The sequence below is a fragment of the Anser brachyrhynchus genome, assembly GCF_964034855.1.
Source record: "Anser brachyrhynchus genome assembly, chromosome: 3".
Classification (NCBI taxonomy): domain Eukaryota; kingdom Metazoa; phylum Chordata; class Aves; order Anseriformes; family Anatidae; genus Anser; species Anser brachyrhynchus.
In genome coordinates this window covers 72,311,829-72,560,507 of record NC_137696.1, presented here as the reverse complement: position 1 = coordinate 72,560,507, position 248,679 = coordinate 72,311,829, and the positions used below count along the sequence as shown (strand labels likewise).

The following is a 248,679-nucleotide window of genomic DNA, read 5'->3' as shown; positions in this document are numbered from 1 at the left end:
TCACTACTCTGTCTAAGAAATGTCTCCTAATTTCCAACCTAAACCGCCCGTGGCGCAACTTGAGGCCATTCCCTCTAGTCCTATCACTAGTTACCTGTGAGAAGAGGCCGACCCCCAGCTCCCCACAGCTTCCTTTCAGGTAGTTGTAGAGAGCAATAAGGTCTCCCCTGAGCCTCCTCTTCTCCACACTAAACAACCCCAGCTCCCTCAGACACTCCTTGTAGGACTTCTGTTCCAGGCCCTTCACCAGCTTCATAGCCCTTCTCTGGACATGCTTCAGGGCCTCAAACAACACAATGTGAATGGGCTCATGCAAGCCTGAGGTCATGGTGCAGATTCTCTGATGTATACCAGGCCACTAACCAGAATGTACAATTAGACACTTTTGCAAAAGTTGCTGCTTTTGCATATGGAGTGTTTGTGAGTGTACAATTGAAATACCTGCATTGAGGTCTGGGGTCTATAACTTCCATGTGTCTATGCACTGGAAAAGTGTTCAAAAAAAGGGCAAGAAGAACTTCAGAGAGTCTGGAATAAGAATCTTCTATTGAAGGATTCATTAACCCCCACTGTTTTGAAGAGTGAGGAGTCTAAAAAGTGATTTAATCTCAGTCTTTAAGTTGCTGTGTTGCCTTGAGTTCAGAATTTGCATTGCTTGGGAAATTCTGACACTGATTTTTATTATTTTTATTTCTTTATTTTTTAATTGTGAAGTGTCCAATTCTGGCAACAGAGAACAAAGGACAGATGGTGCCTACCCAGGCAATGATTCATACAGAAGGGGAAGAAAGAATAGTAGGAGCATCTGTATCAAATCTGTGTCCATATATGACATCCATGAATAGCACATACTGTTAATGCAGTTTTATCAAATTAAAAATAATTCAGTGGCCAAGAAGACTGTGGTTTTTCATTTGTAAGAAGGTCAAACTGCTAATTAAAGCAGGAGACTGACTCTGAAGACTTGGTTTCAGTTAATTGTTTTGTCTGGGTGATTGTTTGACCTTAAGCAAGCTCCTTAACTCCTGTGCAAATGGACACTTTCTCTACTGTGCCTAATAATGCCTGTGGTATTAAGCAACGGCTGGCTGAATTTATTATTGCTCTTAGAAATCTCCAATGTTACAGAAACTTTCAACATTTTAATTTTATCTGCACATTTTGAATATTTTGGATAGAGTTGTTTTTCAAATAGTGTGGTTTGGATTTATCAAATTTTCTTCTGAGACAACAAGCTTCACTTTTATTTTTCATTTTCTTCTGAGAAGTATATACATTTGCTGTGATTCATATTGGCCCCAAATCATTGTTTTGAACCATTTTGAAGTGATTTATAGCTGCTAGGAGAAAACAGTCAAATAGGTTTGACAAAAAAATTTCTGCCTCTTGTATTGAGTTGCTAAATATTAAATTTTGTCTAGGTGCTTTTAAATTCAGAAGGTGATTAAATACGCTTTCTCTTTATTTAGTGTGTCTTTTAGCAGTATTTTTCTTATTTAAAATGTTTCAAGCACCTCTTTCCCCATTTTGTGCCTTTAGAGCTCAGAGTTGACTGCTCAGAACCTCTTTCCCACTAAGGTCTGAGCTGGTAGCACAGAGCCTGTTTTCTGCAAGGTTACTGCTGAAAAGAGGCTTTGTGCAGCTAAACAGGCAGGACCCTAGTGCTTTTTTCCCTTGGTAGGATTTCATGTCTGTCATTATATTGGGATTTTTGGGTCCAGAGGTCTCTTGGGGTTTGGGCTGACACCATACAGAGGCAAATGGGGAGACAGCACTTGGGGTTTCCTGAAGGGTGGAGAACACAATGGAATGAGGCTGGGCTCTTTTAGTGTATATCACTGCTGTGAAAGCTGTAAAGTGAAATCTGCTATCTCTTTTACCAGGAGCTTATGTGGGTGACACAGAGTTTGTATCTATCCCTTGTCTCTAAGTAAGTATAGGTGCTGTGCAGGAGTGGTCTTGGTATATGGATATAGAAGATTTTTTTTTTTAATTTGAAAATACATTTAGTAAAATTATGACTTAAGATTACATTTTTATGCATCTGCCCTCTATATATATCAGCATACGTGCAAGACATACCATGGCTTTATAGTTTTGCTTTTTCTGATGTAAAATCAACAACTCTGCTGATGTGGAAATCTACCTCTGTTATTTTTGTTGTTGTTGTTGTTTTGTATTTTACTGCATAACTATTTATCGCCATCTGCCTCTTTGATGTTCATATGTTCCGGTATGCGTGTCTGTTTTCTAAAATTATGAAATAACATTACCAAGGCTTTCAGACTAGGAAAGAATTTCGTTTACATTTAATCTGCTGGGAATATTATGGATTACAATTTCCATGTGTACAAAAAACTTTGTTTATCTCATCAGAGCTTTGACTAAGATAAATATGTGCAATCACTGTATGCCTTAGTTTCAAGCCATAGGCACAAAACTCCCTCTCTGATTCTTCATAGACAGAAAGCATTACAAAGACTAAGCTTGCTTTGTGATAATGTCTTTTGACAACTCTGAAGATGTCAGAAAGTCAGCAGCTTTTACCGAAAGGACAGTTAACGAGAAATTAGACCTGGTGGTGTTTGCAGGTTTCTGCTGTTTAGTTTGTAAGCTTGCAGCCACAACTCTGAACAATGAGTTTTCTTTTTGTTGGTGGTGGGTTTTTTTGTTTGTTTGTTTGTTTGTTTGTTTGTTTTTTCTGCAAATGTGTATGAATATAGGTGTTTTTATCACAATTCTCATTTTCATTTAATGGTTGATATATGCAAGTGTTTAGTAGATAAATACTTAAATATGGAGACTCCCTCTCTCTCAAAAAAAAAGTCTCTTTATTTTTACCTGAATGCTAAACCATATACACACAGCTTAAATTTATGTGTGTTATACACACAGCTTAAATTTATGTACAGGTTTAGCTATTTACATAAAATAATAATTCACCATTTAGGAGAATAGGGTAAAATACTCATAATAACAATACAGCTTAAACCTATCTGTCATTCCCGCTTTAATTTCCTGGCCCAAATAAACCTGGTGGAATACAATAACTGAATAAACCCACGATGTCCTACTTTAACATAAAGACCTCATTGCTAAGGCTGAGGTTAATCTATTATGCTGAGATATAATATGCTGAGATATCTGTGTAAGAAATCACAAAAAAAAATTTATTTTTGAAAGTCTACAGTTATCAAGGGCCTCTTCTGTTAGCTGCATATGCTGGTACAAAGAGGGGTGTATTTACTTTCAGATCTATGAAGGGCAAAGAACAGCCTTGCTATGGCTGCAAATATAATCATGAAGGATATGCAGGGGGGAGGTGAAGATCCAAACAAAAATCAAAGCTAAATGTCCTAATACCTTTGAAATAACCTCACGAGCTTTTAATTTGAGGATTAGCAAGACTGTGATCTATGTAAGGTCCACAATCAGCTCAACATTGCAGGAAACTCATCTGACTAACTCAGTCAATTCAGTCAATCCTCTGGTCTCTATGAGTGCAAGTAAGCTGTCAGTCAATATTGAGTCAGCGGCACAGGGTTTCAGAGTCAGCCTGGTTGATCTTAGGTACTTGCCTCCTCTGGATCTTAAAATTTTATGGCCACACGCTGCCTTGGCCTTCAAAGCTTGAAAGACTCAACTCCTGCAAGTCCTGAACTAATGTATATGCGGAACCTGGCATAAGGTGAATATTTCAAATAACCAAGCAGAAAATGGTGAACGTTCACCTGATACAGATGAAGTTGTTTTGTCCCTTGTGTCTAGCTGCCCATCTCAGAAACTGTTGTGTTTAGTGTGTGGAAGATAGTTTAGGTCCCCGGTACATAACAGGAATGCCACCTCACAAATGTGTCGAAACAGGAACTACTGTTGAGATAAGGTGGAAGAGTTTTTGCTGCAACTTGTGAATATGAAAATTCTGAGAAAACACAAATCTTCATTTTACAGACAAAAAAAAAAATCAGCAGGAGAAACAGAAACAAAGAAAAATTAGATGTCTTGACCAAACATTCCCCTGCTTACACAGGGCTGTCTTTTAGAGTTGGGAGTCACACAAAGTAAACGTTGGTCCTATCACTTACTGCTTTTCTGGAAGTTGCCGAGATACAACCTGGTAAAAGATGCTACAAGAGTCTACCTAGTATAAAACATTTTTTTCTCTTGCTTTAGAAAAGATTATGCAGTACATTTCTCATCTCTTTAGCTGCACAGATGGGGAAAACGGGAGGAATCATTATTTAAGCATGAGTCTTAGTGTTTCTATTAGTTCACAAGTTTTTTCTTTGTAAAGGTCTATTTCATTCTTGTCCCTTGCTAATTTACCATGACAGAAAGGCATTTGCCGACATTGAGAAAGCACCCAGACATGTAAAAAAACACAACTCTTGTGATTTACTGTCAAAGGAGAGAACTAAACCTATCAGTGCTTGCCACTGGACAGAAAATTAATAAGACAACTGGTCGTTACAAAGCCAGAGCTCATGCTGAAAATTCATGTAAGTGTTAGCAGGCTTACAGGATATTTTGTGCCAGCCATCTGCATCAAGATGCAGCATGCAGCCCTACGGAACCTGTGCGGTACGGGTTTAGTAATTAGTGATTTCATTTCAGGGTTAGAAACCACATTTTGGCTGACAAAATATGTCTTCTGAAGTAAGCATTCTCACTTTAAATAATGTTTCATTTTGCCTCTTCTCAAGGATTTTTTTTACTCGATAAGATATATGCCTTTCCTTTGAGACACCAATATAGTCCTTAAAGAGGATATAATAACTCTTACAGTCTTTCACATCACCTGCAAAGATTTAAAATTTTAGCTATCCCTTCAAGTTTCTTTTTAATAACTTTTTTTTTTCATTTTATGTTGTTCTGCTTTTTTAAATTATCCAGGCTATTTTTTTTTTAATTTATTTATTATTTTTTTCAGGTAGAAGTTAAACCTAAAACAGGAAAATAGGCAGCTCAGCTGGGAGAGAATACCTTAGAGGAATGGTGAATGGACAGGAGGATGGGGACACAGAGTTCTAGTCGTGTAAGCTTGGGTCCTCAGGGGCAGATTTGGCCTTTGTGGTGAGGAATAGGAAGCCACGGAACTTTCATTTTGAATAAGTCTGCTAAGCAGGACCGTCACAGGGAATTTGGCAGATATTAAAAGAACGGCCATCCCTTCCTGCACAACCTGTGTAAATCAGATTTGTTTTCCACTCCCTGAAATACCAAAGCAGACCAAATCCCAATCTTAATGTTTCAAATCACTCTCTAGATTTATGAAGATACAGATAAATTTAGGGATGCAAATAAAGCTTCACTTAATTTCTCTGTTCAATCCAAGTTGTAGGCACATTTCTGAATGTAAAAATACAATTTTATCAATATATGCTAAATTTAGCATAGTTCCTATTATGTTGATTTTCTACTGCAGATGAGGGATCCAATCTTGCTTTCTGCAATGGATTGCAAATTTATCAGCTGCCTATTACATTTTTATCCAAGTATGTCAAAAAGTTGTTTTGTTTTGTTTTGTTTTGTTTTTAATTGTTTTTATAATGGACCAAATGGCAGATAGGACAGAAGTTGATGCATTAAGTACCACTTGAATTTAAAGGTCTTGATCACGGACTTTTGATCTTTTACATTCTTATACTTCTCTGGCAATAACTCAATGGGAGACTGTTTGGAGTCAAAAATTAATACATTTCAGTTAATTCAATTAAAACATTTGTATTTATCATCATTAGGATGAAAGCTTTATTATTGAAAGAAACAGTGACTGCAGGTACATTATTTTAGCTTCTTCCAGGGATGCATTAAGTAATCTCGCTGACTTCTGTAATGCTTCCCTAAGGACAGAATTAAGTTCAAGGGAGTGCTGTGGGTGAGGCTGGGTTGTGTTTAATGCAAATGGTACAATTCAGTCAAAAAGAAGCCAATTTAAAGGAAATGTGCTATGTTCTTTTAGTAGTAACTGGTGAAGATTATTTTGGTATGTTAGTATGACTTGTTTAGCTCAGTCCTGACATAATTTAAATATGCCAGACTTGTTTGCACAGACATGTAATGCACTTGTTCTCTTTTTGGAGGAAAAGCAGCTTTATAGGCTAAAATACAAAAATAATTCTGACTGATAAAAATATTATTCAGAATATTAATATCTGGTAAACAGTATTAAACAGTTGTGATCGAGCATGAGACTTACAACACTGACCTTCCTGAGAAAATCTGTCTGGCTGATGAAGTTCGTTTGGTTTTGGCATAGTTATTGCTAGCTGGCATTTATCACATCTGTAATGTGTCTTCAGGAAAAAATCATTGGTAGGGAAAAATAGCCAGTTCAAGTGTCACTGCTCTCGGCAGTTTGATCTAACATTAAATGCCTGTTCCCTATAGGAGCGTTGGTACGGAGTTAAGCTAGGCAAGGACTTCATTCACTGCCTTCTATGCTGCCATCCATATTGCCCCATACATGTAGTCACTCAGACTTCAGGATGCCTATAAAATTCATGCACTCTCACAACAGGCATTACGGATGAAATGCAGATCTTTTTGTCTTGAGGTCATTACTGGAAGCTTGGATGGGATAGCTGAAGGCTGCGCTGGGTGGGAAATCTTATCTACAGCATAGGCGAGGCACCAGAATCCACAGGACTACTCCCTCACTACCAATGGGACCATTTGGAAGCAGACACAGAAATGTTCCAAGCTAGGAAAGTTCAAACAGATGGCTGGTGTAGCCCTGATCCTGCCCTCGGGGTTATTCTGCAGAGCAACAGCGACAGCATTTGCAAGCTGTATTTCTCACTGTACCACGTGATGGTACTGGAAACTGAAAGATTGGTTGCCTAAAAGGTTTTACTTTCAACGTGGGTAATTAATCTCCAAGATTGGTTCAGGATTTTCTGGTCCACATAATTATCACGGGTCTGTTCCCTGACACATATCACAACATCTTGCCAATGTATTCTGTGGGATTCGAGCATGCAAATTTGGACACTAGAGAGGATTTTGGTTATGTTTCAAGAAGGAAGAAAGATAGACTGGCATCTTTCCAGAAAATGAACAGTGATGGATTTACGGTCTTGCTAAAATTGTGTCAGGGCCCCAAAAGCTTTGTACAAATGTCAATATTCAAATAAAAAGTGTCTTTTGTAAAATATTCTCTTGCCTTCAAATAGTTGAAGGCTTCTTTTGAAATGAAATGTTTTGAAAACTGCAGTACTTTAAGATGAATTTGCATATGCAAGTTGCTGTCTGAAAGTTCCATTTTGTGAAAGCATTCCACAAAAATTCTGTTAAAGGGCAGATAAAGAAGAGCACCGAGTTCATTACTGATCTCCAATTAAGCTGTCAGAATCTTGTACTTTGACATAATGTAGCCTATTGAAACTGATACAGTAATGAAAAATATCACGGGTGGTGGGAAAAGAGCCAAGTTTGTCTGCCCTGAACAATATAACCTGAGATAATTTTTAGTTCTAGTAACTGCACTGTTATTATTAGCAGAGATAATGCTTTGAGGCCAGCTTGCCAGACATCCAGATTTGACTCGAATAGCAAAGACCACAGGGCAGTCAGCTATCTGGATGAAGTGCATCAGGCCTGAAAATGTGCTGCTATGCTCAGACTCAACGCAGTGGCAACACAGCCTGCATTCAGCAGAACATTGGCTTCCTGGATCTCACCAGGAGCCCAACTCACTCACCAATATTTAAAAATTCAGAAGGGAACAGAATTAGTGTTGGTCTTGTTCTGGACAGAGGGAAGAAATTTGCTTTGGGAACGGGCTCTGATCCATTCTTCCTAAAGTCAGCATCAACTTGTTGACAATACAATTTCCCCAAGAGCTTAGCATTTTGTCTGGTGCATAATCAGACTAGTCTACAAGCACAGACATGAGTATTTTTAATTATTATAGATAAAGGTTTTTAATTTATTGGGAAATGTTCTTGAGAATAAGAGAAATGATACAGGTGATTTCTATGACCAGAATAGACCTCATATTTACAAATTATTGCTTATGAAGTTTAGGAGCAGGCATCTTAGACAAAGTCAGTGAGAGTTATGTTTTTCTACATATATTATATAGAACAATCAGTCGTCTTTTGAAATTTATGAATTTCAAAAGATGGCTGATATATAATAATTTATTACTTTACTCCTCAATTATAAGTGCCCATAATAACTATAATAATATCTAGCGTACTTGCTTTTAAGCATAGCTTACTATGCTTTTAGATATTAAGAGAATAATTTTGAAATCATTACTGTTCTTTATATGCTAAGGCAGTTACTCTATTGTACAATAGAGTTTATCAATTTTCACATAAATCCAGGTTTGGAACATTAAAAGTTTCCTGATCTGTAAGATCAGAACTACATGAAACTAAATAAAACACATACAGCACTTGGCAAGGAAAGCAGTAAAATGGAATAAAAGCCAAAGATTGTGATGATGTGATGAGGTATCTCCAGGAAACCTGAAGGACAAGAAAAAGAATTTGCCGTTCATCATTCATGGTGTTAGAGGTATGCCATTCATAGGACTTCGTTTAAAGGTGGTGTTTTTGTTTGTTTATTTATTTGTTTTATTTTCCTTACCAGGCTTAACAGAAACAGATGAATTATTTTATATTGAAAAAACAAAAGGCACAAGAAAACTACTAGGAATATTTACACATCAATCTTTTGGAATCTAAAACCAGGCATCTGGAAGAAAAAAAAAAAAAAGAAACAAAAAAGAAACCCAGAGATTTTTTTGAAACTTAATATTTAAGCCCAACTTTGAAGAAAATCTAGTAATTCTGAAGTTTATGACAATGTTTATGACATTATTGTCATAAACTTTGTATTTCAAACTCCTTCACGTCTCTAAATACTTCAGTGAGTATTTATATGTAATTTCAAGGGCCAGGTTTCTGCTCATAAGATTTTAAAACTGCAAGTATAGTGCACATGCAATAGGAAATGAGGATAACTTCTCATTTGCTAAAAATAGATCACTGTTGTAAAGATTTTCTATAATAAAATAAACTCCATGATGGAAAGCTCCATCTTCTATGCAGCTTCTATGCTCTGTCCACTACGCAGCTGGCTGCTTCCCTGTTTGCCACAGAAGCTTTTTGATGCCAGATTATAATTCCTTATTTAGTGATTACCTAGAGAGGATTTCGGGAAATTATCTGGGAAAAAAAAGGATGTATGATAGCTTATATTATAAACCACAACAACCCTCATAAAGACATCGTACATTTCTAACACTTGGTTTAACTCAGGGCAAAAGCATCCGCCTTTCAGATGCTTTTTTTTCTGAGCCAGAGCCTCTGCTGCAGCACAAATGGGTCCATCATAAAAGCAAGTAGCTCTCAATTTGGCATCCACCCAAAAGAGAGAGCAAGGCCAAGTAGATATTGAGTAGTAAGGGACTGATTCTACTCCATGTAGCTGTCATACAGTGTGTACTCTGGAGGGATGTCAAATTTGCTGGAGCAGGAATTGTAATAAAAATAGGCTCAGATCAACTATTTCATGAATAGTGGAAAAAGCCTTACTTCTAAAAGATAAATCCCTATAATACCCTCCTGTTACAGAAGACCTTCAGGGCCACATGTAACATGTGACTTATAAATACATATGAAGAATACTAACTTGTCTTTGCTCAAGTGGAAGGTCACTTTAATAAAAGAGTAATTTATATTATGGCTTTTAACTACACGAGGTAAATACATAAATGAATGCTGATTTCCAATTTGCATTACAATCCAGTTGACATGCGCTGGACTTGTACCCTAAAATAAATTTCTTACAGTAAAGAGAGATTGAGGCACAATCCTTGTTCTAGCTTTGAGAAATCTGGAACATCAAAGTCTAAGAAAGGATGTAATTCATATTTGGGGAAAGAATATAGAGCGATTGTTGTCATCTGGTAGATATGCAAAGTATGAAAACTACTGGAAGACGTACACAGATTTTGTTTTTTAATTTAAAGAGTGTTTTAATTCTTCATGCAAGAAATTAATATTTATTTGATGCTAATACATAATTCAGCTGCTTAACTCTCATATAACATCACTCAGGGATAAAGGTGTTGGATTCAGAAATAGTGCCCACCACTCAAACTCAATTTTCATCACAGAACAGTTCTTTCAGAATTATCAGTCAGCGTTACAGGATTATCATGCACTTCTCATTGTGTTTGCTTAGTAAATTACCTTACATTTGTTTTCCTTTTCAATAACGAAGAATGAGGGAAACTGTACCACTGCCCATTTTTGATTCTAGTCCCTAATTACTTTAGCCAGTCCCTAAATAGGTTGTTAAATTGGATCTTTCTTGGCCGTTTATTATAAATTCATTGTTTGTAAATATCTTGATGTAATTCCAAGTGACCTAATAACTAAGAGTCCAAATTAGTGTTGAGGAGCATCCCCTCTGTGGTAGAAAAAGAAAATTCCATTTCACTGGGATTATATCATGTTATTTTCTTCCATGCTAAACTTCCCCTGAGAGAAAGAAAAAGCTAATTCCACGTTGCAGCTGAGAGAACTTGCTTAGCCTTGTCAGATCAAGTAGTTAGGAAAAGAATCGATGAACTTATCCCGCAAAGAGTACTAAGATGCTTATTTTCAGCTACTTCTCTTATTAAAAGTATGATGGCTGGAAAAGAGCAAAGTTTTTATCATGCCTTCAAAGGGCTAACAATATCTTGCAGTATGAGTTGAACTAAATTTACTTCTTTTTCTTTTTCATTTTCTTTTTCTTTTTCTTTTTTTTTTTAATAATTTACCTGTTTTTCTTTTTTCTTTTTCTTTTTCTTTTTTTTAATAATAACGTTTACACAGCTGACTATACATTTTTACCTCTGCAGAAATGCAAATTCATTTCTACGTATCTACCTTAGAATTCGTGCTCTCTAGCACACTTCTGTCTTTCTCAGTGTCATGGATCCATGCAAAAGAAATGAATGTTACACCAAACACCAAGTAATTTTAAAATCCATTTATAAAAAATTACTTTAAATATTTTATGTAATGTGCTGTTGAAAACACGTTCTTCTGTCAAGTCATTTTGATAAAAATAAAAGAGAGAGGAAAAAGCCATATGCAAAAAAGATGCATGTTTACTCAGGAGAGATGATTATTTCTGCAGCTCCAATTATTTCCATATTTGAGAAACTAAATACGAAAAATGAAAAGGGTTTAACATCACTGAAAAGAAGAATATTAACCTCTGTTTGAATTCCTGCAGCTTCTCCATTTTATTCCTCCTCAGTGAGCACAGTAGTCCTAGACCCAGAGATGCCAATTTAGCCAAAATGTAATTTCTTCCTAAAGAAGGAACAAATAGTCTATTAGCATTGTTTTACATACAGAGCTGATATAGAATACCACTGACAAACTCCTCCTAACTTACATGTAATATTTCAAAGAATAAGTAGATCTAATAGTGCAGAGCTAATTTAGAATATAGGCAACACAGTTACTTTTTGTTTGCCAGGATATGAGTAGCTAGTGGGACTGAACACACTTCTCTTTTAAAGACAGTTTCAGATCTTTAGTTCAATCTGTATCATCCAGAGAAAACTATTTTTGCAATGCTGTTAGAAGTTCCTTCTGAGATCAGTTTCATGTTATGATCCTAAGACAGATGTAGAGAAGAAGAATAGCACTAGGAGACTAGTTACATAATATTAATTTAGTCAAGATTTGACATCTTAACAAGTGAGAAATCCCTATAATAATTTTACGTTACTTTTTCACCAAGAATGAAGAATGACTACCTCACTATTGTATAATGAAGCAAAGACATCTCTTTTCTTGGATCCTTGCATTCTCTCTGTGTTGCTTTCTGTACTTCTTGAACACTTCAGGTATGACCAGTGACTCTGTACAACAGTGCTCTGCAGAATGTCACTTTTCCTTTTACAGTCTTGTACACCTATATTCTTTTTTTTTTTTTTTCCTCTAAACAAACCAGTCTTCCATCATGTTCCTCTACAGATATTTCTTTCATTACCATTTTCTTCGTAAGCTATTTTTCTTCTCTGCAATATTTCTTGTTTAGGGCTAATGTCTCTACTTGAAAGCTAACATCTTTTACAAAAACACTACAAATTTAAACTTAAAATTCATAGAGCAGCTTTAAAGAAATGCATCCCAAGGTATATTTCAAATGACTGTGAGAAATTATATTCGCAACATTTTCTGGTAAAATGGCTGCTGAAAAGCAGGATTACATGTCACTCGTAGACATAATTGATATATGTCTATGTTAATTCATTTTAACATAACCAACTCTACCACAGTTCTGTTTTAACACAATGAATGTGTCTAAGAATGAACATTTTGTGGATTTTACTTCCCTGTGCCTCTTTTAAAGAAAAGAAAGCCAGGGTTTCACATGGAGCACTGGGTGTTAGAGCACAACTCTGTTTGGCCGATGGCAATTCTGCTGTCTAGTAGCTCTTACAGTGTTTTGTGGAATTTTATCGTTAGACATTAAATCAGTAGACCACATCTGTACGTAGCTAAAATTTCCTTTGTTAAGCCAAAGGACAATCTACTTCAAGTACGTTCCTGCTAAGTAGTTACCACACAAGGTAATCATACCCTGACAGGCTTGTAATTCTAAATATTAATAGATTAATTCAGGTTAGGAGGGACCTTGGAGGTCTCTAGTCCAACCTCCTGCCCTAAGCACACTGAGAGGTGAGGTTAGGCTTTGCCCTGGTGAGGCTGGAAAACCTCCAGGGATGGAAGCTGTGCAATTTCCCTGAGCAGCCTGCTACACTGCCCGACAGTCCTCATCGAGAGAAAGTCTTTCCTTATATCCAGTCTGAACCTCTCTTGTTTCAGTTTGTACCACTGCCTCCTGCCCTGCCGTGCTCCACTGCAAGGAGCCCAGCTCCACCTTCTTGATAACTGCCCTGTAAGTATTAGCAGGTGGCTGTTAGACCCCTTCTAAAGCTTCTCTTCTCCAGGCTGAGCATGCTCCAACAACGTTGTTGCAAATCCATCCTGACTAGTCTCAAAAGGAAGCATTAGAAACAGGCTCTAGCTCCCGTTATTTATAGGGTTTGGTTTGGTTTTATTAAAGTGCTATCTGACATGTATGCCTCCCTCTGGTTCCTTGCTTTTGTTAGGGCTGGTTGAACCCCACTTTTGGCAAGCTGCTATTAAGTGAAGCAGCTGAATAGACGGTATTTATCCTGCAGCCTTTAGCACATCTTGTACTACCTGACTCATCCTCATAAGTGATAAACATTCCCTTTTCCTCACGAAGGACAATATCTGAAACAAAAAATGATATTCCTAAAATAATTTAACAGAACACATTATTTAAGGATACTGATACTTTTCTGTGCCTTTGCTTCTCCTAATTTAAGAATTGGGGTAATTCTGTTGCCAGGGTTTGTGGAGAAGGAAAGCAAAGAGGACAAGATGGATTTCTTCCAATTAAATCAAGTTCTATGGGAATTTTTTTTCCTTTAAGTGCAACCTGTGTGAAAGATGGAAAAACAACAGGAAGGGTTCTTTTTTTAAATGTATTTCTTACTGTATGTGTAACAAAATAATTTTATATAACACAAAAATAAGTGCTTCCCTTCCAGATATGCAGAAAGGCACCAAAGTGAAATCTGAACAGGACAGCAGAAATGCTTTGAAACAGAAATATTAAATACAACAAAATAACTTAGAAATGGACAGGCTTGGAAATTTTATGGAACTCCAGGATGACATTGGGGAGTTTAATTTATTCAAAGTAAAAAATAATATCCACTTTCTAGTGCCACTTTGACTAACGTAAATAAGTACTAGAGGATTGTATCTTGTAACTCTCCAATTATCACAAACTTCACTCCTGCTGCAAAGACAATGGAGGAAATGATAAAAATGTTCAACATAGTACAGCACCAAGTGAAATAGCAATCCATGAGATTACTTGCAAAAGAAAGCAAGCAAATAGTGTGACAATAGGGCCCTGTACTGAATTACCTCCCTATCAGACACTTCACTGTAAAGAAGGGTAAAAAAAAAAACAAAAAAAACCCTAATACTCACCAATTAATGAATCAAGACCAGAGTCTACAAACTAGAGATGGAGAATTAGGAGGCATAAAATATGATCAAAGGAAAAAGAAGAGCAATACAGCAAACATGTGACATGATAATAACAGTTAAATAATTTGTAGTCTTTGCACATGGAATATTGTGAGTCTATTAGGCTTCCCAAGAAAAATCAGCTAGTTAAAAGCCTGCATGAACCTGATGGGGAGAGGAAGGCTGATAATGCATTGGTTGGCAGCATGCCACCAATACAGGTGTAATTAAAATAATAATTTGCCAACCTGAATACAGACTACACTGAAGATGGGAATTCCACGTAATGAAGGATTTCAATTACTGCTATTGTTCGAGTCTTGAATTTCTTTATGGAAGTTCTGATGAACCTTATATTCAAATTTCAATTTTGCTTTACTGGTGATACAATGATACAATTAAGTCTCTCCTGAAACAGTTTCTTAAAAAAGAAAAAATAGAACTAGGCATGAAAATGGTTTTAAATCTCACCTTCTCTAAATGATAAAAAGAACATTATCTAAATGGAAGAAGGTTATGTTAGTGTTCTTCCATCCACTTTAACCTGCAAATCAGTAGTCCCAATGACCTGACCTGTCTGCCAAACCATAAAAACTGTGAAATTTGTCCAAGGTGGTTAAGAATTAGCCCACAAATCATTACACAGAGGCTGTCCTACTTAATTCCTTTTAATTAATTATTTCCTTCTTCAGTCATCTCCTGTAGAAGTAGGTAATACATTTAAATGAGCATCAAAAAGATTTGAAAAAAGAATTTAAATGTTCAGCTCATATTTATTATGAATTATGAAGAAATTATGAAGAACCAGGTCACGAGGTGAATAAACTGCAGTGGAGAGCCAGAAGGCCTAACTTTCCCTAGTAAAAATTTCTGTCTCCAAAGCAGTAATTTCTTGCCAAAAGTGCACTTGAACAAAAGAAATATTAAAGAAGAGGTAAACCTTATCTTTCAATAGGAAGAGGAAGCAAATTTCAAGAGGAAGCAATTATTTTCCCATTCTGACATCAACATACGAAGGTGATAAACCGGACCACTTTAAATCAGTTACAAAAGACATACCAAGTAATCAACATCGAAGAAAAGCAACAGACACCACAAACACAAAAATGTAACCCCTTTTCCTTACATACATATAAGATGGAAGAACTTTCTTTTCTAGAGTTCTTGCTTCATAACACTTCATATTTGCTAGAAAGCCCACAATCTGCAAAACCAAACCAGGCATTTAAATGAAGGTTTCGTACATATATACTTTTTCATTACAAAAACACTCTTTTAAGCAATCTGTTCCACCAGAGGTTCTGGGAAAGTCACTTGCTCTGTTCTGTCTTGGCAACAGAAAAGCACAGGACAAAACTAACAGAGGGCTCCAAATGTTTTTCACAACTACTCAATATTTTTCAAGGTAATATTACCATTAAAACAAACAAACAAACAAACAAATAAAAAACTGTTATTTGGCTGCCTTTTTGTGCTATAAAAATTTCTATTTACCACTTTCAAATTTCAGTCTTTCTTTGATTTGTCAGAGAATTTTTAATGCCGCTCTGTGGTGAATATATAGGATGAAACTAGGTCACTTCGGTAACCTGGGGCTGTCTTTGCTCTGTCTCAGTGAACATTGTTGGGCCATGGTGAATGAATTATTTCTTTCCTTGACTGACAATAGGATGAATTATTTTAGGAAATTTTATGCCTGTTTTAGACTGGTTATATATTGATACGTAGTCCCCTAAGATTTTGGAGACAGTAGCAAATTGGCATTTCACAATAAAGACTACCTGGGAGAGTCCCAGAAAGAGCAGTCTTTGCTCTAGTTGTGTTCAGTATCTACTTTTATATCATTTTGGGGTGAGCAAGTGGAAAGATCTTGAACCCAAGTACCACAGAAGCAGAAGCAGCATGTGGGGCCATCCGTCCTAAGGACCGATGGCTGTATGCGAGCTACCAGGAGGGCAAAGGAAAACACACAGAGACAGATTTTAGCCATGAGTTCTTTGTGTGTGACACTTAGGAAAAGCATTTCGTAGTCTCTTTAGAAGAAATAACGACGTCCCATGACACAGGCCTGACTCCATCTGCAAGCATTGTCATTTCCCAGCAGGACTGCAGTGTTGCACCGTACATGAGGCTATCAGTTTAGGAAACAGCCCGATATGAAGCATCTCTCCATTCTCTATCTGTCCTCTGTCCCTTGTGCTGCCCTCTGTTATGAAACCACGTGCTGGGATTTCAGACCTTATTTTCCAGGTGTTTATATTCACGAGATGCTTTTGTGAGCATGAGAACCAATTAGCTGTCCTCACACAAGCTTAAAAGGAAACTTCATGTGAAATTCTCCAGCAGCATGGCAAAACCTCAGTGCCCTCCCAAGGCTGACCCCGCGCCCCTCAACCCATTTCCCCCCCGCCCCGGGTTATTCTAACTGATTACAGCCAGTCTTTTCCAGCACATTATTTCTGAAATGTATTTATGTCAGGCCTGCTAACAACCAGATCCACCTAAAACCTGAAAGAACTGTCCAAAAGGAGAAAAGAAGAGAAGCAATTTTTTATGAATTCAAGACTACTTCTCAGTTTGAGGCAGCCCACACAATTTCAGCACAAACAATTGGAGGCTTCCCAGATTTGCACTTCAATTTCTCAGTGCTCTACCATACTAGAAATTAATTTGTTCGGTCATGACTCTAGTTACGCATCCACCCACCTACAGCTATTCTTATAGAAAATAACTTCCTTTCCCACTGACGCACATAATTGGTGTCTTCTGATAATTGCATGTCTGATACATAGAGAGAAGAAAATAATGGATGAGTACTTCAACTTGTTTCCTGACATACTATTGGAAAAAAGAGGCAATGCCTAAAATTTATGTCTGCATACGTTTTGCTGGAATAATGAATAAATAAACAGAAAGCTTCAGATGCACTAGTCAGTAACATGTCAGTAATTTTCTGAGTTAATAACTGGCTGAAATGGCATCAAATGGACATAAGTATACATTCATAGGTATAATGATTATGACCATAACTAAGTTAAATTATACAACATGAGAAGGCACAGATGATCTTCCTACCTACCGTCTTCAGCCTTTTCCGTGCCAGAACGTCCTGAGCCAGGTGTTCCTATGCATTCATGATTTCTTTTCTTGTCTGTTTTATCCTCAAATCCATGCCAACTTTTGGGTGCACAACAGCAGTTCCATAGGTCTACAACCCACTGTGGTAAGAACTGTGTGCTTCTGATTGTTGCTCCTCCAGCTTCATCTGACTTTGTTGTACTGAAAAAGGTAGAGATGATCAATCTCTATTCACACTCTTGCTGTATCATCATTTTATAATCTTTTATATGTAGGTGTGTATCTTTCCTTTCCTGAAAAGTCCTAGCTTAATTGGTTGCTTATCTGCTTTATGCTGGTGATCATCCTTGTTGACCTTCTCTGAATCTTCTCCAGTTCTGCTGCACACTTTCTGAGGCGGAGATAGTAGAGATGCACACACAACAGTTGAGATGGGATTGCATAATGGATTTATAAAGTGTAGTATACATTCTGTATCTTACAATGGTAGAATGAAGCAATTGAATTGAAGTTCATTTTTAGATTAACTCCCATAATTAACTCAGGAGATTTTATATTTTGAGATATGCATGCTATGCTTGTCATGTGATTATGCTGACATATAGATGGAAGCTTTTTTCCCTAGGTGTGAAGTGTTAGAAACAACTTTAATAGTATTTACTTTCTTATGATTAATTTCTCTGATATTTATGTGGCATGTGTGCTTGCAGTTAGGAATTCACCCCTTAAAAGACTTTTTAAGTCATAAATTATGTAATTTATATTTATTACAGCTAAAAAAGTTATGTTTTTTGAGGGAGGGCAAACCATTAAATTTTCTATTATGGTGTCTTTAATTGGTTTGATAAAAGTTAATTTTGAAAATATGCATCTTTGGATCAGTAATCATATTGGACACTGGGAAGAAAATATTAGTTTTACATTGTGTGCAAGATGCAGGATGGAAGATCCTTCATCTTTTCATCCTCTATCTTTTTACTGAACTTCCATTTTATATAAGCAGTGTGATACTTTTAAATGATTCTTTCAATAAATTCTGAACTCTTGGCTTGCTATAGACACCTCAGGAATGTTTTGATGGATTAGTCTGTATGTGAGACCTAACATCTAGCAATTCAGTTTGCATATTCTTTAAATTCAGGTAGTTTGATATCAATCGCAGTTTTCTAATAAACTGTTCTGAGGCCAAAGTTTGCTATCTACTGAAAGACATTATGATTATAATTTTAGTAAAAGACAGCATTACTGACTTTAAAATGAAAAATGGAAAAATACAGTTTAGAACACAAATCTTGTAACTTTTTAAATCTAAAAGTTAAAAAGTGAATCACACTGTATAGAAGAGGTTAAAATGCCCAAATTGCAAAGGAGAATGTGTCATACGAGTGTTCTAATGAATGTCTTTTCTTGTTAAAAAGAACATTAATTTCTATTTGGTAATGCTATGAGACTTCAAAAATGGCATTACTTAAGCAGTTTAACTAATTATTCAAACTAATATAGCACACAGATTAGAAAAGAATTCATTAGTCATGTGTCTGGAGTTCAGATGCTTAAAGAGAGAATGGGCAAACATACAGCTATAAATCACAGGAGTTACGAGACTTGGAAGAATTTTCTGAGTACTTTGGGAAGAACGTAGCAGGAATTGAGATACAGAGCTTCGAAGTGAAGTTCTATAATTATAGAATTGTATATCTGTATTTCTACCCATATCAACATAAAGATCTATATTAATCTATAAAATATCTATATTCTTTTTTATTTTGCGGAAAGAGTGGTCTCTGAAGTGGCTGAAGATAGCATGCGCTGAGCCGCCCTTCTCTCCACGCAACTGCCTGACCACCAGCTTGTGGCTCCCTTGGGGGCTGCTCGAGGGCAGACTCGTCGGATGTGTCTGACACAGGGCTCTTCTGTCGGGTGTGCTGAGGTGGTTTCGTATCTGCACGCAGCTGGTAGCTCTAGCCATACGGAGTTCATGCATACAAGTTTGAAGTTTACATAGCTCCTTTTCAGAGATACCTTTGCCAACAGGGAAAAAAAATTGTTCCATCAGAAAATCCTTTGCATCAGTAAATAGAAGGATGTATGTTTACATACATAAATGTCAAGAAGAGCACATCTTATTGTCAGTGTGTATAATCTTGCACCCTTTGATTTATTCAAATTCCATTAAGTGTTATTATTCATATATTTTCTCACATCTTAGACAGAAAATATAATGTCTTCTAATACCATGTGTGACTGTAAGCTACACAGTGCTCAAGGAAGTCACATAGGTGGAAAGTGCAGAACATGTTAAAATTATCTGTAGAAAAAGAAGAGCAAAAAATGTGCAGGCAAATATAGGTCACCTATTTGTGCAAGTTAGTTTCATGGTTCACTGCCTAACCTCCTGCTTTTTTACCTAAAGAAGGGTGTACAGCTAGCACAAAATAACACGTGGTACGTAGGATGCTTTAATGTTATTTAAATACATTCTTGTGGAATGAAATTGAGATAAACAGCTAAATAATAAGAGAAGTACTGCACTTGCATTAGCACAATGAAATTAGTGTAAATACACAGGATTAAATAATTTTTGTTGCTTTTGTTAAATTGTACCATATAGAGTTAATCTTCAAAGTATATTCCTTGCATATGATGGTAAGGTAATACTTCTGTATCTAGTTTTATCATCAACTTTAGTCACAACGTTTTTGCTGTGGAGGCTGTTTAAATGCACACACTTCCAGCAACCAACTTTTCATAGGCAAATTGCAAAATCGGCGAAGTACCAGAAATTCCACAGCTTAGTGCTGAGTTTGCACTTTATTATGAAAAATATATCTCATCCTCTTCAAACATAAGTGCTTTTAACCTTGAGTATAAAATGAATTTTCTGTTTGCAAGCCTGATCAGAGAATGGATCCAAATGAAAACTCATCCAGGAAAAGATGGCTTTTTTAATCTGGATCAGTTCTCTGATCAGACTCCCTGGACAGCAGCACAAATGGCTGTGCCAGCACCAGGGTGAGGTGTGGGTGGTGGGCAGAGCTGCTTCCTTTGGTAGCAGTGCCAGTTTCTGCTGGTTTAAGGTGTTCATTGAATGACAGATTGGTTATACATATCCGTAGTGGCTTAAGTCTTCCTAAGCTGGTGCTGTGATGGTCCCATGGTACTCCCTTTCTTCCCTTGGGTGCACATTCTCATTTTCTTTGCTTTACCACAGGATTTTTACTCAGGGTGAGCTAGTTTGGGTAGTGAAAGTGGCAGAGAGCTGTGCATTTTTCTTTCTGGTTTAATTTTCTGTCAGTTAAGCCTTCCAAACTGACTCATCAGGAGGTCAATATGAATACCGTGGGCAGCAGTATGAGAGCAAAACACAGCTGTGGGCTGGATGGCAGCTGACTTACGTTGACTTAAGTTACGTGGGAAGTAAAACTGTTTTCTGGCAGTTAAATGTCACCTAGGCCAAGGTGCTGCTATTCTGTCTTCTCTCCTGGCTGCACGTTCCTGCACCTTCTTCCTGTAGGCATTCACATCAATAGAGATTGCACAGGAAGCTGGTATGGGCATGAGCTAAAAACTAACCATTATTTTTTGTTAAATAAGATTAGATTTCAAATGGTCCAGCAGTTTCTGCATCAGTTCCCTGTCTGGTCATGTAAGCACCCAGTTTAGGTTGGTTTAAGCTGTTAAGGAACTGCATTTCAGGGTGACGTGGTTTATTCACCTAAGGATGTTCTCTGTTGCATGACAAATTGTTGAAGTGAAAGCAGCCACAGAGCCCTACAATGGGTGAATTGCTCTGTTCCTTCTGCTGGGTGCCTTCTCTTCCCAGAGGCAATGCTTGTGGGCCTCTGATAAATGTTTGCTGGGCCTGAAAGATAACCCAAGAGAAGCGTGTTTCTCAGTAGCCTACTGAAATGTGCAGAAGAGAAGTGAGGTCTGTGCATGAGTTACCGTTCACACCAAAACCTCCCAGCGTGTTCCTGCCTTTCCGAGTGCCATCATCCCGGTTTGCGAGACATTAATTCTGTCAGCCACCGAGCAACGTGACAGGAAAAGACGAGGTCTCGCTGTCCTGGCAGGGAAAGTGTTCTGTGACCTGTGTACCTTGATAGAGACTGCAGGCCCAGCTACATTTCTGACTCACTGTCTGTAGGGCACAACTAGATGCAGCCCTGAGCGTACTGTGCTGACAGCTTTAAATAAGTCAGATTTTTCCGAAAATCTATCTTGCGAGCGATGTGGCTCCCTGCTGCTGTAAAGCTTCCTTTTAAAAAGTGCCAGCAGATATGTATAAACATGCTTATGCTAAAAAGACAAAAATAAATTACATATACAGTAAGTTAACAGTAAATAAGCATAAAATAGAAAGAAAGGGAAAGAGAAAATCCTTCCTCATTATGTATATTTCTGGTATATAATAATGCTGAAAAGTGAATCTGGTGTGTATATCTGTCTCTAAGAGAGTTGTGCATTTTGCTGGAAAAGCATTTAAGATATATTTTCTTTCAACATTCAATATATTCTTTGTATTTCTTACATATCCTAAAATACAACTTTCCCTAAGGCTGTATTATTTATAAATTCATATTTATAAATAATTTCCACAGAGTTACTCAGAAAAAATTGCAAGATGCAGTAAGAATAATGAAAAAAAATGTCATTTTTATAGGAAATAAATAAAAATAAAATCTGCAATTGCTGTTTAAGCTACTCAGTCTCACAGGCTGTATTTAGAATGTAAAATAATACTGAAATTACAAACATGAGAGTATCAGAATTCTTTCTTTCTTTTTTTTTTTTTCCCCCAGAGCCCTGCATGTTTCCTGGGGAAGACATGTGCTGCCCTTGTGTTGCTCTTCACAGGCAGTAAACATCTGTGTTTTACCCATGAATTTGTGTTGTAATGAGGCTCTGATGAATACCTTGAAGTCTCCAGAAGGAACCAGCTATTCTGTTTACAGGGAACTTTTCCCAGGAATCTGTTGCTGTTCAGAAAAAAATCATTGCATTTTGAACTGCAAATCTGTAGTAGGAACCTACTTTGTATATCCAGAATCTTGTGTGTGACACATGTGACAAAGAGCTGAATTTTTTGTGTGTCCTATGTATGCCGTGAAACCTTTCATTTCATCAGCTCTAGAGCTAGGAGTACTAAATTGTCCTGTACACTCTAAACAAGGTGACTGAGAGTCAAAGACTAAAGAGACAAAGACTGACTTAGTAAGAGCAAGCTTTTAACAATGTTTCAGGTACATTATCATTTCTGAGGCATAATTGTTTCCTTAGACTATGGGTCAGGGCAGCAGAAACCAAAGTACACGTTTCCTTCTGCCATCGCTGCTGCTGGCACAGAGATGCTGCAGACACCTGAGGATTTAGATCCGTCTACAATATTTGCCAGGGGACATCTGTCAGCACCCAAAGAGGTTACAGCTTCACAGGGCTGGGTGGAAATTTTTGAAAGAGCAAGTACTGTTGAGGAAAGAAGACAGCAATATTTATCTGCCTAGGGCAGCAAAAAACCTTGCATCAGCTCTGCTCATTTTTAATACAGTTTTTATTGAGGTTTTGTTTAGTTTTCCCAAGGAATATGGTGATGTATGTTTGGGTTGCATTATTCTTTATATTATTATTGGCTCACCTAATTCAGTTTAGGAAAAGGCATTCTCAGCACAATGCGTTTTAGAGTTACTTTTCAAAATGCAAAGCACATCGACCTAATGAATACTCTCTGGAAGAGTCCTGCACCCAAAAAGCCACATTCTTTCACGTACTGACACCTGGTTGTTTGAAGGCAATATTTAGAGAAACAGAAAAGGTCATTGCTGCTAAAGTACATACTAAGGGAAGGGAAGGAAAGAAGGAAAAAAAAGTCATGATGCCGTGATAGACTGTGGGAAAGCTACATATCTGAAGATTTGCCATCATTCACTGTAGCAGCGAGGGACATGGTTGAGTGATGGGACTCGGTAGGTCAGGTTGACGGTTGAACTTGATGGTCTTGAAGGCCTTTTCCAACCTAGATGTATCTATGATTATGATTTACTGCAAAGGTTTGACAAAAGATATATAACATGTTTTTGCTTCCTAAAAGAGGCATGCATATTTACCACATAAGCTTGTCTTTAACTTGCAGGATCTTAAAGGCTGGAAGACAAGATAGTGCAAATTCGACGTAGAGACAACAGTGTGAATCATCCTCAAGAAGCTGTAGTCTCACGGTATCATCCAGTGAGTACAAACAGTCATTTGTCTCTTCTCTATAGTTCAGCCAGTTAGTACAACTCTACATATGAAAATATTTTTTTCCCCAATGAGCTCTGAAGATGTTATTCAAGATGCAGATTAGGTTGTGCCTCGAATGTACCGTGACAAACAGTTGTGACTGAGGACTAGGTTGCCTACAAAGATGCCAGTGAGACTTCGGAGATTCTTGTTTCTCATTACCTAATCCCTAAAAGTCCTATTTACAACAGTCTTGTTAATCCAGTTCTGGAGTAAGCTCTTCCCTTTCTTCCACGAGCTTGTAAGGAAGGAACATTGCTAGCTTTTTGTGATCAAACATGAATAGCATTCCTGCTTTTTTCTTGTCAGGTCTCATTGAGAGGTGGTTGTTCTGGCAGCCGAGGCTGGCCGCAGTGCAGGCCGTGCCCTCACCGACAGGCCCCATCCCACAGGGTCTGACCACGGCGGGCAGAGCTGGGGGCTGTAACAGGCTGATGCCCAGCCAGTCCCTGAACAATGTGCCCTCCCTCCCTGGCCAATGACCCCAATATTATTGTTCCGCATGATGCTACATGGCCCAGCTGCCTGGGCCAGCTGTCCTAGCCATGTGCCCTCCGAGCTCCTGGGGCACCCCCAGCCTCCTCGCTGGCCGGGCAGCACCAGGAGCAGGAAAGGCCTCTGCACCAACTGAAACATCCCTCTGGTACCAGCATTATTTTCCTCCTAAATCCAAAACACAGCACATACCAGCCACCATGAAGAAAATTAACTCCGTCCCAGCTGAAACCAGGACGTAGCCTAGGCTGAGCAGAAAGTGGGCTCCTAGGCCCATGGGCAGGGCTGGGGCAGGCCCCAGGCGAGGTTGATGAGAGCCATTAAGGGCTATGGGTGTCCTCAGAGTCCTGACAATTCTGAAAGAAACATTTTTGAATCACTCTTCCCACCACTCCTAGTCTAGGACTGAGCACTGGCTACGCACAGAGCAGGCAGTGCTCCTACTGCCTGAGTAAAAGTAGGTGAGAAGATAATAAAAAAGAGCCCTGAATTCCCCTTCTGTGGGTTAAGATACAAGACCTGCTCAGATCACTGACTACAAATACATTGTCTATCTGCGCCTTGTTTCAATTACAAATTGAATGTTGTACCTTTACTACAGTTGTTTCAGAAAAGCACAGAAATAGAGAGCCAGATGTTTTACTGATGAGACAAGTTTGTCTCCTGAGCCCACAGCCATTAAACAATTTCAGGCTTCCTGGAAATGCAGTCTAGAAAAGCACCATTTAGGCTGTATCTTGGGGCGAATCTTTTCCATGTTCTTCAAGATCACCTTTTTACTAATGTTTTTACTTTTTACTAATGTACTAATGTACATTGCAATGTACCCACTAAGCTACTGGATTCAGATCCATTCAGAAAATCCTCCTCCCCCTCTGTTTTCAGGGTTTTCTGCTTGTGCTACTTGAATTACAACCGTGATTCAGAAACTACGTTATAAGCCCGTCCCTCGGTAGGGTTCATGCACTCTGCCACACCATCTGTTTCCTCTGCGAAGGCAGGAGTGGATTACCTTTCATAGTTTTTCTCTTTTGCTCTCTTCCTTTCACTGAGCCACCCCTTACCTTTGGCATATGTCAGTGTGTAGGTGTTCAGGCTGGACTCATGGCTGGGACTTTTCCTAGCTCCATTTTAACTGTCAGCTGTGGCAATAACAGTGTCCTCAGTGGGTGCCCCTTGTTTATTTTGAATTAAATTATGAGACAAGGACACGCAAGTGTCTCTGCTACCAGACTTCCCCCCTCCTCCTGCTAACTGCAGAACTGCAGGGACTGCTACAGGGCCTGACAGCGGGCAGGGACAATCTACATCCCATGCTCACTGTCATTTTTTTCTGGGGCACTTTATGCAAGTGATTGGCACCTTCACTTGGACAGCTTGTCATCTCTCATCATCCACTGCCATTTGGATGTTTCTAAAATATCTATCCTGCATTTTTTTTTCTGTGGGCTATGCCACCCTTTAATTTAGCAGTTGTGTTGTCATTTTTTAAATATAGCTCTCTTTATTTCGAATATGGTGAAACATGCTCTTTTGTCTTTGTATATGGATCAAAGATTACCTGTGTGAGATCGCAGATATATTTGGGAGTTTGCTGCCATCTACAGTTGAAACCTAACATTAATCACAGTTTACACGAGTGATCCCTCCTCCCCAGTACCTTCAAAGACTTTCAGATCTCAGACGAGTGACAAGGCATGCTTCAAGGAGACTCACTGCCTCCTGAACTAAGTGCCTCTTCTGGCAGAACGGAGAAGTGGTTACACAAAGGTATTTAACTTCTTCTGTCTGTGCAGGTCAGATGGCAAACCTTCTCAGTTCTCTCTTCAGCTCTTTTTGGACAGATTATTCTGCTTCCAGTGCTTCATGAATCAACCCCTCTGTTCAAACTTTGAGCCAGGAATGTTTCAGAAACTTCCCAGCTGTAACACAAAGCTTGTGTGGTCTGGGGATGAGAAAAGAGCATCTGCGTTTTCTGAACTGGACTATCTCCTTGTTTCATCCCTAAAACAAATTGAGGGGACAGACAGTGATGGCAGTACTCTACAGCCAGCTCTTTCAGTACTACTGTACTGGGGTTTCTCACTGAGGTATATGGTGTATGGGGCATATATCCCAGTACACAACAAAAAGGCATTAAAGCCTGCAGGTGTCATGCTGGTGAAGAACAGGATAAGAAAAACTTTCTCTAAGTAATTTTAATAAGATATACCTCTACAGTACTGTAACCATTCTAGGTGCCAAAATATCCAGAAAAATCCTTTTCATCAAAAGATGTTTGGGATAATTTGCAAAAAACTACAGTTAATATTTCTATATATTTTTACTATTGAGTAGATAAAGCGTACAAAAACATAGAGAAGAACTTCATAGTGTAGTTCATCATATATTCTACAAATAAATACAGAAATAAGTAAATAAATACATAAAAGAATGAGACAAGTACAAGGGAAGAGTGTACAGATAGTCAAATTGTGACGTACATGTTCTAAGCGTGGCATAGTTTGTTATTTCTTTTCAAACAAATCTAGTTAAACAATACACGGGTGTTATGACAAGAAATTATTTTTGACTGTCTGCGTAAGATAGCAAGATATTCGTTTCTATAATGTTTGAAAGTCCCTCTTGTACTCTCATAAAGGAAATGCATTCCGTTACACATGTATTGGTTCTAGCTCCTCTAATACAGCACATCTACAAGCTGAAAACCTCTGTACTTGAGAAGATCTCCCATAAAAATCTCCTTTGATTTTCAGACCTCTGAAGTCTGATCCTCAAGGTCTGTAAATCATTGTTTCTCCACTGAAGACAAAGGAGCAGCACTGATTTGTAGAAACAGAGGATCTAGACCAAGATTTTAAATGTTTTGTAAACACTCAAACTGAGAAACATACAAGATGATTGAAATAATAGTTTGCTTTCTACATATTATAGTTTATGCTCTTTAGCCCAATTTAGAGTACTTAAAGAATCAACAAGTATAATAAAAGTACAATATAACAGTGATCAGAGGAAGTGTATCAAATTACTATAGAGTAATCATTCAGTGAGCTGCCAGCTTGTTTTTGCAGTCACACAAAAAGCAATGTCTTAATTTCTTCCGACAAATGGAGATTGTTACATATGCAGATGGTGCATAGTTGAGTGGTTAAATTTTGAAAGCTTTTTTTTTTTTTTCTTCAAAAAAAAATGCCTAACACAGCAATCCTAAAGTTCACATAATAAGAAACTGTTTCTGTGCTGAGTTGAAGGTCAGAAATTGCAGCCACTATCAATCCAGGTTCAATGAATTGTCCATGTTTGTCATAAGTTGGTGTAGAATTCATTGGTCTAGAATTTGTCATAAGGCACATCAGGGAATCCAGGAGTGCTTCTGTTCATTAGGGAGCTGTAAGTAATCTTGTTGGCATTTGTTTTCTCCTGTTCCTGTTCAGGAGAAGGGAGAACTTTATAATACTTGGATACACAATTGTGTACAGACTTCTTTTCAGCATCAGGGAATCATGGAGCTCTATTTTTGGCTGTGCTATTATCTACCATGGGACCTTGAGCAAGCCACTTAAATTCTTTTTAGTATTTAATATTAGGTGTTCAGACTAGAAGGTCAGTAATACCTGGGTGACAAGTGTGTTATGAGGTTCAGTTAATTAAAATGGTCTGAGACTTTTGACTTCATGTCCTTTAAAAGCTCTTATTATGCATTGTGTGATTTGACTAATGAACAGATTCAGAATTCATAAAAAGATATAGCTATAAAAATTTTTTTCTATAAAACTATGCTAGTAAGTTAATTTTTATTATTATAGTGCATTTAAATTTTATCTGGAGAAAGGATAGTGCAAACCATTCCCCCCAGACTGTATTAGTAAAGAATATAACCAAAACAAATACTGAAATAAACTTTAGTCTGCTTGTTTCTTAAATTACTGGTATACTTCAGAGTGCACTGCAACAATCTATCAATAGAAGAAAAATATGAGGAAATACCTTATATACTGTCTTACACTTCTTAGTGACTAAGGCTGACCTTTTGAGTTACAAATTTTCTGAGATCCGAAAGTTTTAATTTGTGACTTGTTTCAGTTTCCTACATCTGCCATAAGCCTGACATATGTATTTTGGAAATTCAGCTTCACTTAGATCCGAGGTTCAGGTTTTGGCCATGTTCTCTAACTTTTTTTTTTTGGGGGGGGGGGGGGGGGGGGGGGGGGAAATGTCTCCTGAAGGAGAGCTCAGTGAATTTTCGTTCATATAGGAAAAAAATTCTGTCAAACACAGTAACATCAATTAACAAGTCATCAGCTAAGATAGCATTAGAGTGTGCTGTAGGCCTGAGTGTTAGAGGTGGAAGATGTAACAGCAGCTTAAAACTGAAGCCTATCAGAATATGTCTGCCACCACTTGCAGCTTAGAATAGAAAGTCTCTAGAAAACTTCAGGCTTTGCAGACTTCTGTATTGCCAGCTGAAATAATTTCTCTTTGCAAGCAATAGGTGGCAGGACTTTCCCAAAACTGGCACTAGTCTTATTCTGGTGCTGGCAGCTCTTCCTCCTGGGAATCTGAGGCTGGAATAAGGGGCATGGTCTCTCTGAGCTTCTGTTTCACTGTGCTTGCTTTTCTTCAGGGAAGCTGTCATTAAAGATTGCCACAGAAATCAAGCAAAATTCTGCTTTACTTCCTTTATGATCAGGTGCCATTTGTGCATAAGAAGTGAGAGACATAGGGAATAAAAGATTACCAGCTCATTTGAGAAAGGTGAGTTTACTGTTTCCTTTAACACGATAGTACTTGATAAGGGAAAAGGAGGAAAGGAAGGAATAAAAATCCTGAAATGAAATGTCATCTGCCTTGCAAATTTAGGAAGGAGAAGTAGTGGCAATTATGGTAATACTGGTAACAATAACAACCTATGTGGCTGTTGGCTTTGCAATATCATACTCCACAAAATATCCTCATTACTCCTCTCCCAATTCTCTGTGAAGTCCATCTGTTCCTCACACATCTCCCCCATAGCTCCCTGCAGTGTCCTGCCATGTCATGTGCAACCAAGTCTTATTCTGCTGGAGCCACCTCCAGCCCTGTCCCACCAGCAGCTCCCTGCTACCTCCTCGGGTGGCCTTCTGGTAGCCCTGCTGGCTTTGTGGGCCTCCTAGTGGACTGGGCTTACCTGCCTGATTGTTGCCTCCTTCTGCTTCCTGGGCTGGGTCAGTGCATGCAGCAGACAAGCTGTGAGTGAGCCTGGGAGCCTGAGGCTTGTTCCCAATGAGGAAATAGCCATCCTGGTTTCTCTGGGTGAAGAGAATTTGCTCATTTGTTGCATGATGGTGGGTTTCATTGCAATTTAGTTCCCGTCTGGGAGCTGTGTTATGAATAAACTAATAACCTTGCAGCTGACATTATAAGACTTCCTACTTTTGATTATAGCTCAGAGCTAACTGCAGAGGGTAAATGGGGCAGAGCCAGCTGAGGGAAAAGCTTTAAAAGCTGAACAGCTGGTGGTTACTGAGGTGACAAAGGAATAGAAAGCAGTAAATAAGGATGTTTAGATGAAACCAGTTTCTGCTGAAGAGGTAATTATGTTTTCTAGAGGGTAAACTCATTTATCCATGTGGGTTTTGCTTGATTTGGTAGTAATTTGCACACTATTTGAGAGTTGTGTGTTGATGTGAAGATGTAGACTTTGCAGCTGAGGGTGTTTGGAAGTATTTTATGTTTGAAAATAGTTGCAGGACATTCTGGGTAAAAAGAAGGGGCAGAGATGAACTAGGTAAAAGTGATTAAACCTAAACTGTAAACAGCTAGTGGACTGACAGTTGGTCAAGAGTTGCTGTAGCTGACTTGCTTTGAAGAAATAGTAAATAAAAAGAATGAGGGGTCATAGAATCACAGAATGGTTTGGGTTGGAAGGGACCTAAAAGGTCATTTAATTCCAAATTCCTGCCATGGGCAGGGACACCTCCCACCAAACCAGGTTGCCCAAAGCAAGCTGGCCTTGAACACCTCTAGGGATGGGGCATCCACTGGCAACCTGTGCCAGTGCTAAAGAAAGTAAAAATGCTACTAAACAAAGCAAAAGTGATCCAGATATCTACAGACCTGTTTGGCTGTCAACATATTTTATTGGATTTACATGGCAAGGGCTTGGTAGCAGGGTTGACCCTGCAGGGCTGACCCTCTGTGAACAGAGCCCAGCAGCTGCCCAGTGTCAGATCACAGCCAGCTCCAGTCAGCTCCAAAAGGGACCCACCACTGGCCAGAGGATCTCATCACCAATAAGCGATGTTGTTTGTGCCTCTGTGAGAGCAGATTTAAGAAAGGGGAAAAACTATTGCACATAGAATCACAGAATCATAGAATGGCCTGGGTTGGAAGGGGCCTCAAGGATCATCTAGTTCCAACCCCCCTGCCATAGACAGGGATGCCAACCACTAGATGAGGTTGCTCAGGGCCTCATCTAACCTGGTCTTGAACACCTCCAGGGATGGAGGATCCACAACCTCTCTGGGCAACATGTGTCAGTGTCTCGCCACCCTCTGAGTGAAAAATTTCCTTCTAACCTCTAAGAAAAGCAGCCCTGCAGCCCCCCAGGTCAGTGCAGCAGGAGGGCAGGAGGTGCTCCAGGCAGGCAGCAGCAGTTCCCCTGCGGCCTGTGGAGAGGCCCCTGGTGGAGCAGGCTGTCCCCCTGCAGCCCGTGGGTCCCACACGGAGCAGATCTCCACGCTGCAGCCCGTGGAGGAGCCCCCGGTGGAGCAGGTGGATGTGGCCTGGAGGAGGCTGCGGCCCATGGAGAGCCCCCGCAGGAGCAGGCCCCGGGCCGGAGCTGCAGCCCGTGGAGAGGAGCCCACGCAGGAGCAGGGGGCTGGGGGGAGCTGCCGCCCGTGGGGGACCCGTGCTGGAGCAGTTTGCTCCTGGGGGATGGACCCCGTGGTACGGAGCCGTGTGGGAGCAGTGCTTGAAGAGCTGCTGCCTGTGGGCAGCCCCCGCAGGCTCAGTTCGGGAAGGACGGCGTCCCGTGGGAGGGACCCCGCGTGGAGCAGGGGCAGAGAGGGACCGTGAAGGAGCGGTGGAGGCGAAATGTTGGGGACTGACCACAGCCCCCATTCCCTGTTCCCCTGCTCGGCTCGAGGGGGAGGAGGTGGAAGAAGGCGGATGGGGGGAGGAAGGTGTTTTTAGTTTACTTCTAGTTTCTCACTGTTCTAGTCTGCTAGTGATAGGCAATACATTTCATTAGTCTCCCTCCACTGAGTCTGTTTTTCCCGTGACGATAATTGCTGAATGATCTCTCTGTCCTTATCTCAGCCCTTGAGTCCTTTTCATAGTATTTTCTTCCCCCTTCCCTTTCAGGAGGGGGAGTGAGAGAGCAGTTGTGGGGGAGTTCAGCTACCCAGCTGAGTAAAACTACCACACATATATAAGCCTTTATAACCATTCAGGATTTGATAGAATGGAGAGATTGTTTACCTGAAAGAACTTGACTTGTTTAGTTTAAGAAGTTTAAGATTGAAAAGAAAAATGTTTAGCCATTTTAAGTACATCAAGTTAGTAAACATCAGGACTCTAATGTACAGGATGAGATGCGAACTCCAGAACAACTTAATATGAGGTTAGTGAACACTGAAGAAAGTTACAAACCACCACAACGTTAAAGTTCTGGGATAGCTTGCCAGCAGGAGTAATGGGGCTTAAAAGTTATCTAGGCCTTGGTTGGTGCTTGATCAGCTGTTAAAAAGAGTTATGGCTATGGGGACAGCAGAAGGCAATAGTAGAAAAGTTTGGAACATAAGACTGGAAAAGACGTATTTCTAGGAATAAGAGCAAAGCAGTTTGCTGAAAAACTACAGTAAATCACTCCCATTCTTTAAAATACCATTAATATTAACGGGTTATTATTTCTCCAAAGGTTCCAGGACATCTTGAGACACCGAAAGAGGTGAAAGGTATTTATTATCAGGAAGACGTAGACTCAAGAACTGTCTGCACCAGTCTACATGGCTGTCATGGCCTTCTGCTTTGAGGAGCTGCATAGTAAATGGTTATACTCTGCCTTGGCCTAAGGGAAAGGTTACCTTCCGTTGAAAAATTGCTCTGGTTGCTGGTTTTGACAGAAGACAGACTGTCTGCAGGAATCCCTTTATCTGAAGGACAGACTGCATCTGAAATAGAAAAATTGTTTAAATAGTTGAATCATCCTTGCCTACTTCATGCTATTACAAGAGTCCCATCCTGCTAATGAGGCAGTGAGATCTGTTGTGTGTTTCTGCATCTAAGGAAAGCAAAGGCATAACTTTGGTTTACTCTGCCACACCTTCACCAGCACTTGGCTCACCCTGTCAGAGCTTCAGTGCTCTTATCTGAGTACTTTTCCACGTGTCTTTTAAGTCTTAGGATTTGAGACTGTTGAGTAAAACAACAACAGAAGCATTTAGCTTGTTTTCATTTAGTCTAAACTCTGGGCATCTATCAGAAATTATTCTAAATGTTTACTGCATTGAAAATTTCCCTAAACTTTACCAAAATGCTCTGAAGTACTCATGATCTTATATATATCTCCTAATTGTGAGGATGACCATCACATTTCCTGAAGGAAAATCTCAGTTCTTAGTTCTTTTTCTGAACACACAAAGAATTTGTATCTTTACAGAAAATAAACCAGACCTACATCGTGGCTGACAAATAAGTAACTGTGGTGGTTCTGAAGCTGCAGTATCAAGGTCAGAAATTAAAAACATTGGTTTATGGAAAATACTACAATAATAGTCCTAAAATAATTTATAAAAGCTCTGCCTACAAGTTTGCAGCTCCTGCTGTGAAATGCTGTATTTTTTTTTTCAACACGTTATTTTTATCTGAGCCATCTTTAAAAGAAGCAAGCACAGAATACAAATATGTACAAAGTGTTAATCTTACACTAACATCTGAAGTGTCATCTGAATAAAACAGTGTATTACCAAATTTTGGTAAGGGATGTGGTGATGTATTTAACAGGATTAAATTATATTTATTTTCCTTTCAGAATAAATTATAAATGTCACAGTTCTGCACAGCTGAAAAGACTGAATTAATTAGCCTGTCACCTGAGAGCTTTCGCCCTTTCTGCAAGGGAATGAAGTGCTTTGAAAGAGCACTGGAAAGGGCCCTCATCCCTCTTGACCTTTCCAGAGATATGGCAGACAGATCAATAGGGAAACGACTGCAACAAGCCGGCACCTTGCAGAGAGGGTATGCTTCAGGAGTCAAGAGTCCCTAAGTAGGTTATAAAAACAAGGATGTCTACTGCTTTGTTTTATGAAGAGGTCTTCTGTTGTCTTGGTTAAGGCTGAAGTAACTTCCAACCACTTTGCTGGCTTTTTTTTTTTTAAATTGTCTGTATCTTCATCAAAATCAAATTATTATTTTATTTATTTATTTTTTTTTCTGAAACATCAGTGGTGCAAATGTATAGTAGCTAATCATGGGGCAGGGGGACCTGAGGCAATTGGAAATGGTTCTCTGAGGTAGAAATTATGATATGCTGGACTTTCTATGGTTGTTTCTCTAGACTATTTGGCTCTTAATTAAAACTGAACACCATTATCTTAGAAACCCCAAAGGTACTGGTGTTGGTAAGAACTGGTGATGGCTACTAGCACTTGCAGTCAGAGTGCTTTATATACTGCTGCAAAGCTCATGCTCTGGATGTGATAATGACAAAGTAGTTTGTTCCTGTGATATTTGGTTAGCTGTTTCCTTGCAGGTAGAGGAGTATAGAAGAGTACAGAGAGAGGAAGTAGTTGCAGCTGAAAGTTCGTGTGCTGGATCCCTGCTTTGAGGGTGAATTCCACCAACTAAATCCTCTCTGTGTGACCCATTATGTACTATTCGCCTTTTAATGTTGAAGCCTGATTGTGAAGAATGATGCAAAATAGAAAAGATTGTGTGGGTTGAGTGCTCCTGAATCCCCTCTGACAAGCTTTCATGTAGTGTATGCTTTTCAGTGTTTGGGTATGGGGGAGAGGGAATCCTGTTTACAGAGCCTGCTCTGTCTTCTTTACACATTTCCCAGCAACCAAATTTAATATAATGTTTGCCTGTAATCTTTTGCTTATATTCAGTAGGCTCTGGATAGCTAACTAACAAAGGGAAAACAAACAAACAAACAAAAAACCATTAAGAGCTGCATGGACAAGCTAAGTAATTATGTTGATGTTAGCAGCCAAACCAGGTATATTTCTACTAATCACTCCAAAAAGAGACATAAATACCACAAATGACTCAGTAAGGAACCTTTACAATGTTTTTTGGGTTGTTACTCAGCAGTAGAAATAAGTAAAAAAATAAAAACTTAGTCTTCCAACAGCTCAGAAGCATGTGTTTGCATGCCTCGTTGCAGGTGGTGCTGAATCGCTCAGTGCTGCTTTGTAGCTGAATGGCAGACAATTAAGTGAACAGGATTCATAAATTGTGTCTGTACCAGCAAACTGAATGATGCCTGGAACTTTAATGACTGTGACATTAAATTTTTAATATGGTTCCTGGCTCCTTGGGTGAGTCCAAATGTGCTCTTCCAGCACAGGCCAACTGTTCCCAATACAGAGTATGAATGTGACACAACTATTCTGGAGGTAAAGAGGTTTAATGCAAAGGATAAGCTGGCCCATAGCAGTTGGTGTCAGGGCCAGAGAAAAGGCTCTGGCACTATTCAGTGGTTTGTGCAGGTTTTGTGCAGGAATAGGCATCATCCCTGGTCAGAGCACTCTTTTAGAAGACCAGAGACAAGCTGAAGCTGATTGCAGTAATAAACTAGCAGTTGCCTAGTGTGTATAGCCATGAGGTGACCCACCTGCAACATAATGCTCTAGTCTCTGGCCCTTGCTTTGAGGATGTTTCTGTCTTGAAATTAAATGATTAGTGGAGAAGTTAAAGAGAATGAATTCTTCCCCCAAACAGACCATAAATGTAGCTTATAGTTAATGTAGAGTCATATGCTTTTGTGCTCTTCTGGCTCAATTAATCTTGCTTTCCCTTTATTATATATTAACGTAGCTTGAACAGGAATAATGGACCGTGTCTTTACATGCATCCTCCTACAATGGTGATTAGGTACTTCTGTGGAAAGTGAGAAACAAGGATTTATAATTTTTTTCACATTTGTGGATCTAACCCTGACAAATTGCCTTGGGGGGGTAAGATGAAGAATGAGACTGAAATTACTGGGTGCTGACTAAGATTGTATTCATCAGTTTAAAAGTTCAGTATTCTGTGACATGATTTAGGGCAGCAAACTGGATACAGGCAGCCTACAGACAGATCCATGAGTTATTCGTATAAGCAAGTGCATTGTGGATGTCATTTGTTATGGCAAATCCCCCTTCTAGTATGACGCTGCCAGGAGTTTGAAGTCTTGTCTGTTGAGAAATGATTGTTTATGGCTGCTGCCTTTTCAGACATCAAGTACTCCAAGGTAAACAGTGCTCATACCCAGAATAATATAGGGACCAAAGAAAAAAGTGTACCTGCCTTGCCCCCTCTCTATACCCTCCTTTAGCAATTCGCATACAACGCTGCAGTGGTGTAGTGCTGTGTTTTTTTTAATCTCTCCTGTCTTCTGCTTTCTCTCTTCTATCACAGAATGGTTTGGGTTGGAAGGGACCTTAAAGCTCATCCAGTTCCAACCCCCCGCCATGGGCAGGGACACCTCCCACCAGACCAGGTTGGCCAAGGCCCCATCCAGCCTGGCCTTGAACACCTCCAGGGATGGGGCATCCACAGCTTCTCTGGGCAGCCTGTGCCAGGGCCTCACCACTGTCTGAGTAAAAAACTTCTTCCTTATATCTAATCTAAACCTACTCTCTTTCAGTTTTAAACCATTCCCACTTGTCCTGTCACCACACTCCCTGAGAAAGAGTCCCTCCCTATCTTCCCTGCAGGCCCCCTTTAGGCACTGTAAGGCCTCTGTAAGGTCTCCCTGGAGCCTTCTCTTCTCCAGGCTGAACAACCCCAACTCCGTCAGCCTGTCCTCACAGGAGAGGTGCTCCAGCCCCTTGATCATCTTTGCGGCCCTCGTTCTAGTAGGCCCATGTCCTTCTTGTGCTGGAGGCCCCAGATCTGAATGATCACTCTAACTTTGAAAGTGCCTGGAGGATGTTTTGTGGGTGCTGCTGTCCAGGAAATGTCCAACTAGATCATTGCTGTGCTTTGTGCTTTACTCTTGCCTTCTTTGAAGTATTGTTCTGCAGATGAGGAGGGAAGTGCTGAATGACTTTTTAATCTTTTGATTCTCGTATCTCTTAAAAAAAAATGTTGAAGAGTTTGCAGATTGTGTGCCTTCCTTCCCAGCCAATCTTTCCATTTAGAGATCTCTTTGGCTATGTTTTTCTGAGTTCTTATCCACCATTTATTATTATTTATTTTGCATTGAAACTGAATCTTTACAGAGGAATTAAATTTTCTCCTGCCGTTATGCCATTGTCTTCTCTTTAATGATTTGTGGAAATTCCTCTGTGGAAACCAGAGGGGCCCCTGAAGTCCAAGTTATTTCCTGAAAGGAATCTTGGCAAAGAAGAGCATTTGGTCTTCACTATGAAGACCATGAAGCTACTGCACAGAAGTACCTGAAAAGTTTTGCTCTAGAGGTTCTTACTTTGACCAAGCAAAGTGCAAAATAATCTGAACTGTTGCTTTACATGCAGAACAGCTTGCAGTTCTGTTTAAAATGCAAAGTAAACATGCTAGCAAGGAAAGCATTTTATTTTAATCTTTCTGTTAAAACTTGACACAGTGAAAAACATGGCCCAATACAATATTAATTAGTCCTCCTGGGTAAAATCTAATCAGGCTAAAACATCCAGAAATATTGAATGGGTACTGTACAGATCAGTCACCTGTACTCCAAACTGGGTGCATTTTTAACAGCATCTTCTCTATAAGGTGCTTCAACTTAATTTCCAGGGATAAAACTGAAGTATTGGTAAATGCTCAGATTGCTGTTGCTGTGCTGACAGCACCAGTGAGATTTTGCTCAGATAATCCAAGCTGTTCAGGAGCTGCTGTTGCTTTAGTGACCTTTTGACACAAAGGAACGGTCAACCTTTCCAGGTAGTGCGTGGTGGTTAGACAGTTCAGAAAGGGATTGTTGGATACCAGTGGAGTCAGAGTCAGATAGGCAGAGCATCAGGTAGTGCCAAGGATAAATGGATACCAATTCCCCATATAAATCCCAGTTACAGACTCTTGGAGAGAAGGCTGGCTTGTCTCTCAAAGCACAGCAGGAGCAAATGAGGATTCACTGCAGCAAATTTGGCAATGGCCAAAGCATTCCCTGATGGTATAGGAAACCTACCAGAGGAATTTCCTAGATACTGTGAACTCATTCAGCAGATGATAGCTGCCTTCTGCATTTATGGATTTGTATGATTGAAGTAAGCAAACTATATGGCTCAGTACATATTGCTGAGCTTTATAAAGGGAGAGAATGAGAGAGGGATAAACAGGAGCAACAGGGTGACATTCCCTGTGATGTGAGAGGCTGAGGTCCATATCCCTGCTGCAGAGAAAAGCTATGAACTCAGATTTTTAAGTATTGTATGTGAATAAGCACAGGCTAGGCTGGCCTGGAGAACAAATACTGGAATACTAGATCAGAGCTGACTCATGATGTCTCATGTGCAGGTCTGAATTGCTATCCCACACAATCTTGCCTTTTTTTTTTTTTCTTTTTTTTCCTTCTGTTTATGTCTATTTTAAGTGCTACTGATTATTCCCAGCTTGTGTCTGCCACATGGATTTTCTCACACAAGTCCCTGCACTGGCACTTCTCGTGGTGCAGACAGTGGCTGTGAGAAAATGGAGGTCTTGGGAGACTTACGAAACAACCTTTGTGTGCAAAGAAATGCTTTTATTAATTTGTGAAAGCCTTCTACCATAAATAGCTTGCAGCATAAGTGCTCTTTATTTTCAGTCTCTTTGCTGGGAGCCAGCTACGGGAGTGATTCCTGCCTCTGAAAACACAGAAGTGCTGTGGACTACATGGCATTGGCCAGAGCTAATGACTCTACGTGGAAAGTACTTTGACCCTGGTGAAAACTCCAAAATAACATCCTTGAATATCTCCAAATCCTGTTACAACTAAAGCCCTGTGACAAACTTACCTTGTCCCTTAAAAAAAATAAAATTAGGAAGTACTGGCCAACACCATGTTAAGATGTTTAATGTAATTGGCTGGTAGCATTGTCCAACCAAGATGTAAGTCAAAGCCATAGACATGTATTTAGGCTTGGGCCTTAGAAAAATGGATGGCCCACATGCTGCTTTACAAATGATTTTAAAAAACCAACAAAATGTTGAAATTGGATGCACAGCTCATCTTCAGGTTTATCTACCAATACTAAGATAGCTCGGTCAATCCCAACTTATCGATATTTTTAAAGAGATCAAATATTATTACTTTTTCTCTTTGAAGAGAGACCTGAATTTAAAAGCTGTTCTACAAATCAATGTACTAACAAAACAAGAAAAATCTCCAAACTATTTTTCTTGATCTTGTGTGTTCATGAACTGGACTTTAACAGCCTGCAGTGTCAATTCTATTAAGCATTTGATAACAAAGTAGGCAGGGCTCCATATGTGAAAGCTGTTTTCCCAGACAGATAAATTACCAGGCTAAAGTGCAAGTATGCTTATTCTGACAGTGAATTTAAATTATTGCCTCTAAAAATGGTGCATCTGTCCGGAGCTGTGAAACATCTGGTTTCTTTCTTGCAAATGTTCATGGGCAAAATAAGTTGTGTATAACTGTAGCATTATCTACATCTATCCTGGCTTGCTGATTTTTTCACTGTTCTACAAGAAATTGCAAACAATTCTTCAACTTCACTTTAGTGGCATAAAAGAAAAATATTTAAGCATCCTTTAGATGTTTAGCCTCCTTTCGGGGCTAAAAGGAAGGCTAGGCTTGTGGGTAAGGCACTGGCCAGAGAGTTGTTCACTTGGCCTAACCTTCCTGTATTACTTACTACAGAAAATTAAACAGGTTAAACAATTTATTATTTTTTTTCCCAGTTAGGACTTCAGTAACATTGCTTCCTTTCTGTCTTTTCCATGTAGGCTCTAACTTGTTTGAGACCGGGACCATCTCTTACAGGTTCCGTACGAGATACACAGATGCCAGCTTCCAGCCAGGCTACACACTAGCTTGTTTCTGCTGCTATTCTTTTTCTTGTGTTTTTGTAACTGCTTGGCATTTAAAAATCCTTATGTAAAACATCTCAAGCATAGTCCTAGTGTAGCCTGTTGGCACATTGTCATATCTTTTTCTCCTACCAGTCTCTGCTCTGCATTGCTCCTTTTTCAGTGACGACTTGTGTTGCCCAAGCCCAGAAGATAAACCTGTACAAACAGTGAAAAAATTACATGTTTTTTTGGTTGGTTGGTTGGTTTCCTTGTTTTCCCTGTAGTGGCACGGTCTTTGCCTCTGGGAGAAGTTATTCATACTAGGGGAACTATTTTCCATTACTTGTACTTTCTCTAGAAAGACATGTAATTTCATGTATTATCTCTTCTTCAGAAAGATGCTTCTTTTTCTATCCTACCTATGTAATTCAGAATAAAAGAAACATTTTTTTGACTGTAAACTTAAAAACATACATGATTATTGAATTAAAAATGATAACGTGCAGGAGGACCTCTCCATCTCTAGAATTGCAACGTATAGAGCCTTCTAATTTTATGTGAAATTGAAACATTTTGATCAGCCAAGCTTTGAGACCTTGCAAGTGGTCTTTTGCAGGTATGCCAGTCTTCAAGAAAACCTTATTTCTCAGCAACCAAAGGAAATGGGAGATATTTCCTTTGCTTATTACTGAAATCTCTTTCTATGTATTAGTACTTTGCACCAAAAAAAAAAAAAGTTTCATTTTAAGGTCACAGTATTGGGTACCTAGCCTTTTTTTCTTTTCTTGTTATAGTTTCCCTGTTTTTCCTGCCTCCTCAATCAAATATACGTTAAAAATCAGAACAAAAATCCAGCTGGAGCCTTGTTACAAACTGCTCCCATGGGACTGAAATGACAAGGACAGAGCCACCTCTGAGGATCTATTTTTTTTTTTTTTTTTTTTAAGTGAAGAGCAGCAGTGATCTCTGTGAACTGGAGGCATTGCCCAGTTTGCATCAGTTCTACCTTTTCCTTCAGTCCTCCTACAGGAAGGGTGTAATCTCACCTATGGCTTTCCACAGCACACTGCTTTTTCTGAAGCCTGCCTGTACCGATTTCCCTGCTGGTTTCTTCAGAAGTAAGAGGAATCTTTAAGAGTATCAGCAGCCATAATTTGCTTCTCCCCATTTAAATTCAGATGTCCTTCTGGGCTTTCCATAGGCTTGAGGGAAAATACCATTACTCAGCTCTGATTCAGATTTGCAGCGTGAAGCCATCACTCCACTTACACACTCCACGCATTGCATTTTACAGCCATTGTCTTGATTACTAAGCTGCAATTGATTCACTAGACAGCAAATTGAAAAATTATCTCTGGGCTTCTCCGTAAAATTACCTCTGATAGCAGGTGCATTAGGCAGTGCTTTAGTACTAGCAGAAGGCTGTCAGGCTCTTACCTTCTCTGCCAGCTAACACTGACTGCTAGGAGAAAATTGAAGTCCTGAAACAGTCTTAGGAGCTACAGCCAGTGACAGATACCCTCCAAACAACAGCAAAGTATGGGATGGCGGGTCAAGAGAGAGGGAAACATCACGTTTCTGTATTGAAGCAATATGGGTGCTTAATGCCTTGCGAGTACTGGTGATTAAAGGGCTCTCTTACCAAAGTTGGTTAGATAGAGCAATGTCCTTCTAAAAATTTCAGCATCTGCGGGCTGTATGTGTATCCCCTGTAGTGAACTGCTCCTCACGCCAATGTGTCTCTGTCATCTTCATCAGCAGTAAGAGGCACTCCGTAAGACTCAGGCGGTAGCTTTGGGGCAGAGCAGACAGGGATCTTTCACACAGCGCACAGTGCAGATGGAGTGCTTAGTGCTACAGATGTTGCAGATGCTAAAAGTACAAGGTTTGTAAATGTGTGCATTTTTTTTATATGCTCACAGAAAATACAAGGGCATCGTGAACAGATTTTTGAACCACAGGGAGCAATGTATTCAATTGTCTTGACCAGATATGTGAAATGAGATAATTGAATCAAATAATTGAGACAGGACAAAATAAGGTAAAGTATAACAATAGAAACTTTGCTAAGGATGATGCCATCTGGAATTTCAAGAGGGATTTTGGTGCTGGAAAGGCTGAAAGCCCATCTGGAGAAAATTAGATAGCAAGTGTGATAGAAAAATGGAGTTAAGATACTAGTTACACATAGGAGGTAAGCAGGGTGAAATTTCCTTCTGTTTAGTCTCCAGTAAGACATATTCGAGAACAGTGTAGGCTCAGGCAGGCTTGTGTTGAGAGCTGGAGGGGAAGGAGTGTAAGGTCAAGAGGCTGTCTTTATGCTGGTGGTATACTTTTTGGTTTAATTTGGAAAATGAATATATTTGCAAGAAGGAGAAATACAGGAGCAGCTCTGAGTCAGAGGGCTAGGAAAGTTCTTGTCTTCTGAGAGCTATTTTGAAGCTGCTATTGAGCAACAGGAGGAGAAAAGCAATGCTTGCCTTCTTTCTTAGGGTCAATGAATAGAGGCTATTTTTACACAAGGGTGCTTTTTTCCTCTAGGAAAAAGGCTGTCATTGATGTAAGTGAAATTGCTGATTCTCTTCTGCAGTAAATTATATGTACCAGTGGGGATTCATGTGAATACGTGCATCACTCGCATCTCATGGGGGGTTTCTAGGGACACTGATTCTAAGGTCTCCAAGTGGGTTCACACCTATTACAGTTTCTGCGGTGTCTCTTCAGCCTCAGAAGTCCTCTCACGGCTAGCATGCCTTTATTTAGGAGGTCTTACATTTGCCTGCTTAGGCAGGTGCATGCATGTGTGCACACAACTGTCTACTGCTCTGCCGTGGCTCTTAGAGCTTGTGATAGAGCCACAAGCACCAGCAGAAGTGACCTTCCTAAATTGAAGATGACAGTGTTTTTATCCCTCTGCTTGGCATGTCTGGGAGCTGTAACAGTAAAAAAGAGGAATGTCTGCTTTTCTATCCCTCCCTTCCACTGCTTGCCCAGACAGAGCTGAGCAGCCCGCCGAAGGGTGTTTGGCATTAGCAATTGTGTAGTGACCCCTGGCATGTTTACGAACCCTCCCCTGCCCTGAGAAGGAGGGGCTGACACATGCCCTTGTGTTTTCCTTGTGCTCTTTCTGTGCTTTCTGCTTGCTTTTCTTGGCAGACACTTTGACATCCTGACTTGTTTTACACTTACAGCAACTTTTACTGAGAGCTTAATGAGTGCAAAAGGGCACTTCTGACTTCTAAACAGTGTAAGGCAAAACAGTGCTGTGGGGGAGATGATCTACAAATGAACAGAAACAGCAGAAAGCTGAAGGGTGAGCAAGATGGTGCAAAGCCATCTAGAAATATCCACCTGCCCTGGAATGACTTTGCCTCACCCTGAAGACCCAGCTGTATTTCAAGTGTGCCTAATGGCTTAAAAAAATGTTGGTGTACTGCTAACACTGTGTGAAATCCTTTCAGTGTAAGCTCGCTGCTGTACGGTAAGATATTGTTAATGCTTGGCAACCTCTTGAGAAATAGTCTGCTTTCTCTGAACTCCAGCTCATTTTAGCAGATTAAAGCCTACATTTTCCCCTTCCTGTTGAAAAAGCAAAGAGAGGAAAAGGTGTTACTGGCATTTATCCATGTTTTCAGCTTCACATTCTGCTTTGTCTTCCTTTCAGAGTGGACAGAAGTCCTCAAAAACAAAATTGGCAGTTCTTATGGACAGCTGAGAATAACAGACCGAGGACACTCCTGGGCTGTCCACATTCTGTGCAGGTCTCCCATGTCACCAGCCCCATAGCTTCTTTCTTTACTGATATATAGCTGGGCTAGAAAGATGCGACCTAATTACTGCTCAGAGTTCATTAAGAGTCCTTCTGTCGTAACTCTTGATTTCTTGATGAAGCCTGTCTGAATGTGGGACCGGGCCAGTCACTTGCACTGAGGTGAAGGACTAGAGCCAGGTTCACTCTGGCCTGTGAGGTTGAAGGTTTTTTTTGGCCAATACTGCATTCTACTTGACTGGCAAGATACCGCTCCTCTGAGGGTCTCTGTTGTTCATTACTCTGTGCTCTGGCTACAGTAAGTGCTCTGCCAACTTCGATAAAGTGGCAAATGTTCAACTGAAATGTGTAAAGAAGTCCAGTCATAGAAAAAGATTGTGTGGACAAAATAATTCCAATTCTTGACTTCGGAGAAAATATCCTGGGCCAGTGAGTGCCTATCAGTGTGTTGCAGAAGACCCTGGGCCTCTGTACATGAACAAGACTTGAAAGGCCCTTTGGGCCCTTTTTGGGATGTCCAAGGGAAAGCACATCCCTCCAGTTGTTTCAGACACAAGTAATACTGAATAAACATACCATGAAATGCAGGAAACCTATATATGTAACAATGTTTACCTTTACTTGTTTCTAAAGAGTAAATATAGACTAATAAATCAGAGCTGGTGACCTTTGGGTTTTGCTCCTTTCTCGAGGTGCCATGCGCAGCTGCAGGTACGTGCAAGCTGCTTCACCAAGACCCTTCCTCCAAGCCAAGACACTTGCCAAGGGCTTTCCTTCCCAGACGGCGTCGTGAGTAACCACAACGCTATGGTTAGCACAGGGCGCTCAAAAGGCTTACTGTGCTCAGGAAGCAAACCAGGATCTCTCTTGAGCTCTTAGAACTCATCAGCTGCTTGTATGATGTAGATTTTAACCTTCAGAGATCCCCGGACTGAAGGGAAGTTAATATTGTCCCAGTATTAATTGCTGATGTTTAGGAGAGCTCGGAAGGACAGCGGGTGGCAGTACAGCGCTGCTGGAGCTCACCCGCACAAATTGCAGCGGCTACGGCAGTGCTGAGGGGGTGTAAAACATTTCACACACAATTGCTTCTAATTAAATGTACATATTTTTTGGTTTGTTTCACAACAGGGCAGAATAACTTCTGTTTGCCTGGTGTGTTTTGGTATTTTTTTTAACTTTGTCCTATTGTTTGACTTAGGTGGTGAAGTTTGAAATCATGAATCATGTACGCAGCGTATGTGTGCAGAGACAAAACTTGCCTCTAAGACGTCACTCATGGATCTTTGATGTATTAAATGCTATAAAATTGCTGCCTGTTCTGACATGAACAAAAAGGCCATTTCTTAGCATAAGGAAAAGTAAACAAGTGCAGATGGGAGTGAGGCTATAGCCAGCTCTAACTTGGGGAACAATTGACAAATCTCTGGTGCAAAGCATTGCAGAGAGGAAGTGACCAGGAATGTGGAAGGAGACGTGTTTCCAGGAGTCCTGCAATGCTCCAGATTTTATTTCCCTCCCATGGAGAAACTGAGATAACAAATTGCTTGGTGTGCTACTGGAACCTATCAGAATTTTATGGTGCTGAGGGCAGGACTGAAATTTGCAAAAACAAACGAACAGAAGCCACCAACCTCCAAAAGCCTGAAAATAAAGCCAGATCTACATCTACAGCCAGATTTGGAAAAATGGTAGAATCTTTATCTCTCTCTCACCTTCCCAGCTAAGTGAATGAAGGTACTAGGCTATTGGTAGCATACTATAAGGATATGCATGTGTAAAACATCATTCATGAACCCTGTTCTTTCTTCTTGGAGAGAAAAACGGTAAGTAGAATTACTGAAGGACCATCTAGAGATCTTAGTATTAACAAAAGGCTTCCTGAATGAGTGTCAAAAATTAGCTTTTCAAAAGAAGTTAGCTTAGTTTTGAAAAGAAGCCTTGCTCATTTCCTACATGAAGACAAATAGTCTCCCATGTCTCCTGTGATTGTCTCCCGTGTTTTGAATGAGTTTGGCTTTCAGATGGCACACCCAAGTTTCTGGAGCACATTAATTAAAACCCAAACAGAAAAGTTTTGTGTTTATTAGTTTTATGTTGTTGTAAGTTGGTGATGAGATATGGACCTGTGTTATGCGTTAGTGATGTAGCTTGAAAGTTGCTTTAAGTCTGAGGTAACAGGCGTACAAAATGGTGTTTGGTGGAACTCTGTGGAAATATCATTTATTTATGACTTGTGTTATAACAAAAGCTTAGTTAAAAAGAAAAGAACATACAAACAATGGGCCAGTTTTACAAATGACTTTACAAATGACTTTTTCCTCATTAATTTTGTTTAGTACTTCAACGCTTCACTTAGATGAGATGTTAGATTTTGCTTTTATGTCAGCTCAATCTTGTCTTGCTGTGCTCTTTTGGCTAATCAGGAAATGAATCACAATCTTTTTATTTGTACAGATGAAATTATTTTATGCCTGATAATCACAGGAAATATTATTTCAGTTCTGAATTGTCTCCAGAAAGCTAAGTAGCTGATTTGGAAACAGGACCAGTGTGTATTCCTATTTCGTATCAGTCATGGTTTTAGATAAGAACAATACAGAAGAACACTCCTGAGCTGAAGATGTACTATTCTGGAAACTTTTAAATTTTATTAGGTGTGGAAGAATTATTCCCACACTTAAACAGTAGAAGAGCTTGGTCGTCTAACCCCACTGAAGTCCAATATGACTCAGAAGAATGGAGGAAGAAGATTGCCTTTTCTACTTGACTTACACTTCTATTTATGATTCCAGTCACCCTTTAGAAGTTGTTTCTAGCATCATCACTTTTTTTTTTTTCCCCCCCTCAGTGCCTTTTTTTCAGCTGACAGTGCTTTTGAGTGTAAAAGAGGAGAGCATCTTCCACCTCAACTCCTTTTGGGTGTCGTGTCAGCTCTCTTATCTTTTCATAAAGGCATTAAAAATCCTTGAGATGACAAAGGTCAGCTCTGAACAGACTAATTTATGCTATTAAAAAAGAAAGTGGTATTAGACAGGTCAAGAGACGACTGACAGAAATCACAGCACACATTTTCATTGGAACTGTACTTTGTAAAAAGAATCTGAAATATTACTGAGAGAATCTTCTTAGTTACCTCTCTTAACAGCAGTTTGGTAATTGCCTGCAGTTGTGTTAACATTATTGCCGGAACTTTATATTGTTTATTTCCCTTACATCACATTTCTTAATTACACTCTGATCTTCACAAATTAGACAAGATGTTGAAAGAGAGATGTCTGATGGACCATTTGCTGCAAATGAAGTGTTCTGCCCTGTATGAATCACTGTTTTAGAAAAGTTTCCTCTGCCAGAGGTTGGGCGCAGCATGCGGGGTGTTTCTCCAAAACATACAGAAAGCCGCGAATTGCATTTAATGACACCCACTTCCATCTCTGGGGGAAAGGGCTATAGAAACTAGGAAAATATTTGGTCTTTAGCAGGTTTGCTTTGTAACAATTTGGTATCGGTAACCTTGCCCTGACTTGAAAGGTGGAGTTCCCCCACCTTGTGATGGAAAGGGACGTAAGGGACACAGCCGTGGGCTGCGGTGTGATGGCATTGGCCATGGCTGGGCATGGATATGAATGCAGCAGCAGTCACCACCTGTGTTTCTTTGCTGCTGACAAGATTAATTCTTAGGTGGGCTCAGTCTGTGCCAGGAGCCAGAGCAGCTCCTCAGGATCTAGAGAAGTGATTTCCTAAGCCAAGCTCAGGAAGACTCCAAAATTGTGCCCTCAGGTTCTGAAGAGAAAGAAACATTTTGAAATAATTATTCCCAGTGGAGACTGTAATGAGGTTAGGTTAGACACACTGAATAATTCAATTTCCTTATTGTCTAATGACACAATTTAAAATAGCATTTGAGACTTGGACCTCCCAGGTAACTGGGTTAGATCAGCAGCAATCCCCTTCTTGACAGAAAGTCTTCTATTCATCCCGGAGAGCCATCTTTTTGTAACTGACCAAACATAGGTTTTCTGGGCTTCAGTACAGTAATCTAAGACTTTCCTTTGTTGCTTTTCATATGGACAAGATGTTTATCTGAGGACGATTTAGAAGAGTTTTCAATATAAAAATTTGGGTTGAGAGAGAAAAACCAAATCTTTGGAAATGATTCAAGAAAGGAGAATCTTTATAAGCTGCTGTATCAAAACTAGATAGAATAATTGCAGCATCCTAGCGTATTGTCAGTAACAGCCTGGTGGCTGAATCTTTTTTTATTCTTTTCTTACCAACCATTTGAAATCTTCTTCTTTCAATTAGTCTCTGAAAGGAGATCAATAAAATAGTTTTCTCTTCCAAGAGTAAAGATGTGTCTAGACTGTACAATGGATAAAGTAATAGTTTGTCTGCAGGAATGATGAAATCTCCACTCTTAACTACCATAATATATCCAATGTGTCTGGATCATACTTGTGCAAGGTGCTTATATCTACACAAAAACCAATCTTTTCTCTTAAAACAAAACTAAAGAATTGGGGGAAATGCTATAATACTATACAACGTCCAATCCCAAGATAGGGGTAAATTTATATATTTGGAATAAGGCAGTGTTTAAAATAAACTTACTCTTTTTTTTTCCTCCATTCATGTGTATTGTTTTACTTTCACTCAGCCCTAAAGTTATGTGAAATTAGACATGGGAATTAATAAAAACTTGAGTTTTCCCAAGCATTGTTCTGCTGTTTTTTGCAATGAACAGGAGCCCATGCCCATGCGAGACATCACATTCCAGCTTCATCCTCTGAGTGTACTTGCTTAGGCAACAGGTAGGTCTTGATCCTCATTGCTCAGCCAGGAACGGCTTACACACCGGAATAGGAAGACTAAAACTAGAAAGAAAAGCTCGGGTGAAAATGGCACATTCACTGTGGCACTAAGGGACATGGTTTAGTGATGGGACTCGGTAGGTCAGGTTGCTGGTTGGAATTGATGATCTTGAAAGTCTTTTCTGACCTGGATGATTCTGTGACCTCTCTTCAAAAGAAAGTGACTAAGATATAGTGAAGGCACCTGGAGCACAGACACAGCTGTCTCAGTAGTGAATGCATGGCCATGATGGCCTGACCTGTGCTTGTTAAGTACTTAGGAGGTGAATGATGGCCCTCAAAGCTGAACCTAGCTTTAAGGTGAGCAGGTCTCAATGTAATCCACACTGAAAGAAATTGTGGATCCACCTCCCTGAAACCTGAAGATGAAGCAGAGGTTGTAAAGTAGGAGAGCTCCTTGCATGGACAGTGAAAATGACTTTCATGTTGACTGCTGATCCAAATATTCAGGTACGCATTTGTTGAACTCTTTCATTTCTGCTTTCAATTACACACAAGCTTGTCAAATAGAAATTACAGGCAAAATTCAGCCAGGTCCTGTATGCTCTAGCTCTGTAATAACAGACAAACCTGGTTTGCAGAGGCTAGCAGTCTGGAGCAGGCTACCAATGAGACCATGATTCTGCTACCTTGGAGGCAAAAGCAGGGTCCTTGATACCTACAGTTAGCTGCCCAAGGTCAGGCGCCAGTTGCATGGCACAGCAGAGAAGGGCACCTCTTCCACTTGGAAAAGCAATACATTCACTGGCACGCTCCCCAGAGGGTTGATCCAGATTTGTATCCGTTTGTCATAGCTGCAGTAATCACCTTGTGGTTAAAGCAGATGACTGACTTAGCCTACTTAATGGGGTCAGAGCTGGAAAAATATTTCAGATCTCCTTATTCCTCTCTGTTTGCCTTGGTTTCCTCAGCTTCACAGGGGTGATAACAGCAACACTGAGATAACCAAATATTTGCTCGTATGAGTACATCTCTTAATTAGCAAAGTTCTTTGAAAAAACTGTCTGTGGTAAGTGCTCCAACAGCTAGAGGAAGCCAGAAATTGTTTCCTCCAGCATTTAGTCACCTCTTAGGATGAAGCCACTAATTTCTCCTCCTCCCCATTTAGTACACACATTATGTAAATAATTCTAACAATAAGCTGTCTGGAGTATTTTATTGCTTAATTAATATGGTTTCAATATTATGAATAAATAAGATTGCATTCAGATTCTGGGTATAGTAAAGTTAAGGGGATATGATCCAAGACGGAGTTTCAACTCCCTTCGCATCTGTTCCTCTATTTTGTTGGATTAATTTTATGTTCTAAATTAAATTATTCTTATGAATCTGTTTCCTCTGATGTCTGCCCTCCTCCCCCCATCTTCTCATCATCTGTCTGCTCAACACCTTTTGCATGGGGAAATAAAAGCCACTTGACAGCCCAGCTGGCTGAGCAGGTCTGTGCTGCTCCCCTCTGTCCCTTGTGGGGCTACTGAGTGTGAGGGTTTTGGAAAACTCTGGGCTGTTTGCTCTCTGTTTGCAGATAAATGCAGGCTTACTGATTGGCATTCTTTGTTACTTTGATCCATATTTTAATTAAAAACTTGGGAATTCAAAATCGGTTGAACTGTAGTAGATGGTTTTTATTTATTTATTTTTTTTACTAACAGACCCTTCTCTTCCTCTTATCCCTGCGCTAAAATAAAGCTCAAACCCAAGGCCTTGCTTATTTCTGCTTAGTGAAGGAGAAAGTTATTAAATATGTATCTCCTTTACAAGGTTCTCAAAAAGATATATACATATATCTTTAAATATATATAAAGACACACATTTCAATTCTTGGCTACAGAAATGCTGATGTGGCTACAGTTTCCAGCTCACCAGGAAAAAAAACTGCTTACCTTCAGAAAAAGGTCACAATACAGGAAGACAAAACTCTTAAAGACATGCAAAGTGCTTATTTAGTAATTGAGATTTCATTTTTATTTCCCTAAATCATAAGCCCTTAATGGAAGGGAATTGCCCCTCCCTCTGGCTTGGAAAAGGAGCTGGCACACTGTGGGTACTCCCACCAGGTGAAAATACCTGGGTTGTGTGTACAGAGGCTAAGGAGCTCCTTGCCCCCTCTGTAGCATATAGAGGAGCATCTCTGCTCAAAGGTGCTGCTTCCCCTCCAGACACAACCTCGCAGAGCACAGCCCTGACCCTTGCCAAGCACTCTTCTCGCCACCCCCAAAGCACCACAGCTCCCACGGGGTGCAGCTGCCTCCCCTCTCTGCCCATGTCTCTCTTGCTGAGTTCCCAAGTGATTTTTGATTTACTTTTTTAAATTATTCTTCATTTTTTCCCCTAACTGGAGTGTCCTGTCAGCTGGTTTTGGCCTCAAGGTTACGTTTTTAACCATGTTGGGTAAATATTTTGCTCAGGGATGCAGCAATTAATGACATCTATTTTATGAATCTTCCACCTCTATTTCTTTTTGTCATCACAGTTTTCCTCCTGTAAAGTACTGGGCAGTGATAGCCCACCCGCTGCATTTGACTATAAAATATTTTTCTGGTAGGATCAATTATTTATAGCTATCTATATATAGTCTCCCCTTTTTGTACCTATGTATTTTTAAGAACTTGGTCATATAATTGTCAGTGGGACTTGAGTGTTCCATCTTTGGGGAAAAAAATGTTGAAATCAGCCTCAGGGTTTAGAAAGCCCTTGGAGAGGGACAAACTAACACAGGCTGACTAAATGGCAGTTTAGAAATGAATTTTAGGTAGGAATTCACTCTGTTTCTTCCAGGAGCATTGCCAGGCCATGGTCTTTTTCATGCAGACACATCTCATAGTGTGTGGTAGAGGCAGGTCTGAAATGTTGCAGTGCTGTTGGATGCATTTAAAAAAAAAAGTTTTAACAACAAGTGAAGGATGAATACAAATATTTCCTGGTATCTCTTTGGGTATTTGTTTGCACCTTTTAATTTATTTAATGTTATTCTTGCATTCTCGTGGTGTAGACTCTCGATTGCACACAACTGCCTGTGGAGCGATCTGTATGGCTTTAGAGTTTTCCTGCTTCTCTCAAAATGGGAAGAAAAAGGGAGGATGCAGGAGGCATCCTGAGCCTGCTCCTGAATGCTGAGAAGTGTGCTGTGGCTGCTACCTCATGATGGCATCTCTTTGAGTCTGCCTGCTGAAACTGAAAATACATTTTTTTTCCTGTTTAAGGAATATTAGCCATAATCTCTAAACTTTTAAAATTAATTCCTTTCTTTCTTCTACTACTACTTATGCTTATCTCTTTGCCTGCAGTAAAAGAAACAGCAACTTAATGCAAAGGAAATCACACCTGATTTATTCATGCTTGTATAAACAGCATGTATTTCTTCACGTACAGGTAAATGGAATTATAAAGACAAGACTTGGTGAATAAAATTTTGAGAAATGAGAGTTCACTAGTAACTCATTTACCATGACAGGAGATGAATAGAGGTAATTTAGTCTCATAAAAGTAAAATTGGCTCATGTCTTACATGGGGGTGGGAGAAAGAATATTGTTTAGCGGCTGGAAAGCCGCGCAGAGTTAAGAATTGGCAGCTGTGCTGAGGGGGATTGCCTGCCTGCATAACCCCGGGTGAGTCATTTTGTGTGCCTGGTGTAAATGCTCCCTTTTGTAAATACAGATCTAATTCTTGGCGAGTTCCTCGAGGGTTTTGTTGTTCCCAGTGTGAAGCACCAGAAAATAGGGCTCCAGTGTGGTGCTAGTCTATTGCCATCTTTTAATAAGAGTTTTCCCTCCCTCTCTTTTCTGCTCCCGTGGCTGATACATTTGCTCCGTAAGTGCTTTTCAGCCTTCAGATCTGTCCTGGGCACGGTGAGAGTGGAAAACAGGCTTGAAAGTAATCCTGACGGAAAAGCAAATATCCCTCGGTTTTAAAGATATATTATAGATAAAAAGATTAGGGCCAATGGGACTAGGTGTTCTGAGACTAAGATGAAGTACAAGATCCTCTAAGGTACCTCCTTCGACAAATAAGCTGGACTGAAGGCACAAATTAAGTGTGCCTGAGAGGTTCAACGACAACCCACCACCAACAACAATAAAGAGGAGACTGAGTAAAACTGCAAGAAGAAATTCCCCTTGTTACTAATGAGAGTGTTGGCAAAGCCCCTGAGTTAAAGGACAGACAAGGCCGCTCTGTGGTGCGGGCTGGCCAGAGGCTCCATGTTGAGGCCTACACATGGCCTGAAATGGGAGAGACCTGGTGCGCAGGAGGTGGATGTGAAAAATGTGTGAAATGAGCTAAGGATTTTGCATAAATTGGCTTTGGAGCAATTTGTTTCCCGCTGTGAAGGATAAAGGCAAGGGGTTTTGTTGTGGTTTTGTGTTTGGTTTTGTTCTGAAGGTCGGGCAGAGGGAGAAAAGAGGAGGTTTGAGGGTGAGCTGGATGGGCTCTGACCCAGCCTCCCCTTTTAGAAGGGTCAAGAGTGTGTGCCTCATAAAAGTTGGTGGGATCTAAAAGTCGGTGGGATCTAAAATTTAGTATTTCCACAGTGCAGATGATGTTTGTTCAATGGTGTGAACTGAATAAAAAATAAAAATGTCCACTTTCTGTATAACTATGTAGCTTTCAGCATTTTTACCCTCTTAGGAATGCTAAATGTTGAGACTGACCTATTTCTATTTTGGTTCATAAGAAGTTGTTACTCTTGGTCTGTTTGGAGCTGGGATATTACAGTCTATAATGGAGTTGCTAAACCTTACATTATCAGTAATTAATATAACGATGGTTCTATTTTCATTTTTTTTGTGGGGTTCCTCATTCCTCTGATTGGTGATTATGTGCAAACTGCACTTTAAAGAAGAATGATTCACACATTATTGCTGGTAGCTGGAGACAGTAAAATGCCTCGTGCCTCTTTAAAACGTTCCCCTAAGTTACCCAAAAGATGCTGATGTGGCCATAGTACCCTTCTGTTTCTCTGCTTTTAATCTGCTCATCATGCTGCAAATCTGTAAATAATGTTTACAACAGTTTTTGGCTCATCACTAAGCACTACAGACAGCTCTGGCCTGGGACTTGCTGAAATCTGCAGTGATCACTCTGGACCAGCACTAATCCTATCACTTTGCGGGCTGGGTTGTGCAATACCACCGGGACTGGAAAAGCCTATTCAGACTCAGCTAGCTGTACAAATGCTCAGAGGCTGGTCTGGGCAGGCAGGAAAGAGCCATATGAGCTTAGGGAAATCTCTATACATCCTAACCTTTAAAAGGTCTGTGTGCATCTCTCTAGGAGATTCACTTGAAGAAAGTCTGTAGCTACCTAACTAACAGCAAAAGGGCAAATCCAGCGAGGGGTTCGAGCAGGCTGTGAAGTGTCTGAGGCTCCGCAGAGAGCCAGGGAGATCAGTAAAACCTGCTGAGTGATGTTTGCATTGAAGAGCAATCAACAACCCGTGACTGCCATCACTGGAGCGGGGTGGGGAGGTTGGGGGGAATTATTAACTCATGGGTTTTGCTTGTTTCTTTTGTTGTTTTAACACAGAGTAAGACAGAAAGTGAACACAACATGTACTGCATTTTAATAAGCCAGGGAAAGAAAGCTATGCAAGAATATTCTTAGCTTTCCTAGGCTGATGGGTCCCTTCATGCTAGCAGCACCCACGTGTGCCATGGAGGAGCACCAAACCCAGGGTCACGCTACAGAGAGGGAGGTGAATTTTGGCATGGTGAGAGGACAGGAGGCAGCCTGCAATGCCAGCTCAGATCAGAGTAATGATCTTTTGTTTGTTTCTGGCTGTAGTTAGCAGGTCATGTTTTCAACGGTTGCCTTCTATGTTGCGGGGGGGCTCTAGCTTCCTGCTTAGTTTGCCCATCCTCAGGCCCTGAGAAGGAGGCACCTCTGAGGTGGTAGCACCATTCCCACCATAATTCACTTGATCTGTCTGAGGGTGATTTTTAAGTGCACCTTGCTCTGCTTTGTGGCTTCTGCTTGTGGAAGCTACATTGTTGTCTCCTCGCCAACCCAATGCTTTCAGCAACTCATTTTACCTTAATTCTTTTCACCATTAATCTCCCTATGCCCTTTTCTTGTTTGAATAATTGCCCAGTGACTTACATTTATCGTATCTTCTATTGTGAAAATTTTCAGGAGGAGAATGTCTGTATAACTTGCTCTCCGTTTATGGCATTATAGAGTATAAATGGTTGTTATTAATAATGCATCTCAAAAGGGTCTCTTATTTGACAAGTGTAGTTTTATTTTAATATATAATATTTATGGTGTGCTTATAAGTGTTCTGCAGCATATTTTATAAAATTAATGGAGTCTCACAAAATGCGAACTCGGTGTTGTGCCTGGTGGTTAAATCTTTGCTGAGAAATACAAAGAGGCTGTAGGATTTTGTATGCAAATTGTGGAAGGTGGAGATTCTGCTTTATAGATGTTGGCATCTATAGGAGACGGTGAAGAAAAGAGATGGAGATGTGGTGATGGATGAAAACATTTGAGAGTGATAGAGAAAAGAAAGTTTCAAATCTTTTTGAAGCCATTCATGTGAAGACATGCACGCTTTAATTAAAGAAGCCAAACATCTGTTGAACTGAAGGCACTGATATGTTTTCAACTAGTACAACGTAGCTCTGAATGATGGAAAATGGATAGTTTTCTCAGAGAGAATAAATTCACACAGTTATTTTCTGAAATAACCACATTTGAAAAATAGATCATCCATAGGATATTAAAAAGAGGAAAAAAAAAAAAGGGGAGGAAAAAAAAAAAGACAGGGCACCTATACTTTCTTTTCAAGGAGTTTCCTTAGGCTGTATCTGCTTCATAAATCTCCATACAAAATTCTATGAAATTGTTTTGTCTGGGTGAAAAATTGACTTCACTAAAATAAATGGGAGGTTGGCTGTTGATTTAAAAGGGCCTGGTTTTCTTGTTGTATAAGTTACTTTAAGAAAGAAAAATGCTCACTGGTGCAAGAAAATTTCCACAGCACACTCTGATAGTAGGTATTAAGAGAGAAGTGCCCCAAGACAAGTTGTGACCATGAGGCAACCAACTAACTCCCCAGTCAGAAAATGTTCATCCAGTGTGAGGCTGTTCCTTTCTCCTCCTTTTTGCCTTGGAACAGAAGGAAATGAGAATTATATGAGATTTATGTTAAACTTTATCAAATCTTACTTTGAAAGTGGATAGTTACAAGGATTGCTTAGATCTGTAAATATGCCTTGCTATAAAACAATAACAGAGCCTACATGTACTCTTTTTTTTTTTATTGAGAAATGTTCAGTCTTTGAATTAAAGTAAGATGTGGACAATATAAATTGAATACATTTGTCCAGTAAAATGCTGATCTAAGGAAAAACTGAGGAGTACTTCATTGGTTATTCAGTCAGTGAAGTGTGAGACAAGAATGCCAAGTTGAAAAACAGGATTGTTTTTCCTCTGTACCCTCAATTTCCTGTAACTTAGTGTAGTTTTTCATGTCTTTAGATGAGGGTGCAACGCCAACTGGTTTCACTCGAGAACTTAGTATCACAGTGGAAATTTTACCTCAGTAGTCAAGGGCCCTTACGGAAACAGCAAGACGCGCTTCTGCATTACTTGACTTCTTTCTGGCTCAGGGACCCTGGAGAGGCCTCCCAGATAATTGCTCGTCGTGTAGGTCCTGCCTTATCTTCTCTCCTGTGTTTGCATCTGTGGGTGTCAGAAGAGAGATGATCAATAAGATGATAAACTCACTTTTTCTTGTATCTGTCCCATTGGACCATGATGGTGTATTTTAATTGGTTTTCTGTCTATCTGTGTTCTTGCGATGACACTTAGTGCATAAAGGTGCTTCGTGAGAAAAGGAGGAAATAAGAAATTTCCTTTTCTTTAGAGGCTCCCAGGTTTTCTCTAGCATCTTGCATTGAAGTTCCTGTGCTCTCAGCCTGCTAGTTCTTATCCTCCTTTGCTTTCCATTTTTCTCCTGGCATTGGTTACACAGGAACCAAGTGACTAGACCAGGTTCCTGAGTTGTACAAGCAGTGCCTAGGCTGTCTGTGCTCCTGGGAGGGTTGTTCTTGTGCAAGCTTTGCTTTGTTTGTGCTCACTCTAAGTCCAAAATGTTCTTTGTGTGAATGCCCCTTGGCAGTGCTGCTGCCCCAACCCATCCCCAGTCCAAAAGGTGCTCCTGAGAGCAGTCAGTGGGAGCACCACTGACTCACCCTGATGAGCAGCATACCTAGACAATGGGGCTGAGGGACTCCTTTACTTAGTCCTTTCCTTGAATTCCTGACTGCCTTTGTGCCCCTGTACTCCTCTAAGCATGTGGAGATGGGCCTTTGATGGGCTGATGGTTCCTTCTGTGGGCCTGGGATCAGCCAGGAGGAGGTATACCTGGTGTCCCATCTGCTATTGCCTCTGTGCTCCTTTGTGCTGGTGAACTTTTTAAAATCACATACCCTAATCATAAAATATCCTGAGTTGGAAGCACCCACAAGAATCATCAAGTCCAACTCCTGGCTCAGCACAGGGACACACAAAAATCAGACCCTAGCCTGAGAGCATTGTCCAAATGCTTCTTGACAGGCCTGGGGCCATGATCACTGCCCTGGGGAGCCTGTCCCAGTGTCCGACCACCCTCTGGGTGCAGAACCTTTCTCTAACCCCCAGCCTGACCCTCCCCTGTCCCAGCCCCATGCCATTCCCTCGGGTCCTGTCGCTATCCCCAGAGAGCAGAGCTCAGCGCCTGCCCCTCCGCTCCCCTCGTGAGGGAGCTGCAGGCCGCCATGAGGCCTCCCCTCAGCCTGCTCTGCTCGGGGCTGAACAAACCAAGGGACCTCAGATCTCAGGCACTCCTCATATGTCTTGCCCTCCAGACCTTTCATCATCTTCATAGCCCTTTGGGCACTATCTAATAGTTTTATGTCTCTAATAGTTTCATGCTGCTCTCCAGCCTTTTGGCCCCCCCCCCCCCCCCCATGTATGTATAGCCAGGGTTGCTCTGTCCCAGGTGCAGAATCTGGCACTTGCTCATGTTGAACTTCATTTTGTTGGCAGTTTCCCAGCCCTCTAATTTGAGATCTCTTTGCAAGTCCTTTCTACCCTCAAGGGAGTCGACTGCTCCTCCCAATTTAGTAGTATCTGCAGACTTAGTATATCTGTGAGTTCTGCATCCAAATCATTCAAGAAAGCATTAAAGAGAACTGGCTCTAAAATGGAGCCCTGCAAAATCCCACTGACTGACCGCCAGACTGGTGTAACCCATTACTATAATCCTTCGAGCCCAACCTGTCAGCCAATTGTTCATCCATTTAATTATGTGTTTGGCTAATATACTGTAGGATCACTGTCTGTAGCACCAGAATCCTTTAACTATCCCTATGGCTGAAATAATAAAATTTTGGTGCTTCTGTAGTACCAGCAAACACCTGTGCTGTAGTATGAAGCTCCTGGGTAGGCAGTTTAACGGCTAGAATATGATAAATATAAAATAATAAATATTAAAATAAATCATCAGTATGATTATTTATTTATTTTTTTAACTTGAGGTACTAAAGGCTAATAGTAGCTCTGTGCTATGCGGAGTGATGGTGTGAAGGCAATGCACAACTGAAGTGTGGGGACAAAAGGTCAGTAACAAGGGAACATCCTGTAAAATGTCAGTGCGGGAACTGTGAAAGGCAAGGAACCTTTCATGAATAGGCCACAGAGTGTGCACAGAAAGTTTGGCGAGCATGTGAGTATTTTAGAGAGGGGCTTCCAAAGGGAAGGTTGATTACAGCGACTTTAATTAGAACGTAAGTGAGAGCTGGTACAAAATGCGGAGCTGATACCTGAGAAACAAGGGGCAAAGCACTGGCTTTTAAAGTATGGTTGAATGCTAGCAGCATGTTGGTCACTAACTGGATCTGTTCTGCAGCTGCGTCACTTGTGGCAGCCACTGCGGTGTGCATGTTTGACTGCATGAACCCAAGAGGGAACAAAAAAAACCTGTGTAGTAGGTAGTAGTCAGGCATGAACTGTCTGGGGGACTGTTTCCTGGGTTTGGCAGCATGTTTTTTTGATGCATGATTTTTCCTCCTGCATTTGAGATCAACCAGGACAGACTAATCCCAAGATTAAGGCAGATCAACTGAAGGGCTGTTTCCGTAGCAGATGGTGTCCTATGGTGCTGGGTTACTCTCGTACTAGAGCAAGGCCATAGGGCAACACAGTGGTGCAAATCCTGTTTATCTTGACTAATTGTCCGCCCAGTCCTAGCTCCTTTCTCCTGGCAGAAAAGAAACCACTCTAACCATCCAATTACTGCTCAAGCAAGAGACCAAATCTGTGCATAAGGGTCTAAATTCAAACCCAGGTGTGTATTTACATCTCTTATGCTGCACTAAGCTTTGCGTTTGCTCATGTTTAAATTGTTGAGCGTTTTGTGTGGCCCTGAAGCCAGCTTCAGGCAGGGACTGCACTCTGACCATCACAAGGATTGCACTCTACAGCTGCGCACCCGCAACTATTCTGGAAAATGAAACGCCACATCTAATAGCTACCCTCAAAAATTACTTAAGCGGGTCTAATGAGTAAGTCCTTTGACAGAAATAGATGCTTCTGAGACTCTTCTGTGAAATCACAGCAGTTTATTTTACTATCATCTTTGGGTAATGCTTTCTACTAGACAGAGAAAACAAATAAGCTTATCTGTGAGGCGTGGCTGTTATTCCAAGGTTTAGATCAGAGATCTTAACGACACAGCTTTCTGACACAAAATGTAGTTACAGTTCCTATGACAACTATTCCTCTCTCCTCTGGAGCATGGGCTAACGATAGTATTTCATTACCTGATCATGTAGCACTGGGCCCTGCGACAGCCTTGTCATCTCAGCTCCGCTGTTTGTTCCTAAATGGCATTTAGCTGAAGCCAGCTTGTGCTGTGCAGAACGTGAATTTGAGTGACTTGATCTTCAATTTGCTTACTGCCTGTCACCTCTGACTTCCAAGCTTCCTGACTTTCCTTAGAAAGCTTACTTTCTACTAAAATACATTTGGGAGAATAAGTTTCTATTAGCAACAATTTTTAGGAATTGATTTTTTGTGGTAGCAATTCTGTGCACTGACTAACATTAATTGAGTATTAACAAAAGTATCTTAACACATACAGAGTACTACTGTGCATCAAACCAATCTCCTGACAAAAATTCATGAGTATAGCAGCCAAAGCAGGCTAGGTAGCAGAGTACTGTAGTTACTTCTGCAGTGCACTTAAGAAAAATTATAACAAGTTGAACAGATATATTAAAAGACTTTATTCACAATAGAGAAATTTTTACAAATATAAGTTCTTAAAAATTAAGCATCTTGATCTATTATGTATTCCATAATTTCAGGATTTATATAAAGATGAAAAGACTAAATGGAGTATGTACAAATCAAAAACAATTTAAATGCCTCATAGAAATGGAGAATATGTATGATGAAGTCACCATAGAAACCGTGAGCCATTGTGCATTGCAAAAATCTGTGTACAACCAACACATATGCAATACGTATTTCACAAACTATCAAAACAATTTTTTTTTTCATGAAACAGCATGGGTGCCTTTTAAAATGATTTATTTCTTATGACTTAGCGTATGCAGATTTAAATGCGTTATTTTGCTACAAAGAAATGGAAAAAGTATAGGCAAGTGTGTTTAGGCAAAGATAATACCCCCCCCCCCATAAAGCAATTTCTTTTGCTCTTATGAATGACTGGGAACATGAAGTGACCATCAGTAGCCACTCCACACAGCTGGTTAAGTGAATGGGAAATACAATGAATGTTATCTTAGTAATCTAACAACCGCTGGTAAGTACTGGCTGTTTCAAAATGATTGCTCTAGCTTTGGTGTTTTGGGGTTATTTAAAAAAAAATCAATATATTCTCCATTTATGAAAAGTTTTTTTCTTACATTTGGCAGATCTACACATTGTACAATCTTCTTGTCTACTTACATTTGTTTACAATAAGTACAGTATAGTGCAGTTTGTACATACAACCTGAATACCAATACCAGTCACATCAAATTTGTGCTCCTTCAAATCATCCTAACTCCCAAGCTAAAAAATAAAAATCATACTGAATGTCTGTATTACAAGTGAACAGTCATGATGTATATATTTAAGTACATAGGACCCAGTGCATACAAGAGGTTTGTATGCCTGCTTTTTGAAACAAGAAGAGCTATTTGGTTCTCCATTGTTTCTGTTAAGCTTGTTAAATAAACACAAGATCACTAGACACATCTGGGGGAAGCATACCGTGGTTAAGAAAAACATGTAAAAAGAGGCTTACAAAGCACATTTGTCAAAGACTTTTGTCTGAGCTATTGCAGTTATTTAACTGATATGAGGCCTATAGCAGCACATGCATAACCATGTGGTAGGCAGCAGCAGGTGACCTAATAAAGATAACTAAGACAAAAATAATTACTATTACTTGTTAAAGAGGGAAGGGGATTCTGTTTTACTTGATAGCTATAATTTTCCTGTGGTAACTGGAGGAAAAAAAAAAAGTCCATTATAAATATAGTTTCTGAAGAAATACAATGAAATACTATAGAACTTCAAAGATACAAATTCTGGATTATCAAAATAAGTGGGAATTCTGCTTTTCAGCATAGGAGAGCCAAGGATTCATCCTCACTTGTTCTGAAGCTGTTACTGTGACATGAGAGAATCCATACTTAAAAAAAAAAAAAAATGCACTAAAGCAAAAAGTCTCAAGCCAAGTTGCTGATTCCATCAAAGCAGGCTTTATATTAGGCAGATGTTATTTGTGTTCATTCTCCCTGCTCTGGGATGCACAGGCTTAGCAGGGTCCTTCTATTAACTTTCATGTATGACTGCAGAGCGCTGCCAGTCCTTTGATGGAAGGATCAGCATCACTGGAGATGCTCTTGCCTTGCCCCCTACAGAAAGGTTTTTGGCAGCTCATGTGGCAGACGCTGTCTTCTGTCTGTGGTGGAACCAGATAGGCAGCGCTGTCTTTACATTCTCCAGAGGGTAAAGTTTATGGGTCAGCCTCCAGTGCTATATATATAAAAATGTCATCAGTTATCTTTGCTCTTGGCTTCCACATAAGTAAAGCCGACACTGCAGACCTCTATCAGTACAGAAAAAGGTAGTGAAATGTACTCTGTAATGCCTCAGCAAATGTGCTTCCTCAGCTCCGATCAGCTATGCTGGACATGTGAGATAGCTTACTACATTTAAAGATGACGACTGTTCAGAACCATATTTGTTTTGTTGCAGTCGGTAACGTGCTTTCTCAGAATGGGAAGCCAGGAGTTGTACCCTACCCAAAACATACAAAAGTCATCCTGTCACTGAATGAGAACACTTGTGGGCTTAAAAATGATGTAAACCACTCCAAGCTACACTTAAGTAGAAAAAGGAATTAATTGTGCCTGATTTTTTTTTTCCCTTTGGTGATACCACAAAGTAAAACATTTTTGGCAAAGCTGTTACTTTTCTTAGTAAACTAGGTTTCTAATCTAAGGGATATTTTTCAATACACTGCATTTCTGCCACTTAGAGAAGAGAAATTAGGTGCTTTCAGAAAGTTTTAGTTCTATGCTGGATAATTTCCTCACTGAAGGAGACAAGTTTTCTTCGAGGCATCTGAATGTCTCATTTTATTCACACAGGTACATTAAATTGCTTTGTGACAATAAACTACCAAGGCTGGTGTCAGGTCTGAACCAATCTGAGTGTTTGAGAAAGTCAAAGACGACCAAACAAATTGCCTCTGGTATAATTCTCAGCTCAGCTTCAAGGAGAAATTCACGGAGTAGTTTTATTTTGTCTTTTTACCATCCAACCCAACGAAAGCTACTGGACGAAATATATAAAGGTGGTAAGACTCCTTTTCTTAATAAGAAATTATCTTATTTTGCTCCAAATTAGCCTGACTAAAGACATGAGAATAATTCCACTTAGAAAAGGGAAGGAACAATTTATTCTTTCACAATATTCTAAATCAGAACCTGAAAAACTAAGGTCTGATAACTAATGTGCTAAACCCATAAAAACTAGTTTAGACTAACTTCAACATATATTGCAGTTTCAGAGTTGTGTCTGCATGAGATGAAAATATTCCTATGTAGACTTCATTGACAATGAAATACATCTTTACTTTACCAGCTAATGATAGACCCGCATAAGAAGAGGCTGTCACAGTCACAAGATTTGTCTTGGATGACACACAAAACAAATTAACATAGAACAAAATAAGAGAGAAAAAAAAAAAAAGCTCTTCATACTTAATTCAATATGGCTTTTTGCAACATGGCAAAATATTACAGCTTAAAGCAGACATCTCCTCATAGAGGAGAAAAGAATTTTGCAGTCAAATTAAAAGCATAACAGGAAACAAGTAACATGCAGACCCTCTGCTCTTTTTGGCCAAGATGACATAGCAGCCTAACAAAATCTGGAGAGATGTTGTATTTCTCTTCTAAGAAGTGGTTCAGCTGGGTAAGAGGACTGAAGTTTTAAGAGTTTAGATCCATTCATAAATATTTACTGTTAAAGAAAACAGACTGCAAAACACTTGATTTAAAAATCTAACTCAAGAACTTTAAATCAAATCACGTGCCCAAGTCCTGGAAAAAAACATTAAGGAATGAAACAAAGTAAAACTTTATCTTGATCTACTTCTGTTTTTCTTCTTTACTTCCATCCTCTTTATGAAGAATAGGGAGGGGATGAGCCTCTGTGTTGAAGACCCAGTGTTCGAATGGGAGAATATCGTCATCAGAAAACAGCAAATATAAGTACCTGGCAAGAAAAAAAAGCAGGAAATGTGACTACATCAGGAAAATGAAACTACAATCATTTTCAATCAAACAAGTACCTGATTTCTATAGATGAATCTATCAATGGGACCAGCTGACCAAAACCAAAAACATTAAGTCCTAGCATAATAATGGTTAGCACAAAGCCACGGGGCTACTCAATTCAGGTTGGACTCCAGGGTAATACCAACTGGAGACCAGTGGAACAACAACTCTATCCTGATAGGAGACAAAGAAGTTTAGGTTACCAAGGTTAAATATCAGTTCATTTCACTTCCACTTAATCTTTGGTAATTTTATTACATATTGTTTTGATCATATACAACAATAATATCTTTTTCCTCCTGAATATCCACATATATCAAGGTGTAGGAATGAAAATTCTTTAGTCCAATCCTGGTTGACTTCTGAGAGCAACATCTGTCTCTCGGTATTTTTAAAGAATAAAACTAGGTCTTAACACTAGGACTGGTAGCTTGGATAGCCATTTACTAGGATAGGGTCTATTAAACCCAACAGTAAAGAATTAAAAATTTCATCGTTTTATTCAGTGTCACAGTACATTGTATTGGCTATTATAGCATGATTACTGAAGACAGCTTAGGGATGAAAGTCTGCTTAGCAAATGAAAGTTTATTCTCAATCACCATCCTTCCCTGAAGGCTGCCGTTGGTTTAATTCTGTTCAGCCTATTTAAAAGGTATAGCGGAGGCAGTACGCTCTCTAAAAGAAATGCTACTATATACATAAATGTATTTCATAATTTCAACTTTCTGTTGAAATGACGTGATTGCTTATTTCTCGTCTTTGCAACTTACTCTTATATAGGAAAAAAAGTGAAGAGACCAGGACAGCACTTCCTTTATTTAATTAAAACCTTAGGAGATGGTGATAGAGAATGAAGGCTTTTGTTTTTTCCTCTTAACAGGCTGTGTGAGCTTACCATGCAACTTCACTTTTTTTCTTGGTCTGTAGTTTTAAAATGAAAAGCATGCAATACAAGCCTGAGAAGTCTTCTGCCTATACAATTTGTTTCCCTAGTGTTGGCATATATAATTAGATCCTATCAAAGCTAGGAGATGTAATATCTCACCAAAGACTATCAAGTAACTTTAACAGAAGTAAAGATAATTTCCAAAAGTCAAAGAATTTAGTTGATATTGTTGATATAGAAGAAAAAAAAGGCACTTTGGCTTCCTGTCACCTAAGAAAAGCTGTACTATTTCAGTCAGATTTTTGTTATGTGAATGTCAAGGGTACTAATGATAAATACTTATCTGTAAAGATGATACATAGTACTACTTCATATTAATGAAAATCAACTTTCTTTACTTACTTGAGTGTCTCTGAAAGGAAGAAACTTTGCTGCACATCATCATGGCTTTCATGATTATTGTAAACATCTCTAATGCCAGAATAGCCACCATCTACTCTGCAGTGTTTTTCCAGTGCCTAAAGAGAGGTGAGGAAGAAAATAAAAAACATACACTGAGTTTAACAAAAGTAGTCCTGTCAGGTTTTTCTTTGTTTGACAATAACACTGTAGTATGACAGACTTGTTACTATTTTTTTTTTTTTCAGATAGTTGAAAATGAGATTGAGCTCTAGATAGAAATCTCTTTAAAAATATAAGCACAGACAATCTAGTTTTACATTTAGGAAGGGAATCAAAATGATAAATTAATAAAAGAGGTGAACACAAACCAGTTTTCAGAAGGAAAGATATAGGGATGTGTGGATGTAAAGATAAATGGATTAACTTATTTTCTTTTTCCTGTTTTTGATAGGGTATCCCCTCTGTCACAGGCTTGTCTATATAGCCTTCAGAGATCCTGTCACATACACCTTCCTTCGCCATATCTCAGTGCTTAAAAATTATTGTGATTGAATTGGATGCTATGATTAAGATCAGTCTTTTCCTTCTGTCAGGAGTTTCGAAAAAGGGAAGCCGTTTTCTGTGTGACTGAGTTTTCTTTGCAATCATTTAAATTTTAATTGGGAAACCTCTGATACTGGGCTGTAACTGGATTTCTTTTCTGTGGTAGGTCTTATTTTTCTTTGATACCTTTCTGAAAAATCTTTGCTACACAGACGTAGACAGAAAGCTAGTATCTGGCTCGATTTAATGCAGTGTTTTAGATGTAAGAATAAGAATGTGTTTTCCTTTAACTAGTTTTGAAACTCTGTATTCAGCTAAAAGATGTGAATCAATGACCGATTCCTATTTTAGAATAACAAAGAGCACACAGATCATTTAAACATCCCATTTTTTTTCTGCCCACAGAAATGTTCTATATGACCAGCTAATTTTGAAAGAGGAAAAAGATCAGTGGGAGAGTGTGTACAGAAGGGCAAAACCACATATACTTGGTGCTGGAAGCATAGAAAGGTGTACTGTTTAACAAACTTTGCTGCTTTTCTTTATTTTCGACAGGTGTTTGCATTAGAAAGGTCACAGCTATGCCTATACAGGAGCTGTAAATTCTTTATGGAGACAGCTATATAATACTTTATTTGAATATTAGTTCTCTTATCACTGCTCTTTGTTTAAAAATAGTCATTTCTCTTTATTTCTAATTGACCTGTTTAACGAGGTCAAAATATTTTTAGCCTCTTCATTTTTCTTACACTGTACATCTCTGGTAGGATGCAGTAAAATAAAGGAGTGAAGAAAATCTTGAAGAGAGCCTATGATAATTTTATTTAAAACACAACTCATTATTCAAAAACAAATCCAGAAAATTGTCTTTAGCCCTAAATAATTTGTCAAAAGGCAAATGACGGTAAGCACGATGGATTACTGTGCCTTCTCAGGACCACACTACTCTTACATGGTGCTCACCCTGGAAGTAGGTATTGGAGCAACGACCTTCAGGCAGAAATACCTGAAGCTTTATCAAACCCCTGATGGGGAGATGAAAGGTTCTAACTCCATCCGACAGCTAGTTCCTCCATTTCTGAAGTTATTACGAATATCACTGAAGTGACTACAAGACATATAGATTTTCTGTAGAGAAGGATGCTGCATTTCAAACGACGTATGGCAGAAACCTATGAAAGGGCAGAAGATATGTCCAAAAACAAGCAAACAGGCAGAATAAGTGTTTTCTGATGAAAGATGGGACTAAAAGTCACTAATGATTACTGAGGTATCTATCACCTCCACCTGCTCTAAAAGCTGTTAAAGATCTGTGTCTTGCTGTGAGTAGATATCCTCTATTTCCTTGTTTTTGCTGGAGTCCTGGTTAGCTATCTGCATATATTTAGCTTGCATGTCAGGTTCTCCATAGCTTTCACTGGAGAGTAAGCTGCCTGTTGTATATTTAAAACAAATTTTTCTCCAGGAGAGATCCTTTAAAAATATAACAGGCCTATTTGTCTTTTCTTGTGTGTGTTTAGGTTCTTTAATTTTCTTGGACAGTTTTACTAAGTGACAAATATACTTAAGTTTAAACAAGTAATTTCCCCTGGCTGGTAGTCCTTTTCTCTCATCTGTTTGAATCTGCAGTGAATTCAAAATGCTGAATCTGTGTCTGGATTTTCAATGTCAAACACAAGATTATGTTTTCTGAGGCACAACAGAAGGAGAACTTGAACTTGAATGATAAAGCTATTATTCAAGGAAACATCTGCATTCTAATCAGGATGAGGTAAAATAAAGCAAATTGCCTTGTTTTTTTTTGTACACTAACGTAGTTACAAAGATCAACAGAGTTAATTGTAGGGAGATACTATATGGGCAGCTGAACACACTGCTGTGATGTAAACTAAGAGGATAACTTGCACCATGTTAGCTCTTTGGTGGTATCTACTTGGTGAAGTATCTTACCCCTCAAAGCTACTTTGCACTAAACTAAAGGAACAGAACATTCGCATCTCACATTAGCACCATAAAAAGTCTATTGGTTGTAAGCACCCGTTACCTGGCAGTGGTGTCCTTTTGTGCCCACACCTTCTGCCTCAGAATACAGCAACATTCACACTTAGGGTGGAGTAGCAATGGGTGGGGAGATACAACGAAACACATTTTAAATTAGTAGTCCTTTGAAAATGAGGGTGGCTAAGATCATTTATGCTAGTAATGGAAAACATCAAGTAAAGTGAACACTGGCTGTCAGTCTCAAAGTATCATAAAGGAAAAAAACAAAGTGCTGTGAATTCAAAATATGTGCCACATTTATGATGCAGAAAGGGAGACTTTCATGAGCTAAGCTGATAAAATCTTTCTGACTCAGTAACGGTGGATGTTGCTGTTTGTCATAATTGCATTTTCTCCAGACACTGAAGTATGTACAGAATGATATTGGACTCAAACTGAGGCAGTAAAGCAAACTCCAAAGCAAAAATGGAGAGACTGGAGATACAAAAAATATAGTATCAGGTGGAGCTGTAGGGGCTATAAATATCAAGGAAGTAGAGAGAAGAAACAAGAAAATATTTGAAACCTACAACCGACTGTATGACTTCTGTGAAGCTGCAAGATTTGTTTTTGTGAAACACTCAGCTGCATGGTAGGACAGTGGAGGATGGGCCCTTACCGAATGGGGCCAGCTGCATCTGCCACAGATGGGCTCTAACCCATTACGTTAGAGCCAAACAAGAGCAACCACAAGAATGTTAAACACGGAACACATGGAGAGCACTGAGAAGGTAAATGAGCGTACAAACTTGAAATAAACACAAACGAACTGTACCAACAGCGCAAAGAACAATAATAAGGAAAGCATTTCAATTGTTTATAACAATGTTATCAGTGTGGGCAGCAACAATGAGTCAGGAAAATCATCTCCTAGAGAAGGAACATCCTACACTTGGCATTGCTGAAGCCTGGTGGGATGACTTCCATAAAGAGTCATTTTAAACATTCCTACTATAATCTGCCTGGGAAGAGTCCAGTAGCAAAATGTGTGCCTATGGGTGGTGTTAGCAAAGAAGAAAGTAAGGGAGCAGCACTCTAAATTAGAGGTTTTTATAAAGAAATTGCTTTTGATTCGGTAACTCAAACATATTATTTGACGACATATACAGCCAACACCTGAGGAAGGCAAATAAATTGTCCTAAATAACCACAGTCTACCAAGCTGAATACAGTGTTAATGCAGATATGGAATTGCACAGAAAATGCAAACAATGAGGAGTTGGAGAGCAGAAGTACAGTTAGTGCTACTGCATATTCTTTTATGGAAAGCAGATTTTATCATAAATTTCATTCTTCAAGAATATCTAATTACCAAACCATTTGTACAACATTTGAGATACATTCAGTATCTCAGAGGGTGAATATGGAGTACAATTACAGATTTTTGTTGCTGTAGAGGGATCCAGGTAGCTGGATATAGAGCAAAAAAAATAATGTTCTTCAGCCTCCTCTATTTTTCTTGTAAGGGCTCAATCTGCTTAGAAATCCCAAAGGAAGACTGAAAGGCAGACAATTTAACAAGTGCAACATCACTGTGAGGAGAAAATAAGTGAACTCTAGAAGCATAATATGAACCCATGCCTGGAGGACAAAACAAGGTAAATCCAATGGCATTCATATCTAACAGTAAGAGTGATTAAACACTGCAATAAGGGAAATGATGGATTTGGCAAGCCAATTCTTGCAGTGCAGACTAGTTGCCCAATTGGAAGGTTCATGTTAGACAAACACAAATAGATTCAGCATAACTGGTTGAAGCTCAAAGGTTGTGGGACACAGAAATTTAAACCTTGATGAGATTGTTATCATTAATTGAGCTCAATCCAGATTACCTATGCTTTTTGGAAATGATGCAATTTTAAAAGGTTTGGTACTATCTAGACACTTATACTTGGCCCTAATCACCCTAATTAAAAACACCTAAGTACATTTACTATAGAAAATACATTTCATAGAACTTATTTTCATGTCCCAGGCTCAAATCTGACACATTTGCAGTTTCTATTCATATGGAACAATACTCAGCATCTTGAGCAGTACATCCAAATATGATCCTGATCTGAGAAGTATTTAAAAAAGAGAAATCCCAAGGTTTTTTCTGATATACAATACCAGCAGGGTTTGGTTTAGTCAAAACTGTCTTATTTAATCTATTCAGTAAATGAATCTCTGGAAATTTGAGTTGATATTACTGATTTAAAACTGCTAAACGAAATCCAGATATTGTGCAATAGCTCGCTTAACAAGATACTAGGATTTAATAAGAAAAAACTACTGTAGAACATTACCTCTACAGCTTCCCATGCCCACTGCCTGTACTTTGGGTCGTGAGTGAGCCGCCACATGTACATGTAGGTCTCTATGACTTCGGGTCGCAGGATGTAGTATTTTTCATTTTGTCTTGTAGCAATGGCCTCAACACCACCATCAAATCTGAAGGCTTCTGGTCCCAGTTTCATGCCTAGTCAGTATAAAAGTAGATACATTAAAAAAGGTTTCAAATCACATAACCTGCCAAATCAACTAGCCTTTCGTGACACAAGGCATACACAAAAGGTACCCAAAAGGTATATAACTTCTGAAAGATATGAAATATTAACAGGAGGTGCTGCAATAAATAATTCACAATACTGAAGAGCTAGTCTTCATCAATACCTTAAACAGCAGTTCCAGTCTGAAGAGTGATGCTAACATTTGCATTCTGGAAGGCTTCATATAACTAACAACATATTAGATTTTGTTTAAAAGATGAGGATATTTACTTGTCTATGTCAAACTTGAAATTAGACTCTGTGACCTGAAATGTTGCCAGGATTATTTTTGTAAGAAGATAAAGGAATCCAAAGAAATTTCCTGCACAAAAATCCACTTTCTTTGTGCAATTCTTTGTTTGCAGCATTGTACCAACAGCACTGAGAATAAAATATTTTTTGGAGCATAAAGCATAATTAATAGCTATTTTGATGCATAGATGATCAGATTCCCTCCCTTGCTTGTTTTTAGCTACACAGAAATTGACAAAGTGGAAACGAAAAAAAAAAAGCTGTCATTTAAATCACTACAGCGAGTAGGCTATGATTCAGATGAACAGCAATTATTTATAAAACAGAGCAGCCATTCTTGGAGTTACTCATGGAGTAAACCAGCATTTAATCAGAAAAGATTAAGAGTTTTCACCACGACTCAACTTTCATTCACCATTATGCATATAATACTGATGGCTGCCTTCACAAAGCCAAACTGTGAAAATGAATGCTGTGATGTACTTACTTGTACGATCATAGGATTCATGGCAAGTCCTAGCAATTTCAGCACCAAGCTCTATGTGATGGCCTGTCTTGTCACTAGGTGCTCCATCTGCTCCTAGAGCAAACATGCCTCCAGCAAAACAAGTGAGATGTCCCATCTTGTGTTCAAGCAGTCCACCCTTCCACTCAGCGATGTATGTCAGTCCCCCGCTTGATTTTCGTATGAGGTGGGTCTCTATGGCCTGCAGGAAGACATGATTTTATTTTTTTTAACCGAAAGTTACCAGTTTGCGTATTGTGAAGTGCAAAGACAAAAAACAGAGCCGCCTGAAAAGCGTCTTGTACGTCAGTTGGCTTTTCTCAGTGTTGCCTTTGCTCATAGAGTGAAATCGATAACAGGAGCTAGTATAACCTCAAAGTATAGCCAACCAACACAGATCAGCATACGCCAGTAATGATGATTAATTCTGCTACAACTTTCAGCAATTTACACAGTACACTTTACAAAAATATTAGAAAAAAATAAAATTCCATTTTAAAAATCTTTTATTTCTTTCCCATCCTACTTTGAACAATTTCAGATAATTTCACTTTTAATGGTGATTAGCCACCACTTCAGTTCCATACTTCCCATTTGAACTGTGACAAATAATTTGGTTATTGATATAAACTCATGTTTATATCAATATAAACAGTTGCAGGCATAATTCGTGTTCAAAACATCTGACTCAGTGTACTGAATGATGCTAGGCTTTTGGGTCTGTGTAGCACACCCAACCAAGACTGACGAGTTTATCCCCAAGGATGAATTCCTCTGTAGTCATCAATCAAGAATAGAGTCTCTTAGAGACTTCCGGAAAAAAAATGAGCAGAATAAAAATAGACAAATCTGCTAGAGAGAATTAGAAGTGTGTGCCGTTAGCAATGTATGGTCACTGATTACAGAATCCAGGAAAACAGCCATCCATTATCAGACGAAGAGAATTAAAACAATGGACCTGATGCACATTAATTAGAAACGCATACAGAAAGTAAGTTATTACTCTTTAAAGGGTTGTGGAGAGTGAATGCTACCATACATTGAATTAACCGCCAGTGTTCAGGTTTATTCTATTGAAATCATACAATCCAGAAACAGTACTGACCATGCCTTACACAAGAAAAAAAAAATGAAGTATCAATAGAGAGAGCTATTAACAAAAAAGCCAGGATTTAAAAAAATATATCGTCTTATAAAAGAAGGTATTGATGGTAGTTATTTGTTTCCATTTAGACATCTTTAGAGGCTGTTTTTATAAGCAAGAAAAACTCTTCTGTAAACTAGAAACATCAGCAGAATAATTCTATAAGGTTTACTTACCAGGTAGCTTTTTGTGCCAAGAATGTCACATTGAAAAATACACTTTATTTTCCACTAATATTAGTGCAAAGCACTTAGTGAGGATGTTTTCTGCCCACCTCCAGGCCCATTATTGGCTCAGAAAGCTCCTCAATCCTTTTGTTTCCTCCTCAATTATATATTTTTAGCAGCAGGTACCAACTGAAAAACTTACCTAAATCTTAAAGCAGCAGTAAAAAATGAAGGCTTCTTTATTTTAAACCAATACAGCATATTTTAACCCATAAAAAGGGAACTACATATGAAGGGCGAAAGGGTGGGAAAAAAAAAAGATTCCTTAAGCAGCCAAACCACAGACCCTACTGTGGAAGATGAAAGCATTACAGAGGCTGAGTTGGTGTTGAGCTCATTTGGTCATGTATTCCAAGCGCATTATCAAGAAGCTTGTCTGTCAGTTTGGGAAGCTGATACTGGAATACCTAGGTACTGGTTTTGAAAATAATGTTCTTTAAAATATATATTTTTTCAGGTAGCTCATTTGGGTATAAAATGAACAGGGTTCATAGAACCTGCTGCAAAATGTATTGCTGCATAGACAGGTGAAATTTATGAGAAAATAGAAATAATTGGAAAACTTCCAGAATCTTTCAGTGTTGTTCGCATTTTTATAAAGCAGTTCATATACTGTAATAGGATATCTTATTATTAAAAAAAAAACACAGCAATTTTGTGGAAAAAACCCTTTCAGACTACTTAGGCATTCTCAAAAATGAACTACCTAAAACCAAGTTCAGAAATTAAAACTTCTAAATTATGGACTCTTCATTAAACCTTTCAGGATAGTGTTTCCATCTAACCAAATCAGCAATTCTGGTAATACTTGATAATTCTACTTGTCACTTAGCTGTTGAGTTGGGATTTATTTTAAAAATAAACAAAAATAACTGGTGAATAAATATAAATATATATATATATATATTTAAATGAATGGCAGAATGAAGCATTACTGTACCTGACAGAAATAACGGTGGTTGTGTACCTTCATAATTACAGGAACTAGAACAGATTTGATTCTTTTAGCATGAAAATAGATTTTGAGATACCAGTAAACCTTTAAAGAATTTTTTGTTTTCTTTTTTTTTTTTTTTGTCTCTAGATTAAATTCCAAACTGAAAAAGATGATGCCCACTTGGGCAGTTTTAAAATTAATCTCACAAACTTGTGGTAAAGAATAACCTGATGTTAACTGATGTTAAAAATGTCAGCAAATAAAAATAGATTTCCAAATTAGTTATTCATATTTAGTGTAGAAAATTATATTGGTTTTATAAATGGGACCTTTTAAGAAATAGAACATATACCTATTTAAAATTATCTTTATCATGTAAGCTTTTTATTTAAAGTTATTTTTATTATGTATTTGTATGATATATTATGGATTTTTTGCCTTCTTATACTTGATACAATTTCAGGGTCTGATTGCTAGATAATACCTGTACATAGGTATAATTAATACTTTATAAAAATAAGCAAAAATCAGTAATCTTTGAATTATCAATTCTGAATCTATACCTAAAGTACCAAAGACCTCTATTATCATCTATTGAATATTCATGAAAGTTCAACTCAGATTTTTAATATTTTTGCTGGTTATCATATAATACCATGCACTTAGTAAGCAACACATGAAAATATTTTTCAGTGAGAATTTCACAAAGGTTTTAAATGCCATCAGGCTGGACTGAACTTTCTGAAAGATTTTTTTTTTTTTTTTAATAAGCTTGTGGTCCAGAACAAGATTAAATTCGCTAGCTGGAACATGGAGACAATTGTTTTAAATGTTAAAACATTTGAACACAAAGTTAAGAAAGTAGTAGGATGAGGAAGAAATACTATCATTTTAAACAAAAATGTAACAACTGTCTGAACTTGAGGAGTAGGATGAAAAGTTAGTTTCACAATCCCACAGTAGAATGCTAATTGCTATCTGCAGTACTGTGGGGGAAGCTTTGGCAGGGAAATCAAGTTAATAAAACAAATTATTATAAAAGAAGATTAGGTAGCATGGTGATAAAGATCCACCAAGTGAAAAGTTCTGTTTGGCAGAATTAATTCTGAATTTCATATTTACAATCAATTTACTTTTATTTTGACATAATAATTATCTACACAATTTAAAAAGGCACATATTTACTTTAATTGCTACTCTTTTATAACTTGGTCCCTATCTACAAATAATTCCTTCTGAGTCCTTGCAGATCAGGTGGTGTCATATTTATCACTATAGGGAATATTATTTAATTTTACTGTAATGAATATGCTCCCTATAAACCAACATACAACACCTGCAAGGAATCCAAAACGCTAGAAGAATGTGGTCTTTGATTAGCTGAAAATACATTATTGATGGATAATTGTTTGGAACTGGTACAGTTTTCCTTTTAAGTAAATGGAAATTTCATTTTTACCATTTTACAGAATGCATTTCTGCAATTCAATTAGTGATTTTTTTCTATCAAGGTAATGCAGAGAGAATGTGCAACATAAAAGGTTGCAAAGAAGTGGCTGCAAATGGATCCCAAAGGGAGCAATAGCAGATGCTGCTACCTGTCAGTAACTAAAAAAAAGTTTAGACAACCAGACTTTCGTTGACAAAAAAGGAGAGGAAGGAAGGGAGACTAAAGACAAATAAACAACATTTGCCAGATATTCAAGCAAATAAATCTACTGCATGTAAAAGCGGTACCTTGGTTTGGCGTGTACCTGTAAGCTCGTTTAGCCAGCCTAACTTTTATGGCTAGTACAGTTCCTGGAAATAGTTTTTGTGTGTGTACGTGCTGTTATGTAAGGCTTTGCTTACAGTCCTCACTTCAATAAAGCTTTTAGCTAAATTACTTTTTTTTTTTTTTTTTAATCCTGTGGGACATTATCCTTTCTATACAACTGTAAAAATGCCTAAGCACTCAATTACAAACACCAACAGTCCCTTTTACTTTTTGAATTGTGACTCAAGTGTACCTTGTATTACTTCCAGCATCTTTCTCAAGAGTTCACATGTTAATATTATGCCCTTGCCTATCTGTCACATTGGAAGAATTGTTGTGAATGAAAAAGTAGGATTTTTTTTTTTTTTTTAGGTTACAGGATTCCAAATTGCTCCCTGTTAACTCACAGCACAGAAGAGAAACTGACCATTTTTTCCCCAAGCTCATTTCTTTCCCCTCCTGTACTTTTTAAGGGGATATCTTTTGTGTTCTCCACTTATCATCATGTTTCTTAGCCTTGACATTATATTGCAAAATCAAGCAGAACTGGTTCCTCCTAATGAACACCCATTTTCCTCCATTCAGTTCTTCACTCTTGGTATCAGCACAGGGATCTCCATCAGAATCTGTGTTTCATGGAGATAGGACCCCCTTAAGCTAGTCAGCTCTTCCTAACCTCCAGGGACTGCAGAGGACAAAGAGAAGCTTAAATATTGTCTTCACCTCACTCCTTCCTCAGCCCCTGACTTGATCCTGTGATTGAAACTTATCCTTTGAGTTTAGGACACCAAACAGAGGAAACAGAACTGAAGTCATCTCAGTGTTGAAATGAATTCAGACAAACAAGCGAGCAAACAATCAACAAGCTTATTTTTTTGGTAGAGGGCATTCTCTTGGCGGATTATGCCACCAAAGAATAAAAATATTAACAAAGGTGCTTACAGAGCACAGATGTAGGCTTCTCAGTAAAAGTTGTTCTGCACCTCAGAAAGTTGCTCAATTCAAAATAAATATGAGCCATGAAAAAGTTAATTCTGCTAAAGGACTGGGGATAACCAACTACAAACCTCAAAATGCAATGAAAACTGCAGCTCTACATCCTCTGGCATGTATGAATTTTAACTCTTCTTTTACAATAACTGTTTAATTACAATTGAGTAATTTCAATCACTACTTCTCTTTTAAGAACAAAAAGCAGGCATTTCCTTTCCTACCTCAAGGTGTCACTGTAGCTGGAGATAAAACTCTTGCAAACCAGTTACACATTTCCCTACTGTAATAAATTTGGAACTTCAAAAATATGATCTTAGTTCTAAATTTTCAGGGTTTGTAATGGTTGTTTTGGGGATAATTACAACTCTGCATGCTTCTTTACAATAAAGTACAATAAATTATCTCAGTCCACACCACACTTTTAATGTGTGTTGCTTCCCTTAGGGATCATCTTCATAAACAGTATTTTGACAATTTGAAGCAACGAACATGAAAGAATTCCACTATGTGATATTTCCAATAATTCAAAAATGTCAATTTCTTACTTTTTTATTTTAATATTTATGGCTTGCACCAATTCAGTTTATTGCTTTGAATCAGCACAAAGCAGGCAGATCAGGATTACTGTAGTTTTGCATACTTTGAGTTTATAAACCATTGCCTGTCCTGTTGACTTTGAATTCCTTTCCTCATCTTTCTCTATTAAGTTGATCTAATGCAGTAGGTACTTTTCTTCAGCAGTCTTCACAATTCATCAAATTTATCCTTTGTCCAAAATTCCAATGTGTTTATTATGGAAAGTTTAAAATTTGCATTTTTCCATTGTTACAGCTATTTTGGAGATTGCAGAAAAAACATTGCACAAGCTTTTCCCTAAACTTACATGAATTTATACTTGTAAGTTAATTCTGTTTTTTAAACATCCTTCATAGAGGTTTTAAATGCATATTACAAGACATGAAATCCCGTGAAAGCATACTGTTTGAGAAGCTAGGATGAAACAAGGAAGTTCAAGCCTTTGCCACAATTTATTCAAATACTTCTGCTGAAGAGAAGTGGTATCATCTCCTCTTGAAACTGTAACTCCTTACTAACTCTGCTTTTCAAAGATCAAAACTGGAATGTGAACACAAACTTTCTTTAAACACAATACATAACATTTTGATATAATAAACATTGTAAAGCACATACTGCTTTTGGACTTAACAGCTTGTTATAAAGACAAGCTTTCGTGTGTGATGAAATATGAATGCTTGTAATGGAGATGCCTAAGATTTTAAAATGGAAATATTGGAAAGCATTTAACTACTATGATACCTATCCATCCGATCACTAAAAGATGATTAAGTTCTAAAGGAAAGCTGATAATTTACTTTTGCCTGAAAATCTACTTATGTATTTTTGTCTGTATAGACCTATTAGTGTCTCTAAGAGCACCAATGCTCTTACACTAAATGTAGTTAAGGCTGTCTGCTACCAGAAGGTTAGATTTATTCATATTCTTAAAAGAGTATTAATGGAATAGCACAAATCAAAGCAAGCCTATCAGGAAGTTACATTACGTATTTTCTGAATGTTCTAGAATAAATATAGATCCCTCCTGGCAAGCTTTTTGCTGTATTAGTAGGGATATGGCTGCTCAGACAAGATCTTTCTGATGACAAGAGCGAAGCCCCACACAAAATGGTGACAATTTCTCTTACAAGATTTTTCTTGTTTAAATCCTTCTGAAAGCGTTTTAACAACTTCACAGCTTGCTGGTTCGCATGACAGTCCATAAACGAGCAAACATTTTATTGTGTACTTTGTATAGTCCAAAACATTGAGATTGCATAGTTGTAAGTAAACCATTAACTTAAGAATCTGCAAAAGCCTTTCTTTAGTCTTGATGCTTTCTGTTGGAGAGAGCCTCGAAACTCCTCTCCTACTTCTGACAACAGAGGAAATCTAGCCAGAAGAAGAAAAAGGAGCAGCAAGTCCTCTGGATGTTCTTGTCTCTTAAGCATAATGAATCTTGTGTTTCTACATAATACAGCTATACTATCAGGATGTGCAGAACACTAGTGCAGCAGTGTGATAAATATTTTAAACACAACAGCTGACAAACTATGTAAATAAACCACATGTTTATTCATTATTATACGCTTAAGTCATAGACAATACCCAAAATGTATTCAGTGCGAATGCTGAATCCGCTGCACCAACTGCTTCACTGGGAAGGCCAGCTCCTATTGCACCACGCTGCCTGCCACGCAGGCTTACCTATTTCCTTGAACGCCAAGAAGTAAAGTTAAAGTAGTGAGTGTCCAATTCATTAACATACTCTTGGCTTTACACAGCATGACAAACTAGTCTCTAACTGAGTTGTTGCAGTTCTGTCATTATCCACATCAGTCACTTTAAGCAACTTAGCAGAAACTGCAGGCAATCCAGACCCACCACCAGCCTGTCACCACAGTTAAATATACCCTCATGAAACCTTGAAGATGGCCAATAACCTGTTTTCATTTTCCTAACACTTTGCTCTCCCCCTCATTTCAATGAGAAAGGAGTCTGCATGGATCTTTTATTTATCTAAAAGGCTGAAACCTTGACAGCTCTGAAAAATGTTCACTACTTAATGCTGACACTTTAATATACCAAAAAATGCCCCAAAACAAAGAACGTCCCACATAGCTTCCCTCAGCCAAGTACAAAGCAAGCATATCAAGGCTACTCTCAACTGTTAGCAATGCGACAAAAGAAAACACCAGCACCACCAAAGAGATCCAATATATTTTGTCTGAATACTCAAAATTCTGAGGCAAAAAATGACATTTTTGCCGTTTAATACCCACAAAGGTTTACCAAATTCCTTAATGATGCAACCCAGCTTAGCAGTAGGCTGAATTTCAGCAGTGCTGTTGCAATCTGGCAGAGAATGGCTGTGATGATGTTGCACACCACCTAGTATTTTTGCTATTTCCATCATTTCTACTTCCACATACTAGGTTGTCTGGAGATTACTAGCTCCTATGTTACAATCTTCCAAGCAGTTGTTTCCCAGTGAGAAAAATTAGCAAATCTAAATGCCTAAAAGTAAACTACCACTTCTGCAGAATGCGGCTGCTTTACCTCCCTGATACCACTGTTGGATGAAGTGAACCAAGCTGCTTGGGAGCTTGCTGGTGAGGGATTCCCCCTCTTCCTGTGAAGTTCTGCTGGGAGGAGGTACTTCCCTCTTTAGGGCCCTTAGATACTCCGCTTCTCTAGAAATACGCTGAGGAGGGGACGAAAGCAGTGTCAGAGAGAAGGGATATTTAAGACATAAAAAGCTGGCAGCAATGGCCATGAACGAATGTAATGTGAAAATTAGGAAAAGATACGGGAACAACCTATTAACAGAAGTAATGGGAAAACTGCCTTTCAACTTTTAAGATCAGGGCTGACACATTCAAAAGGGGAGGATTCAGTGCAATTGCTTGTGACACTGCTGTTGCCAGACTGAAGTAAACTCAGAAGGTCCATTTTTGCTCTGAATTACCATATTCTTTTACTAAACCTGTTCAGTTGTCCCTCAGAGATTAACTGAAAAGAGCGCAATGCTTCCTGTACTGGATGCTGGCAAAGACTGATGATTTATTCTATAGCCAGTTAAATCCTCAAGATCGGTAACATGACTAAAAGCTCAATACGCATTTGTTCTGTAACAAAATGTTGCATGATATCCATTTAAACTAGTTTAGAAGATTTCTTACTTCCTGAATTATGCGAAGCAGGACATGATATAAAATACTGCATTGCTTTTCAGAAGAAAAAAATAACTTACATTAAAAATACATTCACTTGTCTTTGCGCAAATTCTGGAATTTATGAATCCCTCTGATGGCCTTATTAAGATTATGCTCTGGTATTCAAAACAAGAATATCTCTGTCCCTTTTCCCATTAGAAATAAACTCTTCTCTAAAATAGCATCAGCCAAATATACATCTCATTCATGGCAAACAAAAAGTTTTTAAATATATTTTGGCATCTTAGTTATTACTTTTCACTTGAGCCATAAAACAAACTATAGATGCTTCAAAAATTCTAATAGAAAGAACTTTTTGTTTTTAATATAAGTTACTGAGCAGTGTAAGAAACGACCCTGAAGCTTTAGCTAAATAAATTTCAGCTTTACAGAGTGAAGTATAACTCACCATATATTTTCATTTGTGGTTTCTGGATAGTGAAAGACATTGAATTAGGCATCAAACCTTCATGTTGTACTTTCAGAATTTGGTGGGCATATGCAGGACTGAACAGCTAGGAATAATTATGCCGTTCCCTTTGGTGTAGTCTTAAAAAGAGTCTGAAAGCATCGAGGGAAATTTATCTAAGAAAATACGAAGCAGACTAAGAATGCCCAAAATGTGTAGGCTTAGTCATAAAGAAAGACTGCAGCTTGTGCAGACACTTAAATTAGCTTTAATTTAGATAAGTAAGGGATCAATAGCAATAAAGTCAATATCAGGATGGATTTCAAAACAGGCTAGTCACTCGGGTGAAGAACCTAGCATGTCAGTGGGCCCCAAACAGTCTGCAATTTCTGTGATACTGCAACTTCCCTGCTGCTGTTATCTGAACAAGCTACATTACAACATCAAGCCATGCCTCTACATGCTGCGTGTACACTTTCAGTTTGATACAGATAAACCTCAGGACAGAAAATGGAGAATACGAACATTGCTCAGAAAACAGTAGAAAACATTCAACCATCGGCATGGCTAAATCTAGCACATAATTTGTGATCATTTGACCCTCTCATACACTGATATTTTGGACAAATTTGATGGTTGGACTGCCTAAGAGCTGTTATTACTGCAAAATATTAAGATAATGAGTACTTTAAATCTTGCCATACAGCAGAGCCCAAACCCAGTCAGTGATACTGTTGCATTCAGTGACTGCTGCCGACACTAAATCCTGGCCGAGAAGTTAGCTTCTGCTGAATGATGACGCCAATGACAGCTCCTGCTCCCTGCTGGGACCTTGGGACACCTGCAGAGGTGGTGGTTACAACTTCTGTACACGAGGAGTTTGTTATCCCAGCGTGGGTTTCAGCTGCATGTACACTCCTGTCCCTTTCCCTCGTTGGCCAGATAAGAGCACACAGCCCCTGCCCCAGCCACAGCGCCTTGCTCAGGAGTGACCCAGGCACGCATCCATGGCACAGCTGAGTCCTTATTACCGTCCCGAAAGCTGTGCTGGAGTCAGGAGAAGGCAGACCTTCAGCCTTTGGAGAAGCAGCCAAGACCATCGAGGTGCTTCGCTTGGCTACCTCTGGTGGTCCATGGCAGGATGGGGAGCGATGCGCCAAGCATGGTCATGCCACCAAGGGCCAGGACTGCACCACGTTAGGGATGCTTAGCCTGCAGCAGTTTCCAGAAGAGATGTACCAGGAAACCACATTTTTACTGCACATGTCTACACACTAGCACTTACCCTGTGTGAGAATGTGTTTAAAAGAAAGAAATGATATTATTAAACCAGTGAAAGTCGAAGAGTAGAAGCAGCTTTGAGGTGGTTCAAAATGCCTTCCATGGTAAGATGAATTGATATCCTATTACCAGATGCTTTGTTCTCTCTTTTTGGCTGCCAACCTAGTGACTGAACTATTACAATATCACTGTTCTTATGTTATAGCTTCAAATTTACTCAAACCTAATTTAAAATCCACCTTTTGCTCTGAAGCTGAAACCATGTTATCGGTGGAAAGGGGGCTGACCACATCCAAACCTGCACTTACAAAATTAAAGGCAGGATTTTCTTAGCAGAGGATGCTTGGTTGTCAAATGTACGACCAGCAGAGATCACACCCTCCCTCAAATCCTCACATATGACTTTTCTCTCTAATGAAAAAAGAAAATTTCCAGTGAGTCAGGGTTGCATTTTCTAATGCCACCACTTTTTGCTGTGTGGGAAGTAAAAAGAGACTTATGTCTCTTCTCTAAGGACCGTGCATTTCCAAGTGTATGAAAGAATAAGCAGATATTGCTTAGCATCTCGAAGCCTTGTCTACAGAGGCACTGTACATACATACAGTTAATAAGAGATAAAAGTCCTGGCCCTAGAGAGCTTACAGTCAAAATAGATGAAAGGATGGAAAAAAGTAGCAGTATTATCCTCTTTTATACATATATATGAAAGCAAAGTACAGAGGAAATAGGTCATTTGCCCAGACTGCAAGGAAAGCCTGTAAATATGAATTTAAACTTAATACTTCACAAGTCTCAATCCAGTGTCACAAAGCCATTAGTTCTCCCAAAACTGTACATTAAGGAAACACCACCAATAACAAAGCAAAATGCAGACCAGAAGGATCATAAATAAAATAAAATGTAAAAATATAAATATGAACAATTCTGATTTTTGAAAATTTTCTCTTGTGTCTAATTTGAATAATTAGCTGTTTCAGAGTCTGACAAATGTATGCCTCATGTAACAGAGTTCCTGTGTAACAAATAATTTTGGGGGAGTAAATTATCTGCCATAATATATTGATTCCTGTTTTGACCACAGTCAAAACACTGCAATGGATGAAATATGAGGTTGAAATACAAGAGAGGAACTGCCTTCTGATTATAAGAAAGGAGGCAAAAAGAGTTGATATAGAGAAAACTGAGGGCAAAATTGAACTTTAATATGAGAGCTACTTGTAGATGCATTTCTGTGCATATTTTATGCTCTTCCCCTCCAGTATTAGAGAGGATTGACTGTATTTCAGTTGAAAAAAATTAGCTGTAATTCAAGACTCTCCCCCTTCTCACAGTGTCTGTATTCATTTAGCATTTATATTTGATGAAGGCTTTAAAAAAACCAACTAATTCTTTAAAAACAAAAAGCACTCTGTGGTGGCAAACACATAAATCCCTCACATTGTTAGAATTATTAGAGATTAGATTATTATGGCAAGGAAGATTTAAATATCTCATTTACCTGAACAGCATCATAATACATTTTCTTGCCTTCTTCATCTGTCTTGTCCGACATCAGCCATGCCTTGAGCAAATATTCATAAAAGCTATCCCCAAGCCCTCCAATGGAGACGTGATCTAAAAAAGGAATAAAGAAGTTCAACAGCAATTTCACCTCCAGCATGGACAATAAAATACAATTATAGTATGACACAGTGGTAGATTTAATACATTTAAACATCTCTCCCTGTAACAGTCTTGTAGTAAGTGTAAGCCTGCAACCTCAAAAACACTTTAGCTGGTATATAAAGAAAATTATTTCTTTAATTGCTGGCTTTTTCATCAGGCTAATGCACCATACTTATTTAACATCCACACAGTGTCTCAGGAGTTCATAGAAAAGAAACAAGAACTTGAATGTTTGACATCTAATTCATGTTTATAGTCAATCTCATACAAAAACACGTTAACCTAAGTTCTTTTTTATCTTAAAAACAAGAAAAAAGTAGAAAATGCTCTGTACTTTGATAAATGCTTTCCCCTCTTAACATGCAGGTATTGTTTTTATTTGTTCTTTATTCACTAGTGCTCCATTTAAGTAAATTCATAGAAAAATCAAAATGTTTTAAGCTCACTACTACAAAGATGAATTTACTTCATTGTTTATTTTTTGGTATTTTTTTAATATCCAGCTGGTCTCAGAAGTCAGCAATGGTTCTAAAGGAAAAAAAAAAAGGCTTTGACAGATCTACAGAAGATTATTGCTATCACATTGATTTATTCTGTCCTGTGCTTACTATATGAAAAAATGTGGCACTACAAATGCTGTGATTATTCAGTTCCACACATCTAGGACTTGGCACTGCAAACAAGTCAGAACATTCAATGTCATTGCACCAGCCACGTAGGAAGTACCGATGGTCTTAGCTACTTGCACAAGGTGGCATCAACTTGCTGTCCAGGAGCCGAGAAGATACTTGGCAAAATTCTAATGGGCTAACATATGATTTTGGCATTTTATCTACTAAAAGCATAAAACACTACAACCTCTAAGCTCCATTAAACTAAGAACTCCAGGTTTTCTTCTTGAAGTTGATCCTGCCTGGTAACATTAAGGGACTTGGCACATATTGAGTCTTCTGTGGAAGGATTTCAAAATGCTTTACCAGGACTATTCATTTATATCCGTCAATTTTACAGCACGGAAGGGGTTTGATAATACCATCCGAGACATCGAGGATGGAGATGTGGGTACATACATTGCGCAGCAAGATGTTGAGTCATACCACAAAGTTCTGGGCATGAGAAAAGCAGAACACATTTGGGGTAATCCAGGCTCACAAAGCAAGAAGCAGGAGGGTTAGTGGTGCAGACCTCAAGTTTCTCAACACCTCACTGATCTTAACTTCAGAGTTATGCCTCTGTGTTGTGGAATTCAGAAGAACACAGAGAATCTATTTATTTTTAAACTCCTTAGTATCTTCTCTTCATGGAATACTTCCTTTTGCCTACTGAATTGGAAAGCCATGCATCTGCAGAAGATAGACTTTTTTCCTATTCAAACTTTATTAACAGTGTTTTTTCCTCCTCAAGCCTGTGACATACCAAAAATAATTTACTTTTCCAAATGTATCCCATCTTTTTGCCTAACAGATACATTGTGCCATCAAAACTGGATTATAAACAGCTTTTTTTCCCCTATTCTTTTGAATGAGATATATTAAATTTCTGGAAAGAATATACCATTTATTTAATTAAATGTTCATGATCTAAAAGGAAAAGAGGCTTCTTAAAAAAATGAGAACATTTTCTATGATGGAGGGCTGATCTTTGAACAGCAGCATTTAAATGACCTTTACGGTTTCCTAAATAAATTACCATAGAAACCTCTGACATTTGCAAACTAAATAGCAGAAGCACAGTTTCATCAATAATAAGCCCTGTTATTATATACATTATTGCAGTAGACAAATCCAATTGACGCATGCTGCAGCAAATCACTGTCAGTTTACTGTCAAAATAACAAGGGCTAAATGAATTTACAGGAACAGTGGCAGTGATCCAGCAGTGTCCTTCACAGTTACAGCATTGCTAAAGAAGAAATGTTCAGAAACTACTTCCCCCTCCCCACTCGACACTTGAAAGGGAGTACTTCTGTCTTGAACTAGTTATGGGTCTAGGCTTTCTTTTGCTGTTGTAATCAACTGAAAACAGACTAGAAAAGCAATCTTGAATAAAACACCATTCAAGTTTTATGTTCTGATCTCCTACTATGGAAAAAAAAAAATCAATGTCTGCAAACAGAGACAATTGAATTGGAAGAGATGCAACAAGTAAAGATCAAATTTGCTTTTGCCGTTCAGCATGCTAGGGACTGACCCACATCAACAATTGTGTTCATTATTTGCACGTGCAGAAAGCTAATTTCTATGTCAATACTACACAGAAAACAAAGGCAGTATACACTGTAATCTCTACTGTGCAAGCCAACAGAAACTGGCATTTAGTGTGAAAGATGAGTACATAAGACAGAATTACATTAAAAATAGGGAAATGTCAAAGGCCACAAGGCAGCATCAGTATTTGACTGCCTTAAAATAAACATGGCAGAGCCACTAATGGTGTCAGCTACTAGCAAGATGTATTGTCATTCAGCCCACCAAAAGAGTAACTGCAGGACTGTGTAACTAAGCCAGGCCCAGGATGTCCCCGTTCAGCCCCGCTCACGTGAGCTCTCAGCGCTATTGCACTAAATAAGGGAATTGGATGCAAATTAGGAAAATTGTCATCTAGCCTACCACCAAAAAGCTGAATTTTTGTGGCTGACTGAAGCCAAGGAAGGAAGCCAAGGTAACTAAAGCTGGCTGAACGCAGCTTTACCGAGGTGGCCTTCTAATCAAACCTGGTACCTACTGCTTTAGGATCAATGGGAAGCTTTAGTGTTTTACAAAGCCACGCTAAACCAACATGTGCAACAAGTGGGCACAGACATCAGAGAGTTTGTACAAACGTGCCAGCTGGAGTCAGGCACTTATACACACTGAGCTGCCACAGGCCAGTGGCAGAACAACCTCAAACAAGCCTCACAGAGTAGCAGACTATGAGGCTTTCCAAAACAAAGGGAATACTTCTAACGCACAAAGGGAAATGGCCTTTGTCTTGATGGAACTACACAACTGAGCATCACAACCTTTCTGGATATCTTTTTAGTTCACAGAGTGACACAAAAACATTCAAAAATATATTTTGTTCAATTACAAAGCTTGTTCTTTGCCTATGCAAAAATTATCTTGTCCATACAGACTGCAGCCAGTCCCATGAAGAATTCAGGACCTCACTTCATCTTAGCTGCATACCAGACAAACTGTTATATTAAAGAATTTCTCCAGTCCTTTCCCTGTCTTGTGTGGTCTAACCACCTCTAATACTGATAATCAAAGACACCATCTCATCTACCTTTTTCTTGTAAGATTAAGCCAGCTTATCTTGCTTGTTTTCTTAAGAGAACATTGGAACATTGAAAGTGGAAACATGAATGGGATGGTTGTGGACTGCGAGTAAATGGGAAAAGTGGAGAAAGAAGTAGGATCTCCAGACGTGTTTTTGCACACTGCTTAGGCTTTGAACCTGGAATAAAGATCAGAGAAGGCAATGTATAACACGAACAGGCTCAGTCTTGAGCTTGAGCCTGAGTTTTTGAGCTGAGAAGTTCTAATACTGCAAGCATTTTTTTATATTCTTTGCCTTCTAATTTTGGTGTCTCCAATAATGGTTCCAAGAGGATTAACACCATGACAGTTCTGTCTAGTTTGCTTCCTTAATTGTTAGTATTAAACTTCAACAGGAATCACAGCTGGTATTAACTGGAAAAAGTTTTCTAATCTTCAGTGGAGCTGTACCAGGCTAAAAACATGAAATTTGATTCAGATGAGCTGATAATGTTTCCTTAAGCACCTACTTCTGAGAGCACTTTAGACTTTTCAATACAAGGCTTTTATAATCTACAAATTCCTTTCCAAAGCTACATAGTTAAATGTTTCCCCACTTGCATAAGCCATATTGAAAGACCTTATAAGAGAACATTTCAAAATAATAACTCTACTTGCTGCATTTTAATGTGCATTATTTTTTTTACATTGTATAAGAACTTGGATATAACATGAGGAATGAATAAAACATGTAACAATGACTGAAAGAAGCTAACAACTGCAAACAGCATACTGATAAGACAGTTCATAGTACTGAAGAAGTGATCTACTTACGTTGGCCCCATTGGCCGCTGCTGGGATTCAAATAGTTGGGGTAAAGGCCTTCTGGTTTATCCAGTCGATTTAGAACTTTTCGAATGTTCATTACCTATTGGAAGGATACAAAACACTGAGCACTCATGCATTGTTCCCCCAAAATACAACAGCATCAGTACAAAAGTTTCAAAGTGCAAGTGTCCCGATAAAATAAAAAATAGTATTTTTCAGCACATATACTATGTGTCTGAATGCATCTGTGCAATTATATTATTATTAAAAAGATCCTCTAGGCTGACATCATCATGTAAATAAGCTACAAAAAAACTGGAGTTTCTGTGACAAGTGCTGGTCATGAAATAGCACAAAAGAAGCAAGCTCTAAAGTTAAGGTCTTGCCATACAGAATATTTTGTCCCTCCATAGTATTCTGAAATTCGCAGACGCTAATTGCCTAAACTAAGCTCACCTACTTCAACATTATATTCCTCATATACCCAAATCATAAATGTTATTACATACTAAACCCATCACCTAGTTTAGAAGCATAAGTGAATTGTAAGGTTGTTTTGCCTAGAAAGAAGAACACTGCTGGAACCAAGCTTCGTACAACCAACTTGCCCAGCAGGAACCAATTCAGCCCTGAGCTTTCCACCAGCGTGATTAAGGAGCTTGCCACAAATGAGAGGCCCAGGGAAACAATTACAGTACAGATGCTCTGCAGATGGGGTCATCCAGTAGCACAATTCACTGCAGAGCACATGAAATAATTTAAACTGAAATTTAATTTTCACAAAAAAAGCAAAGGTAGCAACTTGGGAGAATGAAGATCATGACAAACACAGACCAGAAGCAGTAAAAAAAAAAAAGGTACTGACAGCTTTATTTTAAACATCTTGTATGCTTAGAGATCAGAACTAGCTGCTGAGACACAAGAGAAATAAGCTTACATCAAGCAGTAAAAGAATTTCTGTTGTGGTACACAAACTGCCTTCTGCATCTTGGTGCTACATTGCTAACAGTTATTGTCTAAATGCAGACTGAAAAGAGTCCTACACCTAACTTAATTAATAGTTCTGAGTACCTCTATGCAAAGCTTACTCCAGTTTCTTCTTCTTTATCAAGTGTACCAGACCTTGAACAGCTTGGCTTGGCAGGCTGTGGAATCAATGTCTTGATTCTTGATTCTTATCTTGATAAAGGCTTTTAGGAGCAGCTTACATAAACATATTTCCAGCTCCTTGCTGCTATAGCATGATTCCACTTTGAAAGAGAAGCATAGGCTAGGATTTTTAACAAGCACACTTTCATCTCGCTTTAGTTGTCTCTCAATAGAAGAAATTTTAATCATCAAATTTTCATAAATTTCAAAAGATAATTAATTTGCTCAGTAAGTTTGTTTCTGGATGTTTCTGGCCCATGCCTCCTCCAAAAATCCAATTGGAAAAATCCAATTTTGAAAATCCAAATCTCTCTGTAGAGATATTAGTCTCCTAAAATGTGATTTATCTTTTAGAACATGATTTTAACTGAACAATCTAACCTTTTCAGCAAATACAGGGTTTCCAGACAGGTGGCTCAAGTGTACGAACTCCAGATGCAAAGTTCCAAATTCTGCCAAAATGCTGCTGCCACCAGATGCCCATGGCCAATTTCGACCAATTCCACTAGGCAGGGGTAGGGAAGAGAAAAACAGAAAACATAAGTATCTTATGCAGTGCTAATAAAATACAATGTTTAATAGATATACCGTTATTAAAAGAAGATAATGATTTTAAAATATAATAAATATCTGTGTGAGAAACCATGCTTTCAGCAATCTTCTGACTTTACAACAGGACCTCAAAATGCTTCAACCCAGGCTCTGCCTAGGCTTGTCAGGCCACTTCTGGCAGGAAGCCAGTCTTTTAGGTCACGTATAGCTCCATTACACGTCACTGCATCATTATTTCACAGTATGATATCACATTTAAATAAATCATAATGAAAACATTCTCAGACTTCACCTGCTTTCTCTGTATTTAGCACAAGTTCCAGTCCTAACTGCTGTCATCCTTCTACAGTGCAAGTGTTTACTGTCTTAAAATGCTGCATGTATAAAAGACAAGTTTTAATTTAAAATTATATGCAGTATATCTTTCTTAATACCCAAAAATTTAACTGGAGAAGGATATTTAGGCATTGTCTGTCAGGGCAGTCTTAGCAGGATGAATAACTTCATTTTTAATTAAGACCTAAAGACACTTCACAGTAAAATTAATCTTAGGTTTTGTGCTGAAAGTAGATGAAAGCACATTTATTGCTAAATCCCCACTAGAACTAATGCTGGTTAAAATTCAGGAGAAAAAGTTTGTTAAAGTTTCATTAAAAAAAAAGGTTTTTTTTCCTCTTGAAATTTCCAGCAGCAATATTCAGAATGTTAAGAACCCCCCTGCTATTTAAACAAAATTAAAAAAAAAAAAGGAATAGACTAAAGAAGCAACTCTCCTGAGCATCTGGATGAATAATGACATATAAGAGAAGCACATTATTAGCACGAATGTTAGGTACAAATACACTTAGTAGGTGCTGAGTCTCTTCCTTATTTTTGAGACTGTAAACAGCATTAGAGACACAGACATACACGCACATATAATTTAATTTTACTTTTGCACATAAGCAGTCACAAGAATCATGTTAGCGCTTACGAAACTATGAAAACTGGGTATTCTTCCAGAGTTAAACTGTCACTCACATTGCCCCCCCAACAAACAAAGCCAAGAAATCCTACCCTTAGTTCATTGTGATGGAAGCCCTCAGAGATATTAAAATACCTTTTTCAGAAAGTCAAATATCTCTAATTAAAGTTTTACCAATGCAAAGAAATGACAACCCCAGTCATTTCCCACTAGCTATATTAACACATTGTTTTGAAATTTCTACCGCACACACAAAAAAATAAAAACTAGTCATGAAACTTTAAAAACAGAATAAAGATGCCAAATAAAGAACAGGTTTGTGTTCTGCTTAAATGCCATGGCTGTAGACTGTGCAACACCTTTTGCTGCCTGGCCTTGAGCTGAAGGCACCTTTGAAACTCACTGAAGTGCCACCAAAACGAATCTCAGAATATTACCTCCTGTATTGTCCCATTTCTGAACTACCGTAGTGTCTGCCAAATATTCCCCTGCAGGTATGCTGCTGATTTTCTTTTTCCCAGAGCACAAAGTGACTAAGCTTACTTGAGTGCTGCACTGAGGGAGAACTTGGCTGAGCAAAAGGAAAGCAATCAGGTGGGGCTTCCCTCGCTGACCCTAAGCGTACATGAGTCTGTGACACACGGAAGTCCCCTGACGCAAATGGTTGCCCAAAACTCCAAAGGAGAACAATGCTTCTAATCTGCAGACAAAAGCAACGAGATAATGAAGTCAGGGTTCTGCAGACACACACAATCCAACTTTTACACGACAGAAACAGAACACAAGTTTCATTGGATCTGAATGTCTCATTTTAAGAGCAATCTTACAATAAATAGAGTCCTTTTTACATTTGATGGAAACAGAACTAGGTGATCTTGGAGGTCTCTTCCAACCTAAATGATTCTGCGATTCTGTGAGAAGCGGAGAAAACATAACCCTCTGGCTTACAAGGTGTCTGTCCTTCAATCTACTGTGGTTCAAAATTTTTCCAGATGGTGGCATAAAAGCATCAAAATATTACAGAAAATTAGACCAAGGGGAGTACTGCAGACAAACAGTATGGAAACCTCTTACCTACAGATTGAGGAGCTTATGTCTGCAGACTAGTCACTCACCCAAGAAGCAGGCACCACCTTTGGGCCACGCTGGCCCAAATTCTGCCTAACTGATGAGTTCTGGAAGAAAATATTTTAGCTTGTTCCCAAATTACTCAGATTAAAAGATATGACATAACATGTTACTGGTACAGAAAGCTGACCAGAAAAAAAGGCAAACTATTTCAAGGTTTTGAAAAGTTACCATGTCCTGGTGCAACTTGTAAAAACGCACTTTTTTTTTTCTATTAAATTCCTCAATAAATCTCAAAGCGGAAACGTTGAGTTGTTCCTGCAGCAGCGCATCAACTAAACTTGGCAGAAAATGTATTAAGTTTCTACCTGTGCTCCACCAGAACTTCTGCTGGTATCAACACCTTCCGTCAGAACATTTTGATGTACTGTGTTTTGTTAATTAGAAAACTTTCCAAACACAGCTATCGAGAGGTTTTATGCATACAACACTGTTCTTAAGCATCACTGCAAGCTTTACTGTGTGTGGAAGATTCTTCTTGCTTAAGACGGTTTGAGAAAGTAAGCTTACATTCTTTAATACAATAAAAGTAGAAAGCTCTATGTTGCACTCATGTCAATTTTAATGTAGCTTTTATTGGTTTCATTCGGGAGAGCTGGTTAGAAAAAAAGTGTTAATGTATACCTGGAAAATCTGCAAAATAATGATATCTGCTTGATTTGTCTCAGACGGGCATTCAAAGTCAAAACTGACAAGTTTTCTTCAAGGATGGTAGAACCCAATGATTCAAATGCAGTGTTTTCAGCTAATTTTCATGTACCCCTCAGCTGTGAATATCTAATATCCTTTCATATATTTAATCTTTGCAAGGAACAAAGCAGATAAGCGAACAGGTGAACACAGTAGCCACAGTATTGCTTCTGGCTCCATTTAACTTTATCATCACTTGAAACGAGATTCCAGCATGCACGGCTCTGCAAATAATGAGCTCCTGAAGAGACATTACTAGAACCTGGGAGATGCTCAACAAAGCTCTCAGCATACAGACTGAGGGACATTTCGAACCCTTTGATCCGAGAAAGTAGACTGTTTTTTTGTTTAAGACTCTTGGCTTTAAAAAAAAGGAAACAGAAGAGGGTGCTCTTGTTGTTGTTGTTTGTTTTTTTAATTGCTCAGGGAGTTTCCTAAATTTTGTATATTTTTAAAACAAAACAGACCTTGAGCAACAGAGAAGCTGTTGAGGAAGGCGTACGCTGAAATGGAAAAAGCCTTCAGTGTCAAAAATTATATAGAATGAGTACATTTATAAGGGACAGGCAAATGACACTAGGTATCCGGGAGAATAATATGCAGAAAATATGTGGAATAGCTCAGTAAATCTTTATAACTGGGCATATTAAAATACTGACTTCTGTCCATGCCTGAGACAACAAATCCTGTGCTTCTGCTAAGACATTTTTCAAGGTCTTCACCAATATTATATTGGGGTGACTAAAAAATTCTCCAAAGTCAAAAAAAGTCAATGCTAGGTATTTATTTACTCTTCAACCATAAAGTCCATGATGGTTATTTATTTACTGTTCAGTTATGAACATATGGGCTCTCTTATTGAAGTCATGGGCTGTCTTCCTGAAGTCTTAAGATGCAAGCTTGGGGCTATGGTGAAAGATTTTACTTCTGCCCCAAATTTTAGCAAAAACACGTATAACATCTCAAGTACCTACAGTTTTTCTTCCAATGTCACCCATTACTCATGTCAAGAAACTACAGCAGGAATGAATCTGAATGATCAGGCCATTTGGGGAATTTTCAGAAGGCTGCTTAGGGCTCTGTGTCTGAGTTACACAAATTTATGTGCAGATCACTGGCCTCAACCAAAGCAATATCTGTAAAAAAAAAAAAAAAAAAAAAAGATATTTCTTTCAGCTTCTTTTTACTCCAGAATGGTTGAATGTCCCAGTATTTCTCATTTTTCCTCTGCTGATATTCACTACAACCTTTACTAAGTGTCAGTCACATACTGACATCAGAGATGGAAACAAAATTCCTTCTACACCTCAGGAAGGAACAAGGAGAAGCCACACTGATGAACCTTGTGGTTTAAAGTTTCAGGCCAGTGCTAAAATAGTGTCAGTTTGCAGGACACTATTTTAATGTACTTCAAACCATTGTGTCTAGAACCAAATTGTTTATACTACTTAAAACTCTTAAAATGCAAATTTATCTTTTTCTTTAAAATATTAAAGACATATTTAAGGACTTGTTTCTATATTATTATAACTAGTATTATGCAGTTAAGTGAAATGTAAAGTGAGAATCTGGACCAGAACAGCATATTAAAGTAGGACCATCACTATTTTATGGTATTTCCCATTTATTTTATGAACTTTGTTACTGAACACTGAGTGCCATAGAATCTAAAACACAGTGTTTGTAATTCTATTGCAATTCCCTCTCTGGAAATACGAGCTTGACTGACCTGGGCTGCTGGTAACTCAACTTGGTATTTTTCCAGTAGACCACTGCTGTTCCTTTTGTACACAGGAACAGAAAACATGAGAACAGTACCTCTTCTAAACATTCATATCGTCCAAAGAGAGGGAACCACAGAGGAAATAAAACTACTTTGAACTTTTTTTAATTTATCAAAAGTCAGACGCACAAGAATATTTACAAGATTTCTTTTAAAATTACATTATATCCCCAGTATATATAAAGCAGCAGCTAATTTTCACCTGAAATGAATAGCAAATCCTCAGGGAAACCACACAAATAATTCAACAGGTCAAAACACCTAAATTCTGGTCACCAGTGAGCACCCCTCTGCAGAAAATTTATCGTCCTCCACCCTTTTCTGCAGGGCGCCAGGACTAGTCCACAAGTTGGAGACAAAGTAAGACTTCAAAATTTCAGTATTTAATGCAAGATGCAAAAGCACAATCTAAGAGTCAACATCCTTCTGCAGAACTGGCCAGCAGAAAAGGTGAAAGGCCAGAATAAGAGAGACCCAGCAATGACAATTTGAAGTGTTGAGAATTGCCACTGTTAAAAGTTCTAGGATTAAATATGAAAATAACTCCCTATAGCTCCTTTGGGCTTTTTACTAATGCTGATCTTTTTTTTTGCATAAAAGCTATTAAAATATGATGGTGGGTGAAAGTGCAAAACTCTAGGACAGAAAAATTGGAACACAGCACTAAGAAGAGTCCATTTAAATTCACCGGAGTCACGACACTCAACTTGGAGAAAATGCGTCGTGCCTGGTACTTCCAGAAGTGCTAAGGGAATCTACCTGGAGAATACAACTGGAATTGGTTGGACCTAATCTTCTTTTCACAGGAACCTACGTGAGCTGGACCTTGCACAGTCTGACCCGCAGCGCCCGTTTCACACACCTCGCTCCACCCCACCAGTCACCCCTCCGACGTCCACGACCTTCCCAGATGGAGGTCAAGAAAAAGGGAGAGAGAGGGTGACACAAAGGCCACACAAACTCTCCTAGAGCTTTTGCATCTCTTTTCTCATTCTTCCCCTCAGAGTTCCCTTAGGATACGTTTCATGCTCCTCCTGGAGGCTCAACCCCCAAGACTGCACACCTTAGAAATAGAAATAAAGTAAAATTATTAGCTGTTTGGGGAATGAAAAAAATTCCCCCTGCTTTTCCTCCATGAAGGAAGCTGGAACTGCCATTTGATCACATAGCTATTAAGCAGAAATTCCTCAGACAATTTTGCATGCATAATATGATTGCTTTTCCATGTTTTAACCTTAAAATTATAACAACATGAGATTCCGCTACATGGGTCATATCCAAGACTGTAATTCAGCTTACTGACACATCAATCAAAGAACTGACCATAACTGAGGACCTGCAAATGGGAGACAGTACAAGCTCAAGGAGGGTATTCACAGAAATAAATCTCTTCAGGGTTTCCCTGATGATCAATACGGGGAGATAACAGAATTAAACCACTTCATAGAGGAGATTACTCTAAAGACAGAGTCTCTCCCTTTACAGAGTTAGCCCAGAGAGACCCACCTCACCTACAGTTAGCCCTTGCCAGATGCCCACATCTCCCCAGGATTTCAATTACTTTCTCAGGTATCAGATGAATTTTTATAACTCTCTGCACATTTACATATATAGCAAGAAGTAGGAGTGGAGTTTAAGGCTTGGTAATGTTATATTTTTAATTCTTTAATTCTAAAATAAGGTTTTCCTAGCTCACAACTTATTTTAATGGTCCTTTTTTGGACAGACCACATTTCCAATGACATTTTAATAAAATATTGCAAGATAATTATTGAGCAGATTAAAAAGGAAAAAAAAAAGAAAAAAACCTTCTGCAGAACTGTGACATGAAAAGGATCCCTCAAAGTCCGTGAATCTTCCATCCCCAGCCAAAGCCACAGAGATGATGTCACATGTTGTGAATTAGTAAAAATAAGCAAGTATATGCGATGCATTATGAATATGTCTAACATTTCTATCTCAGATATAATATATGTCAATTTTATTATTTTCTCTCCAATATTTCAGTCCAGTGAGAAAAATCTTCAAGGGCACATCTTATTTTGCCAAAGTTAGTCATTATTTCTATGTAAGGCTCTTTTTTTTTTTCCTGTACAAATAAATGCCTTCCTTATATAAAAAGCCAGTATAGCTACATAATGTCTCGTCATGGTATTGCTAATAAATTGTTTATACATTGTAAAAGCCTTCAGTCAATTTCTTATCTGCCACTACCAGTCCTTCAGAATAATATTTTGATTTAATTAAGTCAACTAAGCCTCCTTGGAACAAGTGAAAAGGGGTCAGTAAAGAGTCAAGTTTTCATTTACATGCTCAATAACTATTTCTCATTTTAAACAAAATATATTTAAAAGATTAACTTGAAATAGAGCCAAAGATGGCACAAAATATGCCAAAATGCTAAATAAAACTTAATTGCTTTCAGCATTTACTAGGCAGAGAGATGGACTCATGACCAAACAATTAATATGTTCTAAATATACTTTGTGACACATGCACCTCAACGTAAAAATAAGCTAGTATTTTAACTAAAAAAAAAAAAAACAAAACTCCCAATTTCCTTCACCCCTCTTCCCAAGGGTATATAAAGTATGGCACCTTGGTGTAAGGGCCTGCCTTCACAAGCAGTGAAATTGATGATTTATTTGTTAACACCTCAAAAATATTAAATATATTTCTGTTTTCCCCATACCGTGAATCAGCTGCACCCCTATTTTACAGAAGGAAGACAGGAACAACAAAACCCTGGGCTTGCCTAAGCCACTGGTACGGAACTCACCCACCCCAGCCCAGTGGCCGGAGCTGCCGGGACAGCACCCTGCCTGCAAAGGTGAACGGGGAGCCCTGTGACGGGGAGAGCTCTGTAGCTGTGCACTGCTAGCCCCAGGAGCAAGCAGGAAACACCTTCCAGCCCAACTTCCAGAAAATTACAATTAACTTTTTGCACTCCTCTGTGGTCCCTATCTGCCCCCAAGCAGCATAACCCAGGCAGGCAGAACGGCTGGAGCCCTGACTTTTCCACAAGAAGAAAGGAAAATTACGATCATCTGGTTAAGCATCTCTCACACAATGTCTCAACAGCTGGAGGCGGCACAAAAAGGAACTTAAATCAGCTAGCTGGGCTGCGCAGTAGTTTTTGATGTCTGTTTTATTCCTCGGTGTCAGGAGAATCTTCTAGGCGAGTGCTAACAGCTGGTGAGTTTTTCAGCTGTGACAATGAATGCGTAACCGCTGCCCTTGCCTAATCATTGCCCAGCTGGTTGCTTTCTGCTCAGCTGAGCTGCCCTCTCCAAAGACTGACCGATACCAGCAATTACCTGGTGAGGTGATTTCTAGGGATGCTGACTTAGCAGGAGGTGGCAGACAGTGAATTCATACCATCAGCAACTGCGGTGCGTAGACTAACAACAAAAGTGGTTACTCAATTTTACAGTACTACAGGGAATATAAAAATTTCTATGCTGTAATGTCAGACAGAACACAAATGGTTTGTATACTGTAACAAGTGAGATAATGAAGAGTTATAGACCCGAGAGCTATTAGTCTGAGAACATTAATTTTGTCTATTTGCCTAGTCATACGTGGTGTCAGCATTAACGTACGCTGATCTCCCGGCTACTTCGCTTCTGCCAGTACAGGAGATGCATCCATTTGTATGGGAGGCACATGCACATCATCATCTGGCTGAAGACCGGGAACGAGAGTAGGAAAAGTCAGGTTACTGTGGCTGATCGTTCATTGTGTGAGAAGGATCAGAGCAACTGAAATAACGCTAATATGAAACAGCTCTTAATACAAGATCCCTGCTTTTCTCTGCAAGGTTCATCTGTCTCCACATCCAAGTCATTGTCCATGAAACCCCACCAAGTACTCTGCCCAGTAAAAAAAACAGTGTTCAATACCACCATAAAATCTAATCTCATGACAACAGGACCAGCCCCCCCGTTGAAAGCTCATCATTAGGTCAGAGTCGTGACGGCTACTGGGGAAATGGTGAAGCGAGAGGACACCGAGATGAATGGAAACAACAGCAGAGGGAGCAGGAGGAGCCAAGAGCCAGGTGGAGACCAAAATGCAGAGAGAAACAAGATGAAGAGGGGAGAACCTCATCTGGCTCTGGAGAGCAGCAGAGAATAAGCAGAGACCAGTGAAATAGCCCATGGGAAGATCATGCTTTACAGTATGCACTGAAATCTGACAGCTGCTGGGAATGAAAAACAGGGCACACCTTCAGACACTTCATTCATGATCTGATACACAGTTTTTAAACATCTGGACCTAGTGATACTGGGCCTACTGATGTTTAAAATAATCAAAATGAATGGGCTGGTGAGAGTAAGATACTCTGATTCTTTGTCTGCTTTGTTTATATCAGATTCCTGTAGCATTGCTCCATGGAAATATACTGAATTTCTTCAGGACTTTACTGGCAGAGTTTTTACAACCCTTCCCTTATGGCTGTCTGCCCTGTGACACTTACATTAATGGTACTCTAAAGGGGAATCGAAGCTTGTGGAACTGGCACTGTGCAGTAAAGTAATGGGGTTTATGAACAGTAAGCTTGTGTGTATGCACCCACAAGGAAGAGGGGTGTGCGGAAGGGAGAGGCAACTAGTAGCATGGCCATGCACAGTTTTGAATATTGCTATTAGACATGGCAAGTGTTTAAAGGTAATTTCCACTGTCACTGTTTAAAACTACTTGCTAATGTGATCATTTCTGATAAAAGTTATCAATCTGAGTACAGCACAGACCTACATGTCTCTGACGATACAGCAATGAATAAATTAAACAAATCACGTTTCCTATTACTTTATGCACTAAAGGTTTAATTAATCAATTTCCAGGGGCTACAAAAGCAAGAGGGAACACAGCACAACAGACCAGGGCAAGTGATAAGTACCAGCACAGACTAGTTTTAATCAAGGCCCCGAAGAAAAGTGAAAATAACAGGAAATGAAAAGTTATGAATAGAAGTCTACAGTTCTGCCATCCGTGCAAAAATAAGAAGGCGTTAGAATAAAATTCCCTACCACGACTTGTATAATTCAGTGTTAGCGGCAGTCAACCTGCTCCAAACCCAAACACACAAAAATCCCCCACCCCTCAAGAAAAACTCCAAAACCTGGCTCTGAGAAGCCAGCTGAAAACACCTTTTCTCGCATTTAATTGGGGGCAGGATTTTGGAAGAGTCTAGCACAAACACTATTTATACATGTCCTCTTCCTCTCTGCCATGCCTTTTAATAATAAAAGACAAACTACCCTTGTTCAGATTTAAAGCTTATTTCAGAACTTCGCATTTCATATTAAAAAAAGAGTGCTTCCTGCCTTAAACTGCCATGGCAATCAGCACTCTTGATCTATTTTGCTCAGTACATCTCTTTATAAAGCTCTGCTCCCAGTTTTATATCACTTTTCCAGCATTCAACATTTAGGCTTTTTTTTTTTTCTGCTGCAGATTTGCTATAAATTTCTGTTCCTCCCCTCCCAACTAATTCATTAACTTTTCACTTTTCTTCATTCAGTTTCTAACCCACATCAGAATTCCTTTCCTGAAAGCTGACACTCTAGCTTTGCTGAATTGTTCATGTCTCATCAATTGCATTGTTCAAGTACAAATAAACGTTAATCATTTCCTTTGTCCATAAAATAATTTGTTGTGAGGATGACTATTGAGTGTTTTGCCTTTGGAAGTGACTAGATAACACAGAAATAATATGGAAAATTGCTGTTAGAAACCTGTCTTCTCTTGCTCTCCCAATTAATTCACATCTTGCTATGATGGAGAACCCACAACAGTGGTCACCTCTAGTTCAGCTTGAAACCACTCACAATCCACTCAAGAATAACAGTGGCTTTTCTATCAGAAGAACACAAGCCATTTCTTCAGTGAAAGCCATTACTGATCTTCTGGACAGGACAAAATCGGCATATCCATTTTTTTCAGTTTGATGGGGACTTTTCAGAGAAGGTAAATATACAGAGCATCAGAGCAACGGATGGCAACTGACAGACTACATGAAACTTCCCAGCTACGAATTCCTAACTTCCCATTCCTAACAAAGCTTAATACATCATCCTAATCATCCTTATCTCAATCCTGATCATTTTAAATATAGATGTCATATATATACATCATATAAAAAAAACTTTGTTTATCCAGATTACATTCACTGCTCAATACCAGATGGTAATCTTAGAAAGTGTTTTTAATCCTTTAATTTTCTGAACCTAATTAGCTTTCATTAGCTTCTTACCTTGTCTTCCAGAAAACATTTTATGTGGACTCACAGCCCTTTCAGTTACCTTCAGTTCCAGTCAGACTTTTGTCTTTCGAGGCATTTATTCGCATTTATTGTTCTTGATATCGCATGTGGCACCATTAAATGTTTCAGTGGAGAATCACAATCACTACGCTAACTGCGTGAACTCATTATTACAAATAATTGGCTGACAAGTTGCAAAGGTCTGTTTTAAGCAGTTTTGTAGCTACCGCTCATATGAAGGATTCTCTGCCAAAGACATTCTGTCTGACAAGCCAATATTACTCCTTTTAATACAGCTGTTGTAGCAACAGCAGTTTCAGATACCAGACAGCAAGTCTTGCAGCTGTGATATTCATATGATAAAACAGTAACTTACAAATGCCATAGATCACACTTGCACATGCACTTACAGATATGTATCAGTCTCAGCATGTATAACGCAGAGACACCACTGCTGTCGGGGGATACCTCTCTCTTCTGTGTCTGCTTTCACAGATTCTGTGGCAAGGGTATGAAACGCTATCGAAATGGCATTCTGGTTCACTGAGGGGGACAGCTTTTCCGGATAAAAAACCTGAAGTAGTCTTTTTCAGACTCCTGTTGCTAAGATGTAATCTGAGTTGACAAATGCTTTAAGAAAAGGATAAATGTCCCCTTCTTCCAGTCCGCTTCAATCTTCTCCTTCCTTCTTACCCACACATTGCCGTGTCACATAAATCTATTTGTTCTGGGATCAGATAAACATTTGTTTCTCCTGGTGTCAGTCACTAGGGGCTTGATCCTTACCCACAGCCAACAGAAAAACTCTTGGTGGTTTCAACAGACAATGATCAAACATTAAAATCCTATAGCTGCCATTAAAATAGGCAGAGACAACAGGTAACACAAATATACAGGGAATGGAAAGCAAGAGTTGAGAGGGATGCAAGAGGATGACAAAATGGATTTCAATAGGAACATTAAGCATGGAAATTATTTATCCTATTAGAGAGGTAACCGAGCTAAATACACAGTCCAGACTAAACAGTCTTTAAAAGTAACAAGATGTTTCAGATTGACTGGGCAAAAAAGCAGTAAATTTTATAGTTATGTAGGAGCAGCAAACAGGAGCAAACATTACAGTCCTGCACTGTGAATTCATGCAGTCTGAAACACTGCTATCACTATATAAATCATTTTCATTAACACCATTCAGATTCTTCAAACCAGAATACAAAGCAAAAAACCTGACTGTCCTGGATCCCCTTTCCAGCACATGACACAGTTTACATCATAACTTTATCCTTCAATGCACTGCCTATTTGAAAATCAAGATTAAAGTCAATTACCTAAAAGAAAACAAGTCTGTATTTACATACAATTTACATACTCATTTTCCCCCACTTTATACCTTTATAAAAGATACAGTATTCAGTGTAATCCAGTCAATTTAACAATAAGAAGCTATTCCTGTTTTTCTCAAATGACATCAATTTCAAACATACCACTAGGCTTGTGAAACTAATAACTGATATTATTTATCAGTTTCTGATTGTGGATGTTGTGCTTATGCCTAGAACATGATGCAATATCATTTCATGAACATTAAATACAATTTCATTGAATCACGTATTTGTAGATGAATGAAGTTTCTCATTGTTTATATGACTAAGAAGAAATCAAACGAAGGCCAAAATATGATCAAATTCATTAACTAAGGTATAATTAAATAGGAGTATTTCCTACTGTCTATCAGGTAGACAGAAATAAAAAAACCACAGCACATAATCTAATATGTACCTGATTTTTCCCTGAGGGAGATATCCCCATTACAGCTTTTCCTATGGTAGAATCTCTATTTTCAGTTATTCAGTTGCGTTCCGCCAGACCTAAAAACTTCACCTTTAATCTACCTATAATTACTTCAAGCAACAAACACTTTTACAGAGCTGCTGCTCATCTTATAGATGAGCTATTTACAAGAAACCAATGATGCTGAATATCTAAGATAGCACAGCACAATACAGCTTAATTCTCAGTTATGCACTAAAAACTATGATCCGGGACAATTTGATTACACCATAAGGAGAATAAAAATAAAATAAAAAAGACAACCACTACCTTGAACACTCAGTAAAGTCAGATTAGGCAAGATTGGTACTTTTAAAGAAAAAATATTTTTTCCCATATTTTTGCAGTAATACATGCGTTATATTAGGATACAATGACACTTTAAAGCAGTGAATATTCTGAAGAACAGAAGGAGTTTTCTATTCAACTACCAATTAATTCAACGGAGTTGAAAAAGGCTGAAAGACCTACGCTACCTTGGCAGAGCAGAAAAATGAGAAGTACCAACCATTTCTTCTGAAAGTACTGCTTTAAAATATAATCACAATCCATGCATTAATACTCATGACCACACTTAAAATATTTCCTGGAGGATTTTGTAAATGAGATTATCTGATAATAAAGGGGTTGGCATCAAGTAGTGAAATAAGCTTTTCTTAAGAGTAATGGGATTTTAATCAGTACAATGAAAATAAGATAATAAAGGATGAAGTGAAATCAGCATGAAAAGATTACTATTTAAAAGGACAGAACAATCAAAAGCTTAGAAAACAGATTTCTGGAATCCTGATGGAGATAGTATGTGTATTTTTTTGTTCTTACACACAATGTCATTACCCTCGTTGAAAATGTTGCTATAGTTTTATAAACCATTTAAGAAAATCAGGTTTCAGTCCCATTTCCAGCAAAACATTTGGTAAAAGGTTTTAAATGTTGTTTGTCATCTCTCACTGCTTTTAATAGCTTCAGTGCAAATATCTCTATTTTTAAGGATTTTTATTTTGCTTTTTTTGCTTTCCATCTTTGAAAGGAAATAGTATAGCATGTAGCATCTTGCAACAATTGTCTTGCAAGAGGTACTTATTCCTCAAACTGAAATGAAGACCTTAGCAGGAATGGAATATATTTTACACAGATATGTCATACTGATGAGTCTTTGTGACACTTTTGAAAGATAATATCAGACAAAATAAATATTTTGGAAAAGTGCAATAGTATCTTTTGAGTAACAGAGAACATTTGAGCTCATAAGCCATCAAAAACAACTATTTTTAAGTCTCCTATGAGTACGTTAAAATACAGCCTGTCTCATCTATCAAAGCAATGTACTTCTTGACTTCTATTGTATGACAAATTTGGGAGTATGAGAGCAACATCCTGCCCAAATGATCGAAGTAAACTCAGAAAGAGGAGATGGTTCCCCTTTCTCATCCTTGTTTCTTTCCAAAGGGCATCTTTAAGGGCCAGCAACCAGAGTCTGAATTGTCTTTGATGTGTGGGTGAATGCAAGGATGGAATATAAAAGGCCAACCTCTTGTCCCTTCTGGAACAAGCGAGCACAAAGAAATGACCTCTGCTACAGCTGCTGTCTCTGAGGACAGCAACAGATCTTTCTAATCCTCTGAAGTAGGTAAGGCATGTTTAGTCAATATATTACTGATTAATGACAAACCAATCTGCCCCCCCCCCCCCCCCCCAAAAAAAAAAGAAGTTATACAATTACAAAGGACTGTTAAAGGAGAAGAGGAAAAAACAAAGTGGTTGTTTACTTCAAAGAGGCTCAAAAGATACTGAAATACAAAGACTCCCATATCAGAAGATCAGATATTGACATGGTGCAGATTAGCACCAACTTTATATAGAAGAGATGGTGACACTTTCTGTTGTTCTTGAGTGAGGGAAACGAACTTCAGTGATGCTGAGCCTATACCAGTGGGCTGAATCATCAGTTGCTCTGCGAAGACAAGTGTTTTGCTGACTCAAAAAAACGTGTATGAAAAAGAGGTCTGGACAATTCACGAAGCTACTGAGGACTTTGCTGCAGAAGCATCCCCGGAAGCTTGGAGTGGCAGGTGTGGAGAAGGAAGTTTTAGAGATGAGAAGGCTGTTAAGTTAAGTAGAAATGCAAACAAGACACATTGTGGGGCAAATGAAGTAGCTTAAATATGAACTAAGGAAAGAGGGTTCTGAAGGGCCTGTTTTACTCACCCCAGGAAAGGTCTTTCTTGAACTACGTCCAATAGTGGACACTATCCACATTTCAAGAAAGACAGGGAATAATTTTAGAAAGCTTAAAGAAGACTAATGAGAATAACTAGGAACATAGAAAGTGCTGCACCAGGGCTGGAAAAAGACTAAAAGAACTGTTCTTGCTAACAGGTAATAAATAGTTTTGACATGACAAGAGTCTTCTTCCAACATGTGAACGGGATAAAAATTCCACTGAAATAGTAAAGTACTGAAGTTCCAAGACAGACACCAAAGAAAACTAAACACACAGAACTCCCAACAGAGAAGACATAGAAGCACTGGAATAAGCATCCTTGGAAAAGCATGGAATCTCCATGTTGGAGATCTTGAAGAAATAGTTAGATAAATATCCAACTGGAAAAACTTGGGTGTAGCTTAGGTGTTCGACATCAGAACATACAAAGTAATTACATGACTTCTGCCTTATGTTCTGTGATTATTTCATTCTTGAAACCCCTCAAAAACATGTAATAAAGAAATAGAATTCTAAACTACACATTCTCGATGAATTAAATTTGTTTAAAAATGATAGTAAAAAATGCTTAGAGCAACCCATTCCTGTGCATTGGAAGAGGGAAGGAAGTAAAGCCCATACAGAGTCCTTTTCTAATTTTTAAGGTATGCATTATCAAAGCAGGTGGTGTGTCATTCAGAAGAACTGTTTAGTCTTCATTAAGTGGAGAAAAAGAAGTGATATTGAAGCACTGTCCAAAGTTCAGTTCACTTGAAAGCAAGCTTGTAAACTTGTACCACTCATGAAAACCTTGGAGGCTAGCAAACCAGATTTAATCCTTCAAAAGCACGTCCAAAAGCTTTCAAAACAATTCTGACTAAAACATAGTTATGCAAATTCAATTAATTTACAAAATAAATTCTATGTAGAAAACAGAGAAAATGGTTTATATATAACCTCAGTAGAATATCATGAAGTGATGTGAAACAACATTGCTGAACAATGACACATTCTACTCTCCGTTAGAAAATATTAATTTGAAAATAATTAAAAATCAAATGAAACACTTAAAATCTTCTTTGCCCCAACAGATTTCATGATCTATAAAGCATGCAGTATGACATGAAATGGACAACCTGAAAGGTCAACCAGAAAGACTGTTGTCAGATTTGCAGCAGCGACTGCAACTTGCTGGGATATATATATACACAAGCCTCACCCAGGCTAAGTATTGAATCAAGACATTTACATTAATGGGCCTTTGACAGACATACTCATTTTTTTTTATACTACACAGAAACCACACAACATGAGCACCATTACAAGATATATAGCATATGGCTACCATTAAAGCTCGATTATAATGAATACTTGCTCATTTATTTCTCTAAGCACTACTGCAAGGAATGTAGCAGCAGTTTCACAGATGTCAGCTGGAAATAGTAGCCTTTCATTTAATTTGCTGAAAGATTGTTCCCTCCTATTAACTTCCTCGTAAAGATGTGTCAGTGTTGTAACAATAAAAATGTAATTTTAACGTGAAATTTAAACCAATGAAAGCAAATTTCTGGAACAAACTGCTTAGCTGGCTCACTAGCCTCTCTTAATTTCCTTCTCAATAGCTCTCAAACTAATCCACAGTTGTACAAGTCTCGTTTTGTCTTTACCCTCTGCTATCTTGATTCTTACAATAGCATTTGTGTGTCTTTCACATTTACTGCTATGATTTTATTACAGTTTGTTGGTGGGCAGTGGATTGTTTAATATAGAGCAACTGACTATTCTGGTACGTCTTTAAAAATGACATTCAATTATACCATATTCTCCAAGTCAGGTCTACTCAGGTCATGGTCTACAAAAGTGAGCAAGGTCTGGTCATCAAAAAGTAGTAAACACAAAACTGCTCTATTTTTAATGTGAGATTACAATGAGAACACAGGAGATACCACATATTTTGGATGTCAGCTAGGTGCATCCACCTAAACCAACGCGTTGATGGTACTGCTCATCAGCCCACTGGAATATGGAGTAGTCCAGTACTCCTGGGCTGGAGTAGAAGTAAGACTGCTTGTTTTCCACAACACAAAGAAACACTTGTGAATTCCTAGCGTCCTCACACAAGTCAGCCCATGCTGCGTTACAGGTCAGAGCTGAACATAATGGAAGTCCTGTTCGTTGGACCACTCATTCTTATGGTTGACTAATGCCAGGCATTAGCTCCCTACTACAGTCATTCCAAATTATATGTCAACATTAGAGAAATAAATAACACAGATTCAGCCTACACAGAACTTGATCATCATCATAACACAGGCAGGCTCCTTGTAGCAAGAGGCATGCTCACTCGAGTCTGTCTCACCTACCCACAACATTGATGTGATAATGCCATACCATTAGTATGAATGTGCACAAGATATTTCTAGTAACAACTCAATGTAAAATAGAAGAGAAAATCCAGAACAATCTCAGCAGATACAGATTCTTTAATAATCCTTATTTCTCCTTGCAGAAGAATTCAGCATGTCTTACAGTATCTTTCTCAATATGAGTATCATGCTGGTCATCATTGCAGAAACTAAAAGACATAGAAGAGTATCAACTTTCAAAGTTATCTGTAGGTGAAACCGATCAATAATCAGGAGATAAAGGAAAAAAAGGAAAAAGACAATAAAGGCCAATCTACTGAAACAGAACAGAAAGATTCATGTATCACGGTTAACACTGCATGCCTTTATTATGAGGAAAAAAAAAGCACATAGTTACAAAAAGCCTAGAGGCATTTATATAGGACTGAATTTGCTTCTGGAGGATCTCCTGGACTTCACTACTAAAGATAAACATTATTGGCAAGGTTACAGTATTTTGCTCTGCAGTGTATTTTAGGAGATCAAATCTGATAATACCAAAACCAGTCAGACTGCTCTTAAGCATTTGCTCTTAACATTTTCTCTTATCAGTTCCACTGCTCGGGTCCTAGTTCTAATTTTTGTTCAGTAGCATTTGGTTTCCTAATAGAGAAGAGGCACTGAGCATGCGGTGATTCACGATAACCTTCATACCTCATAAGGAAGGCAAGAAGGGCACAAACACTCCCCCACTCAAGTCACCTTGTCATCCTACTACAATACAGCTAGGTAATTTCTATTTTCCTTTTGTGTTATTGAAAAACATGTATGGATAGGTTATGAAAAATGCAAACTAATATAACCATTACAGTAATTGCATTGGTTAGGTTTATTAATTTGTCACAATTAAGTCAATAAGAGTTTCAGTAACATCGTTATATTACTTGATTAGTTTTGAAAGTGATTATCCTAAGAACTCTATTTAATTGGAAGCTTCTCAATTTACAAGGTACATTAAATTCTTGGTAGCATCTTAAGATTATTCAACATATGCAGGTCAATTACCAGTAATCGCTGTTTCATATAACGACTTCATAAGAAACTTCAGTGCAACACTGGAAAAGAATAAAAGAGTGTTCTAAAAAATACCACTCCACTTCATATTATTATAGTGAAAAGCCATATCTAACATCTAAATTGTGAAAACCATTCTGAAATGGAAAAAAAAAATTAAAAAATTGAGCAAAGATTAAAAAACAGTTGTCTACCTTAAAACAGATTATGATAATTTGTCAGGACTGCCAAATCACTGAATTCCACTAACTGCACTCATGCCCAGCTGCACATTAATTACCAGATTAGAAAGTTATAATTAATTTTCTTAATATCACTGAACTGCTTTTCTTCCTTGAGTTAATAAAAACAGATTGCAATCAATCTTTGTTAAATCATGCTGCAGAACAGAACTGCTATAGCTATTTCCATATGTGAAAAGCTCCGCTTGCACAGCTTTTGGTGTAATACCCCAGCTAGAAGCTGTATCTTCTGACATTTTAATGAATAAGGCAAATAAATTATAAATTATAATTTGACTTAATATAGTAAAGTAAAAAAAAAACCACTAAAGAGCATTAAAAAATCTTTTAAAGAATTTTCTAATGACAAAATTCAGACATATTTTCAATTATAAAAGAGGTTTTGTTTGTAGCTACATTGCTTGAAATAACTCACTGCTGAGACTTTTTTAGTGATTAAAATATAGTTGTAACTAAGGCATTTCTTTATCAGTTAACTTAGTTATTAGAAACCATTAGAAGTGCTCCATACCTGTCTGGCCTTCACAGAGCACAGGCTGCAAGGTTTATAAGAACTATGAAGAGAAAGCGACTTTATAGAGATATAGGCTATAGTTTTGATCAAGAGTGTTCAGTTAAAAATAACGTAAAGCTAATTAATGCAGAGTTCAAACAGCAGACACTTTCCTGTGCCTGTATCCATATTAGTATCAAAAGCTGTTTTTATAAAACATAAAGAGAATTCAAGTGTTCTCTTGTGAAAAAAGGAAGAGTAAAATGGATGTGACTTTTTTCATGTTCCATTTATGCCTAAAAGTTGTTTTATTTCTCCAACCTCATTGCTGCTTAAAAATTATTTATTTTCACTTCCTTTCTCCTCCACTTTCTAAAAGACAAGAATAGATGTAGCATTACTGGAATTATAACATCATGGCTGCCCAAGAACATTTGAGAGAAAGTGGAGATAAGAAAATACATTTTTAAGACTACATAGCCTTCAGCAGCAAAGCCAAGTACAAACCTTTTTTTTTCTTTAAAAAAACTCCTTTCTCCAAAATGTCCATAATATATGTACAAATGCATCAACATTTATACATAAATATACATTATATATATATATATATATTATATAGGATTTCAGGTTCCTCTTATGAAATCTGTGGGGACAAGTGCAGAATCATAGTTCAGTAGAAGAAACAGTTGGAACAGAAAATCACCACTGGTGTGCTTCTCCTCCAAAACAATGAGAGCTTGGATTAGAAGAAAGCAGCAAGCATGGAAGAGGAACAGCAGGGTTAGAAAATACATAAATTAGAACAGGATTAACGATGGATTGAATTAGTTATTGATTTACTGAAAACATACAACTAAAAGGCATTGGATGATCTCAGAAAATTATAATAAAAAACTCATGCTACAAACAGCCACTTGCAACTTAGATTCAGGATTCAAAGAAGTTCAGGATGCTGAAGAAGCATTGTAACTAGCAAACAAGAACGGCACCATTACACTGATGAACACAGAGACAACTGAAAGAAGTACATCATTTCAGCTATCTGTATTTCACAGAATCACAGAATGGCTGAAGTTGGAAGGGACCTTCAGAGATGGACCTCTAGTCCAACCCCCCTGCTCAAGCAGGGTCACCTAGAGCATGTTACACAGGATGGCATCCAGGCGGGTTTTGAGTATCTCCAAAGAAGGGGACTCCCCAGCCTGTCTGGGCAACCTGTTCCAGTCACCTAACTGTAAAAAAGTTCTTCTTCATACAGAGATGAAACCTCCTGTGGTTCAATTTATACCCATTACCCCTTGTCCTATCACTGGCCACCGCTGCGAAGAGTTTGGCCCCATCCTCTAATTTAATGCTCAGATTATTATTTAAGAGCAAGAACATGTTCTGTACTCAGCTGGGATGTATGAAGCTGGTCACAAAGCCTGAGGAAATCCAACCAACAATCATCCATTCCATAGCTGGAATCACTGGAATTGGAAGCAAAGAAGGCAATAATCCTTCAATCATTTTAAGATTCCTGAAAAGAAAGGAAACTCCCCAAGCATCCCCAAATGCTACACCTAACTGAAAAAATAACAAATAATAAACTTTAGTTTCTGTAAATAAAATAAAATTCTAAAGCTCTAAAAATTCTAAAATCTGTCACAAACATTCTCATTACTGATGCAATTGATTGATTTCTAGAAAAAAAGATACCCTACAGTACGTTGATTTGTTATTGTAAGTTCACTCTAAAGTATTAAATGGAAAACAGAGCTGAAAGAACATCTGATGTATCCATGAAAACAGATATGCCATGAATTTCAGAAGAACAAAAGATATCATAGGCAGTTAAGACTAGTCAGCTTAAAAGTAAACATGTTTATAAAAACGGCATATAAAACACCACATGGGTATCATAAAACTGAAATAATAAAGTCAGCATTGGTATAATAAAACTGAAAAACACAAAATTCAACTTTTGGAGTACTAAAAGGATTACAAAGTACTAGAAAGAGAAGTTTGAATTTAAGATAAGTGAAATAGTTCTGAACTACATCAGTTACATAGACCTGCATCAGTTACAGGTAGGTTTCAGCCATCCACCTGGGAGGTAATAGCTTGGGAGGAGGTCAAGGAGAGATCCTCTTGTACCAGCAGTACTGAGGGACCATATAATCATGAATAAAGATTTAGCTTTATGTATATATGTGTGTATATGTATATAGAGCATGCATTAAAGATAGTTTTAAAGGATAATGTACTTAGAGAAGTATTGAAGTGACTAATATCTTTGTAATGAGGAAAAAAATGTAGTCTTCTGTGAAGAGGGTAGCAGAATCTCTTCTCAGTAATGTTTTCTGAAAAAATGTAGTTAGCAACTCTTCTTCACACTCACTATTTTAGGACAATTAGAATACTGTAGAGTAACTATAAACATTAGTCACCTATTTAAACTAGCGCTTATTTTAGCATCTAAAACAGTCCTTACTTTTGATGCTAGGGAAAAATCTTGTTCCTCCAGTCTTCTAATGCTGAATAGGTATTATACTCTTACGCATAGTATTGCCAACAATTTAGTCAGATTGTCAAAGTATAAGGCTTGGTAACTCTCAGCTCTCATTACCCACCACATCATAAAGATGCTTAAGCCAGAGGAGAAAAAGAGAAAAAAACAAAACACAAAAAACAAACAAACAAGCAAAAATATCAACAACAAAAACCCACAAAACCTTTTCCATTTTGAAATTAATATTTTTAAGAATGACCTACTCAATTTGAGAATTTGTCCAGGTAGTCATATTAAAGTAATTCCAGCTAAAAACACAAAACGTACTTCAGCTGGGCCTTGTACCCTGCATTTTCATGTTCAGCTCCAACTCTCAAATACATCTGGCAACTCAGAACTACCACAGAGACTCGAGGACTCCCTTGTTTCTCCTAGACAGCGCAGAATTACCTCATGCAGGTGACTTCCAATTATCTCGACAGTATCAAGGAGATAGCAGCAGTTATTCAGCTAAAGTAAAAACACAACCAACACCAGCATCTGTGTACTGATTTATAAAAACCTATTTTCAATAAATGCCATTTGAAAGACTTGCAAGCAGATTTCTTCAGGGAGCAAGAACGGTTTTAACTATCAGGAAACAAACTGAAGATCTCATAAATCTTTCTCACGCTCTGCACCAATACATCTGTACGCCCCCACGTTTCAACCAGGGCCTGGCTAATTTACAGCTAGACTAGTAGAAAACTTGCTGTACCTGGCTGGTACATGCCCTAAGTGCCCAGCGTGAACTCCTGACTCCTGATTTCTCCTAAAGCAAAACACAAAACAGTGCAACCTGCTTGTCCTGACTCACATCCCTCCCCCTTTCCAGCACAGAAAACTTCTCTACCCTTTCCATAAATAACAAACAAAAAAACAGTTTCTCATTCCTAAAGCACCATGAAGGTAAAAAATTGTGATAACTGTGGAAGGTTTTGATACCCCGAAGAGAGTGTCTGCTGTGGAGGGGGGCAAAAACCACCAAGTGAAGACCAATATCCTCCTGTAATGAGCTGGCCTCTGTGGGACTGTCACAGGCTTAGTTTTGCTTTATAAAAATCAACATTATCTCTTATTATCACCACAGAGATCTCTGAAGTGCTTGCAATCACACATTCAATGCTGAGGAATCACATTACTAGTACTTGCACAGGGTTTTACACAGATCAGTAGTATGAAAATTACAAACCTGTTACTATCCATACTTATTTCACAGTGCCCTAGTAAACTGTAGGGAAAGAGTTAGTGTTTAAACCTAGATTCTGGGACCAGACTCTCTTTCCTTTGGCTATAAGAAAGCGCTTGAACTGAAAAAGATACTCTGCAGTAGCAACAATAGGTCCCAAATCCTTCCTGTGCTATTGCCAGAGGGCAGCCTCCCACACAAATTCAGTGTTACAATATTGAATTGGAACTGCTGTTTGAATAATACAGCTTAACCTTACGGGATATCACCAAAAAGTGTTTTTCTTGGTTCTTTTTTTCCCCTCACAGCTAAGTTGCTTGAACTCTCATGAATATTTTTATAACTTCAGATTTTTGTGCTGCTCAGTGGCAAATCAGACACCATCACAGGTCCAAAATATCTACCCCCAAAACTGTATTGATATTTATGATGATAAAATGCAAATTTTAATAACACCCTCAGACCAACTTACTTAAATGTAAGACTGTGGAAGAATTATTTATGGACACTCAAAGGAAAAGGGGAATGCTGTTTTTTTTCCAGTTAATTATGATTTTAGAATAGTTCATTTGATTTTTGCTGAATATAAGGCACAAGTGATTTAATGCAGAACTGGCTACTCATTTCAAGTAAGACAAAGACAAGGCAAGCAATTTGCTTACTGTGGTATTCCAAGATGTTCTAAAACAATGAAGTTGCTAATAAGATGGCCTATAACATGGCGACACCAGAACAGCCCAAATGCAAAACTATTTTTCAGGTTTATAGCGCATCCAGAACTGACTCAAGAACACTGAATTTGTTTATGAATCAGTAGGTTAACCAGCACTTAAAACAGTAGTGCTGAAAAGATGTAGACTTGGCTTAAGTCATCTTTTCAGTGGTTACTTATAAAATAGAACAGATTTTTTTCCCCTAACTCAAAAAAATATTTCTTTTAATTATTTGTCTAAAGTCTTCTGTAGCCAATGGAGATTTTAGAAATCAGTATCTCTAGGTAAATCATTCAATCCCCAAACATATTTTTAATGCCACACAAATATTTTTACATAGGTGAAGTTCAGCTAGGGTTATCTTTTTACACTCGGTGCTAATACAAATCCGCACTGTGATCCAAATGCCTGAAGGAAAAAGTCTGGTTTCAATCAGTGTGTTTGAACACAGTGGAAATCTCAGTGTTTAACTCAATATCCAAATCATATTTATTACTGTTACCACTTTAATTTATGACATCAGTGGAACATTTGCCAAAACCACACACACAAAGTCTTTGTTAAGCATGCAGACTACTACAAGACTACTTTCAGCTGTCTTTTCTAAGACAGCATAGATTCCTTCCTCTAAAATTATGCCCTTGGTAGAAAGAAGAGATAAAATTAAAGATTCTACCTAAATACTCCCTCTACATAGCCCTGCAATGACACACTGTGCAGATAATGTAAACCTTTCCTAATTACAAACCCTTTAAAACACAGATTTATTTTTTGCCAATGATAGTCAAATTTGAAGAATAACCTTTATTTAGCTCTGTAGCCCCCTTTTTTTAATAATTTAAATTAGACACTAGAGTTAATAGAGCAAGGTAGAAAATTTAAATCAGCCATTCTGACTGAATCTGCAAAATTCCTTTCCTTTCCTTTCCTTTCCTTTCCTTTCCTTTCCTTTCCTTTCCTTTCCTTTCCTTTCCTTTCCTTTCCTTTCCTTTCCTTTCCTTTCCTTTCCTTTCCTTTCCTTTCCTTTCCTTTCCTTTCCTTTCCTTTCCGTACCCTCTCCTCTCCTCTCCCATCAAGAAGCTTGTTGATTCACTATGACAAATGAAAGCATGAATCACTAACTCTGTTAAAGAATATAGTATCATACAGGCAACTTGATGCTTAGGAAAATTTTGCAATATCATGCAACAGTCACATTTCAGGCATTTCTGATAAAGTAAGTGGGGGAATTAAGCTTTCCAAAAAAATTTACTGAATTTACATGTTTGGATCCTTTCTTCGTATTTTCAAGCTTTCTCAATGCATTAAGATTCCTTTATAAACTATAAGGAATAGAACGTTAAGTGCATTGATTATGACATTTTGGAAGAAGTCCCAGAACTCAAAGAGAACCATTCTGTTACACACTAAAATCTGTATCTTCTCTTAAGAAAATTTAAGAGTTTTCTTAATGGGACAAGACACTAAAGAGATTTTGAAGGCCAATTTCTATTCCTGAACTGATTTAGTGTATTGGGTTTACGTGGCAAGGTTTTGGTAGCGGGGGCTGCAGGGTGGCTTCTGTAACAAGAATCCAGCAGCTGCCCCATGGCTCCAAAGGGACCCGCCACTGCCCACCCAGAGCTGAGCCAATAAGCGATGTTGTTTGCGCCCTGTGAGAGCAAATTTAAGAATGGGGAAAAACAAAAGCAAACAAACAAAACTGCTGTGCAACAGCAGCTGGGAGAGAGGAGTGAGAAAGTGTGAGAGAACCAGCCCTGCAGACTCCAAGGCCAGTGCAGAAGGAGTTGATTTAGAAACAAACTAGTACAAAAAATAAAGGGGGTATTTTCTTTTTCTTTCAGCAAAGTGGAAGGAAAAAGGAAGATCATTTGTGAAGCTGTGCCATGGGTACATCTTCTTGCTCAGAACCCAGGAGGAGGCTCCCAGGGGTGTCTGTAGCGTCGTGAAACTTTCATTCAGCCATGGAGGCCTGGCCAGGTCTTTGCCTTAACTTAATGTTCTGTACAAAATGTGGTTAAACAAACAAACAAATCTAAAAAAAATCAAGAGCAGCTTGTTTTAAAAACATGAAACATGCTGGCCACATCCCAATAGCATAAATACTGCAGTTTTGTCTCTTCCATCCTTGATTACCTACAACTGAGTTAACTAACTACTTTGTTCGAACAATTTAGCAAGTCCTCTGCTATCTCACTTTGCAAAATATGTAATATTGAATGCAGCTCAGGTCCACTGTTAATGTATAATCAGTGCTAAAGTGTAAAAGGCAAAGAATCCTTGGCTGACATCAGACACAGTAAGCATTTTATGTTTATGTCAAGTACATCTTACCACTTCCTGAGGTTTGACTTCAATACACATTAATGAAATTTATTTCAAGCTCCTCCCTTTTGATTTCCATTAAGTATCCCTGCTCTGTACTACTCTATCCGTACCTCATGGTGTTTCCTTCTGGACAGGACTTCTGACAGTCCCTATATCCATCAGTGCTGAAATCAATCACTGAGTGAGAAGAACAAGCACAGTATCCCTGCAGCTACAACAACGCTTGCAAGCAAACTGGAGGTCCAAAGACCCACTTCCAGATGTAATAAATAAATAAATAAATAAGAAATTAAAAAATTAGCCAAAATCAGTCAAAAACTATTTCATAAAGGGAAAGCGTAACTATTTTTCAAAGTTTCAGATGCACTGAAAGGTTATATAACAGATTAATCGTACATAAAAAGCAAGTCAACTTAGTGACTAACAGTGTTGCTACATACTGGCTCACAGGGGATGGACAATCAATAACCTTAAAACAATGATTCAGCTGGTATGCATGGAGAATAAACATATGGAAACAGTGTTCTTTCATATAAGAATGCTCCTTGGTTGTTTATTATAAAGCAGTAATATAATCTTATTGGAATTAATAGGGACTGAAAAAAGATACAGGTTTACTTGCAAAAGGAAAAAAAAGTGATATAGAGAGACAATTTCCATCCAAAAGAGAAAAAGTATTGTACAGGTTCTTAATCTGAGAAGTTTTTTCTCGACTGATCCAATAGTCTAACAATAAGCCCAAGTCCCAGTTTCCTTTTTGATAGTTTCAGGGGTAAAAATAGGTAGATCTATTAAAAAGGTTACCTGACACTGAGAACATGATGCAAGCTGGGTATTTCTTAAGATTACTTAACTCACTTTCTACAGGAGTTTTAATTTCAGACTTTTATTTCTATAAATCTGAGAGGCATATGAGAAAATTACCTAAGCAATCTGATTGCTCAGTCATAAATTACTTGAAGCTTAAGAGAAAGAGAAATGAAAATTTTAGCATGAAGAAGCCAGTTTGTCATGGCTCACTGAGAACAAAAATAAAGGACCAAGAAGTAATTGTATTTTAAAAAGCTGTTACAGCTGCTGTTTTAGAAGCTCTGAAGACAAAGTAGATAAATAAATTATTCAGGTGAGGGGAATAAATAAATAAATTTTTAAAACTAGCCTTGCCAGCTTGTCCTCCCTATCCCAAGAAGAACTTATCTATACATTAAGAAAATATAAGAATCCACATGATAAGAACTGAAACCTCTCTATAAAGCCACCACCAATTTGTATTCATTCTCCCTCTGCAGCCTCTGTTTGTACCAGTGCTCTCAGCTCAGAATCAGCAAGTGTGATATAACACTAGTTACTGAAAGTAGCACGTGAGCCAAAAAGGGAACTTTAAATTTAGCAGTATAATCAGAAGTGAAAAACAGATGCTGAAGATACAGAGCAATATCAAGAACATCAAAAACATGGAAATGCCGCTGAAATATTTAGAAAGAAACAAAAGGAAATCCCATTAAAAACTACCAACCTAATTACTTAAAAGCTACTTCAGAGACAAAAGGCAATTTCATACAGAAACATACTCAAGAAATTGGCTAAAAATTTTAGCTGAAGAATAAGTACAGTAAACATTTTAATATATTTGAAAATTCAGGTTCCACAGATAAACAGCAAATGTCCCATGGCTTTTAAGTCATGAGGAAAGGAGAAGGATGAAGAAAAACAAGAGAAAAAAGAAAGATGGTAAGACTTCGGGTATATGCCTTTAGTATATGCTAGGACACACACGACAAAAACACATATATATGTTTACACAGAGGCAGTCAAGGAGAGAGCAGGTCTGTCTCTGATACTACAGGATGAGCAGAGAAAATAAACTATTTTGTGAAGAGCATTTGCACAGTGAAACAAATATCCAGCTCATCTGTTAATCCAAAAATAGTCATTTAAAAATAACCACTGACACCCACAATCTATTGTCAGTGTTCTCCAATTTGAAGCATAAATCAAAATAAAATCAAATAAAATACTAATCAGAAATGAGGCATATTAGGTCCGTAATATATTCAGGCTTCAATGGCTTAGCACTTCCTAAGCCTGGATGACAGCATATTTGTTTACGCACGGTATTATGGAAGAGTCATCTATTGAAGGTCAAATCTAGACAGATGCGCAAGGATTCAGAACGAATAATCAAGAACACAGTACTGAATGTAACACTTGCTGCCATAGCAAAGGAAGTTATCTTGGCACAGATCCTCTTCTACTTTGGTTACAGATAAGAAATGAATCCCCCATTATTTTTTTATTTTATTTTTATCACCACCTCACATTGTTTGTGGCCAGGATTTACAATGTCCCACAGCTTTTGTTGTGAGAAGCTAGGAAGAAAACCATAAAGACCCCACAGAATTTGAACTGTTTGCAAAAAACATCGATATATTTGGTAGATGAGGGCTACATAAGACAAATTTTTAGCCTGAAAACCTTACTATTTAAATACACCATGTAGTATAAGGTACTGTTGTGTTGCAATTAGAAATGTATGCTAGGATTTTGTACTCGGAATCTTTTGTAACAGCTTACAAATAAACAAACAAAAAACCTCAAGCCATTGTACAATTAACTTCTACAGAACTCATTAAAAGCTTCTGAGAATAAATCATTAACATGCATGTAAGTAACTACTCGAAGTACAAGGACCATCGCCAGGCACCAGTCAATCAGTCCCTTCAGCGATTCGAAAGTCTGCGAGGAACTAACTCCCTCCTGCACCTAGCACACACACACGCTGTTTGTCTCTCGCCTCTCGCCTCATTTCTGTTTGAAGGGAGGGAGGGTGGAAGATAAGCCTGTCCAAACTCAGATGCCAGGGATTTCTGTAGGACTGTCTCTGAGCAGATTAATGGGAATCCTCAAACACACACAGCCAACCAAGCAAGCATGCCAACACACGTCCCAGTCTGGGAAAAAGGCATATCCATGAATACATATCGAGCAGAGAACGGGGGAAGACGCTGACTGCCAAGGTGAGAATAGCACAGCCAACCACCACCAACAAAAAAGATGACTCCCACACGTACAGAGTGAAATTATCCTTGATTCTCCCCAACAAGCAGTACTTCTCATTCTTGTGATGGGTGATACTGGGGTTTATTTGCAGTATTATGAAAGCTGATGTGTCCTTATGAATATGCAAAAATGAATATGCAAAAACATGAATATGCACTCTACGCACTCCTTAGGAGAGGATGAGGACCAATACGTCATTTGTATCAGATATTACTCTTGCTTCTTGATATACTGCTGAAGGACACACTGACACTCCATTTGAGTTTAAGTAAAAATAAGAGTGGAAGTAGCTGGACACCATACCCTTTCAGAGTAGCGCGTGTCCTTTTGCAACTACTGTACGTATAACAACACTAAAACCAATGGAGGACTTTGAGAAAAGTGATGAGCAACATATTAACTGACAAGTAAGCAGCAGCCAGTTCTAAGGTGAATAAACGTTATTTCTACATGCATTCTTGTGCACACAATGTAGACTTACTTATATTTCTGCATTTAAGCTATAGAACAAAGGATCTTACATCAGCTTTTACCTAGCTGGAAAGACTAAAATTGTGAGGAAATTGTAATAGTTCTGAGGCAAAGGACTTTTCAACACAACTATTTTATATGCTCTTATCACCAAAAATCAGTTGTTTTACCTCTTAATATTAAGCAATGCCCAAGGTATCCCAGTGGGAGTGTTGAAAGCAGGTAGCAATTTCTCTCCAAGCTCCACTGCCTTCTTTCGGAAAATCTGGAAGTTAAGAAGAAACAAAGTGTTGGAAAACGCGTTGCAGTTCCCACTAAATGACGTCTCAGCACAACAAAGCATCCCTGTTATTTCTTTAGTGCTGTCAAAAGAAACAAAACAGCACAAGCAGTTTTCCATCACACAAAGTTACAGTGGGTAGGGGGTGCCACGGACTACTGAAGGAAGATGACACAGTGAAGACAGCCAGAAAACCTGCACCTAGCATGACCAGGAGACGTAAACCAGAGACACCAGTGAGGCTGGACCTGCTCTAGTTTGCACAGGACTGCTGTGCGCTGGAGGAGGGCTTCAATAGCCGGGTGCATTGCTCGGTCAATGCTGGGTGACACACAGCTGCCTGCCCAGGGCCACACGTCCTCCACAAGTGCTCATGGCAATTGGATTTGTTAACAGTGTGCCATGGGGACCTGGGCTGGATGGCCACATACCTGCCACATGGTGGATGTGCACTGCACAGACAATCTGAGGCAGAAATCAAACACAATGCAACTCTCCCCCCCAACAAGAGAAATGTCAGCATAGCGATACTTTTGCAGCACCACAGTACTTATGGACTCATTTGGCTTATACCTCGATGGGCGTCAATGCCATGATTGACTCAGAAATCAAAATTTACTCCTACAGGTAACTGAGAGTTAACTGATCTTTAGCACCTAAAGAGTCTAAACTTTCATCTTTTAAACAAGAAGGAGAAAGACCTTGAATGCTTAACATATGCCCACGAGAATTACAAACAATTTAACACCAGGAACTTTTATGTTCAGAGTAACTGTTATAACACTACAATGAAGAGGATTTTGCTCTCCTTGGTCTGCCAGCTCAGCTCAGGTTACATTAGCCTGACTTTTGGAGCACTGAGCGCTTTAGTAAAAGAGTTTCTAATTAGAAGCAAAATTGTTCCAACTTAAATATAGCAACCTATTTAGTGATCTCAGTATTTGGATGTGAAAGGCCTACTTGCTTGGAATTACACTGAAATCCCATGCAAAACTGAAAGGCATTATCCCAGGTGTAATAGCCAGAATAGCAAAGTCACCTTCATCATCCCGACTTTCTAATAATGTCTCCCTGCGGTTCATTTTTCCCCCCTCAAACATATTGATGATGAATTTGTATTTATTTATTTTTAGAAATCAATTTGTACACTTGATGCATCTCACAGTGTAGCCAAGTACAGTACAGCAAATTTTCGGAAAAGGAAAACAATGCACAGGAACCCTCTCTATATGCTTAAGTGAATGCATAAAGACATTTACTGGGCAAAGTGAGGTAACAGAAAAAATTTCTTTCTACATAAATGAAATACAACTTTTAAAGTCCCACTTTCTAAAATCCACTTTGAGTAAAGCTCTTTATTGTTTAAAAATATGTGATCAGGAAAGAATTTAAAGCTCTGAGACAATCACGTTACCAGAAAGAACCTCCAAAAAACCCCACTGTCTCTATATGACAGAGGTTTCTCTGAAAGTAGTCTCAGTTTTGGAATTACAATGTAATTCCAAAATTTTGAGGGAGGTTACAGAATTTGAAGCTAAATTCTGGCTGTAGTCAGAAAACTTTTTGAGTAAAGTGCATGTGAGTGCTGGAATAAACCTGAAGTGAGGCAACAGGGAAAATAATTTGCTTGGAAATCCCTTCATAATCCATGTTATTTCTGACCTCCCACATCACTGATTGTGTAGATTCTGCCAAGAATTAATTATGCATTTGGGATCATCAGGTAGCATATAATTCAGTCTCCCCAAGGGTTAAAACCTTGAGGGACATTCAGAAAGAACAGCTGGTGCAGAAGAAATCTACTAATCCCTTAGTAGATTTACTGGAGAGGAGCAAGTGACCCCACAAGGAGCACACAAGCTTTCCCTTCATTACACTACACAGTTGCATTTGTTCACTTGCTCTATTAAACCTGAATCTATGTTTTGCTCTTTCAGCACGAGAGGCTTCCTGGCATTTTCACAGTATATGAATCACAGGATCACAGAATGGCCGAGGCTGGAAGGGACCTCTGGAGATCCTCTAGTCCAACCCCCCACCGCCAAGCAGGCCCACCTACAGCACGCTGCACAGGATGGCCTCCAGGTGGGTTTTGAATTATCTCCAGAGAAGGAGACTCCACAGCCTCTCTGGGTAACCTGTGCCAGGGCTCTGTCACCCTCACAGTAAAGAAGTGTTTCCTCATATTCAGCCAAACTTCCTGTGTTTCGGTTTGTGCCCACTGCCTCTTGTCCTGTCACCGGGCACCACTGAAAAGAGTCTGGCCCCATCCCCTTGACACCCTCCCTTCAGACATTTATCTTAGCACCTCTGCTCTGAAACACTGAAGCACTCACAGGAGAGCGGTCGTGACAAACCTCCTGAGCAATGGGTACACAACGTTCCTGAGTCCTTATAGCAGCATCTGTCTGCTGTGCAGCATAAAGCCAGCCCTACATGTAAAGCAGGTAGATGTTTTATTTTATGGTATGTGATTGAAGATGAAGATTGTCAATGTGCCATACACGCTCTTTTTGGACTTGTATTTAAGAAAAAGAGATCTCTCTTTCAAAGGCACATACTTGTTTAACCCTAGCAGTGGCCACAAGAACAGTAACTAACCAAGGCTCCCTAACTGCTCCGTTAAAGTTTGTATTAATCCTTCACCATTAAAAAAATCACATGCCAACTCAGCAAGAAGTTCGTTATAATAATTGCTTCTGGACAAAAATGTGACCTTCTAGTTTCTCAATTAAATATTTGATGTATAGCAATAGTGTTTTAATTTTGAATAGTTCTACCAACTTTCACACGTATTTTTTTCTATTCTATTTTATTTATGTTATAAATTAACAACCTGATTTCGTTCAAAAGAAAATTGCCTACTCCAGATAAATGTCAGAAATAACAGTTATCCAAAAATAAACACATCCGATGTGAAGCAGTAAGGAAATACTGTTCCATGTACAGATAAGCAAGGAAAGTCAAAGCCACTCATGATAAGGACAGAGCACTGAACAAGCTGTTAGTGCTTTGAACAGACAGTGAAGTTGGGCATTCTAACTTCTTTCTTTTCCCAAATGTCTGTCTTCCAATGTAGTAAGCATTCTGAGAAACAGAAACCAAAGATGAAAAGCAGCTAGAAAAACGGACAAGAAAAAATGATTTTTAGACCTTCTTACAATTTTGGAACAAGCCCTGAAGTGAAAATGCACTTCTTGTTTACAAGACAATTTCAACAAGTTATTACTAACGCATACTAGTGATTTTCCTTCCCTTTCCAAAGTTAAAATAAGTCAACTGCAGACACTATCCAATTTTATCTCTAGGGCTAATTTAACATGGCTGAACAACTGACTGCCAAATCACTATCTATCAAGCACAACATATAGGCAAGAATGACAAGAACACAACACTTTGTGAATGACTGAACGCACTATATGGCAACTTCACACAGCAAAATTACACTCTTTCAGTGAGGGTAAGAGGGTGAAGACTAATAAAGGAGCCACACTGTTTTTCAGTTTGAGGCTTTAACAGTTGAAAAATGATAATAGGGAAAACTAGTGTTGGTTGTAATTACTCCAGACCAAAAACTTCTAATATTAGACAAGAAATAGATGTTGTACAGGTTAAGATATTTTTATTTTCAGTTTATAAAAATGAATAAACAATAGAAACTGCTTAATATCTCTGTTGCTAACATGAATTTTAAATTTTTGCCAAGCCCTAAACTCTCCCCACTCCTACTGAGTAAAGTCATTTTTGGTAAGCAAAAAGTATGATACCCATTACAGGGATGTACAGGAAGGCAGAAATGACAGAGCACAGAAAAAGTTAGGACAATTTATATAATACAGGAAAAGTCTACTGCAAATTTTCCCATCATAGTGGTTATCTTGAGAGGCTCAGGGACTTTTTCTGGCCTCTCCTCACGGATGCTCAGCCAGCAGAAATGAAGGCTTACTTAGACAAAGTAGTCTGTCTGGATCAGACCTGGTGGATGTTGTCACAATCCTATGCCTGCACCTACCCTTCATCCACACCCTCTTATAAAAAAAACAAAACAAAACAAGAATAGTTCTTCTAAAAGTCTACAAATCAATTCCAAGACCAACTTGACTTACTCCACTGCTCTATCATATGTGGAGTGCACACTTTTTCATCAAATGAGACTGTGGTGTTATTTACTTGATGTACCTCTATCACTTCATCAAGTAATAAGAAGAGTAACCCGCACCGACAAATCCCTTCTTTTAAGTGGAGGAGTGAGAGGAAAGTGCTGTGGCTAACGTTAAAAAGGAACCAAGCCACTAAAAATTGCACTTACAATTGCACCCTAGTAAAGAAAATCATTCTTTGAATCAGTGAAGCACTGTGATTTAGGGAAAAATAATAACTGAAAAGGGTCAGAAATAGAAGACCGGTATGTAACACTGTTAGGATATATAATGCTTTCTCAAACATTTCTCTCTGACCTCATTTTTTTTGTCAGAAGACAGATATGGGACACAAGATGATCCCTCTTTTTAAAATCAATGTCTTAGTAATATTTTTTTAAGTTTATGTAAGATCTCTAACATGCTTGTATAATACTGATACTCACTGTGTGAGTATCTGTCCTGTGCAAGAATATCTCCTCTGTAGAGTAAATGCACAGACTCCTTCACACTCAGCAATCCTACTCAAAATTAGCACTAAAGCAAATTAGATACTTACTACAGTCATATAACAGATTATACAGAAAACCAAGTTTCTACATTTTCCTCTGAGATCTCTGTTTATATTATGAATCATTGGTTAAAACAAGCTCAGTGCCCTATAAAGCAGCATCTTTGTCTTTGAGTTACCAATCTCAAGTGCTTTACACAACCAAAACCCACTCCAAACCCTGCCACTATTTCTCCAAGCCAGCATTTCTTTTAACAACGTTTTAGCACTCGGTAATACACAAAGAAGAAATCCATGTCACTGCTCTGCACACTTGGCTGTCCTGTTCTTGTCTGCTCATTCTACAGCTAACATACACATCAAGTCATTGAGCCCACTTATCCAGTGAACAAAACATTATTTTCTCACTCCATGAATCATTCTTAATTATTTTTTAAATACATATAAATATTTTTGGCCCTCATTAGAGATAGCAAGCTAAGAGGTTTAGAGCTGAAGCCCTTCTCTGAGCACACTACCACTACACAAGCTGCCAGGAAGTATGCTTTTGCACAGCATCATACTTATGTGTGTCATGATTCCCAGTGCCAAGTCATGGACTTCCTCAGTAGCTATCATCTGCACCTTTCATTCTAGTAAGACTGCTAGCATGATTACTGAAAAATGTAAGGAAAGTAACCACATTTGCATATACAGTACTTACACCAGCAGTTTTCCTGCAGCAATTCTTATCCTAATAACAATTTCCCTATTTCTCTCAAATATGACCTTAATTATGTAAGGCACTCTTGCTTAGAAAAGCAGTTTGGGCATGGGACTGTTTTGTTCTGCTTTCTTTTTGTCACTGATGCAAATACTGAGGTTTTGGGTGTAAATCAGGACACAAACTTCAGATGAAACAAAGTTGTGAATTTAATGAACTACGTTTTCCAAATAACCAGTTCATTTACATCAGTTACTCACATTCTTTACACAATCCTGTGGCATGCAGATATCAAAAGTATGTTTTCTGTTGTTGTTTTTTTAAATGGTTTTAGAGAAAAATGCCTTCTCTTTTAAAAGAAGTCAAACATTCACAGCTGCATTGCTCATGCTAGAAGACCCAATCCCACAATCAATGAGATTTTGCAGACTGTTGTGTCCATTACAAAATCTTGTTAGTGTTCCCTCAGAGAAATAAGGATCTGCCTGCAAAGGTGCAACTGTAGGACTAAGACCAGAGCTGTCATTCGGTGCAATATTGACTTTCATTACAGTGAAGGAAGGTTATCTTCCCTGGATAAACAAAAACATTTCCTCCAGCTAGAATGACAAACTCCTTTGAAAATGTTAGATTACCTCATCATAGATTTAATTGCAGTTGCTAATCAGGAAGAAAAGAAAACACAGGAAACAAAGAAATATCTCAGAATTGTATGATGCACATGAAATTTAAAAAGAGCATTATAAGTTCCATACCAGTGAAGCCAGAAGTTAATTTTTAACTGCAATCAGAGGAAACGATCCTAATTATTATTTTTCTAATTGACAAAGACATTTTCTCTTCATTTCTAATTCTGTCACATTAAGCATTTTTCATTTTTGTTTTATATTTACAGATAAAAACTGACAAGCCACTAAGTAAGATTTATTGCTTTCTTTCCTGTACCTGACGGCCTCTCCCAGTGGGGTAAGGAATGAATATTTCAGTGCAAAAGCAGCAAACAAGAGCAGAAAAATGAACATGGACAGGCTGCTTTGCTTCTCTTCAGAGCACTGAATAGAAATCCTTTCAGTCTAACAAATGTTGATCTAGGTTTAAAGTGATCCGCTAACAAAGGAGAGCTCTTTTAGAAGAACTTGCTTTAATACATTGTTCACCGAAAGACAATCCAGGATTTTTGCTATGTTTGTATTTTATTTTTACAGTGAAAGATTGGAAATGCTACAAAATTGTTCTGCTCCACCTGAAATACCCCAATAGTATAGATGAATAATATAAGATGTATTATTCTACTATCTTCAAGTGGTATGACACTTGTCATATGACGTGAAACAATTTCCTGCAAAATATTTTCAGTGTTTATGACACATTGATAAGATACCTGGTTGCTTACATTAACTCTGCAGCAATTATCTGTTTTACAGTTGCTGACACCTTGGCAGTAACAGGTGGTTTGGGGCTTAATTTCAGTCAGCCCGCACTTACTCCTGGCTGAGCCAAGTCAGTTATGAATGATCTGTGCTGCAAGTTAACAACATTTCTGGACCCCAGCGTTGTAATGAGTCACGTCGGCGTGGAAACTAGTACTGGCAGAAGGAGACCAAGAGACCATCATCTAGGACTTATGCAGCTGCAACTGCATTTATTATGCAGATCTGGAAGTGCTGGAGAGCCTGTTTTGAGTGTTTTCCCCTGTAGCAGCCTGGGTTTGGAAGCTTAGCCAGATGCTGGAGCCTGCTGGCAGAGGCACAGGGCCTGGACACGACACCCTCCAGCACCTGTGGTACCTGCATCTCCTGCACCACATCTACCACAGGGGTGCCTGCGGCCTACTGAGCCTGGGCAGGGAAGAGCTGACTGTGCTGGAAACGTAAATCACCACCGTTTCCTTAAAAGCACAAAGAAGGAAACAAAGCATGCCTCAACTTCCTTAAAAAGCGTGTCTCACCACACGCACAAATAAGAGTGTTGACTGGAGGGAGCAGGGTTTTACTTCAACAAGGATTTCCACAAGCAAGCTGCCCCCTCGCTGGCCATGAGGCAGGTTTCTCATCCCGCAGGGATGCCGGCGGAGGGAGCACACGTGAGGCTGATGCACAGCACAGCGGAGGGGCTTCTTGGGGTCTGGGGACATCAGAAAAAAGCCCAGGAAAAGGGCCACATTGAAAAGCCTCAGTTTCGTAAATAACCTCGGCCGCTCCCTTCTCATTAAAATTCTCAAAGCAGTGCTAGTTTTCATCCAAATCTCTCACACACATATAAGAACAATATCAGCTGTATAAAGTAGGAGAAATATTATGTTTAAAAATAATTATACTCCGCAGCCATTTCCAGAATCTTGTTAAGCATCTGCTGTCACACACTGCTGGGCTGTAACATCACAACAGATAACGTGTATACTGGTTTCCAGATAAGAGAACCTGAAAAATGCAGACCCTGCAGTAAAAGGAGAATTCCCATCTCAATTGAGGGCTGAATCAGCCTCAGGGTAGTGTTTTTAACAAGATCTTGCATATGGAAGTCCAAAGTGTATATTTAACACATATATGAGAGAAACAGCTATTAGAGCACTCAGACCTGAAAGCTTCTGGCACCTGAGGTGACGTGTCAGCTCAGGAAGGGGCACAGCAGCTTCCAGCTTTCAAAAATCTCAAAGTATTTAAAGAACTTTCCCGGACCCTGCTGTTGTGGGAGATTCAGACAGCTTGTGGTTTCTGTGAGCCACAACTCAGTCTCACTTGTAAGTATTAGAGCAGCACGTGTCTTTTTCACAACTTGCGGAAATAACGAACACGGCTATGCTTTTACACTTGTACACGATACCCCAGTATGCTGGTCCCCAGCTTGTAGAGACCATACCATACAATAAACAGTACACTGTCATATCCATGGATATTATCCGACAACGAAGAGCATGAAAAGCATCTGTTATCCTACAAAGAAAGCTAAAACATACACCAAGCTAATATATATATATATATTTTTTTTTCTGAAGGAAATCTATTTAAAAGATGCTTAGTACAAAAATTTGATTACAATTTCAAAAAACAAACAAACAAATCTATCTTTTATTCAATTAGCCTTTTTTTGTTATGGTTTTACTGATGGGAAGAAAATTAATTTCCTCTTCTAACTGATTATTGTACCAAAGAAATCATGTAGCACCATGAAGAATCCCCCCCGTAGAAAAGACTGTAGAGAACTTAATCAAATGGAAGTAACTGGATTAGGGAGAGAGTTCCAGATTTAATCCGAATGTACATAGCAACAAGCACAACACAAAACCCTCAAGTTATCAGCAGTAGCTAGCACACGTAATTACTTCAGGTTTTTTAACTAAAGAATTTCTAAGTAGATACTTTGTGTTCAAAAATCTTATTTTAGGCAAGTCAGTAATAAATGGTACAAACTGTCAGAAAGAAGGCAAAGCATAAAACAAAGAAATATTACTGCACACTAATATATATGTCTGACTGCTACTTTAAAATTAGAATGAAAGAATTGCTAAATAAGCAAAGAATTAAAAAATTATAAAGGAAGAGATTGTTCCAGTTATATTTAGTTATTTCCTTTTGTGCTATTTATGTGTATTTAAGATTGCTTATGCAGCTATAAAGAACAATTTAACAGGAAGAATTCTTAGGCCACAAGCAACTGCTAGTTTATCTACTAATGTCAAGAAACCATTAACTTTTTTAAAGCTTATGCATACTTGCACAATTAAAAGTTAAACTACATCCTATTAGTACCTGTAAAGCTCACGAGCTTATCACGAATATTATTTCTGTTGTGATAATTCAAGACAAGGTGGTGATGAATAAATTAAACAAACTTTAACAACTGTCTGTACTAAAATAAATTATTTCTGTATGAGAGCCTTTCAGAATTCCTCCCCCCAAATTCAGGGCTGCCTTAACTTTCCAAAAGGTGTGGTATGCAGCATGACAATGAGTAATGAACAGGATTTGCTGCATATGTGCAGATCAACCACATGCTGGCAAGCTGGCTTCAGAGACTCAAACCACAGGTAGCAAGACTCATGCCTAAAAAAGCTGCACTGAAAGTTTAAGATTCTGAACTCCCACACAATCCCCAATAAATACATTATAACGTAGCTCAGCGTAGGTAAATCTATGTCAAAGATTTGGGATGCCATTCTTATATCCTGACAGAAATAGAAACGAATTACTGAAAAGGCTGGAATCCCAGATTCCCCATCAAATGATGAATGAGCTTCTAGCAAGCGCAGACGGCAAGCTAGCAGACATTAAAACTATTAGCAGCCCATGAGTGAGGACTAAGCCCAAACACAAGAACTAGTGTGAGTTTTTAGCTGATACCCAGATAACTGGAACAGGGTTGATACCTACAGACCCACCTCCCCTCAAACCCAACAAAAGAAAACTCTCAGCAACCTGAGAAATCTGATGTTCAAATGCTTGGATGCTGGTGAGAGACACAAACACCATCAGCCCTAGGAGCAGCCACTGGACTAACACAAGGCATGTGTGCTGAGAGAACAAAATGTTGTGTGTTTAGTGCTCAGGTCTTCTACAGTTAAGGAAGATGATATATGTATTTGAAAATATATCGGACATAAGTAAATATGAATGGAACTAGAAATAAGGCACATACAATGGAAACTCATTATATTGTGAAGCAATACAGAAAACATCTGGATGCTATCTTCGAGGTTTGTGTTTTTCCTGATTAAGGAAACAGCTGCCTTAGTAAAATTACTCATATCCACCAGTAATGAGGAGTATCTTTTAGCACAATTCGTCTGTTAAGCCACAAGCATCTGCTTCCTAATTTTCTTCTTATTTAATCTTGTGTACCCAGCCCAAGTGCTGTAACAACAAATTTAAATAGCTGCCTCATTTTACATCTTGCAAGCCATGGTATCTAAACAAAGAACAGCACTTTGCATACAAAACTCTCCTTTCAAGCAGGTGACCGCTGGGAGGTGATTTGCAGCACCATCTGTGTGAAGGGGGAAGCGGGTGGAGAAGCCTGGTAAACATTGCATGGTGAATCAATAATTACATCCTTAATGTAGCATAAAGCGCTACCAGAAGATTCATTCCTGGCTTTGTTAATTTGACGGTATCTTTTAATTCCAATGCCATTAAGTGATTCAGAGCAATGCCTTTACTGTGCACCTAGACCACGGTGGCAGGCATGTAAGAGGCTAACATCACTCTAGCTAGGTAAAGGAAGTCCTGTTTGCTTTTTAATGTTAACTCAATAGCAAATGGAGAACTGCTTGTTTCAGCCAGTGTTCTGTGATACTTGCAAGCTTGTTACAGCTGCTAATGGAAAAAGTTTTAAATGATGTTTATTAAATATACTAGTGTAACAACATGAACAGGATAACAACTATTCCAACTTTTATTGTTCTTCCACTCGTTTTATTTTTTTTTCCTAACTTCATTTAGTTAATTTCAATGTTTTACTCCAGCATCAGCATAATAGCTTAATGAACTGATTCTCAAGTAGCAGACCTGAGCAGTGAGAAAGCAGCAAGAGTGCAATTTCCCTGCATGCTTCACTAGATCTGATAGTGGGTTACCTACAAAAGAGTCCGAAGCTCAAGGTCCCCAGTATTCTGCCATCCTCCTTGAGTTGGTTTATAGCAAATGGGTACTTGCACAGAGAAAATCCATCCAGCCTGCTGAGCCGATGGAAGAAAGAAACTATGCCTCTTTGCTCTCCTGCCTCACCAAGGGAGAATCTTTCTGAATCGCCCCATGGTCTGACACCATTACATGTATTTTGAGTAAGTAAGGTATTGGTATCACTCAAAGGCCAGTCCTCAAATGGTTAAAACTTATTCTGACTATCTCTGTATTGTCTTCTTCATCTATTTTCTCATCCCACAAATCAGGTAGCACAGACTAGATCTTCACCTGGCTCAGGGCTTGTTCCCTTGAGAGAGTTATGCTTATTGCTGCAGAGCAATTGTTCTATTTCTCCAGTTGTAGTTCCATGGTCTCAAGAAATAAAACTTTTCCTTTTTCTCTCCCCCCCCCCCCTTTTTTTTTTCTTCCCTACTCAAAGTGCTCCAGATAGCCAAAGGACTGTATTTCCAGGAAGTTGTGGGTAAAAGTTATATACAGCTTGCAGCACAGCATGAGAGCATATACAGGACAATGACACAGGATAGTCCTAAGTGACTTGTTCAAGCTACAGCTTCACTAGACGCTGGAACGAGCTATTTACCGACTGTGTCCAGACCCTCCTCTCATGTAGGGTAATAGAGTAGCTAGCTCTAGAAAGAAACAAGCTGGAAACTAACACAGGTGCAAAGCTGCTGATAAAAGGATTGGGGCCCAGGAACCAAGCATGACGAGAGTCCAAACTAACAAGTTTGAATACTGAAGTTTAAAAACAAGTCATGACATTGGGCACAGAACTACAGGCTTCCAGACTTTTCAGTCTTCATTAAACAGAAAAAAGCTTAAGTACTTTCATTTTCACCAAAGTTTTCTCTAATATCACTTACAGACATCCTCTGTTCATGAATGGGCAATTCCACTATTAACTGGGTGTGTTCGTGGATACAAGAATAAATTAAGCTACTCTTTTAGAGTATTTCTTCTACTGTTTAAACATATATCAAATATAATGAGTATTTAATTTTGTATATTAAGGCTATGCCAAGTTGAAACAATAAAGAGGTTCTTTTAATCCTTATATTAAGGCTAAAGCTGATACAGAAATTTCCAGATATTTTGATCTCAGATACTGGAAACATCATAAATACTTTAAAAAGTAAAATGATTACAAGTACAGAGACAGTGCCTACTGTTAGTCTGTTAGATTTACATCATGGATGACACAGGAGCAAGCCATTTGACATAAAACTCTCCAATTGACCCTCCTCTGTGACAAACAGCTACAGCCTGTTTCTCTTTCAGTTTTATATGTATGGAAAAGGAATAAAAAGTTTTTATTTGCTCCAGCCATAATGTTTCAGTAGTTGAGTAAATTCAACCTGTATTTGCAGCTCTGTGCCAACAGTTTTGCTTGATTCTGTGACAAGTGAATTCTGTAACACTAGCAGTTGCATCGATTATGTGTTTCTGAGAATCTGTTTTTCAGGAGAGAGGAACATGTTACAATTTAGCATCCTTAACATCCTTCTTAGTTCCTTTCTCCACAAGACCTCTGACACACCATCTTGCAGGCTTTTTATATAAGTAATATAACCTGAAAATATTCTCTTTTATAGTAAGAAAGGAGGATGGTGCTTTCTTAACTCAGTGCTTTCTTATTGTTGAGATTTCTCTGAAAGATAATAGTCTTTGAAGTATCTGACGAATAATGTGCACATCCAAAACAAGCCCAAATAAAGTGCTTATGTAGTTTCCTTAAATATAAGAAATGTGAATTCTCTTGTAGTTCTTTTAATGTAAACCAAAGAGAAGGTTTCAGGAGAGGAGAACTGTAATTTAAGAAGCTGCTTTTATGCTGTAAGTTAAATCATCAAGCAGACTAATTCAATTCCTTTGTGTTTACTGTAAGACTATTTCTCTTACTGGACAAGCTATAAAACTAAGCAACTAAAATATAAGAAGGCAAGCAGACATTTCCGATTTGTAACTGTCAGAAACAAATGAAACAAGTGCTTTTCTGACTGAAAAGCAGTGCTGCCAGCAAATAGTAAATTTATGAGCAAACCAATTGTTTCTCTGAATTCCCTGCATTTTTTATTTTTATTTTTTATTATTTTTTAACAGTTAAACGTTGAGGTCATTCCTATAATTAAATAGTCAGAAGATGCTCTCTCCAAAGATAAACATTACGTTGTTTTGAATGCAGTGTATATTTGGAGGAAATGATGGTTAGAAGTATTCATAAAGATTTGAAGTACTCATATTGCCACATATTGGTATCATTATGTTGCTTTCCTTCCCTGACTTGATGGAAGGTTGAAAAGAATAAATAAATAAAAGGCATAGCAGTCCTGTAAGTTCTTTCTGTTTTTACCAAAACTCATCACATGGCTCTACTGTTTCATTTTACTGTCTGACTGAAGACTTCACATGGCTATTCCTAAGACAGAATACTTAGCAGGTTTCACTTATTTGTCTTCCTGATAGTATACAATTAAAACATTACAGTAACTTAACTGCATTTCAAGTTGGAATTACACACACATATATATATAAACACATCTTGAAAATATGATCTGAAAAGAGGCATCTTAGAACCACCTACACTCATTTCTTCTATCACCAACTGTCATAGACCATTAAGAAGGAACTGGTTGAGCAAGGAGTTCTTCTCACTCTTATCCTTTAGCTTTTGCTTCTGGCGTTGGGCCAGTTAATAAGCATATTAACACACAACCTTCGAGCAAATCAAAATGTCTGTTGGCATTTAACAACGGAGTAAGTCCTCCCAGATGTACTGACTACCATCCCCTTCATCTCCTGTAGCAGTCTGGCAATGTTTGCCTACAGCATCTCAGCAGTTATTGATCTTGCCTGGAATCGGGAAGGTTATTTGTTCTTCCCTCTTGAATATAAACGGAAGTAAAAGCAACTATGGAGAGAAAAGACTGAGTACAGTCTGACTGATGTTTGTAAGAGATACCCTACAAGCAGCAAAAGCTGATGAGAAGGTTTGAGTTATTCACTGGTTTTGCATGATAAAAGGAAAAAGATTGAAATTGTCTGTATGCTATGAATAGTGTTTTTAAGAACAAGTTGGGGAAAATAGCATCCTTTAAGAAATGTCATTGTGAGCTGCTGACTTTGTTCTGCAGCTGTTGGTTTGAAGAAAACAAAAAGTTTTTTTTTTTAAAGAAAAATGGAAGAGAACGAACTTCACAGCATATCCTTTTTACAAGAAGATCCTGAGGATCTACTGGACTGTAAAATCATCTAGCAATGCTTGCAAAAAATTAAGGACAACATGCCCCCCAAGGATACAACACAGCTTTAAATCACTAACAGGATTGAACTAGCTTCCAAAAACAACTAGTGTGGTTATTTCGCTTAGCCTGCAAAAGCAGATGACAGCCTAAAGGCTGAAGAAAACAAAGAAACCAGACACATCCAGTTCTTCAGATTAACAGTTAGAGAGCCTTTTTGGTGGTTCAATGCATCTGAATTATAAGAAAAAATGGAACTGGCCCATGATGCCAGAAGGAAGACTGGTTTTTGTTAATTGAAGGTTGACTCCGGCAACACTACTGCTGAAATGATCTTCCTTGTTTACTTTAGAGTTTTGTCAGTTTACATAGGGTTGGTTTTTTTTTTTGGTTGTTAAAACAAGCTTTTGAGCCTTCTTGTAAGCTGAATGAGAGAATCCCCACATTGTGCTGTACCAAGCACTTTCGAAGGAGTTATCTAAGTCAGGTGGTTTAACAAGCAATCAAAGGTGTTTGGAGAGTATCACAGCTGTATACAAACATGAAAGGCGAGTCCTTCAGAATATCTACCACCTCTTGACCTCTCTTTTATCTTATGCATTACTAGAAAATTAAATGGCAAGATAACTGACCAGATAACACCTGTGGAAATACAAAAGTAAAATACTTATTGACAAAAGACTTGCAAGATAAACAGTGAGCTAAAAAATTGAATTTGCTGTATAAATATATCCTACGCTATTTTTCTTTGAGGAAAGCAAGTTAGATTTACATGAAACTCTGGCACTACATATTACTCCTCTTTTTCATCCTTCAAATCTTTATGGAAGTGATTTTGTTCAACCTCTTCTCAGTCTTTGGCTTGAGAAAGGTTTGCCCATTTCTGTGCATTTTGTCCTGTACAAAATGAGAGCTTTTTATTTATTGACTTGAGGAAAAACAAAGATTTGTCTTTCAAATACTTCATGACAGCTCTGCTTAGGGGCAATCATCTGCCAAATAACCAAACTCCCCTCTGGCATCAGTTGCGCTGGAAGTGGCTCAGGATATTTCATGTGAACATCTTTTCTAAATTCCTACTCAATCATTTGCACATAGGGCGCAAATACAGTCTGTGTATGGCAGAGACTAGCTTTTGGCACAGAAGAGACAGGAACTGTACTCACTTATCAACCACAACATTTATCAACATTATTCAACTGTTGCATTTTTACCAGCAAATGGCACACAAATAGCATGTGGATTCCTGCAATTTCCTGAAAGACTTGGTAAAAATTGCCCTCCTTATTTTTTCTTTCAGGACTCTGTTTGAAAAGCATGGTCCTGCCAATAATAATAATAATAATAATAATACAGGCCAATTAGCACTGTCCATGCTAAATTAAAGCCAGTGAGCCTTGTTTGTATCTGTTTCAGATTTGATCTACTGGACAAGATGTATTGCTAAATCCAAAGGAGGCTAAAAGAATATCTGCTTCTTGTGTAGCAAAGATACCATTATCTGTACTTATTGCTGGAGGCATGAAGGGCATGCAAAACCAGCAATGATGTCTGCTTTTGATTTGATACATTCAATTTTCTCAATGATCTTCAGTTAGCTTGTAGCAGCAGGACTTGCATGTGTCACAGAATGTGGTGTTTTGTAATGAATCTCTAATCTGTTCCTTCAAACAGCAAATTTGATGAGGTTTAACCTCTTCCTCGAGTTACATAAAATGAATGTCTGTTGCACACCAGCACCTTTTCCTGACATTTCTCAATGATCGCCACAACATCCCAGGGAAAGGGTAAGTCTCCTGGTGCAAAGAACTATCCATTTTCTTAAAGTCCAGCAACAATAAAACGTATGACAGGAGTTTCTCCCCAAGACACTCCAAAGGATAGTGGCATTTGTCTAAAATACTCCTCATGTGCAATACTGTCAGACAAAAGAAGGAAGCATATTCTCTCAGAACACCTCTCCAATGTATATCTATATCCCATGCTCCAAATCCCATGCCCTCGTGTAAAAAGAGTGAGGCTGCAACTGAAACACTATTTCACTTTTAAAAAACTCCTTAATCTTCATGCAGATTGTCTTCCTGTTTTACATTCACATAAAATTGTTTTTATTATTATTATTGATTGTTTTTATTGAGGAGCATTCCCAATTTTATTGTATACTTCTATTCACTTCATTTGTATTTAAAATACTTAGAATTAATTAATGCTTACATATTCTTTAACAGAAGTAATTTAACTTTTCACAAAAAGATACAAAAGTTGAAGGATTTATTGAGAAAGTCAGATTTGGAAATCTGATGGAACACCTAAGTATTTTCCTATAGAATGAAAACCACAGAAATCTTCTCATGCTTATATCTTCTCTAAACTAATATGGAAAGGAGCTACTTATTTCCCAATGTAATGAAAAATAACCTCTGGATCAAACTCAATCTATGGAGACAAAGTACAGAATGTGATCCTACAAAAATAGATAAACATTCTGAAAGATTTAGATGCAGAAATTGAGTTAATCCATGTCCAGAGTCAACTGCAGGTACAAAGTATTTTTACCTGTACTTTTTAAAGGGAAAAAATCAGTACAATTATTCAATACAATTTATTACTTTTGAGCCACCTAAAGAAACTTTTGTAATACTTCCACAGAGAAAATAAAATTTTCCAAATATTTCTTATAGCATTGATTAAAGGAGGGTAAACTAATTTCCCTCTATTCCCCCCATCAGCACCAGTTGATATATTTTGATGTTGCTTTCATTTGCAGAAATAAGTCAGGTGTTTGGTTGTAAAATTATATACGGGCATAATTCTTTAGACACTGAGAGTATATTTGCAACGATTTCAATGCTGCTTGCAAATGGCTTCACAGAGCCAGAAATATTGTCTATATGTTGTACATTTTCTTATAAATTTGCAGCACATATACATTTAGATTTCTTATAAATTTGTGAGACAATCTCACTAACTCTTCATGTAATCTGGTCTTACTTTTCTTTTACTCTGCTTTGTTATTGAAAATGTATTTGATGCTGCAAAATGAAAGAGCTGAATACTGAGATAAATGAAAGAGACAAATGCCTTGGAGATTGAATTTCTATGCAGATGCATGGTGTGTCTGGACAGACTGCTAATAGCATACCATGCAATGAGGTCTTCTTTTGGGACTAGCTAGAACTGCTGCTCAAAAGAAAAGCACCCACACTACTACTACTTACAGATATGCCCTCTCCAACTGTTCTGTAGAACCACAAACAAGTGAAACTGCAGGAGCTGGTTGAGAGCCAAATCCTCAGAACAAACAAACCAGCTCCCTCTCAGCTGCTTGAATTCTACTTAATAATATAGCTCAGGAGTTCATGTCAAACACACCAGCTGTTACAATCACGATCAGATATTACTTAGCTCTCATTATCATCCATTCTCCTTTCTAACAGTTTACCAGCTATAGCATCAAACTATATTAAGTCTAGAGGCGATCAGGAATTTTTGCTTAAATCAATGTAATGAGCAATAAAGCATTTGTTTAGTTATTTCTAAAGTCAATGCATGAATGCAAAGACATGTCAAATAAATGTGCCATGGGACTAACCAAGCGTTTTTTGTTTTGTTTTTTTGAAAGAATTCCCCAAGCACACAACCTTCTTTTAGTTATGAATAAAGCAAAACCATTAAAAGTGTAGAATGTGGTTACGTACAGGTCAGTTCTAAACTCAAGTTTTTCAGACCAAAGTCAGGGCTGTGCCTCCTGGTTTCTTAGTAGGGTAGTAGACATTCAAGTTAATGAAAGCTCAAAGAAAAAATACTCACTGTTGAGCTTCAACAGCTACCAATTCACTGAATTAATGTGCGTGGCCAATATTTTCACCTTACATTAGCACAGTAGCCTGAGGGTCTTTATTATGAGGTACAAAACCTGTTGGTGATGGCAGTAGATGTTGCTTGCTGGGTATGTAGGTGGCAAAGCCTCCACAAGGCCTCAGGTAATTAGAGCTGGGTAGAAGTTTCCAGTCACGGTATGTATACGTGGTATTAATAACTCCAAAGCAGGGAGGGAAGAGAAGGAACACTGAGTAGCAAAATTTGAATTAAGTATGAGACTGAAAAATGAACATTTCTGTTATCACTCTTTGAAATGTCCTCGGCATTTTGTGTGCAGCCTGTTTGAGAGGCAGCGTTTCACAAAGCAGCTGAGCAAGTAGTAGCATTGAGAGAAAGGGGGCAGAATTATTAGGAATGAGGAAGCTCTTAGAGTATAGGGAACCTACTCAACAGAGATGGCTTTAATCAATGGTGACGGTTGTTGATTGCACTGCAGGAACTTGAGACAGAAACAGAAGACTGAGGGGCAGTCTGCTTGCAACAGCAGAAGAGAGGAAAAAAAGTCTTAGGAGTCAAGGTTATCTGCAGAATGTGAATCCATAGGGATTCTGTAGTAGTTTTGATGCAGCTAGCACAGAAAGGGAACAGCATTAGGTCTATTACTGTAGTGGTGGTGAAGACATGGAAATGCTAGTAGAGATTACAGACTGATTGTGGGAAACAGTGGAGTTTAGGATAAATCCTAAAACAAAGTAACTGCAGAAAAGCTTAGTTTGCACCAGTGTTCAGCCTTGAAGAGCCAATGCAAACCTTCCCATGCAAAGAGATTCTTAAAAGAATAACCATAATGCACTGTTGACATTGAACTAGACGACATCTTGAGGTCCCTTCCAAGCTGAATGACTTCAGGATTATAAGAAATATGCAAGTTTAAAAAAAAAAAACAAATCAATAAAAACAAAACAAATCATCAAGATCATTTCAGAGCTCTAAAGGAATTAAAACATGACACCCTGAAGTACTGATGCATCACTTACAGTGGCGGCAGATGGATAGGAGGTGGCAAACACGACCTAAATCTTCAAAAAGAGCTGTAGAAAATTACAGACAATAGCTGTCTTCTAGTTTCTACTACGCAGGGAATTCTACTGCCAGTCTGTGAAGATGCTTCAGGAGGAGAAGTGGCATTCATAAAGAAGTGATCAAGCTGATAAAGTATGCTTAAAGTTTCAAACAGCATCAGAAATTAAGCTTCGAAGACATAAAAGGAAAAGTCCTCTTGTTAATTAGTGTCAAGTTAAGTGAAAGGAAGCAGAAGATAAAATGTGGTCAATTCTCACACTAGTGAGATAAGATCCCCAAAGGATCTATACTGAAACTTACGTTCTCTGATTGGCAGAAACAAGCCAATACCTTTGTTCAGGTGGACATTCTCCTACTATCAAGATTGCTAAATAATTAATTATATGCTTTTGTATTTATGGAATTTAAATTTTTGCCATGAAGTTATACAACTACATGAGAAGGAGAGCCACATATAAATAGTTACAGTTAATTGTGCAGAGTGTTTAAGTACTGTACCAAGTCAGCAATGTCTTGTGGCCAGCCTGGCAAAAGCAGCTCTAAATCATTAGAATCTGTATCACTATTTCATGTCTTCCACTCATTAATAAGAAAGCACTACAGTCACTGATGGATGGTTGTTTTAAGTGAGCAATGGTTAGGTGTGAAGTCAGACAGGAGGCCAAGATCATCAAGTGAGGTTGAACAGTGGCACTGTAACACCTATTCTAAGTATAGATGTTCCTAAATAGGTATAGCAGTAGATGGAACTGAGGAAGTCCAACACTTATCATCATGAAGTATTTTTTTTCCCTTCATCCCAATCAGGATAAAATTGTGTTCCTTCAAACAGAATATACTGTCAAAGTAAAAAAAATCTGTCACATTTCTACTTCATTCCATGAAAACAAATAACGATCAACTTGATATTCATATTGTCATCAACTTTATCTTCCTCCTGTGACAACTGTCTTTAATCCTGGAAAAGTTAAGGTCGTATTATGCAGGAAGAACAGCTGCTGAATCCAAAATATTTTAATAAAAAAAGACAAACAACAAAAACAATTAGTCATCCCATTCAGAAAACAGAAAAGCTTTGAAGGAATCTGGGATCTTACCAGCAGGATCTAAAACTCACAGGCTTCTTATTCACTTGAACATATGGTGGATTTAAATTTTGTACTACTCACACAACCTGGAATTATCATTAAAAGTTCCTTTTATTTCTGCCTATGCAGTGTATTCCCTGGCTGTGGAACCAACCTTCAAGTAGAATAGTCTCCTTCTTACATAACAAAAGTAATTTTAACAGCACCCACAAGAACCAGCTACCAATCAAGCTGAAGAGCCAGTCAGATCATAGCCAACATAGCTTCACCAAGAGCAAATTGTGCAAAATGACTTTAGTGGCCTTCTACAATGGAGCAACTGCATCAGCGGACAAGGGAAGAGCAACTGATGTTATCTCCCCGGACTTCTGTAAAGCCTTTGGTATGTTCCCCCACAGCACTCTTGTTTCTAAATTGTAGAGAGATGGATTTGATAGATGGACTATTGGATACAGAATCAGCTGGGTGGCTGCATACAAAGAGTTACAGTCAATGGCTCAATGTCTGGCTCAATGTCAGAATTTCCATTTCCAAATGTAAACCAATAACAAGTGGTGTCCATACAACAAAGGTCCATACTGGGACCAATACTATTTAATATCTTCGTTAAGGACATGGACAGTGGGATTGAGTGCACCCTCAGCAAGTTTGCAGATGACACCAAATATGAGTGGTGCAGTTGACACGTTAATAGGAAGGGATGCCATCCAGAGGGGTCTAGACAGGCTTGAGGAGTGGGCCCATGTGAACCTCATGAAGTTCAACAAGGCCTAGTGCAAGGCCCTGTACCTGGGCTGGGGCAATCACCAGTATCAGTACACGGTAGGCAATGAATTGCTACTTGGGGATACTGGTGGATGAAAAACTGGACATGAGCCAGCAATGTGCAATTGCAGCCCAGAAAGCCAATTGTATCCTGGGCTGCAATTGTGGCCAACAAGTCAAGGTAAGTGTTTCTCCCCCTCTACTCCACTCTCATGAAACCTCACCTAGAGTACTGCATTCAGCTCTGGGGTCTCCAGTACAAGAAGGATATGGACCTGTTGGAGCAAGTCCAGAGGACAGCCACAAAAATGATCAGAGGGCTGGAGTACCTCTCCCATGAAGAATGGCTGAGAGAGCTGAAGTTGTTTACCCTGGATAAGGCTCCAGGAAGACCTTATTACAGAATTCTATACTTAAAGGGGGCTTATAAGAAAGATGGAGAGACTTTACAAGGGCATGTAGTGATAGGACAAGAGGTAATGGTTTTAACCTGAAACAGTGTAGATTTAGATTAGATATTAGGAAGAAATTCTTCACTATGAGGGTGGTGAGGCACTGTCACAGGTTGCCCAGAGAAGCTGTGGATGCCCCATCCCTGGGAGTGTTCAAGGCCAGGCTGGATGGGGCTTTGGGCAACCTGGTCTGGTGGGAAGTGTCCCTGCCCAAGGCAGGGGAGGGTTGAAACTGGTCTTTAAGGCCCCTTCCAAGCCAACCCCAATTTTTCTGGTATTTGTAGCTGTTCTACAAATGAGGTTTGGTATTTGACTGCAATTCTTTCTAGCTTAACAATCACAAAATACAAAAGCTGTGACTTAAAGTGTATGACAGTTCTAGCACTTTTAGACATGTCAGATTAATTCTAGCAAGGCAGAAATTCTAGAAAGTTTAATATAATGCATCTTATAGCTCTATTCGCAAGTGAGCACCACAGTTATCAAGAGGCAAAGTATTCCATTTGTTCATTTTTAAAATTATCCACATTGGTGCTTTTATCTAAGTGAACAATTATGTGAGCAGGATGTTTTTAGGAACTACTCAGTATGATAGAATATTCTTTAATCATGATTAGTTAGACTTATAAATGATTATGAAACATACAATATGTTTCAGCTTTGGATCATTACCCGTGGGAATGTAATTCAGAAGTACAAACAATAATTATTTGTGACTCCTTTTACTGAAACATAGACTTCTTTAATTAGGATATTGATAAGCGAGTTTTAAATAGTTAATCTGACAAAGAACAAAATGAACTTCTAACTGAGAGTGTTTCATCCTCCAAGCAACCTGTATACAGGTTGTTCCACTTCCTCAGAAATGTCCGCTGATATAATAGACAAAAGGATGATGTGGGAGCAGCCAGGCTCTGGCAACATCAGTCCTTGCCATACCTGCCAGCAGCACCAGTGGAGGATACACTCACAACATGGGAAACATCACACTGCTGGACAGCTGCTCTGTCATAGGAATGGATGCATCCAGCTCTTCCCATATGCAGCAGCTGGTTATTGCTTCAGTATCTTAGACTTAGGAAGCAAACAAAGATGTTTCCCCACATCTGATAAAGGCAGGGTATTTTTAAGAGATCCACGAGGAAGCATGCTAAGTTACTCTCTAAGACACTACGAGAACTCTTAGTTTATGAACGTCATTCTGCCTCAGACAGGAGATATCTATCAGAGTAATGAAAACCACTGACTAGTTTGGGCAGTGTCTTTCCCAGTCTGCAAGAATTCAGGACTCTCCTTAATCATTCATGTCACCTTTGTGTTTAGGAGCCCATTCTACTTTTGTTAATGAGTCCAATCATTTTTAGAATAGACATCATCATCCAGCATCACTTTTCCATCACAAAACATTCCACTTAATAATGCATTATGTGAAATACCTTCATTTTTAAAAAATGTTTTCTCATTTCATCTGCACAATAGAGTTTTATTTGAATATCAGTACTACTGTAAATTCAGTCCAAGAGGTGGTGATAAAACTGCCTCTCTACAGGTGAAGGAATGGTTGAGAAGCAATGACTTGGTGCTATTTAGGAGAAACAATATGCATTGATTGAAGTGAGACTGTGCATTAACAGACACATGATATAAACCATCAACATATAAATGAAATCAACAGCACTGATGATAAATGGCTCAGGCATTCCTTGGCAGACAATTGCTACTTTATTTGATGGTTCACACACAGTCCTCCACCAACTCTTGTTTGCCAAGAAGTATCTTCTGTTTCTGTCACAACCAGTTAATTAAAATGTAGGAATAGGTTATACTGGAAAAGCTCGCTATATTTTATGAGAGGGAGATCGACAGGGAAAGATACAACTATTTAATCACACAGGGAAGAGCTTTCAATTCTAAAGACACCCTTAGGTATGCTTATTTCTGGCTCCTGAGTTACTGGAGGAGGACAAGTGATTTCCTTCAAGAGTCAGAGATGAAACAACAAACAGAGGTAAAACAATATTTAGTAAAGGTGAAGAAGCCAGCTACTAAACACCTCTCAATTTTTTCATTTATATTGAGTGAATACGAAATGTGTCTAAGTACATTTTTTTTCCCAGAAAATTATAAGAGCTAAAACATGAAAAACTGTATATTTTAAAACATCAATGTCTTTTCAATACCATTTACACTCAGAACAGGATTGTGAGGAACAAACAAGTAAGTCTACTTAACAGGTAAAACTGTCAGCAAAACACTTTCTCCTCATAACTGCTTTGCCTTAACTACATAATGCAGTAGTACCTGCTAGGACAACTTTACCATATTAAGTTTTAACCAAAAACAACACATACACCATAAAATTTAAGATAATTTAAAGAAAAAGGTTCAAAATAGAGCTGTATCTAATAGTTTCGAAATTTACAGATGAAAGAAAGATTTAAAGAAATCCAAAGATAAATTCAATTGATGGTTAAAGAGTTTTAACTTGTGTTGATCCCACAGTAAAACATGACTATAATCCACAGACAGGAACAAGAATCTAAACTAGAAAGATTAAAAACTTTTTAAGTGCCAAACTAAAAATTTTAAATGCCACAGTACCTGTGACTTAGCATTCTCTAAATACATTACAGAAATAATTGCATTTGATAAAGTTCTTACACAAAATCATTTCTTTATCCTTTTCAGAAACCATGACAGGTGCTGTCATAGTACCTTTAAAAGTCATTAAGAAGGCAATAGAGATTAATGAGATATTACTGCTTTAACATGTAAACATACATAAACATACAGTTGTCCTTTCTTTCTTGACGTGTCTTTTCCATGTGAGCTGAAGCTTTAGAAAGGCCAACAGCTTTGTCAGAGGTGTGGTTCATATAAGTTAAGGTATATACTCCTAAATTATTTGTGAAGCAGATACCTAATGTCCCAAATCTACAGCTTCCACAGCCCAGTGGCATAGAGGCTCTGCAACTACGCACTCCAACATGAAGCCCAGTAAGAATATCCTGGGTATGGTTTCAACTGAGGAAAAAAGTTCACTGAACACTTACACAAAGTAATAGCTTAAAAACTTTAACACAAATTAACACTAATAGAAGCAGTAAGAGCCATTAGACATCTCTGCTGTACAGGCCATGTTTTCAAAGCTCTATATAGACTTAATTCTGATAAATAAAATGGGTTGTTAATCTAAATTAACTACTTATGTAGATGATGGTATTTCATACAAACCACGTGAAAACATCTTACCTCTTCTCCTGAAAGATAGTAAGCTGAAAGTAGTCCACCAACAAAACGGATGTTCACTTCAAATACTGAAATTTCTGCATTCTGTTGAAATAAAAAAACACAGCTTTATTCTCTGACACTTTTCTGTAAGAAGAATACTCTCTACTGAAATTATAGGTTCTGATTATATTTACATAGATTGGTAATTCCAGCTACTGTAGGAAAACATTCGTTTTATTTTTTAAAAACACATGCATGCATTAAAATACAACAGCTGTAGATGACAAAACACATAATATGTAGGGAAAGCCAATGTTAAGTGATCTTAGAAACATTTTACAGTGCTGTTTCTCTTTCTCATTTTAACAAAACATCCCCTTCATTATTCTCATACTGTTTAACTATTCACCTCTTTCACTCGGACAGGAAGCACTCTATAAATCCATGTAGCTGAGCACTTCCCTGCAGGTGATTCAGAGCTCAAATGCACTCTCAGGTCATATGCCCCACACTACCTCACCTCACACCACCTTGACTCAGACACCTTATGAGAAGTTCTAGGTCAGAATGTCATATCATGAACATTTCTACATCAATCTAAATGCAGGTTATTCTAAAGTTGGACTTGTAGGTAACATGAGTCAATTAAATGTTAATGATAAAATTGTAATCACGGCATGTATTCACTAGTAAGGAGATGATCTTTCACTATTACAATGACAGATCTTCCCAAGCTGACCTGGTCTTTACCAATGATGTAGACTGGCTTTGTTGTACTTATCAGTACAGATACAGCCACTACCTAACTCAAAGCACATGCTTCACTGCCTTTTTAAATTCAAATCTAAATGAAGAAGCTCATCTTATAATCACTACCTTCCCCTGTTCTGGAGGATCAATTCTGGTTTTACCCTAAAACACAGTCCACTGAAAAGGCACTTAGTTGAAAAGCTGGTCTAGTGATGTTTCTTAATTTCAGCTTTTGAATGTAGCACTACTTTTTATATTTTTGCATCTCTGTAGAAAACTGGCACTGAGCAGTCAATCTTCTAAACTTTTGTGTACATAAATAAGGTGTTTGACTTTCATGTGTTCTGAGTTGCTTTTGCTTCTATTGAGTTGTTTTTCTTGCTTTCTATTTCCTGACATACACTACAGCTATATTCAATATAAATCAACACACAGTGGGGTTGCAGAATTTTCTTCCAAAGGGCTTGCAGGCTTTTTCTCATTCAGCTAGTTAACATACTTTTCTCCAGTTTAAAGGTTCAGACATCAATTCACAGAGGAGGGAAGAAGTTGCTCCCTGTTTTCTATGGATTTGAAATTCTAGTAAACTACCTTTGCAGAAGAGAATAGCATATGGTTACTTATTAGAAATGTTACTTCATGGTTTTCAGGTTTGCAAGGCACTCTGATTAAGGAAGGGTGTCTCAACACATTGCAGTGGGTTGTTCAGTATTTCATCAGTTGTAAAAGGCAGAGACTTCAAAAAACGCTCACTGATTTGCTACAATGCTTGTTCATTTACCCTTAGGTGTTTAACTTTTCTCCTTTAAAATCAACTGTGCAGCTCCCCCTCTAAAAAATGAGGATATAATTTAATTCACAGAATTGCTCTGATTAATCTGTAATTCATATACTATATACATGTATGCCAATGTAGGGTTTTGTTTGTTTGTTTGTTTTTGAATACACACAAGCGAAAACTGAAGGATCAAAGTCACATACTTCTGCCTACAGAAAGCTCATACCTGGCATCACATGTTAAGACTGTCAAATTAAAAGGTTTTGCTAGTGTGGAGCACTGCTCAGAGCATGTTTTTTCCTAGTTCATCTTAAGAGTGCTAAAACTCCACTCTATCTCCTTATTTACTCCTTTCCCAATACTTGTCTACTCTCATTCTTTCTGAAAGAAACTACAAAGGAAATGAAATAAGACTTAATTTCTGGTTCCAAAATTAATCTGACATTTCTGTTTCCAAGCTTCTAGTCCTTATGTCAGTGAATCCAGCAAGATGTAGAATGAAATAACTGGAAACAAATATTCAGTTCAGCTTTAACTAGTGCCGTTTCTATGCATTTATTTTATTTTATCAAGGTACATGGTTAACCAGAGGAGATGGATACAAAATTAGTTCAGATTTCTAGAGGACTTAAATGTCTAGCCAGCATAGCTGTTCACCTACTAAGCAGGCTATCTATGTAAAAACACTGAATAAAGAAGTCTACATTAACTAAATCCAGAGGAGAAAACAGCTTGTAGAGAACTGATCTGACTTAAAGGCTGATCTGAAGAAAGAATGTTTAAAGGCATGATTAGGGATGGCTTTTCTTCCCTGGAAGTTGAGCTAGCCAATACATACCCCTTCCCTTTAAGGAACTCCTATAATTTGGACTTTACTTGAGAACCTTCTTCAGAAGTTAAGATACTTTCCACTACAATCCTGAGCCTCATCACAGGCTAAATAACTTTTCTTTGATGTAGGAAAGTTGAAGTTGTAAAGAGGTAGGGATTGACAAGGGAATTAGTTCATCAGATATCTCAGACACTCGTGTTTCCTATATGGATTGAATGAAATTACTTTTCGATTTGAATTGTTCAAAGTAAATCGAGTGATATATGAGCTGAATGTTTTGTTTCCAGAACCTTACATTCTACCTTTCTGGATTCAATATGGCCATTTAAATCACAACACTTGCTATCTTTCAAGGAATTAAGAAAAGCTCAGTATATATGCACTGACATCTATTTCTAGAATTCATATATAGACAAAAAGAACACTTTGAAGTAATCACAGAATATCCTGACTACCCAAAAATCAGACCATATGTCTGACGATATTGTCCAAATGCTTCTTGAACTCTGGCAGGCTTGGTGCCAGTGGCTGACCACCCTCTTGGTGAAGAATCTCTACCTAATATCCAACATGAACCTCCATTGACACAGCATTGTGAATAAAGATTTTACTATTGAATCACAAAGATTAATTGCACTGTAATCTTGAATGTTTTCTGAACTGGTGATCTTTCAGGACATTTCTTGAAGCTAACCATTGTTTTGATGTTATCAGCTTTCCAATACTTCACTTGCACACATCTCTGACCCTTTGTTCAAAAGCCTCACTTCTTTCTAAAATTTTTACACAAGCCACTGAAGCAGACAGTGAATGAAATGGACAGGCATTTCATTAATGGTAAATTTGAAAGCTGCATGCTTCATAGCGTAGTTATTCTCAAACTCATCATAACAGGTTAGTAGTATTCTCAGAAATCATAGGGATTATAGCAATTTGCAGAACAGTTAAAGAAGTTTTATAATTTCATGTCAAAGAAACAGTCATCTCTATATGGAAAGCTCATGTGAAGAAGTAGTCGGAAAAAAAGGAACTTGTCTGAAGAGCAGTAGATTACTGCTACATCAACTTTGCCCTTACTTTTGGTTTGATTTTTGCATTACACATTACAAATGCTCCCTCCTAACCATTACCCTCTTTTCATATTTTTAATCACCCACATACAGTTTGCACAAATAAGTCTGTATGCTTCTAATCAGAAGTCAAATCTCAAGCAAGGAATGCTATTTGTATTTTCCTACCAGCTGTACAAAAATACCTTATGAATCGCCTAACAGAGTACCACAATATATGTACGAAAAAAACTTTATCATCATCTCCCAAAGATTTTACTTTTATTCACCAGTTGAAGTGGACAGAATTTATTTTGTTTTAATTTCAAGTTTAGCCTTCTCTTTCAAACCTTTCTTGTATTATAGCATAGCAGGTCTGAGAAATGGTTGAATTAATTCTATTATTTCAAATGGAACCTCTGTAAGGAGAATTGACGTAGTCGTTTTAAAATGACTGTGATGTTTCTTTTGTTAGTTCCCAGGTGTGTAAGATAGCTCTTACCAACTGGAAGGATATAATTTGTAATTTCACAGTCTTTCCATTAGAACCCTAATTTAGATTGCATGAGTGTGCACTGTATACAACAATATCTGAAACACCTTTGTGAGTACATCTGCTAATCTCTTACTGTTACTATGCAGTATCATCTTGCTCTAACTGCTAATTTTGGGGGCCCCCTTTTATAAAGGATTCAGAAAATACGTAAATTGAGAGCGATATGCATATTGGGAACAACGTATTTTTGTTTTACTTCCAAGGTTTTTACTTTAATTGAAGTATCTGAGTAATTTGGTCTTTCATCTTACATTTGATCAATAATTTATCATTCACTATATGGGATAGTCCAAGTACTATTTGAAATCCAGAGAAATTGTGACTACTGCTCACTGTATTTAGAGAAATATAAAACCAAAAGCAATATATGTAACCATATGTATCCAATAAGTGGTACAAGAGCAAAAAGATGACAACTTTATTGAATTTCACCTGTTTTTCTCCATTAGCTTCTAAAAACAACATTTTTTCTTGACAAAGATGCAACAACTTTTACATTGCTGGCTAAAATGAAAGCAAACATATTTACATATGGTGGAGACTGCTCTCGCAAACTCAAGCTAAGCAAGTAACAAGTCTCCATAGTCAAAGAATGAAAAAGCCAAGCGTACCATATTTTGTCTTGACAAGGAGAAATGTTGAAGTTTTTTAAGCAAGAGAAGAACTGTAGTTCAACATTCAGAAACACTACAAGAAGCTGCAGAATCCAACAGTTTTAATTAATAAACCTATTAGACTATTAAACTAACTCATTTTAAAGACAGGGAAACTGACTGTACCCAGGAAGCTTCAGAAAACAACAAAAATTACCAAACGGACAAAAATGCTAAGTGCTACATTAGCTAGTTTGTGTTACTTTGCCTTTGCATTTTATTTGCAAACCTGTGACAGGCCAATCTGATCTCCACTGTACCTCACTACTTCTCTTCCGTCACTTATGTAAACTGGAAGGTTAAGTCTACAACTGCGAAACTGCTGAAGTTTCAGCCAGCTGTGTTTAAGTTTAATGTTGAAAGCAATGTGCATATAAAAAAAGGTACTATCAGCTGTGCTCTCCTGAAGCCCTTCTCCTGTTGAACTTGTCCAGCTTCCTAAAAACGAGTATTTTCATCCTCTGGACCATTCCCTTATAGCACAGCTCTTTCCTCAGAATCTTTCTCTCCACAGATTCGTAAATCAAGACCAAAACAATTTCTGTCTATGTTTTCTCATGGGAAATCACTGTCACTTATAAACATAACATTTGAAGCAAGACATAATTTTATTTATCTACGAACTTCCACCCAGCACTCAGCAGCACTGGTAGTTGCTCTGTCACTCGTAATTCCATTGGAGAAAATACCACGTGCTTGTTATGTGGATGAATAAGTATTCACAATAAGCAGGTCACCTGAATTTATACTTGATAGACTTTACCCTTGGTTTTCACAAAGATCCAAATGAGGCTTCAATCCTACCATACAATTTAGTCTTTGTTATTGGGCAGATTCATTTCCAACCTTTTTTCCTTCAGTTCTCCCGTTCCTGTCTCATCAAGAGTGTAATAAAGTCTCAGTCACCTCACCCACATTTCCATCTATCGCTCCTATGTACAGGGAATGCAGCTCCACGTGCACACACACATACCTCACTGCTCCATCACAAACAGCCTGTGTCCTGCAGGCTGAATCCAGCTGTGCGAGATAACTCCAGGGACCCTACACTGAACAATACTGAATAATGTACATAATTCTAGACTAACAAATGGGCACAAAGAGCCACATTTCAAGTGAAATGAGTTGTACTTGTAATTAACAATAATAATATTCTTGTCTTTAAACACAAAGGTTGGGAACAACAACAAACCTTAGCATTTTCAAGTAGTCCAGGAAGTATGAAAGAGACATGAAGAGTATTACAACAGCTTACTTTAATCTCCTGTAATTAAATAACGTTTCAACTACTAGTGACTGTAGAAGAAAGTTTCATTCACAGTCCACAAATTAAATTTAATGGCAGTTTGTTAAAACACTTAGTTCCCCTTGACAAGGGAAACAATTTTAGCAACCTTTGTTGCAAGTATCAAAGCTTGGTTACTGCACAGCATGCTGTTTAAGCTTACTGATGTCCCCATTTAGCAAAATATAAGACCTTAAACAGGAACAAAAATAATGTCACTCAAGGCATTAACTAATCCCCAGCAGAAAAAATTGCATGTAATAATAAATTTGCTAAGATCTCCTTTTAGCCCATCAAAATAATGTCTTATTCATAATCGAAACAAAATAAAGTCACTTTGAAGTCTGGTATTTAGAGCGTACTAATAAATTATTTGGCAAACTTGTAAACGAGTAGTCCCACAAATTGAACCATTTCCAACTGCTGGCTTTCTTAAGCTTCCTCACAGACCCATTATACTTAAAGTCCATTGACTCTCTTTTTTATTTTTTTTTTTAATTTTTAAATAGGAAAGCTATTTTGTTGCAACTTGTTGTATCAGGGAACTTTCCAGTTTTCTCACTTAAACCGCTCACCCTCCCCACCCCCCCCCCATCCCCATGAACACTTTGGCTTAAGAGTGCTGGCAGGACACAAGCCCCAACTTATTTTTGCTGTCTTATGCATCCCCTTCTCTTTTTGCAGTCCCCAACTCGTTTTGTACCTATCTGCAACAGCGAACAATGGAAAGCTTTTCATCCTTTCCCCACAGCACAGCACAGCATCCGCTCTTTTCTGAGTAGATGCATCCTGTGCAGCTAACATGGAAAGATATCTGTGATGAGATGTAATGCACAATGACTCAGCACTCACGCAAAATGTTAATGAAAGTCAATTAAATTATATCCACACAGCTAGAACTACCACACAGGCTGCTACCACTTTCATCTGACTATGCAATCATAACTTCCTGCCATCAACCATTTTAGGCCAAAATGGAGAGCGGCGAGGCAAACAAAGCAAAATCTGCTAAAAAAAAAAGCAGCAGGAAAGTTATTTTAGTCAGAATAACAAATTCAGTTTTGAGAAATCTTCTACTAGACGAAACCGTTTTCCCAACAAGCTTATTGCTTTCTGCTCCGTACCTTGCCTCCCTTCTGGTCCTGCCTGACGACACCCACCTCCGAAGGCTAAGCAGGTCACAGCGTGAATCCAAGCACTGTCCCACATATCCTTTAATTGGCAGCACTTTCTGCTCTGGTTTTGACCCCTGCTGTTCCAGCCAATGCCCAGGCACACTTTAGGACATAGGTCAAGGACTATTCCCACTATGTGATAATGGCAAGTCTGTCTTTCTTCGGGGGAAGGAGTTCAGCAGGGTTAGAAAAGAGGCCTTTAAGCATTTATTTTAGGAGTGTAGACTGATATCCTCTCGCTTCCTCAACTTCCTAGACTAATTCCACCTTCTGCGTCCAGTTAGCTGCAGCTCTCTTCTATCTTTCTACCCCAAAAGAGAGAAGGAACAAAAGCAAGCCCCCAGCTAGCCCCAAGCCTTCCCTACATCACCCCTGCCCTTTCCTCTGCCTCGCCACAGCCTGCAGTTCCTGCTCTGCTCAGGGCAGCGGGACAGATCAGCTAGCCTCTCATCCTAAAGAAGTTGGGGTGTCAGGTGTAGAAGCGAAGCACCATCAGTTCCCCTTACTTAACTCCTAGCCCTTCACTGCTGTGCCAAATGGCCCAGCTCCTCCACCACTACTTGCTGACTCCTAACACCTTCACGTGTTTCATTGAGATCCCTCTTCCAATCTGTCTTCCTGAGGATGAACTCATTTTGGGTCACCCCCTTGCACTGCAGTCTGATAGCTTTCCCTCCCTGGCATGAAGCAGAATTTGGGTGATGGTACAGAAACTTTTTCAGAAAGCTATGAATGCTGTGTGTGTGTACATGCCCTAAAGCAAATAAGGAAAAAATAAAAATAGAGAAGCACACAGTGGTGTGTGGTTATAGCTAGGAAACAGCCAAGTTCCCTAGTGATCCTGTAAAATACAGCCTCCTTTTTCCTCAGTTGTAATGTGTGCTGAGGTCAGACCAAATCCTCAGTTATATTAATTGAAGATCAAAGATACACCCCCCACGCACATGAAGCTATTTAATGAAAAACAGAGCAGACACCCATGATGCAAAGACCACGGACTCAGCCACTGCTAAACATCAACTCTTTCCAGAGGTTGAAGTACATGTAAATTTCTTAAAATATCAGCAGAACAAGAAAATGCAACTTACTTCCTGAAGAATCACTTCATTTCCCTGAAATTTCAGCAGTTAGAAGAGAACGGATACTGAACATTGCAATGTAGATATCTCAGTTTCAAAACCAAAGAGCTACCAGGTTCAGTTATAATGAAAGTAGCCTTAGCAAGTTATACTCCAAAAGAGGAAGCTTTCAAACATGTCCACTCACAAGTTTATCAAGAAGGGTGGCATTTACTTATCTAGAATTTTCTTCCTAAATCAAAACTTGTTTACTTTTCTGAAGAAAGCAAACTGAAGAACCAAACAATTAATTTGTTGAATGGCGGGACTGAAATTTAACAAGTGAAGCAATGATTGCATTTCCCACTATGGCATCTTTATTCGGTAAATCCTTTTATGTTGATAAACTGGTGGCTACTTTACAAAGTAAAATTTGGAAACTTTTATGATCACATGATGAGAATAATAAGCTGCTAGCCAAATACTCTATGTGAAACATTATGAGTTTTTAGAGAAGATAACTTGCTTTATCCAGCTGCATTACAGTAGAATATAAACAGAAAAGACTGTTACAGATCGCACTGTTATTTTTGCAAAGAACATCTTAAAGAAACTTCCAGATTTAGAAGGCATAGTTCTAAGATTAAATGTATACAAAAAATAATCCTATTTATACAAATGAAGGCCAACTGTGCTTCCCCAAAAGCTGATTAAGCAGTCACTGCCCAGAAAACGACCCGAAACATCAACAAGAAACATGCTTTATACTACTTGCAGGAAGGAGCATTTAAGGATATGGCTGTGTATCACTTATTAAAACCTAAATCACTTTCATGGGAAAAGGGTTTCTGAAACATGAGAAGGTAACAACTTACAAAATATTAATTCAGAAAATGTTCCATAATGCCTGATACATGGCTATGTTTCGGCTTTAAATGTTTAAACACAAAAGACTGCGTTGTACTTTGTGTTAAATAATTTCCAGCTTTAAACTATAAGACAGCAGCATTTAAACTTCAGTTTTAAAGTGGAAAACTAAACAAGTTGATTAGCTTCAAACAATTCACTCATTAAACAAACTGTTTATTTAACCAATATAAAGTTAATAATCATAGCAAATTACTAAAGTTGGTGTTGTAGTTATTTGTTTTAATTCCCTCATTCTAGTTTGGGAAAATCAATTTAGTCATTACTGATGCCAAAGTAAAATTCAACTCTATATGACTATAAAGTATTATGAAGAGTCACATGAGGTGTTGAACTCAGGACTGCTATTTCAGGTATTGTTATTATCATATATTATCTGTAAAGTAGTTTTAGTAAATCTGTTGAATTACTGCACTAAGCAACTAACGTAAAACAAAATTTCAGATACTTTGATGGACTTTACAGCTTTTACTTATTTTTTCCTCAGTAATGCTTAGATCAACAGGTGGAGCTGAAATTGTAGTCAACACCATCTATAAGCAGAAGTACAGCAAGATTTATGTAACAATGAATATTTTAACTTCAGTAATGTAAATCACTTTACATGCTTTATAAGATTCCTCCAAGTAGAGCTCTGTTCTTTCTTTAAAGAAGTTTGCTATTTCCTATGGTATTTTGTTCTTACTTCTTTAAGCTTCCTAATGCTAAGCTAGCAAGACAGGACTTTCATATTACAAACACTTCTACATAAAAAAATTCTTACGCTCAAGATAAAGTTAGCATGTTGTTCAGACATCTGACACTACTCAGAAGCATGGTTTAATATTCTGTACTTACATTATTAATATAAACATAAATGCACTTTAAATTGCTGCTTATATAAACTATATAATATCCACTCATTAACTCCTCCTTCTTAAAATGATAATTAATTCTCAAGTATGCAAGAGAAGCTAATTAATCCTGACTTTTTGCATAACATATTAGAAAGAGTACTTTGTTTGCAGAAAGTGTTTCTACCACGATGCACCTAAACTACAAGAGGTTTAAAGTGTTTGGTGTACTGTGCCTACAATGCTTTACTACATTATTGGGACTTCTCTGGTCAACAGAGCTACTCCATTAGCTCTCTGTACTCAGCAATTATAGTACTTATGCTTGACCACAAAAACAAAAAATAAAAAAGACCAAAACCACGACTTCTCAATTTAACCTAAGTTTTACAGATGTTCTAGCTGTTCAGGGCTGGAACAGTTCTAGAATAAAAGCTTTATAAATGAACTTTGTTCTCAACTGTGTATTTACCAGTTAATAGGATGATTTGTACATGCAGGTGTGATGCCTCCTATGACTAAACCAGATCAGTCTGTGCCGAGCTGAGTTCAGTCTAACACACGGGATTCAACTTCACTAGAATACACAAAGGAACTTAAATGATTACATATGGTGTGTGCCTTCTGTAAATGCAAGTCTGACTTATGGAAGATTTTAGAAAGCAAAATTGTGAAGCATTTACAAAACAAAAAATGAATGCTTGCACTGAAGTCCTGATTCTTCCATCCAAAAAGGCTGTAAAGTTTGTTGCTTATTTTATAACGACAAATGCTCTGTTCCTTTCTCCTTGCTTCAGTTCAGGTGGTTGCCTCCTATCTACCTAAATCTATCAGGCCAAAAAACTGCTCATAAGCAGCACAGTAAGTTCACTACATTTCTGCTTGCTGCCTTGTTTTATCCATCAATAATCTTAGTGTTGTAGCCTTGTACCATGCTTGCAATATTAGAATCCAGTCCTCAGTTGATACCTGGATACTAAACAGACCATTAAGTGTTAATTATTAACACTACTTACCACATTGAAATCTAAGTTTTTTTCAACCCAGTCCTTAGCTTCCTTGAATTCCTCTTTCATTTCCATGATGTACAGCGTATCAAGGGCATCCACTATCGTTGCTCCTTGAATGTTACCTAAAATAAATGAAGAACCAGTGATTTACTTTACAACAGAAGGCTTTTCAGTTAAATCTAATTAATTTAAATTAATTCTATTTTCAAAATCCAGTTTTAATTAATCCAATTAAAAATATGACATACAAGCATTCAAGTGGGCAACCATGAATTCACAGCCTTAACTTTGACTCCCATGTCACAACACAACATCACAATATTTAAGTATTTCTTCCACTAATGCTGTTTTGAAGAGCAGGTCTAATGCACTGCATTTTCAGCCATGGGTATATATTTTTGAACACTGATGAAACAATTCACTGTAAAATATAATTCACAGAAGACAATAAATCTCACTGAGAAATTACCGATTCTTCCAGTTTGGAGTGAAAAAAAAATCAGTTGCTTTTTTGTTTTTATCTTCTATATTCAGTAACATACACAGAGCTTTAAGAAGCTAATAAGCAGTGATCACATTTCAGTTAAACCAGCCCTTTAACGAGTAACCTCTCTGAAAAACATTTTTTTTCTGATACTGCACATCACACCATGTAGCCTGCACAAGATACCTTTATGGGGAACAAAGGCAAACTTGCACACATCTGAATTTCTCAGCTCAAGAGAGACCACCAGACACTGGTTTTCAAAGCAAGTTCCAGTTGTTTGCAAAAGTGGTGTCCTTCTACCTCTTTTATGGGGATGGATAGGAGTCAGCTTACCAGCATTCAACTGAAGGTACAAGATGAAATATCACCCATATGTTCACTTTGACATGGATCATGATCCTGCACTAAAAGGCTAACGTGGAGGGTAGGGGAGAAAATACAGCCATGCAAGTGATGATCCCATGCTTCCCTGAATTCTACGGCGACTTTTCAAAACAGCTTTTTAGTCCAGGAAGAGTTTCTATTTTTTTAAGCGTTTGTTTCTGTTCTGCTTACTGAGGAGTGTCAAAAATTCAGTTTTAGCCAATTTATTTGATTTTGTATTTATGAATTTGGCTCCAGCAATCTTCATTATTAATGCAAACTACTTTTGAGATATTCTTTAGAGACGACTCTAGATACAGAAGTAAACGTGTAGAATTGCAGAATAATTTAGGTTGCAAGGAACAGAGGAAATCATTAGATGCAATCCCTCTCTCCCCAGCAGGGCTAATGACTTGGGTAGATAATTGACTACTCATTCAGGAATGGATTTCACTGGGTAAATAGCAAGATAACAGCTACAAACAGCTTTACAGAACTTAACTATAATCCTGAGATGCTTCACGAAAAAGTACGCCTTGTAGACTTTTATCACATATCATAATTGAATTATTCATATTTAAGTAGGAAATCCATTGCTTCAGTGAACTCTTTTGTGTTCACTGTCATCATGGTATTATTCTGCTTCTTCATGAAATGGAGGAGTGATTAGAAACCTCCATATAGCAGGACTGACATCATTTTCTCAACCTGAGCTTCCAGATGGAAAATATTTTCCCATTTTTATCTTCTTAAAAAAACTAACAACTTGAGATTATCACCGTTACTTCATACATTTAATAGAATCAGACACTGTCTCCGTTTTAGCAACTGCTAATTGCTTATACCATCCTTTTTGGAATGTCCCTTTCCTACTGTAAAGGAGGTCATCTACATTTTCTCCCAGATATTCCAGTAACCAAACTACAGCATACTTTGGTAACAAGTGCATATTGTCTTCCCAGAGCTTACTTAGAGCTTGGCTGCCCTTCTGGCATATTAAAGGAAAAGTATCTCTTTAAACCTGGCCAGGTAACTTGCATTTTTCCTGAGCTCACAAGAGAGTGACAATGACTGTAGAAAACTGATAGAGGAAAACATGCTCTAGAACCTTACTACAACGGCTCTACAAATATTATTAACTCTGTACAAAAAAAAGCAGCTTGTAGTGAACTTTTCAACTGAGCTCTACTTAAAGAAAAATTATCTATAACCTGATTTGCTTCAGCGGATTTTGATAGGCTCAGTGCAATGACAGTCTTTGTGATAATCCTCTTGTAATACAGCTAACACTACCTCTAAACAGCCGAGCTTTCAATTTTAAGGATTAGTACTTGAGTTGCAACTCACTACTGAGTCAGAAGTAAAAGAGCACTCAGCCTTATTCAGAAACCACCCTTGGGTTCACACATCCTGTGAACTTCTTTTTCCTGAATCTGTCCCACACAGAACAGCACATGGCCTGCTTTGAGCATAAACCTCTCCCTGCAAGGCAGAGAGAAGAAAATGGGAAAAACTCTAGGGCTTAAGACAATGTTAGCCATTACTCTGAAGGCTTCAGAAGACAGTTAATGCGAGAAGTAAATAGTCAAGTTCATCTCAAACAGCTACACTTCAAAATTCTTGACAAAAGATAAAAGAAAACAGAGTGTGTTGTTAAAGTGTCAGTCTAGAGGCCAGAGTTATGGCTTGTGACCAACCGTAGTTTACAGTAAGTTAGCCAACAGGATAATCCAAAGTTAAGAGCATTAAGGAAATCGTGTAGCTGAACAGTTCATCTGCAACCAGTCACACAAACAAGGGGAGGGGGAGGAAAAAAAAAAAAGGAATGTAATGAAGTTAAATGAACACTTCTCATTATGGAATACCAGCAAATATTTCACAAGCCAATATATGCTATGCTTCTCAGAGTACACCGGACAAAGTATGAAATACAGTTATCATACTTGTTAGCTTCTGTGCAACGTTCTCAAGAAGTTACACAGAAGTCAAGGTCTGCAACAGGCAAAAATTATTGACAGGCATTTAAAATACATGCTCATTTTCATATGACAGAATACTTGGACAGGAGAATTGTTCTGTCATATGCCTAAAAGCAGCTATAAATTTGATTAACATCTCGTTTAACAAAAAAGTGCCAGCAAAGCTGTAATCTCCAAGTTAGAGTTTCACAGTTGTCCTAGTCAGGAGGAAGCTATCACAAATAATACTCTGAGCAAATTCATACCCCTAAAGTAATTATGGATTTATTCAGCAGATAATACAAGAAACTGTATACTCGAAGAACAGAAAATGGACTGAAATTCATCAAATGTAAGCTTAAAGTGAATAATTGATAAGTGATAATCAGATGTGCAAGCCTACCAAATAGAAACATATTAGTCTCTACCAAAACCTCCAAACCAAGTACTCCTATATGCTCCATGTTACTTCTGCTTCTGTATTTATCTCTCCTCTTTACTAACAGCATCACTTGCTCCATGTAAGTGACTAAGAGAGAACATGTAAAATAGCCTACAAGCTAATTAACTGAAGAGAATGCAAAAGAAATCAGTCAACATGAATCTTGACACGGACTATCTAGCAGCAGCTAAAGAGCATCCCCTCTCAAGTTTAACAATGTGATATCTTTAACAATGATCTGGAAGAAAAATAAAAAAGATTCTACTGCTGACAAGATTTGTGGATGATGAACAAAGACGACTGATCCAGTGTTTCAGAATAGCTGGATATGTATCACAGAGCAGTTTTGTGTAATATGTAACAGGTTGACTTAACAATATCCTTTTTATTATCTAACAATGCAAAACTATCCATGCAGAAATAAGAAAATTAGATTACATTAGAGAATGTAATGAAAGCCCCTCAGGGTTAGGTGGGCGGAGAATAATAATAATAAAAAAAAGTGGTCAGAGGATGAGTAACTTCATACGAGTTTCCAGGGTGACAATACGGGGAGAACTGCTGTCCTTGGATGACAAGCTTATTAGCAAAGCTCTGTGACTGAGCTTATGTGGCCATATGGTTTAAGAACCACAAATGGATCATAGCCAGACTGTTTGGAGGGTGGGCCAAGAAGCATTTTTTTTTTAATTTGTCTGTCCCAGGCTTTTAAACATGGCTTATACTTTTTGCCAAGAGAGTCTGAAATAGAATACAGTTAGGATGCCAGAATCAATGAATGTTGGTGCATTTAATAGTTTGTTTACAACTTCCCTCCCATCCCCTGTATACCAAGTTTGTGTTTTCATTTTCCAGAATATCCATGCTCCTTGCCATCCCATATATTTGGATATACACACACACGCACGTGTGTACATATATATGAATCAGATAAAGGTTTGTGATCTGCAGGCAAATCAAACAGAACACTACTGGGAGAAGTTTCAGAAATCTGTCTTAGTGCATTGCCTGTAACAGGATGGAGGCCAGGCCGTATTGCTTTCCCCTTATCCTTGAAATCAACTGCTTTTCTTTTTCTTACTCATATTCTGAATGGAAGAAAACTGTGGCAAAGCATACGATAAAATTGGGAAGTATGGAATGAAGTATGAAGTGGCCTCAGGTCATGCTACACATCAGCTCTCCCACCTGTAATAATTCACCAAACAACAAGCATCATACACCAGGATTTCTTGTTTTTGAATGAACATAAAAGAGGAGTAGAATGTTGCTAGTTATTCTAGAAAAAGTTACTTTTTTGTGTTTCTGAGATGAAGTATGAAAATTAGTACGTGACATTTGTATTAGTATTTTTTTTAATAAGATGGAAATTCAGCATATACAAATAAAGTATATGCCCTTAAAAATGCGCAAGTGTTCAAAAATAATTTTTCTCCATTACTGTCGGAAGAACTGCTTTAATGGCTACTTTGTACTTCCACTATTGTAGAAAAAAATTATACATAGGTGTATTGAAATTGCACTCAGCCCCACCCTGATCTTCCAGACCTTTCATTATCTTCACAGCCACCAAGGCAAACTTGTTTTGTCACCTTCCAGTTATTGTAAGTTGAAGAAACTCAGACAAAGCAGATGTTTTCAGTGAAAGCTTCCTTCAATTTGTCATTTCAGACTCAAAATCCCAGTCAAAAATGCAGTAATATAATCGATCACATTTTTTTCTTAATCTAGCCATTAAGAGCAGTTCAGATTTTCTTAACATGAGAAATAAGAACAGATACTTTGTAATATTAAATATGAGCCGAAAAAAATAATCAATAAGGCATTTGATTTTTTTCAGCTGTATACACATGCACATTGTACAACAATCACTTTAAACTACATTATTCTCAGTATATTCAAAAATACATATAGGTTTGACAAAATTAACTTTTTGACTAGAGGTGTAGGTTTCTTAGAGCATTGTTTCAAAAGCTGACTCAAATTTTTAAACAGTGCTTTCTTTTATTTAAAGTTGACTGTAAAGGCTCCTATCCAATATCATTAGCAATTTGAAGTGTCAAGAGTGATTAATTATTAAAATGTACTACGCCAAAACACAAAACTTGCTCAAATACTGGCAATCCCCCAGCAACACTTTCAATTTCAGTCACTGTTACCAGCTGGTAAGAGTGGGGGAAAAAAACAAAACAAAACTATATACTTTAAAAAAAAAACAAAAAAAAAACAGATCTGGCTTCTCATTTGTGTAACACGAAACACTGCAGTGATATTTCTAGAATACTCTTCTAATTTCCAGTATTTTGGAGATCTGTGCATTCTAGTGCCAGTTCTTGTGTCTTTGTATTTAATAGCCCTTGATGAATTTTTCCTCCATTACCTTGTCTACTTGCTTTCCATGGAAACCATTAGCATCCACCATGACTTTGGCACTTGTACAGCTCAGCTACACAGTTTGTAATGAACCGCCTACTTTTGCTTTCTTTGAACACGCTACTTCTATAGATTTGATATTTCAACCCTATCCAGAGGGTGTTGTTTCCAACAAGGAACCATAAATCCTTATTCACACCATCCTTGCCACTATTTATGGACATCCATATATTACGCCAAAAAGTTCTCAATCTTTACTACCTATTTTGAGTTTAACTGGATTCATATCTCCCATGCCACTATGTGCCAGTTTAAATTTAGGTATATTAGGACCCATTTGCTATTTTAAAGTGCAATTATCATCTATCAGGGAAATCCCTCTGGGTTCACAGAATTGCTTGCAGTTTCCTATTGCTTTAACTGCCTTGGGTAACTTGTTATCCTTGCCAAGCTGTCACTCTGTTCACTTGATTTTCCAGCGCTGTGATAAGTAACTTGAGAGCATGGACTCAGCATTGCTGGAAGAGTACTGGAAGAGGCCATTAATAACCGTGAAAAACGCTTTTGGAAATCTTAAAAGGCAATAAACTTCCTTGCCTTCATATTGACCTGCTTAGTTGAAAAAACAGTAGTTTTGAAGCAGAACCTCCTTCCACAAACACTGTGCTGAGCCATTCATCCACATATCTGCTGATGTGATTCTTCAGACAAGCTTCTATTAATTTATTTGGCAAAGAATTCAAGCCCACTTCCAAAATTAAGACTGCATACTGAAATCCGTAATTCCAGGGACTTTAGCAGCAACAGTGAAAATAAACAAGGGTGGGGATGGAAAATATTGAAACTTTTTAATTTTAATTCATATGTTATTTAAATACATGTAAAATTAATTTTTGTGAACTATATTAATAAAACTACCAGTTTAAAAATACACATTGGTGATCAATGGAAGAGTTTTGAGTATGAATATTAGCAGGCTTTAAAAATCTGCATACACCTCAATACTCTATTCAATAAACTTCAAAAATTAGTTCAAAGTGGGAAGAACAGGATCTTGCTAAACCATAACACTTTAGCTTTGCAGCTTGTGAGTATTAAAAGCGCCCCTTATCCCTCTGGAAAAGGTCCCTTTTCACTGACAGAGACTAATTATACTATACCCACAAGTTACATTATTATTAAACTTGCAATGCTGTACATGAAATACAGTTACAGGAAATTATACAAGCCCTTTAGTAACACTTGCTTAAGCACAGAAATCACTTCTAGAGAAAGCTCTCAACCAGCAGTGCTCATTAGTTTTAAGATCAGTACAGAAGGCTTAGAGAAGAATAGCTCCAGGGCCGGGACGAGGGTGGCGGAGATGAATGGGAGATTAAAAAAAAAATAATAAAGTTACAAAATTGTGATTTTACCATTCTACATGTCTTCTATGCCTTTTTTTTTTTTTTTTAAATAAACTTAACATTTACACAGGGGCTATATTCTATCAGGCAGGAACAATTAGGACTTACAAAGAAGAATGAGTACACAGCAAAAGTCATACCATTATAGATGACACACACAGGGTGAAAAAAAAAAAAAAGTTTAGCAATTCCAAATTACTAGATTAGACTAGAAGCAGTTGTACACTTGACCTCGTGGAACTAAAATATTAAGAATACTACCAAGACAACAACTGATGTCTTTTCAGTTCTGCCTTTTCAAATAGTTGTTACTGTAACTGAGTTCTTTGCAGTTGGTGTAAACAATTAAAAAAATCACAATAATGTCAGTTACCTGCCAAGCTAACATGTTAAAAGCTGAAGTGACAAATAAAAGGAAACTAAAACATTATATGGATATGCTGACAAGACTTAGCAATGGTCAGAGGCAAACATTAGGCTTTGGCTTCATCCTGAAACAAAAATATTTCAGCTCACTATATGTTTAAGCCTTTCCCTAAAAGACAGTTGAGTGTGCACATGTGAAAGGAATCAAGTTCTGCAAATAACCGAGCAGAACGTCTACAGTCACGTACGTCTAAAGGCCACCTTTCTAAAGATTTCCTCGAGCTTATCAATACACCTCCCATTCCTCACATACGCTGCTCACAGAATATCTGCAAGACCAAGGCAGGTCCTTGTCTGCAAAAGTCTGCTTCATGGGCTTAAGAAAAATAAAATGGCACTTCAAAGCTCCTTAAGAAGTCCTCATCTCCAGAAGAGCTCTGCTACTCTTAATTTGTGTGAGGTGCTAGATCTGGATGCTTTTCCTCCCCAAAGGTCAGAACCATCTGGGCTTCGATGCAGCTTTCTCCTGTCATCATCTTGCTGGCAATATTCCTCTTCCACCTAGCCTAACAATAGTATCACGTTGCATCAAATGCGTTGCCAGATCCACAATGGTATTGCCAAAGTCACATCTATGTGTAATTGAGCTTGTTAAATGCCCGTGCTGTTTTTGTGTCTCAGAGCCTTCAAGACAACAGTCACGATAATCTATCTACAAAATGACTCACCATTCCAGTAAGGACTGAAGCATTAATACCTCCAAAATTAAGCTCAGAAGCAATATCTTTTGAAAACTCTCTTCCTGTGCCCAAAGAACTATACTGTCTGTAACCCATACAACATTAAGCACCAGTGAGCCACAATATTGGAACCTGCTAATCCCCACAGTGAAATACTCAGAGTCTCCAACCCTTAACAGACATTCCCAATATATTTCAAGTACTGTAGAGGCACCAATTAATTAACAGGAGGGGAAGAGTTCAAAATTAACCACCTGGCTAATGAAGTACGGTATATCTTACTTCTGTTAAAACCAGAAACGTTTGAAAAATTTTTTTTTGAAGTTTTTGAAAAATGAGACCTAGAGCAAGATTAAAAGACAACCACTGCAAATTAGAGATCGTTATAATGGCTGTCGGCAAACTGAAGGTCTTACTTGACTTCTGAGGGTTGCGAGGAAATTCAAGGCATTCAGAGCTGGAGGTAACCTATTGTCAATAATTTAATTCAGAAAAGAAACCTTGTTTGGCATTCCATGAGCTAAATGAAGTTCAACTTTTTTTTTTTTCTTTTTGGTCAAAAAAGTCAAAACCAGTTCATCTTTTCATTCCTTAACAAAAAAGAAAAAAGCATTTGTGGAATTCAAACATGAACGTACCGACCAGATCTAGTGATCTGAGGACACTATTACAGAAACAAGGATTTGTTTCTAAAAAACAAAAGGAGATTAAAGATTCAGGAAAGGGTAGTTCATGAGACAGCATAGCTGGTAGATATGCTGCTCTTCAGTATTTTGTAAAGAATTACAATGGAAGAGAAACTGTTTATTTTGATTTGCCACCAAGATCAACAAGAGTGGAGATGTTTCTAAGAAAATCTCCTCAGAAATAAGATCTCATGTTAGATACCACGATGATGAAGTGGTCTGCATTTAAACTGACTCTGGCTCTTATTCTTTGAAATACAGTTTTATTATCAAATTCAACACTTTTCCTGTTGCACACTAAACAGTACCTTCAGTGACTTATTCTTATGCTGTATCCGCAACACTTCTACTTAAGAATTTCACAAGTCAGTATATCTACTGCTTTTTCTGCAAATCCATGCAGTACCATTAGGAACTCAAACCACTTAAATTTTTATACCACTTCTGATGTCAATGAAACTAGATTAAGCATTTTAATTTTCAAGACATCATGCAACATTTTCTTGTCCTCCAAGAAAACAAAACAGGATTGCATTAAACAGTTACTTAAATCTGATATTAAACTGCAAAACTATCAGTAATCTGAAAGCCGATAATCAATTTTAGTTTTACACATGAAAATAGAAGCCCAAGTTAACCCTGAAGTTCACCCAAACTGCTTTGGTTTCAAACACCCAATTCATATTTAAAGTCCAGTATCTAACTCTATAATTATCTAGTAAAACTTTTTTTTGATGTCACCTTAGCAGTGCAGCAACATCAATGTAGATGTATTTTCACAATTATTTTTGTAATCACAACTGCTGTCTCTTAGCAACTTCCAAATATAGTTGAGAATTTGATAAGTGCTCTATTTAAGCTGTTTTAGGAACTGTTCCCACTTGAAACTGTCTTTTCCACACAGTCAACAAAATAAGTTCCTGTTAAAATCAAAATAATATATTGACTTTTTCCCCAGCTATAGAAATTAGTTCATTTTTTCAGCTTTCTGTTTGGAAAACAGAATTTATTTGAATACAAAGATTGCAGTTAAACAGCTTAATTGATCATTTCTCTGCAAAACTGAAGATGACAACTCATAGGACTGCTTTCTCACACTTCTTCAGAATTCTGGTGCCCTTCAGCTGCTGTTTATCCAAGCTCTGTCCCACTTGCACATTAAAAAGCCTTGCCTCATTACACTGGATTTCTGCAGTGTGCCTCTCCTACTGGAGCTTTTCAGCTCCATATTTGTCCTAAACTGATAACAACTTGGGTGTTATTTAAACATCTCCTGTGTAACATTTAGAGGTGCAAATAATGTTTATATTCATGAAAGAAAAAGCCTGTTAAGGGAGCCTGAGTGAGAGGGATTAACAAGTTTCTTCAAGGAATGGGCATAAATTGCTGGGAACTGCAGACAGCTTCAGCTACCTTCATGGTAGTAGAGATTACCAAGTAACGATGCTTGTTCCCTGTACAGGACTTTTCTGGAGCCCCTTCCACCTCCCCCCTTACAGTTTCTGTTTCATGCTTACTGAATCTGGTGTCGAAGAGTTCCACTTTATATGAAAAGTTTTAAGGTAGGGCAGTGTTTAATGCAACAAAACTACTTCTTTATCATGCAGCAATGACACTTCATTTATTCTCATTCAGAAAGAAATCTATAAGAGTCATAGACAGCATGACCTTCATTAACTGTTATTTTCTATACATAACAGAAGCAAGAAACACCACACTGCATCACAAAGGCTAGAAAGAACACGTGTTTATCACCTATAATCTTTTCAGCTGATTTACTGTTTTATGCTAACGTCACTAAGCACAAAAATACACTCTACTCACCAAATAAATTGCTTGAATGTCCTTGCTTAGATATGGGTTTCAGTTCATTTAATCCCCATGCGTAACGCTTATAATTATCCCAGGCATGTTTCATCATCTGCAGGGAAACAAACGCAGGATTAAAATGTTTATTTTGCAAGAAGCCACGGCAAATACTGACTTAAGAATACTCTCAATATTAAATATATTTAATACGACGCTTAATTATATTCATGTTCTATGCATCAGAACTATGAAATATTTTACACAAGAATAACAGGAGCACTATTTTCCGGGTGGTAGCAGCATGGTTACCCTAAGAGCTCTAAGTCTGTCAGATCCACCTATACTGTTATCTGTATGCTTATGGTCAACATAGAATCAAAAATGATTTTTTTAAATGAATTTATGTTATACATTAATTCAGATATTATTTTTTTCCCTTAAGAATACACCTCTTAAACTGATGGAAGCAACATTTAAGTTTTTGTTTATCCTGGAGCAGGAAGTTTTGCAGTCACAATTAAGAGCAGCTCACAGGAATTTTCAGTCTGGCAGAGATTTTCTTGTATAAAATTCATGTGGTTCAAACTCAATACAGCTAATAACAGAAAAATGAAGTTAGAATGGGCAGGCAAGGCATCTAGGAAAGGTTTTGAGTTTGTTATGGTATAATCTTCTGTGACTATAAATGCTACTGTATGCCTCTGTAGCTATTTTTACATATCATTTTGCACAAACAGCCAAGAACTTTTACAACTAACTAAGCTTGGCTATAAAGATGGTTTTTCTGTACACAGATGCACCACAAATAAATACTGCTCTGGAAACCTCCCTTGGGGAACCCAGCACAGCAGCTCTGCAATACGAGCAGAGGGCATTCACATCAGAAGCAGGCAGCAGATTCACCCAAGGACACTTCACACCCTCTCCCTACCACAATCAGCCAAGAGCTAGCTCAAAGGGTGCCTTTTGGGGGTGTCTCAGGTGAACCTGTCCCTCCCCAGGCATGCAGCTAGGACAACAGCACAGCTCCCTGGTGTCTGGTGAAGAACCACTGCCACTCCAGTAGGTCCACCACCTCCCTTCACCAGCAACATCTCTAACCCCTGCTCGGGAAGAGCCTTTTTCAAGGACCACTACCAGCAACCTGGCTTTACGTAAGAGGAGAGTCTTTGCCTCCGCGTTGTCTTTCCTCCCTCCTTCCACAAAGCAGAGCAGAGCTAGGAATGCCAGAGGTCGTCTGCCAGACAAGAAGTGATGGTTTCAGACCTTTTCAAAGACACTGCTTCAGGCTGTCAGCTGACAACACTGCACTGCCCTTGCTTTCAGACCTCTTCTTGAGGCCACGTGTGTCAAGGATAATTCCGTTAAATAGCAGTTATAATCCTACATTTAAAAGCAACAGCCCTAGGACATGCTGATAACGGTAATCCTAAACTTTCTTCCTTCCTCTCCTTTGCTCAAATTACATAGAGAAATTATGTCAATCAAAAATCTGCATTAAACCAGACTATAATAAATGACAACAGATTTTCTAGAGTACTGCTATGCCCCTGAGAAAAAATGTTCCTTCTCCATTTATAGGAGCATAAATGTGCAAAAATCCTGCAGGAAAATTCAGGAATGTTAATTTACTCTACAGTCCTTAGAGGGCCAACTTCACAAGTTTAAAAAAAAAATGTATCTGCATTTAATATATGAGCACTTTCAACCAGGAAGTTAGCATGGTGTTAGATCTCAGCTGAGAGGCAGTAAGAGGCTGTGTGGAAACATCCTCCGGCCGCGGGTGGCACTGATACATTGCCTGGCAGGAGCCAAATCCCTCGCTCAGCTTCACTCAGGGATGGCTTAGGAGCTCTCCAGGGACAGGGGCATCTTGTCCCAGCGCAGACCTGGCAGCAGGCAGCCAAGCAGCAGCCTTTATCTCTATGTGACATTCCCAACCCCTGGCAAGAGGGATCAGGATCATATGAAACCGATCATTTAGCCACAGCATAAGGCTATTTTCTAATTTACCAATTAAGTTCCCCAGTAATTTTGCATATTATACAAGAAAGATTTATTCTGCCCTGCAGTCATGTGCCAGCTTTGCAAGCTCAGCTTTAGGTATTAGAATGCAAATTCTCAGAGGTTTCAGCAGGCTAAATCCTGACCTGCACTGAACCTGACATTTTCTATGCTTTATCAAAGCACAGAAAAACAAGCTTATTTTCTTATAAAATCACAACAGAATTCTTTTAATTTGTTTAATCTTAATCTAGGAACACCACAAGGAAGGGCTTATTTATTTATTTAAATCAAAGCTGTAATTAAGTAATCTGAATCAAAGTGTCTAAAGATGCCATATTATAACAAAATTAAGACTGTTCAAGCCAGTACTAACATAGTCGTTCCCTTTCTCCTTCCTTTTTCTTCTAGTACAACCCTGCTCTATCTCTTGCAGAAAAAAGATGATGCTCACCTATCCCCACACCAAGTCAGTTCAGGGAGCAGAAACTTCTGCAAATGGAACTTGGGTTTTGAGGATCATTTCCATCCTGTTTCATTCTCCATGTCAGATTGCCAGGAGTATCAGAGTTACCAAGCAGAAAAGTCAGGAACAGCTCCAAACCCAGTTCAGTTCGGCCAAAACAGTCACAGAGCAAGACACTACAAGACGTCTCCTCAGTTGCCTTTTCCAGCTGATGTACATTTTGATTGTATTGCACTGTAAATGCAGACGTGCGCTCCTAACAGGAGCCACCCTGATTACCTTCTGGTTAGCCAACCCACAGAGAGTAAGGCAGGAAGCTAACCCTCACAGAAGACCCTACCTTCTAACAATAATTATTATTAGATATTAATGAACAACAACTCTTATTTCTCAAAATGTCCTCCAGTTTTGCTGAGTATTAACTACTCTGCAAACTAGACAAGTGTAACTACTAGCAACCAAATACAAATGTCAAATGTGTCTATGCAGCAAAGAGTGACTAGGACTCAGTGTTACTCCACTTGCTGTGCAAATAACCCATAGATAAGTAGCCTTAAAAACCCACCAACTTTACATTGCCAGACAACAGCCACAGTTTGTGCTTCTAACTTACCAGGAAATCTCAATTTCTAGAACTCAATGCATCAGCAGTGCTCTATATGCTTTTTCCCCTGCAGGAATTTAAGTTTCCCACTAAAAAGAATTTCCTACCTGTTAATAGGTTTATTTTTTAGACATGAATGAAAAAATTCTAAAATAGTGAGTTGCAATTTGAATAGACTCAAGTTAAAGACAATTAAGCCTTTGCTTAAGTCAAACTCCTAGCACTGGAAGTTCAGTAACGAAATTTAACAATTGCTTGCAGAAATCCATCTATCCTTACAGTTTTCACCTGTTTGCATGAGATATCTCCAGACTTTTTTTTTTTTAAATTCATCAAGCCTTTCGATCACCTCTCTGACTCCTTGCACAGGTACCACTGATTGCTTGAAATTTCCAAATAAATCTCACTTTCACTGAGAACATCCATGTAACAACAAGTTCCTAATGATGAAGAATCTGACAGCTTTTGGTCAGATGATTCCAGATACTCTCAAACTTCTCTACAGTGTAACTAATGAAATGATTTCACCTGAGTGCTTTCAAATAATTCCTTATTATTCCTCCAGGATGTCAGTAGGCAGAAGTACATTTGCAAAGACACATTCCTCAGTTCTTCTACTTTTGCTAAGATATGTTCATTGAACCTGAAAATCCAGAATAGCCTGCCAGCTCACTGGGAGGCCCTGCACCTACATCAGCCAAGTCCATTTCTGATCAAGCTCTACCACAGGGCATTCAGAATTAAATGCCACAGCCAACTGCTTGACTATCTAGCACTTTTTCACTAGTAAACTGGCTGCTTTTACACCTTCCGAAAAGAAATGAAGCAATGATTTTGACTTATAAAGTCAGAAAATATCAAAATACCACCCCACCTCTGTTGGGGAAGTGTGCTGTTATAATTGGCATCAGCAAAGACTTAGAAGAAAAAATTGAGGGTTCTGATGCTATTCATGAAAGGACCTTTGATTTTTTTTTTGCTTCCTTTAGAGCAAGAGAAAGATATATATATATATTTTTTAATCAACCAGATCAATATAATAATAAATAAAAATAATTAAACCAAAACCAAACAAGTTTGTTCTCCAGAAGCAGAAACAAAGACTTTTACTAGAGCTATAATGCTGACCAACCAAAGGATGATGACCACGCATTCCCATTTGCTGGTATTACAGCTACTGCCATCTTCTAAGCACTCTAACACAATGTCTGCGAAGGACACATAAACCACTTGAAATGTGCAAAATACAGTTCTATTCAAACAGGAGTACCCAAGAGTTCAGGCGTGAAACGTTGCCAGAAAATGAGTGATGCTGAATCAGCACAGTAATGGTATTTAGATGCAAACTACTGCGGTACCAGGTGGAGTGAAAATAAGAACTTAATAAGATCTATTTTCAGCTGTTAAGATGTATGCTGGGGAGATGTCAGAAAGGATGTCAGGAAAAGAATTCAAGCACCTTTTAGAACTGCAATATTAAAGAAAAAAAAACTCACAGCATGAAATAGTACCATCTTGACCTTCAACAGAGTCATTTAAACCATGTCAAGATGAGAGGGAAGCAGAAGACTAAAATGGTACTGGACACCCAACGGAGGAAGACCCTTGAGAAACTCTAACATGAAAAAAAAATAAGAAAACATAACACTTCGCTTGTCTGCTCTATTAAACTTTAATTGCTAGATTAAAAAGATTTTCTCAGTCTATGCTGAGCCTTTTACATGTTTTTCCTCACCTTTTAAATTGTTCCTTAACAGAGCTGTGTGCTCACTCAGCCTAGTCTCCCTGAATCTTTTCTCCTTCCTGTTGCTGTAACTAAAGCATCTTCATCCTTTTACAGCATCAGTAAGGGAAATGAAGGAAGTCCCTAACATTACTAAGAATTTTCTAAACATATTTCACTTAAACTTTCCTCCTGTGCAGATGAACTCGCATGGTTGATACCTGCATTGGGTCTGGTGTCAGCATTCTTCATAGCAGCCTGTACGGTGCTTCGCTTTGAATTTGTGGCTAAAATACACTGATAACACACCAGTGTTTTGGCTATTGATGATCAGTGCTTATGTAACATCAAGGCTTTCTCTTTTTCCCTCCACTCTTTCTCTGCTCCCCACCACATGTAGGCTGGGGTGAGCGAGGGATTGGGAGGGGACACAGCTGACCCAGGCTGGCCAAAGGCATGTCCCACACCAGGTAAAGTCACACTCATGTCCGCATGCAGGTAGTGGCCTCTGCACCTCTCATCCCTGCCCCACCTCCCTTCCTTCACCTAATAAACCTCCTTGACCTTGACCCACCAGTTTTCTCACTGGGTGAGCAAGCAACTGCACGGTGCTTGGCTGGTCACGGTGAACCCACCACCAGGCCTCCAGTGAATGACGTTTGTGACCACAACACAACCTGCAGAGCAAAGCTGATTGCTTTGCTCTGCAGGCAATATTATATTAACCACTAGCTAAAACTCAAGCTTTAGGAAGCCTTACTTTCTTACTTTCCATTCCCATTACTGTTAAGCAACTGCATCTAAATAAGGCAGATGTATTCTCAGCTGTTTTCACTGTCCTCAAGTACTTGCAATACAGCTGAAAAACTTCAGTCATTCTGGAAATTTTATTATTAGTAAGCATAACAGTACCTTTGAAGGTATTACAAGGTCACTAATCAGGATTTCTCTGTGAAAAACACGGTATGATCTTGAGCTGATTCACTATCATCTTTCATAAAATGATGCAGCATATATGAGCTGCTTTTCATATGCTTTTATGGAATTTACTGTTTATCACAGCGAGTAATTTTTGGCAACACATAGCCTGTGTTTTTGGAAGTTACTGGAAGCACTACATCCGTGTTTCACCATCTTCATAATGGTCTTTAGTGTACTATTAGACTTCTAAAGAAACACAAGTTATTTGCTGAGTTTATTGACCTTGTCTTGAATGATCTACATCTTGGAAACATGAAGTAATAGGATTTTTCTGAAGATCTCAGTACAGAATGCTTTTTTTTTTTTTTCCTAGGATTAGGAAGCACAACTATATTGTGAAATCACTTGGCAGTTACTTTTGTTTCAGAGCATGATCTTTGTTACTTTTGTCATTATTCACTATTATTACTTTGAAATAAAAGGTTTGAATTACTACCAATCTTTTTTTGCAGTTCTGCAGGTAATCGTAACACATTGTCTTTTCCATCTGGAAGTGTTTCAATTACTAATAACTGTCTTGAATTTCCTCAGGGAAAAAAAAGAAAAGGATTTTAAAGTACTTTATATCTGTATTTTCAGCTTTTTACCCTGCTCATACTTGCTCCAGAGTGGATACTCTAGAATGTAGGGTGCTCAACTGTAGTTAATTCTTTGCTAAGTAGTTCATAACCTAATCTCAGCAGACATGTAGGTATGACTAAGGAGTGATACATGTCTTTTTTTTTTTAAGTTACACTATGTCTACCTTTATGCTAGATTGCTAAGAATGTTACTTTTTAAGCAGCTCTTCACAAAACAAAATCTCAGAGTTAGGTTCTTGACTGAAGGCCAAGATTCATTAGAAAACTAGATAGAGAAATCAACTAACCAGTTTGTATTCAGATCTTGTTTTCTGTAGGTAGAATCATTTCCAGTTTGATTTGAAATTTAAAAATAGCACTCACAGTCGACAGAATTTTATTCTAAGGTCTTCATTTTCAGTTACTATTTCTTATTCCAGAAACTAAGCTGCAAAAAAATCTCAAATATCGAAAGAAAGTTAATCTCATTGGATATTGGTTACATTTTTCTTTGAATCTGACAAAACAAGACACAAATGACAATATACTCCCTTTCTTCACTAGCAACAGAAATTTATCTCCTTCAAGACATGTAAAATAAATCCTGTTGCTATAAAACTTTACATATTATATATTTATATATATATCACCACTTCTTATCTGTCAGCAGAAAGATTATTGCAAATCAGGAGCTTGACAGGTTCCTGGTGTTTATAACCTCATTCCCTAATGGCATCACCTCGAGTTAAAAGCAAGCTACACACTGTCACTGTGCGCTTAACAGTCCCTGCAAAGTGTGCCTGCTTCTCATTTAGCAGGTGGATGACAAGCATGCTCTGAAGCGCATTCAGCCTGGAGCTCCTGCTAGTACTTCGTGACAGGACTCTCACTCCAGCCAAGTAAACCCCAAAGGAGACTTCTCTGTTAGCTAATGGGCCAATAACAACAATTCCAGGCTCCCGTTTTCCAAAAAGAAGCAGCTAGAGATTTTGGAAACATTTAGGTGAGGGCTGTTTAACTCACGTCTTCATTTGCCTTGTCACAGGAGCGAAGGACTGAGAACTCAGAAGTACTTCTGAAACCACTCAAAGTCCCCAAAGTACTTCTGAAACTGCTACCCACAGCACAGGGCATGCAGCACAGTCCCCAGGTGGAAATACCTAGAGCTCTTACAGTGCCAATAGAATAAGGCTAGCCAAACCGATTTACAGGATTCTCTGTTAATATTAAACATGCACATCATATCATGAAATATTTTATATGCTTCTGTACTTACTGCTCTGCATTAAGAGGATATGTGAGCAAACTGCTGCTATGCCTCAGCATTTCAGGATCTTACAAATAATTCATTTCTTGCCCACACACAAAAAATTTAAAACAAAAATCTAGGTTCTGCATATAAAAGAGAACGAAGAGGGAAAATAAAAACATTAAGGACTATTCTGAGGATTAATTCATCATTTGTATTGCAAAGCACTTCAAAATCCTCAAATGGAAAGTTTGACAGAAATGCTAAGTATTATTCCCACACGGGTTATGTTAAGTTACAGATAAGCTTCTATCCTTCTACTTTCTACTCCTCACAGTAGCTTGTAAGCCTCTTTAGTAGTGTATTAAACTACTCAACTAATATTCATCATATGCTGCTGTGGGCATCATTTGTTAACCAGGGACAGACACTGCACAGTGCCTCATTATGTTACACATTTTAAAAGGAATAAATTATTCTATTAATTCCGTAACAAGAATTCTAATTAAAAGCTAACTAAAGAGAACAGGAAATTTGCAGGTAAGGTTATTTTCTACACTTATTTTATTACTGCATATTTTATTTAATGCACACGCATGCAGAAAAATTAGACTATTTTGTACAAGAAATAATTAATAAGAACAGCAGCCCTGATGCTTTGGTGTCTTAATCAAAAAAGAAAAAAAAATAAAAATCATGAGTTCTTTTGAAAATTATTGTATGACTTACCACATTACTCAGTTGTAATCATTATACTCGTTTCCCAGGCATACCTTTCCTTACTGAACAGTAAAGCACATCTAAAAGCATGAATTTCCTAAACAAATGGATGCAATTGCAAACCACAGTGCTTTACAGTTAGGTTACAAGTCAGAGCTGGGCTATGTTGCTTTAACTATTGCACAGTTCATTTCAGCAAAAGTCACAGGGTGAGGTTGATAAGGCAGAGAAACTTGAAGGAAGATGAAAGTTTGCCTCCATACTCCAAATACTAGTATCATTCAGAACAAGCTGATATCTATGGTCTGCTTCTTCCCTAGCCATCCCAACACCAGAGATAAGAAAAACAAATTATTTGGTCCAGCACAGAACCATCCTAGCTGAGACCCCGTGTTTGACTAAACAAAAACTAGGAAGACATGAACAACGCATAACCCTCCCCATGAAGAACCGTCCTTGCATTTTCTGAAGCCTAAGATCTGGCTAATTTCAGCCAAATGAAGCTATAAATTTCAGAGAATGAAAAGAAGTGTGGTTCATATAGCTAACCAAATCTTGTATAACAGCATTCATCCTACCTTGAACCATCCAAAGCTGGTCACGTAGATCAGTTCTAGCTCAATTTTAGATAAATTCACTCAACTTCAGCTTTCTTTTGCCTGATATATAGCAAGCAAAATGGATACAAAAGAAATCATAGAATGGCTCGGGTTGGAAGGGACCTTAAAGATCACCTAGCTCCAATCCCCTGCCACAGACTGGGATGCCACCCACTAGATCAGGTTGGCCAAGGCCCCATCCAACCTGGCCTTAAAATCACTATTTCCTTTTAAAACTGAGGAATTTGGATATTTGCTTGTTTCTTCCGCAAGTAAGCTATGACTTGAATGTGTTCTGTAGGCATTTTAAGAGTTTTTCCTGAAAATATCTGCCTTGAAAGCCGATACAAGATGAAAGCATCCAGGCAGATGCTGTCAAACTGCTTTGGTGTCCAACTCTGAATTATTAGCAGAGGAACCAATGGCATGTTCTTAGTAACTAAACTAGTGGATAAAGAAATGCAGATGTAGTATTGAAGTGTAGCATTATGAAATTGAACACAGCTGACATTAATGTTGAAGATGCTCTATTTTCAGATCACTTCATCTTCCACTGACATCTGTGTACGTATACAGGACGGAAATCAACATAACAGCATTCTAAGTCATATGGAAATGGATCCCATACAGCCCGTATCTTACAATTCAGCAACTGTTACCAAGATCTGCGTTTCAGAAAATAAAAAGTGAAGCCTAAAGCTTGCCACTCAAGATGTCTATATTTCTCCAAAGGTACATCTTATTCAATCAAACACCTAACAAAGAAGTCAGATGGACTCTTTAATAGATAGACTGAAAAATTATTTCCTTGTTGCTAGCGTGAAAGCTAGATGTTGTTTCTTCAGACAATCTATGATTTTAGCAGTTTGGATTTAATCTCTATGAGGGAGAAATCAGTGATACTCCAATGCGTTTTTCTAAGAAGAGTCACTAATTGCTGCTTTTTAAAGCAAATAATCACATATGTTTTGTGTTAGTGAAATATCCCTTTAAGAAGAAACATGTTACATCACCAGGTAATGTGCAAGAAGACAAGAAGGATGTGGATCTGTTCGAGCAGGTCCAATGGAGGGCCATGAGAATGATCAGAGGGCTGGAGCACCTCTCCCATGAAGAAAGGCTGAGAGAGCTGTGAAGAGAGCTGTGAATGCTCAGCCTGAGGAAGAGAAAGCTAAGGGGTGACCTTATTGCAGCTTTTCAATACTTAAAGAGGGCTTATAAAAAAGATGGAGAGCAACGTTTTACTTGAGCAGATAATGATAGGACAAGGGGTATAGTTTTAAACTAATAGAGGGGAGATTTAGATTAGAGGTTAGGAGGAAATTCTTTACTCAGAGGGCAGTGAGGCACATGAACAGGCTGCCCAGAGAAGCTGTGGATGCCCCATCCTTGGAAGTATTCAAGGCCAGTTTGGATGGGGCTTTGGGCAACCTGGTCTGGTGGAAGGGTTGGAACTGGAAGGTCTTTAAGGTCCCTTTCAACCCAAACCATCCTGTGATTGTTCATTACTGACAATAGCCAGAAAGAAAGCTGAAGTATTTTCACTTAGAAAAACATTGCAGAGCTGTACCAAAAAAAAATAATGTATTTCTTTGATCTTATGCAGAATTAGTAGCAACCTCTGAAGTTCATGTATAATTTGACTAATGTCATAAAAGGGAAAGGAAAAAAAAAAGAAAGCAATTTGTGGAAATACTACTCTTACAAAGAATACTGTTGTATAGCAACTCATCCCACTCAGTGTCAATTTTTTTCTTCCTAGTCTAGTTATTACTTGTTAGAGCTTCCAAGAACTCCTAAGCCAAGCAGGGTGAACAACGAGGCTCCCGCAACTGCATGATACAATCACGCTTTTGTTCTCCACTTCTTCCTGCGGTTCTTTAAACAGCTATTTGATAAGGTTTGCTTCTAATTAGATTATAAATTATTCATGGTAAGGACTGTGTCTTCTACATGTTTGTTACGTACCTGGCTCTACTTAGTGGTGCTGCCACTGAAGTTCCCAATCTCAGCAGGAGTAATGCAAATAAAGAATAAGCACAGTGCTATGCAGCACAGCACATCCATATGAAGTGATTAATATCAAGGTGACTCAAGTCACTGTTTCAGCACGATTTTTTCTTCCTTCTTTAATACAAACAACTTTACAAAGTTGTATATTATTGCATATCAGAAGACACTAAGTTTTCCGGGGCTCCTACACATATCCACAGGCACACATTTGTTTATAAAACAGTCTGTGATGTCTCTTAGCATGTCACTTGAGACTGACCTGTGCAGCTGGCATGCACCATGCTGACACTCCTATCCCAACTAACTGGGGCTGGACTTTTTCCTTGTACCTCTTTACAATTTTCCCTTTTGTCCTGGTTTCAGTTAGGACAGAGTTAATTTTCCTCCTAGTAGCTGGTAAGGTGCTATGTTTTGGATGAGGATGAGAAGAGCGCTGATAACACGCTGATGTTTTAATTGTTGCAGAGCAGTGCTGACACTAAGCCAAGAACTTTTCAGCTTCTCACTCTGTCCTGCCAGCAGGCAGACTGGGGGTGCAACAAGAGCTGGGAGGGGACAGACCCAGGACAGCTGACCCAAACTGGCCAAAGGGGTCATGCTAACGTCATGCTAAACATTATATAGGGGTGGCTAGCCAGGGTGGGAGGGCCAGATGCTTGGGGATAGGCTGGGCATCGGTCAGCGGGTGGTGAGCAATTGCATTGTGCATCACTTGTTTCGTACACATTATTAGTAGTAGTACTATTATTATTGTTGTTGTTGTTATTATTATTTTGCTGTCTTAATAAACTGCCTTTATCTCAACTCACAGGCTTCACTTTCCCGTTTCTCTCCCCTATCCCAGAGAGGGAGGGGGGAGGATGGGCGAACGGCTGCATGGTGTTTAGCTGCCAGCCGGGTCAAGCCACAACACCTTTACTCCAGGCTGCAAGATTTCCGCCCCCTTTTGCCTCTCACACTAGCCATCCATTAGAAGAGGATCAGGAAAACTCAGCTGACACAGGCAGAGCTATCTCAAGATAGCTCTGTGACTGCAACCTGATTTCTCACATTTCTAGGGCAGGGTCCTGCTTAAGCTACCTAGAAGAACATGGTATGAGGTACACTCAGTACCTCATTGTATTTTTATTTTTTTCCCCACATTTTGAGCTTGCAATCTCCACTCCTATTCTTTTAAGTTTTACTCTGCAGTTGAAGTCAGCAAGGACCAAACATTTGTCCACACCACCACAAGTGTTGAGGTATTTAGTTTTGACCAAGCAGGTAGACCTATCCAGGATGTTTTTCAATAAACAAAGAAACAAAACAAACAAACAAAAAAAATGACAGCAATACAACAGCAGTATTTCCCCTCTGCAGAATGAGTCTACATTCATTCCACAATGCTGTAACCTTGCTAGAGCACATTTCAGAAATTAGGAGGCAAAGGGGAATATATCCTTACTGGTAAGAAGTTTTAGTTGCAATACAAATCCAAGCTGGCACTGAAAAGTGGAATTTCAGATGTATTTTCAAAGTGCATTGCTTTCTTTAATTGCATTTTCTTTTCTTCAACTGCATTCTTTTGAAGAATTTTTTTTGAATTCCCCTCCCCCAGTATTGTTTTTTCTTAAGAAAAAAAAAAAAAGACAGTGAGGTATGCAGTATCAGTGGATTTGTGACCATTACTGACCTGGTTAAGTAGTTGGTAACTGAAGCTCAAAACTAGTCACAGCATGCAAAACCACAAAATAAATCAATTATAAAAACTATTCGATATCAGTCGATGAGAGACTTAGTAAGCTAGATGTTGTAACAATTCACTAAGTGCAGGGCACTGAGCTTTCCAAAATACTGGGCACTGCCAATAAATGCTTTTCGCATCCCCTCAAGCCATCAGCTCTTGACAGAAGGCCAGACCAGAGAAGTCCATAACAAATCCTCATCCACATGCCACTAACTCGCAGCTGTAATCTTCTCCTCTTCCCCTGCCCCAAATTAGACCTTCCCTTCTGTTCCCCTCTCCTCTCTCCAGCATTCAGTTAAAGAAACTGCAGTGCTCTGCTGTCTGAGGCCATTATTGTGACTGTGGTGAAACTGCACTATCAGAAGTCAGTGTCGACTCACTGAAGAGTACTTACAAAGATTAATCCAGAACACAGTTGCTGCATGGATCAAGGGCTAAGTCTGCATCATTATCATGATGCACAGAAAAGTATCTGCAGCCTAATAGCCTGAAATTAGAGCAAAAGGATTGGACTGTTTCCCGACAGCTGAAAAACAGTTACATGAAAGTCAAGTGCAGACAATATTAATTCATTTCCTTTTTTAAAAAAACAAACAAACAAAAAAATTATCAATGATCTGGAGGACATGATGCAGTGCAACCTCACCAGGCTTGCAGGTGACACTAAGTGTGTGTGTGTGTGTGTGTGTGTGTGTGTGTGTGTGTGTGTGTGTGTGGTGGATGGACATCCCATCTGAGAGTGTCAGGGCTGCCACTCTGAGACCAAGACAGGCTGGAGGCCAACATGAATTTTGTGACATGCAGCAGGGACAAATGCAAAGTCCATAACCCCTTGCAACAGCAGCCAGCATGGCCAGGCTGGGGAGCAGCTCATGAGAGCCTGGTGCACGGGGAGCCATGCATGAGCCAGCAGCTAGGCTGCAGGAGCACAGCCTGTCCATTGGCAGTTGGGATTATCCCCCAAAATGCAGCACTCGTGAGACCCTGTCTAGATACCATGCCTTGTTTTGGGCCTCCCAGTATAGAAAAGACATGGATAAACTGGGGCGAGCTCAGTGTGAGCTCAGCTCCCCCACCATGATGGGGGATGTAGTAGTTGCCCTGTGAGGAGAGGCTGGGGACCGGGGCTGGCCCAGCCTGGGGCAGGCGGCTCCAGGGGTGACAGCACCCCGGTACCTGTGGGACGTGGTGGAGAGGAGGGAGCCAGAGACACGAGGAGGCTCAGCTGTACTAAGGGAGGTTCAGAGTGGATACGGGAGAAACTTTCTCCCCATGGGCCCTTGGGGCAGTGGGGCTGGCTGCCTGGTGAGGCCACACTGGCCCCATCCTTGGGGCTTCCAGCCCCAGACCCGCACAGCCTGGCCTGGCTTCAGTGCCCAGCCAGGCCCGGCTGTCCTGCGATGCCATCAACTCCAGTAAGGACCTCACATATTTACCTAAATTTTACAGAACAAGTACACCAACCTGCTTCTCCCCATCAGCAACGAGGGTACAACTCTCATTCCAGCCCCAGATTTTGGCTGAGTTTAAAATATTCAAGATGAGAACTATGAGTTGTTACCAGCCTTCAGAAACATTTCTAGTGGTTTTTTTCTATACTGCATAAACTGTTTCAGCTACACAAAACACCGTCAGCACTGAGAGCAATTTAAGAGCTATATACTTACTGCTTTAGTACAGAAAGATTCAAGAAAAATTAAGGTAATCAGACCCTATCAAAATATGATGAATATAATGTCACGCATGAATTCATGACTTCTGCCCATTTCACATTTGTATCTACCTACCTTGGTTAAGACACATGAAACAGTTTACCCACAGCTGCATTTGATATTAAAAGAGAAATATTTTTATAAAGATTTATTTATTTAGCCCTCAAACTATCTCTGGGAAACATGGGCTGTATTGTAACAACTTTTCTGAGGTGAAAATTAGTTGTTGTAAATTACTCATCACTCTCTGTACAAACACTGAAAGAGCCACCACAACAAAAAATGTGTATCACTTGTTCACCTTTAGCAGTATTACCTTAGCACTTGAAATCGATATTGCAAACATAGACATTATCACTTTTGGTGTAGCATTTATTTTCCTCTTGAAACATTTATCTAATTATCTGGCCTGTGGATCCTCACACAACCAGACCTAGTGAAGTTCCCAAAATACATGACACTCAGACCTTAGGTGTTTTATTTAATTTCACTGCCATGGTACCCACATTACACAACCGCCACCAAACTTGTAAATTAACTTAGCGTTCCAGTTCACACATGCTCATCCACAAAAAAAAGTAATAAGGCACTTGCCCCTCATTCACAACAGATGAAATGTGCCTACTGGTATCTGTAATTCCCTTCATTCAAGCTGGAGTTAAGAAAAAGCTTGAAAATGACACGTTTATACTGACAGGTATATATATGCAGTGAAGCCTTTTGTAGAGCACTACAATTTAAAAACAACCTTAAAATGCATACAGATCTGCATTTAAGTACTACAAGCAATTTAACCCTTAGGTAGCATCTCTCCCAGTGCTATAACTAGCATATTATTGCTTCACGTAACATTTTCCTTATACATCCAAATGTTCCCCTGCAAGAAGCCTTTCCAAGGCAGATAACAAATTACAGTACCATTAATATTTCATCAGATGTATATGGAATAAGAGATAATTTGATAAGAGCTGTCACAGTCTTATGGAGAATATCTGTGCTCATGCTTTCAAGACAAGCAGAAGAAATCAGATGCTCAGTTGTACAAGGAAATGAATAGAAAAATGTAAAACTGATACATAATTAACACCAAACAAGATGAATACCAGCATTCTGTTTGAATCATCTCCTGGAAGCAAAGAATACAGAGAAAATAGAGAAAATTCTATTAAGGGGCATGGAGAGATTTTCCTCAATGGAAAGACTGAAAAATTAGCTCTGCATATTTGTAAGTAGATAGAAATGAGAATAAGAACAAAGTAAACGCATGCAGAAAGCAGAGGCTCCTCCTGAACATCTTTGTACAAAAGAAAACAAGAAAATGAAACATTACGTTCATTACAGAAAAGGCAAACATTCAGGAATCATTGCTGTAAGACAGAGGAGAACGACAACTTACTGGGACACTGAAGGTTATGAGAGAGCAGACTTCATATTGCAGTTCCTAGGTTCTAAACAAAAATTACTTCAAATGCTTTTTAGCATTCAAAGCACAAATGAATCACAATTCCAGTCTGAACTATCTGTAATGCAGCTAATATCATGATTATCTGCTGCACTGCTAGTACCGTGACATGTTCTGAGACACTGTGATGTTACTACGGGGAAACAGCTTCTACGCCATCCAGTAGAGACTCATTCCCTTAATGGCCAAAAGTTAGCTTTGTACTGCTGTCTGAACTTACCAGTTCCTCAGCATATAAGGTACCTTACACAAATATATAAGGTACCTTAGAAAATATAGAAGGCAGGCTACTCCTCCATCATACAAGCCATTCAAACAACCATCGAAAGTTCTGCTTCTTGATAAGCAGAGGGGGAAAAGGGGAAACAAACAGTTAATAGATCCATAATCTTGGGAAAAGAGAGGCATGGACAGAATTTGTCTTCCAATACAAAGTATTCCTTTCCTCTAATTCCCTTACTTTTTTTCAGGCAGGCATGTAAAACCATGCAAGTTCCCCTGATCAGTTCTGTTGACTCCATGTTTTATTACAAGTTACTCAAAGGAGATCAAAGTATTTATTCTATTTCTAAGCACAATACAGAGCAGTCTTTTCCCTTACTCAAACTTTTTCGGATAATTTGGGCCAAGACAAGCCCACTTACATAGCGAAAGTGAAAACAAAGTATCCAAATTGTCCTGGTAATTTCCTAAAATGAGTTATGTCAAGTCACTGAGCTACAACATGTCTGGTAGACTAGAACTTGAAAAGTTCCTTTTTTGAAAATCCAGCTGTCCATGCCTAAAAACCATTTGCCTCTTGACCCCCACCAAAACAAAAACAGCAACAAAAGAACCCCAGATGCATCAATTTCACTTGCTTCTTTTGTGGATGGAAAGCTGAATTTGACAGGTCCCTTCCAGGATGGCTAAAGGGAGAGGAACAGAGCAGACACAGAGCTGAACTTCCTTAGCAGCCTGCTTGACAGGCTGTCAATTCTCATTTCTGGTTTACTTGCTGCCTGTGAGCAAATTTTGTAAATTCTGGAGATTCTGCTTTGGGTGAAGCGCTTTTGGAAAATATATATATTTTTTTTTTGTTTCACATTTCTTCCCTACCCCGATCCTAGCAAGTCTACCCTTTTCCAGCTACCAAGTCCCCTTACCTCCAAAGCAAACAGCTGGGGTTATTCTGATATGAAGACTAAGAACTCTCTAGCAATATTTATAGTTGTGTAAACATTGAGGTATATGTAAACTATATTATTCTAGAACCTTTTCTGGGGCCCCAACACAAACAGTTATAAACTAAAAGACTTTTTGTATGTTAGGCTGGTGAGCGGGGGGCCCACCCAGGCTCGTGGTGCCTCTAACAAGATAGCAGGAACAAGTGCAAGATGCTACAGATAACACAGGAGGAGTAGCACATGCACAGATGGCTCGCCCTGTCCTGTGGCACCACTAAGGAGATAGCAACACAAGAAAGGGCAAGCACTATAGATAACAGACAGGGAACAGCACTTTAACAGAATTTACCAGGGCAACTGTATCATTGACATCAAATGAAGGTATAAAGTCAACAGAACCGAGGTCCGTTGGGAAAGGGAAACAGGACTGGGCTGTTTATTTTGGAAGAGATGAGGATGGTAGATGGGAAGAACTTGGAAAGGGAAAAATAGGAGAAGGAAATACAAGGCAAAGCAAACCACGTGTCTGGGGCTGCTTGGGGGTACCTGCCAGGCAGCCCTGCACCTTCTCGGCACAGCTTGGAACTGGAAATTAAATCTGTTGTTGCTCTGATTGTACCTCCACCTGGCTTGCACAGTGAGGGGGGGACCTGGCAGCTCAGCCCCTTGCCAGCAAGGGAACCTCCTGACGTCCTAACAATGTACAGGACAGAACAGACCTTTCCCCATGTTTACAGCTCACTAACCTGAGCTTTTGGGTAACACTAATGCAATTACACTTAGGACAGTTAGGAATTCTCTTTGTGCCATTCTGAAATAATCTCAGTGTCTATCTTCAGGGTCTGTTGCTGTTCCTCTCTCAAAAATAGATTTCTCAGAGTACAAGCCAGGTAACAACTATTACAGTTCTCAGAACAAATTCCCAGCACAGAAAGATGACTGTTGGATGACTAACTGGCTTATCCACCACATTTTCCTGTCCCTAACAGCAGTTTAGAACAGTAAAAGTTTAATAACAGGACAAGCAAACAGAAATACTTCCTATTAGTAATGTAGAGTTTGAGCCAGATGGGATGTCTGTATGATTAATAAACCCCAGGAGAGTCTTCTTTCATGAAATTACCCAACTGTTTTCTAACTCATGTAAATTCTTGACATTCACACATCCTGGAGAAAGGGCTCTACAGCTCAACAACATAACGTGGTAAGAACAGGTTTGTTCAGATTTTGTCACCTAGTAGTTGTATTTGATGTGCCTGGTATTGGACAGACAGGAATATTTCTCAGTATAGGCTTAAACAACACCACTACATCCAACATAAAAACTGACTTCTTATTATTACCTCCTCTTACCTTCAATTACATTACACTTCCTGGAAGATCCTAAATCTATTTAGTCTGAGAATTTTGAAACAAAATGTTTTTATTTTGTCTTTTGGTAATGGTTTTTGTATTGGAGAACAGGCTGTCAGAGATGTGTAAATTAGGTTCCTTCTCATTATCTATTTGTGTATCAGAAGGAGCTAGAGCGCTTTAAATCTGCCTCAGCTTCTGCATTCTGAAATGAGAAAACAGTTCTGAACTCTGCAATGTTTTGCAAGATCCATCAATAAAAGCCCTACATAAAATAGCTCTGTGTTATCATAGCATGCAGTCCCACACCACGCGGATGACCAGCACCCCTTTAGTCATACTGACACGCAGGTTAGCTGCCTATGATCTCACCGTCCCCATGCACTTACTGATCTCAGAATCAAATCACAGAAAGCCAGAGCTTTTAGCTTTTAAGGATACAAATACAACACTTAGCACATTAAACTAATATGCCTCAGAATGACAGTTTAGGACAATAGAGGTTTCAGTCCTTCTACGGATATTACATTTCTCCAGAAAACAGCCTCTTTTTTTGAACACAGGCAGAAGGTGAACGTACAAGCTATTTCAACGGCTTCTAATAGTTTTCTCAAAACTGCAATATGTTTAATTTCCAGAACTTACTCTTTCATAACTTCTCCCTTCAGAAATGAAAAAGACACACATTTTCATTAAATAGTGAAATGTTCCACTCTGATATCAAAAAAATTGATGTTTCATTTCTTCCAAATGCTCCTTGATGCTGTGTTCGAGACTGACGTAGAAAAGCTACGTTGGTTTCTAATTCCATAAATTAAGATTTCCATCCCAAAATGGCCACTTGAAACAAACACACACACAAATCCTAACACATCCACACGTCTATCTTGTCTGCCTATTTTTATGAAATGCTGAAGTATATTTTCCACATGAACAGAAGACGATTGTCTGCATGTACAAAGCTCAACTGCACATGACTTGAATCTGATAGTTATTATTATTTGTTTCTAAAACAGGACGCTTTGGAAGGTCCTGGCATCACTTCTTCACAGTAGAACATGATTGCATCTTAGTTGTTTTATGTTAATCATAGAAAGAATACCCCATCACCCTCTGCACCCAGTGATTTAGGTTTGCCATGCATATGGAATATTTCACGACTCTCTTCATTCACCTGTGGAGTCATACAAAGACAAGCTGGAAACCTGTTTCAGCATATCCAAGTTCATTTTAACAACTCGCTCCCGATTTGGAGCATGTTCTTATTAGCTACTTATTTAAGAATACCTTAAAATGCCTCACTGCTCCTAATTTTGAGCAGTGCACTATTGCCTGAACATAAAGATGGGTATTGTTTTAAGAGAGGTAGAACGAAGCATTTTTCTTTAAAAGGTAAGGCAGTAATTTCGAACCTAAGCAGCCTACTGTCCACTATGGACAGACAGTAGGAGACTGTCAGTCCACTGACTCGTTCTTCTACCTTTTTCATACACTTATCTGATAAATATCTTGTGAAATAGCAAACCTGTACGCATTTGAAATATGAACTGAGGATTAGTACAAAGAAATGTGTGTCAAAAAATCAAATTTTGACTTCTATATACAATTAAGGTGTCACTCTAAGAGGGAAGTGAAACTTGTTCTAACAAGTAAATTACCTTCCAAAATAGTAATCAAAACACAGGATGTTGTGTAGCCAGGAGATTCAGACTTGATAGAATTAGCTTGTCACTTGAATAAAAAGATACTGGTCTGGAGCTGCACTTAAATAGAAAGATCAGCTCTCTGAGGCTTATCTTAATGCATCTATCATTAAACATGGGAACTCTTTGTTAAGCTCTACCACAGAATGGGAAGATACACTTTGTTAAACAACTGACAGAGCTCCATAACCAAAACCTCAATGCTATGTCCACACCAGTGATTTTGCTGCCACAGTAACAGCTAAGCCCAAAACCACTTACATGTAGTTACAACCAGGCTGGGATAAGCCTATTTACAAACTTTTAGGTGACAAGGTTAACTGGAAGTTAAAAATTTACCTGCAGTAGATAAGGAAGGTAATGACCTGCTGCTGTAGATATGTACAGCGAAATCTTACTGTCTCACCTGTCATAAAAACAAACAAGCCAACTCTGCCACTGCCCTACCCTGCTGAGCAAAACGGACTCGTTTCTGTGTATTCTGCCTGTACCCATCCATAGAATATATTCTTTGAAGACTGTCATTGCTTTGAAGAGAAATCTGCTTTTAGTCTCCTTTTACATGACCTAGCACATCAGATTTGACTAAAGGTGCTAGGCAGTGTTTTCAGCTGCTTCTGACTTTGAAACAGTTCACTAATGATTGCCCCAGCTACATCGAAGTGCATTTCTCCAGAAGCATCGCATCGGTCAGAGCCCGCAGCTGAAGTGCTAAAGCCTGGAGCTGTTCTCATCCCACCCAAGAGCAGTGAGATGCAACAGGAAAGGCTTTGGGTGGTGCAGTACAGGAGGAAGGCTGTCCTCTGGTGCTTAGTGCTGCTGCAGCCTGTCTCCCTCATATCAGGCCAATGACTGAAAGCCATAAACACATCAGTTCAATTAAAACATACAGCAGATTAGGCTTTCAATTCCTCTGACTCCATGCCTACCTTATCTATGATGCTACTGCTACTTCCTAAGTAGTACTTAATAACAGGCAATAATTAGAATCCACAGCATGAATCTATCAAGTTAAAACACTGAGCAAGTATATTTTACACCTCCAAAGGAAGTTTCAAAGTCAACATCAAATATACACAGTGACTGCTAAAAGTCAATAATGGCAGATAGTGCAAGGCAGTGCTGAAATTGGACTGTGAACTGATCTCAAGGGGTGTCAAGCGGAATGGACAAAAAACGGCCTGCAAGAGGCAATCCATCAGACATACATCTGCACCTGAAGTTTCCTGACAGCACTAACTAAACTCAAGTTCAAGAATTACAGTCATTCAAAACACACACACTGAGAAACTTTAATAATTGCAGTCTGGTGTTTCTTTCATTGATTTTAACTGAAGTTGCTTACTGCTTTCTTCTTCTAGAAGAAAATGGCAGTCCCCAGGGAGTATCATTTGCCTTGTTTGAAACTGACATATACGGCCATAAAGAAAAGAAGCACTCACCCATTGCAATGCCCAAATTTTCATCTCTTTCCATTCTCAGTATGGAAAAAGGGATATCGGAATGCTTTAAGAAAACAAGTGAAAAGCCAGTTATTCTATCAGCAACGGGTATTCTCAAAAGAATGGCAGTGGGAAAATTTAATCCCCTGCCTCAGTTGGAAGGATCTACTGGTGATCCCACACGTACGCACCAGTATTCTTCTAGGGAGCAAACTACTGCAATCAATTTGTTCTACAAGGTAGCATTTTTACACATCACTCAAAGTGCACCACTGTTTAGTCAGCCTGGATTTTGTTCAAGTTATAAAGCAAATAAAGGAACATATGTAGAGCACATGACCAAAGCTTCATGAAAAAGTACAAGTATTCCACAACTGGCATTCGTTTCCAGATACGTTGCCACATGCAGTCTAAAAGGCTCAGCACCAAATGCACATCTCTTCAATGATCAACAGTACCACATGCACTCTGGCTACAGCACAGACAAAATTTTCACTTTGCTAAAGAAAACTTTGTTGTTGTTGTTGGTTAATTTGTCTTCTGCTTTTATCTGGCAGAGCTCAAACTAGTTAGATTTTAAATTGTACTGCTGAAGCCCAAAGGAAGAAAAAGGAAAATGGCTCATCTGGGGAAAGTGGCTAACAGAAACGGTCTTAGAAGTTTATGAAGATTTAAAATGTATGTTTTTCCTCATGGTATGTATTTTCAGTATTTGTCAGTAAAAATTCAATCAAGTACATTTAGGGATAGATGTTAAAAGACACAAAAAAAGCTTTACTAGAAAGCACAAATATTTCTAAATTAAGCCAGAGGTATTACTGAGATCATAGCTACTTCAAAAACACCAACGATAGCAGAAAAGCTGAAGAGCATGAATCAAACTGAGTGATGTCCCCAAATGGGAGGGATTAACTATATGGATTAACTGTACAAATTAATTGTTATCAAATTCCCTCTATGAAAAGCTGATTGAGAACTGCTGATAAGGATTTTCATCAAACGATCAAATACTGAATAAAATATAGACATCTTAAAGCTTCCTCCACTTCACTCCAAACACTCTTTTATATGTTGGTTCTTTGGTAAAACAGGGTACATCTGCAACGTTCCCAGTCATTAGCTTTCAAACAAAGACTACCAAGTTTTCCTTCACATACTTCTGCTGTTCCGTGCCCCATCACAAAACCCACCACGGTTCTGTCCTCCTCCTACATGACATCTTTGGAGAATTGAGATAATTTATACAAATTTTTGACTATTTTAAGGAAGTTGAAATTTGGATGTTGGTCATTTTTTTGTTGCTTTTGAGGGGGGTTAGGGTAAGTGGTAGAAAAGGCAACTTAAATTTCCATTTGTTTTGATTACAACACTTCCAATGCCTCCCAGGACATTTCCTATAAACAGTATATTTGAAACTGTACAGCAAGAACATTCAAGAGAAATTATGATTTTTTCCCCAATTATTGCACATTCACAGCTTATTTTACTGCCTACAGAAGCTCCCCACATAGCACAGGACTAATAGCAACACGAAGTTTTAGGTACAAGAGAATCATTGTTGGTGTGGCTGCCGTAAAACCAGCCACAAAGTTATTAGGAAAATTTCTGCCTGTGTGCAGAGGAGGTGTGGCCAGTAAAACAGACATGAGATATGTTTGACTTCAAGGTACCAGATCACATCCCCATTTATTTGCACTGAGCGTTCATGCAAACACGTGGACTTTTCATCTCTTTTTGAGACGTGTCCTTGGCATCAGCTGCTGGGCTTGTTCCTTCCTCAGGAAAAAAAAAAAAAAAGTATATATGCATTTTTCAAACAGCATGAAGTGGTAAAGGCTCCCCATAGCAAATAAAGAATAAAATAGACAACACAAAAATATTGTCTTCAAGTAAAAGGGAATAAAAAGCTCTACTAAATGCTCACACCACATAATGTGGTAATAGGTAATTAGCACATGAAGAAGATATTATAAAGTCACTCTGAAATGAACACATATGCCATCTTACAGTGCACTCCTGAGCGTTTAAAACAACTTAGTAATATCTGTGCCCCTCTAAGTTCTCATGATCAAGACTATAGCTAACAAAAAGGGTTGTGTTTTTTTTTTTTTTGAATGCCCAGAACATACAGATCAGACCACTGTACATCTAAAGTTTCTTTTCACATGCAAGAGACCCAAGTGATACCACTTCATTAGCTTATCCTAGAGGACCTGATTTGCATAGGAAAATCAAATGCTGAACTTTTACTTCAAACCACAGATAAAAAAATACAGAAGTAGAGACACAGCTGCTGGTCAAGCTTTGGATTGCTAGAAAGATTCAAAGTAATTTTCTTGATGAAATGAAACCTTCATACACAGACTTTGTAGAAAAATTCACACACGAAAAAAAAAAGTCTGATCAAAGTTAAAAACAAGCTTAATTGCTTTCCAAAACTCAGAGGCCCTTTCCTTAAACTTAATTAGTTCCCACCATAAGTACTTGTGTAGGTTTTACAGCTGCTTTTTCACGCTTTTAAGTAGCAGATAAAAAATATGGGCAAACATTGTTCTCCTAACAAAGGATTACAATGTTGGGGCACAAGTAAGGTTATACAGTCCCTGCTATAGCTGGAAAGAGCTTTGCTTCCCGTATCACTAAATCATAACAGTCACGTCAAATTGAAGGGATGCTCACGCACCACTATGATGCTGGCAGCCTACATTTTCAGAAATGACTGGTGAATTTGGACACTGAGCCTAAGGCAGTATAAAGGAAGACTTCATTTTCAACACCAAGCTTCTGGAAAGCCAGACCTCTTCCTAATGTCAAAAGTGACAGGGCATTTAATACTATATAGTTGGACTTCCATGATTTGGTAGTGTAGTGCAATAGTTAACCCTACTGTAAAAAATAAGTACAAGGTCTGCTGTAAACCATACAGCAGTCATGTGAAATAGATTAAAATGTAATTAAAATCAAGTTTGTAAATCAGTGATAAGTATTTGCTAATTTTAAGCGCTTACAAGGAAATCAAAACAGAACTGTGCTTTACATCTAATTCAGTGGTAGCAACTTCAGTCACAATACAAACTTCAAACTTACCAACTTTGAACTTATGTTATATTAGCTTTCACATCCCTAGTTTCATAGGTGTAACGTACAAACATCAGATGACTTATATTTTAATCACAGGTACCCAGAGAAAAGAAGCTTCAGCACACCACCCAGTTCTTTGATGGCGTTTCTCCCAGGCTGTGTCAGTATGCTAGTAACCCATTCACGCCCACAGAAGTGCCCAGAGCTGCCACTAAGAGTTTTGTTTTCTATCCACAGCTCATATTTCAAAAATTCAATTTGGAATACCCTGTTAACCATATTTGTTTGGACAGTAAACATTTCCTCATTTTTTAAAATTTCAAAATACTGACAAAGCTACCACGCAGCACCTACTACGCTTACCTAATGAAACCGAGAAAGGCAGCACAGATGCAAATCAGTTAGAAAAGGCCACATGTCATTTCCCTCCAGCGCCCCACCTCTCCTAATAATAGCTCACTTCAAAACAATATATGCATGAAAGAGAAGTGTCTAAATCATAAGCCAATGTAAATGCTAGAAAGGAGAGTTTAAGATCATGAAGCAATTGAGGAAGACAAATAAAACAGACCCCAGAGTTCAGGGAAACAAGCTCAAGTTGTTCAGGGACCTGACCTGCAGGATCCCATGGGAGAGATCCCTGTAGGCCGGAGGTGCCCAGGAGACCTCGCTGATCTCCAAGCACAAGAATGGCCCACGCAGGAGACCACCAGGGATGAACATGGAGTGCCTGGCTGAGCCCAAACCCCCAGAGATGCCCACGGAGGGGGATCACACAGGGGCTGCCCCACAGCAGTACAGAAGAAGGCCAAAGCTCAGCTGGAAAACTGCCATGGGATGGAAGGTGCCGCTACAGGTACGTTAGCAGCAAAAGAAGACCAAAAAAAACAGGGACGTGCTGCTAAACAGGCTGGGAAAAATAGTGATGAAGGACATGGAAAGACTCAAGCAATTGATGTCTTTTTGGCTCTGGTCTTTACTGGCAAGACGTACTCCTGGGGCCTAGTGGCAAGAGCTTATCAGGGAGAGACGTTAGGTTAATGAAGATGAAATTAAGGACAGAGCACTTAAGCAAAATGGACATTCTAAGTGGATATGATAAAAATAAAAAGGGTCTTCAGACACAAGAATACATTTGTCCAGAGTAGCTGCAGAATCTCCCTCCTCAGAGATTTTCCAAACTTGGCTACAACAGAACGGAGTAATCTGATTTAATTTTGAAGCCAGCCCTGCAGATTGACTGACCACATGCTTCCAGAGGTGCAGTGGCACGCCTGAATCTCCCTCTCTCTCTCTCTCTCTCTGAATGAGAAAATTATATGGTAAGCAGAAGGCTGGGAAAAAGAACAAACAAAACCTAAAGTACACATAAATGCAGATCAGCCATGCCTCCAGAACGCTTTCAGATGACCAGACTGCATAAGACAACAGTTTCCAGTAAGTCTGAAAACCTTCTCACTGTGTATCTACTATCTGTAGGGCTTAGATTTACCCATTGACTTGTCCAAATCTGGTTACCGAAATTCAGGAAATTCTTTGCTCCATTCCAATGCTCTGCATTTTGCTTGCAGCATGTGTAGAATTATTTTTTCAATGGTAAAAATTCTGTGTTTTGCTTTATTAAAGGTGTTTATTCAAATCAGAGCTTGCCCCTAACAAACTACATCCTCGGTTACAAATGAGAATTTATCATTTACCAACTGCCCACAGTATTTGGCTGTACTGTAAAACATACATATGGAGATAGATCCGAATATATCTTTGTCTCTCTCTCTCTAAATGTGAATACAGTGAATTTTTAGAGTAACTGCATGAAGAGGCTTAAGGGCTTTTCTTCAGAAAGGTCATTTTTTGAAATGCCCTTTTTGATCTGTGATGTCACTTTAGCCCTTGACGAGATCGCACACACTTCTATGAAGAGTCAGTTCAGGTTCAGTGCCATGCATACCCTAGAGCTTTACAGAATAAGACATAAAAATATCAGTCAGCTTGCAGTTTATCGTTACATAGCACATATTTTTTTTCCTGTGGCAGTTCCTCAGACAATCTCACCGGAACAAAAAAGCAACACACAGCTTTCAAGTATCATGACTTTTTAAATGCATAGCAGGTACAACTCTCCTACTCTCTAAATGGAGATGAGGCTTGCTGTTGCATGATTGGGTGGGAAATGAGGGGGGTGAATCCACCACTGAAAGTTATTAACATCTTTTTCTCTTCTTTAAGCTTCAGTTTAAAGAATTTACTATTACTGTCTAGGTCCAACACAAAATTTGAAGTGCAATTCTTAGAATCACAGATGGGTGGAGAACTATAACCACAGTAACAAGCAGCACATTTCCCTGCAGACAGCGGTACGGGCAAAGCTTTATCATTAGTATCACCATTCAGTGCAACAACAGATGTCAGTGCTCAAAGGCAGTGAGAAAACTGACAGTGGAGTTAAAGACTGGGTCTGCATCTGTGTGTGTCTATCAGGGAATAGTAAAATCACTACCTCCTTGAGTGCTACACTTTGAAAGCAAAATGTTTTGTTGTTTTTTTTAAGCTTGGGATTCTTTTACATGAGCTACTTTCTGTTTCCTTGGAAGAAAGCGGTCCCTGAACAAAAGAAATTTCAAAAGGCGAAAAGATGTTTATTATGCAGTGAACCAAGTGAAAGAAAATATGCAGATTTTTTTTTTTTTTTTTTTTAAAAATAGCCTCGCAGTGGTTGGAATACTAATTAAAGAAGCAATCCACACTGATCGAATGTAATTTTATTGCAATGGTTTAAAAGCACTGACTGGCTTTGAATAAATAATGGAAAAAGAGGTTTTATGTTGCCAAGCAATAAGAACACCTCTACACAAGTCAGATGATGCAAAATCCTGGAAGAAAGTATCAGACGTTCTTTCCTTCCTACTTTATTCTTATAGATGATACACAGCACTGCCTCTAACCTAAGTGGCAGCAATATATACCTTCACACGAGAACTGCAAAGCTGCATGCTTTTTCATTGAAATTGTAGCTCCTGATTCTGCCCAGCATCAGAGAAAAGAGTTCTTCTGAAAGAATTTTTGAAGAGCACACGGGAAGTCTTGTAACAGCCAGATGCTCTACAGCTACTAGCTCTTTCCTCGCACAGCATCATTTTGGTCCTTTGCTCAATATTGCCTACCGTCTCTTCCCCTCTTTGTGTTTTTTCTTACCTTACTATGTATCTGCATTAAAAAGGGTCCAAGTTTCTTAGAAGTCAGACTTCCATCCACTTGCTTTATTTCTAAGCCAAGGTACGTATAGGTTCCAAGAGAGAGCGGGAGGACAAATGAAAGTAGATTTTACACTTGCAGTTACCTTTGTGTAAGAAACTACACACCTCAGTGTTCCCACAAGGGCTGGCAATGTTTAACAGTTGTTAAGAACGTAACAGCAGGTTATATGCTCATCCAATCTGTTTGAAAAGCTTTTAAAATTAGAGGCATCGGAATGAGCAATACCTGTATCTTCATAAACACCAGCTATAAAATCCGATCAGCTTACTGCGTGAAGTTATAGCCAATTGTCACGGTATTTCATGCAAGCATTTCTAGGTTACTACAGAGTTCAAACTGACGATTTCAAGATGCAAGAGAGGCAAACCTGGAGTTTTACTACCCTACCTGCCTTCCTTCAAAACAGCACTGGACCCCTCCCACCCCTGCAGAGCAAGCTCCTCTCTCGCAGCGGTGGAGGCTCCTGGACTCTGTCGGCGAGGCTGCCAAGCCTTCTGTTGCAAGAGGGATTAACCACAGTTCTGAAAAAGGTTTCACTTAATCTGTTTTGGGCAAGCATGCGCTTTATTACTTGCCAATTATGTTTTCATGACAGGCTTGATTATAAAAAGTGATGGAAAATAGGAAGATGCTTCTTAAGAGTCTGCACACATTCTTTTATCACATGCTTAAAAAAAAGAAATTTATTGGATAAAGGAGGTTTTCACACAAAAGAAAGAACAGTACATTGACTGTCTGGTACGCTGCCCATATTGCTTAATTCCTAGGCCCATCTAAACAATTATTTTCTTCATTTTATAAGCTTAGTTTTAGAAATAACTTAAAAATAGACTACTAAATTCTTCAAACCTCAGTGTCTAAAGCATACTTTATATAGAGATGCCTCTGAAAAGAGGATTTTGTTACCAGAAAAGCACACAACCAGAATGTTTTAGCATCGCTGTACCATTTCAGACTGCAGTTTATTGCCAGAGAAGTGCTGTACTGTTAGATAGCAGCAAACACTGAATCAAACACTGAATACTTTCCTGAAGTAGTAGACGCTTATTCTGCCAAATAAGTTAGGAATACAAATAGGAAGACAAATTTATTATTTAATGGGTAAATAAAGGAACTACTTGTTAAAGCATTCTATTTGAGAATAAAACCACATGAATTCACACCTACTCTGGCTCCCTAAACTAGGAAAAAAATAAAACAGAAAAAGTGACCACACTAAAGAATTCTTACAGCAGTACATTTCAGACAGCTTTAACAAAAAGGTGTCTGTCCAACAGTCATACAAGTGCCTACGTAATGCAGTTAATTGCAAGAAGTGCTGTCTTCTGTCTGTCCATGATTTTCTTTTCATAGATCTGTGCTTTAATTAACATCCAAGGAAGCTATCAAAGCCCGACTGTCTACTACCCTTAGAATTTTTTTTCTGCTTGAATGAGATAGACATTTTTCAGCCTTAATAGTCGATTTTAATAAACAGGTGGAGTTTTTCTGCTTCATTTTGCCCACAGCATAGAATTACAGCCTTAAGCAATTGTACTCACCAACATTATGATTTACTTCATTTCTCTATGCTAAATGGCTGCCATAGGTTTTCTATACTAATAGAAAATACGAAATTATCACCAGGAGAATATAACTTCTGCCAAAATGCAGGAGACATTCCATTTTAAGCTTTACCTCACCCCTTTTCATCACCTTATTTAGCTTTCATAAAAAGAGTCCTGTGCATCTGGAATTCAGGTTCTGCCTTTGCATAAAACATGCACATGGTTTTCAGTTAAAAATTAATCATGTGGTTGATTTTTTTTGAAAGCCAGATGTTTTCCACTGCATGTTTAAAGCCTTTTCATTCTCCCAGAATTCTAAGAATCCAGGATCCATTCTAAGGTTACACAGGACAACCAGTGAGCTTTGTTAAATTTACCTGCTGAGAACATAAACCGAGGCTGAACATAGGAAAGCAAAATATTCCTCTTGGTTAGCTCACATAAAGCATGTATGGGTAAAACATGAACTGCCCATGGAAACACACCCTACCCTGGTCAAATGTGCACACTGTCATGCACCAGAACACCCCTCTGTCTCATAACTGATAAAAAAGCAGCCAAAAACAACTCACATGAAACGACATCCCCTAAAAAGACCTTAAGGGCTCCCAGCAGAAAGGATGTTAATTTGGCAAAGGCATACCTTATTTCGCATCTTGTGAACAAAAAAAATGCCACTCTCCTCTACAGCCTCCACCTTGCTCCCCACCTCTTCCCACTTTCAAACTCATTGCCTTAGGAGGGGTCCACGGCTTCCCTCCACCACGCTCAGACTGCTGCTAAGCCTCTTCAGCTCCCTATACCCTCCAGCAGCAAACCCAACAAAAGCGTGGGTAGATTTCTGCCTGGCTGGCAGGTCAAACTGGCTCTGCACAGGGTGTGAAGAAATTGCTGAAGAGTCACTGAATCATGCCCTCAGTGATTCAGATGAAGCTTCTCTTTGTCTACAGCGAGTCCGGAGGAGGGACCCAAAGATGATGATCAAGGGGCTGGAGCACCTGGCTTATGAAGAGGGGCTGAGGGAGCTGGGGTTGTTCAGCCTGGAGAAGTCTCTGGGGAGACCTTATAGCAGCCTTCTAGTACCTAAAGGGGGCCTACAGAAAAGCTGGGGAAAGACTCTTTGTCGGGGAGTGTAGTGATAGGACAAGGAATAATGCCTTCAAACTAAGAGAGAGGAGATTTAGATTAGATATAAGGAAAAAAATCTTTACTGTGATGGTGGTGAAGCACTGGCCCTGGCTGCCCAGAGAAGCTGTGGATGCCCCATCCCTGGAGGTGTTCAAGGCCAGGCTGGATGGGGCTTTGGGCAACCTGGTCTGGTGGGAGGTGTCCCTGCCCACGGCAGGGGGGTTGGAACTGAATGGTCTTTAAGGTCCCTTCCAACCCAAGCCATTCTGTGATCTTGTAGTGTCATTACATCTCCAAATAAGCTGCTTAGCTTACCATTCAGTGATATGTTTTATGCCCTAAAATAATCCCTGCCCCTTCACAAGAGCATAGATCTCCCAGCAAACCCAGGGAGAATACCCTTAACTTCGGGAGTAAGGCACCTACACACCATATTGGACTCCCTGTATTTAGGCAGTTAACTCACCTCCTTAGTGTCTTTTATAAAACCATTACAAAAAAACAAAAAGCAATATTTGTTAGGAAGGAAGGCACTGTAAAACTTGGAAGAAGAACTAGCAGATATAAAAATACTGAAATATTAAAGGTAAATAAATAAAGCTCTGAAAAAAAAAAAAAAAAAACAACCACAAGATTCATTTTAAACTCCTCTGAGAAACTGAATGACAGCTGCAAGATGTCAGCATTAAGGTCAAAATTTAAGAAAGCTTCTTTAGAAATACATTGCATCATCGGCATATTGCCAGAAATCACCACCGTGCTTACTCATTACATGCCAAGGCCCCTTGCTTGTACCGCATCTTGTTCTTAAGGAACTGTACCATCAGGAAATGTGGCTTTTTGTGTTCGAAACCCAAACCGTTCCATACTCGAACAGCACCAGTTTACTTCTTCCCCACCCACACCTTAGGAAGGCCCCCACAACCTTCTTTTCCTAGTACAAGCACTGGGAATTTCAGCCTGCAGGAGCTGGAGAGTCCAGGAATTACTGCTCTTGTATTTCTTTTCCTTTTTTCTGTTCTGAGAAAAGAGGTTGAGAGGCAACACCCTACTGAAGTGCAGCACTTCCGCCTGCTACAGGAGGTTGAACCTCTGCTCTGCAAATGTCATGTTACAGATTCACATTTAACGGAGAAGCCAGTCTCTTAAGACAACTGAAAGGAGAAGTTTTGTACCTCCTTCATCCACCTAGCACCGTTTCCTTACCACAGCCCAAGCTACCGCTGAGTGGACCCTTCCCTGAAAGCCTTCAACTCAGCAACTTGGCATAAAACATATCCAACTTTTTTGCTCTGTCACTCTCCTGCCAGCTTAGTGAGCTGAAGCTGTTTTCAGAGGGCTCCAGAGGAGTCAATGCAAAGGAGAGAGGGGGAGAAGGCAGGCAAGAACAAGCAGCGAGAAGAGATTTCCCCTCTTCTTTTCACAGCCAGAAGTATTAATGAACTCAGCTTGCCTCACAGAAGTCAATAAAAAGCAAAAATCTCTCAAGACATTCACCAGCCCCCCAGAGCAGCAGCAGAACAGCAGCCAGCAAGAAAGCTGCAAGGGTGCAGGAGGGAGCGTGGGGCTGAGCACCCCTCATCAGCACCAAGATACCCCCTGGCATTTCACCACCAGTCCTCCTTGTTACCGGAGAGTTACAATTATACCCAAGCGCTGCTATGTCAAGTGCATATTAGATCTCTGATTAGCATTTTATTTCCATGCTCACAAGTATCCTTTCCTCCAGATATTTTTGAACTTCCTTGCAACGCTGCTGAGACTTCTTGCCTAATATGATGAAGCTACCACAAAATTAATGTTTAGGACTTCGGAAGCTCCAGAATTCACACTGGCAACACAACTTTAAAGGAGTTCTTTCTATAAAGACAGCGTGAAGTAATCTCCAGCTGCCGAATCTGTTTTACTGCCTTGTGACACCACCTAGCACAAAGGACTGATGCTCAGGAACGACCATAGGCCCAGTGAATAAAATTCTCCTTTTCAGCACTTCTACTCGATGACTGCAACAGCTGAGAGCTGTGCAAGCATTGGGAAGCATTGTGCAAGCATACTGTGAGGAACAGACAGCACGGCCATGGATTACGGACATCAGGCTCCAGTTTTCCAAGAAGGCTTTTACCCTGAAGACATGTCTGAACAGCACCATACAATAATGTGTGCAGGCTCCAAGGTAGCTATCTTGTGCAGGAACAGCACAGCTGCATTAGTATGGTGCTCTACCAACAGCACTAGCTTGCTGCTCAGCAGGATTAATTAGCCTGGGCAGAGCACTGCACTAATATGATTATATCGCTTCTAGTACCTGAGCAAGCTCATTCATTGCTTTCTATTCCTTTTCTCTGAAATAAAAGAGTTCAGTTTGTTATTATCCTAACACCTAAATAATTCAATTGTCTTTTTTCTTTTGAAAAGCGAGGAATAAGACTTAAAAAAGATTCAACATCAGATTTCCCCAATTGAAACAGTGCATCTCCTGCCGTCATTGCCTGTCCCCACTATTTGTCCTCTGCTAAACACTGCTTTTGTTCACATCAAGCTGCCACCTTTCCCTAACTGCTGTTGTACCTGCAAGTCTTCCCTGATGTTATTCTCCCTGTTATTTCTGATGCCCAGGCACAACCAACCGGACAATAGCAGAGACAGCAAAAATTTCTGCTTGTTTGAGTGGAAGTCATCACCGCCTTCCGCTCCCCTTTCCTTACAGATGGGGAACAGGTATCACAGGAAGGACTTGCTCAAAGGAGGGGCCACCTCTCAAATCAGAAGTGGAGAAGCAAGAACAAACCACAACCTCCTCGTTTGCAGTCCAGGGCTCCTATCGTGACACCAAAAGAGAAACCAGAGTGAGGCGTAACGTGTACCCAGACCCTGCTCTGAGTCATGGAGACACCAGAGAGAGCATCAGTGAAACTGCGTGAAGAACCCAAGTGCCAACAAAACGCAACTTCGCTGATAGGCTCAAAAGCAGCCGGGCCTCCGTGCTCAAGCCTTCCCGAGACACGCAGTCTGACTAAGACGCGCAGCGCAGGCAACATCAGGTCAGCCAGTAAAAAACGCAGCAGTCACAAGCGACTGACAGCGGTTTTACAACAGGAAGTATTGGGCAAACTCCGCTGCAGGCAGTACCGCCAGACCCTCTTTCAGTGTTTGCCTGCAATTCATCATCAGAAGGGGAACACGAGGGGCATCACAGCACGCAGCGGGGTCTCGGGCCTGTGGCCCAGGCCCCGTGCCATAGGGGCAGGCCTGCAGACAGGCAGGCCTCGCAGGTGCGACCCCGTGGGGTGGCTGCCACACACAGGCACGGAGCACAGCAGGGCTGTTCTCTCAGAGCAGAAGGCAGCAACCAAATGAGATCTCTACTTCTGTGTTTTTTTGTTGTTTTTTTTTTTTTCTTTAACGAGACCTTTACTCACTCAATAGGCTTGTAGAAACTTCTGTGTTTTTCTAGCTCTATGTCATACCATGTTTGTTTCAATACTAATAAAGTTCAGGAATCTTTATATTCCTACTTTCTTTAAGTTTCACTTTGTGTTTTTTAAATGTGCCATAGAAAAAAATGGTCAAAGTTTCTATTACAAAACTTCATTAAGAAATGCTACACACTCACGGCTCTTTCAGCTCTCTCCGCCCTCACCTTTACACCGCCCTGTTGACAATGCAGAGCTCTTTGAGGACAGAAACGAAGGGAAGCACAGCCTCACTTGTTCATTTCCTATAAAGCAGCCTGCTTCCTTCTGCCAGAAGCATCCTCATAACTAGTTTCAAGTTTTGAGTCCTAACCCTACGACATACGTCATGCCATGGCAGGCGTAAATTCCAGGCTCGAAAGGGTGTGAAGGCAGAAAGATTTGTCCGGTTTACACCTCCAGCATGCAACAACCAGGCACAAGGAGAGGAGCTTTAACGGGTAGGTTCCACCCTTTCTGTGCACCTACAGCGTAGCAGTAGGTAGCGCACCCTTCTGAAAGTTACAATTTAAAACAATTGCTAAGAAGCCTGCAGATCAGAATTCCAGCTTAACAGTAAAGCATGTACACAAAAAGGTGAACAAGGGCTTTCAAAGGCAGGGAAAAGAGCAACCTTTAGTGCAACATATGAAACAAGTTAACAGAAAATAGGAAACACTGTTTTAAGGACAGAAAAAAAAAAAAGTATTCCTCAAAGAAAGAAAAATCAGACAGGTCAAGGTACTGCAGAAATGCAAGAGCAATTGAGTAAACAACATAATAAGTTCAGGATCTCTAGGATCTCAGGATCACACACTGGGTCGGGAGGAAAGAAAACTCCCAGAAACAGCACATAATGTTGAGGAATGATACTGAGATAAAAAGGAAAAATAAAGATCTGGAAACTAAATGCAGTCTCTCTGTCATCATTTCCTATGCTTACAATTGCCAAACATCTGGTCTGGGGGGTTACTGTGCTGTCAGTGGTTCCCGGGTAGAAGCGGGGGAGAACGAAGAGCAATGGGATGGAAAGGGAGGAAGAAAAGTAAGAGGTCCTGGGGCACATATGTATGCGTGCACACTTACATCTAACATGCAAATGTATGCACACATACACACTTGCGTACATATCGAATAAAAAAAACCACTGGGCTAATTGGCACGGTGCTAGACCAGCAAAATCAGAAGTATACTCAAGTTTTATCTTCCTCCTCCTGCTTATTTACTTGTTGCACTCCTCTGTACTACAGACTGTCATACATCAGGTCTAGAGCCTCATTATGCTACTCCCAAATACTCGTCCATGGCAATTCAAGATAACCAGAAACACAGTTTGTTGGTATTTCTAATTGCTCTGTATGCCTCAGGGAGGCTGCGAGACTGCAAGCAGTGAGAACACAGTCTCTGCACACTTCAAGACGTGGTCTGTACTGTGCACTCGTGAGAGCTTCCCTCCTCTAAACACCTTTGCGTCGGCATCTACTGCTTATGACTGGTGCACAGTTTGCTAAAATAGTTAAACTGATGCTAGGACTTCAGAGCACGGCACACAATTTGAGATTTGTGAGAGCTTATTATTTGGCACTCCGCGTGATGCCAATGCCGATTTTTCAGCCCGCTCTGTGCAAACATGCAATAAAAATAAATCAGCCTAAACAGGGCTAACGATGTTTCACAGAAACACTCCGTGGTTGGAGTCTCGTTCCCATCCTCACGGAAGGGGAAAACACTCGCTACTTATTAATTTATAAACTAATCCCCGCAGGCAGCACGAATTGTCAACTCGATAAATACGGGCTGCCGGCAGCGACAGGAAGTTGAACGGCACGAAGAATTATTAAAGAAAGAAAGAAAGGAGCCTCGTTGTGCCGGGGGGACCCCAGCGAGCCCTGCTCACGGCAGGCACGGCCGGGAGAGCCCCCCCTGCCCCGGGAGGCACGGGCAAAGCCCGGCGAGCTCCGGGGAGCCGCGCGAAGGCGTCGCGGGGCCGGGAGCTGCCAGCTCCTGCCTGGGGGCCCCGGCGGCTGCGAGAAGGAAGAGGAGAAGAGGAGGAGGAGGATGAGGAGGAGGATGCGGAGCCGGCACGGAGCGCCGGCCGGGGCATCCCGCAGCGGGGCGAGGCGGGGGCGCTCCCCGGGCTCCCCCCGCCGCCGGCGACCTGTTGCCGGGCTCGGGGCTGCCCCGGGCCGGTCCCCGGGAGCGGCGGCCGCCACCCACCTCTTTGATCTTGGCCCTCCGCTGGCGCACGGCGGGGTCGGCGGGCTCCTGCCCCGCGGCGCCCACGGGCGGGCGGAAAGGGCGCTGGGGCAGCCCGGAGGCGGCCGGCTCCTTCCTGCCGCGGGCGTCCTGCGCGACTTTCTCCTTGTCCCGGCGGATGTCCCCGCGGATCTCCTCGGGCAGCTTCTGCAGCGTCTCCTTGGCCTCCCGCAGAGCCCGCTCGTGGTCGGCGCGGATCCGCGCCAGGCTGCCCCTGCCCGCCGCCGCCGGGCCCGCCGCCGGGCCCCCCCCGGGCTGCGGCGGGGCTCGGGGCTGCCCGCCGGGCGGCGGCGGCGGCGGCTGCAGGGCGGCCGAGTGGAAGAAGACGCCGCTGAGCAGCTTGGAGGAGTCGGGCAGGAAGAAGATGGCCCCGAAGCAGAGGGTGATGAAGGCGCTGAACACCAGCAGCAGCACGAACTTCTCCGTCAGCCGGAACGCGCCGGGGCCCGCCGCCTTCCGGACCCCGCCGCCCGCTCCGCCGCCGCCGCCGCCGCCTCCCGCGGGGCCGCCCAGCGCCCCCGGCCCCGCCGCGCTACCGAACAGCGGCAGCAGGCTGGCGGCGGGCATGGCCCCCGCGCCGCCTCAGCGCGCCCCGCTCCGCTCCGCTCTGCCCTGCCCTGCCCAGCCCCGCTCCGCCGGCGGAAAGTTTCCCCGGGCGGCCGCGGCGCCAACTCCCCGCCCCTCTCCCTCTCTCTCTCTCCCTGTCTCTCCCTCCCCGGGCCCGCCGGCTGAGCGCTCGGCGTCTGCGGGGCGGGCGCCGTCCGTCAGCCCCGGCCCATGCTGCCGGGACGGCGCCGCCGCGGGTGCCGCTCCCCGCTCCGCCCGCGCCCGACTGCCGGGCGGCGGGGGGGCGGGGCCAGGCGGGGCGGGGCCGCCGGCCGGCCAATGGCGGCGGGGGCGGGGCGAGGAGGGGCGGGGCGGGGCGGCAGGGGGCGGGGCTCCGCAGCCACCGCCCCGAGGCTGCCGGTGGGGCGCGGGGACGCGCGGGGAAGGCGGGGGGGGGGGGGAGCGGGGGCGCGCGCGCGGCCCCGTGCCCTGCCTGGGGACGCGCCGGCGGGGGGGCAGCGTTTGGCAGAGCGGAGGTTTTTGGGCCGTGCCCGGGCGGGGCGGCCCCGAAGGTGCTGCGGTGCTGCCTCCGGACAGGCAGGGCGCGGGGTCGGAGGTGCGCTGCTCCCTCGGCGAGGAAAAAAGGAAAATGGGACCCGACGGCGGGGGGGAGGCCGAGCTTTAGCCAAGGGCAGGGAGAAGGCACTGCGTGAACTGCGAAGGCACGGCGCTGGAAACGGGCCGGGCGCGGGCCTCGCGCCGCTCCCAGCTGCATTCAGGGGAGTTTCACCGCTGGCTTAACGGGAATAAAGGCAGGCTGCGTCCCAAAACCCCGTTCCTCAGAAGTTAGAGTCTGAGATAGATTAATTGGAAACAGGCTTAGAAGAGCCAGCTACACGCAAACGTTGGACCGAGTCCTGCAGAACTCCCTCCAGCCTAGGAGCAAACGCTTCTGTGAAACTTCAGCATTACATCCGAAACCGAAGGATCAGCGGCCCACGATTTGCATCCACCAAAATCACCCCCTTTAATTTTCGCTCTGATTTTCCTCTAAATCCTATTTTTTTCTCCCCGGGTTGCGTTTCCCCACAGCTAGATGTGAAACTCCTGCTTAAACCAAACGATGAGCGCTGCAATCTTGACGTGCCTTTCCCAGAAATGTGTAACGCTGCCTGGAGAGCTGTGCCAAGATCAAACTGCTTCGGATTGAAGAATTCAGCCTGCTTGGAGAAGGAGATAAGAATCTGCGCCTTTTTTTTGTTGTTGTGTTGTTTCAAAGGAACATTTAAGGTGGCAAACACGGAGTTTACTGAAAGGCAGTTGGCTAATGAAAAAGCTTCCTAAATGGTGAAATACCACTCAGCTCCAGCAAGCATATTCTGTTTCAGTTGCTGCGTACGTGGGCGTACAATATTTTTCACAGATTGCCCGCAAAACTCATCACTACTTATATGATAATATTTGGGGGCTGAATTTGTTGCTGGCTGGAATAAGTGCCTCTCTTCAGCCCTCTGAAGTAATTCCTTAGGCTGCCATGTTGCCGCAGCACTCCGTGAGCCGATACAAGAGTTGAAAATCCCATCACCCAGGCTCTGCTCCTGTGCCTCAGCTGCCTAAAGGGAAGCCCTCTGAACTCACCGGCCTGCTGCGTTTTTGGTGCCTGAGGTAAGTGCCAGGGGTTAAATGTAAATGCATGCCGGGAGGTTCATCACCACCCTCATCGTTCTCTTTGGGACATCCTGCTGTTTTCCTGAGCACGTGGGAAGCAACAAGTATTTTAAATGCGAAGGCAGAACCTGTTAACTTCTCCAGCCTCTGCGATGAGATGATCTTTCCAAGGACAACAATAACCTCCTCCTCAGAACAGAAGCCAAAATTTTGTATGCAGAGCTTTCCTGTTGTGAACACCTGATGTTACAAACACTCAATAGCAGAGTCATGTGGGAGCCATTCAGTGGGACCGGTCATGCATGGAAAGCTCCTGGCACACAGAGCTGTTCACAAGATGAGGGCAATGGAGACTGCAAGAAAAAAAAATAATGCCTCAACCCAACATTGCTGTACAAGTCCCTTGTTTTAGGTCAATAATTTACTTTAGGCCCAAGACAGAGTCATATAAGATATTGCAAAGAACATGAACATACAGGGAGTATTTGAGGGGAAAAATCCACTCAAATATGAGTAGAAGAATTGAGAGTTATACATGCTCAGTTTTGACTGTCTGTATCTGACAGGAAATGCAGCTGTAAAGTTAAGCACCATTGATAGGTCACCACATTAAATAGTGTCAAATAATCTGAGTGAAGCATGAAGAAATGAAGCCTAGTGTTTGCAATAATCTCCTGAGGATGGCAGTGGAAAGCCTGCCCACTTGCACCAGGACTTCCAGTGGAGGAGCTTCTTGCAACATAGCTGTCAGCACATCTACCTAGAGGGAACACTGAGCTGAGCTGGCTGACACTTCTCCCCCCCTCCATTTAATTTTTTTCTCCTAAATGAGCTGCATTACTTCCTGGATGACATCAGCTAAATGGGAAAAAAAACAAGTCTTCAGGCAGTTGTTTTGCTATGCTGAGTAAGGTTGGGTCCTATCCAGTAGTTATGCCAACAAAACACTGGTCTGCAGAGTAAAATGCGTCTGATCTGGGTTCAGCTGCAGGATTAGGAATCATTTCCCAGCTATCGTGCACAAGTCAGGCGTTTATAGAAAGGTAGAACTGATACATGAGAGGCAGTGAGAGAGAGGTTTGCGTAATCAAGGGACAAGGCACTTTTCTATACTAAATGTTCTGAATGGGCAAATTTGCTGTGTATTGACTGAAAGACATGGAAAAAATGTGTCAACTGTTTCTTTTCATATATATATACACATATTAACCAGCTGCACCTATTTTGTCCTGGTTCTAGCCTTAGATCTTGCCTCGTGATAGAGAATTAGCCTGCATGTTCTAACAGATACGTGGGACAGATAAGGGGAGCATTAACAGCTGGCCCATCTTGCGTCACATTCAGCTGAGACTGATTCAGCTCTTTACACAGCGAGTTTGTACCGGTGCTGCTGCCTTGCAAGGGCCTCGTAGTACGATGCTCTGGTGCTGACCAGTTTTAAACATTACTTGACAGCTTCCTTTTGAAATACAATACTTTCGTCCAGATCTTCAGAGACAGATTTAACAGGCTTGCCTTTGGGAATGCAATTCATAAACCCAAGTTAGATGTTCTTTCTAGAGTAAGTAGCATGACGAAGACATTGAGTTCCCAGGGCTCACAAGCAGGCTTCGTAACACCCAGAGTGCTGCTTGGAAAGAGGCTTCGGCCATTTGAAGACCGCATGAGTATGAAATACTCTCTGTCTCTCCGATTTTGGCACTTGGCTGCAGTTCTGAGTTCAGTATGTGAGGAAAGTGTGACTCACAGCTGCAAAACCTTTGCTTGGTCTTCAGTGCTTTGAGTCTAAGGGACTGTCTGATGCTTTAGTTTAAGAGCTCAGAAGAAGGAAATATTGACCATTTATTTAGGAGCCCTGTGGTTAGAGCATTTGCTCAGGAAGTTGTAGAGCTGTGTTCAACACACTTTTGTAGTCTCAGGTGATTCAAATTCACCTCTTTCGTCTTGCCGTAGTGTGTCCTAGAGAAGGTACACTTTCCCTACCCTTCCTTTTGAAGTTGTACTGCAGCTTAGAGAGGAGTGCAGGACTCTGACGGCAAAGAGGAGAGGAGTTTTCCTTAAGGAGTATTGCTCAACAGTCCTGAAGCGAGAGCGCTGGACTCCCAGAGAAGCCTACAGCCAGAGTACTGGCACTAATCTGGGAGGTGGAGGTGCCATTTTTTTCTCTTCACGATGAGCTTAGTGTTGAAGACTGGTCTCCTATCTGAGGATGCAAAGTAGAAGAGAGAAAGTGAGATTGTGTGACAGCCTTTCTCAAACATTTTCTCTAAACGCATGAGATGAATGTGGCTAATACCCACGCTTTATCCCAGCTTTGGCTAATACACAAACTTTTTTTTTTTTTTTTTAAATATAAATTCTGTAGAAATGTATCAGGAGTATGAAGCTCTAAGCTTGCAGAATTTATTGCTCCACTCCTTCAACCCTTTTCTGCCATGGCTGATGAATGGTTTGCTAGGTCTCTTTCCTACCAGTATCTTTGGAATTACCCTTTATAACTCCTTCCATCTCCACCTGAGGGAGGGGATCATTCATTTCTCAAAATGAAGGCTCTGTAATGCACACAGCTGGCAGTGCTTATTTGGAGGGTTCACTGAAAGTGTCCAGCTAACACCCAGCTAAGGGCAGAAAGCCTCTGCCCTTTCTCTCTTCCCCATGATTTCGGATGGCACAGAAGATGACCTGCAAGAAATGCTGCCAGAAGAAAGTATTTGACTCTTGTTCTGTAAAAAGATGAAATATTAAAAGCATTTTCTTCAACATCACAGGAATTCTGAGTCTAGAATTTGATCTCTGACCCCTTGCGGGATTGTGTCCAGTACTGGCACGAAGCTCTCATACTCAACCTTAGATGGCATCTTTGAGACTATCACACTTAAGTTACTCCTTGCTTTTCATCATTTTTTTTAATTGCTTCTGTTAAAGACTTTCTGCAGTCCCTCAGAACAAGCAAATGAGGCCATGGAATTACATGTACAAGGGAGAGGCAGGAAAATAAAAGAAAGGGAAAGTGCTACAACATTTTACCATTGTTGACATCCTTTAATCAAATTTTAGCTATGAAGCTAAGAATCAGAAGATAGCTTTTATGGTATTTCACCGTTCAGATAGGTATCTCATAATTATTCTCGTAGCAATTAAGGCTGAAGATGTTTTGAGAGGTCCCATGAAATTCCATCTGTATCTTAGATTTTTGAGGCGTTATTAAAAGTTGTGACAGGCCCCTCTGTCCTCTTCTCTTGCCCCTCAGAACCAAAGAGGTTCCTATTATGTAAGGCTGATATGCTCTTTGACTTCCATTCTCACGTTTCTGTACCCAGAATCCCCAGCAAAGGTAAAGGCCACTAGGTATGGCATATTTAAGGGACAAAGCTCAATGGATTGTAAGCGACTGAAAACTATTTACTACTGTACTTTCCTTTAGTCTTAATTACCTCTAATAGCACCAAAGCATCTTATGCCAGCATTATGACTGTAACAATTATGTTCCCCCAGCAGCACTTTCTTGGCTATCATCAAGTTTGTATATTACATTTAAAGGTATGAAATTAGAGTTTATTCTGACAAGATGAAATCACAACAGGGAATGAGGCAAAATTTCCTTTCCAAGGTGGCATCATTTTCCCCAACCAGAGGAGAGAAGTGTCAGCAGAGAACAAGACATGACCAGTGGAGATGGATTTTGCAGTCATTCAACAGCTGTGTTTAGCAACCAAATGACGGGAATATCTAGACATCTTGGTTTCAAACTAGAGCTTCCTGTTTGAATATATAAGCCCAAAGGAAAGTGATTGGAGTGTAGGTTACTAACCTGATGACTCTGTCAAGGAAGTACACTGTAACATGATTGAAAGTATTACCAAGAGATCTTGAAAACAAAAGACACTGCAGATTTATTTACAGTTATTTGTATTTTATTTATTTAATTATTTATTATTTATATTTATTTATATTAGGAGTGCTTGGTTAGTATAAGATTTTAAGTCCATGGGCAATGGTTCCTTGGTTGTTTCATTAAAAAAAAAAAAAAAAAAAAAAACAAACAAAGCTGAAAATGTTCCCCAGCTCTTCTTATCATCCCAACCACGCTTGGTGCCACGTGGAATTGCCCTCATGTAATAGCTGAAGTGGTGTCCTCGTGCTTCTTTCTTCCCAGTGGCTGTTTCCCTAACTGGATGAGTTAATTCTGCTCAACAGCACATTTTAATAGTACAAGTACAGATATGGCTTACTGACTATACCCTGATTGAGACATTGCTGCAGATTTATTTTTGAATCTATTTTAAAAGCCACTCTCTCTTCTGGAGGTCTTAACAGCTTTGGAGTTACAAGGAGCAGAGCTTATGTATTTAGTTATTTCCTTAATTAGTCTTTCTTATTGAAAATACTTCACTATTTACTGGTTCTGTCCTCTGGGGAAAAAAAAAAGTGATGCATCTTTTTTTTTTTCAGTGGATCTCTTGAGGCCCACTACATGTTTCTTCTTCACAGACTTCTGTAAAAATTGTTGTGGCCAGTTCCATCAGTCCTCAGTATATTCTCTTACCCCAAACCCATTTGGTGACTGGGAATTTCTTTTATTTATTTATTTATTTTCTTATCTGTGCCATTCATGATCTGACTCACCTCGGTACATAACAATAAGGAGTCAGATGTGTCCCACTACTACCTGACTGGCTGTGTGGATTTTTTTTTTCTTATCAGATCACTCAGAGTAGTGACTCTTAGCTGCAGAATGCCAGCTGGCTAGTGCGTACATGGTGCACACGTCTGCTCAGATCTTCCACAGTTGTGAATTATTTGTCTTCTTTAAATGAAATCCAGGATTTTCAGTCTCAGTTCAAATCTGATATTTTATCCTACTGAAACTCCCTTGTTTGATTTACTGCTTGGGCTACATGATGCAGAAAAAATCACAGCTAATCTGACCTTTGCTCTTGCTGTTTGGCTAAACCAGGATCTTATTGAAAACCTAGACAAGAAAAATGGCGTTACCATTTTTTATATTTTTTTTTCTGTATGATGGTGGGCCTTATTTTTCTCAGCTAAAAAAAAAAAAAGCTGACCTATTTCACAGTAAGACATAATGTATGGAGTGTGCTTTAAAATCCTTAAATGAAATGCTGTTTTGGGTTGCAAAATTTTTCTTTGTTTTCCTTAGAAATTAAATTCTCTTAGTTTCCAGTGCTCTGTTACTAGACCAAGGACTTGTAGTACACCACTGACAATCTGTCCTAGACCAGTTCTGGTTCATTTCATTTATTTGGCTGTCTTCCTGAAACACAGGTCTCCTTTCTCCTCTGTATATGTCCAGTTGTCCCTGAGCTTTCTGCTTTATTGACAGATGTATTGCCTCAATATCATCTGATGCTGTGGGCCATTGTTGCAACCGTGATCTAGCAGCGTCTAATGCTTTCCTGAGTTCAAGGCATCTCTGAATGCTTTATGTACTCCAGACACACCAGGCAGTATGTAATCCTAGGCAGACTTGAGAATGACAACAGTGAATTAGCAGCAAGCAGCATTCAAGGAGGCAGATTTTTGTTTAAGATGAGATGCAGAAAAATATCCAGGGCTGAAAAGGGAAGATAATTGATTCAGAAGCAAACGTTTCTTAGGGGAACCTTCAGGACTCAAAGAAGCTGGTGAAGACCAGAGAATTTTTTTCCTTTCAGCTTGGTACTTTTGGCATGAAGGTCTTCATGTAAGTGGGGTATCTATAGCATAAACAGGAACTAAATATGAGTATCATCTGGAGAAGAGGGTAAATATTTGCACGCAAATCAAGTCTCCAAGTTGGGGTACAAGTGGGGGAAGGTTCTCTAAGCATTTCATAGTTTCATGCCTCCTTCTATGCTTCTGTAGTTCTCCTTCATACAATCTGTTTCCTTTAACATCCCTGTCAACAGGATAGGAACATGCCTTTGTCCTGAATAAACGTACAGGGTAATCGCAAATGTGGAAAGTGAATAGTTGTTTTTTGTAACGGTGGTTGAACATCAATATATTTATATAATAAATCTACTGTAAGAGATAATATCTAATATTTTCTTAGGTTAACCAGTAACTGGCTAGTTTTGCAAAATATTCGTCTGTTCCTTATTATCAAAACTTGGTTTTGATTCATCATTGGCACCAGCTATTTTGCTCAAATGAAAGCAACTTGGCATGTCTTTCTCCTTATGTATTTGAGTCAACAGATGAGAGACAGCAAAATAAGTTAATTGTTAACTTATGTACGTGAACACAGAGGACAAATTCCAAACAGAGCAGAATGAGGCATCTGGGTAAGGTCATCATGCTCCTAGAATCACCCATTAAATTAAGTTTTTAACTTGTTGTTCCACTTTTTTCCCCAAAAGGTTAGCACAGAGATAGTTTCTTTCAATGGGCGCACAGCTTAGTATTCAATCTGTATTAGGAAAATATTGATTTGCAAATTGACCTTTAACAGATCTTTAAAATTAGGATTTTTTTTTTTTAATGAGTGTTTCCTGATAGAAAACAAAGTTTACCACACAGCATTCAAGAAGCTGCACGTAATTTGTTTCTCTCTACTTGGAGTGGAACAAAGAATAAATCCCTCCTACCTAGCAGGCAGGGAAAGGCCATGTTACTGTAAGGGTTTGGGCTGGCATGACCTATGCCATGCTTTCTGTGAGAGCTGGAACATACTGCTTTCGAAAAAAACACAAGGTGTTGTCTTTAAAGATCTTTATCAGAAATGGCTTGATATCATGCTGCCTTTTCCTACAACCTCGCCATATCTCTTCAAAGAAAGATTTTCTGTGTTCTGTAGCCTCATGCTTACTCCTCTGTTTCAGTTTTTAGTGACAATTGATAGTGCAGAACTCAGGTGGTCAGAAAATTTAATATGAGGCAAATGTTTGCCTCAGAATTTTAATGGAATTTATATACAACACTACTAAAAAGTAACTCCCTATTTGCCAAAGTTGCATCAGAACATTTGTGTAATTGCAAAGGGATCTGCATAATAGTGGAGGAAGGCTAAGTGACTTTGTTACCAAGGCTGTGCTGCTTTGTTGGTGTCTCAAAAGGGCTGTTGCATGGGGGAAGCCTTGTGCTGACTTGTCATCACCAGCCCTGTCCTGTTCACAGTCCTGCTGTGGCTCTGAAGAGGCCTCCACCAGTCCACCTGGGGACTACACCTTTTACTACAAAGGTCCTTTTGCATGTCTGGCTATTCACTCCATCACTGATGTGTTTGTGCCACATGTAGCTATCCCCTTGTCATCTGGAAAGACAATAACTTCATTTAAGCCATTGCCCATCAGCACCTCATAGCAAAAGTGAGAGATGAGGAACATGGACTGGAGGCAGGCTTTCAGGCTACAGACTTACTTACAGTGTGCCCCCATAGAATCATAGAATCATTAGGGTTGGAAAAGACCTCCAAGATAATATGGTCCAACCATCATCCTACCACCAATGTCACCCACTAAACCGTGTCCCTAAACACCAGGTCCAACCTTTCCTTAAACACCCCTAGGGACAGTGACACCACTACCTCCATGGGCAACCCATTCCAATGCCTGACTACTCTTTCTGAGAAGAGATGTCTCTAATTTCCAACCTAAGCTTTCCAGCCTTTGGTAGCCTGCACAGGTGATGTAGACTTTACTCCCAGCCTGGAGCTAGCCTTGCTGGAACATCGTGCAGGAGGTCATCGGCCCAGCTGCTCACTTCCATGAGGGGAAAGCACATGCCTGACCCAGAATGGTTCAAGACTGAGAACACAAGTATGGATTGCTTGTCCATGGAATATGGACCATATGGCATATAGTCTGCTGGAAGGATGAAATTAGAGAGCAGTTCTTAGGGCTGTATGTATGTGGAAGGAAAAGTAGGGAGAAGAAAGCAGACACTTGTGAACTAGTCTGCCTCTGAGGCACTGTCAGGAAACCAGACATCATCATTAGATATTATTTATTGCCAGCTTGATTCCCAACCCATGCTTGTTGGCCAGGATGAGATATCTTTTGCACTAGCCAGAGGCAAGAAGGAGGCCTAAAAACATCACCTCCTCTACACACTGGCATTTCTTTGTTTTACTGACCCAGGACCATCTAGATGTTGACCAGGATGGTGCCCAGTGACCAGGGAAAGTACAGACAAAGCAGCCAGGTCACTTCATCCAGGCAACTTTCTGCCTGTTCTTGTGGGAGTGAAGCAGGCTTCTCTTCCTTCTCTTGCTGTGGTTGGAAGTGTAACACCTACTGACAATCCTTCCTGAAGAAAACTGGTGTCCATGTGTGTAGAGCAGGAAGTGGGATTAGGAACCCTTCTCCCTGAGCTGGTGCTGCTGAGTGGCCAGTTTGTAAAGGCAAGGTAGACATGAGGTGCCTTGATGGCTTTCTACTGAAGTTCTCCTGATACCATCTTAGGCTAAGACAGAGCAAGTGGTCTGTCTTAGTTACTGTTTAATTCAGTTAGGTTACTTAACGTGATGTGGAACTAAACTGTGTAATGGAGAGTCAGACGTGCTCTGCAGGCTTGACCAACATTTTCTGCACACAAGCAGTGCTGTTCCCAGTATCTGAATCTTTTTATAAGCATGACTTGGAGGTTAAACCACCAACCAGGGCAGCAGTCTTGCTAACAATCTTGTCTGTGAAGTGGCTCATGAATGGTAAACGCAGAGAACTAAATACTGAGATGAATGTCTAAATGCATAAGTAAAACAGACATAGATAATATTATGAAATAGGAAGTCTGAATGAGTTGTTTTGGTTTAAAACATTAACCTAAAATGAATTATTTCTCTGTCCTTCCCAAAACAGGATGGGTGGATATGGAAAGTGGATCCATAAATAGAAATTGCAGAGTTACGTCCTGTGTCAGGCCTGTCTAATACTCCTTATCCTTTGCTTTTCTTCAATTTTTAACTGAGGAGATATAATCTGAGCTGCCTATCATTGAGATGGAGAACTAGATGGACACAAAAAAGAGTCCAAACATTTGGGAATACAGAAAATAACCAGCTTTAAAATAAGAAAATACAAGCTAGATATTATTATAATAGTAATGAAATAATATATAAATACTCTTAAAATATGCAAAGACAAATTTCACTTGAAGGGCTACTAATAACCCATTCATACGATATTTCCAATGTTTAACACTCCACTGTCAGTGTTTTTCATTGACTGGGTTAGACTGATAGTATTGAGAGACTCACGAGGTGGCAACTGGCCAGTACTAAAATTTCTCTCTCATACTATCTGCACTGGTCTGACAGAGACAATATGTCCTACCTAAGCATTTCCCACAGGAACAAAACAAAAGTATCAGGAAAGAGCACAGTTCCCTGAATGAACTATTTGCTCAGCAAAGAATCTCTAAAGTGATTTGAACGGGTTTTGGTTCACTTTAGGCTTTTTCTTAAAACAGGTTTATAGGATTAAATAAGCAAGCCTAGCATGACTGTAAGTACACCTGATTGCCTTGTCTTCAAGAAGGGGATGGGCCTCTCATAAAAAGTCCTTTTAACTCGCTTTTCTACTTTCTCCCTCTACATGTTCAACAAATTATTTTTTCATAAAACAATATACTGAAAAAATCGATTTTCTTTTTTTTTTTTTTAATGAAAAAAATGAATAAAGGAATTAAGTAAGCTATCCTATACTATACTGAAATTATTAATTATAATTTGTCACCAAAAACTCTGCTGTCGACATTATTCAAAGGCATAAAACTGTAATGAACGGACAAGCAAATATGCTTGTATGTTTGTTTTTCTTAAAGTGCAGAACTCAGATATTTTCAAACATAAATCTAATCCTGCAATCAATTATGCCCAGGTTGATTGTAGTCATCAAAAGGGATTATGAGGTCAGGCTGTAGCGTACTGTAGGCTGACAAAATGTTTCTTACTCTCAAGAACTGAGTCAGAGGGGTCTGACTGTGTTTGGGCCTCGATGAAGATTGATGTGCAATACAGAGTTAAATAATGCTGATAAGTGAAGGCACATATCAGGATGAGGAAAATTTATGCTTGACCCTTTTTTGAGTGTTTTTAACAGAGTTCTGATCTGTGATCCCAGTAAATCTCCAGCTTCTTCTTTGTGACCAGGTAGTGGTAGCCAGAACACTGCTCACCCTTTTCTTTTACCTCACTATAATTATTATCCTTTTTATACTAAAATACACTAAAATTGTACCGAGAAACTTCAGTTAATATGGGATGCAAAGAAATCTAGGTATCAGAAAGTATTCTATAGTGTTCCATGATCTAAATAGCTTCTAGCTATTCTTAGATGAAATGTAAGCTATGATTTACCCTTGATTTCCTAAATGGCCTGAGTCATAGCACCTTAGGAAAATCTGTCCCCTAAGGCGATACTACTAGTTCTTAATATGGATATTAAAATCAGTGTATGCTCTTTTCTTCTTTTTTTTTTATCTGTTCTTTTGAGGCTATAATTTAGGAGTTCAAGACATTAAATAGTCCAGCAAATATATGTTAATAAAAATCAAACATTGCCAAGATAAGTTGTTGTTATTTAACATTACCAAAAAGGCCTGCAAAGCAAGATAAACTGTAGATAGCTAAGTTTTCTCTTTCCCCTTTTTTCTGGCTGTTTGTAAAAAAAAAAAAAAAAAAAAATAAAGGAATGGAAAAAGATGCACTCTGGGGGAAGAAGGGGAATATCCTGCAAGCCTAACATTAGTCTAGTAGGGGCCATTTCTATGGACTCCTTTGTAGACACTGGAGAAAGATAAGCTCCTTCAGATGTGATAAAGAACAGCTGTCTTGGGCTTTTGTTCTGAATCACTTCTGGAAGAGATGATCTCTCTCCGTCTGCAGCAGACATGTATCAGCCTCTCTCGAGCCTGAAGTGGCCGATACCCCCGAGCTTGCAGAGTACTGCCCGCGATGATCACACAGCAGCAGCAGACAAGCACCAGTGGCTTCTTCCAGAGGTGTAAGAAAGCACTGGAGATTTTATTTTCTGAATACGATGGGGAAACAGGCAAGTGAATGAGCTGATATATAATACCAAGGGAAAGACCATTCTTGCCTGACAGCAGTGACTGTTCTAGTAGCTCTGCATCCTTGTTCATAAAGCGTGAACTATTAGTGAAAACAGGCTTCCTTCTCTCACAGTCCTCTCACAAGCACCGAGTAAAGCATTTGGTCTTGTATGCAGTTTCCAGTCACTGCATTAATGAAAAGTAGCTGAATTGCTCTCTGACAGGTTCCCGTCACAGAGCCGTTTCAAAAGCTCTGATGAGATGCACAGTTCTTTACCAGTGTTTTTGACTGTAATGCTAATGGGTGACCTATTTTTCCCCCCAAGAATATACACCTGTCCCTTACTGGGGATGAATCCAATAGTCCTGACCATCCTTTGATTTTCACCTTTGCAAGGACTTTTTACTCTGTGATAAGGTAATAGAAAATCCATCATCTGATCTGGTAGTGCTCATGTGCTCTGAAACATTTACACTAGGTACTGGACGCCTGCAGTTATGTGTTTGTTTTTTTTTTTTTTTAACTGATGTAGAAAAGAATAGAGTCAACCCCCTGCTACCTTTGATTTTTCCTTTCCCCTCAAGCCACTGCTTGTTATATTACCCTGGCAAAATAATTTCCCTCTTGTAAAAGCCATCTGCATGAAAGGCACTCCTGTGCAGTGACTCAGTCACAGAAGCATTGTATGCGGGGAAGCTCCCTCCATGTGGATCGTTGCAAAGAACTGAGACAATTTAACACGATCAAAGAGAAAAACTTTCCAACTTAGTCAATTGTGATATTGTTATAGTTTTCCCATTAGTGTGGGGGAAAATATTGATGTGTTTTGACTGATGTTAACACAAGTGTCTTTTCTTTCAAATTTCTGGAATTGCAATCAAAGGACTCCCTCTGTCCTTGGGCTTTCTGTAAGGCTACCTTTAAACACACTCTTTTTGCTTGTTCAGGAAGCTGTCATTAAACAGCAATAACCTTTTATTACTGAATTTAGCTGTTTTTGAATGGGTGACCTAGAGATTAAAATTTCAGGCTCTGTTACTAATTAACAGAGTCATTTGAACCCTGATGGATGTATTATTTAGTACCTGGACTTAGATATTTTCTCCTTTCATTTTACAAAGGTGAATTTCACATCTTTTGTGATTTGAAAGCTAACATTTATGGCAGAGTACATTTAGAATGCTTATTCATCACTTCACGGTGATGAGCACTTGTCTTCTTGGCCCTGATTCATCAAAACTTTCAGTCATGCTCTTCTTGTTAAGCACAGCGTTGAGTGTGTTCCTAAAGGCTTTGCTGAGGTAGGGGAAGCCTTTTTCCTTTGAGAAGTGCTATATGGTGTATTTGCATTGAATATGGAAAGGTAAAGTATATATTAGCAAAATACATCTTTGCTTATTTGTAATTATAATGGCTTTATATGAATCACAAAGCATAGTATTTCAGTGGAAGAAGTTATTTTTATAATGCATGGGATATTCAAATAAACCATAAGAAACTGCTAATTGATAAAATATCTGACACTGTTTCACTGGAAACCAGGGAACAACTAAGCAGTTTTGAGTAGAAAACTGGAATTAAGAGCAAATAACCCCATCTGTACTATAACCAGGAAGCTTAGGCATCCAAATTAAGTTAAGGCCTAAGTTATTAGAGAATGCTGTTTGAAGGTTAAAAGTTGATTACTAGAGCTATGCAATTCTTTCTTCTATGTATCTACAGTGACTGAAAGAACCTGAGAGCTAAATCTCTGAGGACTGAATGTAATCCCATGTAAACATTTAATTCACAAAGTTCAGCACAATTACACACCTTAAAAGTATCTTTATTTTACAGAGTAATATTTAGTTGATTTTTATTATTATTATGCATGCAATGCTTGTGAAACAAAGTGTTTAAAATCACAATTTAAAAACAAGACTTAAATTCAGAAAATCTTTAGAAATAAACATTGGGCCTTTTGTGAAGTTCCTTGTCATTGTATTAATGAAAAGTAGCTCTTCATTTCATCCTGGAAGGTACTTACCAGAAAGCAGCTTCGCAGTGCTGGTTCAGAAGCTGGGGTAATGCACCAGGAACAAAACCTAAGGACAGTATCAGCATCAGTTTCTAGACTTGTGACTAATTGGTCAAACAGTTTTTCTCTTCCATTATAGGTTTGTGGGAAGAAAATAGACAGTTTTGGAAAGGCTTTCCACGAGTGTTTTAGTTTAAGAGTCCAACAGCTCGGTCTTCAGTTTAATTTGTGGTTCATTACATTACCACCCTGAATGAATCCTAAGGAAGCTTTTTGTTATCCAAGTATTCTACTAAGACTTAGGTCACAGCTAAAGAAAGCAGTTTAAGTTAGATCTTCTACTGTTAAGACATCTACGATTAGAGGGAGCAAATATTTCTCTGTCAGGTTAAATGTAGTCTGACAATACTGCAGTCTCATACAGGTTAAAAAACTCCTTTGCCTAAGGAATTGTTGTTTATTTTTCCTTGCTATCCTAAATAACTGTGAAACAAGGGGAAAGAGCAAGCCCTGTGCCACCCAGGAGCTCTTCCCAGCTCACTGGTTCAGGCGCATGCTGCAGGGACGAGAGACACACGCTGCACCCCTCTTGGCTGTACTGTAGTTTCCAAGCAAACTGCAGCTCAAACATCAGCATTGTTAGGGAAACGGGACTGGAGCACATAGCAAAGAATCCTGCCATACTATGTAGGTAGAGCCAGGACATACCATGGTATCTTTAAGGTAGTCAGTTACATAACCAAATTAAGATCTGGGAGAAAAACTGTCATGGACAGAAGCAGGAGATCTGAACGCCTTTTATAGCACTGGGGATTGTATGGTCCAAGTGAATAGGATTTGTCATTAAAGTATTTGGGGTTAAGCATAGGAATGAAGAAGGTGTAAGTTTTTTTTTTTGTCCTTTTTTATTTTTTCTACAATATTGTGTTCGTGTGTTTCTGCTTTTCAGGGAGGAGTACACAGGCACCTGCATCTTTGATGCCACATCTACCAAGAGGCAGCACCACTAGCAGAGCTATTATCTGTCTTTGACTACGTATCTGTCAGTATATAGAGAGATATAGTTTTAAATACAACCTTGTAGAAAACAGAACTCCTGTCTGAGTCAAGTCATTTTTTAAAAAAATTGGAGTGGGCTCCTGAGAGTTGTTCAGCTGTTGTGTGACAATGTAATTAAGAGTAGAGCATTGTTTAGGGCACATGAGACTGTCTTCATGAATAACTTACACCCATACTCTATAACAACCGACTTTGTGTCAGCATATATAGAATAGCCAGAAAATAAAGTGATGGATGCCTCATTAGCACAGTTTAAAATCAGTGGGCACTTATTTTTTTCACACAGGTTCCTTAATTGGAAAAAAAGATACTTGGCCAGATGGCTAAAAAAGAGATACTTCAAAGGAGCAAAACACCAGGGAAACAAAATGGCATGAGGAGAGTAGAATGAGATGGCACTTGCTGATCAAGAAGCAGTAGCATGGAATTGTCTTCTGCATTTCATACACGTGAAGTATAGGCCTGCTTGGGTATATTTCTAGAAGAGGAATAAGCCAAAGTGATTCTCTGAATATCTCATGGGATTTCATCTTTTTATTAGTCAACATCTTTTATCTCAGAACACAGTTCCAGTCCCAACAATGGATATATATAGATGTATTTTTTATTTTTTTATGTAAGTAAAATCTGCTGCCAGATTAATTTCTCAATCTTTCCAATTTGCTGTAAAAAATCCTAGAGAACAATGGGAGATGGTGGAATGACTTTCTAACCTTTTTTTTTTTTTTTTTGAAGGAGACAAATTGGAATATATAACATTAATTAATCAAACATGAGTCAGATTTTACAATGCTCTCTGGATTTTTTATCTACATTTTAACTGAAACTTCGGTACAATTTAAGAGAGATTTTCATTTAGAGCACATTTCCTTCTTGTTACATTGATTACATTGACACTAATGCATGATGGGGCATGAGCTGGAGAGTCTTGCAAGTGCTCACATCCAGTATGGGCATGTTCCATAAGAGCACAGCTGTGTTCCTTATTCCTGAGTCTCAAGGTCTGGATATAAGAAGATCTTCATAATTGAGACTACCAAGTGATTTATTTTTTAATTTTTATTTTATTTTATTTTATTTTATTTTATTTTATTTTATTTTATTTTATTTTATTTTATTTTATTTTATTTTATTTTTTTCCAGGTGGAAGAGACACGTTTTCTTGCATTGAAAAAGAAAAAAAATACAAAACAAACAAAATATTTGCTTTTATCTATATACTATAAATCTACTTTCCAATAAATGCTTTATTTCCAGCAGCAGCAGTGGGAAGAACAGAATCCCCTTTCCTAAATTAAGTTAGGATTTTTTTTTTCTTATAGCCACAGATCAGAAAACAAGGCAGAAAGCCATGCCTTTTTTGCTGTCAGCCCACAAGTCAGCAGCAGCACATGAAGTGAATGCTTTTGTCTGTGTGCTACAGCTTAACTACCCTGTGGTTAGCCTGTGTGCTTGCACGCTGGTGGAAGAAAGGGGAAGGTGTGACAGGAGGAGGTTCCCCTTCACCCGAGTACTCATAGTACCCAGACAGAGGCTGGCACAGCACTATGCCCTCTGCTCCTGCCTTTGTGGCCTCCTCCTCGAAAGGCTGGTGCAGAAGCTGGCTGTGGAAAGCCCGATGTTCTCTGCCAGGATGGCGTTCCCCCTCTGCTCTCACCCCAGCAGGACCCGGGCTGAGAAGAGAAGCTCTCTCCTGTCTGTGTAAAGGGAATTTTTCTGTGTCTTTAGCCCATAGCTGGGTTAGTGACAGGGTAAAAGTGACAAATTAAGTGGATAGTACAGGGAGACTAGTCTTAGCAAGAAACTTCAGAGATCACCTATAATTTTAACTGAGCAAAACACATGCTATTTTATCACTTTCCAGTAATGGCTCAAACTAATCTTAGTTTCTCCCTGGGAGAAGGAGACTTAGATGAAATGATATTTGGGTGGCAGTGCATTTAATAATGTTTAATAGTATATTATTTTTTACGACAAGCATAAAGCTTGTGATTTTTGCTCCTCTACCATAACTAAAATGGCACTCTGAACACTGGAAGCCTACAATTGTGGCACGGTGCTTTTGCCTCTCTCTGCATCCGCAAAACAGTAGTGAGGTGAGGGAAGCAGCCAACTTGAAGTGAAATGACAGCGTACCATCTGACCACTGAGGAAGTCACAGCTAAAATTAGAGGGTAATTCCAAATCTTCCATAATAATACTATGGCCTGCTGATATGTTTCATTGTCCCTTTGTTCCCCCATGTGGATCACCTATACCCCGCTGTATTCTGAGTCAGTCCAAGGAGAAGTGTTGGTGATTCAGGACTACAGGTCCCTCTCAGATGACTGTTGTCCCTTTCTGGATTGAAAACAGGATGCAGGATGTCTGCTTGCACACATGTTCCTGACACCTGGGGTCTGTGTGCATATTCCTGACCATGGTCACCTTGGCTTGCAGTGCTCAGCATAAAGTAGCTCAGGTCTGCCTTGTACTGCCTCAAGTTATGGCTGGATCACCGTTTGGCACAGACATAGATGTATGAAAGCGGGATGGGATGTGGGAAAAACCTGCAGCCGAAGGGAGATAAACATGCAGAGAGGAGAAAGCCAAAATATCGCTGTGTTCCCATTGATCTTTGAAGTTGTCCCCAGACATTTTTAGGTTAGAGAACTGACAATTACTTGGCAGATAACCCATGGAGACACCAAACTTGACAGAATTAAGAATTGTTTGTTCCAAGGGTGACATGTCCTTGAACAAGTTTCGGGAAACAGTACATACACAAGTGCCATCCGTAAGCATCATTCATGCATGCCTGCTTGCTCGACTGTCAGAGCACTAAGACAAATATGTTGCTGTGGTCAACGCAGGAGAGCACTGACACTCAATTTACAGCTGAGTTCTTCCATACCATTTTTAAAGCAGAGCGTACTGTTGAATGAGTGTAGTGGTGTGTTGCATAAATGTGTTATTTTTTTTTTCAGATTTCTCCCTCGAGGGTCAAGTAACAGAAGCAACAAGGAGTTTACTGAACCCCTCACCAATCTCTCCAGCTTTTAAACACTGAAAACTTGTTGCAGACAGCATTGTTTAAATAAAGCTGGGATTCTATGGCTTAATTGAGCAAGTTTCCATATCTCTGTCACACTCAGTTTATTCTGTCAGGAAAAAGTTTATGCTAACTCTAAATAAGCCACTTGTCAGAAATGTAATTTTTAAGTTATTTAGAGAGACAATTATTTAGGGAGACTGTATAAACTTTCTTGAATTATGGGCTTGACCACATAAGAAAATACATATGGAACAATTTAGGCTGCACCTGTTATAATGTAATAGCCATTTGCCTAGATACCGTGTGGACTCAGGGGGGATCTTATCAATATGCATAAATACCTGAAGGGAGGGTGCAAAGAAGACAGAACAAGAGACAGTGGGCACAAACAGGAACACAGATTCTGTCTGAGCATCAAGAAGCACTTCCTTACTGCGCAGGTGATGAAGCACTGGAATAGGTTGCCCAGAGAGATAGTGGAGTTTCCCACCTTGGAGATCCTCAAAAACTTTCTGGACAACCTGCTTTAGGTGTCTCTGCTTGAGCAGGGGGGTTGGAGCAGATGACCTCCAGAGGTTCCCTCCAACCTCAGCCATTCTGTGATTATTCTGTGACGTGCAGCACTATTTTTAGGAAGGAGAACGTTGGAGCAGGCCACTAGGTATCTGCTGCAGGATATCTTCATTCTCTAAATGTATGGAAAATTCTTAGCAACATGTGGCAAGGTTATAGACAGACATTTTGGTGGGGCTCAGTAAGATGCAGGTGAGAAAGAAAAAGGCCGTGGACCTTCATCTGGGTTGGGAATCTCAGAGGAAATTCCTATACCAGGTGTGGATCTCTGGGATTTCCAACAGGGAGTTTTTTTTATCTTTTAATGTTTCCTTTCCTTTTATAAGACATTTCGTACTAGTTCATGAGTATAGTGCAACTTTATTAAAGAAATATTAACAGAAACATTGCAGGAAGTCCACTTTTTTGTGTATGTTCCAGTTCTGTATTTTTAGTCATTCTGGACAATTCTGGGGGCGCAATTCACAAAGTCCTTATGCTGGTGCCCACTGGTGGGAGAGTGCTGGTAGCAGCTTTTTCGTTGTTAGGTGAGGTGCAGCCCGACACAAGTACTCTGTGCGCCATGGTAGATTGGCCAGCAGAGCCCTAAAATTGGGAGGTGCTGAGTCAAGGCTTCCAGTCACAGTGATTTAATGTATCTATCATCAGCAAACACAAGTTTAAACCAACCTGCTGTAAAAAATCCCTGACCAAGGAATTAATGCCAACTTGTTTATTCTTTCTGGTCTCCCTTGAGCACACCAACCTGCAGTAGGCATTAAGATTTTTCAGTTTCTGCCTCTCATGCCAGTGCGTGTGAATTACAGCACTGTAATTTAAAATAACAAACACATAATATGAAGCCTAAAATAATGAGAAATCTAGAACAACTGTACAGTCAGATAGTTTTACAGCCCAGTATTCAAAAGAAGATATAACGCTCTTCAGTCCTGAATTAAAAAGACAGGGATCCTTTGAACTCGTCCAGCCACTGGGCATTCTTCATAACCAACAACAAATTTTGGATCTTTGCCAAAGAATTAATATCCTTCTTCAGAAGGGATAAAATTAAATGAACACAGAGATCTTAGGTGTTTTGAAGAAAACTATTTCCACATAACCATACAGCAGAATTGATGCTAAGAGAGTGTCTAGATCTCGTTTGCGAAAACCGAAAATAGTTTTGACTGCATCATGTAAAATTTTGCTGTAGCCAGAGCTTTGTTCAATAGAATAATTGTAGTACTGTGTGTAGTGTCTGATTAATTCTGAGAGAATTCACTTTTTCTTTATAATTTCAGAAGAGTGACCAGCCAGCAGTGTTTGTCCGGTCCTTAACAGGATACCAGGAACCGGGAAAAAACAAGCACTTAGAAATCAGAAATCATCCTTAGCATTCCTAATAAGCCTTAACCTTTCCAGTGATGCAGAGGGCAATTATTGCACTTTTTACCCTCCATGAAATGCAGGTACGTCATAGCACTGAAGAACTTGTATATTTTTCTGCATTTTATTCTTCCAGGTCTGAGCTCTTGATTCACAATACCACCGCCATCAGGCCTGGAGACTGAGGAAAAATGGTGATTAAAACATACCTTTCCTAGGACATACCTTTCCTAGGACAGATTGCCTGGCTTGCGTAACTGATTGATTGTCCAAATTTAGTTCCTGTTATGTTTTTGTGATAATAGCAAGGTAGTGAGAAAAGTGGGGTCTCTGTGTTATGGTGCTGAATGCTGGCTGGGGGGATGTGGGTTTGTTTCTCGGTTCTGCTCCAGATTTTCCTCTGACCTAGTAGTGCTTTACTGCTTTGTCTAAGAAACCTGGAGGGTAAGCAGCCCCTAGCTCATAACTCTTGGCCAGAAAAATTCCTGGCAGTTCTGGATCCTCTGAAAGCGGAGGCCAAACAGAAAATGATGGAGTCGAAGGGACCCACTAAGCTCCTTTAATTCCACTGATCTGGAAAGCAGAAAAAGGTGAATGGTGGAGGAAGAAGGAGGTAATTGGATGTATTTTTTAAATGACAGAAATAATTTTACACCTTCAGTACACTTTCTTTCCTTTCCTGTTGACACATATAGCCCACCTTCTCTCAAATGACTGTCTTGCTTTTTAATTGGCCATTACAAATTGTTCAGCTCTTTTAGGCATTGATCTAAGGAAAACTCTGAGAAGAAATCAACCTGTTTGGTCTGACCTCTTAGTATTTGCAGTGCTATCTATCCATTCCTCCTAATGTATTTGTCATGCTGAATATGTTTTCTTTTCCTTTTACCTTGAAAACTAAATTTAAAAATCTTCTTTGACAGGAAATACAGGTTTATTTGCCAGTATGCACAGAAATCAAGGCATATAACTTCTCTTCCAGTAACAATTTGCTCTATTGTCCAAATGTAGCACATTCCTACCAGCCTTGGCACTGTCTGGGCCCTTGGTGAGGTAGGTCATTACAACATCGTGAGGGGTATTGTGGTTATAAATTGCTGAATTACTTTCATAGATCTTAGTCATGCCAAGAAATGTAGAAACATTTTTTTCCTAAATACACTTTCTCTCAGGATTTCCTTCCTACTGGATATGTTCCTGTTACCTTATGGCCTGATCTGTAGTCTGCTGGGAGTTAGACTCAATACGAGTTTTTCCATTAATTTCATTATTTACTTTGTTTCACTTGGCATTATTGATTCATATTCACTTTAGCTCAGACCCTTAGGCTAAACACTTCTAAAACGTGAAACTCCTTCTGTCAGGAGCACCTCATTTTCAAAAAGAGATAAGATTTCTGAGACCAGAAATATTAATGTGAACCTGAATCAAGGAAAAAAAAATCCATACATTTCTGCTTATTCTGCACATTTTATACCTTCTAGAAGACATATGAACCCAGACTTTCATTTTTATTTAACCATCCCTTAATTTAATCCCTCCATCCTTCAATAAGTGAAGCACAAAATCTTTCCTCATTTTTTTTTCCCTCCTTGAGCGTTCCATCTCCTGTTTTTCCTCAATCTCTGCAGCAAGCTAATAAACACAGGCATCTGCTGCTCCAGGAAATATTTTGCGGTTTCCTACTATCTGCAGGTGGCTGCACTTGGCTGCATCTCCCAGTTCTATTACTTCCATGTTTCTCTGATGGAAAGATATAGCACCAACAGTATGTAGAAGTAGTATGGTTTGTCAGGAGAAATACCTGTTTGGGAATTCACACTTCCTCTGAACATAGTTCCCTGGATCTTTTCCCTCCCATGAAATATTTTGTGATTTCTTTTTTATTTCCTTGTTTATATGGAGAGGAAAACAGGAGCTTTTCAGTGTTAATTTTGTTTATTTATTCATTTGGAGTGAAGGCAGTAGCAGTGAGTAGTAGCTGAGTATCTGAGACATTCACACTGCATACAGAAAGCCCTAAGAATCTGCTTTAGCATGGGGCCAAGACCCGTTCTTCTGACACCTGAGTACAGAACCACTTGGCCACTCTGGAGTACAGCCCTCTGCTAGATAACAAACAAACAAAGAAACAAAGAAACTGCAGCAATAAAAAAAAAAAATCATCTCCCCCCTGCTTCATGCCTACACTGGGGAGAACTTTCTTGATATGTGACTACCACAATTATGCTGTTTTAATTAATTGAGATTTTATGCTTTATTTTCTACCCCAGTTAGGTCTATGCCTGAATTTGGTTTCTGCCTCCAGCACTGGTTTGTCCCGTTCCCTTTGGGCTGTTATTCGACACACTTCTGTCTCTGCTCCTCAGCTGCCTATAAAACAAGGATGAGACATCCTAGGTTTCCCTGGGATGCTTTCCAATGATTGTAATAACTGAGTTTTGATGCTGACATGTAAATAGATGGAAGAATGCTAAATGTTACTCCAATGAAGAATAATATTCATATAGGTACACCAAGAGGTTCTGGGCTGAATGGAACTCCATTTAAATAAGCATGTATTATTACTTTTCATTGCTTTGCTTTCTATAGTGCAATAAAAATGGTTTTGCCTCTCGTGACAGTGAATACAAAGAACAATGTCACATATGTTAAAATACTTCATATATCATACAGATAGAGTTAGATAAATTCATATATATGTTTGTGTGTATGTTAAACTTGCTTGATATGCAAGCTTGCATACTATGGTTGCTTGCAAGGTTGTTTTCAGTAGCTGCTTTTTCACAAAAAATGCAACGAGTTATTTTAGACTATGAGAAAAGAATCATTTACTGTCATTTGGGCTTATTTCCCAGATGGCATAATGTGAAGCTGTTACCAGGTAAAGTCTTAATATTCTTGCAGCAGTTTATAACTCTTAGGTATTAAGATATTTTTTTTTCACATTTTGTTTGCAATGCACCTTATAGATATTCTTGTTATTTATTAATAGTTATGAATCTACTTGTGACTTTACAGTGTAATTCTAAGACAGGATTGTACAAAAAGTAAAATAGAACAAACTGTGTAAATTACGATGCATCTGTATAAAACTGTATGAACATTAGATATTCCTCTGTTCAGAGGGTTTTGTTGCATTTGGAGATTTTACACTGTACATTGTTCTACAAGCAGAGAGAAAGCTAAGGAAGTTCCTGACTGCTGTGTGAAGCTTTTACAGATGAACCATTAATACATTCTTTTTGCAGTTCAAGTTGCTGAGAGAGAAAATAACTTTGTTTCAGGAGTGTGTGTGTCGTCTGTTGCATTACACCTAACAAGGGTGGCCAGATCCCCAGGTGACATTGTGAACACCTTCCTTCTGATACTGCACCATTAGAGTTGGCAGTTTTGCCTTTGGTAAAGCATAGGCATGGAGATCGAGGTAAGTGCCGACTGTGCTCCGCTGATCTGCTGGCCAGTTTGGGCACACTGGTGCATACTGTGTCTTCAACAAGTTGCTCCAGTGGGGTTGATCCCGGAGGTACCAAGAATTACAGTGTTTGGTTCTGCTTGGCAGGACAAAGGTGGCCAAGGGTTTGGATTACAAATTCCATAAAAATTCCATAATCAAATAAGCTAAACTTTTGGTTTTCTTCTGATCATCTGACAGTCTGTATGCCCTTTTCATACTGTGTTTTCTTTTTGTGCTGTCTTTTTTTTTATTATTATTTTTTTTCTGACGCACTCCTAACCTCTTTCAACACCCACTTTGGCTTCTCAAATACTTATGGAAGAAGAAGGTAATAAATACAACAAGGCTCTTTAGCATTAGAAAGTTGTGAAACTCATGTTCTCATGGGGAATTGTACACTATAACTCGTAAACTCGTATAGCTGTGGTTAGCTCAGGTAGTTAGGAGTTTACATTGTTCCCATTAAAAGTAGAAAGTATGTCTTTAACACCTCCAATGATTTTAATGGAGGCAGCTTCAAAACTTAATAAAATACTGTATCATTTCAAAATGTGAGAGTATCTGGTTCTGATTATGAAAGGTTAATAACATTTTAAATTGGAACTACAAAATATTAATCATGCTTCCTTCTTAAGTCAAATGCACGTTATGTCTGTTTCTATGGTGATGATAATACACTTGGAACTGTAAAAAACTCAAATGGACTGGATCCTACTGTGTGTGGAGCGATTCCTGGAAGAATTGAGGGTCCACAGCTCCCAGCAGTGATTGAGAGGAGCATGTCAAAGGAAAACCACTGTATTTCGCACAAGCAGGTCCTGTAACTTTTGCCAATTAGGAGCAGAGTCTTTCATACTGTACCACATAATCCTATTGAAGGCAACCAGATGTGACTCCAGCAAGTGGCAGCACCAAACATAATACGTCAGGTCCTGTGATGTTCAACAGAGTCTCAGCTCCTACTGAAGTTTGCATGGGTAGTTCTTGTCAGCTTAGACCCTTACCTGTAAGGCACCAAATTGCTATTCAAAGCACTACTAAATGATTCCCACAAAATAATTCCAGCGCCTGGGGCAGAGAAGTGAAAATGAACAGGACAGGAAATATGGCTAATGTGCCATTTGAGAAGTCAAAGAGGAGAATTTGATTTTATTTCTATTTTCAAACAACTGCTAAGTGAAGTGAAGGTATTTCACAAATTTGTTCTCTATGCCATTCCCTCCCTTCTCCCCATACTTCCAACTATCTCTAAGAACTTGTTTTCAACCAAGTATAGACAAAATCAAGTTTTAAAAGAACAAATAGGAAATAATATTTCTTATTAGTAGAATTTGTATTTGTCATATTTTTGAGAAATCATTGTTATATATGTCTTTCAGTCATAAATGGGCCAAAGGTCAAATTTAATGAAAACTGAACTTTGATTTATTTAAGAAAATGCTGCATAGAAAATTATTCATCTTAGATTTTAATCCTTTTTTGGTTGGAGGGTTCTTCTGATTCCCCCTGAGAGAAGCCTTACACCCCATACTCCAAACTAGTATGAATGTGAGTTAGGGTTTTTAAGGTCAAAGATGAGACATCTTACATAAATCCATTGATGGGATAGAATTGAATACGTAGCATGAGGTGGAGTTTTGGAAAAGCCACATTTCTCTCCTGTGCCTCTGCTATTGGGTGAAAGTAGTCGGAAGTGTCACTGTTATTCACAAGAGTAGGTTAAGCCTAAGTCACCAAAACTTGTGAAAATCACTGGAAATATTGAGATAGCATATTTCCTATCAAAAGTCTCAACCTTTATTTGCTGCTTTAAAAGCTGGCATAAAAATACATATGTAAAGAATTGTGAAGGTTGGACAGGCTTTTTTTCTTAAGCAGGCATTTACCATTTTAGGAGAAAGCAGAGCTGGCATTTAAAAGCCTTAAAGCAGAGTATTTATCACAGGCAGTGAAACAAAAGCCTGCTGAATTCTAAATTACAAACCTGGTCAGAAATCGACTATCTGACTGTGCCTTTTAACTCTCCTTAAAGACATACAGCATGCCTTTGTGACTATCAGTGTCTTAGAGAAAAAAAAAAAAGGCATAGACAACTCTGCAAGATTCTTGGATAAGAGAAACAAATACACAGTTAAAACCTTTTAAATGTGGGAACTTTGCTAGCTGGGAGCCTGTGTCACCTCTACTACCCAGTTGTGCAGAACTACTCAGCGTTGTTTTTGTAATTGGTTTAAACCTACCGTTTCCTAATGGAAAGATGGAAAGATTCGGAAAGAGAACCTGCAATTCCACATTTTGTTTGGAGACGAAGCTTGCGCACCAGCGGTGCCCGCAGTAATTGAGCTATGGCATTATTCTGCCAAGTGACAGGTAAGGGAGACAGCAGCATACCAATTTGCCTGGTTTTTACAAGCCTCTAAACTCCACATGTAATTAAAGAGACTTTTCATATTTAATAGTATTTATCTTGTGTGTCAGATAACACTTGTTAAAAGTCGTCAGCTTTTCATTACCAAGATCATTAATACTATTGGTGATACCGTGACTTGAATAGCTCTTCACTTGTTTGTCACAGCTGCAAATTGACTTTCTAATGACTGATTCACTTGTAAATTTGCCTTTTCAAGAACAAACCTAGAAGTATCAGACCTGTTGCTTACCTCAAATTCTTTTACTGACATTTACTTTCAATGTAAAGTGATGTTAAGGTAGTGATTTTAGCGGGAAGCACTCTTCTGGAAGGTCATCTTTGCAAATAGGTAACATGCTGCTGATAGAGCAGTGGTTTTGTGCATCCAAATTTTGCTGATTTTGCCATCTGTTCCCCCTGCTGTGATAGGACACCTGGCAAAAAGAATAGATCCTGTGTTTTTTTTTCCTGCATGTGCACACTTTGGCCTGTTAACCTTTGCATTGCTACTGCTGTGCATTACAGAAAGCACAAAATTGTGCTGGGCCGGCAGGCAGGAAACCCGTCTGCTCTGTGCTTTCACTTTGTTTTGCAGACTGTGCCAATAAGTTACTGGGAGGCATCAAAGTGCATAGCACTGCTTTTTCAGAGCACAAGGGCAGCTTAAGGAGGTTTCCTTTTTTTTTTTTTTTTTTTTTTTTAACAACTTCGTACAAGAAAAGACCTCCGTATGAATTTGCTCTTATGCAAGACTTTAGACGGACATGCAGTCTTAGATCTTAAGGCCAACAGTAAGCCAGTAGGTCATTTAGTCTTGCTTCAAATGAAAATAACTTCCGGAGACATCCAGGAATGAAGAACACAGTGCTTTCATTTTTGGTTTCTTGCAATTACTCAGTGCCTTACTGCTGTTTATTTTTTTTTGCTGGTGTAAATATTGCTGTACAGTTACTTGGCTTGAGAGACCACCTGTGCATTGAGAGACTGATGCTGTCACCATGCTCATGTATGCAAAGTAAGTGTAATATGGCTCAAAGAAATACTTTGACTTGCAGGCTTGCTTCATCAGAATTCTTATATTGCTTCTACTTTCTTAGACTGCAAATTTCTTGTGATTGGCCTGTCTAGGCTTCATCTGACAAATCAAAATAAACAGGAAATTAAGAACCCACATTATGATACAAGATGTTAAAAATGTGTTTGCAGTGAATGCCCAGGTTGGGCAGTGCAGACAGAGGAATTGCTACCTAAGTCTTGACATGAAGAATTAAGCGTTACGAAGAGCCTCTGGCTGCTATGGATAAGCCATTATATTGTAGTTGCAAAGAGTGCACCATCAGATTAGGTGATGCTAAATGGCAGTTTAATGACAGTAGCAACCCAGCTCTAATTTTTTGTTGTGTTGTTAGTAGGCACAAGGTTATATACTAGTAGAAAACTACATTTGAGGTTGGAGGGTCAAATCAGAAAAAGCAGAACTGTAGCAGTACTGTAGTCAGAAAGCAATTGTTAGAGGCAAAATAATTCAGCATGGTTGCTCAGCTGATTTCCTTGGTGAGAGTGTGAACTGGAGCTGAAACTTCCTGGAGGTGTCCTTGCTCAAGGTGAGAGCCAACCCAGAGAGATTAGCCAGGCTTGCAGCTGAATCCAGTGCAGTGCAAAATGTGACAGTCCTGACCCAATAAAACTGTCAAGCCAGACTTAATTTTATGGACCATGGTAGTCCTCTGCTTGAGTGGCAGGGGCTGTGAACTTTGACTGCTTCAGTGTTTGCTTTTGTGGTTGCTCTCATCACTTTCATCTTGCACGGGGGTTCTAGGAAGGGGGGAGACCAAGGGAACCTTGCCCCTAGCATACCAAGGGCAAGTCAGTTTGGTGGAAAGCCCTTGGGGAACAAAGTCTGTTACTTAGTTTGCTCACAAAGAGGGCTGGAGGTTTGGGTTATGCAGTTTTAATCTTAGTAGTAAAGAAGAAATTCCTTCTCTCTTAGTTGCCAAGACATAATCTAACTCATTCACCAAGACCTTTTCCATTCAAAGGACTTTGCAAAGTCAGACAAGCACCGTTTGGACATCAATTGCATTGGATGATCAGGTAAACTGTGATCTTGCAGTGTTGCTTAATTGTCTTATTTGTTTTTGGTTGTATTTAAACCAGTCTCTGTAGTGAGTTCAGGTAGACTTCATGTTTCTCTGCATGCACTCACTACTTGATGATAAAATGAGATATTAAGGGAGTTCCACGAAGATCTGCATGTAGGTAAGGTTTTATTTATATAGTTAAATGAAACTACAGGAATCCCTGGAGGGTATAAAAGCTTGAGAGTAAGGTGTGAGTACGAAAAAGGACCGTTGTTGTGGTTTAACCCGGCCGGCAGCCAAGCACCACACAGCCGTTCGCTCACCCTACCCCCTCCCTCTCTGGGATGGGGGAGAGAATCTGGAAAATGAAGCCTGTGGGTTGAGATAAAGACAGCTTATTAGGACAGAAAAGAAAGGAAAATAATAATAATAATGATAACAGTACTACTAATAATAATGTGTACAAAACAAGTGATGCAAAATGCAATTGCTTGCCACCCGCTGACTGATGCCCATCCCATCCCTGAGCAGCCAGTCCCCCCACTCCGGCCAGCTACCCCATACTGATTGCTCAGCATGACTTCGTATGGTATGAGATACCCCTTTGGCCAGTTTGGGTCAGCTGTCCTGGGTCTGTCCCCTCCCAGCTCCTGCTGCACCCCCAGCCTGCTCGCTGGCAGGACAGAGCGAGAAGCTGAAAAGTCCTTGGCCTGGTGTAAACACTGCTCTGCAACAATTAAAACACCGGCGTGGTATCAACATTATTCTCATCCTAAATCCCAAACACAGCACCCTACCAGCTACTAGGAGGAAAATTAACTCTATTCTAGCTGAAACCAGGACAACTGTGCAATCCAGAGTGAATTGATAGACCTCTCCTGTGGGAGGACTGAGTGTTCAGTGCAGGGAAATGGAGGTGCATTGGTGGGTTTTCAGTCAAGGGACATCTTGTGTGGGAAGGTTATCTGCTTTGTCACATTGAGTTACTAGTCACTGAGGTAATTGCCCCTCAGAAAATGATAAATCAATATGGAAACCATGGCCTGTGCAGTGGGAGCAGCAAATGTTTCCTTTTACAGGCAGCAATTACTCTATATTGGGAAAGAGAGTGCAATGTTTTCCCTTAACAATACAAAATAAGATGTGAAAAAGTTACATGACCCTGGTAATTTTCCCTTGTAAAACCACAAATGATCTCCTTAGTATCAAATAGTGAACATGTAAATAGTTCTGTAATCAGAAAAGTGCTTTAATAATAAGTCATTTTAGATACAATGAAATAAAATACATCTGACAGTGATAAATCAACCTGTTACAACCTTGCTTCTGGTAGTGCCAGTGTTTGTGTTTGTTTGTTTGTTTTTTGAGAGAGAGAGCAACAGACATTCATGACAAGGGTAAAACAGCACAGAAAGAACCGAAGAGGAAAAGCTGCAATGCCATAGCAAATGTATCTACTCCCATCATTTGCTCTTATGGTTGAAAATAAGAGAAACACTTGTACAAGCTCAACTTGTACAGGGAGCAGAACTGATACCCTCTAGGGTGCCTAGGTACTTGCACATAATCAACATGTGCCCTATACACACTTGTGTACAATTGCCTTCTCTTAGAAAAGAAAAGAATTGCTGAAATTTGCCATACATACTGTTGATATATTAACATGTCCCATACAATGCCACTGGTGAGAGTTCAGGGCGGTATTTAGCTCTAACTGAAGGTATTTACTTGTGAACTTGGTCAGTAAATACCTACTTCTGAGTGTCTTAACTTTAACATGTCCTACCACTACAGGTCTGGAACGAGGCAATCAAAGATTAATCAGTGTTAGTAAGAAACTCCAAGAAGCAGTGGTGATATTACAGAAAGCAGCTATTGTTGCATGGTTCTTTGTTACTAAACTGATGGAAATTGTGAAGGATGATGAAGGGGCAGCTTAAAAACATGGCAGCTAAAAAAAAAAATTAACAGTAATGAAATGGAGCTTTTGTCACTAACTCATTTACTAGCATGAAAAAAGTGTTATGTTGATGATGGGGAGAATTTGCTCTGTATTATAGTCTTAACTAATAAAATGCTACAATAATGCTGGGAAATTGAAGATTTTTTATGAGTCATCTGAGCTTTCAAAGTAATGAATGTATATTAACATCTACATTGCTTAGGGCTGGATGGAAGTTTAGATAAGTGACCTTCATACCTCATACTTTAATACTTGCCGCAGCATCTGTAAGAAGATGTAAAGCTCTTTTTGTCTATATCCCTGCTTTTTGTTGGTTTTGAGGCAACCCATTTTCCTCTTTGACTCGTTATCTTTGTGTTCTTCATGGGCAGGGTAGGTCTCTAGTTTCTATCTGTGCTTCAGTATTCTTGTTTGCATTATGTTATCCTAGATGCCAATGTCTCCTTCTTTTATAAATCACCTATGACTGCCTCATTCCTCTCTGCCTTCCACCTTGCATACTAATTTACCTTTGTGTGACCAGAGTAAGAAAAACAGCAGGAAAAAAAGATGAGATGGAAGGGCATTTCCATTGGAATAGCTCATATCCCTAACACTGGGATGAAAGTAAGACACCCTCTCTTGATGGAGAATGAAAAATCAATAAATCCTTTGGTATTTGTAGGGTGGCCTTACTTCCCCTATTGGAAGGAAGAAAACTCCCCCTGAGCTGCCTCCAAGAGCTCTCTGAGGGTAGTATTTTGCTCTTTATTGGAGGGATGAGCCTCAGGGCTTGTGGCAGAAAGCCCATGGGGATCCCACTGCCTGTCCCTACCTGTGCATGTGCACAGTCCCCAGCCTCGGCCACACTCATAGCTGCCCACTTGCCCCTCCTGGGAGCAAGGCATCACCCCTGTGAGTGGCAGGGTCTTGCTGCTCCTGCTGAGTTTCTGTGCTAGGGTTTTTCATTCTAACGTGAAAATGTAACCAAACTCTTGCTCGAGTGGTGCTGTACTCTGCTCCCTTTCCTCTTATTTCCTCCATTTCAGGGAGGAATTACACTGAGTGCTGTGAGCAAGCTGGTGTTAGTGACTGTGCAAAGAGCACTGCACTAGTCTGTTGCTTCCACAAAACACAGCCACATCTAACAGAAGCCGTTTGATCATGCTGCCTTCTCTGGAGGATGTTGCAGTCTCCCCTTTTCCATATTTTTCCATATTACAGCATACATAGAATGGTATATCCCTTTGCACATATGCATGATGCTCGTGACCTCTCCTGCATGATCAGATAGATGATCTTTTTAAAAGGTTCACTTATTAAATGTTAAAATTATTCTTTTTTCCTTCAAAAACTCTCAGTTTCACAGATCCGTATTCTCCTCTTCTTGTGCTCTTTTCTTCTTTCCCCTATTTTTTTTTTTCCTGTTGGTAAGGGACTGTCAACACGTACAAACTGACCAGCATGCATGAATAATAAAACAAGTTATTCAAAAAACGTCCTGCATGAATGGTCTTTCAGAGTGCTACAAAGTAATTGTCCTTTTTCCAAAGCTACAAGCTATTTTCTCAAATCCTGAAGAAAATTCTTGGGCTGGGTTCTCCTCTATATGTCTCCAGCTTAATGACAGGGAAACCCAGAATATATCTGCTGGATGACAAGCATTGCTTATCCTGATGTAAAGCTGGTGTAACACTATAGAGAATTAATTCCCCGTTTCTCTCTGTAAAAAAGATCATCCTAGTTATTTCAGATTTTATCTACTCCTGGTCTGAAAGTATTGATTCTTATCTCTTCTTGCTATCATTTAATTTTGCCATTAAAAACATAATAACCTCCATAAATTTGGAGGTGTTTAATCTCTCATAAAAATAGCTGTATCATAACTGCTACAACTCCGTGAAAACAATAACATTTTTTATACTATCACAACTGCGTCCTTAAATGATCATAAATTGACTTGGAATTAGCATAATAATTCAATAAAACAAATAAGAATTTATAAAATGAATGTGAAAAGGGATTAAGTTTAGCATAAAGCAGGAAATAGATCCTAGAGCAGAAATGGAAAGCATTTGATGGTGTGTTAAACAGTAGAAGATAGAGTACTGACTAGAAAATCCAAGATGTGTTAATACAGGGAATGACTGTTGGTTGAAATCTTAGTACTATGTGAAGGATTAATGGAAGCTGTCCTAGCACGCCAAGAACATATTAAACACACTATTTTCTGTTAGAATTATTGGAATGCTTTTGAAAGAAACATTTGGTTAAGGAGTAAGTAGCAAAACTCACACGGAGTCCCTTCAGAAGCCATCACGCTTTTCCTTCTTGGTGCTAATTCCTGTGTGATCCATGCTGCCTTGCTGGGCTCTCTCTGTGAGGCTCCTTTGGTACTATCCCTAAGGGAATGTGCGTGGAGACACTGCAAAGGAGAACACATGTCTCTAGTAACTGCTAATTTGGTCTGTTTTCATGGCCCACCACTGTATCTCCGCTAGCTCACACACCAGCTTCACAGCCACATGAAATAGTGTTTTGCTTTAACATCTGCGAATATCAGTAGTTGAGGCTCCTCAGGGGTCACTGTCCATCCTTTCAGTGAAGCTGTGAGCTGGCTGGGGAAGAGGAGTGGTAAGATAGTGACAGAAAAGGGGGAAGGAAAAGCAAGAGACAAAGGAGCATGGAAATAGGGGTTCCTCACTGACCCCCATTTTCCTGCCTAAGGGAAGAGGTACAGACCCTGACCTGAAGGGATCCCTTATCTTCCATCAGCTCCTTTCCACGTGGCTCTTCCTTCCTTGCCCCTTTCCTAAACATAGTTTAATTTTTAACTTTTATAATCTCATTCTCCTCACCACTGTTATCATTATCTGCAATACCTTTTTTTGACTAAGCTGGCACTTAGTGGCTGTACATGGGCAGAGGTCTCCTATGGTAAAAGTTGTCCAATGACATCTGTCTGAGGCAGACAGACAGCTGAGGAGGAGGGCAGGAGTGGGAGTATTCAGAAGAGGGCAGGGAAAGGAGAAAGAGGACTAATATAGGATAAGGAGATGAAAATACCAGGTGTCTTTTCCTTTTTTTGCCACGGTAACTCAAGTCTCCAAGCCTGACCCTTTCAGAAAGTTCTCCTGAGAGTGCCGTGGCTGCCAGGGCAAGCTGCCAGGTGGCCATTCAGAAACTACCCTCGTGTGGAGACAACACGTGGCTGGTCCTGCAGGTGACCCCACCAGCCCCCCCGGGATGTCAGTCCTATAGGCAAAGCGCACCCTCCTGGGGCAGCGAGGGCAGTTCTCCTTCCAGGGCTGCTTGCCTACTGATTTGCCTACTGAGATTGCTGGCAGCGACACTGATTGCAAGGAAAAGATCTGGGTTTTTGTTTTATAAAAAAATAATTAGAAAATAAATTAAGATTCTCTGTTTTCAGGCCAGTTGCTGGTGTTGCATTGCACTGCTCTGAAACAAACAGCAGGTGCACTGCTTGCTGTAAGCACATCTGGAAACAGGGGCTGCATGCCTTAACCGGGCAATTCCCCAAAGGAAACTCAAAGATTAAAGTATTCTTATTTTTGTTTTCCTTTAGTATTACTGTGCTTAAAACAGCTGCTGTTTTAAGGCAAATGATTTTGTAGCTTAGATTTGAGTGCACACTGTGCTAAAGTTTGTTGCCAGTGACACTAGATTTAATCTAAGCATCATCTGGAATGTTCTAAAGCAGCCAGCTTTATGATACAGTTAAGTATGCTTTGTTTCAAGAGTTGTGAGGGTTGTCAAATACAGGAATATTTTACAAATAAGTATGGGTAGAAAAGGAGATGTAGTTATTGCACTGTTCTCTTTGTAATTAAAATGGAAATGGAAATTATAGCTAGGGTGCTTCTGACATACTTTTTGGACTCCATTGTTATCTTGACAAGCAAAGATTGGAATACAACTTTTCCCTGTATGGAGATAAACATATACATTAATCACAGCCCATTGAGATGAAGACAAAGGCTGCATTTGGGATCAGAAAACTAAATTTGTTAGTTGGCTATGCTTTCTTTTATATTGGAGAATACTGACTTTGCTTTCCAAAACTGGAAAGTCATGATTTTTCAAAATTGTGTCTTAGTTTTAACAAATCTAGTCTTAAATTTTGTAGGGGAAAAAAAAAAAAAAAAAAACAGATCCAGCAGAGGTGACTTAATGTTTCTGATACTTGACTTGATGCCTGCAGAACTGATACAGCTTTACAAAAGGAGAAAGCCACAGTAGCTCCTGGCTCCATGTGTCTTTCTTGGAGCTTCTCACCCCTCCTGTTGGATGGCTCAGCTGTGTGTTTGGCTCCCAGAGCTTGTAGCCTGCAGCATGAAATGTCTCTCCTCACCCATACAGTGAGAGGATGGAGGTGGAGCAGACAGATGGAGGTGGGATCCACAGTCACTGTCCCAAGGCAGACAGTCCTCCTTTCTCGATCCCTGAATCCTTAGTAGCTGTCACAGCAGTGGATCGTCAGTGCTGGATGACAGAGACATACTGATTGCTATCATAATGAGGACAGATCAGCTACATGATGTATATGAAAGGAAAGCATTTCAGTGCCTGGGGAGGAGGAATCTCAGTGGCAGAAAGCAGGGTATGCTTCCCCTGACAAGTGCCCCTGCTAGCATCCAGCAAACCATTTAAGTAGAGAGCAAGCTGGAAAGAGGTGCTTGGTACCTGTGGCTGTGTACTCTTCTCACCATCCATGGGGCTGCTCCTCCCAGAATTTCCCTGCGCTCCCAGTGCGGGTTTGCACTTACTAGGCATGATTTAGTGTGGGTACAGAACTGAGTCAGATTTAATTTGCGAGTTTGCTGCCAAACCTGAACCAATTTTTAAGCCAGCTGTACACCACTGATTTAACAAGAAATGGAAACCATTCAAAGCTCTGTGAGTTTGGCAGAAATTAACAATTTTGGCTGAGTATCACTGTGGGGTTTGGACTAATTCAAACCTAAAGCTCGCAGTGAAATTCAAGATACTTGAATCCACGCCAAAGGAAAGGTTTGCATTGATCTCTGCAAATTGGAAGTGTCAAGGTTTCAACAGCTCAGCTTGATAAGTGAGTAAGGAGAGATTTCCCTCTGAAGACTTCATCCCTTCTAGAATGAGTGTGTCATAGCCACATACCACACCTGATAACGTGTCTTTGTTAAGCAGCCCCATCTGAATGGGTTGTTAATGACATAAACAATAGCAATTATCAGTATTGATATTATATTGACAGGCTGTGAAAAGGTTTGGTGATTCATTCTCCTAATTATCTATTTTCTGCTATGCAGTGTGAATACTGCCATTGCTGATAGCAAACCAAAAATAGCTTAAGAAACAAAAGGAAAAACTATCTCGGGAAACTATATTTGGGCAAAAAAGTGTATGGATTGGAGCTGGGTATTGTACTCCTTGGAAATATGTTACGGTGAAAACTGTCTTTTTCTGCGTATGATTTGTGCATTATGTGAAAGTACTTTTTACTTATAAATAGTTGCCAAACCGGTCGAATATTTGTTAGGGTTGTTTGCAGCTTTTCACAATGAATATTTACAATGTGCAAAATTTTCTATCATACGGTATTGTATTTGGCCTTTAACTGGGTAACTGAAACACTGTAAGTAGAGAGGAAAATAAACAATAAAAAGAAGTTCACAAAATTATGAGAAATACAGCACAAATATTGTTCACATACTGATAGTCATGCATGCAGACGGCTGTGAGTGTTTGTGTGTAAAGCACTAACTTTCCAAATATTTAGGTCTAACAGGAATTACTTTTTTTTTTTTTTTCTGTGAAAATGGTACAGTAGGTAACATGAGTCACTTATAAAAACTGTTGAAAATACAAGGAGATTAAGACAAATGTAAAATCTGAGTTATCCAGGCTGTGCTTGCATTGAAGAATTAAAGTTTTGGGTTTTCACGCTAATACTGAAAGGTCAACATTTTAAAAAATGAGATTCCAGAACCTAACTGTAGATTCTCATTTTTTTTAATTAAGATTTCCACTTCATCTGCAAAGAACTCTATTCTGTAGCTGCTAATGTCTACCACTGGAAAAATGCTTAGGCATGGAAGAGAGGATATAGGAAGGAGAAGAATTTATCTTTAGTGAGATTAATGGTGTACAGCTCTGTACCATTTTAGCATTCTGTAACCCTGGACTTTAACACCTGGCCTGTGCTACTGTCACAAATGGCAGGTTGTCTTAACTTAAATCAGAGTAATTTGTGATGTTGTTTTAATATTGAACTCAGCCTCATAATCCTTATTACCAGGGCCCCATCTTTTCCTTTGTTATTACAACATGCAGTGCCTCAGAGTAGCTCTGTAAGCCTGTAGTGACACCTTGTCAGGGCACAGGTAGTGCCATGTGCTCTCATTGTGGCCCAGGCTTCACATGTGCACATTTGTCTTGATTACACATCAGAGACATTAATAATCACAATTTAAATAGCTTAAAAGAGAGTAATGAGCTCACCTGAACATCTCTGTAAGAATATTTATCAATCATTAGAGAAAGACTCAAAAAAGTGAAAAATTAGCATACCAGAAGCTGTGTAATAAATCCTGTAACACTAGATATTAGAAAGATTAAGCTGTTTTTTTTCACTACAGCAATATATATCCATAATGAGATGCAGTTACTTCTGACAAATGCACTGCAGATTAATTAGTTTCAGAATACTGCAGCTTGGTCACACCACCTTAAAAATCATGGATGATTGAAAAAATCATCCATGATAGGGGAAACAAAGTGACTGTACAGGAGGGACACTGTCAAAAGCAAATAATCTTGGCTCTTCACATTGTCATATTCTGATAGAATATTACAGATGTGACCTTCACCTGAAAATTCTGACTTGGAATAAGTATGAGTAAGTTAAGGTGAAACTAGTTGGCTGAATAGGCAAAAAAAAAAAAAAAAAAAAAAAAGGAAAAAAAAAAGGAGAAAAAGAAGCATACAGTGTTTGAGGACCCTTGAGTAAATACTGCCTTCAGTTCTCCCCCTCCCGTTTTAGGTATATATTTTTAAAGTGTTTCCCATGTTTTAAACCAGATGTGCTGGGCCAGAATTATTCAACTGTTGCACAATTTAAGTTAAAGGGAACATGTGCTGTGTGTGCTTGCATAATTAAGTGCTGTGCTGTGCCAACTCTTTCTCTTTTCTCTTTGTGTATTTTCTTCCATCCATCTCCATCAGAAAACAGAAGTGCATGGGACTGTGTGTACATATGTTTTACATATGTATTTTTACATTTTTATATTTTACATTTTACATATGTAAAACATATGACAAAAAAAAAGTCATACACGATGCATTATGTAATGGGAAGACATGGCAGTGTAATATAAAGAATTTATCAGAATGAGTATGAGATGCCTGCATTACTTAAGAGAAGCAAAAGTCAAAGCTAAATTATGTAGGTCTTCCCAACAAACACCACGAAAACCTTATGCAGAGACCATCCCTTGTCATGTGCTATGTAGAAATTGTTTATATTCATTATTGAAACTTTTTGTTTCTACTTCTACTTAAAGGTTGATATTTTATTTATAATAAGGTTTGTCTCTGGATGCAATCTGTCAGTATTTATAAATCCACCTAAGCAATTACATAGATCTAAACAAACCATATGCCATGACATGGGAGAACCAGCCTTTTGGTTCTGATAAACCAGTCTTCTGACAAAGCAGTCAGAAGAATTCACCGGGGTTCAGGTGGAAAGATGATACCTAGCAGAACCACTAGACTTCTGAATCAGTAGATTAGAAGTCTAGCGGTTCTGAATCATTAAATATCTATATATCTCAGAAACTTGTAACTGATCCAGAACTGAGTGATTCTGTCCTGGGAGACATCGATTCTTCAACAGAAGAAGATGGATGTTTTTCACCATCAGATAATTTTTTTAATTATTATTTTTTATATATATATATATTTAAATATAGCTGTTTTAACATATTCAGAGCTTTTGTTTTGAAACAATTAGCAAAAAGGGTGTGGGTGGTATATCACAGGCACAAAGTGAAATTATTGCCTGGCAATAATTTATAAATAACTTCTATGCATGCTTACATTATTGCTCAAATTCTTATATTCTACAAACAATCATGAATAACTACAAGCTTGTTTTCCTTTTCCTTCAACCATGATATTTATTGATGTATTAATTACTCCTATTTTATTTTTCTCTAGTTATGCTGTTGTGACATCACTTTTGGTTACAATAATCTCATTAATATCTGTCAGTAATGTGTACCAGAGACAAAAGTAACTACTTACATCAGGAGTGATGACATATTAATTTCTGGCAAAAATCATTGGGTAATTCCATGCTCTTTTCCTCATAATGCTTTCTCAGTACTTCTTTGGGATGGGTTGAGATGTGGATTACTTGTTCCACCCTTGCAAAAGAGTTTCACAAAGAGACATACTGATGGCTATGGGGGTCTAGTGGCTGCTCCAGATTCTAAACAGGGAGATATCCCTTTAACTGTGTGCACACAGATGCACACAACCAGGGAAACAAGCAGGAGGATCATGAGCACAGCGTGCTGTCACAAAACTATGTCATTGGAATATCTGAGACATGGTGGGACAATTAGCACAACTGAAAGGTAAGTGGTTAGTAGACTGTACTCTGCTTGGAGCCTGGTAGTAAGCTGGATACTGCAAGAGTCTATCCTGGGACCCGTCCTTTGTAATAATTTTGTCAGTGATCTGGAGATGATGGACTGCTCTCTCATCAGGTCTGTGAGTGACTGCAAAGGTGGGGAGAGGTTGATGGGCTTGAGGGCAGGGCTGCCATTCACAGAGACCAAGATTGGCTGGAGAAACAGGCCTACAGGGACTTTATGAGTCTGATCAGAGACAAATGCATAGTCAATAGCCCCTGGCAATGGGTCACCCTGGAAGGAGAGGCTGGGGGACCTCCTGAGTTTCTGTCCAGCTTGAGTTATCCCATGACAATTTACTGAGCAGAGAGGTTGTGGTGTCTCCCACCTTGGAGATACTCTAAAGCTATCTGGTTGTGTTCCTGGGCAACCAGCTGTAGGTGGCTCTGCTTGAGCTGGGTGTTGGACTAGATGACCTCCAGAGGTCCCTGGCAACCTCAGTGTGGTTGTTTTACCTTGGTGGGCAGCTGAGCTCCACCATATCCACAGCTCACCCTCCCCCTCCGCAAAGGGAAAGCAGGAGAAAATACAATGAAAAGGGCTCAAGGGTTGAGTTAAGGACAGGGAGATCACTCGACAATTATCATCATGGGTAAAACAGGCTCAGCATAGGGAGATTAATAGAATTTATTACCTATTGCTAACAAGCTAGAGCAGTGAGAAACTAAAAACCAACCAAACAAACGAAACCACATTCCTTCCTTCCACGTTCTTCTACCTCTTTCAACTGAGTGGCGCAGGGGAACAGAGAATGGGAGCTGTGGTCAGTCCCTGACGCTTCATCTCCTCTGCTCCTTCACGGTCACTCTCTGTCCCTGCTCCACGTGGGGTCCCTCCCACGGGATGCCGTCCTTCCCGAACTGAGCCTGCTCCCACACAGCTCTGTACCATGAAGTCCATCCCCCAGGAGCAAACTGCTCCAGCACGGGTCCCCCACGGGTGGGTGGCAGATCCCCCCAGACCCCCTGCTCCTGCGTGGGCTCCTCTCCACGGGCTGCAGCTCCGGCCCGGGGCCTGCTCCTGCGGGGGCTCTCCATGGGCCGCAGCCTCCTCCAGGCCACATCCACCTGCTCCACCGGGGGCTCCTCCACGGGCTGCAGCGTGGAGATCTGCTCCGTGTGGGACCCGTGGGCTGCAGGGGGACAGCCTGCTCCACCGGGGGCCTCTCCAGAAGCCGCAGGGGAACTGCTGCTGTGGCGCCTAGAGCATCTCCTGCCCTCCTGCTGCACTGACCTGCGGGTCTGCAGGGCTGGTTCTCACTTCTCTCTCCCAGATTCTGTTGAACAGCAGGTGCTTTTTTTTTTTTTTTTCCTTTCTTAAATCTGCTCTCCCAGAGGTATAAACAACATTTCTTATTGGCTTGGCTCTGGGCAGAGGTGGGTCCTTTTGGAGCTGTCTGAAACTGGTCCTTATCTAACATGGGGCAACTTCTGGATTCTTGTTACAGAGGCAAGCCGTGCATCCCCCTGCTACCAAAACCTTGCTATGTAAACCCGATACACTCAGCCATTCTGTGATGCTGTTATCCTATGATCCTATCTTGGGATGTTGCTTTAGGAAAAAATGTAGTACAGAGGCTTTTATTCTGTCTGTTCAAGGTCCTCTAACATATCCAATATATCCTCTCCCCAAAACTTCAAAATTTGTTCCCCAGTAATTACAGTGCAAGACTGGAACTTGTGTTTTCCACCTCTTATTATGTGAATGATGCAATTACAGTCTTGTCAGCTCTTGCTTTCTTGCAAGTAGCACATTGCTGACTGCATTCTTGTTGGATGAACTGAGTAAGATTTCAGCTCTGTTCTGCCTGACACTGTGTGTACTTTCAGGTTTAGACCCAGGTCTAAACACTGAAGCCAGGGCCATGGCTCACTTGTATCCTTGATAAATTGGAGCTTGTAACCTGGCATTGCTGAAGAACCCACTCCTGGGTTTCTGCTAGTTAGATAGCTGCTTGATTAACCAAGAAACCTAGTGTGTGTATATGTGTATGCATGTATATGTACCACATAATTAATGAGTGGTAATGTTATTTTATAAGCACATTAACAATCTACTTATGTCTGACGTTAGAACATATTAGATTCAGGTGGCAGATCTTCCAATTGATTTGAGCTATCAAATCTGAAATCATGGCTAAAACTCTTGTTTGGGTTTGAAATTCTCAGATGTTTACTCTTGAGTGTTCTTCCCTATTGATATTTCTGTGTTTTAGTGAGTGCTCTTGTCACAAATTTGGAGCTCAGTAAAATATAATGCTCCATCAGAATGCAGATTATAAGAAGGAAAACTTTATTCCATAAGCCCAAGGGGATAATTTGCTTTTCATCTTTCGTCTGTGTCAAAATACAGAGCCACCAAAATGGTATGTAAAGGAGACCAGAGCAAGCAGAATAGTAAAAGTTTGCAATGTATTAGCTCAAGCATGAAAGTACAGAAAATAGGCAGGAGCTCAAGTTAGTTGGGAAAGAAGTCTGAACCTATCGCATTGAAACATGGTTTGTACTAGTCTAATGAGTTTTCTACCAAATGAGGCATGAAACATACTGCCAGAATATAAAGTCAGTAAAATATCCAAATTACTGTATAATGCCATTATATGTTTTATCTTATTGGGGAGCTGGTGCAGAATACATTATCTTTAAATTTACACAACCTGAAAAAACAGAAGAAAAATACTTTAAAAATGGCTTTTTTTTTTTTTTTAAAGAATGTGCCATTCTGATAAGTTGCTAATAAAAGGAGACCAAAAGCTACTGAAATCCATAAGAAAAATACACATCTACAACATTCACAGGAACTGAAGAAAAAGAATTGTTCAATAAAGATGTCAGTTCAGTGTTCTGTTTACAGTCCTTGCTTATTCAGACCTATAGAAATACACAAACAAAAGTGGGAAGCATAGCATTGCACAGAAAATACTTTTCACTGAAATACTTCCAAATAATTAAGAACTGCAATATCATGAATTTAATGTTAGCAGGTATCAAAAATATGGTAAGATTTGATTCAAATCTTGAGTATTTTAGAATACTATGTTTTGTAAATATTTAAACAACAAGGACTACTTTCTCTAGTACGAAGTTGTAAGTTGCAAGTGGATTTTTTTCATGACTGAAGGAGTTAGTTTATACAATAAAATAATAAAAAAAAAAGGAAAAATGATCTCAAGTTGTTTGTTCAAAGTCTTATTTCTATTTCTGTCCCTATGGGACCTTTTTGCAACTGTAAGACAATCGGATGCTTTCAAAATTAATGCAATTTCTATTACATGTCATGAGGCTGGAATTTGTCTACTCCAATCTCCTCAGATACAAGAGCAGATTGTCTGCTCAAGCATTCTCCCTCTGACTACTTCTGAATTCCATTTTTAGTGGTTTCATTACAAACTACACCCAGAAGCTTCCTAGAATTGACTACAAGTCAGTGTATTGCATCAATTACTGCAGCGTGATGAATTAAATCTTCACTAATCCTAAATGCCAATAGGTAGTTCTGAATCTCCTGCATGGCCAAACATTGTTTTAAGCAAAGGCAGAGCTCTGCCAGTGTTGCCTAGACTGGTTCACTCTTTTACATCCTTTTGCTGTTATCTGCTATTAAAACAGTTGCACGTGTTTCTTCCCAGTGTGCTGTTTAACAGACAACTGACCATCAACCTCCTTAACATCCCTTTATCTGCTCAATGATACACTGACACTGACAGACTCTACTTTCATTTTTAACATGTCCCAGGTCTTTTCCTTCTAGATAAATACCTTTGGAAATAGACTGCTGTTGAACTCTGTGGCCAGCTATAACATTCATTAAAAATTCATTTCCTACTTGCCTGGTATGCTCCTGATTTATGCGCTTCTGAAGGCATTTTGACGACTTCTTGTATATGGGTAGATTTCCAGCTTCACATCAGTATGTTAACATGAAACTAGGACAGGGGCCTAGCAGTTTGGCCTTCCCTGTGTGGAGAAAAAATCCTGTCACTTTCAAAGTGTGTAATCTGATTTCTTCTGTTACATGGGCTTTTCTTAATGGAGAACTTTACCTTGGGAGAAGATGCCAGATTGGAAGAGCTGGGCAAGGATGAGGACCTCTCTTCCATGTGACTGGACCTCAGAAAGCAAGGGCAATCTGCTCTCTTCCAGGCTAGGAGGAAGGAGGATGCTTATTTAGGTTAAACTACTAGGACTACAGCAAAATTTCCATTCAGGAAGAGGAGAGTGGAAAATGTGTCCTTATGAATCTTTGTGGACTTTTTAAATTAAATTATATCATAGCTATAACCTTACTGGGTTTGGTTGTCGCTTGCAAATCAGTTCCTCTGTTGCAGGGAAGAGTAATGCTGGTATTTAAAATCTAGTTCTTATAATGTATAGTTAAGATAGGCACTGTCAGTGCTGTATCTGCCTACAGTATGTCTATGCTTGTTCTAACAGTGCAGGTAGTGTCATCACCAAACAGGAACACACCCTCATTTGACACCATTTAAAAAAATGTTTGCTTGCATTTGCTTTGACTACATAAACACAACCTCAATGTAAAACCCTGATGATGGCAATTGTTTTTATTGGCATGCTTACTCTTTTACTTTAAGGTGGTCCAGAGTCAATCACAGCATAGGTTGCCAAATATTTCTTAAAATCTTTGACATTTGTGGCATGGGGTTTTTGCTATTGGACAGTCTCTCCCGTATTTATTTTTAGAGCAAAAATGTGACTGACATTTAATCATTTGGGTCTGAAATCAGTCTGCTCCTCCCCTTGATCTTCCTCAGATACTTCCTTTGTTCTGTTCATGAACTAACTGTAGAAGGCTTTGTTTATCACTGAAAAGAGAGTAATACCTCACTGGACTTAGGCATCTCTTAACTCATGTTTCTTAGGCCTTCCTTTTCCATCTTCCCTCACATAAATTACTCTCTCCTCTATGTCAGATTTTCTCTTTTCTCTGACCTTCTGGAGATGATACATGTCCATACAATGCACAAAAGATCAATGTGGATCTGGGGAAAACAACACTGGAAACAGTAAGCAACTTCTTGGATACCTTAGTGCCTCTGCAAGGATGAACCAGCGCTCTCTGAACACGCTGATTTCCATGCCCCATTGGTTTTGATCTCAGACTTTCCATAAAATACCCTCACTACTGAGCATATGTTGAAGAATATTGTCAGTAACAGTTTACCGCAAACTTTCAGTTTTGATGATGCTGTCATAACTGACTGCTGATATTTAATACCGTAGATTCATCATTTTCATTTTTTTTTTTTGTGTGTTTGAAACATAGCTAAGAGCAACTGATTGTTTCCCAGTATGAATAACATGTCTCTGCTTTGGAAGGCCAAATATCATGTCACAGCATCTCAGTTCCTTGGATACAGGCTATTTTTATCTATGATCTGTTGACGTTTTTCACTGAACCTAAAGAATTCTGAAATTTGATCCATCTGGCTCTTCCATCACCTGTACAGCAGCCATTGTTTCCAAGACATAGAAAGTTCTTTCATTTTTTTTTTTTTTGTATTTTTTATTTTAAACTTCCTGAGACCTTTGGTTTCCTCAGAGCCTTTTCCAGCTTTTGTTATTCCAATTAGGTCAAAGTTCATTGATTTTACATGTGATATACAAGGGTGGGGAATTTGCTCTCTTTCTTTTATGGAAACCTTATGATGCTCAGCTCTCAACCTAGAACTCTGTCTATGTAACTGCAGAGTCCTTCAGACAGGAATGTATGCTGAAGAGGCTGGGCTCAGTGGACCAGTGTACACGTAGGAAAAATAGCTCAGAAAGCTGCTCTTGTTGTGTAATTGGGACTAAATCTCCTGTCCTACAGCCCTCTTCTGTACTCTCCCCAGGGAGATTAAAAAAAAAAGGATAAGCAACTGTTTACCAGAAGTTAATTTCCTTGGTTACAAAGGGTTGGGCTAGTGAAAGAAGGTATCCCTGCATTTTGCCAAGTGGGGTGTAAGGTGGTTCAGTGGGTTAAAGAACATTACACTGCATGAAGCTTCTTCACTTCTATTTGCTGGAGCAGGACTTCCTTCTCTACTAGCCAAAATCCTAAGGGGACTACTCCAATTAGGCCCTTCTACAGCTTTTTGTTCCCTCAGAAGGAGTTCAGCAGCAGTTTAGGAGGGAGTTCATTTGTCTTTTGAATCCTGACAGCTATTAAAATGTGGCAAGCAAGATGAAAACTCTATTAAACAGTGTCTTTTGTCCACCCACTAAAAAAATGAAGTTCAAAGTGTGGGAAGATTGTTTTTGGAAATTAGCTTCTTTAGCATAGGAAATCCTTTTATTTTTGTATACAGGTGTCTTACATGGTAGATAATGCTGCTGCGCTTTTCTTTCAAAATTGTTCAAGATTAGTTAAGTTGGACCTGGTGCAGGTTAGTAGACTTCAAATACAAACTTGCAAATCTAAATAGCCTTCAGGCTTTTTCTACACTGTGGTTTAGAATCAAACTTATTTTTCCCAAAAGCTTAATTTTAAAAGTTTTTTTTTTTTTTTTTTTTTTTTTTGCTATTCAGCAAAATGTAAATTGCATTAGGTAATAACAATAATTGTCTGTGAAAAAATGCTTCTTCATTTGGCACTGTTTAGCCCATCCTAATGAATGTGGTAATAAAGGCATCTTTCTTGTGCTTTATAGTATATGAAATTAATGCCTTGAAGGGATAATACAGAGAGATACAAAGCTGGTTGTAAGCAGTATCTTCTGTAAACATTTTTAAGGTAATTATGTGGTAAACCATAATGAATACCAATCAGAAAGACAGATACTGTTTCTCCTCTTAGGTAAGACTAGGACATGTTTAGGTTCTAAATAACCATGAATATTTTAAAGGAAATATTTTTTATTGGTAGAAGGTTAAAGCTGAACAACTAATGGTATTGAGCTTTTCCCCTCTAAAGGATTAAACTTAATCATAAGTCAAATTTTGTAGTTAACAGCTAATAGGAACACAGTACAGATTACAAATACATTGGTTGTAATATTTTTTGCTCCCCTGCTGTATATTGTAGTGGGAAATGGTAATTGGTGGGGAGCAGCACACATGACCTAGAAATCAACATTTGTCTCTGCAGGATGAAAGGGCATAAAAAATGTAATGGGAGAGGAGAAGCAAATGGATGGGGGCAGGATCTCACTCTGTATTTCTATACTATTATTTTATCAGTAGACAGTTTTCCATCGGGTACTGAAAGATATCTAGAGACAAAAGTGTGGGAGTATGAAAGTTATTTGCTTATAAATTTCTGTGCATTGTGCAGTTAACAAATTACTGCACGTATTCTGAGTGTCTTGAGGTTGTTTACAGTGATTTTAACAATGTAAAGACTTTTTAAAGAACTTATAATCTCAAGAGTATGCTCAATGGATATGTATGTTCATAATACATTGTTGATAGGATATTGCTCAGTGGACAAAATAGAATAACATCATTCTTTTCCAAATAAGAAAACAGAAATTAGGAAATTGCCTTACGGGATCAGACCATCAGTCCAGTATTTTGTCTATGAGTTGTCAGTATTTGCTGATTAAATGCCTAATCATCTCTCCACCAACAGCAATGGAACAAAACCTCAAAAAAACAACCAACCAACCACCACCAACAACCCCCTAAGCAAACAAACAAACAACAACTTGACTATACATATATATATATATATGCATAACTAATATTACATAGAAATTGCTTTGTAGTACAAGTAAAATTGTAAAATTGGCATTATATACATGACCCTGTCATGAAATCCTGTAGAGGTGTTAAGAGAAGATCTTTTGGAGACTCATTAGCTTCAGTAGTGAAGCAGAAGCAAGGAGCTGAGCAGCTGTGGATAGTGGAGTTGCCTGCAGCTGTGGGATGGATTGTGTGGCCTGTCTTCAGAAGGAGAGGTAGAATCAAGTAGTGTGAGGCAAGAGTCTGCATTAATCCCAAGTTACTCCTGTATTATGCTTGATTTGTTTTGTTCTGGTGTACCTGGAGGCTGTTCTGAGGAACAGTGCATGCATAGTGACCATTGGTTCATTATCCCTCATTTAACAGTGGGCTTCAAACCAATGAAGACCTAGAAAAATGCAAACTATTTTGAATTAGAATGTGAAATCTGCACTACAGTGATACTACTCATCTTTACAGAAGTTTCTGGTAACTCTGAAGTATAATTCCTATACATTAAGAAGATAGCAAAGAAGTAGAACTAAATAAACATCACACTTCCCTGGATTTGAACCTTTTTTTTTTTTCCTTTTTCTTTTCTCAAGGCCATTTCCATTACTGACATTTTAGTTTATTGTAAAATTGACTGTGTCCCACCAAAAATTCTATATTTTATAATTAAATAACCAGCAGGCACAATGGTGGTTGGATATATTTGGCAAGGGATATCGATGTGGATTTCTTACTGTAACAACATGCATGTGTATAAGGTTCAGCAACATGAGTTCTTTGTCTCTGAACATTGTACAATCAATATTCTATTACTGCAGTGTGAGCTCTGCTGCATTGTAGCTAAATTAGTGTGTAAGATTCAAGAATGCAACAATGGAAGGAATTTTGATTTCTTTCTATATAAAGCATGTAAACTGTTTATTTTAGCTGCAGCAACTCTGTTCTGGTACCTGTCGCTTCAGGTAGTATTTATGTAATTTCATTAAACAGCAGCTTGGGAAGTTTTAATTTATTTTCATTGGCATTTTCTTCAGTAACAATTTCAAAGCATTGTCATCTTCTTCTTGATGACTTTGTCCAGATTCTTTGTGTTGTTTTGCTTTGTATTATGAAGATATCTACAGATTGGAAGGTCCATTATGCAGGCTTTGCTACGGACAGAAACTGTTTTCTAGTTAAAAAAATCAAGCCAGCCCAAACCAAAATGGCCATTTTGGGAAATGACATCTCTCTGAGAGTGGGATGAGATGCTCCTTGAGAGCAAAGGGAAGGGTGCAAAGCTATTACAACACAAATTATGTAGGCAGCAGGCACTATTGTGAGTTGCCTCCAGGGATGAGCCAGGGCAGGCTGTCTATAAATGCATCATAGGCTTGCAGGAGCAGAATGCTGGAGGTAGCAGCTTCTTTCCTCTTTTCTTTTCTTTACCTAAAGAGACCTCCGCTGCTGCCATTGTTGCTG

General features: G+C 39.1%; 1 protein-coding gene and 2 long non-coding RNA genes across 3 annotated transcripts; 2 read left to right on the top strand and 1 right to left on the bottom strand.

Moving 5' to 3' along the window:
• The first annotated feature begins 29,533 nt into the window (after positions 1–29,533).
• Positions 29,534–38,982, top strand: LOC308192707. The gene is made up of 3 exons (XR_013949036.1): positions 29,534–31,551; positions 31,849–33,195; positions 37,885–38,982. It is a non-coding gene; the product is annotated as an uncharacterized lncRNA (long non-coding RNA).
• Positions 38,983–58,982: 20,000 nt separating this feature from the next.
• MAN1A1 (mannosidase alpha class 1A member 1) lies at positions 58,983–200,378 on the bottom strand. The gene is made up of 12 exons (XM_080588387.1): positions 199,660–200,378; positions 163,512–163,608; positions 152,873–152,988; positions 141,982–142,062; positions 117,176–117,270; positions 87,524–87,647; positions 86,000–86,093; positions 81,760–81,875; positions 69,727–69,946; positions 68,745–68,917; positions 63,874–63,989; positions 58,983–62,520 (listed from the first exon to the last, which is right to left on the bottom strand). Exons 1-12 carry the CDS (start codon positions 200,263–200,265, stop codon positions 62,394–62,396), a joined length of 1,965 nt encoding a protein of 654 aa, XP_080444513.1. The 5' UTR covers positions 200,266–200,378; the 3' UTR covers positions 58,983–62,393.
• Positions 200,379–200,675: 297 nt separating this feature from the next.
• LOC308193555 lies at positions 200,676–235,957 on the top strand. Its single transcript, XR_013949737.1, has 7 exons — positions 200,676–207,616; positions 220,872–221,039; positions 221,880–222,009; positions 223,234–224,383; positions 227,772–227,838; positions 228,814–228,917; positions 230,699–235,957. It is a non-coding gene; the product is annotated as an uncharacterized lncRNA (long non-coding RNA).
• Positions 235,958–248,679: the final 12,722 nt, after the last annotated feature.

Bases quoted from the DNA above. Each gene is read 5' to 3' on its own strand.
- MAN1A1 (XM_080588387.1), bottom strand. From the start codon at position 200,265: ATGCCCGCCGCCAGCCTGCTGCCGCTGTTCGGTAGCGCGGCGGGGCCG. The intron at 69,947-81,759 runs GTAAATGAGATA...GTCTTCCTGCAG, and splicing joins TGTATTATGATGCTGTTCAG to GCCATAGAGACCCACCTCAT. The intron at 68,918-69,726 runs GTAAGTACATCA...TATACTGACTAG, and splicing joins TGAATCCTATGATCGTACAA to GCATGAAACTGGGACCAGAA.